The sequence below is a fragment of the Myotis nattereri genome, assembly GCF_964212035.1.
Source record: "Myotis nattereri genome assembly, chromosome: 11".
NCBI classification, from domain to species: domain Eukaryota; kingdom Metazoa; phylum Chordata; class Mammalia; order Chiroptera; family Vespertilionidae; genus Myotis; species Myotis nattereri.
Window position 1 is genome coordinate 36159004 of NC_138086.1, and position 244454 is coordinate 36403457.

The window sequence follows — 244454 nt, forward strand, 5'->3', positions numbered from 1 at the left end:
TAAAAGAAGGGCACCTAATCCACATGTGGCGTGGGCTGTGACAGGTGGGGGAGGTCATAGAAGCTTCCTGGAAAGAAGGATTTTAGGACAGTGTTCTGGAACTCTGAATAATTTTCTCATACAGGCCAGGTTGAATAATTTGAAAATGAGTTGTAATTTCGTGTGGCCCAGCATAATAGAATGTTACCATGGTGTTCAGGTTCTCCAGGTCAGACCTCAAAACCTTAATTCAGGAAAATCTTACAACAGTATTTTCTGTCATATGGGTCCCCAAATCAGGAGGCCACCCACTTCTCAATATGCAAAATCTGAAATTGGACAGATTCCATTTTTAAATACTTTCATTTCCTTTCCTCGTTGCCTTCTTTTGCTGACTGCTCTGCTCCCAAGAACCTCCGACCCAAGGCCTCCAGGCTCCCCTGAGGTGCTCAGTGTTTCTTCCAAGCTTTCCTTCTTTGAGTGTTACTGGTTTGTGTTAGAAAGCAGGCATTCTGCCCTAACCGGTTTGGCTCAGTGGCTGGAGTGTTGACCTGTGGACTGAAGGGTCCCAGGTTCAACTCTGGTCAAGGGCATGTACCTTGGTTGTGGACACATCCCCAGTAGGGGGTGTGTAGGAGGCAGCTGATGGATGTTTCTAACTCTCTATCCCTCTCCCTTCTTCTCTGTAAAAAATCAATAAAATATATTTAAAAGAAAAAAGAAAGCAGGCATCCTGATGAGCTAAAGCTGATGTGTGAATAACTCTCAAGCCCTGTTTTCCTCCCAGAGCTATTTGGGTTTTTAACAGGAAATACTAGGTTTCACGACTCACGTTTAAGTCTTTTAGAAGTCCAATGCGCTATCCATTGCGCCACGGAGCCACCTACGTTTAAGTCTTTTATACATTTTGAGTTTATTCTTGTGTAAGTCGATAGTCTAGTTTCATTTTTATTTATTTATTTTTTTTTTGCATGTACCTGTGTTGGGGAGCACAAGAGACTTGGTTGGAAAGTTTGTAAGGAGGACATTCTGAGAAAAGGGAAGTGTGTGGAATGCCGCCTGCCCTGTTTATTGGAATTCCAATTGAGGGGAGATTTAGGGGAGTGCCGAAGGCGGCGCCCCTAATTATTCCTTGACCTTTCCAAACAAGCCTGTGCATATGCAGACCCTTGGTGTTTACTGAAATCCTTATGCTTAATCCCTGGATGCCTTTGCCTAGAGGACAATGTAAACATGTGTCCTCCTAAGATTACTCACCCTACTGATTGTATCTAAAGATAAAAATTCCAGTAAAGGCAGGCAGTAGAGGCTGCTTGGCTGCTGTCAGTCAGGCGGCCCCTTAGCCCTCTCCCCCACAGTAAAACTGTGTCAAACTGTGTCAGACTGTGTGGGAGCAATCTGTTTATCGGTCATTCAAGGATTGCTGGTCAGCCCCAGCATACCTGTCCAATTTTCCCAACACCATTTATTGAAAAAACTCTATTGTATGCTCTTGCCTCCTCCTTTGGCAAATATTTGAAATATATGCCTGGATCCATTTATGGGTTTTCTGTTCTATTCCATTGATTTATATGCCTGTTCTTGTGCCAGAACCAAGCAGTTTTGATTACAGTGACTTTGCAGTACAGCTTAATATCTGGTATTGTGATCCCTCCAACTTTGTTCTTCTTTCTCACGATTGCTGCAGCTATTCAGGGTTTGTTTTGGTTCCATATGAACTTTTGGAGTATTTGTTTTAGATCTGTGAAATATTCTATTGGTATTTTAATAGGGATTGCATTGAATCTATGTATTGCTTTGTGTAATATGGACATTTTAATTATGTTAAAATCATGAACACGGTATATTCCTCCACTTGTTTATATCTTCCTTTATCTCTTTTTTCAACATTCTGTAGTTTTCTGAGTACAGGTCTTGTACCTCCTTAGTTAAGTTTATTCCTAAGTATCTTAATTTTTTTGTTGCAATGGTAAATGGGATTGCTTTTTTTAAATTTCTCTTTCTGAGAGTTCATTATTGTGTATACAAATGGCATCAATTTCTGGGTGTTAATTTTGTATCCCGCTACATTGCCGAATTCATTTATTAAATCTAGTGGTTGGTTCTGGCACAAGACTCCATCAAAAGATGGAGTCTTTAGGGTTTTCTATGTACAATATCATGTTATCTGTGAATAATAACAGTTTTACTTCTTCCTTTCCAATTTGGATGCCTTTTAATTTTTCTTCTTGTCTGATGGCTGTGGCTAGAACTTCCAGTAGTATGTTGAATAAAAGTGGTGAAAGTGGGCATCCCTGTCTTTTCCTTTTTCTTTTTTTTATTGATTTTTCACAGAGAGGAAGGGAAAGGGATAGAGAGTTAGAAACATCAATGAGAGAGAAACATCGATCAGCTGCCTCCTGCACGCCCCCCACTGGTGATGTGCCCGCAACCAAGGTACATGCCCTTGACCGGAATTGAACCTGGGACCCTTCAGTCTGCAGGCCTATGCTCTATCCACTGAGCCAAACCGGTTAGGGCCCTGTCTTGTTCTAGCTCTTAGGGGAAATGGTTTTAGTTTTGGCCACTGAATATGATGTTGGCTATCGGTGTGTCATATATGGCCTTTGAGGTATGATCCCTCTATTACTTTGCTAAGAGTTTTGATCAAAACTGGGTGTTGTATTTTGTCAAATGCTTTTTCTGTGTCTATTAATATAATCATGTGATTTTTGTCTTTTAAATTGTTCATATGATGTATCATGTTTATTGATTTGCAAATATTGTACCATCCTTGCATCCCTGGAATAAATTCCACTTGGTCATGGTGTATGATCTTTTTATATATTGCTGGATCCAATTTGCTAATATTTTGTTGAGGATTTTATCATCTATGTTCATCAGGGATATTGGCCTGTAATTCTCTTTCTTTGTAGTGTCTTTATCTGGTTTTGGAATTAGGGTAATGCTGGCTTCATAAAAAGAGGTGGGAAGTGTTCCTTCCTCTTGGGTTTTTTGGAATAGTTTGAGGAGGATAGGTGTTATTTCTTCTTTGTTTGGTAAAACTCCCCTGTGAAGCCATCCGGACCAGGGCTTTTGTTTGCTGGGAGGTGTGTGTGTGTGTGTGTGTGTTTACTTTTATTACTGCTTCAATTTCACCCATTGTTATTGGCCTATTCAGGTTTTCTGATTCTTCCTGATTCAGTTTTGGAAGATTGTATTTTCCTAGGAATTTGTCTATTTTGTCCAGGTTGTCCAGCTTGTTGGCATATAGTCGTTCATAGTATTTGCTTACAATCCTTGTATTTCTGTGGTGTTAGTTGTTACTTCATCTCTTTCTGACTTTATATATTTGGGTCCTCTCTCTTTGTTTCTTGATGAGTTTGGTCAAAGGTTCATCAATCTTGTTTATCTTTTCAAAGAACTAGCATTGATCTTTTGTATTATTTTTTTAGTTTCTATGTCATTTATTTCCACTCCCATCTTTATTATTTCCTTCCTTCTACTTACTCTGGGCTTTGTTTATTGTTCTCTTTCTAATTCTTTAAGTTGTAGGGTTAAATAACTTATTGGAATTTTTTTTTGTGTTTTGAGGTAGGCCTGTAGTGTTATGAACTTCCCCCTCAGAACTGCTTTTGCTGTGTCCCATAGATTAGGGGTTGTTGTATGTTCATTTTCATTTATTTCCAGGGAATTTTTTATTTCTTCCTTGATCTCAATGGTAACCCATTCATTGTTTAATGGCATCTATTTAGCCTCCATGTATTTGAGTGATTTTATTTCTAGTTTCATGCCATTGTGATCCGAGAAGATGCTTAATATGAATTCAATCTCCTTGAACTTGTAGAGCAGCGGTTCTCAACCTGTGGGTTGCAACCCCTTTGGGGGTCGAACGACCCTTTCACAGGGGTCACCTAAATACATCCTGCATATCAGATATTTACATTACAATTCATAACAGTAGCAAAATTACAGTTATGAAGTAGCAATGAAAATAATTTTATGGTTGGGGGTCACCACAACATGAGGAACTGTATTAAAGGGTCACGGCATTAGGAAGGTTGAGAACCACTGTTAGAGACTTAGTTTGTGTCATAACATGCGGCCTATCTTTGAGAATGACCCATGTGTACTTGAGAAGAATGTAACTTTGGGGTGGAATATTCTATAAATGTCAATTCCATCTGATCTAGTGTGTTGTTGAGTATTACAGTTTCCTGTTGATTTTTTTGTTTAAAGGATCTACACAGTGATGTCAGTGGGGTGTTAAAGCAATACAATGATTGTATTGCTGTCTCTCTCTCCCTTAAAGTCCTCTAGAAGTATTTTAATATATTTGGGTGCTTGTATATTGGGTACATATGTTTACCAGAGTTATATCCTCTTGTTGTATTGACCCCTTTAATATTATGTAGTGACCTTCATTTTCTCTTGTTATGCCCTTCATTTGAAGTCTATTTTGTCAAATATGAGTATTACTACCCCAGCTTTTTTTATTTCCATTTGTATAGAAATATTTTTCCATTCCTTCATTTTCATCCTCAGAAAACATAGGCAGCAAAATATCAGACAGCTCACGTAGCAGAATTTTCACTGGTACATCGCCTCGGGCAAGAGAAACAAAGGAAAAAAATAAACAAATGTGGCAGCATTAACATAAAAGTTCCTGCACAGCAAAAGAAACCAGCATCAAAATGAAAAGGGAACCCACAGTATGAGAGAACATATTTGCCAATGATACATCTGATGAGGGGTTAATTTCCAAAACATATAAAGTAATGATACAAATCAACAAAAGGAAGACAAACAATCCAATTAAAAAATGGGCAGAGGCCAGGATGGCATGGCTCAGTGGTTGAGTGTTGACCTATGAACCAGGAAGTCATAGTTCAATTCCTGGTCAGGGCACATGCCCGGTTGTGGGCTCAATCCCCAGTGTGGGGTGTGCAAGAGGAGGCCAATCAATGATTCTCTCTCATCATTGATGTTTCTATCTCTCTCTCCCTCTCCCTTTCTCTCTGAAATCTATCATCTATCTATCTATCTATCTATCTATCTATCTATCTATCTTTTAAATGGGTAGACCTAAATAGACACTTCTGCAGAGAGACATACAAATGGCCAAGAGAGATATGAAAAGATGCTCAACGTCACTAATCATCAGAGAGATGCAAATTAAAATGACAGTGAGGTACCGCCTCACACATGCCAGAATGGCTATCAGTAAATCAACAAACAACAAGTACTGGCAGAACATGGAGAAAAAGGAAACTTAGCACACTGCTGGTGGGGATGCAGACTGGTACCACCACTATGGACAACAACAAACTAAAAATGGAACTGCCGCCCTAGCCGGTTTGGCTCAGTGGATAGAGTGTTGGCCTGTGGACCAAAGGGTCTTGTGTTCGATTCCAGTCAATGGCATGTACCTCGGTTGCAGGCTCCTCCCCTGCTGGGGCCCTGGTCAGGGCTCCTGCAGGAGGCAACCAATCAATGTGCTTCTCTCACATCGATATTTCTCTCTGTCTTTCTTTTCCATTCTCTAAAAATCAATAGAAAAAATATCCTCGGGTGAAGATTAACAACAACAACAAAAAAGAAAGGAACTTCCATTTGACCCAGTGATCCCACTTCTAGGAATATATCCTAAGAAGCCTGAAACACCAATCAGAAAGGATATATGCACCCCTATGTACATAGCAACATCATTTACATTAGCTAAGATCTGGAAACAGCCCAAGTACCCATCAGTAGGTGAGTGGATAAAAAAGGTGTGGGCCCTAGCTGTTTTGGTTCAGTGGTCAGAGTGTTGGCCCACAGACTGAAAGGTCCTGGGTTTGATTCTAGTCAAGGGCATGTACCTCTGTTATAGGCGCGATCCCAGCCCCCGTCTGGGCGCATACAGGAGGCAACCAATAGATGTGTCTCTATCACATCAATGTTTCTCTCTCTCTCTTTCTCTCTCCCTCCCTTCCACTCTCTCTAAAATCAATGGTGAAAAAATATTCTAGGGTAAGGATTAACAAAAAACAAATTAAAATTAAAAAGGGGTGTACATTTACACAATGGAATACTATGCAGCTGTAAAAAAGTAGGATCTCTTACCCTTTGATACAACATGGAGGGACCTGGAGACTATTATGCTGAGCAAAATAAGCCAGTCAGAGAAAGACAAATATCACATTATCTCATTTATATGTGGAATCTAGTGAACAAAATAAACTGACAAACAAAATAGATCCAGAGATATAGAAGCATGCAACAGACTTACAATTTTCAAAGGGAAGGGGAGCAAGGAGGCAGGAAGAGATTAACCAAAGGACTTATATGCATGTATGTATAACCCATAGACACAGGCTATAGTGTGGTGAAGGCCTGGGGAGGGGGCACGAGTGGGGAGGAGTGGGTGAATGTGGGGAAAAAGGGGGACATCTGTAATACTTTCAACAATAAAGATAAATTAAAAGAAAATACTAGGAATCTTTAGTAGAATTCAACCAATAAAAACAAGGCCTTGGTGTATCTGTTTGTAGAGGCCAGTGGCCGGCAAACTGGGGCTTGCGAGCCACATGCGGCTCTTTGGCCCCCTGAGTGTGGCTCTTCCACAAAATACCATGTGCGGGCGCGCATGTACAGTGCGATTGAAACTTCATGGCCCATGCGCAGAAGTCGGTATTTTGTGGAAGAGCCACACTCAAGGGGCCAAAGAGCCGCATGTGGCTCGCGAGCTGCAGTTTGCCAACCACTGGTATAGGACATTTGTAAGTCAAGAGTTCAGGAGGTGGGGCTACCCATTCTGTCTTTCCCATTCAGACATATTTAGTTTGTGATTTTTGGTAAGTAAATTTTTGCTTCCTATTTTATATCTAGTTACATTTAACATCATTAAAATGTTGTTTGATATTTGATAGACCAAAATGAGCTATGAAATTTTTTTTCTAATGAACTAAAATAGAGAACTAAAAACCTGCTTCTTCAAAAAGATTGATGATTCATTGCCTAAGTGGAAGAAATCATAATATTGTTTCATCTCTTTCCTATAGCCTTTGAATTCTAAGCTGGTTAAATTATAGCACATGTGTAGTTATTTTTCTAAGAGGAACTGGTTTTTCAAAAACCACACGTAATGTATATTTCATGATTTGGATTAAACAGATTTAATTGAAAATCTTTTTACTCTTCTTTAATATACATTATTTCAAAAACAAATAAGACATTGTAGTCCTATATAATAAAAGCCTAATATGCTAAGTGTGTGGTTGCTCAGCCGTTCAACAAATCAAAGTGTAATATACTAATGATATGCTAAGGCTGCTCAACCACTCACTATGACTGCTCACTAGAGGGCAGATGCTCCGACTGGTAGGTTAGCTTGCTGCTGGGGTCCAGTTGATTGGGACTGAGCGAGATGGGCCAGACACGCCCTGGAGCCCTCCTGCGGTCCCTCCCTGGCCCCGATCGTGCACCCATGGGGGCCCTCAGCCTGGCCTGCAACCTCTTGAAATCTGGGATCCCTTGGGGAATGTCGGAGAGCCGGTTTCGGCCTGACGGCAGAATGACTAGTCACTATGATGCACAGTGACCACCAGGGGGCAGATGCTCAACTCAGGAGCTGCCCCCTGGTGGTCAGTGTGCTCCCACAGGGGAAGCGCTGGGGAAGCGCTGGAGCAGCGACAGTGGCAGGAGCCTAGGAGCCTCTCCCACCTCCGCAGCAGTTGGATGTCCCCCAAGGGCTCTTGGACTGAGAGAGGGTGTAGGTTGGGCTGAGGGACCCTCCCTCCCAGTGCACGAATTTCATGCACTGGGCCTCTAGTATGTCATAATGTTAATACCAGAACTTTTAAGGTCATAACATTTGGAACTTTAACAGAGGAAGGAGTAGTTCATTAAATCAGTGGTTGCCAAACACAGACTGGCCTGGGTAATTATATAATCATTACTATCATCATCATTTTCATAGGTAATGTTTATTAAGTATTTAAATTACATAATAGTATGAGATACTATTATGACCCCCATTTTATAGATGAAGAAACTGAGGCACAGAGAGATTAAGTAACTCAAAGTTACCCAGATAATAAGTAGTGAAACCAGAATATAAACTCTGGCAGTTGCAAATTCCTTCCCTACCCTTTCCCACCCAATTTTGACTCAGTTGATCTGGAATGGGCCCTAGAATTAGTAGTCAAGTCCCCAGGTGATTTTAAGCAAAGACAGGTTTGGGAACTATCCCATGAAATTAATTTACTTTGCATTGGATGACTAGTTCCTAACTCATGTCTTAGTAATAATAGCTCATATGGCTAGTCATGTGTCACAGTACCCTTTCATTTGATTAGTAAACAAATATGTTTGAACACTCTTCAGCATTCTTCAGGCACAATGCTGAGGGGCCAGTGAACTTTAGGAAATAGTGTCTAACCCACTCCCCAGATCACCAGGTTTAAAGGCACATGTGAGAAGTTAGCAGTCAGCGAGAGATCACAAAAGCCTGGGTTGAAGGTGCAAAGTAGGGTTCCTGGGGAGCAGTTGAGGAGGGGGCAGTGTCATGACCTGGATCTTAGAAAAATGAGTTTCATTTGCAGATGCAGGAAAGGAGGAGGGAACTATTTCTGTTAAGGGAGCCAATGGCAGCAAACGTTCATAAATGGTGATCCCAGGCCAGTATTTATGGGCCAATCATAGGCCCAACAGGGCTGGATGAAGCTGAGAGCTGTTTTTGGGAAGTGCCTGGAAATAAATTTGGAAAAGTAAGTTAGCTCAAGATTATGGCAAACCTTAGGTGTCAGGTTAGAGTTTAGACTGAACCCTGTAAACAATGGGGAGCCACTGAAAAGTTTGAAAGGACAAAGATACAACCGTCTCAGTTTGGAAAGAACCATCTGTATTCAGTCATTGCACAGACTAGAAGGACAGAGATCAGAACCAGGAAAACCCTTAAGAAAGTTAAAGAAACAATATAGGTGTGGGAAAACATTATAGTAAAGTAGTGAATATTGCCGACCGGGGAGTCAGGTTGTACCACCGACCAAGCTGAGTGATCTGGAGCAAATTGTCTAACATCTCTGAGTCTCAGGTTTTCTCACTGGGCAGTGGACGTAAGGTGATCGTGCCTGCCCTCACAGACTGACCAAAATAAGCAAAGGATTTCTCTAGAATGGGGACTATCTCTATCAGGATTTTGAGTTTTCAGGCCCATATGACTTAGAAAATGTTGGTGTTATCAACAGCAGTAGGGAAGGCCAGGGACCTCCACTTTATGGAGACAGGAAGGGAATTAACAGTGAGAAATTAGGCTGGAATTATAAAGGAAATGCCCTTCCCTTATGAGGTAGATTTTTTTATATAGTTTGTTTATTTTTGGAGAGGGAGGAAGGGGGAGGGAGAGAGAGAGAAGCATCGATGTGGGATCATGCCTCTTGCACTCCCCCTACCAGGGATCAAGCAGACAGCCCAGGTTTGCGCCCTGACTGGGAATTGAACCAGCAACCTTCCAACCAAGCCACACCAACCAGGGCTAAAGTAGATCTTTCTATCCCCGTTTAACATTTGATTGAACTAGAGCAAAGGAATAGTTTGAGTCAGAATATAAACTACGACCTACCTAACTCTAAAGCTAGGCTTGTTGAACTTTACCATATTGTTTTGGACTTTTAGAGTTATATTTTATTCCATTGGGTTTGGCCTCATATTCTAGTTGGAGACTATTTCGTACTTTGCTTCTGTTATCTATCAAGTTAATTATCCCTCCAAACTTTTGGTCAACTGAAAGAGGGACATCAATTTTGCTGAGATGGTGGAGAGAGATGGAGGAAGATCATTTTGGAGTAGATGGCCTTGATCTGTTAAGTAGAAGGCAAGGTTACTTACCCAGAGTGGAAGCAACCTGGTTGTGAAGTGGATATAAAAGGCAATGGAATAGACTAAGACAGTGGTTCTCAACCTTGGCTGCACATTAGAATCACCCGGGAATCTTTTTTAAATCCTGATTTCTGGGCCTCATCCTCCGGAAATTCTGTTTCTTTGTTATGGGGTGGGGCCACAACATTAGTAACAAAGAAACAGAATTTCCAGAGGATGAGGCCCAGAAATCAGGATTTTAAAAAGATTCCCAGGTGATTCTAATGTGCAGCCAAGGTTGAGAACCACTGGTCTAAGAGGAGATGGTGGCACAGGCGGTCTAAATATTGTACTTCCATTAAAAAAAAAAAAAATAGCAGTGGGAGAAACAAACAGTAAAGGGAAAGTTGACCAACTTGTGTCTTGTGTTAACTGTGGGAAGTCACAGACCAGGATGCCATATTGAAGGATCAGATTGGAGAAGACAGGGATAAAGTTGTCTGAGGAAAGGAGAAGAAATGAGGATATTAAAAAAAAGCCATCGTCCACAGGGACAGGCTTACACTTTTGTATTGTTAATCCTCACCTGAGGATTTTTTTCCATTAATTTTTTAGAGTGAGTAGAAGGATGAGCGAGGGTGGAGGGACACAGAAAGGAACATTGGAGAGACACATCCATTGGTTGCCTCCCACACACACCTGACCATGGCCAGAAATCAAACCTGTATCCCAGCCCAGCCGGCGTAGCTCAGTGGCATCGATTTGAGTGTCGACCTATGAACCAGGAGGTCAGGGTTTGATTCCTGGTCAGGGCACATGCCCGGGTTGTAGGCTTGATCCCTAGTGTGGGGCATGTAGGTGGCAGCTGATTGATGATTCTTTCTCATTATTGATGTTGTGCTCTCCCTCTCCCTTCCTCTCTGAAATCAATTAGTTTATTTTATTTTTTTTAAATCCCTGCAACCCACATACATGCCCTTGACCAGGAATCAAACCCAAGACCTGCCCTAGCCAGTTTGGCTCAGTGGATAGAGCGTCGGCCTGTGGACTGAAAGGTCCCGAGTTGGATTCTGGTCAAGAGCACATGCCCAGGTTGTGGGCTTGATCCCCAGTAGGAGGAGTGAAGGAGGCAGCTAGACAATGAATTCTCCCATCATTGATGTTTCTCTCTCTCTCTCTCTCAAATCCTCTGTGAAATCAATAAAAAAAAGTATTTTTTACAAAGGGTCAGAAAGGGGCCAAGTGCCAAGGAATGTGGGTGGCCTCTAGAAGCTGGGAAAGGCAAGGAAATGTATTTCACTAGCAATTCAGACTTGCTGATACCATGATTTAAAACAAAAACAAAAACAAAACAAAACCCTGAGACCCTTTGGTCCAAGGGCCGACATTCTAACCACTGAGCAAAACTGGCCCCAGGGCAGGCCTTCCATTTTTACCTTTAATCTTACCATGTGCCCACAAAAAATGTTGTAAAATACATCTAAATTTTCTTTTGACTAGGTTTTTAGATGTATAGGGTATAAACCAAGAATGTTAAATGCACAGACTGAGATTACATACTTTGATGACAAGTATACACAAATGCAATACTTCTAAAAATACTTAACAGATGTTGACAAAAGACCACATGTCAGTAAGAGGACCACATATACTGTGGGACGAGCCTTCTAAGAGAAACCCACGTGGCGCAGGAAGCAGTATGGGCTCTGGGGGCAGCCCTCCCTGCTCAGGGCCTAGGGCCTAGGATTTCTAACCCAAGGTGGTACTAGAATCTCTGTATTGTTTTAGTTTGGAGCAAAACAGGAAGTTAAATTCACCATGTCTTTTGCCCAGATAGGATCATTTGAAATCCTTCCTCGCTTGTTCATAAAATTAGCTGGCTCTCTGGTATGTTGTGAATGAACCATGGTATTAAAGCAGGAGCCCCTCCAAACCCATGCTTTCACCAGACTCTGTCACCATTAGCAAGCCAGTTGGCTGTTTGTGCTGCCAAAATTTGTATTGAGAGTGTTTCCAGTCCCCCAACTTCACAGTTAATTTCAAAGGGAGGCAATTAACTACTTCAGCCTACACCTGAAAACAATACTGTGCTAGTCACACCTCGTGCCATCCATGTATGTCCTTAAATTCTATTCTTGATTTCCCTTTACAAAGATAAAGTGATTCCGTGTTAACATTTGCTAGGAAAAAAAAAAAAGTTGGTTAAAGTTGGAAGCGGGAAGCCTGGTATAGTTTTGTTTTCGAACCGATTTTCTGGAGAGAGCGGTTCGGGCAGGGGCAGGCTCGGGCTGCCAGGTGCCCATGGCCAAGGCCTGCAGGTGTGCGGGGCCTCGGGCGGGGACGGCTCGCTCCCCGCGGCCGGCGGCCGCTTTCCCGAGCTCCTGCCCAGCTCTGCGCATCCGCCGCCGGCACCCGGCTGGGTAAGGGTCCCGACCCCGGAGGCACGCGGATCGGGTGCAGCCGAGTTCCAGGTCGGTTCCGGCTGCACGGAGGGGTGTGCGCCGGGCGGGGCAGGAGCTGCGAGGCCCTCTCCTCAACTGTTCCGGGGCACTTTCTGCCGCGGTGGGTGCCCCCCGCCGAAGAAGGTGACCCCTCCTCGTTGGGTCCGAAGTGGCGGGAAGACGGGTCTTTGGAGGCGGCCCGGAGGCGAGGGAGGCTGTAAAACCCGGACGAGGATCCGGAGCGCCGGCCCGGGACGGCGCGGGGCCGAGGGCCCGGTCTTCAGGTAGGAACCGGGCGGACGGCGGGGGACCCCGGGCGGGGGCCGCGGCGGCGGCGGGCGGTTTCTGGACCCCCCACCCCCGCGCTCTGGCCGGTGAGGCGATGGCGGCGGCGGTTTCCCGGCCCCCCCCGCCCCGGACGCCGCCGGCGGTGCGTCCCGACCCTCCCCCACGCGCCTCTCCCGACGGTGGCCGGAGCCGGGGAGCCGGGAAGTCGGGGAGCCGGTGAGCCGGGAGGGCGGGGAGCGGCGGAGCGAAGGCGAGAGGGCGGAGGTTGCGTGGTGCAGGCGGCGGCGGCGGGAGGAGGGCCGGCGGGCGGGCAGGGGAGGAGGAGGAGGCGGGGGCCGTGTCGCACGCAGCTCCAGGCGGGGCGGCCCCGGCGGCTGAGGGACGCAGCCAGACCTTGGCGGGACGGGGATTTAATCGAGGCCCAGGCCCAGCGACCAGGCGGAGACGTCGCCGGAGCCATTTCGGCAGCAGGGACATGCGGGTGAGCGTGGCGGCGCCGGGGCTGAGGGGAGGCGGCGCAGGCCAGGCCCGGAGCCGCGGTGTCGCAGTGACGGGGCCCGCGGCGGCCCAGCCCAGGCGCCGGGCGAGGCCTGAGCTCCGAGCCGCGGCTCCGGGCGGAATGGCGGCGGGGCCGGGGGCTCCGGGGCGCGAGCGGGGCCGCCCTGAGTCCCCGCGGGCTCGGGCTCGGGGCGGCCGGGCCTGGACCACGCACCGGGAAAAAGCCCGATTCATCGCGCCGAGGCGGAGGCCTGGTGGCGACCGGGCTGGGGCGGTGGAGCTGGGGCCGTTCGGCCGTGCTCGCCTCGCCTCCCGCCCCTCGTGCGGCGACCCCCGCGGGGCGCCCGGCCTCCTGCCCTCCCCCCGCGCCCCTCGGGACCGCTCCTCCCGGACTCGTGCTCTCCAGCGAGTGCGGGGCGCCGGCCGCCCTGCTTTCCGGGTTACCCGCCGGCATTGTGGCGACGGCGCAGGTCGCTATTATTGGGTAACAGTCGCTCTTTGGCTCGGTTCCCTCTGGGGAGCGGGCCGGGGAAGCGGGAGGGATGCGAGTGCGGCGGCGGGACCGGCCAGAGCCCCCGGCGCCCGCCAGTCGGGCCGGGCCTGCGCCGCGGCCTCGGCGCGCCCCCGACCCTGCGCCCCGCGGGAGCGCGCGCTGACCCCGCAGGTAACCGCGCGCGCGGCCCCGGGGCGCCTCGGCCACCTGGGGACGTGGCGTGAGGCAGACGGGGTGAGGGTCCCGGGGGGCAAAGCTTGGTGGGCATTCCTGGAGGCCAGTCTCCAAAGTCAGGGGTTTTCCTCGGGAGCGAGCCCTCTGCCAAAAATAGGATTCTCTCCTCCGATTGGAGGGCTGCTGTCGCTTTTAGTTCGTAGTCGGGGTTAGTGTGCAAATACGGAATCGCATCAACTTACTCGGGTTTTATTTGCTCTGTGTAATGGCCCTTCCTGTGTGGGCATCGAAACCGCCCGAGTTGGGAGTGGAGTAAATGGTCACCCAGTTTTTAGAAGACATGTATCAGGGTGACACAAGGGGAACTGAAGGCACTTGTACTTTAAGCTTCGAGCTTCTCGAATCTAAACATACCTTCACACTCCGCAGATGCGTGCCGTTTTAAGTTGGACACTATTTGGTAACCACCCTGTCTAGCCGATTATCTGGAATCTTGGAGAGTTTGTGGGTTGTGTAAGGTTAGGGGTAAGATTATTATTTTCTTAAAAAAAAACAACATCAGTTGGATATGAGAATTCTATTTGTGTGTTTAACAAGTTACTGGTTATTAGGAAAATATTTTACTGTTTGTGGCTTCTCGTGGTAATTTTAGGACATAGTTGCTTCGCATTTCAAATTTCGAGGCGTGCAAACAGAAGGCTGGCTCGCTTTAACTCTGTTATGCACATCTTTGGAAGTTGCAGGAGAGTGCTCATTACCTTAGAGGGGTGCCTGATTGATTCTCTTAGAATGTTAAACTATTTCTTCTTCTCATGGGTGTCATCTTTTAAGAACTATTTTGCCAAAGGTGGAGGGACTTTCTATATACTAGGTGTTTGTTTTTTTCACCATTTTATGAAAGCTCAGGTCCTTGCAAGGCATGGCCCCCATTCCAAATATGTCATCAAGAGAGCCAAAGGGCAAATGAATGCCTGAGCTGGTTCTGCAGTTTGCTTAGCTATTACAGCTCCTTAAGCTCCATTGCCTCTTACTGATTGTTATCTTCCAGAGATAATTAACTTCAACTTGATCTTCAGTACAGCCTCCTTTCCCATGAATTTCAGACTGTGAATCCTTTGAAGGGACTGAATAGTCTTTATTTATTTTTGCACCCCCCACCTTGGTCATGGGTACCTTGGTTGTCTTTTTGAATGAACAAATCTCCCGGAATAATCTGACCTAGTGTTTGACCACTTCTAATTTTGGCTGTAGAAACAGCCTGGGTAAGAATGCAAGCTTTATTGTGATTATTATTATAACACCCCCAATCTAATGCAGAGCCCCAAGAGACAGATGCCCAGGTTTTCTTTAGCTATGGCAATCCAGGAAAATGCCAAGGAAACAAGCTGTGAAACTTTAATTTGTTTCCCCTCCCCCTTAAAACTAACTCTTAAGGTGTGGATTTTATTTTTTTCCGCAACAAAATGTGGGTCTTTCCAGCAGTTAAATATTGCAGCCTTGCCTTTAAAATGAAGCCAGTGGTAGAAGCCCTTTCCTATCGGAGAGGTGATGCAAACCCTGTAGTACCAGAGTCCTATGTGACATTTCTTACAGGCGTGACCATTCTTGGGTCCTTGAGGGCCTTGTATCAGAAATTCACTCCTGGCAAAACCAGCAGGCATAGTATGCCTTTCTTTCAGGATGGAAAATTTAAATGGATGTGCTTGAAATTGAGGAGTTGTTGTTTGCCATTCTTCAAATGTGAATTAGGGTCCAAAACTCTTAGGAATGTGTTTGTGTTTTTACTCTTTGCTGTTTCAGTCCTCCATAGGTCCCAAATCCTCAGTAACTGAGTCAGTCTGGAATAAAATGTCTTTGGGGGACCACTTTTGAACTTGTGTTTTAGATGTCTAGAGAAAAGAGTGTATCATTTTTAAGGACCAATTTGAAATTTATTTTGCTTTTCTTGATATCTGGTATTTTCTCAGCAAGATGTATTTTTTGTTCGCTTTCAAAACATTAAATGAAGAATAAATCATATTTAAATAAAACTTACGTTACTAAGGACTTTAAGCTCCCTGTTTAATATATACATTTAATGCACACTGTAAGCAAGATGATTATAATATGTAATGTTGTGTTTTTTGAAGTTTTCATTCACATATTTTCTGGCTCCTAAAAAAGCTGTGTGTTATTTTTGCTTAGGCATAGAACATTTTGCTTTGAGAAGACGTGGGATCTAGTTTGAGCTTAATTTTGCCGGGTGTTCATTTCAGCATTTGTAAAATGAGATGATTTTTTTAATTGACACTGTTTAAGATTTCTTTATAGGACCTCAAAGCATGGGCATGTCATAGCTTTTAACATTAATAGCATTTGGAAAACTGTCCTATAAAGCATAATCTTATTCATGTTTGGAAAGCAGAGTTGTGAAGCCCAAGTTTGACAGGCATTTAAACTTTTCCCCTTGGATCTAGGAAGCAGCCCCTCCAGTTCCCAGAAGCTCCTAGGCCAGTGATGGCGAACCTATGACACGCGTGTCAGAGGTGACACGTGAACTCATTTTTTTGGTTGATTTTTCTTTGTTAAATGGCATTTAAATATATAAAATAAATATCAAAAATATAAGTCTTTGTTTCACTATGGTTGCAAATATCAAAAAATTTCTATATGTGACACGGCACCAGAGTTAAGTTAGGGTTTTTCAAAATGCTGACACGCTGAGCTCAAAAGGTTCGCCATCACTGTGCTGTCCTCTCTGTTTTTACTCTTTTTACTCTTGCTCTCCCCTCTGTCTGAAGTGCCATGTCCCCTGCATGTCACCAGACAGACTCTTGCTCCTTTAAAAAGACTCAGCTCAGCCCCTACCCTCATTCCATCCCATCCCAGGCTAGGAGACTTCCCTGGGATCCCGAGTCCCTGCCTGAGTCACCGTCCCAGTACTTAACCCTTTGACTGGACTTGGTGATTTCTCCCACTAGACTCACCTCCTTTAGATCAGGGACCGTATGGTGCCTTAACACATTGCCCACATCATGTGCATTCGTGTAACTCCTACTTCCTTCATGAACATCCTCCCACTTTAAACCTTTACTAAACCCATGAAGTGTAGGTACTATTGTTTGGTCCACCTTACAGCATATAGGTTAACAAACAGGCTTTGAGTGGTTAGGGCCAGGCCCGGTCGGTGGTCAGGCCTGAGTTACAATAAAGCACAGGGCCTCCAGAGCCCCAGCTTTTAAGCAGACTCTCCCTAAGAATGGGATTTATCTGAAGGTGGAAGAAAAGATCAAAATGAAAATGCCCTAAGGATTGACATCTGATCATTGATAATTATGACAGTTCATTATGCAGAACTTGGTCGACTACCAAGAATGAGCTTATTCTTCTTGGTCTTTTAGTAACAGGACATTGAAGGAGAAGAGTAACTGGGATAGAAATGAACAATTCTGGAACTTTGGGACTGTTATTAAATTGAGTGTGAAGTCTGTAAAACCATTTACGATTGTTCGTTTAGATCTAACAAGCTGCAGTTTTTGAAAAGGCCTGTCTCAGAAAATGCTTTGGAAAATAGATTGTATGAAATGTATGCAGCCATTTAAAATGTGTGTGTATACATTGGTGAACATATTTAAAGTTATAAGAATGGTTGTAATTTCAGGGTGGTGAGCTTTGTGCTTTTAAAATATATATTTAAAAAAATTTTTAAAGCACAAAGATAATACAGATGATCCCAGAATGGAGAAAGCCTCTCAAAGCACCACACCAAAAGTAGGAACTGTTAAAGAAATTATTCATTTGTTTACTTTAAAATAACTAAACTTCTATATGTTAAAATACCATAAATAGAATTCAAAGACAAAAGGCAAACTCAGAAAAATTTTGTAACTTACGAGCAAATGTACTTACCTTGCTATAGATGGCTTATAAAAAGGAGGAGCAGGAAACATGAAAAAAATTTCAGCTTCCCAGAAATCAGTGAGATACTGTGTTTTAAAAATTTGGCATACATTAAAAAAATTCAGCTTCTAATGAGGGTGCAGAGAAATGAGCCTACTTATATGTTGCTAGAAAGTATAATTCAGTATGGTTTTTCTGAGAAATATGTAACAAAAGCTTATAAAATATGCATGTACTTTGGAATAGCTAATCTAAGGGTTTAGTCTAAAAAAATATAAAAAAATGACAAGTAGATTAATATTCTGTCATAGGTACACTGTTTAACTAATGCCCTCTTACTGAGCATTTGTTTTCAGTTTTTTGCTAGTAAGGATGATTGTTTCAGCATTGTTTAGATAAGTCTTTCCATTTCTCTAATACTGTATTTAATGAATATTCAGCAATTATAAAATGACAAAACATGCTATACAACAACACATATCTATAAAAAATTCTTTTGGTGTGAATAAATGCATTAAAAAAAGATAATAAGCCAAAATGTTAATAGTGATTGTCTCTGAGCAGCAGAAGTATGGGTCATTTTTAGTTCATTCTTTTTTCCCTCCAGTTTTGTACAGTGCATGTGTATTTATAATGCAGTGAATTAATTTATTAAAAAAACAAAAAGCAGTAGAAGCTGTGGGCCTACTTGGGAGCAAGATGTTTCCACTTAGTTTCATGCTGAGATCATTCGGTGTTCGCTTTACTAGCAGACCCCTTTCCAGGTCTATCCCCCCCCACCCTCCTAGGGGTAAATATTTGACTTCCCTCTGGCTGTATTTCCTGGGTCTGTTTCTCTTTTGCTGGTCTAATCTTCCCATTCTTTCCCTCATATCTTAATCCCTCAACTACTTCCTGTGCCCTCAAGTTTCATGCCCTCCATAAAGCTGTCTTAATCTTCTGAAAGACACTTATGTTTGTATTTTATTAAATTGTACTACTGGATTATGTGCTGATGAATCATTTTCAGTTTCCTTTCCTTAGTGGTATTGTGAACTTCTATCCCTTTTTGCTACTTCACACCTTTTAGTGATAGTAGATGTACTTTAAAATTGAATGTGTTTTTTTTTTTAAATTAAATTTTTATTGTTCAGATTATTACATTTGTTCCTCTTTTTTCCCCCATAACTCCCCTCCTCCCAGTTCCCGCCCCACCCTCCGCCCTCACTCCCCACCCACTGTCCTCATCCATAGGTGCACGATTTTTGTCCAGTCTCTTCCCGCATCTCCCGCACCCCATTCCCCCCCCCCCAAGAATAGTCAGTCCATTCCCTTTCTATGTCCCCGATTCTATTATAATCACCAGTTCATTCTATTCATCAGATTATTTATTCACTTGATTCTTAGATTCACTTGTTGATAGATGCATATTTGTTGTTCATAATTTGTATCTTTACCTTTTTCTTCTTCTCTTTTTAGAGGGTACATTTCAGCATTTCATATAATACTGGTTTGGTGGTGATGAACTCCTTTAGCTTTTCCTTATCTGTGAAGCTCTTTATCTGACCTTCAATTCTGAATGATAGCTTTGCTGGATAAAGTAATCTTGGTTGTAGGTTCTTGGTATTCATCACTTTGAATATTTCTTGCCACTCCCTTCTGGCCAGCAAAGTTTCTGTTGAGAAATCAGCTGACAGTCGTATGGGTATTCCCTTGTAGGTAACTGAGTTTCTTTCTCTTGCTGCTTTTAAGATTCTCTCTTTGTCTTTTGCTCTTGGCATTTTAATGATGATGTGTCTTGGTGTGGTCCTCTTTGGATTCCTTTTGTTTGGGGTTCTCTGTGCTTCCTGGACCTGTAAGTCTATTTCTTTCACCAGATGGGGGAAGTTTTCTGTCATTTCTTCAAATAGGTTTTCAATATCTTGCTCTCTCTCATCTTCTGGCACCCCTATAATTTGGATGTTGGTACGCTTGAAGCTGTCCCAGAGGCTCCTTACACTATCTTCGTATTTTCGGATTCTTTTTTCATTTTGCTTTTCCGGTTGGGTGTTTTTTGCTTCTTCGCATTTCAAATCTTTGACTTGATTCTTGCGCTCCTCTGGCCTGCTGTTGGGTGTCTGTATAATATTCTTTATTTCAGTCAGTGTATGCTTAATTTCTAGTTGGTTCTTTATCACAACATCGAGGGTCTCATTAGATTTCTTGTAGATCTCATTAAGTTTATCAGCAGTTTCTAGAAACTTATTGAAAGACCTTAAAAGTGTAGTTTTGAGCTCTATATCCTCCATTTCTGTCATGTTTCTTTGTCTCCACATTTTTTATGCTTTCTTGGTGCACCCTCTTGTGGTCTTTGTGCGCAGTCTTGTTGTAGTTAAGCCTTGGTTGTTGTAGGTAATACTGGCGGGGATTTGACCTCCAGGCCAACTGGCTATGAGAATCAGCTGTGTCTGCAGTGGGAGAACTTCTGTGCTGGATCTCTAGGGCGGTGCTAATCTAGCCTTTGCCTGAGGCTATCCGGCAATGCCTCTGTGCAGGGCTTGGGCGGGGCAGGTCCCAGGGGATCTACAGGGTGGGTGGAGCGAGCAGTTATGGCTGCTCTCAGTCCCGTTCCCAGAGGCTCTGCCTCTCAGAGCCCCAGCAACCGCTGCAAACCTCGGAGAGAAAGCTGCCTTCGAGTTCCGACCGAAGCCAGACAGTCCCGCTTTTCCTGTTTGAGTCTGGGTCCCTAGAGACTTGCCCGGATCTGGAGCTCAGAGTCTGAGACTCCCTCCCGATTGAAACAGACAACCGTGCCCTCAGCCACCAGCCCGCTCCGCACACACCTCCGCACCTTAGTATTTGACTTCAGCACTGCGCCTCCTCTGAGTCTTGGTATGCTATTCTCTTTCCTCCGAGTTGTAGAACTTCCACTCAGCCAGCCTTCCTGTGGTTCTGGGTGATGTCCGTTCCGTCTTTTAGTTGTATTTTTGAAGTGGTTGTTCGAGGCAGCAAACTCCGGCATTAACCTATGCCGCCATCTTGGTTTTTTCTAAAATTGAATGTTTAAACCTATTGTCATTATGCTTAAGAAATACATTTACTTTAAAAATTAAATACTTTTGGTGCAGTTTGTGCTATAGCTTGGAAAATTGATTTATCGTTGATTTAAGCAATGTCTTCTAAATGATACATATTAGGGATACTATTGGACTTATGAGAAAATGGGTGCACAGAAATGTGTCACCAAATGCTGGGAGGGGGGCGCGGGGGATGCCTTTACTATATAGGAATTGGTTAAGTATTTGCTAACAAAAATAGTTAAGTGTGCCTGGGAGCAAAGCCAGAGACCTCAGCTCCCCTCCCTGTAGGATGGAGGCCTGCTATGGATGGGGGTGACAAACCAGCCACAGCCCACATATGTGTCGGTTCTAAGTGGAACTCCAGGAGTAGAGTTCCAGTTCTGGCTCTTTCCCTCCTTGAGCCCTAAGCTCATGTTGGGGAACTAGGAAATGCTTAGTTTGAGGAAGGGTGGAGAAGAAAAAGTCTGAGTGGTTTCTTCTGACTTCAGGCTTACATATTTAAAATCTGTACACGATTTACTTACAGGTTCATCCTACATGTGATACCACCATGTATTCAGTGCTTAGTATGTACCACATGCCAGGCTGACGCAAGACAGTGACTTTGGAGTTGCTCCACTCAGCTTGGTTCTTGCAAATGCCTCACTGTGGACACTGGCACAGAGATGTTTTTCCTAGTTATTCATTAGATGGAGACTCCGCAAATCAGAGGGTCTTCTGTTTGATAAAAGGGAAGGCTTAGGGATACAGAAGACACCAAGCCTGCTGAGCAGTTTTTCCAGGAGTTAGCTGGGACCTTTGTAAATGTGTGGTAACTGCCCTGGTGGGGTTGGGTTGGGTTGGGTTTAGTGGGGGCATAACTGCCTGTGAAGCATTGGACGTTATGAATTGTTTGTTTTGGTTATTGTTATTTTTATAATGTGGGGAAGAAAGAAATTCTACCTCCACCCTAATTACACTGACATGAGACAGATTAAAAAGAGAAAATAACCAAATTTAATTACATACCTATATATGAGAACCCCACATGCATGAGAGAGTTGTAGACTCCAGTGCATGAAGAGGTTCAGAGGCAGAAAGTTAGCATGAGTTGTATATGGCATTCTGAGCAAAGGATGATGGAGGCACCTGGAGCTTCAGAGGGGAGGAGGGTCATTAACAGGATGGTAAGAGCAGATAGATGTTCAGTAATTACATGGAGGTTTGCCCTGCCGTATAGATAGGTCATAAAAAGTTATTTCTGGTGATAACTCTTATTATGGGCAAGGCCTCAAACTTAAATTGTTTAAGGGAGAAATAGAAGTTTCTCATGAGCTGGCAGAGTTTCCATTGCCTCCAGCTCAAAGTAGTCCACATGCCAAAGTGGCACATCCCAGGGAGGCCTCTTCTGAGTCCCTTCACTGCTCAAGGAGCTCAGCTGTAGCACTCCATGTGCCACTGCTTTTTCAGTATTTTTACTTACCTGTGTAGAGTGTTATTTGCCCTATGTTCCTTGATGTGGAAGGCATAGGAGTGGGACAGGAGAGCTGTGAATAAGTAAGTTTAGGAAATGCTAGGTTGAGGAGTCTTTAATATGTCTATATATATGTATACACACACACACACACACACACACACACACATATATATATATATATATATTCCTATATTTTACACTATGTATGTATAGGGTGTGTACCTGTATGGATATAAGGTAATCCCCAATTTAATAAATAGCTTTTGAGGGAAGAAAACCCTACTCCTGTATTAAAGAATGGGTTTTGTTTTGTTGAGCTCTGATTTTGGAATTAGAATGTTAACAATTATGTGACTTGAAGTAGAGATGTATGTAGTAAATTGCTGTGTTCATTTTCCTGGTCTTTGGTGGGATTCTGATTAGCATTTTGAAACACTAGTGTTCTTTGGGAGTGTGGGATCCTAATGAGTACAGTTATAGGTCTAGTTGTCTAGAAAATAACTGCTTCACTTTATTCCTTGTATAAATCTGAATCGTAAATGCTATTACCAGAAGGATCTAAAACAAATTTAAAGCACATGGATCATCATTAATCCAGGACTCATGAGCAGCAACAACAGAATCAAAGCTAGAGTTATTCTCACTTTCTTGGTGGTGTCATATGTAAGTGTACTGCATTTGAAAAGCCTTTCAGTCTGTTGAAATTCAGACTTTCCTTCTCTTAAAGGTTCTCTAGATTCTGTCCCATACCTTCTTTCTTCTATATTCTAGCTCAGTGGTTTCGAGAATGTGGACACTTCACATGACATGTGAGGGCACATTTGTTTGGGAAACGGAACCAGGTCTATTTTCTAAAGCATTTTGGCTTCTTAAGGAAGGGATATAACCTGCAGCATTTTCCAGACTTCTGGGCCCACTTACCCTTATTTTTCTTGAATGATCTCTTACATTAGCTTCTACGGTGAATACTGTGCTCTTCAATTCTGTCTTTTCTTCTGCTAATGGACATTCAGGAGCTATCTCTTTGACTTGATTCTGCTCTAGCTTATTTTGTTGTGGGGTTTTTCCATTTTATTTTGGCTCCTTGACTTCCAGCTGAGCCCCCAGCTTCATGCGGCCCTCACATCCTCATTTTACCTGTATTCATGATTTGTCGTGGCTTCTGTGACTATGAAGTCTGCCCCCAGTGGGTGTTTGAGTCACCACAATTTGGTAGAGGGAGCTCTGCTCCCAGTCCTTGTTGGTCCTTTACCATATAACCTACTTCATCCCCTTAGGCTCAGAAAGTACTCAAGTCCAGCTGTGTGCACAGCCCTGGCCTGCTGCATGGCTCACTTACAGCTCTGTGTTGGTCCTGGCTGTTTGGCCTGTCCCGGATCTTCAATCTGGCAATATTTGAAGGAAATTTCAGTAAAGCAAATGAATTTGGGGAAATTTTGTTAACTTTGAGATTTTACTTACCTATAATAAGTGACAAATGTAGATTTAAAAAATATACATATTTTTATTGCTATCAGAGGAGAAGGGAGAGGGAGAGGGAAACATCAATGATGAGAAAAAATCATTGGTTACCTGCCTCCTGCAGGCCCCACACTGGGGATGGAGGCCACAACCCAGGCATATACCCTGGCTGGGATTTGAACCATTACCTCCTGGTTTCACAGGTTGATGCTCAACCATTGAGCCACATTGGCTGGGCTTACAGAAATTTTTGTTTGATAGGCTGATTAAATGTCTGATTAAAGAAGTTGCAGATTATAACCAACAAACCATATGTTACACTAATGTTTCTTTAGAAACTGTGGATGTGGCATTAAGATGAGCATCCACATTGCTTTATATGGTAGTGGATAGGTGAAAATGTGTCTATCTGTGTGTAACTAGGACAGTAGGCTCCCTTAGTAGCTGTAGTGAGATGTGATTTTTTTAAAAAATTGATTTCAGAGAGGAAGCGGGGAGGGGAGAGAGAGATACAGAAACATCAGTTATGAGAGAGAATCACTGATTGGCTGCTTCCTGCATGCTCCACACTGGGGATCGAGCCTGAAACCCTGGCATATGCCCTGATCAGGAATTGAACCATCCTGGTTCATAGATGGATGCTCAACCACTGAGCCACGAGGGCTGGGCTGAAATGGGATTTTTAAAACACACTCTGATGATTCCTTTTGACAGCAGTCAATCAAGAACTTCAGTGTTTACATTAAAAATAACTTTTTTTCAAAATGCAGAGCATTAGTTTGTTTTATTCACAGTCTGGTGTAGACTGAATCTGAGTGCCTACTCAGTATGTAATCTGAAAATAGTGAGTCCTATAATGTGCTGCTTTGTATAGTTCATTGCATTTATACTTCGCAGAAGTTGCTTTAAATGCAAAGTTTTGATATGTAAGTTTTATTTTTGAAATTTGAATTGTGTTTGGAAGCCCAAGTCCTCTGTAGTGTCCCTTTTTAATATATGCGTTATTGATAAAAACTATAGGGAAAATCTGGATTTTGTGATCCTGATGTTCTCTTAAAAAATATTAACTACATGCCCGCCGGTTTGACTCAGTGGTTGAGTGTGGACCCATGAACCAAGAGGTCACTGTTTCAGTTCTCGGTCAGGATACATTCCTGGGTTTCGGGCTCGGTCCCCAGTGGGGGATATGCAGGAGGCAGCCTATAGATGATGTTTCTCATTCATGTTTCTTTCTCATCGATGTTTCTATCTCTCTATCCCTCTCCCTTCCTCTCTCTAAAACTCAGTAAAAACGTATTTAAAAAAAAATATTAGCTACATTTTCAACTGGGAACATAGTTTGATAGTTTTTTCAAAATAAGCGATTTGAAGCATAAGCGTGAAAGCCTTGCCTGAGAAGATACACAGTTAATGTGTCTTGACTAGAAGCTGTTCAATGGAAAACCTCGAGAAAATGCTAGAAGTTGGAATCTGTGGTAGAATCATCTTCTAAGGTGAAACTGATGCTGCAGGTTTTATCATGTTTTCGCCTTTGTATCGATATTTTTTTTAAAAGCCCCCCCCCCCCCCTGCTTCCAGAAAACCTCTTGAAGGTTATCAAATGGCATACTTTCATGAGTGCAGAAGGTTTATTTACATGATTGAGAGACTGAATTTAATGATTCTTACTGATCTGAGCCCAGGTTTAAACACACACTTGTTTATTCTATACCTCCAATACCTTTTCCCCAATGTGTACAATGTCTGAAAATACTAAGTTTGCAAGTACTTTGTGTTATTATAGTAGTTGCTAAGGATATTTGCAACAAGATGCTTTTTATCAAGTGCAGCACTGAACATGAGCACAGAATGGGTGCAGATCTCTGGCAGGTGGACCCACAAGGGCAGTAGAAGGTAGCAGGCAGCAAGCTCGTTGTGACCCTGAGTAGTCAGGACTGTTGTCCATCCACCTAAAAGAGGGCACCACTTGATTACCCTAGGTACCTTCAATAGGGAGAGTACTGGTAAATTGTATTCAAATCAAATCAAAACATAAATGCTCCAAATCAGAAAAGGAGCATAGTGGGAGGAGGACAATATCCTTTTTAAACCAATTGGTAGTGAAATGGGAAGTGTCTTTGAAAGGTCAATTAGGTAGGGAAAATTGCTGATTGGAGTTTTTGAACTTAGGGTTAATTTATTTGTGTTAGTGGAGTGAAAAGGCTTGAAAACCTGGATTGTGTGAATAACCTTGTTCCCTAGAGATGTGGTAGCTTTCCAAATCTTAGCAGATATTATTTCGAGGCTCAGCACTCACCATCTACTGGTATGTACAGACTTCACCACGCACGCGGGCAAGTTGGAAATGAATTTTGGGACCTGTGAGTTGAAGCTCATTTCATTTAAGAGTTCCAGCATTTGTAGCAGGATAATGCTGCCTTTGTGAGCAGCCCTCCTGGCTGTACCTCGCCAGCAGAAGCAGAACTTGCCGCCTGCATGTAACATGTGGTTGTGCCTCCCCAGCTGAAGGCCTAGATTTCCACCCTCAGTGGCCTTAGGATGTACCTGCATCACTAGCATCTCTGGAGGGGAAAAAAACACCCACTTGTTTTTTATATTTGTGAATGTGTTTCTTTGGGCCCTTAGAATGACCCCAAACACACACAAACATAACTGAAATCAAAGATGCACTGAAGAACACTTACTTTATGTTCTGTGAGCTCTATTCTTTCTGTTTCACTGTTTGAAATGTTCCATTGCCATTTACTGAGTTACTGTTATGGTCCACATGGATTGCAGTTCTCAATTTGAAAAACATTCATAGTGTAGATAATCAGGATCAAATCTATCACTTTTCCTTGTTTTAACATGAATGAAAATGCTTTGTAATAAAATATGTGCAAGCTAGATCGTTGAAAAACGTGTTCATAAAATTGTGCTGAAACTAAGACTTGAAATTTGGTCCTTAGCAGTTAAAAGTAGTTTATGTGGATAAACTATCTATAGCACCTGTTAAATACTAAGTGCCTATGGTCATCTGCAAGTTTTTGAGTTTTTAAAGCAATGTATATTAGTGATGCTTGATACCCTACTTGAAAGTCACATGGTAATTAAAACAAAGAATTTATATGCTGACTAAATTAAAAATCACTTATGTCCCAGCTGGCATGGCTCAGTGATTGAGCTTCAACCTATGAACCAGGAGGTCACGGTTCCATTCCCAATCAGGTCACATGCCCGGGTTGCTGGCTCAGTCCCCTGTGTAGGGCGTGCAGGAGGCAGCAGATCAATGATTCTCATCATTGATGTTTCTGTCTCTCCTTTCCCTTCCTCTTTGAAATAATATATACTAGTATATACATACACACACACAGATACACACGCACACGGTATTTATTTTAAAGAGTCAGTTACGAATTAAACAATATTTAAGGCTTTGAGTGCTTGTATGTGGATTTTAGGATTTTAAAATGACCCTTTTCTATTAATTGTTCAAGTACCAAATCTAAGATAATGAAAACAGTTTCCTAATACTAAGATGTTCATAGAACAAAATTCTATGCTTAATGACATCTGAAATTTCTCATAACTATAAATATGCATCTGTTTAGGGGAATGAGTTAGAATAGCATGTTTCTGTATTATATAATTAGAAGGACAAAGATTGATCTCCAGTGGAAGGCAGCTATATTAATTTATTTAGTGTAAGTACTAATTTCAAAGCTCTTCTGGATGCACAAAAGTTTCATATGAGATTGTTACTGTAAATAATTATCGGTGGCATATTATTCTTGAATAAGGTTTATTTTGGAAGTTGAAGCATGATAGTTGTCATGCTTCCATTATAAGCTTATAATAATTATGATTGTAATCTACCAGTTTTAGAACTTAAAAGGAAACTTAAGTCTCACTCATACTTTCATTGTAAAATGGCAAATGGGGATGATAAGTCACCATATTTTCCTAGCCAGTCTGGAATCCTCCTGTGACACAGACGCCAGTTTCCTGTTGGTTTCCATCAGTGACCAATGGAGCATCTTCTCACACTGTTTGAGTGGGTCGTTTCTACAGGGGTACAACCTGGCATCCACTCTGTTGGAGACACATTCTCCAAGGCCACTATCTCCTGGCAGTGACTTTTTCATAATAAACCTTCTCTTTCATTTACGATTTATTGCAGAACTTGGACACTGTTAGGGACTGGAATGTTCATAAAACTACTCTCCTCTGGCTTCTGTTTTCTGGCCTCCTGGTGCTCCTACCTTTGTCTCTGTCTCTAGTGTCTCTCTCTCTCTCTCTCTCTCTCTCTCTCTTTCTCTCTCTTTGATGGGAGGTGGGAACTCATTTTCTTGTGTCCCTTAAATGTAAACTTCAGTCCTCATCTCTATTAAATTCTTTATTTATACTTTGAGAATTTTATTTGCATTGCTGCCAACAATTTTTTACCTTTTTATGCATTACTTGAGGTGTGATTTTTCTTTGGGCTAGAGTTCTAAATTGCCTGCTTGGACATTTTCATTTTGGTGTTTTGTTTTAATCACTTCACATTTACCCTATCTAAAATTAAGCTCTTTATATGTCTATTGGCCATCTGTACGTCCTCTTTGGAGAACTGCTATTCAGGTCATTTGCCCGGTTTTAATTGGATTGTGTTTTATTTTGGTGTTGAGTTGTATAAATTCTTTATATATTTTGGATATTAAGCCCCAATGGGCCCCGACGAGAGCGGGATGGTGGAGCAGGTGAGCGGGTGGCACCCGATCACCCCGTAGGCCAGTGGGGAGCAGGCCCGCCACCTGGCTCCCAGGCACCAAGGAAGCCAGGCAGGGGCCTGATGACTCAGGTGGAGGGGGGCACACGCAGGGGAACAGGGCCCAGAGGTCAGCTGGGACCTGCCCTTCCACTCCAGACACTTGCACTTAGATCGCTGGCCAGGCCTAGGGACCACACCATGCATGAATTTCATGCACCGGGCCTCTAGTAGGGGGATAAAAGGTGATGGGAAAAAATAAAAAGACTGCAAGAGACTAAGGAGAAATAACTATGTGAGATCCTAGAAAAGCGTTGGTGAAATTTACATAAAGTCTTTAGTTTCATTAATAGCAATTAATTAATTTAAGCTCTTCATCTTCCCTCTAGATTTAGGCTTCTTCACATAACTTAAGAGAAATTCTCTTTAAAATATCACCTTTCTCTTTGGGGTTCTCTTTTAACGCCCTTTCCCCGTGGGGTTTTGCTAGCCTGAGAATTTTTAAAGATTGTTCAATTTAGTGATATAAAGGTTTTATATGGACAGATTTAGGAATGTCTGGATGATCATCATTTAACCTAGAACTGCCCATGAAATTTTACTTGTGAGCTGGTATTATTTACTATTACAGTATTGCCAGGTGTTACCTAAAGCAGAGGGTACAGTTAATTGAGATACTATTGACTAAATATGGCTCACAAATACTTTTTTTTTTAATTGATTTTTATTGATTTCAGAGAGGGAGAGAGAGAGAGAGGGAAACATCAATGAACAGCTGCCTCCGGTATGCCCTTCACTGGGATCAAGCCTGCAGTCTGGGCATGTGCCCTTGACTGGAATCGAACCCAGAAACCCCTCAGTCCCCAGGCAGATGCTCTGTCCATTGAGCAAAACCAACCAGGGCTCACAAATACTTTTATAGTGTAATATTTGTTTTTTTTATAACCATAAAAGATGTCAAATAAAGTAGAGCAAACATGTCCACCTCTGAGAATTACAAGTTAACGCATTTTTTTTAATATATATTTTATTGATTTTTTACAGAGAGGAAGGGAGAGAGATAGAGAGCTAGAAACATCTATGAGAGAGAAACATCGATCAGCTGCCTCCTGCACATCCCCCACCGGGGATATGCCCGCAACCCAGGTACATGCCCTTGACCGGAATCGAACCCGGGACCCTTCAGTCCGCTGGCCGACGTTCCATCCACTGAGCCAAACCGGTTTTGGCACAAGTTAACGCATTTAACATATTACCTACTTAAGATCTAGAGTGGGTTTTATACTGTCTGTACTTTCGACATATTGCTGAGCGTAAATGATACTGGTAATAGCCGTCATGGAGTAGTGCAGATATCTGTGATTTCGTGGTGGCAAAGTCAGGTGCTGCTAAGACTCCTGTGCTCTGTTACCTTCATTCATGATTGGAGGGATTGTTCTTTCAGTGAGAGGTTAGTGAAAAACAAGATGGAATTTTTCCCCATCTATATTCACAATTCCCTGAATTCTGTCCCTGGGCCCCCACTGGAGTCTCACTTGAACCCAGCTTATCTAACCCTATTTCTTCCTCCCCTTAGGTATGTAACCGTTTTTAATTTATAGTTTATCCTCCCATTTTGTTCTTTTTAAAAAGCAAAACATGTAGCTATACCTATGTGTTAGGGTTTACCCACTTCAGCACCAGCAGTGCACGCGCATACACACACACACACACACACACACACACAGAACCTTGCTTTTTTCAGTTAATGTTTCCACTAAGAAATCACTGTATTATTATCAGTAAGAAGAGGTCATCTTTTTTTAACTGCACAATGCTTCATTTTGTGGATACACATAATTTAGTCCTTCTATCCCTCTTGATGGGTTTTGGGTTGACTTCCAGTCTTTGCAGTGATTCAACTTGAGTTTATTACATGTGGTTTTGGGCCAGTTTATTTTTGGGGGAGAGACTTCTGGAAGTGAGATTGCTCGGTGAAAGGGTAAATGCATCTGTAATGTCCTTAGATACAACCCAGTTACTGCTGTGTCATTGAGCATTCCCACCAGCAATCGTTAAGTTGTTTTGAATTTTTAATGTACTGTCTGAAATTCTGGAACCCAGAGATAAATTTCTGGAGGTTTGAAAGTATAAGTTTGAGAGAGAGCCCTTGTCATCCTTAATCTGTTCCTTACCCATGCCACTCATATCCCATTCAGTCACCATAATTCCTACTGGGTTTGGTTTTAAGCATCTGGCCTTCCTTTCCCATTGTTGGGCATTTAAGTTGAGCCTGTATCTCAACCCTAATAACCTCCCGGTTAATTTCATTGCTCTCAGGTCCCAGTCATCCCAATTCCACAGAGCTCTCAGACAAATGTTCCTAAAGCTTTCTTGATCTTTGTGGCCTGGAATGATTTCTCTCAGACCCTCTGAGCTTGTATTGCAGTTTTTGTCTGTACCTTTAATATGGCAGTAAATCCTATATGCCACCTGACAGCTCTAGTAGCTTCAGCTAAATCTTCTAAATTACATTGTCACTTGCTTATATATGTTGCAGTAGAGAATGAGCCCCCCTCTATCAGTAACATCTTAAATAGCAGCTCTGAAAGTTTCTGTCCAGCAGAATACTTGATACAACAGCCTTTCGTGCTAAGGCCCCCTCAGTATGCAGAACCTAGTTATTTTGTAGAGATACATGTCTTTCTGTGAATGACCTGAATTTGACCCATAAATGTTTATAGCTAGCATGCTTTAAAGCTGGGTTTTTTTTCTTAACAGCTTTATTGGTGTATAATTCACATACAATAAAATTAGCTAGTTTTATTAAATGTATAATTTAGTGATTTTTAGTAAAGTTAGAGTTCTGCAGCCATCAAAGTTCAGTTCCAGAACATTTCCATCAATCACAGAAGATCCTTGTGCCTGTTTGTAGTCACTCTCCATTTCCATTCCAGCCAAGCACTAATCTACTTCCTGTCTCTGTAGTTTGCCTGCTCTGTGGACTTCATATGATAAATGGAATCATGCACTATGTGGTCTTTGCATCTGGCTATCACTAGTGTAATGTTTTGGAGGGTCATCCATGCTGTAGCATGTGTCATTACTTAATTTTTCTTTCTTTTTTTTAATTCTCACCCGAGGCCATGCTTACTGATTCTTAGAGAGGGGAAGGGGCGGGGGAGAGAGATAGATATCCATGTTAGAGAGAACATTGATTGGTTGCCTTCTACGTGCCCCGACCAGGGATCGAACCCACAACCTGGGTATGTGCCCAGACTGAGAATTGAACCTGCAACCAACCGAGCCACACCAGCCAGGGCATTACTTCATTTTTCATTGTCAAATAGTATTCTTTTTTTAAAAAAATTATTTTTATTGATTTCAGAGGGAAAGAGAGAGGGAGAGATAGGAACATCAATGATGAGAGAGAATCATTGATCGGCTGCCTCTTGCACACCCCCCACCCTCAAGCCCACAACTCGGGCATGTGCCCCTGACCGGAATCGAACCTGGGACCCTTCAATCCGCAGGCTGGCGCTCTATCCACTGAACCAAACCAGCCAGGGCCAGATAGTATTCTTTTGTAGGACTGTGACATTTTGCTAATCTATTCACCCACTAGTGGACATTTGGGTTCCACTTTGGGCTATTATAAATATGGTGCTATGCACATATTTGGGTGGACATATGTTTTGTTTGGAAAGGTAGACATGTTGTAATGGAATTGATGGGTCATGCGATAAATTTATGTTAACTGAAGGTGGTCTTTTAATACCCCAAATGTTTAATTATTAACTTTGAGAAAAGATATAAACAAAGCAAATTGAATAATTCTGATACATTCAGGTCTTTGGAATCTGGCTTGGTTGTTTGAGAAATAGCAGAACCCATTTCCAATTTGAGCACATGTTTCTGTTGCTCCTCTTTATAGACATGGATTTAAAGATTTTGAATGATTTTAAGTAGAGACAAACTCAGCTCTTATCTCTGGAAAGCCATCTGTTAAGATATTAATTGGAATTTTTTATACTTGCCACCTGTAATTGCGTGAACTTAATTATAATGAATCTCTTTTGTATAGGGATGGAATGATATATTTAAATGTTACAAGTAAGTAGAAGTTCTGCAAGCCTTGAATTTTCATAATGAAGTCCTATAGGCTTATCAGAGGTAGCCTGGTAGATGTGTAATAGAATGAACCCTCATTATTGAAGCACAACCAAGTGGGCTCCATATACAGGGTTTTTAAGTTTAGATTCCTTCTTGATTAAAAGAATGAAATTTGTCCAACTGGTGTGGCTCAGTGGTTGAATGTTGACCTGTGAAACAGGAGGTCACAGTTTGATTCCTAGTCAGGGCACATGCTCAATCCCCACTGGGGGGGTGTACAGGAGGCAGCCAATCCTTTCTCATCATTGATGTTTCTGTCTCTCTCCCTCTCCCTTCTTTGAAATCAATAAAAATATTTTAAATGAAATTTAAAAATAAGTATCATTCAAATACTAATTAATGAATATTCAAATGAAGTAGAAAGTTTTACATAGTTTGGGAATGTAAGTATAAATAAACTTCCAGTTCATGAATTTGCTGGCTCTTCGTTGTCCTGTTGATTTGCAGTCATTTGGACTTGTCATTAAATAGTCATGTCCTGAATCTTTCGAATGTCTTTGTTGTAATTGCAAATTCAAGAGGAAGTCTTGGTAGCTAGCACCTTTTACAGTAAGGTAGCACACCATCACCTTCTGTGGAAACAGCTTGCGGTGGGGAGTGGTTGATGGAAAGAACACAGCTTTAGAACCCAAATACTGGGTCTGGGTCTGAATCCCTACCACGTATTAGTAGAGTGTCTTTGGGCAAATTATTTAATATCTCTGAGCCAGAGTTTCCTCATTTGTAAGAAGTAGATAGTACCATACAGATAATAAGGTTATTGTACCAGTAAGTGTTCAGTCAGACAAAGTATTAAAGCCCCTATTGGCACAGAGTTTAGCATTCTAACCTCTAGTAAATATTACACCCTTTCCTTACAGAGTTGGTAAACTGACATGGAGCAAGCAGTTCTATTTGATGGACACTACTTAGGGGTGGGCATGGGTGTGGGAGAGTATATAAGGTGGTCATGGAGTCTGTTCATTTAATAGAATGAATAGTTTGTGTTTTAGAAATTAACCTGGGCAGAATGTGGGGGATGGGTTGGAGGAGGTGAGACTGGTGACAGACCAGTGAAGAGACTTGCTAGTGACCCAGGTGAGAGATCCCAGCCATCACATCATTTCACCCGCAAGAGTGTATATATCTAATAAATATGGTGTTTTGGGTTTTGAATTTTCTGAGCATAAGCACAGGAAAACCATGGTGGCCGTGCCTTAACCAAATCTATTATATGGTCATTTACAGTGTCTTCCCTTCTTTATCTAGGGGATTGCTAGCCTTCTTTCCCCTCATAGAAGAACTGTTTTTTTCTTTTAAATCTTACGTATAAGAGTGGTATCATACTCTGATTCTTCTGTCACATTTTTCACTAAGAACTCTTTCTACAATTCATGTTGAAATATAGATCTGAGGTTGAAGCACTGTGTGTGTGGTCCATTGTGACTCTCCCACAATTTTTATTGGACAATTCTGTCAGTGGAATGTGGGGTTGTTTCCAGGTTTGGGATTTTTGTTGTCGTTCTCATAAAACAGTGCCACAAATTCATGTATCTGCATATTTCCTGGTATACATATGCAAAGGGTATGGGTCTAAATCAGCCGTGGGCAAACTACAGCCTGCTTGAAATGAGTAAAACTAAAAAAAAAGAAGACTGTACCCTTTTATGTAATGACTAGACGCCCAGTGCACGACATTCGTGCACTCGAGAAGGCGAGGTCCCTCAGCCCAGCCTGCGCCCTTCTGCAGTGCAGGAGCCGTCAGTGGAACATCCTTAATGCTGCTGCAGAGGCAGGAGAGGCTCCCGCCACCTCCGCTGCGCTCACCAGCCGTGAGCCACGCTTCTGGCTGAGCAGTGCTCCCCCTGTGGGAGTGCACCGACCACCAGGGGGCAGCTCCTGCATTGAGCGTCTTCCCCCTGGTGGTCAGTGTGTGCCATAGCAACCGGTTGTTCTGCCGTTTGGTCGATTTGCATATTAGCCTTTTATTATATAGGATGTTTACTTTGAATTTATATTAGTTCACACAAACACTCCATCCATGCTTTTGTTCCGGCCCTCCGGTCCAGTTTAAGAACCCATTGTGGCCCTCGAGTCAAAAAGTTTGCCCACCCCTGGTCTAAATCGTTTGTTTTGCTGGTGGTGTTCATACTTCTAACCTAGTCTCAGAAAACAATGGCTTTATTGAGAGATACCCAGGATCATTTCTAGTTTAACCAGATTTAAAATGTCACTAAACTAGAAAGGCTAAATCTAGTTTTGTTTTATGTGTTTATTTCATAATTTTTAAAAATTGGTTATGGGGGTGGGGAGGGACGGAGGGAGGGCGAGAAACATCTATCGGCTGCCTCCCTCATGCTCCCTGACCAGGATCTAACTCGAAACCTAGGTATGTGTCCTGATTGAGAATTGAACCCACCACCTTCTGGTGCACAGGACAACGCTCCAACCAACTGAGCCACACTGGCCAGGGTGTTTTATTTTTTTAACAGTGAAGTTTAACTGTATTTTCATTAACTTGAATATAGACTTTATTTTTAGACGATATTGTAATATTTTTATCTTTTTTCTTTCAGCTTTTTTACATTTTTTTTAAGCAATCAACCTAACTCAAGCAGCTATAGTGTTTTTTGAGAAACCCTGTTTCTTGCATTCCTGTTACAATTCTGATTTGAATGGTCTTAACACTCCTCAGCATTGGCTTCTGCAACAGCATTTGCTCGGTGTGTTTGTTCTTAATTTATAGAAATGGAAGTAAATATCATTAATAGGCAAAAGTGGTATGTGAATTTTTTGAGTATTTAAAGTGAAATTGGGGGGGTACAATTCTCTTATTACTTTAAAATTTATGTGTTCCTCCCCTGCAGTAGAAATGTAGTTACGTTCATTAAAGCCTTAGGAATTTATATTTCTGTCTGTTTTGTGTCGGGGGAATAATACATGAGGAGGATGCACAAAGTTTACTTGGTTAGGCATGTGGTGAGAAATGCCTGGCCCCGTAGTCCTATCCACGGATCCCTGGCCCAGTCTTGTAAAGCCAAGGCCATCCTCCTCCTGGCACTAGAGGCTTAAATCCCCTTGTTTTGTCCCATGGTAATCTCTATTTTCTGAACCAGCACCCTGTAGTTGCTTGTCATCCTCTGATCAAAACCCCTACCCCACCCCTCCTTTCCCTACCTTAGTTCTTTAGGAAGCTTTCTCAAGTCCTGTTCTTTCAACCTACAGCCTCTTCCTCAAAGACTCCTTAAAGCCAAGGTGTGGCTCTTTATATTCTTCCACATCCCACTAGCCTTCATGTTTTTTGTTTTGTTTTATTAATTAAATCTTTATTGTTCAGATTATTACAGTTGTTCCTCTTTTTCCCCCCATAACTCCCCTCCACCCAGTTCCCACCCCACCCTCCTCCCTCACTCCCAACCCACTGTCCTCATCCATAGGTGCACGATTTTTATCCAGTCTCTTCCCGCATCCCCCTCACACCTTTGCCCCCCAAGAATAGCCAGTTCACTCCCTTTCTATGCCCCTGATTCTATTATAATCACCAGTTCATTCTGTTCATCAGATTATTCACTTGATTTTCAGATTCATTTGTTGATAGATGTGTTATTGTTGTTCATAATTTGTATCTTTACCTTTTTCTTCTTCTTCCTCTTCTTAAAGGATACCTTTCAGCATTTCATGTAATACTGGTTTGGTGGTGATGAACTCCTTTAGCTTTTCCTTATCTGTGAAGCTCTTTATCTGACCTTCAATTCTGAATGATAGCTTTGCTGGATAAAGTAATCTTGGTTGTAGGTTCTTGGCATTCATCACTTTGAATATTTCTTGCCACTCCCTTCTGGCCTGCAAAGTTTCTGTTGAGAAATCAGCTGACAGTCGTATGGGTATTCCCTTGTAGGTAACTGAGTTTCTTTCTCTTGCTGCTTTTAAGATTCTCTCTTTGTCTTTTGCTCTTGGCATTTTAATGATGATGTGTCTTGGTGTGGTCCTCTTTGGATTCCTTTTGTTTGGGGTTCTCTGGGCTTCCTGGACTTGTAAGTCTATTTCTTTCACCAGGTGAGGGAAGTTTTCTGTCATTATTTCTTCAAATAGGTTTTCAATATCTTGCTCTCTCTCTTCTGGCACCCTATAATTCGGATGTTGGTACACTTGAAGCTGTCCCAGAGGCTCCTTACACTATCTTCGTATTTTTGGATTCTTTTTTTCATTTTGCTTTTCCAGTTGGGTGTTTTTTGCTTCTTCGTATTTCAAATCGTTGACTTGATTCTTGCGCTCCTCTAGTCTGCTGTTGGGATTCTGTATAATATTCTTTATTTCAGTCAGTGTATGCTTAATTTCTAGTTGGTCCTTTATCACAACCTCGAGGGTCTCATTAGATTTCTTGTAGGTCTCATTATCGGAAGTTTCTAGAAAATTCTTGAAAAACCTTAAAAGTGTGGTTTTGAACTCTCTATCCAGTAGTTTGTTTTCCTCCATTTCTGTCATTTGGGTCCTGTTTCTTTGTCTCCGCATTTTTTATGCTTCCCTGTATTGATAAAGTGGTTTTCTATGCTAAGTGTCCTCTAGGGCCCAGTCGTTTAGCCTCCCCAACTACCTGAGGAGGACACTCTTGGTGCACCCCCTTGTGGTCTTTGTGCACAGTCTTGTTGTAGTTAAGCCTTGATTGTTGTAGGTATCACTGGGAGGAATTGACCTCCAGGCCAATTGGCTGTGAGAATCAGCTGTGTCTGCAGTGGGAGAACTTCTGTGCTGGAGACACCCCTCTGGGGCAAGACTTGCTTCAATGGGGCTTTGGTGCTCACTGAGTCTGCCCTGTGAGTGTGTCCTTTATGTTTCCACGGAGCTGCAAACTGGATGGTCCCACTCTGACCTCTGGGTACACTGGCTCCTGGATCTCTAGGGAGGTGCTAATCTAGCCTCTGCCTTAGGCTATCCAGCAAAAGCCTCCCTCCAGGGCTTGGGCGGGTGGGTCCCACGGGACCAACAGGGTGGGGCTAGCAGTTATGGCTACTCTCAGAGGCTCCGCTTCTCAGTGTCTCGGCAATTGCTGCAAGCCCCTCCGAGAGAAAGCTTCCCTCGAGTTCCGACCGATCCCAGACAGTCCCGCTTCTCCCGTATGAGTCTGGGTCCCCAGAGACTCACCTGGAACTGGAGCTCAGAGCCTGAGACTCTCTCCCAATTGAAAACGACAACTGCGCCCTCAGCCGCCAGCCCGCTCTGTGTGCGCCTCTGTACCTTAGTATTTTACTTCCGCACTGCACCTCCTCTGAGTCTTGGTATACTTTTCTCTTTCCTTCTAGTTGTAGAATTTCCACTCAGCCAGCCTTCCTGTGGTTCTGGATGATGTCTGTTCCATCTTTTAGTTGTATTTTTGAAGTGGTTGTTCGAGGCAGCAAACTCTGGTGTTTACCTATGCCGCCATCTTGGTTCTCCTCTACTAGCCTCCATGTTGAAGGTGGGCCTGTGTGATGTTTGCAGCCATGGACAGGCTCATTGGAGGCTCTGCTCATTCCCTCCCTGTCATTTGCTCGCCACCATATTTCAGAAATTAAGTGGACACTCTGACACCCAGTTCAGAGCCTTCATCTCCACTTCCAACACCCATTATCTGAGTGGACTTGGCCTCAGCGTGTACAGTCCTCCCAGGGCCTTGACCTCTTGCTCCTTGAACTCCATTCTGTCCCTAGACCTGACCCAGCCTGCACCACTTCCAGAGTCACCAATCACACTTCTAACCACAGCCACTTCTCTTTTATCCCTCACTCTTTCTGGAGACAGAGATCCCCCTCTAACTTTCTTCACTCCTTCATGGCCAAGGTTCCTAAAGATAGTCTTTAAGCATTTTGGTCCCTTCTAGCCAGTTCCAGTTTCATTTCTGCCCTTAAAACCACTGTCCTTGCTGAGGTCGCCAGTGACTTAACATGAAACGAAAGCCAAAAGCTACATTTCAGAAATCATCATGATAATGAAAATAATACCTAGCATTTATGAAACCCTATGCTGCCTTATGTAATCCTGACTCCCAGAGGAATTAAGCAATTTACCTAAGATCATACAAGAAATAATGGCAGTGACCATTGTTAGGTCCAGCCAACCATGGCCTTTTCTTCCCCAAGTCTCCAGGATAGGTGCAGGGAAGGCTCTCATTGTTTTGGGCTTTAACTTTGCAAATATAAACTTTATGGTTCCCCTTAAGTCAGTTTCTAAGTGTTCCTTGGGACTCGTTTTGGGCCCATCTTTCTCTAATTTCTCTTGATTCACTCTGGCTCCAGATTCAAATAGTGCCTGTCAGAGATGAACTCGCACAGCCCAGCTGCCTAGTATGGTTACACACACCACAGAATCACATGTGCAGAGGTAGACCACCTGCTACCAATCTGTCCCTTCTCTAGTGTGTTCTGTCCTAGGAGATGGTCCCATAGTCCTTTCTATCTTAGCTTTATGTAAGTGTTCCTCATTCCATTCAAGTCAGCAAGAAAGAAATGCTTCTGTGGCTGCTTGTTGCAGTGTGACTTCCAGCTGTTAAAACGTAAATAGCCAGAAGCTCTTTAGCTCTTTGATGAGCAATAGGATATTACATAGCTCACTAAAACAGTAAGGTGTATTTCATTAAGTGAAGTTAGGAGTATTTCATTATAAAGTGACAAAAGTTGCAGAACAGTGTGTGGTTGATCCCAAGAGTTAGGAATCAGTAGGGATCAGTACAGATGTATCTTTCCTTTTTCTCTTAATATGTTTTTTTTGGAAACAGGGTTTTCTTAAAACACCAGTCCTGCGATATGTTTAGGAAAAAATACTCTACAGCCAAGTCAATTTAAGAGGAAGATGCTTTATACTGGTTTTCTGACAGAAATTTATAAAATATGTTCACTGATTAAGTCCTCTGAAGTCTTCTAGCAAACAAAATAAAATATTTTTCACTAGAGCTAGCATTTTCCAAACTCCCTTTATGTTCTGTTTAGATTATGTCCAATTAGTGTTTAGTACAAGATTAACAATGCTCTTTTAAAACAGTCCTTTCATTGCTAATGAAACTGAATTACTGATATCAGAGAGGATATGTTTTTCAGAATTCTCAGTAGTTCATGCTTCTACTCAATGAAGGGAGTTTATACTGTTAAAATCTTGAGAAACAGGCTGTTTGATTAGCGCATGGTTTGAATTGTTTGAAGGCTGTTTAATATGATTATGTTGGCTTTCATGACCCTTTGAAACAAGACTTTTCTTGGAGACAAGTTCTTAAACATACAACTTCTCTTCTCCATTAGACCTGCTTACTTTGACTTTTGCATGCCGGTCCATTATCTTACTTTCTTAGGGAGAGGTGAAGGTGAAGTGTAATTGTGTGTGCGTGTGCGGGCATGCATGTGAGGTAATTTATTCAGGCTTCATGGCCAGTGGCTGGTGTATGAAGGTACCGCTGGCTCTGCCCCTGGTTCCTGTACTTGGTTAGTTGCATTTTGTGCCTCAATTTCCTGTGCATCCAAGTATCAAATAATGCAGATATTGTGTCAGAAAATTTCAGTGTTCCTTATTGGGTGCCTGTGACCACAGTACGTGCACCATAGAATGCCAGGGTCTATATACTGCCTAATTTCCTAGGTATATATTTTGTTTAGTTTTTGTTTTTAACATCTATTGGCTTTTTGGCTCTCCTAAGTCTTTTGGTTATGAAATGTGATTTCTTAGGAAAATATTTTTACCCCTTACCTAAAAAAACATTCGAACGAACTTCTTTGACTGTTCATGAAGTCTGCATAAGATTCTTGACAGTTTTGTGGTGTCCCAGTTATGAGATGAAGGATTTATAGCTTGTAAAGTGGTGTATTTCTGAAAATTCAACATTGACTGATAAGCTAGTCTTTTGGGGGCATACCTATGTTATATTTTATTACTCCAATCAGTTTATAATCAGATATTTGTAGCATTCTTAGTTTTTTAAAAATATCAGGCTTTTAAAAAATTAGCTTTCTTAAATATTAAACTACTAGAGGCCCGGTGCACAAATTGGGGGGATGAGGGGACATTGGGGGGATAAGAAAACATTTGTAATATCTTATTCAATAAAGGGGAAAAATTTAAAAAAACACACGTAAAAAAAGAAGAAAATATTCTAAAATTGATTGTAGTAATCGTTACATAACTCTACGAATATACTAAAAACCACTAATTATATACATAGAGGGCAATGTAAGTTTACAGTTGTTCATATGGAAATAAGGCAATAATTAATACCTAATAATACAACAATAAATTCTGTTTCATGTACTTAAAATTGTAAATCTACTTTTGCCCACCTCTGTATTGTGAATGGATGAATGGATGGTATAGGAATAATATCTCAATAAAGCTGTTAAAAAAGTACACAAATAAGTAAATAAAATAAAGTACTATATATATATATATATACGTATATATATACATATATATATATATGTATATATATATATATATATATATATATATATAAATAAATAAATAAAATCAGGCTTTTAAAAAATTAACTTTCTTAAATATTAAACTACTAGAGGCCCGGTGCACAAATTCATGCACCAGTGGGGTACCTTGACCTGGCCTGCGGGATCGGGCCGAAACCAGCTCTTTGACATCCCCCGAGGGGTCCCAGATTGCAAGAGGGACCCCCACCGGTACATAATCGGGGCCGGGGAGAGACCGTGGGAGGGCTCCAGGGCACGTCCAGCTTGTCTCACTCAGTCCTGATTGGTCGGACCCCAGCAGCAAGCTAATACCAGTCGGAGCGTCTGCCCCCTGGTGGTCAGTGCACGTCATACCATCTGGTCAACTGGTAAACTGCCCCCTGGTAGTGCACATCATAGCAAGTGGTTGGGAGGCCTTAGCACAGTGGTTCTCAACCTTCCTAATGGCGCGACCCTTTAATACAGTTCCTCATGTTGTGGTGACCCCCAACCATAAAATTATTTTTGTTGCTACTTCATAACTGTAATTTTGCTACTGTTATGAATCATACTGTAAATGTCTGATACGCAGAATGTATTTTCATTGTTACAAATTGAACATAATTAAAGCATAGTGATTAATCACAAAAACAATATGTAATTATATGGGTGTTTTCCGATGGTCTTAGGCGACCCCTGTGAAAGGGTCATTTGACCTCCAAAGGGGTTGCGACCCACAGGTTGAGAACTGCTGCCTTAGCATATCATTAGCATATTACCCTTTGATTGGTTGAACGGATGACTGGACACTTAGCATATTAGGCTTTTATTATATAGGATTCTACATGACCAGAGCCCACCACAGTGCCTGGTACTTAGAGTTCCCTACTAAATATTTGCCAAGTAAATAATATTGGTCACTAAATTTCTGTAACTCTCATAAGTCTGCTTAAACACTGTGTTAAAATATGTATACATTTGTGATGACTAGGATTACATAAAATATTAATAATTGAAACCAAGAAATAAATTTATAGTCTAAAATTTAGTATGTGAAGGAAAAAGTTTAGAAGAAACAAGATAGAATTCTGTAGAGATTCTAAAGGGGGACTTGGGGCAAGTTCAGATACTCGGGGGCACTGGTATTTCATTATTTCCAAATCCTTTAAAAACATATTCTTTCTATTTTCATGATCTTTGTCCTACCATTTGTGTAATCTGTTTTGCTACTCAGGTATTCTTAATTTGAATGTAAGCAAATATGTCAGTGTTTTCTTTTATTATTTACTAGGGGCCCAGTGTATGAATTCATGCACCTTGAAAGGAACTGTGGGCCGCAAGGCTGTGGTGGGCACAGGGACAGGTCTCGGCCCATCCTCTGTGCCCCCACCTGGTCCCTCCTGCCAGTAGCCTTGCTCCCACCACCACCACTCCCACGCACTGACAGCGCAGAGCAATTGGGGCCGGTGCCAGCAGCAGTTCGAGTGGTGGCTTCTCCACCTCCCACTGGCCCTGCCGCTCGCACCCACTGATGGCGCCGAGCGCCAGCAGCAGGTGCAAGTGCTGGGCAGGACCTCGGCGAACGGGAGCAAGGAATTTTCAGTAACCACCAGAGGCTTGCCCTATGATAGCGACCGGTGCCCCACCTTGGTCTGGTGCCCCCACTCACCTGCTCCACCATCCCGCCACAGCCTACGCCCGCCATGTTCCATGCTCTGCTGCCGATGCCCGCCATGTTCCACGCATGCCCTTTGGTGTTCAGCACACGTCATAGCAACTGGTTGTTTGGCTATTCAGTTTTGCCATTCTATTTGCATATTAGGGTTATATATTTATATGTATAAATAGTTTTCTGTCTTATTAAAGAATCTTTTCCAGTCTTGGCACTAAAACTATCCTCCTCTATTTTCCTCTAAGTCTTTTAATACTTTTATTGGATGTCTATTGCTGTATAACAAAATTACCACAAACTTAATGGCTTAAAACAACACACATTGATTATCTCAGAGTTCCTGTGGGTATGAATCCATGGGTCCTGTGCACAGTCTTTCACAAGGCTGCCATCAGGTTGCTGGCTAGCACTAGGATCTCATCTGACACTCACCTAGAAAAGCATCTGCTTCCCAGCTCTGTGGTTATTGGCAAGATTCAGTTCCTTGTGGTTTTTTGGACTAAAAGCTTTTGTTCTTTTGGCTGAAGAACACCCTCAGTCATGACCACATGGACTTCTCCATATGGCAGTTCACTTCATGAAAGCGAGGATGGGAGCAAATCAGTAGAGAAACTACTAACAATGTAGCTCAATTGGAAGTGACACTTAGCTTTGGTTAGAAGCAAGTCACAGGTCCTTACTTGAGATCACGAATATTAGGTGTAACAGTGGGGGTCATTTTAGAGTCTATTTGCCATAGATTTTGGTCTTTTAATATTTCAGGATTTAATCTGCTTTATATTGTGTTGATTCTTTTTTTTTTTTCTGTATGAGTAAACCTGTTATCTTAGCCCAGTGATGCCGAACCTATGACACGCGTGTCATGCGAACTCATTTTTTTGGTTGATTTTTCTTTGTTAAATGGCATTTAAATATATAAAATAAATATTAAAAATATACATCTTTGTTTTACTATGGTTGCAAATATCAAAAAATTTCTATGTGACACGGCACCAGAGATAAGTTAGGGTTTTTCAAAATGCTGACACGCTGAGCTCAAAAGGTTCACCATCACTAGACTGAAAAGATTGAAACTCCTTTCTTCCCCACTACAACATGTCAGGCCTTCTATTTTGTATGAGTCTATTTCTGCTCTCTATTCCGCTGGCAAATTTAACAATGCCACTGACAGCACTACACTGTCTTAATTACTATAGTCATTTTGATAGCCTTGAAATCTGGCAAGGCAAGTCTTTATTTTCTTTTTCCTTATTATGTCTTAGATTTTCTTAAGCCTTTGTTCTTACATGTGCATTTTAGACTTAGTTTGCACAGTTTCTCAAAGCTAACAAAGAACAATACATGTTAATTGTAAATGCGTTAAATCAATTTTTGGAGAATTGACCTCTTTACATTAATTAGTCCCTGTTCATGAGCATGGTATGTCTCTCCTATATAATACTTTTGATAGCTGTCTCCGAGCACTTTATATTGTTATTACAGTAGATGACATTTATTGTTAATTATATATTCTAACTGTTGTGAGTTATAGAAAATACAGTTGATTTTTGTGTATTTATATTGTATCGGGGACCTTATTAATTCTTCTTAATAATTTAATAGTTGACCTGTAAGTTCTTTTGAAATAAATGGTTTTACAACTGTAAAAACAAAACATTCTTTCATTTATTTATGCAAACCATTGATTGAGCTTAGAACTGGGCTCTGACCTAGGTTCTCAAGTTACTGTGGTGACCGGGAGAGACGGCATCTGTGCCTGCGATCCTTCTCACCAGTGAAGTGAGACTGATGCATGGAATCATGACCTTGAATAATAGTTAAGAAGGGAAAGTCCTGTGAAATGGGCAAACCTGACCTGTCTGGGAGCTCCCTAGTGAATCTGACCTGGCTGGAAGTGTAGCTGGAAAACAGCTTGATGAAGAGGGAGAACTTTCCAGGCAGAAACAGCAGCAAATGCAAAGATCCTCGGAGTGGGGAGGAGACCATAGTGCCCAAGAAAGGGAGGAGTCTGTGCTTTACCGAGGGGATGAAGGGGAGTTTGGTAAGAGGTAAGTGAAGAGATAGAAAAGATCTGATGGTGCTGCAGAAAGGATTTCTCTGCTTCCAACTACTTTGCCCCCTCCTGCCCTCATTGCTCTCAGGATAGCAATCTCATCAGATCTGCAGTCTTAGATTCAGCTGCTGTGTGAGGAATACATGGGGAAGTGATAGGTTTCTGATTTGTGGATACATGGAGTTACCACTTAATGAGATGCAACATTGTGGAGAATGGAGTCTGGGGCTAGAGCCTGAGTTCAACTGTACACCTGTTGGACTTGAGACATCAGCAGATGTTACTGAGGCAGTTGGATATAGACAGGTCTGGAGTTCAGAGAAATCTGGACTGGAGAATTTAAGTGGTAATTTCCACTTAGGGGACAATTAAATAAGTGCCAGAGAAGAGAGTGTAGGTTTAAACAGGTGATGCTATCAGGTGGTAGTAGCACCCATCCAGAACACCCCAATGACTATCAGATGGGGTGTTGGTATGATCTTCTCAAGATAGATGAAAGGAAACTCAGATTGAGATTATATTTAGGAAACATTTGCTGAATTGTTAGTTTTCTTCAAACTTGAGGGAATTCTTGTTGGGCATTTTTCTGTCCCACATTCAAACATATCTATGTGACTACTAGAGGCCCGGTGCACGACATTCATGCACTTTGGTGCTTAGCACTGCCTCAGGGGCAGCTCCTGTGTTCAGCATCTGCCCCCTGGTGGTCAGTGTGCATCATAATGACCAGTCGTTCCCCCGTTCGGTCTATTTGCGTAATAGGGTTTTATTATATAGGACTAGGGGCCCGGTGCACGAAATTCGTGCACTGGGGGGCGGAGGGGGGGAGGTGTCCCTCAGCCCAGCCTGCCCCCTCTCACATACTGGGAGCCCTCAGGGGATGTCCTATTGACGGCTTAGGCCCGCTCCCAGCTCCCCTTGGGGAGCGGGCCTAAGCCGCAGTCTGGCCTCCCTTTGTGGGAGGTGACTGGGCTGATCAGGGGAAGGCACCAGCCCCATCACCCCGCTGCTGCAGCTACTGCCAGTCACCGCAGCCAGCAAGGTTTTTTCATCAACACGGACTCCAGTCCCGTCACCATGAAAAAATGACAACTTTTTTTAGGCATTTTCAAGATGTGTCTTTCATATAATAATAATTTCTTTATTATTTTTTTATCCTCACCTGAGGATATGTTTCCATTGATTTTTAGAGAATGTGAAAGAGAAAGGGAAAGACAGAGAGAAACATCAAAATGAGAGGAACAATTTGATTGGTTGCCACCTGCATGAGCCCTGACCTGGGCCCTGGCCAGGGAGGAGCCTGCAACCTAGGTACATGCCCTTGGTCAGAATTGAACCCAGACCCTGCCATCGGCAGGCTAAGGCATTATCCACTGAGCCAAAGTGGCTAGGGCAGGATATGACATTTCTTAGCCCTCCAGCAGCGGATCTTCGTTTTTTTCACCAGGAGTGTGGTGAAAAACCCTAGATCACCGTTTTGGATTCTTATTACCCAAGTTACTAAGAATATTACCAGTGTCATACAGGGAGCTTAACCAATGAGCGGTCAGAAAAGGTGCTTCCTCTGTAGTTCACACCAATCTGCGGCTTGGCACCCCACCCACCCCCGCCCCAGGCTTGATGCCTCTGGCCCAGGCTTCAGGCCTGGGCAGTGGAACCCCATCTCCCCCAATCACGGGCTCCACCCTTGCCCAGGCCTGACCCCTTGGCCAGAGGCGTTGACCCCCATCACCTTCTGATTGCCAGATTGGCCCCTTGCCCAGGCCTGATGCCTCCGCCAGAGGTATAAGGCCTGGGCAGGGGACCCCCATCTCCCTCCCATAGCTGGCTCCGCCCCCCGCCCAGGCCTGATGCCTCTGGCCCAGGATTCAGGCCTGGGCAGGGGACCCCCAGCCCCCTCCGATTGCTGGCTCTGCCCCCCGCCCAGGCCTGATGCCTCGGCCAGAGGAGTTGACCCTCATCACCCTCCAATCCTCGGATCGGCCCTTTGCCCAGGCCTGAGGCCTCCGGCAGAGGTGTCAGGCCTGGGCAGGGGACCCCCAGCTCCCACCATCCCTGGCTCTGCACCTGCTACCCGCGATCTCTGGCACCACCCCTGCCCAGACCTAAGGGCTCTGGTGGAGGCATTAGTCCTGGGCAGGAGACCCCCAGCTCCCTGGGATCTCCTCCTCTGCCCCGGCCTAGACCTAATGCCTCTGGCCAAGGCATTAGGCCTGGGCAGGGGACCCCCAGCTCCCTGCGATTGCAGGCTCTGCCCCTGCCCATGCCTAATGCCTCTGGCCAAGGCATTAGGTCTGTGCAGGGGACCCCCAGCTCCCCGGATTGCAGGCTCCACCCCTGCCCAGGCCTAACATCTTTGACCAAGGCTTTAGGTCTGGGCAAAGGACCCCTAGCTCCCCGGACTGCCGGGAGAGCAGGTTGGGAGAGTGACTACAGGCGGATGCCGCAGCTGCCCCGCAAGCCCCCGTCTGCCAGCGGGAATGCGGGTTGGGGGCGTCCGCCCCAATAGCCCGGGTCTGCCAGCCAAAGCGGGTCGGGGGCGACCGCCCCACCAGCCCCGGTCTGCCGGCGGGAGAGCCGGTTGGGGTCTTGGCCAGTAGGGAACAGCTGCGGTCATGCCCCGCCAGCCCTGGGTTGGGTTGCCCACCATCCAGGTCATGGATAGCAGGCCTGGATGGCAGAGGGGCAGGCAGGATGGCGCTGTCCCAGCCTGCCTGCAGTATGCAAATTAGCCGCCATCTTTGTTGGCAGTTAACTGCCATCTTAGTTGGCAGTTAATTTGCATATCGCCGTGATTAGCTAATGGGAAGGGTAGCGGTCGTACGCCAATTACCATGTTTCTCTTTTTATTAGATAGGATATGACATAAAATACATTCAGGATCAGGAATAGTATTGTGCCTTCATAAAATGTTAAGTCATTAGCTTAGATGACAAATAGTAGAGATGATTTAGGTTTCAGTAGTTTGGACTTATTCTATAAACATGACCTGCTATGCCCAAGTTTATGAAGAGCTATAATGCCACTGAGGATGCGGGATGCACCAAGTTACGTTCTGGGCTAACTCAAACTTGCCCTGGCAGTTTGACAACCTGTTCTTATTGTACCAGATACCATTTTTCTGGCGCCATTACAATAATTCAGTGTTAATTAACATGAGGAGTAGTGGTTTAAAAACCTCCATATTGTGATGTGATATACATAGATGATCCTTAAAGTATGTCTATAATGTGCCATATTGAGAAGTACCGTCTTAATACAATATTGCATAGCAAAGTCCCTTTACCTATGGATCCAACATCCTGGAGCATTATAAAGTGTATTTTGCAGTAGCTTTGGACACTTAGAGATAATAGCAATTACCGTTTGTTAAATATTTTATGTACATTAACTTAAACTTCACAACTATTTAGGAAAATGATTTTGCCCCACTTTGCAGACTAGGGAATGGGGGCTTGGAGAAGTGAGAAGTTAAGTAAGTTGCCCAAGACCACATACCTAGCAGGTGTGGGGCTAAGCTTCAAACCCAGGTCTCTGAATTCAGAGTAAATTTTAAATTTTGCTCAGCCTTGCCAAATTGTCTTCTAATTTGTGAAAGTGGATTATTTTTCCTATTTATAAGCTATTTGTGTTTCTCTTTTTTGGAAGTTTCCTTTGTTTTTTCCTTTGAGTTTCTCTTCCTGGTTGTTATACAGGTCAAGAAATATAGTTGAAGTTTGGTACTTTTAGAAAACAAAAAAAAGGCAACATGCTAGTTGTCTCTGCAAGTTTTACTCAGCTTTTTCTGTGGGCATATTTCTTTTCTTTTTTAAATGTTTATTGTTGGGAATATTACAGATGTCCCCTCTTCCCCCTTCCTCCCCATTTCCCCACTCTGCCCAGGTCCTGGCCCACCCTAGGCCTTCACCACCTTATTGTCTATGTCCATTGGTAATGCATATATGCACATAAGTTCTATGGTTATTCTCCCCTCCCCCTTCCCTCTGAGATTCATCAATCTGTTTCATGTATCCATGCCTCTGGTTATATTTTATTAATCAGTTTATTTTGTTAATTAGATTCCTTGTTCATTTATTTTGGTTTTTAGATTCAATTGTTGATAGATATGTATTTATTGCCATTTTATTGTTCATAGTTTTTTTTTGGTCTTTTTTCTTCTCCCTCCACCTTCTCCTTCCTCTCCTAAAGAATACCCTTCAACATTTAATGTATTACTAGAGGCCCAGTGCATGGATTCGTGCACCAGTGGGGTCCCTCGGCATGGCCTGCGGGAAATTGGGCTAAAACTGGCTCTCCAACATCCCCCAAGGGGTTCCGGATTGCGAGAGGGCACAGGCCAGGCCGAGGCACCCACCAGTGCATGATTGGGGCCGGGGAGGGACCGTGGGAGGGCTCCAGGGTGTGTTGGGCCTGTCTCGTCCAGTCCCGATTGGCTGGACCCCAGCAGCAAGCTAACCTACTGGTTGAAGTGTCTGCCCCCTAGTGGTCAGTGTGCATCATAGCGACTGATCGAATGGTCGAACGGTCAGTCACTTAGCATATATTATATAGGATTGGTTTGGTGGTGGTGGACTCTTTTAGCTTTTGCTTGTCTGTGAAGCTCTTTATCTGACCTTCAATTCTAAATGATACCTTTTCTGGGTAGAGTAATCTTGGTTGTAGGTCCTTGCTATTCATCACTTTGAATATTTCTTGCCACTCCCTTCTGGCCTACAACGTTTCTTTTGAGAAATCAGCTGACAATCCTTTGGGCACTCCCTTACTTTTCTCTTGCTGCTTTTAAGAGTCTCTCTTTGTCTTTAATCCTTATTTTAATTATGATGTGTCTTGGTGTGGGCCTCTTTGGTTTCATATTGTTTGGGACTCTGTGCTTCCTGGACTTAATAAAAAGTCTGTTTCTTTCACCAAGTAGGGGAACTTTTCCGTCATTATTTTTTCAAATAGGTTTTCAATTTCTTGCTTCCTCTCTTCTTCTGGCACCCCCATGATGCAAATGTTGGTAAAAATAAGCATATTTCTATGCACATATATAATAGGAGTGTTTCCACATACAAAGATAAATAATCTCTGGATTAGCGTGGTGCCTGCAAATGCCTACAGACTATTTCTGTCAGTGTGTGAGTATTTCAGTACCTCCCTGGGGTATTGAAAAAAAATTAATTAATTCCCTTTATTTCTTCTTCAGGTTTGCCTGCGATGAGATTTCATTCTCTACAGTTAAAGGACATCCTTTCTGAGCTCTGTGAATAAATTTGGAATGATACTGTATATTTTCATCTAATGGAGGATTAGCTGTACTTTGAATAAGGATTGCTGCACTGGACAACTTCAGAATATTACTCACAATGTCATCGAACAGGAGTCAGAATCCCCATGGACTGAAGCAGATTGGCCTTGACCAGATCTGGGATGACCTCAGAGCCGGAATCCAGCAGGTGTACACCAGACAGAGTATGGCAAAATCCAGATACATGGAGCTCTACACGTATCCTGCCGCCTGCATTGAAAGCTATTTGCTTAGAAGCCTGTTTACTAATATGATCTGAGAATTATTAGAAATTTGACATGCTTTCTCTTTCAGTTCATCCATGAGTTCATTTTAGCTTTAAAAATTAAGTTACTCTTAAGTTTTTTGAACAGAGGTGAAATTGGCTGGTTGGTAGTCTAAAGCTGTGCTGTTCAGTACAGTGGCTGTAAGCTACACGTGGCTGTATTTCAAGTCATTTAAATTATGTAATTAAAAATTCAGTTTTGCCCTTACTGGTTTGGCTCAGTGCATAGAACGTTGGCCTGTGGACTGAAAGGTCCCAGGTTTGATTCCGGTCAAGGGCATGTATCTTGGTTGTGGGCACATCCCCAGAAGGAGGTGTGTAGGAGGCAGCTGATCATGTTTCTAACTCGCTATCCCTCTCCCTTCCTCTCTGTAAAAAATCAATAAAAAATACATTTTTTAAAATTTAGTTTTTATGTTGCAGTAGGGGCATTTTTTAAAATATGTTTTTATTGATTTTAGAGAGAGGAAGGGAGAGGGATAGAGAAATAGAAGCATTGGTGAGAGAGAGATGAGAGAGAAACATTGATCTACTACCTCCTGCACAACCCCCCATGGGGAATCAAGCCTACAACCTGGGCATTTGCCTTGTCCAGAAAAGAAACCAGTGACGTCTTGGTTCATGGGTTGATGCTCAACCATGGAGCCACACTGGCCAGGTGCAGTAGCTGTATTTCAAGTGCTCTGTAGATAGATAGTAGACTACTTCCCTCATGGCAGAAAGTTTTGTTGGACAGCACTGGTTGTGGGGGTTGGGGGTTGGTTTCCATGTTACCTGTGGCTGCCTTCATGGGGTAGATGGAGCAGAGTTGGATAGTTGCATCAGAAATGGTCTGGTCCACAAAGCTGACAGCATTTACTCTCTGGCCCTGTATGGGAAAAGTTTGCTGACCCATCTAAAGGGTTACTACACAGAGCAAAAGTTCTACTTTATGCTCTGTTTTTACAAACATGGTATTTTTAAAAAGTATTTCATTCATTTCGTAGTGCATGATGTGTGTGTGCAAGGGACTGTGCCGTGTGCTATGGAGGTTATGTGGGGTGGAGGGCAAAAGATGTAGCTCCCATCTCCATTATATATTCAGTGATAGACTATTTAACTTGTAGTTTCTTGATGCCATTTAAGTATAAGAAATTGAAATATAAGCTAACTTAATAGAGAGCAGATTGCTACTGATTTGCTGGTTCTAGGAGTTTAAAGTTTCTAGTTTAATGGATATTTAAGTTTGTCATTAATGTGTATCAATGATTGTCAAACTTGGTTAGATGATTTTCCAGTATACCCACAACTATGCTACTATTTTAAAATCTTTAAAACTTTTACATTAATTTAAGTAGATACAAAACTGTATGTTCCTTTCTAAATTTAAATTTTATTATAGGTGTGTACACATACTCATAATGTGTATATGTATACACTTCTGTAGAATATTTTTTTAAAAATAACAGCTTTATTGAATATCATTTACATACTATAAAATTCATCCTTTTTAAAAAGTATACAATGCAGCGGTGTTTAGTATAGTCACAGTTGTGCTACCATAACCATTTTCTAATTTTTAACATTTTTATCACCCCTAAAAGAAACTCTGTACCCATTAGTAGTCATCTCCATTCTCTCCTCCCCCAGCCTCTGGCAACCCCTGATCTACTTTCTGTCTCTAAGAATTTGCCTGTTCTGGACGCTTCATGTAAATGGAATCACACAGGATGTGGCTTTTCATAACTGGCTTCGTTCACTTAAGATAATAACATTTCCAGGCTCATCCTTTTTGTAGCAGGGTTGGTGCTTCATTTGTTCTAGTGGCTAACTTGTGTGAACATGACGCATGTTTTCCATTAATCAGTGAGGGATGTCTGGTCGTGTCCACTCTGGGCTGTCAGGAACAATGCGGCTGTTATGAATATTGTGTGAGTTTTTGTGTGCACCTGTGTTTTCATTTCTCTTGGGTACATACGTAGGAGTGGGATTGCTAGATCATATAATACTGGGAACACTTTTAAGCAGGATAGAATCTTTGCAAATGAAAGGATATTATTCCACTCAAGAGGATTGTGGCCTTCTGGGTATGACAGTTTTTTGTGTGTGTTTTTTTGTAGTAGAGCTGAAGATGTGATTCCAGAGATTAGACAAGGCACTTGGTTGGATTTCTGGCTTGTAAAAAAAACAGGGGAGCATTAATGTGGAGATCAAGGAATTTTTATTATCTCTGGGGAATTTCTTAATGTGTAATTTTTTACTAAATCAGATTGGTCTTTTATCCAATAGGATGTTTTGCTTTTAGGATTCTCTCTAAGAAAGTAGACTTTGTCTGCTTGTAGCAATTACTGAATTCTTTTATTCTACAAGTAATTATAATTTGTAGTTTTTATAATAATTACAATTTTAAATATTTTAGGAATAATACTCTTAAATTGAGTGCTATTTTTTTGCCTTCCAGTTTGGTCTAAGACAATAACAGTTACATAAATTAATTAAGAGTGGAGAATCTAACTTTAAATCTTAAGATATTATTTATGAAATCATAGCCACAGTTTGAGTCCTGTGTGTCAGGCATTGTGCTAGGGACCACCTACATCTTATTTAAGGCTTAAATCACCCAGGAAGGTTGGTGTAGTAACCCTTGGTGTCAGAAACCTGGTCTCCAAAACCTCAAGTAACTCACCTAATTGTTGTAACAACTACTGATAAATGATGATGCCAGAACTAAAATTCTTAGTAGTCTAAATATAGAAACTGCCTTTTATCTCCTATATGCCTCAGGATTTATATTTGGATGAATTGCATTTTCAAAGTATTTTCTGTATTTTCCTTATGAAGTTCCAAAGAAGGGTGTTTTGATCAACTCATTTTTTTAAATTTTTTTAATTGATTTCAGAGAGGAAGGGAGAGGGAGAGAGAGATAAAAACATCAATGATGATACAGAATCACTGATCGGCTGCCTCCTGCCTCCTGCATGCCCCACACTAGGGATAGAGCCTGCAACCTGGGCATGTGCTCTGACCGGGAATTGAACTGTGACCTCCTGGTTCATAGGTTGACACTCAACCACTGAGCCACGTCAGCCAGGCTGATCAACTCTTATTATATTAAGTTTTAGGATACAGATGAAACAGTAGAATGTCTACTTGTATTTGTTAATTGATTATTGAAATCCTAAAATTGAACTCCTCCTTTCACCTGCGTTTTTAGTATTAGTGTTATTGTCATAAGTAGAACTTTGAGTTATCTGACACATTTTTCTAGAGCACATCTTCACTTCCATTTAAGTCATTTTAAGATATATAGTACTTCCTGAAATTATGTGTTGCTATGACTACAGTTTTATGCCAGCTCAGTTTGCATAACAGTTTTGTTTCTGTGTAAATTATTTTCTTCCAGGTGTATATTCAGTCTCCCATGGACCCACTTAACTGTATCGCTCCTTAAAATACTTTCCTACAGGCTGGTTTATAGTGACATCTGACACATGGGATTGTGAGGTTACGTTTCAGGTTAGCAGGCACTTTTGGTCCCGGGAAGAAGGAGCAGACTGTACCTCACTCTTCTGGGGTTACTCTTCAAAGGGTAAAGAACCTTATTAAGCAAGAGAGGATTGGAAAACTGGTTGAGAGAAAGAATGGAGGAACCCTTTTCTTCCCATAAGTCTAACTGGTAGATTAGATTAGAACAATCAAATAAAGCTAATTTGTTCACTTTTATTTATCCTGGAGATAGGCCTGCCATGTTTTCTAGAAAAAGGAACCTACTTCTAGATGTGAAGTGATATTCTTAGAGCGCTTAGGAACCTGTGGAGTATTGAATAGGATGATGTAATAGGACTCTGGGCTATTAGGCAGCATAAACGTTTTTCTTGTTTTTTTCCAGCTCAGAATGGCAAAGGAAAGAGAAGGGAATTCAGAGAAAGGAAAGGTCTCAGAGCATCTGAGTCAGAAAGATCTAGTTCAGTTTCCTTTGTTTCCAGCCACTTCACAGAGGCTTCATTTTCTACTGAAATTTTAGCCTTGAGCCCTTGTTCCCCACTCTGTGTCTTATTGAGCACTTCCATGCAGTTCCAGTTTCCTGGGATGTCCCACATGCATATATGTAGTTAAATAAGGACTTTTCTTTTTGTAGTAAAATACAGGAGCTCTCCTATCCAGTACTCCTTGATAGTAGTCAGTTTCCTTTCTTTTGAACTTGAAATAGGAAATGAAGTTTCTTACCAGTTTGTGGGCACCATTATATTTCCCATGTCATGCCTGGTTCAGAGGACAGGTCAGGGTCCTGCTAGTGGAACAGGCACTTAGGAAGGGAATGCTATGCTAATTTATCTCCTATATAGCATAGCTGACAGACCCAGTCATATCTAGTCTAGGCACTAGGCTGTCCGATTGAAGTTTCTCTTTGTTTTTGTGAGGCCCAGGTCTACCTTCCCTCACTTCCAGGTCAAAATCGGTTTTGTTGTTGTTGTTTTTCTGCTGTCATTATACTCCTCAAACTATCATTTTAGCTTCCCTGGGAATCAATTTAAACTTCCATGTTGATGTCTTTCTCTTTCTTTCTGTCTGCATTAGTTCTCATAAATTTTAAAGTTTCTGTTTTTCTCCCTGTAGTTCTGTGAGCTGAATTAGTTCATTCCATTTTCTTGGCCTGTTTTTTCAAAATCTTTCCCCCCAGTTTGGTGAAGGAGGGGTAAGGGGTGGGAGGAAGAGGTCATTGGGGGAAAAAAAGGGGACAGCTGCAATACTTTCAACCATAAAGATTCTTTTAAAAATCTTTTCCCCAACAGTACACTAAGGATCACGTTCAGTGTTCCTAGTAAGTTATAATATCAGCATATTCACAGTTCACATTTAACCTCTGTTCTGTGACACAACTCGTCCCTGGAGCGGGGCTCGCTTCACCCAGAGTAGACCTGCTGAGCCATTGGCAGCCGCAGCAGGTGCTCTACAGGAATGACGTGCCAAGAGGTGCTGGTCCCACTGCCTCGCTGCACCTGCTAGCTGTATGCTCATGTCGCAGCTACCGCTGCCACTCTCTCAAGTTGACATGTTTTACCCTCCCCGGTTCTTCCAAAGGAGCTGGGGGTCCAAAGGGAAGATTCCAGCTACAGAATTCTCTTCCCTTTATAGAAACTCACAAAATCTCAGAAAAACAGATAAAATAGAAAGAGTAACATTTTGTTCTCACAGTAGATTAGAGGTGATCCATGTCCATTTGGAAATAACCATATAGCTTGAAGAATGTACTTGGGTATTTTATCTTGTACTTTTTATTCAGGGTCTTATATTAATCTTACTTTGCTCACCTAATGAGCATGGCATACATCAAATTTAGACATATAGATACAGTTCATTTTTTTTTTCAAATGTGAGCTGCCATTCTCATGTATTTATACTCAGAAAGAGGCGCTAAGGGTTGTAACTGGTTCACAAAACGAAGTGCAAATTGTCAGTAGGCATATGGGGAAATGGTCAACCTCATAATTATTAAGGAAATGAAGAATTAAAAGTTTTAACCTGTCAGGTTGAAAAGAGTTTTAAGGAAGTGATTATAGCCAGTGTTGGCAGGAGTTGGGGAGCCAGAGCACCTCCATCGTCAGGTACGAATGTTAGTTTGCTAGTATCTTTTTGTAGAGAAATTTAGAAATATCAATATGTCTTTATATTTCTAAATTTGAAATTTGAAAATGTACCCTGGTTCAGTGATTTTTTTTTAAAACTTTATCCCAAAAACATAGTTGTATTCAAATTGTATGTGCAAGCTATTCAGAATAATAATAGGAAACAGTTGGAAACAGCCTCTGTCTTTAATAGTAAGAATTTGGTATTGAATGACCATAAATAGCCATTAAAAATAAATTGAGTATTCATTGACACGTAATAATGCTTGCAGTAAGAGTGAAAGCAAGATATAAAGTGGTATGTGTACTGTGAACCCCTGGCACACCCTATTTTTGAAAAAAAAAAAAATTACTGCCCTTATTGAACATGGCTATTCGTAGTATTGGGCTTATGATGATTTTTTAAAAAAATGATCTGTGCTTTCTAGATTTTCCGTATATAGCATACATTTAAAAATACACTTGATTAGTTTTTGTTAGTTTTCCTTAACCAAATGAAAATTGTCTCTACCTTTCACTATTGAGCTGGTACTATTAAAGTAGTTTTTAGGATTGAGAAATTGTATCTATCCTTAAGAACCTACAGAATTCATAATTACATTGCACTAGAGGCCTGGCACACGAGAATCGTACACTTGGGGGGGGGGGGGGCAGAATCCCTCAGCCCGGCCTGCACCCTCTCGCAGTCTGGGAGCCCTCCAGGGATGTCTGACAACTTCGGCCCACTCCCATGGGCCTAAGCCAACTCATTAGTCAACAGAGCCAAATATCAACAGTACAACGATTGAAATTTCTTTTGAGCCAAATTTTTTAAACTTAAACTATATAGGTAGGTACATTGTTATTAACTTAATTGGGGTACTCCTAAGCTGGCCTTTGCTAAAAACATCCTCAGTCTGATTGAGGTATGTTTGCTGAGTTCGATCCCTTCCAACTCTCCCATCCACACTCGTCTTGTATACTTGTTTCGTCTGTCTCCTTTCGTTCATCCTCTCTATATGTCCAAACCATCTCAACATACCTTTCTCAATCCTTGACACTACATCTTCTTTCACTCCACAACGTTCCCTAAAATTAACTTAATAAACTTCACTTTTGTCACCCGCACAATTTGCAGACGTGACTAGCACTAACCACTGCACAATGAGACTGCTGACTGACTAGCTCGCTCAACTTGTGCATGAATCGTGCGCGCCTCCCCTACGCTGCGTCTCCCACAGCCCAACTGCACTGTGTCTCCCGTCGCCCAACCGACTGACATCCCCCACTTTTTCTACCACCACTTCTTCAAAATAGACTTGCCTAGGCTGAAAACCAACTTCTGTGCATGGGCCACGAAGTTTCAATTGCACTGTACGTGTGCACCCGCACGTGGTATTTTGTGGAAGAGCCACACTCAAGGGGCCAAAGAGCCGCATGTAGCTCACGAGCCGCAGTTTGCCGACCCCTGGCCTAAGCCATCAGTCGGATATCCTTAGTGCTGCCGTGGAGGCGGAAGAGGCTTCCGCCACCACGCTGCACTCGCCAGCCGTGAGCCCAGCTTCTGGCTGAGTGGCACTCCCCTATGGGAGTGCGCTGACCACCAGGGGCCAGCTCCTGCGTTGAGCGTCTGCCCCCTGGTGGTCATTGTGCGTCATAGTGACCGTTCGTTCCCTGTTTGGTCAATTTGCATATTAACCTTTTATTGTATAGGATTGTTGCCTCTAGAATTGAATTTTTGTTTTTTATTCATATGAATATGGTACTTTCAGCTTTTTTTGTGTGTGCTTTATGGTATATATATATTCAGAGCACTTCAAATATTTGTAAATAAATCTTACAGTTAGTTACAAGCAATCTTTGCTTTTGGAATATGCTTTTAGATGCAAACTGATTTGCTTTGTGATATCACCCTTCGAATTCTGTCTAACCACAGCCTGGAGAGGACTTAGTTCTTTCATAATTTTGCCGACAGACTGTACTGGCTGATGGTAGGCCTGCTGCTCTGGCCACTTTGTAGTGAAAGTCTTTGCAAATGATCTTATTACAAATTCATTGTTGGAATTTCAACTCTTAATTCTGTTGGTTAAGAAGTGGTAGTATGCCAAAACCGGTTTGGCTCAGTGGATAGAGCGTCGGTCTGCGGACTGAAGGGTCCCAGGTTCGATTCCGGTCAAGGGCATGTATGTTGGTTGCAGGCATATCCCCAGTAGGAGATGTGCAGGAGGCAGCTGATCGATGTTTCTCTCTCATTGATGTTTCTAACTCTCTATCTCTCTCCCTTCCTTTCTGTAAAAAATCAATAAAATATATTTAAAAAAAAAAAGAAGAAGTGGTAGTAGCCGAAACTGCTTTGGCTCAGTGGATAGAGCGTCGGCCTGAGGACTGAGAGGTCCCGGGTTCGATTCCGGTCAAGGGCATGTACCTGGGTTGCGGGCACATCCCCAGTGGGGGATGTGCAAGAGGCAGCTGATTGATGTTTCTCTCTCATCGATGTTTCTAACTCTATCTCTCTCCCTTTCTCTCTGTGAAAAATCAATAAAATATATTTTAAAAAAAGAAAAAAAGAAGTGGTAGTAGAAAATGGTTCTATTCTGTTTAGTTTTGTTTTAATTGAATTGCCGTTTAGAAAGTGAAAGTGGTTTGAGTTTGGTAGTAACCAAAAGTCGCAAATTGGTTCCCCTTCTCCCCTTTAGATGAGGCCTGGTGCTGTAGAGTCACAGAGACATCCAGACTTTCGCAGCATTACAGTAGCCACTGTGTGTCACAGTCAGGTATGTGACCACACCCACAGCAGGAATGGCCTGTCTTTTCCTAGCATCTGAGGTAGGGGGAGATGTTTGGGAAATGTCTGCAGAAAGATGAGCTTGTGTGGCTTTGCCTGAGACCTCTTTGTATCTGATGTGACCCTTTTCACAGTGACTTGTCCCTACCAGCCATGCCAAAGGTGTGCCTTGGCAAGTGATTGAACAGTTCCAGGGTGACGAGGTGTGCGGCCTATCTCCGAAGCAGAAGCAGACTTGCTCTTCACCACCAACTGCCACCTACAGAACCGTCCCGCTTGCCTGTCAGGGGACCTGGGCAGATCCCAAAAGGGCCTAGTGTGTGCTTCCAAAGAGGTCTTCCAGGAACCTTCTGAAATAACCTCAAGTTTTAAAAGTCAAATATGTGGGTTTGCCAGACTCTGGCTGCCCTAGTACAAAACACTAACCCATTGACTGCTGAATGAAGCCTCTATTTTATTGCCTTGTAGATTTTTAATTTATTTTTACCTCCTTGTGGATTTTCGTTTTCTTATTTCCTCCTAACTTCTATATTTAATCTTTCCTCTGAATCTATTTTGTTTTTGCTTTAAAAGTAATTTTAGATTCGATCATTTTTCTCCTAATTATTGGTCATATTTACTTTTTATACTCATCATAGAAAGTAAAAAAATGATTACTTAACACATAATTGAGCATGTGTTGGAATGGTGGGTGGTATGATATGTGAAGGGACAGAAGGAGCCCCGATTCCTACAGACAGAGCAGCTGGATGCCAGAGGCCGAGAATTTCCTGACTTGGAGAAAGGGCACCAGGAGTTAGGAGTGCGCCCATGTCAGAGTCCTTTAGACATGGATCACTCCCTGCAAGACAATGCACTCAACAGTCATGGTGCTTTCTCTGGCAGCTCACTGAGATGTACTTTTTTCTTTTCTGATAACGTTCCCCCACATAGTGTGGTTGATGAAAAACTGAACGGAAGCTGGTGTGTTGGCACAGCCCTGTCTGTCTGTCTGTCTGTCTGTCCGGGTGGGGGGGAGGAGGGCTGTGCTTCTTTCTTCAGTGCCATTCTTTTGTAAAAGGTAGTTCACTGCTCCCTCAGAAGTATTCCTCTCCTGTTTGTATATCAACTCTGTGTCTGCTTTCTATTCAAGAAAACTGCAAGTATGGTTCTCCCGGCCAGCATTTCGCATGAGAAGAAGGCTTAGGCTGAAGTCTTGTAATTAACTTAATTAGGGTACTCCTAAGCTGGCCTTTGCTAAAAACGTCCTCAGTCTGATTGAGGTATGTTCGCTGAGGTCGATCCCTTCCAACTCTCCCATCCACAGTTGTGAAGTCTTCCACAGTTGGACACAGCTATTCCTTTTGTGGGTTGAAACTGTTTACTGGAAAAAACTGCATGAACTGAAGAGTAGATCCATTGGGGAGCTTTATAACATGTAATTTTTGTTTGTTTTATAAGTTGTCCTGTTTAAAATATTAGGAATCCAAAAAGGCACACAGTGCAGGTCCATGTCCTTTCCATCCATGTTTTACTTAACGTCTGAGCAGCAGGCATCCTATGGCTGCTCGCTTGGGTACAAAAACGAGTGCTATATGCAATTTATATTAATCTTTAACAAAAACAACTTCCCAATTGTAAGTATCTAAGTAAACATATATCTATAGGGTTTTGTTTTTTTTGGTTTTTTTTTTTTTTGTAGAAATGGTTCCCTGTGGTCATTGATTCTGATAGAGAACTAGGTCTGAAACATCCCTGTGAGTGAACAGCAACAGTCTCCTGACCTCGTGCCATTTTCAGCTTATATCTAATCACTTGTAACTGTGGTTGTGTGGTCCAGAAACAAGCATCTCTGCTAGAGCCAATAGAAAAGTTCATTTTTTCTTGATGGCTTTGATAATATTTGAACTTTAGTCAGAATAGGAATTGTCTTAATGGCTGGTCTTCCTACCTACATGCTGTTAGAAATGTGGAAACCAAAATTACTTTTGGCAGAAAGCACTCCAAATGTGTAATACGTTTATTTCTAATAATTCATAGGTAGGTCAGTTTTCTGTTTGTTTTGTGTATGTGTGTGTGTTTCGTTTTTGTTTTGTCGGTAAATTTTAAGATTCTAACTTGTATATTGGAATTTTCCATCCTATTTTACTTCCCTGTTCTGTAGATACTTATTCTGGCTTATATTTTTCTATTCTTTATTATGTTTCAGGTATTCTTATAAGCTATCTCAGACATCTTCTAAGTCAAGTTGAGGGTGTATACGTGTGCAAGATGGAATGTTTGTGATGAATGTTGATGGTCTCGTTTCATTGTTAGGAAGTATCTGATGGGTAGTGTGACAGCTGACATTGCAGAGATGCTAAGAGGAGGGAGAAAGGTTTCAATGCTGCGATGGTTAGAAAGTTTCATGAACTAGTAGGGTTTGTGGACCTCAAAGGGTGACTAGGTAAGAAGAGAAGGAAAGTCTTGCAGAGTTTTCCTGGAGGGAGGAAGGTGAAGGTGGAAGCAGCACTTTCACAGGACATGCTTTGGTTGCTCGAGTAGCTCTGTAAGAAGAACTAGATGACATGGGCAGTTTAACTGGCTTGGGTAAAGGATGGTGCCAGGTTGTTGTGAATCTTGAAAATCAGGTGAATTTGTACTCTTTTTTTTTTTTTAAGTCGTAGGTCCATAGATTTGGAATATGACTTGAGAATTAAGGGCTTCATGTAAACAAATTTTAGGAGGATTAATCTGGAAACAGATGGGATTGAAATAGGAAAGAGATCAAAGGCAGGAAGAAAATAACTTCTAAACTTCTTGGAGGAATAATCCAAGTGTGACGTGTAAGGTGAGCTAAGATAGTGGCCATAGAAATGGAACGCAAAAGGAGCATCTTACTGGGCTTCTGCTGAAATTTGTGTTTTGACTTTCCCATCTGTGATATTACTAAAATGATAGTAAAATAATTTTTAGCCTGGCCAGTGTGGCTCAGTGGTTAAGTGTATACCTATGAACCAGGAGGTCACGATTTAATTCCAGTCAGGGCACATGCCTGGGTTATGGGCCTGATCCCCGTTGTGGGGCATGCAGGAGGCAGCCGATCAATGCTTCTCTCATCATTGATGTTTCTATCTCTCTCTCCTACTCCCTTCCCCTCTGAAATCAATAAAAATATATTTTTAAAAAATGAGAGAACAGACATTATAAATAGATAAGAATGCAACAATTTTTTGGAAGTTGAAAAGCTGATGGAGGCAGGATACTGATTACTGGGGCATAGGAAGCCTCAGTTTAGAAGATACTCAGAGGAGGATGCTAGCAAGACAGCTGCTGGGCCTGCAAGACCAGGGAAGCGGGATCTGCAGGCTCTGGTTGGATAGGAGGTCGAGGTGTGAGACTGAGCAGTGCCTGGGAGGTGAGGGATAAATTCAGAATCATCTCCTTCTACTCCCAAGCATAGAACACATGGCAGCAAGAGCTTACATCCCAAGCAGAATTATTGCTTGTATTTAAGGACCAATTTTAGAAATTTGGAGAAGGAGGCCTGGCAGAGGTTGGCATAAATAGGAACTATCAACAGTGCTTATGGTAGAAAGATCACAGTTCATGAGTCTCCAGTCCCATATCAAAATACCACGGGTGATGCTGGAGACAGAACAGTTCTGGAAAAACTGAAGACCCTGAAAAATAAACCCATTTATTAACATGGGAAGATACGGCAGTCAATGGCCAGCTCCCAGATGGAAGAGTCACACAGAACTGTGGCCCACCGTCCCCACTCAGGCCAGTGGCATTTCCAGTGGGCTTTTATTTTAGCACCTTATCACTAAGGATTAATAAATATCTGGAAGGACAGAATAAAAAGGGAAAATGACGATAATACAGGGCACAGAAGAAAATGTTTTAAAAATTATTGTCAGATGTGAGAAGGTCCTTATACAGCAGTAAATTAGGAGGAACAGGACAATAAGAAAACTCACATCTGAAATGGTAACTGAGACTCTAAAAAGAAAAGTAGTAAAAGAACGAGAAGACCAAGAAGTAACCCAGAGACCCAATATATGACTGTTAGGAATTCCAGAGAAAAATGGAGGAGACTTAAAATTTATAATATTATCCTATCTAATAAAAGAGCAATATGCAAATTAACCATCACTCTGCAACAAAAGATGGCGGTGCCCATAGCAGCTGGGGCAGGATGCTGGCAGCATCACCCCAGCAACGTGAGCCCAGCAGGCAAGTGAGGCCCGCAGGCAGCACCCAGCAGGGCCTGCTTGGCGGTCGCTGTGGCGACCCGCGAACAGCCAAGCGCAGCCTGCAGGCAGCACCCAGCAGGGCCTGCTTGGCCCTGTCATCGCAGTGTCCCACGAGCAGCCAAGCGCAGCCTGCAGGCAGCACCCAGCAGGGCCTGCTTGCCCATCACCATGGTGTGGAGCAGGCAGGCCCTGCAGAGACCCATGGGGAGCGGGCCCAAGCTGTCAGTAGGACATCCCCTGAGGGCTCCCGGATTGGAGAGGGTGCACATCGGGCTGAGGGACACCCCCCCACTTGCACGAATTTTGTGCACCAGGCCTCTAGTATAGAGATTATAAAATAATTTCCTATAACTGAACATGCTAAATCTAGTGACAAGAAAATGAAGAGAAAAGCGCATTACCAGGAACAAAGTAATGACATTTCTGTTCAGAAAAGATTAAGAAAGATGCCAGAACCTACGATTTAAGTAAAGAGAGCAGATTAGTTTTTGGACTAGTATTGTCCAGTAGGTCTGGAAAGCAGCCAGTCCACATTGGAGCCACAAGACTGGAGATCTCTGGAAATTGTTGCCAGAATTAAGACCATGGGTGTGATAAGTGAAACTCAGCCTTAAGATACCAATAGGAATGTATAGGGTATCAGAAGTTTCTGCATGCTTCCTAGTCAGTGTGCCTTCCCCACAGCAGCTTCATGGAAAGTAGAGTGTAGCATATGTCCCCTTCATGTAAGGCTGCTTTAGTTCAGGATGTTCTTGAGATTTACCCATGTTACTGTAAGTATCACTAGGTCTTCCTTTTTATTGCTGAGTAGTATTCTGTTGTATGAATATGGCAGGTTTTTAATTCATTCTTTAATAATAGATACTTGCTATTTCCATTTTTAGGTATAATGAACAAAGCTACTCTGACATTTGGAGTTGTGTGACAGTTTCACCAGCACTGGTTGTGTCATTCCTATGGTTTTAGCTGCTGTGGTGGGTGCACGATAGTATCTTTAATTTGGGTTTTCCTAGTGATTAATGGTGTCGAGTCCCTTTTCACGTGCTAGTTGATTATTTGTAAGTCTTTTTTTAGTAAAGTATTCTAGTCTTGCTGGGGTTTTTTCCCCATTTTTGGATTGCTATACTTTTTATTATTGGGTTGTAGGAGTTTATTTAGGATACCAGTTTTGTCAGATATGTCTTGCTAATATTTTCTCTCAGTCTGAGGCTTGTTATTCCTTTTCTTACTGGAGTCCTTGGGTGAGCAGGTATTTTTTATTTTGAGAAAACTTTGTTTTATTTTTCTTTTGTAGTTATGTGACCTATAAGAAACCTTTGCCTAGATCACAAAAATACACTGTTTCCCTCCTAAAGCTTAATGGTTTGCACTTTTACATTTAGATTTAGGATCCATCTTGAGTTAATTTTGTGGATGGTGTGAGGTAGGGCTCAAGGTTCATTTTTCCTCTCTGTGGCTATCCTATTATTCCAGTGTCATTTGTTGAAAAGACTCTTCCCCAATCGGTTGCTTTGGTGCCTTTGTTAAAATAACTGGTAATGTAAGTGATTCTGTTTCTAGAATTGTTTCATTGATCTATTTATCCATCCTAAATCTATCCATTTACTAATTTGTAAAGTATTTCTGCAAGTGGTGGTAGGCGGTGCCCACATGTCCATGGAAATCTTTTTGCTGTCATTTCTTAATTACTGTAGCATTATGAAAAACCTTTAAGTCAGGTAGTAATAAGTCTTCCAGCTTTGTTCTCTACTCTCCTGCCCCCCCAGATTATTTTGATTCTAGGTTCTTTGCATTTTTCTAAATTTTATTTTCAGCTTGTAAATTTCTAGCCTAAAAACTACTGGGGTTATAATTGGGATTGTATTTAATTTTTTAAAAAGTAAGTCTTATTGAGATATAATTCACATGCCACAAAATTATCCATTTAAAGTGTACATTTCAGTGTTTTTTAGTATATTCACAGACCTGTTCAGCTATTACTACATTCAGTGTTAGAACATTTTTTATCGTATCTGAAAAAAACCTTGTACCCTTTAAACTGTCATATGCTTACTCTCTCTGCCTCCTACCAATCTACTTTCTATCTCTATAGATATGTCTATTCAGAACATTTTGTATAAATATAATCATGATATGGTGTTATGGACTGAATTCCATGCCCCCAAAATTTATATGTTGAAGCTCTAAACCCAATTTTATAGTACTTGGAGATGTGGTCTTTGGCGGGGGGAAAGAAGTAAGATTAAGTGAGGTCATAAGATAAGGCCCTACTAGTACTATAGGATTGGTGTCTTTATAAAAAGAGGAAGAGACACCAGAGAACTCTCTCTCCGAGAACACAGGGAGAAGGCAGCTGTGTACAAGCCAGAAAGGGAGTCCTCACCAGAAACGAGCCCTGATGGCACCTTGGTCTTGGACTAATGGCCTGCAGAACTGTGCAGTGTTCTGAGAGTGTGCTAGGTGAGTGTATGCTTCAGTCATGATTCCTCTATGATGAATGCTTATGGGTATAATGACCATATCAGAAAGGATGTAATTGAAGGCTTTGAATATTTTCTAATTTTATTCCAGAGGAATTGTAACTGGGTGCACTCCGACCCCCAGTGGATAGAAGCTCCCATTTTCCTGCATTTTGGCTGTCATTGGGTTTTTTTCTTTAAACCTTTGTTAATTTAGTAGCTGCAGATTAATATATTGCCAAGAAACAGAAGTCAGGCTGGACCAAATAAGCAAAAAAATTCCCTGGATGCAAACTAGAGCTGGGTGCTAGGTAAGAATTATGAGCCTCTGTGGCAGCTTTTAAGGATTTGGATGACAGGTGGAAGATGGTGGCAACACGGAAAAGGAGATAAAGCCTTGGGCAAATGGTGGGGTTAATGCCCCCATGTCCTTAGAAATCTTTAGTGAGGAAATGAACTGGAAAACAAAATTACCAATCCCCTGTTCCAGGAAGGCAACTAGGAAACCAGTTTGAGCTGGGTTCTGGATGTGAGGGTAGTATGGAAAGTCTATCTTGGGAATTTTTGTCACTTCAAGTGTGTTTGGAGTTTGAGTTTGTCTACCAACTTGTTACAGGATTTCCTCAAGCTCGAAATTAATGTGAAAACCACTGAAAGTGAGATTTAAAAGTATATAAAGTTATGAAGCAGAGGAGAGAGTTCACAGGAACAAGTCAGCACGTAGAATGAACAGAACTGGAGCCTCAGGAACTGCAACAATAGGATCTTTAGAGAGTGAGCACCTCTTAAGTATGTTAAGACAATTAGTGATATGCAGAATCAAAAATGTACAGGAACAAAACACTGGAGAATAAGATTTTTTAAAGGACCAGGAAATTCCACAAATATAAAATACAGTCATTAACAGTAACCAGCAAATGTGACACAGCTGAGAGAATCACTTAATCAGACGGTAGATCAAGGAAAATTAGGAAGTTTGGACAAAGAGGGAAAGTGATGGTGAATAACTGAAGAAATAAAGTGAGATAGGGAAGGAAGGTGACTTGAATATGCCCGACATACATGTAGTAGAAAAGAAAGGAAAAGGTGGAAGGGAGATCAGAGGAGATAACCTACGAATTTATCAGAATTGATGAAAAGCAAAATAGGCACGCCAGATTTTAAGGTAACAATTACATGAATACAAATTGTGTAATGCCAACATAATAAAAACTATAGTGTAACAGGGAATACTGACCCATTAGAAAGGGCAAAGGGAGAAAACAAGCATAAAGGAAAAATAATTAAAATAGGAAACGCAAAATATGGTAGAAGTTAATCCAATTAGCAATATAAAACAATAAAATCTTTTTTTTTTTTTTTTAATATATTTTATTGATTTTTTACAGAGAGGAAGGGAGAGAGAGATAGAGAGTCAGAAACATCGATGAGAGAGAAACATCGATCAGCTGCCTCCTGCACATCCCCCACTGGGGATATGCCCGCAACCCAGGTACATGCCCCTGACCGGAATCGAACCCGGGACCCCTCAGTCCGCAGGCCGACGCTCTATCCACTGAGCCAAACCGGTTTCGGCAGCAATAAAATCTTAAAACCAAACTTGTCCATCAGAGATTATTAGACTCAATTTTTTTAAAGTGAATTTTTCAATGGTGGTGACCATAGACACATCAGAACATTGATGAGAGAGAAACATCATGTATCGGCTGCCTCCTGCATGCCCACTACTGGGGATCGAGTCTGAAACCCAAGGCATATGCTCTGACGGAATCAAACCATGACCTCCTGGTCCATAGGTCAATGCCCAATCACTGAGCCACACCGGGTGGGCCAGTATAAAAGATCTGAAAAACAGACCAGCTTGCTCTAATGGGTCCCAGCAGTCAGAGAATGGATATTGCCTTCAAGCACATACAAAGAAAATCATATTCAGCTGTAAGTCTCATCACATTTCAAAAAAAACTATAAAAAAGATAGCATCCTCTGTTTAATTTAAAAATGAAATTACGGGTTTTTAAGGTAAAGGAAAATACACCTTTGAATCTAAAAAATTCTAAATCACTTAATCAAGAGAACTAATAATGGAAAAAATACATATAACTAATAAGGAAAACACATACCAGACCCTGGTGATGCAGCCAAAGTGGTATGGAGGAGAAAATACGTAGTTTTCAAAGCTTATATTAGAAAGAGCAAAGTGGAGAAATTGCAAAGCTAAGCAACCAAAGCAAGGATTTATAGAAAAAAGAAAGCAAATGTAAAGAAATAAAAAGAACAGAAATAAGGAAACAGTGATTAAAATTAATAAGTTGCAAACCAGTTCTTTGAAAAGACTAATAGACAAGCCTCTGGCAAAATTAATTATAAAAAATATTTAAAATAAATAAGGCCTTTTTTTAAAAAAGAGAAGACTAAACAACTGGGCAGTCTACTTGAAAACTTAATGAAATGGGCAGTCTAAAAATAGCAATACATAATAGTGGGAAAGGATAGACCATATAATACACTGTGTGTGACCCATTGCTCATTATCATATACAGTTGTACTCAAGGTAGATTAGAAACCTCAATGTGCAAATCAAATTTAAAAGAAAGTAGAATCATGCCAAAAATTGAACCCACCAAATGATCATTAACAACAAGAGAGTGGATAACTTGTTGTAAATCTGTACTATGTGGTATATTGCATACAAATGAAGCTGTCTCATCTTAACAGAAGCAAATGACAGGAGCAAATGTGCGTGTTACAACTTGTGTAATCTCAAGTTTGAAAACAAAATAACTTCATATATAGTTACCCAGTAAAATAGAAAAACTTCCATAGGAATGATAGGCACCAAATCATGGGTATCTTTGCCCCTAGGAACAGTGGAAGGAGGAGTGGATTATGGAGCAGTACATAGTAATAATCAGTCATAATCTGTACCACGTCATTTCCTAAAACATTAGGGAGGTTTGGATGGAATGAGACGAGTGGGAAATAGTAAGATTTTTTCCAATTGGGTCATGAGCTTCATTGTGTATTATAATCCGTGATTCTCTCTGCATTGGAAACATTTAATAAAATGATTCATTGTTTTAAGGCATAGTTTTTTTTATTATTACTAAGGTTGAGGAATTTGGGGAAGAGGCCATTAATAATTCTTTTAGCTTTTGGATTTTCTGTTGAAATATTTTGCCCATGTTTCCGGAGAGATTAACTTTCTTTTTTTTTTTAATTAAATCTTTATTGTTCAGATTATTACATTTGTTCCTCTTTTCTCCCCCCATAACTCTCCTTCTCCCAGTTCCCGCCCCATCCTCCGCCCTCACTCCCCACCCACTGTCCTCATCCATAGGTGCACGATTTTTTGTCCAGTCTCTTCCAGCATCTCCCACACCCCTTTCCCCCCCAAGAATAGTCAGTCCATTCCCTTTCTATGTCCCTGATTCTATTATAATCACCAGTTCATTCTGTTCATCAGATTATTTATTCACTTGATTCTTAGATTCACTTGTTGATAGATGCATATTTGTTGTTCATAATTTGTATCTTTACCTTTTTCTTCCTCTTCCTCTTCTTAAAGGATACCTTTCAGCATTTCATATAATACTGGTTTGGTGGTGATGAACTCCTTTAGCTTTTCCTTATTTGTGAAGCTCTTTATCTGACCTTCAATTCTGAATGATAGCTTTGCTGGATAAAGTAATCTTGGTTGTAGGTTCTTGGCATTCATCACTTTGAATATTTCTTGCCACTCCCTTCTGGCCTGCAAAGTTTCTGTTGAGAAATCAGCTGACAGTCGTATGGGTATTCCCTTGTAGGTAACTGAGTTTCTTTCTCTTGCTGCTTTTAAGATTCTCTCTTTGTCTTTTGCTCTTGGCATTTTAATGATGATGTGTCTTGGTGTGGTCCTCTTTGGATTCCTTTTGTTTGGGGTTCTCTGCGCTTCTTGGACCTATAAGTCTATTTCTTTCACCAGGTGGGGGAAGTTTTCTGTCATTATTTCTTCAAATAGGTTTTCCATATCTTGCTCTCTCTCATCTTCTGGCACCCCTATAATTCTGATGTTGGTACGCTTGAAGCTGTCCCAGAGGCTCCTTACACTATCTTCATATTTTCGGATTCTTTTTTTCATTTTGCTTTTCCGGTTGGGTGTTTTTTGCTTCTTCACATTTCAGTTCTTTGACTTGATTCTTGTGCTCCTCTGGTCTGCTGTTGGGAGTCTGTATAATATTCTTTATTTCAGTCCGTGTATGCTTAATTTCTAGTTGGTTCTTTATCACAACATCGAGGGTCTCATTAGATTTCTTGAGGATCTCACTACATTTATCGGCAGTTTTTAGAAAATTATTGAAAGACCTTAAAAGTGTGGTTTTGAGCTCTATATCTTCCATTTCTGACATCTGCGTCCTGTTTCTTTGTCTCCGCATTTTTTATGCTTTCTTGGTGCAACTCCTAGTGGTCTTTATGCGCAGTCTTGTTGTAGTTAAGCCTAGATTGTTGTAGGTAATACTGGCGGGGATTTGACCTCCAGTCCAACTGGCTGTGAGAATCAGCTGTGTCTGCAGTGAGAGAACTTCTGTCCTCTAGGGAGGTGCTAATTTAGCCTTTGCCTGAGGCTATCTGGCAAATGCCTCTGTGTAGGGCTTGGGCAGGGCGGGTCGCACGGGATCAACAGGGTGGGCCTGAGCGAGCAGTTTGCAGTTTACCGCTGCAAACCTTGGAGAGAAAGCTGCCTTCGAGTTCCAACCAAAGCCAGACAGTCCCGCTTCTCCCGTTTGAGTCTGGGTCCCTAAAGACTCGCCCGGATCTGGAGCTCAGAGTCTGCAACTCCCTCCAGATTGAAAACGCCAACCGCGCCCTCAGCCACCAGCCCGCTCTGCATGCACTCCGCACCTTAGTATTTGACTTCAGCACTGCGCCTCCTCTGAGTCTCGGTATGTGTTTCTCTTTCCTCCTAGTTGTAGGACTTCCCTCAGCCAGCGTTCCTGTGGTTCTGGGTGATGTCCATTCCGTCTTTTAGTTGTTTTTTTTGAAGTGGTTGTTCGAGGCAGCAAACTCCAGCGTTAACCTATGCCGCCATCTTGGTGCTCCGATTAACTTTCTATATTGCTTTAAATTACCTTAATTTATAAAAGATAGTAACTCTGTTAGTTTAAAATATTTTTTATTAAAATACTTACAAATTCTCAGATTAAGTATTTATGACTTTGGCCTTCTTCAAACTGAGATAAAAAATATAATACTTGTATATTTTCTTTGTTTTATGATTCCAGTCTGTATATTTTCTTAGTCTACTTATATTTTTAATATGGCTTATTTTTTAAATTTCTTCTTGCCATAATTTTACTTACTGAATAATCTATCTTTACTCACTGGCTTGAAATAGCTCTATTAGTTCTTAAAATATACCACTGAAGATTTAAAAAAAAATATATATATATATCTGAATATTCTGTTTTGTTGATATTCTTTCTACCTGAATCAGTGTCTTTCTGTTAATTTTTTCCAAGTAAAATACATGCTGATACACTAAAATAGTATTAAAGGTTATAACAAAACTAGAGGCCTGGTGGACCTCAGCCTGGTGCTGCGCTACTCCGGGCCCTGCTGTGTTGCCATGGGAGCTTGAGAGTCTCTCGCCACTCGCCTGATCTCTGAGCTCTGTGTCTGGTGCTTGTCGGTCAGCTGAGCAACGCTCCCGCTGTGGGAGTGCACTGACCACCAGGGGGCAGCTCCTGCATTGAGCGTTTGCCCCCTGGTGGTCAGTGCACGTTATAGTGACCTGTCAAACGGTCTACCAGTTGACCAGTCACTTAGGGTTTTCTATATATAGACTAGGAGCCCAGTGCGTGAATTTGTGCACCTTGAAAGGAACTGTGGGCGGTGAGGCTGTGGTGGGCACAGGGGCAGGTCTCAGCCCATCCTCCAAGTTCCCGCCTGGCCCCTCCCACCGCAGCCCCCGGTCCCCTGTCTGCCTGCAGCCCCACTTCTGCCGCCGCTGGGCACCAACAGTGGGTGCTAGCGCCCAGTGGGACCGCGGCATGCGGGAGCAAAGGATTTTCAGTAACTACCAGAGGCTCACCCCAGTGATAGTAACCAGCACCCCACCTTTGTCTGGCACCCCTGCTCACCTGCTCCACCATCCTGCCGCAACCGACGCCTTCCGTGTTCCACACTCTGCCACCTGCTGTTGATGCCCACCATGTACTGCGTGCACCCCTGATGGTCAGCACACGTCATAGCAACCGGTTGTTCTGCCATTCGGTCTATTTGCATATTAGCCTTTTATTGTATAGGATAGCCTTTTCTGCCTCACCAACCCCCAGTCCCATTCTCTCCACTACCTCTCCCCAGAGGCGGCTATTGTAGACTTTGGCTGTTTCTTCTGTTGTTTTTACACATCTCTATAATTCTCAGTAGTGCATGTCCACTGCTCTTGTGGTTAATCATGTTTGACACCTGCAACTTTTCTATTGGAATAACAGGATTTGGTCTCTTGCCTGCCATTTCTTCTGCTTTTTTTTTTTTTTTTTTTTAAATATATTTTATTGATTTTTTACAGAGAGGAAGGGAGAGAGATAGAGAGTTAGAAACATCGATCAGCTGCCTCCTGCACATCTCCTACTAGGGATGTGCCAGCAACCAAGGTACATGCCCTTTACCGGAATCGAACCTGTGACCTTTCAGTCCTCAGGCCGACCCTCTATCCACTGAGCCAAACCAGTTTCGGCTCTTCTGCTTTTTTGTCCTTCACTCTCAAAATGTATCTTTGTTTAAATCTACTACTAATCATTTTAAAATAAAGTTTTGGTTATTTCTATATTTTTAATGTATGCTTTTGGAAATATAACTAAGCATTGTAATAGACTGTGATTATTACCTTTTTGTTTTTATTGAAGTAGGTAATTGCAACCTTTCCTTTGTTACCTGTTGCCTTCTCATATACTTGGGACAGTTTTCCTAGAGAGAGTCTCATTCAGTGGTTTTCAACCTTCCTAATGCCGCGACCCTTTAATACAGTTCCTCATGTTGTGGTGACCCCCAATTTCATTGTTACAGATTGATCATAATTAAAGCATAGTGATTAATCACAAAAATAATATGTAATTATATATGTGTTTTCCGATGGTCCTAGGCGACCCCTGTAAAAGGGTCGCGACCCACAGGTTGAAAATCGCTGCAATTAAATGATCTAGAACAGCGGTTCTCAACCCATGGGTCGCGACCCCTTTGGGGGTCGAATGACCCTTTCACAGGGGTTGCCTAAGACCATCGGAAAACACATATATAATTACGTATTGTTTTGTGATTAATCAGTATGCTTTAATTATGTTCAATCTGTAACAATGAAATTGGGGGTCACCACAACATGAGGAACTGTATTAAAGGGTCGCGGCATTAGGAAGGTTGAGAACCACTGATCTAGAAGGTCCAGTGTTTTCTTGGCGCCTTTCCTCCTGGACTTTCTCTCTTCCTCCTGGGCTGGCTGCTTGCAAGGCTTGCAGACAAACTTATGAATGGGGCTGTTTCACTTTTACCTTTATTGGGATGTGAATAATGGGGTCTCTTCTCCACTCTAGTTTTCAATAAATAGACTTTGTTGCTACATTGGAAATGTACTGATGTTGAGATATTTTATAAGAAAATACATTCCTATTGATCACTGTTCATTATCGAGGGTGCATGTTGATTTCCTTAACTTTTCTCCAAGTCATGTTTATAACTACTGCACGAGTGTTCACCAGTCAAACCAAACCCGAGGGGCTGGCGTCCCTCCTTCTAAATCGAAAAAGGGGCAAACACCTGGGGGAGCGCAATTTGTTGGCTTGGAATTATACAAACGACTTAAAGAATTTTTGAAGAATTACTTGACAAATCTTCTTAAGGTAAGACGTTTGACAAATATGCTGAGCATTTCTAATAGAACATTGAAAAGATAGTGAAATAATAAATCTAATTTCAGTGCTAAATCTTTCACTGTCATTTGTTCATTGTTTTCATCATTGAGTTTGCGTGAGGGTGTTTTGTTAATTTGTTAAATTATGAGTTTTCGATATCCTTACATCGTAGTAATACGCTTTCCTTAAATTGCTAACTATTTTGTGATTTGGTTGTTAGAAATTGATGAACTGTTTAATTTAAAGTATATAATTATGAATTCAAATGACCTGTATTGTACTTGGAACCCAATGTGCTGTTCTGAATCAGAATGTACGTGTGATTGTGAGGTTTTCCAACCTATAGTAACCACATTTTCCCAATGTGAATCTTGCCTTTTACACACAATCACATGGTATATCTCCGAGCTACAGTGAAATTGTGCCCTTGGCTAGGATGGGTTTCACTAGAACACCATTGCCTTCAAGTGTGGGTTCCTCCTGCTCTGAGCTTCTCGCTTGGGCAGCGATGGAGTTTTTCCCCTTCATCTTCTGCCTTTTTCTTCCCCAGTCTCCATCCTCTGTAGCAAAGGCAGTGTGATGCCTTCCATCCAGCCACAGGATGGGCCAGTGGCTCCTGCATCTGGTGCTACACGTATTACATAGAGTGAGTGAAGACATCTCTACTCTTTACTCTGGGAATTGGCGTTCTGTGTATATATTTTTAAAGATTTTTTTATTTACACAGATAATAGGCAAAAATTTCAGCATATTTCAAAATTGTTTTTTAAATATATTTTACAAGCTAATTGGAAACTTTAAGCATTCTAACAGAATAGATTGACCACAGGTTATGACTTAGATAGTATCCTTTTCATGTTCCCTAAACTGTTTCTAATGTCTTACTGAAGCTACTGTGTCCTCCTTGTTTTTATTAAGAACACTGTAAAATGAACACTGGAATTATTCTTTAGTATTAAAGTAAAGAACGTATTTTGTGTTGTAGAAAGTATTTATAGCCATGCTATCAGTGAGATTGTTTTTTTAAAAAGGTGGAATAGTATAATCCAGAATAGCTTAACTTTACATTTGATTTCTTATTATGTAAATTTAAATGAACTAAAGTGTGGTTGTATCATGATATGATCAGGTTTTCATAGGGCTGTTGGATTGCTGTGGACCATATAGTGTGGGGCTGTTTTACATGACCCTGAGTCTGAGAGCAGTTACTGGGCTCGCCCAGGCCCTTCGTTCTTGTGCACATTCATGGAGGTGCGCCCTCCCTCTGGCTCCACCTCCTGTGTTCTCCTGTACAGCACTTCTCTGTAATTCTGCCATTTCATGCTCCGTGTTAAGGGATAACACTCTGTAGATGTTATTAATACCTAAGAAAAAATTTCAAGTTAGTTTTCTTCAAATAAAAATTTGTGATTTAAGTTACAACTCAGTAAAAATAATTTTGGTTAATGTACAGTTTCCTCATGAAGTCTTCTTAACAAATTATACTTATTATAAAAATGTAACAGATTACCTCAAAAAGCTTTAAATTTTTATAATTTTTAAGTAAACCTAATGAAGAAGGAAGATGAATTTAAAAATAAATGGTATTGGCCCATGATCTAAATTGTGAACAAGACATGTTAATCTTCTAACAGACAAAAGATATCAAAAGGATGATTTTGAGGTGAATTCTTATTTGTTAACAAAAAGGATTTACTCTCATACTCTAAAATTGAGGGTTCTTTTTATGAGTGTGTATATATATTTAACACCATGAAAAAAGTGCCAGTTGGAGATGAAATAATTTTAAATAAAATCCTCTTTTTAGTCCTCATGAGCCATATCCTTGTGAAAATTCAAATTAATGAGCATGTTTTTGTAAACAGAATAATTTAAAGAACCCATTTAGAACCATATCCATTAATGTGTTCTAAAGACAATATGTTTGTTTTAGTTAGCTTTTATTATGTGACACAGTAGTCACCTTTAAAGCTGTAGTTCCCTTGTTTTCAGGATGGAGAAGACTTGATGGATGAGAGTGTACTGAAGTTCTACACTCAGCAGTGGGAAGATTACCGGTTTTCCAGCAAAGTTCTGAATGGAATTTGTGCCTACCTCAATAGACATTGGGTTCGCCGTGAATGTGATGAAGGACGAAAAGGAATCTATGAAATCTATTCTGTAAGACTTCTTAGAACACCTTTCAAATGTCTGTTTTCTTAGTGAGGTGTCATCTTTTCAGTTGGGGGAATCTAGGCAAATGTTAAGCTATTTTCAGAATAGTAGGCTAATTTCCCTCATTTTAATTTATCAATAAATGACCCTTAGTTTGTGGCAAGTAGGGAGAAGGGTGAGTAAACCAGAGATCTAAAATTCAACCTCCACACTTCTGCGGTTTCTCATTAAAAGTTCCTTCTTCATTTATTTGACCAGCCATCAAGTTTCCCTGAAAGCCTGAGCCCTGGCTGAGTCAGGCCCATCGGGGCCCATCCCTGACACTCCAGTCAGAATCTGGGAAACTGCTTCGCAGAGAGGACTGTGAAATCCCTCTCCCCTCACTTTATACAGTAACATGATATCCAGAATGATCGTTATAGAGTTTACAATTGAGGGTTGTTGTTTTTTTTAAGACTGCGTGAAAATAAATTTTGAAGTTGATTTGTTAAATCACCTTCATTAATATGTTTCTTCAGTCAAGGAAGTTTTTGCTAGGCTCACTGGTTTACATAGTGTAGTCCCCAAACCTGCAGCATAACTTCACCTGGGAGCTTGTTAGGAGTGCTAATTATTGGGCCTCAGCCTAGACTTAATTAGAAGCTCTGGAAATGGGCCCAGCAGTCTGTTTTAGCAAGCCCTCTGGTGCATAGTCGAGTTGGAGACTCTGTTGTGACTTGTTGACAGGAGGACTCAGAGCAGCATGGCCTGTTTGTTGATGATGGGGTATTGGGTAACCAGACAGGACCCCTTAAGAACCAGTAATGTGAAAATGTCAAGTTCTGCATAATTAGATTATCCCTATGTCCAAGAATGTTGTGTGATAGCAGGGTTGCTTTACCCTCACAAATGTAGTTGAAAGTAAAACAATGTATCACAGACTCGTGGCACATTTTTATCATTTATATGTACAGCTCAATTTCTATACCAAAGCATTATTGCTCCATAATTGTGCTCTGTTTATATAGTTATGTGGTTTTAACAAAACTTGCTGGGTTCAGTGTTTTCATTTGAGCTTTTTGTACTTCCCCCTTTATTTTCCACTTACAAAATGCTCTCTTGTCCATGTAGGAATCAGCATGATTTGAGTCAGTTTCCTCTTGGAAGCCTGCTTGACCTACAATACATCCACCCTCTGTTAACATCATACAGTCCTAAAAATCATTAATTTTCTTAACTTTTTTCTAGCATATTTAGTAGCAGTTAAAGCAAAAATAAAGAAGTGCAAATATACTTTATAGAGTATGTTTCTTAAGCTTCAACTGCTTTTTAAAAAAATTACTTTCAACATTCATACTTAATACATCCTTAAATGCTACAATTACTGTTTGGAAATACAACGTACAGCCATAAGTTTTTAGGAAAGGGTAGAAGCAGTATTTCCTGTATATGCTCTTCTGATGAGACTGTTTAATTCATTTAAAGTTCAAGTGTCAGTCAACACTGAACAGTTCTTGCACATTAACCTCTTGTTTTGTCTTCCAGAATCTCCGGAGGGTGGGGATGGGGATGCTTTGTTACCAAATGTAAAGTTTCACTTTTTTCCTAATTATTCTTTTTTTCCTTTTTAATTATAAGAAGTTGTTGGTTTCATAAACTGTACATGAAAAAAAAAACATTGTTGGCTTCCTTTCAAGTCAACCACAGAAATAAATTCTTTTTGTTACTAACATATTGAAGTGACCCAGCAAGCATTCCCCCCATCCCCCCATCTGTTCCTCTTAGTCTCCTCTGGTTTATGCTGGTCCTGCTTTCTTAGCTGCCTGGTTCTTCTTCCTTTCTCCCTTCCCTCTAAGGTTGTCTTAATTTAGAAAAAATGTTTGGAAAAAGTTATTTTTAAAGGTGTAGTATGTCTTTCCTGTAAATTCTCGGCCACCACATTGCGTTTTCCCCACTGCCCACCGGTGGCCTCACTCTCTACATCAGAGAGGAACACTAGAGTACATGTTGTTCATGCTTTATTAAAAATACTTTTATCTTAAATATCACTTTCAGGTGTGTGTGTGTGTGTGTGTGTGTGTGTGTGTGTGTGAGTACCACTCTGTGAAAGTTCAGTATACAAGTTAAATTTTTATATAATTCAGAAAGATGTCTTACATAAACCCAGTTTTATCTTTGGTTGCATTTGGGGAAAATAAGACTGATAACATTTATGTTTAAGTGAGTTTCTCAACAGTGTAAATGAGGGTTACATTGTCGTAAATGTGAATATTATTTTAGCTGAATAATACCGCTCTCAACAAACAGTTTAAAAGTCATGCATGAATTATAACATTTAGGGGAGGAGCCTTTTTATAGTAACTTTCTGATATAACATCTGTGGACATTTTTAAAAGTTTTAAAAATTATCTTCATTAAGTGTGTTATCAGGTAAAAACTTAAATTTGGCCTAGGGAATGTTATAGATTGCATCTACAGGTGCCCTTTAAACTGATACGTATGTTCTCCTTAATCTCAATTTTTTTCTAAAGTGTGTGCTGATAAAGAGCTGTGTTGTGATGCCTCTTGGAGGTGCTAACTCAAAGTGGCTCTGATTTCATCGTGATGACAGATTTATTGAGTTATAATCTAGAACTATTGATCAGTATGACCTAGGGTCCAGCTAGTTGCTGTGACTTCAGTCTTAGAAAAACACAGTGAAAGTATAGACATTTTACACTTTCCTTTTTCTTTTCATCCAGCTCGCATTGGTGACTTGGAGAGATTGTCTATTCAGGCCCTTGAACAAACAGGTACTCGTTGGAGTGTGTGTGCCACTTTCCTTATGAAACCCCTACAGATTTCATCTCTCAGCCATTGTCTTCCTATCTCCTTTGGAAAGTCTCAATAGTATCTCTCATCTTCGCATTGTTTAATGGATTTAAATGTTTAAAAGATATGTAGTAATACAATACATACGTAGCCTGTAATCTACACATCTTTTTCCTATGTCCTTTCTGAAGGTAACCAATGCTGTTTTAAAACTGATTGAAAAGGAAAGAAATGGTGAAACCATCAATACAAGACTGATTAGTGGAGTTGTACAGTCTTATGGTAAACAGTTTTCCTTTACTTTATTCAATGTTGTCATATCAAATATCAGTTATAACAGTACTCCAACAGATTTATTTTAAAATATTTTATCAAGAGTACAGGTAGAATTTACAAGGGTACTTAATAATTCTCTTAAAGTTAGTGTGATTCTATTTGATATTACCCATCATAAAATTGTTTGGTCCTTATACCTTAAGGAAAATTTGATGTAATAGACATTTGAATTATTTTCTTCTCTGGTCTCATGCTGAATTACAGGATATATAATATGACAGTGTCATTAATGGAGGTGAATTATAACCAGAAATTTATATCAGCTTGGAAAATTGAGATGGAAAAACCAGTAAAGTAATACACTTTTTAAAATGTGGGTAGCATTGTTTGTTTGTTTTTTGTTTTTGTTAAGTTTAAAAATCATTTTTGTTATTTCTACACTGTCAGGAAATATAAAAAGTTTTCTAAAGAAGCTTCATGATGACTTTGAAGCATGCCTGGCCATTGGTCAGAATTACTTCCTTTTGTATGTCTTGTATGGTTTTTCATTTTTTATTTTATGGAAACAGTGTACTTTAATACTAGTGAATAACAGACTTTATGTCTTGCCATTTCACATTTACCATTTAAGCATAACTTAAATTGGATGCTACACCTAACTATATTCTGTAAAATATAAAAAATAGGGTAATTGAAATACACTTTATATTTCTTTCTAGTGGAATTGGGGCTGAATGAAGATGATGCATTTGCAAAGGGTCCTACGTTAACAGTGTATAAAGAATCCTTTGAGTCTCAGTTTTTGGCTGATACAGAGAGATTTTATACCAGAGAGAGTACTGAATTCTTGCAGCAGAACCCAGTTACTGAATACATGAAAAAGGTGAGCTTCAACACAGTACCTTAAGTGGCCTTCAGTGAAAATTACTGCTGTCAGATGAATTCTTCTCTTTAGTATGTTATGTGCAACTTTCTTCGCGGGCAGTGTGACTGTGTGTCTATAGCAGGTGCAAGTGGTTTTGATTGGTCTAGGAGCTATTGTAAATTAGTTTAATAATCAAAACTCAGTGCTGTCTTCACTGTTCTAAAGAGAGAAGCATAATAGCTGTATTACTTGTATGTTTTGCACTGTCTCTCCTAGAATGTATCTCGACGTTAGTGGGAACCACAGTCTCACCAGGTTGAGAGAAAATAAGTTTTAAACAAATAGTCTCAAATTTGCAGACTTTAAGCTTTGCTTTTTTGTTTATAAAATATCCCCTACCCCTAGCTGGTTTTGCTAAGTAGTTAGAGCATCAGCCTGTGGACTAGAGAGTCCCAGGTTTGATTCCAGTCAGGGGCACATGCTTGGGTTGCAGGCTTGATCCCCAGTAGGAGGCGTGCAGAAGGTAGCCAATCATGATTCTCTCATTGATGTTTCTGTCTCTATCTCCCTCTCCCTTCCCCTCTGAAATCAATAAAGAAATTTTTTAAAATCCCCTAATAATCTGCGACACAGGCTTCTAGTCTATGTTAGAGGAGAGACTCTCCTAACACCACAGGACCCCGTCCTTGTGCAGAAGGTCAGAATGGGCCTGATCATGAGCCTTCTCTGTACCCAGTGAGGTTATGATGCAGTTCTAGTGTGGTGGTTCCTTGTTCTCTTTCTTGGTGATCCAGGTGTCTTAGATTAACATTCTGAGGAGTAACCCAGGTTCAGAGTTAGCGAACTTTCTGCAAAGGGCCACACAGTAAATGTTTTAGACTTTGTGCAACTTGTGGCCTCCATGCAGCTGTTCAGCTCTGCTGCTGTGGTGGGAAAGCAGCCATGGCAACATCTACATAGATAGGTGTGGCTGTGTTCCAATCAGACTTTCCTTAAGGGCAGGGTTTGGCTCCACCAATATGTACGAGATGTACAACGAGATTTCCAGGGAATCTGAGGCCAACTGTGTCTGCTGTGTGCTTTGCCCCTTGTGCTCTTTTCCTGGGAGAGCGCGTGGACTCTAGAAGCAATTTTTCTGCAAACTGAAATAGAAAGCTAGTAAGGCAGCTTAATAAGACCAGAAGCTCCCTCTCGAACCACATTTTTGTGATGTTCTTGGTGTATTTCCCATAGGGTTGTGATTATAAGTGGGCTTTAGAAGTTTGACATTGAAAGTCCTTAACAAATTTCTGATATCTCACAACCTAACAAAAACAGAACTCTTGAAAAGTATTGTACTTGGAATTGTAATAGTTCTTTGTGTATATTTGTGGGTTAAGTCAGCTTTTGTATGCTGACCTGGAACCTAACCAGCTTGTCCAGAGTTTCAAACAGCTGCCTACAAATGGACTTTTGAAACATAATCTGTTTTGAATCTTAGCATTGCCTGTTATTTAATTTTAGTTTGGCAGTGTAGTTTTTATAAATACATCTTTTATGGAATTCTATTTATGGTGAGTCTTTTAAAATGGTGCATGTTTTAAAAGTGGGGCCATTTACTTTAGTCAAGGTGCACATCCACAGCAGTGGGTGAGCCTGTTCTTTCCATGAATTTTGATGTGGACGGAGGTTCTACCAGCACCTGCCCTGAGGAAAGTGTACTAGTAGTAACTTGGTGCAAGGAAATCAGCTTTTTAGACCAGGGGTTCTCAAACTATGGCCCGCAGGCCACATGCAAATACAAATATTGTATTTGTTCCCGTTTTGTTTTTTTACTTCAAAATAAGATATGTGCAGTGTGCATAGGAATTTGTTCATAGTTTTTTGTTTTGTTTTTAACTATAATCCGGCCCTCCAATGGTCTGAGGGACAGTGAACTGTCCCCCTGTTTAAAAAGTTTGAGGACCCCTGTTTAGACCATAAGCACGCCCCAAGCAGAACATTTGGTAATCCTCACCTGAGGATATTCTTTCATTTATTTATTTATTTTTTTTGAGAGAGTGTAAGGGAGAGGAATAGACACAGAGAGAGAAACATCAGTGTGAGAGAGGCACATTGATTGGTTGCCTCCCACACGCACCCCGACCAGGGATCGGGGAGCAGGCCTGCAACCAAGGTACATGCCCTTGACCAGAATTGAACCTGGGACCCTTCAGTTCGCAGGCCAACACTCTGTCCACTGAGCCAGGCTGGCTTGGGCGGTAGTCTGTTTTTAAAATCAGGCATGGAACCAATGGCAATGTGAAGAGCAAAGATTTGTAATGGCCTGGGTGTTTTCAACCCAGTATGGGCCTGCCTTTCAGGGAGCAGGATGCTTCCTGCATCCTGGTTTTCCTAGGATTTCTTTCTAGAGGGCTAAAGGTTTGGTCCAAATTGATTGGATCTTATCATACATGATTTTCATCACATTCAGGAAGTCCTTATGCATAGAATCTATGAGCACAAAGTTGCAATTAACCATGCAAACAGTTCTGCTCTTACCTACACATAACCTTGCATCTCAAAACCAGGCTATAAGTCTAGTTTTAAATCCCCACTCCACCATTTACTAGGGGATTGACCTTAATCTTCTGTTTCTCAGATTCTTCATCTGTAAAATGGGACTAATAAGCTATTGTAGATATACATGATATATTTGACAAACAGCAAAGCATGATGTATTTGTTACTATACCTGTGCATTGATCAGAATCTCCGTATGTCTGGGTGTGTGCAACACCATAGGATAAAGATGGCCCATTTTATTCAGTGACTTAAGGTGGAATTATGTTTATATTACAACATGTTATCAGGAAATAGAATACAAAACTAATGAACAATACTGAGATAAAGCATGAATATCGAGAAATTCGTATTCTGCTTCCAGCAGCCAAATTGGACTGAATATCCACATACTCTGGGTGTCTCTGTCCCTATTTCTGTGTTATGAGTAGAAGGTCTGGAGGATCTTTGGCTTCTCTTTCTAAGGAGGCTTCAGTGAATGAGCAACCCTGAGCCGCATCAGTATTTTTTTAAATATATTTTTTATTGATTTCAGAGGAAGGGAAAGGGAGAGAGAGATAGAAACATCAGTGATGATAGAGAATCATTGATCAGCTGTCTCCTGCACGTCCCCTACTGGGGATCGAGCCTGCAACCCAGGCATGTGCCCTTGACCAGAATAGAATCTGGGACCCACTCTTCAGTCCATAGGCCAATGGTCTATCCACTGAGCCAAACAGGCTAGGGTGCCACATCAGTATTTTAATGTATCTTGCAGTCTTGCCACTGAGACTAATCTGAGCTACAAAAATACCTGACTACTCTAGGTTTCTAATGTCATTTTAAAAACTTTAAAAATAAACTATGTCTTCAGCAATTTTCAACCTTTTTCATCTCATGACACACATATACTAATTATTAAAATTCTGCAGGACACCAAAAAAATACATTTGTTTGCTGATCTGACACAATAAAATAGGTATAATTTTGACTCATTCACACCAGGCAGTTATCTTTGTGTTGGTTTTCATTTTTTTTTTTTTAATATTTTATTGATTTTTTACAGAGAGGAAGGGAGAGAGACAGAGAGCTAGAAACATCGATGAGAGAGAAACATCGATCAGCTGCCTCCTGCACATCTCCCACTGGGGATATGCCCGCAACCCAGGCACATGCCCCCGACCGGAATCGAGCCTGGGACCCCTCAGTCCGCAGGCCGACGCTCCATCCACTGAGCCAAACCGGTTTCGGCTGGTTGTCATTTTTAAAAATTTGACAATTGAAGGGAAAAGAGGTTGGTCCCCTTGACTAAATAGTCAAGTATTGCATGTTGTTTTTTGTTTGTTAGTTTTTAAAATATATTTTTATTGATTTCAGAGAGGAAGGAAAAGGGAGAGAGAGATAGAAACATCAATGATGAGAGAGAATCATTGATAGGTTGCTTCCTGCATACACCCTCACTGGGATCAAGCCTGCAACCTAGGCATGTCCCCTGACCGGTAATTGAACCGTGACCTCCTGGTTCATAGTTTGACGCTCAACCAATGAGCCATGCCAGCGGGCAAGTATTGCATGTTTTTAAAATTTTGCAGCACACAGGTTGAAAATTGTTTCCTTACCTTTTTTTGTTGTTGTTTTTACTGCAAACTGATTCTAATAGAATTATTAGGGATAGGACAGTTATATTTAGTCATTTTGAATTTGATCTTGGTATTCTAATATACTTTCCTCCAATCCTCCAAGTACAGTGACAATCAAGAGCTTGACTTAAAATCAACAAAGAATGTCATGCCTGAAACCTAATACTACAACAATGTAACACCTAGGACCTTGGTTTCTTTACTTGTGTGTAAAATAAGTGATTGCTGAGGCCCCTTAGGTACCAGTTGCGGTTCCCTTCCCTCTGGGCTGCTGCAGGAAGGGTTTATAGAATGCTTCTACTTTGTAGACCAAGAGGTGGAGAGCCTGTGCCCCCAGAATAAATCAGCCCTGTTTGGGAAGAGATAAAAGCTTGCTGCCGGAGAAGGCAAAGTTTTTAAGAGATGAATTTTTGCTGCCCAAAGTGATTATGTTCTTCTAGGAAATGATTTAACTTAAGACGGAAAGTGGCACTTTGGGGTTTACATGCTCTATATTTCATCAGCTTTAACTCTTAAAGTATCTGGCTTAATGAAATATTAGATAGGAAGCAGCAGGTTCTTAACGTAGAACTTCTGAGTTCAAGCACATAAAGATCTCTTACTGTTTTTTAAAATAACTTTGTAATCAGAAAAAAATACACGTTATCTATAGACTTTTTGGAAAATATAAGTAAAACAAACGTATAAGCCTGGGATGCTGTAATTTAACTAATTAGCTCCTATTGAAATCGTCAAGTTTTTTTATTTCTTCATTTGTAAATTGTTTTTTCCTTTTCCGTGTTTTTATTTGGCTGTACTCATTGATTTTTTCAGAGATTATATATTAAGGATATTGACCTTTCGATACATACTACAGATACTTTTCAAGTTTATTTATTGTTCACAATTAACTATTTAGAATGTACGTGGATCTAACTTCTGTAGTTTAAACAGTTGTCTCATTGTTAAGTCTTGACAGTTGCAAGTTCTAATTGGGGTTTTTTTTATTTTATGTTTTCTTGGTTCTTGGGTGTTTATTCTTCCAGTTGAATTTTTCCAGAGTTCTCCAAAATTATGCCAAATTTAAAAATCATTTGGAGAGTATTGGCATTCTTATATTACAAAATATAGTTTTTGTCTCTCTTATTTCAGATCACCTGAATAATTTCAGACTATCATTAAAATATCTTTTTTGCTTTGGTAATTTAGTAGTTCCTCAGTGAAACTTTACACCACACATATTTTTGCTGTGATGTATTGTAAAATTTATTACTTTGATTAATTTTGCTATTCTGTTAAATTGTATCTTTGTGTTATTTTTCTTTTTGAAGGGCAATGTGAGAAATTGAGACTGATAAGTAATCCAGTAGATTTCAGAGGTGCATAAATTTAATGATTGGCCAGAGATTGGCCATAATGTTTTTCTTAAAATTTAAAAAAAATATGTAATTACTAATAATTATTTCCATGTGGTCATTTTTTCTCCAAGTAGCTTGCAGTCAAAAGTAGTGGTTCTTGGTGTTCTACATATAGTAAGTGTCTATAGGTTTCTCAGTGTCAGATAGAGGTATTACCCCCAAAGGTGAAATGCCACACATAAAAGGAAGAAAATGGATCATTATAACCTCATTAAGTCATTAAAAGAGGAGTTTGAAGGGGAAATGTTATATTGCAGAGAAAATGGAACACATCAGGGACCACTTAAATATGGCTGGGATTCATCCTAAAATCAAAGTACCTCTCCCCTTTTTTTAAAATAGTTTTTTATTAGAGTATGTTTGTGAGTTTTAATTTGACATTTTCCATTTAATAGTTTAAAATAAAAAAGAAATCAGACCTCTCACTTGAATTAACTCCTCCAGGCAGAGGCCCGTCTGCTCGAGGAGCAACGGAGAGTGCAGGTCTACCTCCACGAAAGCACTCAGGACGAGCTAGCGAGGAAGTGCGAGCAGGTGCTCATCGAGAAGCACCTGGAGATTTTTCACACAGAGTTTCAGAACTTGCTGGATGCTGATAAAAATGAAGGTGAGCCTCTGCGACTCCAAACCTGTAGATGCTTATTACGATCTATGGTTTTGAAAGTGGAATTCTTGACTTAGAGTTAACATCATTACAACCATCAGTCAGTTTTTAAAAGATTAATGTCTGAGTGTCTACCTTGTTGTATTGATTTTGGATCTCTGGAGAGTGTTTTGGGTATGACTTGGGGAAGAGCATCTTTTCATGTTTAATTTGAAATATAGCTTGTTCTACGACTTCAGCTTTAAATAATATCACCCTTAATTTCTTCTTGAATATTTTTCTTTTGAAAATTCTTCAAGATGAAAAGGTGATTGATTAATTTGGCTTTCTCTTATCCCTCCCATGTTTTACTGGGATGTGTTAGGAGCTCAGTAAAAGATTGATTTGGGGATTTGGGATTTTTCTTCCTTGGCCGTCATAAACTAACCACATGCCATACATACAATAAATGAGGAATTTTGGGGCCCTTTTGTGACTCATCTGTTTATATAGTTGAGATGGATATTTGTATCTCCTTTAATTATTCATTTTGTACAACAAATGTGTGAGTGCCTATTATGTGCTAGGCATAAATTTTATTTCAATGCTTTAAGAAGCATCAGATGTTTCCTGACAAAAAGATTTTTGTCTATTATGTTAGTGGATTCTTATAGTAAGGGGGGAATATAAACTTACAAAAGCATGACTTCATTGTCATTGCTAGTTAAATATGTAAATGTTAAATACAAAATATTTTATTGTAATTAAGTCTTATTAAGTTAACTTAGTAAGTTAACTTATTTCAGGGTATTGTACATCTCAGTATAAACACATACTTACTGGGGTGGATATGCAGAGTTCACCTCGGTGCATAAAGGTGGTGCCTTCTTCTTTCAGATTTGGGTCGCATGTATAATCTTGTATCTCGAATCCAGGACGGCCTAGGAGAACTGAAAAAACTTTTGGAGACACATATTCATAATCAGGGTCTTGCAGCAATTGAAAAGTGTGGAGAAGCTGCTTTAAATGTAAGTACTATTTAACTTGGAACTGCACTTGGGCCTAAGCGTCTCTACGTCTGAACTGCAGGTGTGTGCAGTGTCTTCGTTCACTAGACTCCCACAGAGAACCTCGTGTGGCTTTTTAAAGACGGTTCACAACACCTATGTAGTAAACACCTCCAGTAACTCTTCTCTGGCGCTTTTTAGGCATTAAGGATGTCATTTCTTTATATATTTTTTCCTTTATGTCTTCTCACTATTACATTCTGTACACAGAAGATTTCTTTCATAGAAGGAACAGGCTTTGTCACTCATAGGCCACAGGCTGTGCCTTTCAGGTGCTTTGACCTGAGAACTGCTCTCCATTGTGCAGGGTGCCAGGTGTTTGGAAGAGTTCTCTCAGCTTTACAGACCCTCCTAGTCGCAGTTATTCCTGCCTCACTGAGGTACTACAGGACAAACCGGCATATTACATTGGAAACCTTGTACACAGAGAAAGAGTCACAGGTGCGATTTAGAACTGGGTGAGTGCTGAACAAAGGAGCAGTTAAGTAACTTTTTAGTGGGTGAGTTTCATAGGCAGGTTACCCCGTGTGTGCCTTCTGGACTGAACAGAGAGAATGGGCAGCATGGTACATCAGAACATTGTACTCTTCATTGAAACTCTTTTGTAAGTCAGATTGTGAAGGTGTGAGCTTGCACGAATGGGCCAGAGCACTATAGATGTGTTCAGTCCTTGGCAATAGTGAGAAAATAATCGTCATTAAAATGGAGGAGGAGGGTGCGCTCCATCCTCTTCAGACTCTTAGGGGCATCTTGAAAGTACAGCTCACACCTTCAGGTGCTCATGTTAAAAAATGGAAGCGCCGGTATGATTGGCCCTAGGCAGGGATATATATAGAGAGAAAGAGAAAGAGAAGGAGAGAGAGAGAGAGAGAGAGAGAGAGAGAGAGAGAGAGAGATTAGATATATAGGTTAGATATATAGATTAGATATAGATTTTTTTTTTTATCTCCCAAAACAACTAGTTACATGATGCTGGCTAGTGTTGCAACTCAGAGGGCCAACAAATGTTACAGATAAAATTGAAATCATTATTTTCGTTCATTCAGCAAGCACTTATGGCATTCCTTAATGTGAAGAATTCTCCATTGATATGCCTTTCATCGAATTCCCGTGACTTCATTTCCAGTTGGCTGTATTTAGTTGACTGGTTCATTTTAAACACATGTCTTCCTTCCTCTAATTCTCAGCACAAAGGTGGCAAATGGATAGTATGTTTCCCCCTCTCGCCCACCTTCTCCTTGGCCTGTGGCAACATTAATAATGTAATCCTATATAATGAGGTAATATGCAAATTGACCCTCACAAGATGGCTGCCTACCACCAGGCCGGCAGGGGGGTTAGTGAGGGATGACCAAAGGACTGAACAAGCAGGCTGTGTGGGGCAACCAGGCCAGTAGGGGATTAGTGAGGGATGACCAAATGACTGAACAGCAAGCTGCATGGGGCAACCAAGCCGGTGGGGAGCAACCAGGCCAGCAGGGAGGGGCAGTTGGGGGTGACCAGGCCGGTGGGGGGCGGGGGCAGTTGGGGGCAATTAGGCTGGTAGTGAGGGATGACTAGGCTGGTGGAGGGGGCAGTTGAGGGCAACCAGGCCAGCAGGGAGGGCAGTTGGAGGGTGACCAGGCCTTTGGAGGGGGTGGGGGGAGTTAGGAGCTACCAGGCCGGCAGGGAGGAGGCAGTTGGGGGCAACCAGGCAGGCAGGCAAGTGATTAGGAGCCAGCGGTCCAGGACTGTGAGAGGGATCCCGGATTGGAGAGGGTGCAGGCTGGGCTGAGCCCCTCTCCCTCCACCTCCCCCGCCCCTGATGCACGAATTTCATGCACTGGGTCTCTAATACGGGATAATTTCCTACTGAGTCTGGATACCAGTCAGAATTCTCTCAAATCAGGAGGCAGCTGGCCCGTCACCTGCAGCAACAGTGACTTTTCTCAAGTCTGTCCTTTCTGAGGAGTCAGAGCGTAGACATGGCATTTCCTTGCTCTCTGAGCATTTTCTTTCCAGTCCCAAAGCTGCCATCTCAGGCTGGGCCCCATTACTTCATCTCGCTAATGATCTTTCATCTCTCCAGTTCCCATTTATTCCTTATAACAGAGCAGTTTAATCTTTCAAAAATGCTACTTAATGCGTTAACAATTTTATTCCACATTCATTTGTTTTAAACAAGGCAAAATACATCCTCTTCCTTACGATGACATAGTAAATCTATAATACTAAACAAAACTGTCTTCTAAGTTGCCTCGTTCTGATTAGCTTCTTTTTCCAGTAGAAGTGTTAGCTCCCAGTGCCCTCAGCACCACCCACTCTGGTTTCCCCTCCTGCCGTCACGTGGCCTGCACGGTGCTCCTGCCTCTCGCAGCATCCCACACAAGTGTGTATTGAAGGTGGTGGTAAAGAGGAGACAACTGCTATGTGGCCACCACCTCCTCTCCAGCTTTGTCCTTATTTATTTATTTACTTACTTACTTACTCTTCACCTGAGGATATGTGTATTGATTTTAGAGAGGGAGGGAGGCAGAGAGAGAGAAACATCGATAAATTGCCTCCCATAAGTGCCATGACCGAGGATCAAACCTGCAGCCTAGGTATGTGCCCTGACTGGGAATCAGACTTGCATCCAATTGGTATACGAGACAATACACCAACCAACCAGGCCATGCAGCCAGAGCTCCATTACTCTTTATTCACATCCTCTCCCTCACTTAAACGGATGGATCCTCACTGTTTTAAAAATACACCTCTGTGCCTGCCATTTCTTCTCTCTGCTTAGACACAGTCCTTTTTTCTACCTGTTACATACCTATTTATCTTTCAGGATCCAGTTTAAATGCCATTTCTTCCATATAACCTTTCTCTATCACCCCTTTGAAATAATAATAGCATGTTAGGTTATTATGTGACATTCACACTCTATGTCTGAAGTCTGTGTAAGAGTCCTCTATAGGGATGGCTTCATCCATCTTTGTGTCCTCAGGACTCCACACAATGCCATGTACAGAATAGTGTCTCAGTATACTTAGCTTTTAATTATACTCCTCATTGTTCCCAGCAGGAATGAGGGCGGCATACACAATATATAAAAGACAGCGGGAAAGGTGAAATAAATTAGAGAGTAGCAAAAGTGATAGGAAATAAGCGAAGCTAAGTGTGAAGTAGTGCTTGAAATGCTTGGAGGAAGTCTGGTGCTCATTAGTGGCGGGTCCCAGATGCACCTCCAGAAACCAGTCGGTAAGAGAGTTTGCCACTGGAGGACAGTCAGCTCCGCGACTCACAGTGGTCACAAAGAGTGGGCCTGGAACTTGGGAATGGATTCCTGGATTCAGAACAGGATACTTTCCCCAGTAATGTGGACAGTCATCAGCGCCACACTTACAAGTAAATATGGCATCGGATCATGGAATGGCTTTATATTTTCCATGACATCCCTTATAGCAAAATGCCAAAATAAAGCTCAGGAACAGCCAAATAATGCACACTTGTAAGTATTTGCTAATGAGTGCTCGGTGACACAGTTGATTCCATATTGAATTTTTAATTAACACACAATTCCACAGCAATGGGGGTTGTCATACTTCCCTATAGAGAGCTGTGTGAATAAACATAAATCAGGTTACAAGTGTTCCATCACTCCCTGTCTTCAGGGGGACATGAAACCGCATCTTGATTTAGTGCCCCAGGTTTACTGGGACTGAGCTATAAGCCAACATCAGCAGATGTGGGCTTGTGAACGCTTGGATGTCCAGGAGGCTGTTAGTCTAACAGTGGGGGTGCTAGGCGGCAGAGACAGGGAACAAAGGAGTTTATTTGCAGCTTTGAGAGAAATTGGGTGCCAACATGGGAAGGGCATCTCAGGAGCTGCTGGGGCTGTTGCTTATGAGAGGAAGCACTTGAAATGGAGAGTTTCACAGGCAGAAGTAAAATCGGGAGCTCTGACCAACATAGTTTTCAGTAGAAGACTAAGCGGTGAATCTAGGCCCCTATCAGCATTAGGGGAAAGTTGTGTGGTTTGGATTGAGAAGTTGAGTTAGAAATCATTGTAAAAGCTCGATTGCATCCTGGCTGGTTTGGCTCAGTGGATAGAGCATTGGCCTACGGACTGAAGAGTCTGGGGTTCGATTCTGGTCAAGGGCATATGCCTGGGTTGCAGGCTTGATCCCCAGTAGGGGGCGTGCAGGAGGCAGCCAATCAATGATTCTCATCATTGATGTTTCTATCTCTTTCTCTCCCTTCCTCTCTGAAATCAATAAAAATATATTTTTAAAAAGTAGGGTATAAAGTTGCTGATAAGGGACATTTAAAGTACTATTTGGCTCCCAAGATCAAAGATGAAGAAGGATCTTAGGCGGTTTTAAAATCCAAGAAAACAAAACTAAGCTCTTTGAGAATTGCTTCTGAGAATTCAACATGCTTTTAAAAGTCTCTTTTGTCACCAAATTTGTACCTGAGTACATATGTAGATAATATTTTCTGTAAATAACCTATTTTCCATTCTTTACCATTGAAAGCATAGTCTCAAGTCAAATCTGGTCTTATTAACCTAGAACTACTTCTGCCTTATATAGAAATAGTTTTTAGGATTTTTATAACTAAGGGTTTTGACTATTAATGCAGTTTTAATTGTGTGTGTTTTTCCAATTTAAATAAAAGTTGTTTGAATTTCAGATATCACAGGACAGTACCTTCATTTGAACCTTGACTGTTGCAAGTATCCTAGGGAATTCACCATTAGTGCTACCTTTTTTGTGTAAACGTTATATATATATTTTTTCAATCTAGAGCAGCCAGATATAAATACATTAGATATAGCCATAAAAATATTCCAAATGCAGTAGGTGACAAGATATTTGTGAAGATTCAGTTGTCAAATTTATTTTTGTATTCTCGCTTGAGCTCACTCACTGGAGCTCAAGAAATGAATGGGAGAATAAACAAATTCTATATGTTTCATTATTTTGTCTTTTGTAAGCAAAAACTAACACTTTTTCAGAAACTTAATGTACTCAAAGTTATGTCGGTATATAAGTATTGTTACAGGACAGTGTTTCTTTAGCCTAGGAACCTTTTACAAGACTTAGAAAGTTACTAGATCTGTGATAGGGCCCAAGGAGTGTTTGCAAAAAGTTTTTTCTCCAGTATAAATAGCTTTATTTGAGACTTACTCCCATAAAGGATGAAAATGGCTTATCTCTTACTGGTGTTGGGTTCAACCGAGAAAGTGAAAAGGCCCAGCAGTTAAACAGGCTATTTAAACATTCCCAGTAATTGTGCTTCAAGGTCACAAATTAGCATCCTATACACTGAAAGCTGTTTTATTACAATCCTTTTTCCCTTATATTTTATGTTTGGATTAAGTAACTGGTTTCTTTGTTGTACCTATACTTGAGTTCTAGTGATTGGACTTCAGAACTCACTGTATCCAGTGGGTAACCATTACCTTATGTTGCCTGGGCGGAAGGAGATTGGCAGCAGAGGGGCCTGATGGAGTTTTTGGAGTGATGAAAACATTTTATCTAGACAGGTGATGGTTCCAAGAATGCATTTGTTAAACCTCATCCAGTTGTATTTTTATGTAAATTATACCTTAATAAAGCTGACATTTAAAAGCTTCAAAAATAAAAAAATAAAATAAAGTAGCTTGATTGCATTTGAACTTACATGAACAGAGTAACAGCAGGACTGGGTGCTTCTGGCAGATTTACATCCAAGGTTCCCTTTCTTCCAGAGTAAACTGCATAAATAACTTAGTCCTGATTTTAACCATTCTGTGGATGGTAATAAGGGAGATTACTCGTGCAGTGCTAAAATCAGCAAGGGAACCTCACATTGGCATCTAACTTGGCCTTGATGACAAGAGATGAAACACACATCCATAAAATTTTAGCTTGTATGAAGAGGCTGGGGTGAGAAAACCCTAAAGAATGGGGCTGATTGTACTATTTTTTATTTTGAATATGTTTGAAAGTTTTTTAAAAAAAGAAGTTGCCAGTTTGGATGCAGTGGATGTAGAAAAGGGAAAGAGGCAGAAAGGGAAGGAGCTGCTTGAGGGTAAAAGAAGCCGTTTTGTACGCAACTCAAGACTAATTACACAAAGAATTAGTGGAAGCTGATGTGTAAATGGTTCAGAAGGCATAGCGCTAAACTGGTGAGTTTATTTTCTGTCTTGCCATGGAGTGGAGAGAATGATCATTTTCTCGAGAAGAAAAAGCACACAGGTGTCCATTTTTAGTCTAGGATAATCAGGCTATGAAAAGATTCATTGTTTCATATTTACATTCAGGATAAACTCTTTTTTTCTTTCGTCTGTAGGGAAGACTTTAATCCTTTCACAAGTAAGCCCATTATGGGAGCTGCTGCTTGTCCAAATCTGACTTTATACCCACATCAGACTAAATTTTGGGTTAATCTTTGCCATATATTTTTAATTTCTGAGTTGGCCCCTGCTTGGCTCAAGACCAGAGACAGCCCCTGACCTGGTGTCTCACCAGCAGCACCTGTTGAGATAAGCAGCCTCCCTCTTACCTCCTGTGTGCACTGCACCTCTTCCTGAGCTCACTTCTGAAACATCATTCTTTTTTAAAATATATATATATATTTTATTGATTTTTTACAGAGAGGAAGGGAGAGGGATAGAGAGTTAGAAACATCGATGAGGGAGAAACATCGATTGGCTGCCTCCTGCACATCTCCTTACTGGGGATGTGCCCACAACCAAGGTTACATGCCCTTGACTGGAATCGAACCTGGTACCCTTGAGTACGCAGGCCGATGCTCTCTCCACTGAGCCAAACCGATTAGGGCAGAAACATCATTCTTCCTCTTAAAGAAGTCACAGTTTTTCCTGGCAAGTCTAACTTAGTTCCACTTTCAGCTCTAGCCGGTTTGGCTCAGTGGATAGAGCATTAGACTGCAGACTGAAGCGTCCCGGGTTCAATTCTGGTCGGGGGCACATGCACATCTTGGCAGGCTCAGTCCCCAGTAAGTAGAGGGTGTACAGGAGGCAGCCAATCGATGATTCTCTCTCATCATTGATGTTTGTATCTTTATTTCCCTCTCCCTTCCTCTCTGAAATCAATTTTTTTAAAAAAAGTTTAGTGTTTTCACCTCTGATCTCTCAGTGCTTGGTCAACTTAGAGCTCAGCACGTATAGAGTTAATACTAAAGGGCAACGTCTGTGTGAGCTGTGAGCGAGAACGCAGGGGATAACCAGGGTGGGATGGGGGCAAGGGCGGAAATAAAAGCCCAGAGTTCCATGACTGAGATCAGGAATTTGTAGAGGTTTATCAGAATCCACAGGTAATAATCAGTGTAAAGATTTATTAATTATAGTCTGAGACTAAGTAAAAAGTAGCCCATGGACAGAGGATAAAAGGATGAGAATAGAAAGTCCTGCGAAAATTGTTAGGTTTTTGTCTTGGCATTTTAAACTTTAAATCATTCTCAGTCAGAAAAACAGCTGATTTCTGCGGATAGAAAGAGGTTGGATGATGGAGTAGAAAGGCTCATAAGAAAATGGGAGAATATTGTACAGTGGAACCTCATTTCTCGAACTTACTTCATTCCACATGGCTGTTCGAAAGCCGAATCATTTTTTCCCTGTTGCAAATAAATTGAATTAACCCATTCCAGACCCCCAAATGATTCCATTTTAACCTTTCTTGTATACAGTACTCATCTAATGTACTGTTTAACCTATGAATAAGCACTTTAAAAACAAAAAGGACATGAAATTTAAATGAAAGTTTAATAAAGAAAGGAAATGTACAGTAAAAATGAAAAATTAATATTATTCACAGCACAATATCCCGAGGTTTTAACAGCGGTAAACTGACTCATGCTCCGTTGTTGCCTGAGAGCCTTGTAACACCATAGAGCTCTCAGCATGAAAGGTTGTCAGGCTGAGAAGCGAATTGTTTGAGATGGGAGACGTTCAAGAATCGAGGTTTGACTGTATTAGTATTTGAGCCCTCTCATCTGCCAGTTTGGTGTGGGGTTTTTTCTATTAGTTAATATCAAAGTCAATTAATTTTATTCCCTATTGCATACAGGCTGGCAATGGGGGAACGGCTCAGAAACACACTGAGTGATGGGGAAAGCCAACCCAGGTTAAAATTCCCACAGGTCATTGTCAAAGTGTGTAATGTGTATGCCTGCGGATTGTTACCCGTTTTCTCTGCAGTTGATGGTTTGTGGTTGTTCTTTCTCTGAAATTCTGCTCTGTTTTGTACGAAGATAATGTTACTCCAAAGACCAAGTGCTAGTGCTTATGGGGAAAAGTCTTGTGCCACCCCCAAAGAATTGCATGGTGTATTTTTGTTAATCGGTGAGATTTCATTTCTTCCCTTTTCCTCCTCAAAGTAAAGTGGCCTCAAGGGAAGGCCATCAGCATCGAGCGAGGCCCGTGTCCTGCGGTGCTCTGTGATGGTGACTGGCCGTCCTCAAGGACTGTCTTCAGCTCCTTTGTAACGGAGCTTTGTTCAGTCCTGACTGGACAGGAGGTGTGGTACCTCAGGTGGCTCTGGGCGACAGCAGGTTTCCAAGGAATGGTCAGATCTGTCATTGGAGAGCGCCACCTTACAGGCCTGCAATGCGGAGGGTGTCCCCTCAAGCCTGTTGCACCTTGACATACCTCTTCTGGCTGAGTGAGGATATTATTTAGGGTTCCCAGTGATCCGCCGAGTCTGCTCTGAGACCTGCCAGCTCTTGGGGGACCAGGCCCACATACCTCTTCGAGTGCCATGTGCACTTCGTTGTCTAAAATAGCATCAGATAGGTGAGTTCTGTGAGGCTTCATCCTTTTAGTGGGAGTGTGTGGAATAAAAGGTAATGATTCCATAATGCTTAGGTTTCTGATTTAGTGTCATAAGAGAGTTGGTGGGTGTCACTACCCTAGGCTTACCCGTAGCAGGTGTCAGTGGAGTGGACAGGGTCTTGGCAAGAGAGGCTGCCCTTAGCCCACGACTCACGGTGTGGTTGGTGTTCAGTGGGGTTTAGGTCTGGTATGTAACAGGGTGGCCTAACCTATCTTGGAAGTTCAGAGAGTTTCCCTGAGAAAATACTCAAAACCAATAGAAGAGTTAGAGCTAATAAGACAAGGGCAGGTGGGGAGGGGGGCCTACACAGCAAAGACACTGCATGGTAAACACGACCCATTCTAAGAACCAAGAGGTCTGGGCTGACAGGAGGGGAAGTGGTACCTTAGAGCCATATTGATGGTACCTTCTGGATCTTGAGTCCAGAGGAAACCAGGGGAGGGAATAAGCATGAAACTGACAAGATCAGGTTCTGTTTATCTTTTTTCTTTCTCCCCCCCCCCCCAAAAAAAAAAAAAACAGAGGGGAAGGGAGAGAGAAAGACATTAATTTGTTGTTCCACTTATTTATGTATTCATTGGCTGATTCTTGTATGTACCTTGACCAGGGATCGAACCTGAAACCTTGGGGTCCAGGCTGATTTCTGTTTCTAAAACTCAGTATTGTGTAGAAATGCACTGACAGGATGAAAGTGGCTGTGAGTATGTCAGTTAGGTTGGTAGGTAGTTGAGATGGAGAATGATACGGGTAGTGTGGTGAGGTGGAGGGAAGAGAGAGTTAGCAAGAAAGACTTTGTAATGGACGGGTTTTGTGTGTGTTCATTATTGAAGCTGGGTGAGGAGCACAGGGGGTGCATTTTACTATTCTTTGTCGTTGTAAACATATTGGAATTTTTTCCCACACTGTGCAGTTGAAAGAAAAGAAATGGAAGCAGAGCATTTGAGATCTCTCTTCCCAGTGTACTAGTATGTTGTCAGTTTGACTCAAATAAACTATTATAAAATTTCAAAAACAAAAAAAAAGGAAAGGGAAAGTGGAGAGAGAGCAATTCAGGAGAGGTTCAGGAGCTGGGAGACAAGAGGCTCCCTCCCCGCCCCCAGGATAGGGGTGTGAGCTCAGTGGGGAGTTGAACAGGCTCCCTCAGGGACGCCCCGGAGTGGTGTCAGGTTTCTTACATGGAGAGCTCTGTATACTGAATACAGAGTGGCCATGAGCAAAATGGTCACTGCTCCCTTCACTTTTTAAACATTGAAAGTCCTCATTTCCTTGACAACGCATTTGATCCAACCGATGTTCCCTCCCGCTCCCATATAACCAAGCAGTGGTGCCCTCTGAAACACCTGAAGATCCTCGTCTACCTCAAGATAGTCAATCGCCCTCTGAACGCCTTTTCTCTAAGGGGCACTGCTGACTGCCCTTCCTTAAAATCCTCTCCTCTGTGTTATTCCAGTGTGTGCCCGCCTCCATCTGCCCTTGTCAGGTTCCTAAGTGCCTGTTGTCTGGATCTCAAGTGCTGAATTCAGATTCCCAAGGCTCAGTACTGCCGCACACTCTTCCCCTAGTAGTTTCCATTCAAACTCTGACTTCTCACCAGCCAGACTCCTGGCTGCAACTCCTCCTGTATTAGAAGGAATCTTGAAATTGGAGTCTGCAGACATCTATGCCCTTGGGGAAGATATTTTGAGGGATTTATATTTTTCTAAATCCTGAATCTAAGAAAAATTGATCAAGAAAACAAAGGAGCCGAAACCGGTTTGGCTCAGTGGATAGAGCATTGGCCTGCGGACTGAGGGGTCCCGGGTTCGATTCCGGTCAGGGGCATGTGCCTGGGTTGCGGGCATATCCCCAGTAGGAGATGTGCAGGAGGCAGCTGATTGATGTTTCTCTCTCATCGATGTTTCTAACTCTCTATCTCCCTTCCTCTCTGTAAAAAATCAATAAAATATATTAAAAAAAAAAAAAAAGAAAGAAGACAAAGGAAAGCAGCATAATTCTCCTGCCAGTATAATAGTCAACACAGATATTCCTGGTTCAGAGGACTCCATTGATGACAGTCCAAGGCTAGGGTAGGGGCACCGGTGTGTGCAATGGAAGTTGAAGGTCATGAGGGCCCAGGCCTGGAGCATGTGCTAGAAAGCCATTCAGCCTTGTGGGTGATGCTAAGTTAGAGATGTGAGTGGCCCTTTCTGTGGCTAAGGGTGAGTCATTCTTGCAAATAAAATAAATATTAATATGTTGATGTACATAATATACTTTCTATAAATCCTGTGAGATCGTGGGAGAAGTAGCAAGTTTTGGGAGCAAAACAAGTCCTTAGATTGGTGATTTCGATGTACGGTTTTGTAATGTGTTGATCTTGACCTTGACGGAGGCGACAGCTCATGCCCTCTAACTGGGTTTTGTGTGACCTTGAATGTTATCTTATTCTACTACTCCCCAATAATGCTAGTATTTGGATACTTGCTGTAGGATAAAGTTCTTTGTAAATAACAAAAAATGCAAAAAATAAAATATGTGAATGTTGTAAAATAAATAGACATTAACTCAGAAAGCGATCTAAAATCTGAATTGGCAAAAGCATTAGTAATTTCAAAGCAAAACCAAAAGTGAGTCCAGCAGGCACTATTTTCAGGTTAAAGAAACATGGAGTGCAATGTGTGCCCACCAGGAGGTGTTTTGGGAGGTGCTCTGTGAATGGAGGATGTTTTTCCATGTCTGGAATAGTTGTCATCAAACAAGAGTAAGATGAGCACATGGGGTAGTTAATGCTGCTGCTTTATAAGATAGACAACGTTTAAGTAGTAAATACATGTGGTAGTAGCTTCCAATACCTCACATGATTTTTGTGTATGCAATTATTTTGTGTATGTTCCCTTTTAATATGTTCTCTTCTCAAACGTCTGTATCAGGTAGAGGCCACTGTACATATTGAGATTAATCTTGTCACAATACATTTGTTCATAGTAACAGTGAACCTTGCATTTTTATTGTAATAGAAAACCTCTGAAACTCTTACTATAAGTTTATCACAGAACAGGGATTTGCTCTTAATGTTTGTTTATTACTATTGAAAAACAAGTAAATAAAGCATTACAAAAATGCAGAATAGTTAAAATTTGGGGAATTCTGGTTTCTCATTCCTGAATTCTCAAGTTTAGTATCTGTCAGGAAATTGAAAACCAGTTAAGCTCCCTGCCCCTCAGGCCTCTCCTGCCCAGGCTCAGCCTCAGCACCAGCCTCTCCTGTCCTCCGACTTGTCCCCCACGTGTCTCCCAGCAGAGCCCTGGAGGAGATGCTGATTTGGGAGTTGGGCTCCCTGGGTTCCAGCCTGATTCTGCCACCAGTTAATGCCTTGACCAGATGCTTCACCGTGACTTAGTTTCTTCATCTGTAAAATGGGGATATAGATAGGACCAACCTCACGGGGTGACTGTGACCGTCCCTCAGCATCAGCTGCTCTGTTCTTATCATCACTTGGGCCTATTTTCCTTCTGCATCGCTCCAGAATCCCGTGTCTGACCTTTCCATTCTGTTTCCAGTATAATGTTTCTCTGTCTATAGACCCCAACTGCCTGCCTGTCTCCTAGGCTCTGGTCTTTCTCCTCCTAGTTCCCTTGATTAGTCCATGGAGTCTTCTGTTTGGTCAGTGAGCAAGTCAGCCCTCACTGCCAGGTCCGGCCCCCACCCTGAACCCTGCATTCCTCAGCACCGCCTGCCAGCTGACTTCTCAGTAACTGGCCGATTGCTCTCCCCAGCCCAGAGTCCAGAATGTGAACTGTTAACAAAAAAAAGTGGCAAGCAAAGCTATCCCTTTGATAATGTTGTTTTCTGTGATCCCTTTGACTTTTCAAATAATTTTAAAAATCACTGTTTTTCATACAAGCTTGAAATGAATATTTAATTTCAGATGTGGGGAGTATATTTTACTATATCCATAAAGAAAATGCCCTATGTGTCTTGATAATGGAACCAAAACTATTTCTTGATCTTACTCATTAACATTGAAGAAGTATATCAATTTAATCCCCAGTGACCATCTTTTGTTTGTTTCCCTACACAAGGATCCCAAAATGTACGTGCAGACAGTGCTGGATGTTCATAAAAAGTACAACGCCCTGGTCATGTCAGCATTCAATAACGACGCGGGCTTCGTGGCCGCCCTGGACAAGGTGGGTGTGTCAGCACGCGGCTTTCCATGGAGGAGGCGACAACGCGGCCCTCTAACTGGGTTTTGTGTGATCGCAGGCTTGTGGGCGCTTCATAAACAACAACGCTGTCACCAAGATGGCTCAGTCGTCCAGTAAGTCCCCCGAGTTGCTGGCTCGATACTGTGACTCCTTATTGAAGAAGAGGTACAGTGACTCCTGTTTTTCTTAACAAACCTCTTAAAGTCTCGACTTTCATTGAGGCATTAAAATTTGTATCACATTTGACATGCAGGAAATTGTAATTTTTGTATCTCGAGAAAATACTTTAAAGCTAATAATCTTTGTCTCCTAAAGGAAACTCCATACTGTTTGTTGCATGCCCAGGTCATTTTTTTTCTTATATAACTAATGTCTTGAAAACTTGCAGGCTGCATGGCCCATTTGGGTAGTCACACTGGCTGTGGCAAGGGTGGCCGTGACAGTGCAAAGTAGCCGTTTCTCTTCCATCTGCTGGTTGTTTCTTTTCTACTAGTCGAGCTATTTCCAGTTGAGAACTTGTGGCTACAGCCTCTCCCGCACACACCCCCACCCCCACCTCACCCCCCCCCACCCCGGCTGCTTTCAAAGCAGAAGGTGCTCCATGTACTGTGGTACTTTGGTTCCTGTGAACTTTTATCTTTACATAGTGAGTTTGTCCTATAGTGGTTCCATATTCTTTATATTTTAACCGTCTTATTTCTCAACCAGTACTTATGCTATTGAAGTATGTATTAAGAGCCAGAGGCAGCATAATCTACTGTGATTCTCTCCTAGGTTGTGTTTTTTGAAGTTCTCACTAACTTCATGTTTCTGGTGTAGTTTTCCTCAGCTTCTTCCACTTGAATGGCTTCTTGTTTTACGGTTCCAGTCATCACAGCAACAAACGTTGCATAGCTTGCATAACCCCGTTACGAAAAAGACCAAGGCCAAAACCGGTTTGGCTCAGTGGATAGAGCGTCGGCCTGCAGACTGAAAGGTCCCAGGTTCGATTCCGGTCAAGGGCATGTACCTGGGTTGTGGGCACATCCCCAGTGGGAGATGTGCAGGAGGCAGCTGATCGATGTTTCTCACTCATCGATGTTTCTAATTCTCTATCTCTCTCCCTTCCTCTCTGTAAAAAATCAATAAAATATATTTAAAAAATAAAAAAAAATAAAAAGACCAAGAATACCTCCACGTACCTAGAAAAAGACAGCAAACCAAACTCACTTAGAGTTGTGGAATCTGGAGTAAAATGTTAGCAAACTAAATTTATCTGTGAACTGAAAAATAATTCTCTAGGACATAGTGTAGCTTTCTTGGAATGTAAGGATGGCTCAGCAGTAGCAAATCTGGCGTAATTCACTGTATGAAGAACTGTGTCTTCCAGTGGGCATGGGAAGTGTTTGATAAGGTTAATCACGATCTCTGACTTCATCAGAAAGACACATGCCATGGCCAGTGAGATTGAGTAGGTGGTTTTTCTCCTAATCATTGCACAGCTCATGTATAACTTACAAACTCTAGTCAGATCCTCTGGGGTATTCATTTCAGGACTGAAAACGGACTTTAAGTTAGAATGCCTCTTCGGCTTGACTTCATATTTTAGGTACATAATATTAAAATTTTCAATATTTTTAATATGGAGGTACCCTGATAGGACCTCATTTTGTTTATTGGGCAGAGTATACTGTCTTTTAAATCTGTTGTCTTTTGATGAATAGCTCTTACCAACTCTCTTGATTTCTGCATTGAGGCCACTAAAGCAGACAGAATGGCAGAGGGTTCCATTAATGAGCATGTGCTGCTGCATGGAGTCGAGTAGGTGCTAAGTTAAGCGGCTACAGGACAGAGAAGCAGCCCTGACCCGTGGGTTTGGAGAGCAGGGTGGGTTCTGAGCTGACGGCTGTCTGGAAACAGCTCTTCAGCACCTTGTTGGTGGCCGGGCCATCTTCTATGATTTGTGGCGGCGTATTTAGAAAGGTCTCTCGTAGTAAAACCTTAACATCTTCACTAACTCGGAAATCACCTTGTGATGAATATTTCTTGGTAGAATACAATGAATAAATCAGTTATTAAAGGACAGCCATCCGTTTTGTAGGCATAACTACAAACAGAAGATAACACTTTAATAGTAGTTTAAACTCTTTCATTATTAGGTCATTAAAAGGAAACTACGTCTTTTTTTCTTTTAAGTTGAAGCATGTTGTAGAGGCAATTAGAAAAGTATTTCCTTATATTTAAATGGATTATATTACAGGAAAACTTGATTCAGAATGTTTCATTAACTTTTTAATTTCTTTTGTTGATTTTCATCCTGGATATTCTACATAGTTGTTTCACAATCTGTCTTTCCATGATAGTTGCAGTGTAAGGTTGTTACCAAACGGCCATAGTAGGAAATGGTGACTTCCCCCTTAATGGACCAGTCTGAAGGAAGCTGATTATTTCAGTGTTCAAACCACATTCTGGTTTAATAGTTTGGCTAAGTGGCGCTTGTTGATGAAATGTTTGCTGATTTGTTCTAAAACATTGCCTTTTCCTTAAATTTCAGTTCCAAGAACCCAGAAGAAGCAGAACTAGAAGATACACTCAATCAAGTGGTAAGATGCTTAATAGTCATACCCATTTTAGTGGCCATTCATCTGACAGTTGTTTTAAGGTTATTTATATAAGGGCACTTGAAATATGAAAAATAATGGGATCATTTACTTTATTTTGAATCTGTGGTTTGCTCCTTAAATTTGAGTCATTAATCCTTTTTAAATTTTATTTTATATTTTTATTGATTTCAGAGAGGAAAGGAGAGGGAAAGAGAGATAGAAACATCAGTAATGAGAGAATCATCGATAGGCTGCCTCCTACATGCACACCCCCTACTGGGGATCGAGCCCACAACTTGGGCATGTGTCCTTGATTGGAATCGAACCTGGGACCCTTCAGTCCGCAGGCTGATGCTCTATCCACTGATCCAAACCAGCCAGGGCTGCGGCATTAATTTTAACATTTGTACATTCCACATAGTACTAAGTCCAGACCAAACCAATGTTATTTAATTATGTTGTCTATGAGTATATTTAAAGACTATGGGGCAGCATTATTTTGCCGTGATACCAAGCCAGATAAAGTATATGTGTTGGCCCTGACACGCATCAGACTGGGAGGCCCTCAGTGTGCTCTTTCTATGGCTTTGCCAGATGGTTGTCTTCAAGTACATAGAGGACAAGGATGTGTTCCAGAAGTTCTATGCGAAGATGCTGGCCAAAAGACTCGTGCACCAGAACAGTGCGAGTGATGATGCCGAAGCAAGCATGATCTCCAAATTAAAGGTAAAGTTCGTCTTTTCCTGAAACAATCTCTTTCTTAAGCCATTACTAAAGTTTGTAGTTTCCCCAGAAATATTATTATTAGTTGGGCAAAGCAATTCATCAGTGTATAACGAGGAGTTTGTATAGGGTGAGCTCTGCTGAAAACGTGCCAGAATCACATAACAAGTCTAGGTCCTCCCTCAGACCTGCCCACTCTTGGGGCCTTCTTTTTTATGTATATAATATATTTTTATTGATTTCAGAGAGAGGGAGAGAGAGAGAAACATCAGTAATGAGAGAGAATCATCGATCGGCTGCCTCCTGCACGTCCCACACGGAATGGAGTCGGCAACCCGGGCATGTGTCCTGATGAGAATCAAACCGTGATCTCCTGGTTCATAGGTTGACGCTCAACCACTGAGCCATGCCAGCTGGGCTCTTAGGGCCTTCTGTTCCTGCCTGGCCTGACTGCTCTGCCCACCACCTGAGCGCAAGCACCGGCCCATCAGGATTGCACAGCATGGCGTGCCCGCACACACTGCTGTTGGCTTTGGATGATTGGGTGTTTGGCTTTGCTCTGGCTTTGGTTGTATCTGCAGGACAGAAAGTCATTTTACTTTGCTATTGAGAAGTTTTTTCTTTCTTCCCAGCCTCTGCATGTAGCCTGCATTTGTTTCCAGGCTTTCTGGCCTGTCAAGTGTTGTTATGTCTTAGAGCTATTTCACTTTGACCTGCAATTATATTTATGTGGGTGTCTCACTTAGCGTGGGCCTCATTAAAAAATACCATAACTGGGTAGCTTAAACAACAGAAATTTATTTCTCACAATGATGGAAGCTGGGAAGTTGGGGCTGGCTAAGGTTGTTTCTGGTGAGGGCTCTCTTCATGGATTGCTGATGGTCACCTTCTTACCATGTCCTCACATGGCAGAGAGAGTAAACTTGCTGGTGCCTTCCTAGAATGGCTATTCCTTCGTGGAAGTTCATCCATGTGGCCACATCTAAACTTCACGATCTCCCTGTGGCCCACCTCCAGGCACAATCACGTTGGGGGTTGGGGCTTCAACATAGGAATTTGGGGGACATAGTTCATTCCATAGCAGCGGTTAAGCAACATAGACAAATTATGTCACCTGTGTGTTCTGCCAAAGAGTCACAAATTCTTGACCTTAGATGCTCAAGTGATAGTTATCCTGTGTATAATGACTTAACTGTTCCGTTTATACCTCTGTTATTTAATGGTATATTAATCAAACCAGTGCATATTTATACCGTGAAATGTAGTTAACTGGCACAAGCTTTAGTAGTAATTTAACAATGAAGCATGTGTCATGTACTGTGATTGCTCGCAGATTCCCTTGTGTACGTTTATATTTCTATGGAAGTTAATAAGACCATTATCTGGGTCTATTTCAGCAAGCATGTGGGTTTGAGTATACCTCTAAACTTCAGCGGATGTTCCAGGACATTGGCGTGAGCAAAGATTTAAACGAACAGTTCAAAAAGCACCTGACAAATTCAGAGCCACTGGACTGTGAGTATCTGCATGTTCACAAGCTCCTTTTACAGGCAGTGTTCTGAGCAAAGTCGTGCCCTTTATAGCAAATGAGAGAGATGGCAGTTGTCAAGTCAGGGTGGTGGATCCTATCAAAAATCCAAGCATAGACAAACAAGGAGTTCCTCCCAGATGCTCTGCTCTACTCCTGATTCCTGTGCGACATTAGCGATGATGGAAGTGTGCTGGCCTCTCCCAGGGGCCTATACTGAGCATGGCTTGCAAGGAGTTTGGGCAGCTGAGTTGGTGGCTACATCCAGGTCCTCAGCCGAGAACTCTTCGATTTGCTGGCATGGCCCCCCTACCACAAGTACCTGCCAGCTCAGGACTATTTTTATGATTTTTATGATTATTTTTAATCCTCACCCAAGTACATGTTTTTATTGATTTGAGAGAAAGAAAGAGAAACATCGCTCAGATGCCACCCATGCACGTCCCAATCGGGTCGACCCTGCAGTCTGGGCATGTGCCCCAACTGAGAACAAACCTATAACTTTTCAGTGTTTGGGACAATGCTCCAACCAACTGACCTGTACCAGCCAGGGCTAATTATTTTTTTTAATCTTAGTTCGGATCCATTCTAAAAAATTTTTTTTCTTCGTATAAGAAACTGATTTGTTCATATAGATAACAAAGTCCAACTAATATAGAGCAGGTGGCTTCAGGTGGGCATTGGGAGCTAGGACAGGCTGGGCTTGTAAGTGTAGCTTATACTGACGTCATCAGTCATTTTGTCTTTCTGAAAACGGGGGGTTCTCCCAAAGTGAAGGAACTATTCCATTGCTGACTTAACAGCTGAGCAGTGGCCTGGTGGCAGCTGTTTGTGTGCTGCGTGGCTGTGTGCGTTCGGGTGTCCATCTGTGCCTCGACGACAGCAGATGAAGGAAGCAGGCCTCTGATGTCCTGATTCCGAGTTAGGCGTGAAACAAAAAAACACTTCAGAGGAAAAGAATTTCTGGTTTTCCTTGAATAAATAATTGAAATTAAATTCTGAGTTTTATATTGAAGCAGGATTTTGACTGTGTTTTAATAAAGAGTGTTTTCCATTTTCTAAGACTAATGAGTTGTCTCCCTGATTCCCACCCACCCCAGTGGACTTCAGTATTCAGGTGCTGAGCTCCGGCTCGTGGCCCTTCCAGCAGTCCTGCACGTTCGCCTTGCCGTCAGAGGTGAGTGTGCCCTCTCTTCTGAGGGCAGGTGGGCCTGTGAAGGCCTTCCTGCTGGGCCACGTGCCACGCAGTCCTGTGGCTGCCTCTGTTCCACTCAGAAGAGTGCCTGCCTTCCCTCCCGCACATGGGACCTAGTGAGGGCTGTGACGAACATCATGACTGGTCCCACCTGTCTAAAGTAGAAACCTCTTTTGATTATACCTTCAAATGTTTAGTTTCCTATGCTTTGCAAGAGTCCAACGCATGGCATTTGTATTTTACTTTGATGTAAGCACTGACTTTGTAAACTCGGAATAGTGTTTATCTGAAAAACATGATGAGATGTGTATTCACATAATGCTGTCCCTTCCTCCAGCTGGAACGTAGCTACCAGCGATTCACTGCTTTCTACGCTAGTCGTCATAGCGGCAGGAAGTTGACATGGTTGTACCAACTCTCCAAAGGAGAACTGGTCACAAACTGCTTCAAGAACAGATACACTTTGCAGGTAGGTCACCTTCTTATTTTGAAATGTTTTTTAAGTCTAAATGAAGATAAGACAAATTGTAGAAATCAGAATCCAGTGATTTATGCTAGAGTTCAGCTTCTGGGAAAATAGAATAGAGGTTAAGGAAACAGTGTGGATCTTAGAAGTCAGAGGAGCTGAGTTCTCTTTCTGGCTAAGGGACAAGTTACTTACTGATGATGCTGAGTCTCACCAGTTTTCTGTTCCATAAAATGAGGATGTAAGTGCTTCTGCTTCAGAAAATTAAATGAAATAATGTATCAATAATTGTTTGGTACAGCTCCTGCCTGCCACACATCAAGTGTTCAGGTGGTAGCTTAGTAAGCTGGAGTTTTCTGTATTTAATTGTGATAATAGTTTCCTTCTTAAAAAAATACATTTTTATTAATTTCAGAGAGAGAAACATCAATGATGAGAGAGAATTATTGATCCCCTGCCTCCTGCACATCCCCTATTGGGGATCAAGCCCACAACCCAGGCATGTGTTCTGACCAGAATCAAACTGTGGCTTCCTGGTTTGTGGGTCAACGCTCAACCACTGAGCCACACTGGCTGGTCAGTTCGTTTCCTTTGACAAAGGGGTTTCACATCAATAATAACTGTCGGTGCTTATGACAACACTGAGCGCTGAGTAATAATAACCTCCAGTTTTGGTCTTTTCCCTCAAAGAGTCCAGGTTCTTTCTACTTGAACTTTAGTGCAGGGTGGGCCTCACAACTAAGAGCTTTGCTTACCCTCTGAGAATGTCTCACCCTCATAGGTCAGTTTTTACGTGTTAAGAAACTTACGAATGCTTATTGCAGGCTCACACTCTGCTCAGTAAACTCTCAGTAATCCACTCTGATAAAATAGCTAAAATGTATACCATCTGCTACACTAGGTCCAGAGGTCTCGATCAACTTGAATGTAATGTACTATACAACTGAAATTTTGTTTTCTTTATCCCCAAATACACATAGAAGAACTCGTGAGTTCATACTTTAGTCCCTAAAGTGTCAATGCCCTTTCTTTGACCAGGTGGACACTCAGCAAGGGATATGATGTTGGCCATGACACTGTGGCACAGGGGAGCTTGAGATCTGGCAGTGACCCTGCTCTTCACTGCCCTTGTATTTTTATTTAAGATACAATTTTTCTTTATTCTTGTATTCTTTAGACAGTTTTTATATCGGCTTTGTTGAGATAATTTACATACAATGTAAGGAACTTATTATGCCCGGGCCAGTGTGGCTCAGTTGTTTGCGTGTCATCCCATGCACCAAAAGATCTCCAGTTCAATTCCCAATCAAGGCACATGCTTGGGTTATGGGCTCCATCCCCAGTATGGGGTGTGCAGAAGGCAGCTAATCAATGTTCCATTCTCTCCAATATCAATTTTTTTAAAAAGGCACCCATTGTAAGTGTACAGTTTGAGTTATGACAGATGTATGCACCAGCGGAACCACCACCACACTCCTCCCGTGGCTTATTCCCTGGTTGGCAGCAGTCAGTCTCCCGAAGCATCTTTGTCTTCCCAAGGCTCTGACCCAGGCCTGCACTGTCAGTGACCAAGGCTTGTTGCTCCTGGATTTTCATGTGTTGCTCTGGATCATGGGAGAGAAGGGTGAAGGGATCCCGTGGGAAACGCTGGGGCTCTGGCAGGAGAAGAGCCTCGGCAGGCTGTCATTCACTGCTGTGCTTCAGGTAGCAGAACCTATCACGTGGTTGCCAGAAAGCTACCTCAGAGTGCCATGATTTGCTTTAAACCACGTCAGACTTTACATAGCACAGTACTTAGGATTGAAAAATCACATGTAATTCAATATGTTCTGTGTCAGTAATGTACCAAAAGATAATTTTCCTTGGCGTTTGTGCAAAAACAAATTTGAAGAGTGATGCTTAATGTTTCCGTATATACCAGATGGGTGAATATGTGTTTATCCGTATAAATGAGTGTGGACACTTGTGTGTATTTACATGGACAAAACATTTTAGGAGAAAATTGAAAATCATTTTAATGTTTGAAAAGGGATGAAATGATGTCTTTCAGGAACACGTTACATTATAGTGCAATTGCACACACTGTCTTAAGTGCTTCAAATTTAGGCAGTGTGTTTGTGGGGTGTTTTCCATGTATTTAAATTTGCCTCTCTTTCTTTTATGTGGGGGACCTCAAAGGCATCTACATTCCAGATGGCGATCCTGCTTCAATACAACACGGAAGATGCTTACGCGGTGCAGCAGCTGACGGACAGCACTCAAATCAAAATGGTATTCTTCCCTTTCTCCCCCAACTTAGTCTTGTAGACATTGTGGGGAAGGTATGCATGGCTGTCTTCAATTTAAAATAGATATTTGCCTACAAATATGCTCTTATTCCAGGGTTTTAATACACTTTTTTAAAGTTTAATTTTAAAAAAATTTTATAAGTTTATTTTGACTCAAGCCAAATTGACTCAAAAATAATAAGCTAGGGAGCAAGATCTCAAATGCTTGGGGAAATAATAGTTGTTTTTTGTTGTTGTTGTTTTTAAATATATATTTTATTGATTTTTTTTTTTTTTTTTTTTACAGAGAGGAAGGGAGAGGGATAGAGAGTTAGAAACATCGATGAGAGAGAAACATTGATCAGCTGCCTCCTGCACACTCCCTACTGGGTATGTGCCTGCAACCAATTCCAGTACATGCCCTTGACCGGAATTGAACCTGGGACCCTTGAGTCCACAGACCAACGCCCTGTCCACTGAGCCAAACCGGTCAGGGCGAGAATAATAGTTTTGCAGCTTCTTTTATGCATTCGAAATTAAGGAAGGGACCAGATTGGAGAAAGGGAGGTGGAAATTGGATTACAAGATAGTCAACAAGATTATGTGCTCTCTTCCGGGTTAATACCCCCTTCCAAGGGTATCACTCTGGCAACTCAAAGGTGTGTTAACCTAGATGCACAAGAACAGTGGGCAGGGCTGTCTTAAAACCTTGCACTAAAGTTACAGGCCTGGAGGTGACTACCACCATGCCCTGACCAGTTAGGGATTTATGATCAGACCACCTTGTGAGGTTACTTTCCATAGAACCTCTTTTAAACTTAGTGTAACATAAACACACACATAAATAATAAATAAATAGTCCTAACTGGTTTGGCTCCGTGGATGGAATGTCAGCCTGCGGACTGAAAGGTCCCAGGTTCGATTCCAGTCAAAGGCATGTACCTTGGTTGCGGGCACATCCCCAGTAGGGGTTGTGCAGGAGGCAGCTGATCGATGTTTCTCTCCCATCAATGTTTCTAACTCTCTATCCTTCTCCCTTCCTCTCTGTAAAAAATCAATGGAGTATATTTAAAAAAAAAAAAAAAAAAAACAATATATATACAGTCATCATCCACAACGGCAAGTGGTTGGGCTTCTCCCTTTTTTTATTTGTATGCCCTTTCCCCCCTTCCTCTTCCCTGACTGCTGTGTAGAATTTCTAGTACATTGTTGGATGGAAGTGGCATCCTTGTCTTGTTCCTGATCTTGGGGCAAAGTGTTAGCAGGTTCATTATTAAGTACAGTATTAGTTGTGGGCTTTTCTTACATGCCCTTCATTAGATTGCAGGAGTTCCCTTCTGTTCTTAGTTTGTTCAGTGTTTTTATCATGAAAGAGTGTCAGATTTTGTTAAAATGCTTTTCCTGCTCTGGTGAGATAACTGTCTTGTGTTGAACCACTGTTCATTCTTGGAATAAATACCACATGGTGATGGCATATAGTACCTTTTATATTCTGCTGGGTTTGGTGTACTGGAATTTTCTTGCAGATTTTTGGCATCCATATTCATAAGGTGTGTTGGTTTGTCGTTTTCTTGCTACATTTTTGTCTGGCCTCGTACAATGGGAATTAGGCTTCCAACATGGTCCAAAATACATCTTGAAATTCTAATGACAAAATGAGTTTGCTCCTTTGCACTTAAGAGTCTTTTCTCATTTCTCCTTACATCAGAAGGAGCCTGAAGCCAGAGTGGAAGGTAGGTTGCCCCCTGACTTGGGAGGGCCTGCGCCCTGGTACCTGCTTTCAGGCTGACACATCCTGTGGGTGACTCTATGCCAGGGTCTCGGCTAATGTTTAGTGGTGGAGCTGCCTCCCTGTGGGGGTGTGGCTGTTCTCCTCCCGCCCACGGCGGACTCATTGCTCAGTCAGATTTAGCTCATGATGTGAACCTGTTACGCCTGCTTGACATGGCGGTTGTGTTCCAGTCCTGCTCTGGGATTCCAGGCAGGTGACTGGCCTAGAGGCCTGTCACTTTGACAGCTTAGCCCCATGCCCTCTGACCAGATGGTGCCCAGGAAGGTGAGGGCAGGCCCTTTCTGTTCATGCTTGGTGGGAAGGGGTAGGTGTGTAGGAATCTGAGTCACAGTGCAGGTCGGCTGACCTGCGTCTTATTTCAGGGGAGCATGAAGCTGTGAAGCTAAGGATGAAGTGCCCAACCAACCACTGTTCACCGTCGAGGAGATGGGCTACACGTGCTTAGAGGCTAGTGGACAGCAGGTTGCCACCCTGTGTCCGAGGACAGAGTGTTTCCCGCCCTGCTGGAATGCTCTGGTGTTTCTTCAGGCATCAGTGTCCAAGAGGAGCTGCTGTGTATTTAAGTGGACAGGTTCCTGTTGAGTTAATTAAGAAATCAATTGTGCGTGGTCTCTGGTAGTTAAGTGTAACAGAGTCATCAGTTTTCATCATTGGGTCATCAAGGCTGAAAAGGTGTTGTCACTTTTAGACGCAGGTGCTGGGGGACATAGTGGATTTAGGGAACCTCCAAAAGCACCATCTCTCTCTCTTTTCCTTCTGAGTATATTTGTCAGTTTAGGTGACTCATGTATGTATGGCTTTTATTGCAAAGAAAAATGTATTTTCTCTTTAAGTTATTACCCCTTTCTCTCTAATTGCAGGACATTTTGGCACAAGTCCTACAGATTTTATTGAAGTCGAAGTTGTTGGTATGTTTGTGCACTTTTTAATGTTAAGCTAGAAAAAGCCTTTTTCTGAGATTATGTAGTAACAGCTATTTTCTTGTAGGTCTTGGAAGATGAAAATGCAAATGTTGATGAAGTGGAATTGAAGCCAGATACCTTAATAAAATTATATCTTGGTTATAAAAAGTAAGGAAATCTGATTAGATGGTCCTAGACCATAGCCTAGTCCCCTGACCCCAGCACATTAACTGCTGTCACTACAAATGGGGGTTTAGGGGCGGGGGGTGAGCTCAGTGAGGCTAGATGGGCAGGGGTGGGAGTTTGATGGCATTTGATAATTCCAGGTGTTTCTCCATTTAACTCTTGTTTTGGTTTTTGTTTTGGTTTTCATTTGGCAAATAAGCCTCCTTAAAGAGCTCATTTAGAAGTGTGGACCTTTGTGTCCAAGTGTCCTGATTTTATTTCTCCTGACACGGGAGAACAGTGAAGGAACTGAATACCTGGTGTACAGGTGTCCCGTGACCAGTGGTAGAACCGCTTGGTATTTGGTTGAGGGCTTGTTTGCAGAGCTCAGGGTGGGAGCTGCCAGGTTACCTCTCAGCCCCTGTCTGGGGAGCAGTTGGAAAGAGACAGGAACCTGGACTGCCTGCCTTTTCAAATAATAGTGATTGTTTCCTTGATTTTCTTGACAGTAAGAAATTAAGGGTTAACATCAATGTGCCAATGAAAACCGAACAGAAGCAGGAACAAGAAACTACACACAAAAATATTGAAGAGGACCGGAAACTGCTGATCCAGGTGACTGCTGCACGCACCTGGGCCGGGGAGGGGCTTCGTCCAGTCTGCTTGGCTGTGGCTTGTCGGTAGCTTCAGGGTGATAAATGCTTCTGGGTGGGGTCGATGAAATACCAGCAAATAAATGTGGTTTGAATAGGAGGGAAGGAGACTGTTTTATGGAGGGGTTAGGCAGCTTCTGTGGCTTGAAGACTGAATTTTCTCATTTTTTAAATGCTTTTATAGTTGGATGAAGTTGTTATAATTGCTCATAAGACCAAACGTAGGCAGACATAGTCCCGGCCAGCTCACCTGCCATGTTTGCTCCCTGTTAGGCCGGGTCCATCCCATGCCCAGACACAGCCTCGGGGGCTGCCTTGCTTGTCCTTCATTCTGAGGCTAAGTTGTCATTTCCCTGCTCTGTTCTGCAGGCAGCGATTGTGAGGATCATGAAGATGCGGAAGGTCCTGAAGCATCAGCAGCTGCTTGGGGAGGTGCTCACTCAGCTGTCCTCACGGTTCAAGCCACGGGTCCCGGTCATCAAGGTACAGGAATTGCAGTTGGTTTAGAAAAGATGGAACTAAGAGCAGGTCATTGAGTGTTTCCTAAAGAAGAAACTTGGTTACTCATATGCAAATTTCTACAAAAGAAAATGGGCTTAATTTTTAAGCTTCCATTGGAATGCAGAGAGAGAAGTCAGACGTAAATGCTCGGCTAGCTGGTTGTACCACCAACATCAGCTCAAGTGAAGCAGTGACCAGCCCGCCAGAGCCCCATAGGCTCACCATACACACTGCTAACACCAGCACTGAGCTCTCTAGAATCGAGTTCCCGCTGTCCTGTGTCCCCATCACGTTAGGGAGACTCGGTCTCTGGTGTAGCATATATCAGTGTGTGTTCATCTCTGTTGCTATGTGGGGACTCCTCTGTGAGCACCATTCAGCTCATTTCTGGCTGGGTTGTTTAAAATAGAAAGGACAGCCAGTGCAGATAGCGCAGTTGACAGGCGACTCCCGACAGCCAGGGGGCCCAGGATGGGTCCTGGGGTTGCATTCAGAGCCAGTTTGTTCAGGGCATCCCATGACTTTGTTCCCTGCTGGTGCAAAGGGCGATTGTGACCCAACTGGCTTCTGTAGCACCTGACCCAGTTCAGGTATGGGCATGCGTGGCTTCCGGGCTGACGCTGAGGGGACTCCATTCAGGAAGGCAAGGGCTTGGCTACACTGGAGGGATAGATGAGGTGACTGCTCCCTGCTGAGCTCTCAGAGGTGGGGGATCCATGGTGAGGGTGCCTGTCACTATTCTGCTAATAAGTGTGTTTTTCTCCACTACCTCTTCCTTTCTCAAATAACACCCAGAAATGCATTGACATTCTGATCGAGAAAGAATATTTGGAGCGAGTCGATGGTGAAAAGGACACCTACAGTTACTTGGCTTAACCCTTGTAGAGGGTCTGACTGTGCCACCGCGGCCACTGTTCCTGGTGGGCAGGATGACGACCAGTTCCTAGCAGCCGCCTGCACCACTGGCCTCCCTTTTAAACTGAGACCAAGACTCCCAGCAGCCGGTCTCATGTACATCAGAACTGCTCAGGATCGATACATTTCAAGTCTGTAAATATGGACACCGACGCCATTTAACCTAATTTAAGAACAGAGGGGAATGAACCGTCATGCTGAGGGCTGCATGCTACTGCATCTAGATCCATACATCGGCTACGTGCTAACAGCTGCCTCCGTCTCGGCAGCACTGAGTGTCGGCCGCACTTTGAGAGGAGTCTGAATGGACCCGCGTGTAATCTGCTCTGAAAACCATTTGTATAGTGTGTTTCATTTTTTAATGTGTGAAATAAAGAAAATTAAAGGATTTCTGTACAAGTTGCATTTGGTTTTGTTTTCAGTTTTACTATTTCCTACATGTAAGTGAGAGATATAATGATTGTGAAAATTTACATCCCCAGTGATACAGGCTGCATTCTCTAGATCAGTGATGGTGAACCTTTTGAGCTCGGCGTGTCAGCATTTTGAAAAACCCTAACTTAACTCTGGTGCTGTGTCATATATAGAAATTTTTTTATATTTGCAACCATAGTAAAACAGACTTATCTTTTTGATATTTTATATATTTAAATGCCATTTAACAAAGAAAAATCAACCAAAAAAAATGATTTCACATGTCACCTCTGACACGCATGTCATAGGTTCGCCATCACTGCTCAAGAGCTTAGCATTTTAAGCCCTCAAGACTTCTTGTAACTTTTTTTCAAACATGGATGCTCATTTCTGTGACTTCTTCTGGTGACGTGAATGTGGCCTGAGATTCAGTGACATGTTGATTCCATCTGCCACTTGTAAGGATGAAGGGATTAATCCTTTGACCACCTGACCTGGGAAACAGGTGGGGAAACAGAAGAGGGAACTTGTCACAGTGAGTAGACGAGCTGGGAGTGAGTGATGTACGACCAGTGAACAAGTGTCAGACTTGGAGGTGCAATACAGCCCGGTGGCTCCTTCATTCTGGTTCAATCCAGTTGTTTAAATATAAGAAGCCATGGTTCTAGATGAACTCAGGCTGCTCCTGGGAAAATTCCCAAGATCCCAGCAAGAGGGGCATGAGTAAGTACTCTCTGTCCCTGACTGAGGAGCCCCTGACAGCAGGACCAGAGACCAGCTGGCAAGCTACAGCTCTCTCTGGCATCTGCTGGTAAGTTGGCATGTTCTCAGCTGTGTCCCCCGGAGATCAGCTCCCAGCATTGGGAGCCTCGGTTCCAGCCTGCGCACCCTCTTAACGTCTTTGTTCTTTGTCCACAGTCAATCCCACGGTTGACTTGTCCCACCATTCGCTTCCTAACCAGAGGACAGAAAAAAATGGAAGTGGTAGCAAGACCTCCTGGGAAGGTATGGCTCTGCTGCTCGGCTTTTGTAGGTTTGTTTTCTTCCGAAACCTCACAGGTTTCTTAAGGATGTGAAGACTTGAACACACTTACCAAAGTAGACCTATAATGGAGTTGGTTATAAACGTACAAGGCATAGCCAAAGGAGTATGGAAAAGGTAGGTTCTTAAGAGTTTCTTAGAATAATCTGGCACATTCAGGTTAGTTTTAAAAGTTAAAGATCAAAAAAGTTACAGGTTATAAAAAGTAATAGTAATAAGACTAAGCATTTATATAATGGTTTCCACATTTATTTAGTATCTTTTTCAAGTAATTCCCAGTATAAACCAGGACCACCCAGGGGACTTGCCCCTCCTACCCCACATCATAAAGATCCAGGCCTCAAGACTGTCCACCTGGGAACCAAGCCCAAAGCTGCAGTTACTTTATTGGCCTCTGGGAGACACATCCAGGAGTCTCAGAACCTGTTTTAAACCCCATTGCTAGTGTGTGTCGAGTTTCTCTAGGACAGTGATGGCAAACCTATGACACGCGAACTCATTTTTTTGATTTTTTCTGTTAAATGGCATTTAAATAGATAAAATAAATATCAAAAATATAAATCTTTGTTTTACTATGGTTGCAAATGTCAAAAAATTTCTATATGTGACACGGCACCAGAGTTAAGTTAGGGTTTTTCAAAATGCTGACACGCCGAGCTCAAAAGGTTCGCCATCACTGCCCTAGGACAGTGGTTCTCAACCTTCCTAATGCCTCGACCCTTTAAAACAGTTCCACAACATTCTTTTTGTTGCTACTTAACTGTAATTTTGCTACTGTTATGAATCGTAATGTAAATATCTGATATGTTGGATGTATTTTCATTGTTACAAATTGAACATAGTTAAAGCATAGTGATTAATCACAAAAACAATATGTAATTATGTATGTGTTTTTCTGATGGTCTTAGGCGACCCTTGTGAAAGGTTCTTCGACCTCCAAAGGGGTCGCAACCCACAGGTTAAGAACTGCTGCTCTAGGATCAGGAGTGCCCTGGGGTGAGTACCTTGGCTAAGAACAGGAAGCAAAGGAACAGGGATGAGCTAGGAGGTGGTTACCCCACATTCTCAAATTCCACACCTGTACCTGCGCACTCACGGTAGGTAAATTGGGAGCGGGGCGGGGCGTGGAGAGACTTGAACTTTTTTTCACTTTATTCCCCAAACCATATCCTCACCTAACAAGGATGGTCAAGAGCCTCAAAACACAAACCCAGGTCACTGGAGTACAGACTCAGTAACGTGGGGAACAGCTGATTCAGGAATGAAGCACCTAAATTTAAAGGGTTCTTATTGACAGCACTTTCGAGATGACCAAATCTCCTTGCTGAACGTTGGTATCTAATTTCTTGGAAAAACTTAAGATTTTACCACACACAGGTGAAAACTCAGATGTTTTGGACTGAATCCTGCTTCTGAAGATGACTTCTTTTCTCCCAGGAATCACAGTAACTCCGCTGATGGTGGTTTACATGCCTAGAACGGAAACGAGATCTTTTCCGTTCTCCAGTGGCAGACCACGTGGCAATTGTCAAGGTGAGATTTCTTTTAAACCACGGTTCATACTTGATGTGCTGACCCTCACTGGGGTTGTTTCTGACAAGGGGCTGAGGGAATAGCAAGCATGTATTTCAGCTAATCCAACAGGAGCCCAAAGCTCAGACAACTTTTCAAAAGAATACTTAGGTTCTCAAAAAGTTCACGATTTGGCCCTGGCTGGTGTGGTTCGGTGGTTAGAGTATCAGCATGCACCAAAAGGTCACAGGTTCGATTCCCCATCAAGGGCCATATACCTGGGTTCCAGGTTTGATACCTGGTTGGGGCTCATATGGGAGGCACCCAATCCATATATGTCTCTCACATCAATGCCCCCCCCCCTTCTTCCTCCCTTCCACTCTCTAAAAATCAATGGGAAAAAATCCTCCTGTGAGGAGTTTAAAAAAAAAAATTCACAAAGTCAGACCCTTTCTTGATGACCCATCTACATAATACAACTTAACTTTTACAGGGTAGGGGCAGCTGTTAAGATTTTTGGGTCACTGAATGGATATAGGGGAGGCTGGAGGCCGAATGAACCAAACAGTATTGAAAAGTAATTAAGCAGCAGTTTCTGGGTAGACTATCCACATTGCAGATGGATCACAGAATTCTCGTGGTTTCTGTTCTATTGTCATTGAGAAACTGTGTAACGGAAAACTCATTCACTGTAGTTAAAAATTACAAAAGAATTAAAAGTGATTAGTCTCTTAGTAATAAAAATAACTTTTATATCAATTTGCTATTTTTATAAAATTATGCATGTATTTGCTGACAATTTATCAGATATTCTAAGTGAAAGTGATGAAAGCTTTGACAGTGGCAGTGATATAGTTATTCCTTCAAAAAGGCGAAAAATAGTAATTTCAAGTGATTCCAAACCTGAAAATTTGAACAATTCCACACAATTTTGAGTGTAATTTGTGTCTTGGTTGCCAAGATGATTGGTCAAAAGAGGACTTTCACCCTAATTTGGAAAAACATGAAGGTAATTCTAGGGTTAGTTATACCGTCTGATTCTAAGAACATCATTGAAATCCCCAACTTAGTTTTTGACGATCTGTTTGAACTATTTTGTCATCAATCGAACATATATTATAACCAAAATTTGGGAAAGCACAAAATTTCGAAAACAACAAAGTGGTCTCCTGTTACTCCAACAGATATGCTAATGGGGCATACTCAAAAGGCTACTTGGAAAGAATATTGGTCTATAAATCCAGTTCTAGCCGTTCCAGTATTTCCTCAGACATTAAGTCGAAATCGTTGTGAACAAATCTGGACTTATTGGCATTTCAATGCTAATGCAAACATGACTAAACCTTCATCCAGGCTATTTAAAATTCAATCTGTACTCAACCACTTTATTAGTAAATTTCAAACAATATATAAACCTATGTGAGAATTATCGTTAGATGAAGGCCTGATTCCCTGGAGGGGATGTCTTCTATTTTGAACTTAAAACCTAGCTAAAATTATTAAGTATGGTTTACTTGTGAGATCAAGACTGGGTATATTTGCAATATGGAAATTTACACACAAGGAAAAAAATGACTATTCTGTCACTACTTCGGCTGTATCTGGAATTGGGGCATCACATATACCAAGATAACTATTACAATAGCATTTCAATTGCAGAAACTTTATTACTACATAAAACAAGAGTTTGTGGAACAATTCGAACAAATAGAGGCTTGCTAAAATGTTTGAAAGATGAAGCATCTACACTTAAAAGAGGTGAAATAGCCTTCCGAAGAAAAGGTGACGTTTTATTGATTTGGAAGGATAAAAGAGAAGTTTGAATTATTTCAACTATCCATGATGCTTCCTCTTGTGAAACAGAAAAGACAAATTGGCATACTGGAGAGGAAATAAGCCAGTTTCCACTGTTCCATGTAATATTATATGCAAGGTGTTGATCTTGCCGACCAGTATCTTTCAACATGTAGTGTCCGTAGAAAAAACAATAAAATGGATGAAGTAGTGCTTTACCTGATTGTGAACTACTCAATTCATTCAGGATTTATCAAGCACTCAATCCAGAAAGCCAAGTAAGATACAAAGACTTTCTTGTAATAACTAACTTCAAAATGCAATGGGTATTTAATTTTAAAGCATGCCTTTAACATTTATGTAAAACGTTTTTTGTACTCGTTCAATAGAAACTTACCTGGCCACTGGGTAAAGCTAGCAGTAAAACTACTGATCCGCAATGGGTTGATAAATTATAAAATACTGATTGAAAAGAACTGTGAAGAAGTTTGTGGGTGAGGTGCTGCCTAGACTTGGAGTCAGGACTGTAGCTGTGGGTCATCTTTGTAAGGTGGTTTTTTAAATCTTTATTGTTGCAAGTATTACAGGCCCCCTCCCTTTTTTTTTTAATTTATCCATTTTTAGAGCAGGGAGAAGGTAGCGAGAAAATCGATTTGTTGTTCCACTTAAGCATTCGTTGGTTATTTCTCATTATGTGCCCCGACCAGGGATTAAACCCAACCCTGGCACCTTGGGACCATGCTCTCACCAACTGAACCTGACCCAGCCAGGGCTTCATGAGGATATTATGATCATTAGGTGAAAGCTCAGGGTAGAGAACAATGTGTAATATTCTTAAACTGTTTGGAAACTATTTAAAACACCTGTATTCTGACACAATACTTGTTATACCCTTACTTCTGTATTCCTCTGGTAGGGAAATAAACACACACAGACTACAGGAGCGATGATTTTCAACTGGTGTGCCACAAGGGCACTGACCTCGTTTCCCTTAGATTGTCAAATAAAATGACAACTGCCAATACAATAGCTGTCAGGTATGAATCAAAATTATAACCTATTTTGTTAGATCAGCAAAAAATATATATTTGTGTGTGTGTGTGTGCGCGCCACAGAATTTAAGTAATTCGTTTGTGTGCCATGAGGTGAAAAAGGTTGAGAATTGGTCTACAGTAATGGGGGGGGCAAATTGTTACTTATCTCTGTGCCCCCTTTCCCCCCAAACCCCTGTATAAAGTCTGAAGTTGACCAACTCTGCTGTAGATGCTCATCACATGGGCTATAGTGAACAGGTGAGAACATCGGTCTTCATGAAGGTTCTAAAAACTTGCTGTGTGTGAAGAATTACTGCTTCTTTATCTTTATGCTGCATTTGGGTCTGTGGTGTATTCAGTGAGCAGAACCTCTCTGGACTCAAGGCTCCACCACCCAGTTGTTTGCACCTGGGGATGCGTTGGGAGGTGTGAACAATGGGAAAGTGTTGGCTAGAATGAGAGCCCTGTTGATAGATACCACTGGGGTGAGCAATCTCAGGATGTCTCCTGAGCAGGCTCACGTGTGCTAGTGCACAAATGGGCTACACTCATGCTGAGTGCCCAGATTGGAGCATGGGCACCCAGGGCAAGCCTGAGAGTTTTCCTAAGTGACTCCATCAGCAACAGCCAACTGAGCATGCGGCACTGTTTCCTGGGGATAGTTAAGCGTGGCAGAGCTAAGGGTAACCCATAGGTGACTAGCACGTAAAGCCAGATCTTTCACTGCCAAAGCTAAGTGGCAAATTAACTTTATTTTAGGACTCTTGTTGCTATAGCCTGTGCATTGACTGATGCAACAGAAGCAAGTCTTACCAGTATTTGTATAATTAGTAAGTTTTAAATTAATTTCACGTTATAAATCAGTAATTTTGTCTGAACTATAGAAAAGGCCAACTGCACAGACTGACTTGAGCCGTTTTTAGAGTTATCCTCAGTATTGTCCACAGTATTATTGGTCAGTGTATCTTGGGAGGGGCTGGAATGCTATCACTGTACCCACAAGGTTTCCTTGAAAACTAGTTTGATGATAGCATCCTCTTTCGTGGGTAGGTAAGGAACCTTGTCACACTGCTGCATTTCTAAAGGATTGTCTAAAGGACCTTAGAACAAAACAGGTTCTTGGAACTCACCTAAGCCAACACTGTCGTTTATATGCAGAGAGCGAGGCTTAGAGGTGGCTCTCCAGACCTCACCTGGCTGACTGGGATATGAGCCCCTGTCTCAGGATGCAGGTAGTGTTAATTCATTTAGTTATTAATAGGCAATATTTAGTATAACTAGGCAAAGTATATACAATATTATAGGTAGATAATAAAAGTCATGTTTCTATTACATTTATACAGGGGTGGGCAAAGGCAGATTCATACAGTTGTAGTACAAATACAAGAATAAACTGTTTTCTGCACTCACAACTATAAACCTACTTTTGCCCAGCCCTGTATTTAATATGTTATAACTAAGCAAATCAGTGCTACTAGACAAAACCAAAGGTGTTAAATGTGAGAGTTTGTTTTCCCTTGGATGCAGTCCTTTTCTAAAATCAGCTGAAGCTCCCTGATAAATGCCAACAGTGGGAAGAAGTTCAAGTATTATTTATTCAAAGTTGAAAAATGTACCATACTGCATTATTGCAAAAACTCGCTGGTACAAAACGCTTTGCAGCTGGTGAGAAGGCATAAAAAGTTGACGTCTAAACTCATTACTATTAAATTATTCTTACAGTACATTGCAAATTCAGAATTTCAAACTGCATTTTCTTTTTCTAAATTGCCCACAGTACTCGAGGTTCCTGAAGCTAAGGCAGCTGTTTTGGAGGAGGCGGGGAGGAGGTAGCAGACGTCAAGGGATCTCCATCTCACGTTCGATGCCCACGTACTTCAGGGCGTCGGCCTGGCTGTATCTGAAACGGCAGGAGACAGGCATGACCGCGGCCCACCGAGGTGAGAATGAACACAACCACCCACTTACTTCAGTGGGTGCAGAGAAAGGCACACACATCCAGTGACACCCAGCTGCGCCTCATTCACCGCGTCCTCCCACTCCAGCACAGTGTGTCCTCGGGCGCTGTCCCACCTGCTTTGGGTCGTACCTTCAAAGTGACAACACACGGGCCCTAGTTTATGACAACTCAGGACTCAGAGACGGAGCTTCTGACTGGGACGTATATTCAGCCACAGGATTGAACTAGACAGTCATCTGACTACATTCAGGAAAGTTTTAAATAGCTTGTCAGTTTATCCCACAGAGCCTAACAGTGTAAACGGCCAACCTGATACCAGACCTGTGAACACCATCTGAGGGTGAGCAGGTAGGTTATTGGCCAACAGTCCTCCAGCACTGGACAATTTAAGACAACCCGAGCATATCCTCAAGGACAGCAATGCTGACTGCATCATGATCACACCCAGCTCCTACCAGCAAGGTAAAAAAAATGGGGCTTTCTACACTCTTAGTATCTTTAAAATAACCAGTGCTTGTATAATGGAAACTATATCCTAACTTCCCACCAATACCCAAGGCAAAGAATGACCTAAGATTAGACGCTCCAACAACATAAGACCCAGCAAGAGCAGAGAGTCAGCCTCTGTCCCGAGTCCAGAAGAAAGCCCTCAGGTCACACCAGAAATGCACTGTTACTAACCTGTAATCAAAAAACAGCTCTTCACCAGTCTGGATGGCTCTCTTCGCAAAGATCCCTATCCTGTGATCGCCATTCACCATCATGACTAGAAAGAGACACGCTGGTATCAGCCAGGGAAAGGACAGTCACACAGGAAATCTCTCCATGCCATGCATCACTATCACTGGGGGTCCTGGCATCAGAACAGGAATTCTGACTCCAGAAACACCTACCTTTTGCATAGCAGTTTGGATTGACTGAATGATTTGCAAAACGAATTTTGTTACCCTTACGGGTTGCGTCCACCACAAAATCTAAAGAAAAAATAAGCACAATGCAGTGAACAATTTTAGTTTTAGATCAATAAACACAAAGTTCCTATAATTCTGGAAATACAATTGGTTAGTTCTTCAGGGATTGCCTTCAAAAGCAAGTAAATCGTTCAGCCAACTTCATCCAAAGAAAATACCGTTCTAGGTAAAATGAATTGATAATTCAAGAGTTGTCTCTCAAATGTTATTACCTAACTATAAATATGTATTACTGAGCAAACCCTGCAAAAAAAAAAAAAAAAAGTAAATTCTTCTCAACCTCAAGGATAAGCATTTTTGTATCTAAAATTAATTTTCATTCTGTTTCAGCCAAGGATTATCAGAACATCTTAGGTACTACACACCTGCTTTTCATCACAGCACTCCCTCACCTCCCAAGAAAGCAGCACCGTTTAGCTGCTCAGTCCCTTGAGAACACCCAGGAAATGTTGGAGAGGCTTTGAAATTCAGTACCTTCCCAGGTCAGAGGCACTAACTGGAGGAAGTGTGCCCAGCTGACTCCAGACCCTGGGATGTCCCACAGCCAATGTCTTGTGTAGCTCAGAGTTCCCGAGACCACTTCCCTTGAACATGACCAGCTCCCAAGTGCCACCCAGAAACTGAGTGCTCTGACTCCTAAACATACCGTTATTCAAGTTGAAGAGAAAGCTGCACATGTATTTATCATACACTTTGCCTCTTCTGTCAGCTTCATCTTGAGAAATTATCTTAAGAAAGACAGTGTTGGATTAGGGACCAAACCACACACACAAGTTCATCAAGAGAATTGGAGCCCTGGCCAGTTTGGATCAGCGGTTAGAGCATTGGACAGAAGGGTTTCGGGTTCGACTCCCAGTCAAGGGCATGTACCTCAGTTGTAAATTCCCCAGCCCTGGTAGGGGCAAATGCGGAAGGCAACCAATCAATGTGTCTGTCTCTCTTCCCTCCCTCCCACTCTCTAAAAAAGGATGGAAAGAATTATCCTTGGGTGAAGATTAAAAGAGAAAGAACCGGACCTTTCTGAGGAAACTCAATCAAGGGTCACTAAGGCCTATTTCTTTGGTCTGCATGCGACAAAGAACAATGGACTTGAAGGACTTCAACTCAGAAATATTTCCACATCAAAGAAATTACTCTTGAAGAAATTAATGAATCTTTCTACTGAATGAAAAACTCAAACAAGGTGGGCTGATTCCAAACTCAAGCTAGCCCTATGACTTTTCCCTAACTCTATAACTGAAAAGGCGTAAGATTAATGACATTCCTTTCTAGGTCCTTATAATAATGAGGCTGTGGATTATGTAGGACAGATTCATCGCAAACCTCATGTTCTTACCCCTTGTCTCCAGATAAAGGCTAAATGTGACTAGGACTGAAACAGTCCAGTTGCCAAAAAAGGCATTTTGTGTTAATCCATTTCTAATCAGACCCAGTGATGATCAATACAAAACAAAGTCGCTACATACCAAGCCCGGAGCTGGATAGCTCTGGCCTTACCTCTCCACAGTATTCCGAGATGAATTCATTTTTCTGTACAGGATCTTTGATGAAAATCCCCCAGCCAGCCACATCAGATGGTGCCAACAATAAATGCTAGAGAATAAAGCAACAGTCATTTAATCAGGAGAGCAAAGTGGACTGCTGACGAGATCACAGGGTGAATCCCTATAAATCCGCTGGCCCCTTGTAGCCACCAAGTACCCTGAATTAAGAGCCTGTAATGAGAGGTATTACCCACTTTTGCGAAAGGGGCTGACAAACTACAATGCTTTTGGTTATTTGTAAATAAAGTACAGAACATAAGATCTACCTCCCAGAAAATATCAACTAACCATCCTTCAACAAGGTACCTACAACAGCTACCTTTGCACTTCCTGTCATTTCTTCAGCACTTGACTTAATGATTCACTTCAACCAAAAACAAAGCTCAGCTGTTCCTCCCACAGCAGCTCCTCACAACAGCATGGAGAACTGCCAGGAGGTGGTGTCACTCTCTCGTCAGCTTAGCATTCTCTTCTTAGCAGATGCCAAATGGCGAGCAGGGCCAATTCTAGTTAGAGTATGTCTGGGAACAAATCCCTCACTTTCCACCATGGTTCATTATGCTTTCATCCCAAATTTCCTTTAAAAAGGCCCCTAATTACCCAAGCTATTCCTATTCTAATCCAGCCTAGATTCACCTGCCAGGGAAATTTCCCAAAACCTCCCAAATCAGAAACTAAATTAGCCAAATAACATGTTAAGTACATGAAAGTATCTACAGTTTTCAGATTTAAACCAAAGGAGTTTATGCTATTACAGTTAGGGGTGGGGAGTAGGAAATGAAATTTTTTTAGGGTTCATCATCAGGGTCTGCCATGGGAAACAGTAGAGAATCATTGTGACAGAATGACCTCAATGGATAGGAACTACCCAGAGAAAAGCCATCTAAACACTTGAAAACATAAGAGCCAAAAAATAAGGCACTACCAGAACAGGAACTCCTGGTAGGAGGGGGCGGGGCTACGAGCAGTGCAGTAGTGTGATCTAATTCATGTGACCCAAGGCAGAGGTCCACAGTGGGGCCTGGGGTTCTTGCTCCTTTCAAGTCCTCAAACTCTGGGATTCCCAACCTAGAAATGGGTTCATAAGGGTACTCCCTCATGGAGTTATGAGGGCTAATGAGTTAATACACAGGGCACTTAGCCAAGTGCCTACTATATCTTAAATAATGCCAGCTATTATAATAAAAATGATTAATTGAATAAACGCACCACCTACTCCAAGGAAAAGACACTGACCTTCCCCAGTATACGCTGTTAGTTTCCTTTGCTTGGTCATTAAGGTCATGGCTGCTACAATTAAAAAAATCACCTGCATGCACTTCCCAGTTATGTAATTCCTGGCTGTGATGTTTTCAAGGTTATTAAAAGAACAGTCTGCAAAAACTACTGTGGGAAATTTTATCTCTTGTTCTGCACAAAAGGGAAATTGGCTACTATTTGAAAGAATGGGTCTCTATATTCTGACAGAACACCATTTATTTGCAGGAAGGAGAATAGATAAATGGCTAATTCTATTTGCTAAACTTAAAAAACTCAAATCATCTACTAAACAACTAGAAAAACACCTCTTATTCCAAACCTGAAACCATTCACAGCTGGTTCCTCCTATGCTACAGAGGTGGGAGTGGCTCCCCAAGGAGAAACTCAGGCTCCCCCGTCAGCTGTGTCATTCATTCAGTGATCACTTTTTGGCCCCAGCTAATGGAGTGAGACCACTGGCCTTGCCCTGCCATGTCCCTCATCCCTTTCCCCACCTTCTTGGAGCCCCGCTGGATGCTGCAGTTCTTGCAGGACACGTTCTTGCTGTCCCAGTGGTCAGCAGCTCCGCACGTCAGACACAGGTCAGGGTCGCACTCCCGGACGGCCAGGTAGCAGGGGCACTGCTTGGTGTTGCACTGTGCTTTGCAGCGGCAGCCAGGAAAGCGGTTCTGACCTGCAGAGACAGTCACCGTCGTGGACTCATGGAACCCTCACAGCAGCCTCCCTATCCTGCTGCACAGATGAAGAAAAACTTCCTGTGTATCCGAGCTTCATGTGCTGCTTCAGTAATAATGAGTATCACCACCCTTATGACAAGTTCGTTTATTCTGAAAACTGAACCACCCCAACTCTGACAATACTGGTTCCCAGAAAGTATTTGGGTAGCTATTTCTAGATTCCCCTTACATTCTGTGCCGTCACTATGATTAAATTTAAACCACCAGAGACAAACAGCTCCTTTCATCCCATTAGCCTGAGCACTGGCTGGACACTGGCTCCGCAAGAGCCGCCATGTTGTGTCAACTTCAGTTACTATTTTTTTTGCAGGTTGTGGGCTGCACATAGCTGACCAAAGGCCCACTTAATTCTCATGCAATTGCATCAAAGCAACAAATACTTACACTCTGAACTACACTGACAAAACTTTTCACAAAAATTCTGTGCTATCACACAAGGGCACGAACTGTCACAAGGCTGCCGTGGATGGTCACAGGGTTGGTAGTTGTAAACGTGGTTAGAGGAGCCGTCTGCATCAAGACAACGGCATGCAAGTCAATCAGAGGTGGGAGATGATCATACACAAGGAACAAGAACACATTCTTCCCGTTACCTTGGAGCGTAGCAGGCTTTCCCTACCTGATACATATTCCTGTCTACAAAATGATAGCCGAAAGCACCCCCCGCCCCCATCGCAGGTCCCCAGGGTGCGGCTCCTTTACCCACCTGTGACTCGCCTTCACTGCACAAGAGAACTGACTGGCAATATAATCAACAGACATCCTCCATTTAATTTAGCTTAATGTACAGAAGTCAATTATATAGAAGTATCAAACTCTAACCCCGTTACTATTCTGAAACGATAAGCAGACATTTTTAAGTTGAATGAATAGATAGAGGCCTACCTTTTTTCAGCTGTATCTTTCTGCAGTGTGCAGCCCACAATCTGCAAAACACAAAGAAAACCGTCTTCTCCAGGAAGCTAGGAAGAATGGTCAGCACAAATCCCACAGAACCTCCTTGAACAGGTCTATCTGTGCCATGAACATAGGGGAGCCTTAAATCCAAGTGACTGAAAGATGCAGCTTGCATTGCATTTGTGGTGACTGGGGAAACAATGACCAAGAGCCCTGATGTGTGCACTTTGCAAGGTCACCTAGTCAGGACTGAGGGCGGCCACCCCTTCATGTGCAGGTTCCATTTCCCTACTGGTTCATTCTGATGTTGATAATACTGGCATGCCTTTAATCACTCAGTTGAGCTCCATGGTCAGAAATAATTCACCCAAAAAATTCCGAATTACCTACTAAAGCCTGAATTCTATTAGAACACATCTAAGTTCTTTCAGTTCTAAATTAAAGAAATGGAACAGCATGTACACACGTTTCTAGATGCTCCCTTACCCAACACCCAACTGCAGAAAAACTGGGGAGAAGACATTAAAGCTGACAGTCCAGCCGCCATCTTCTGGCTCTGCACTTACAAACCAAGTCACCTCACTCACTGCCATAGCCCTTGGGGAAAGGTAACATGGCTCCTCAAAATATAAACCAGCGCAGAAGTCACATACATCACACTCAAGCTCAGGGAAACATCTTAGAACAAATTAAATGTTCGCTTAGCCTTTACTGCAGAAGTTACTATGTTTGTCTCAACCAAAAGCAGCGGAGTAAGCATAATTTTTATGACTCTTAACACACCAAATCTACTGACACTGCTGTATTCTTGCAGAAGAACATCGGCAACTGCTCGTGGAAACAAAACTCCACAAGTCTACTTTTGAGGCAGCTTAAGTTCCTTTCTTAATGGGCCAAGTAGAGGCTGCCCAACACCCTTGGACACACCTGGCCTGCAGCATCCTGGTGACATCTCAGAATGGCTGAAGTGGACTTACCGGTGTTTTCTCTTCTTCTTCCTTGGAGGAGTATCGACATCCTCAGCGGGAACTGGAGCTATGATGCTGGACTCTTTGACCCGAAACTCATACACCTGGACAAGAGGCACAGTCACAGCTGTGAGGATCATAGTGGTAAGCAAATTTACACATTCTTATACTAATTAATATCAGAAACATGTCTCTTCTGTGGCATTGCTCAAGTGCTGGGGACAATAGAGAGCAAAGCAAGATGTCTCAACCCTCATGCAGGGACAGCAGCTGTGATTACATTATGATCAGTAATCCCTCATGTGATCAATAAGGCTTAATCTAAATTCTCACTGGCTTTTTAAATCCATTGTCACCTAACCTGAAATATCTAGTCAGAAGAATAATTTTCTCTCATTTCCCTTTCAGTGGGGAAAAAAAAATGTACTTTCCAGGAGATGAACATCAGGTTAATAATTGAGATTATTCTTACACTTGGACAAGGATTACATATTTCCCCCCCTCTCTGAAAGTCTTTATTAATCAATATACTTACCTGTCTACATGTTTTGGTCCCAATTAACCTGGCAATGGCGCAGAAGTTGTCGTAGTAGGTACCGATGAGGACCCGGAACATGGAGGCCTCGGCCCCGCTCCACTCCACATTCTCAGGGGGCTCACTGTTCGGCTTCATCTTTATTGGCGTTTGACACCGAGAATTTGCTTCTACAAACCAAAGTTAAGCAATGTTCAGGAAATGACAACTGCAGAACAGAGTATTAAGAAGTAAAACAGGGTGTGCTTAAGAAAAAAGCAGGAAATGAATCATGTTTGAGGACAAACTGAGGTAGAAAGTGTCACTAAACTTTTTCCCACAGAACCAGGAGCCTAGGCTGCTTTCATGACAAAGGCAAACGGGGCTCTTCTGTTATTTGTGGTTAAGTCACAGGGTAGGACACCTGAAGCCCAGTCAGGAAAATAACCAAAACGACCGACAGAACATCAAGGATATTAAGCAGAGCGACATGAGCCCCACCCTGGAGGAAATGGCACACTGGAAATAGATAAACTTCGAACCTCAGTGACCAAACAGTAAACATCGTAGGCGGGCCAGGGGCAGAAGACAGCAACAAGAACTCGGCTATGCGTCCTTCCTTGAGAATGCCCTGCTCTTAGATTTCTCATTTTATTGAAAACTAACCAACTAGGAAAATTATTCACTATGGCACATGCCCTTACTCTTCACAATGTGGACCTTTCGAAACAGTGGTAAAGCCAGTTGTCAGGTCCCCTACCAGAGGAGCTCGAAGTTTCGTCTTTTTTCTCCTCTTCTTCTTTATCATTGTTCTCTCCACCTGTTTCGGTCCCAGCTTCCCTGTCACTGTCCGTGTCCTTTGACTCCAGCACATTAATGGTGGGGGTGCTGGGCCTGCTGCTGTTGTTGGGAAGCCGCCCTCGTCTGCGACCTCCTGGGCGTTTGGGGGGCGTCTTGATCCGCTCAGCAGTGAGGGCGGCAGCGAACTCCTTTGCTCCCTCCTATGAAATGAAACATGGAGGAGACATCAAGGTCAAGTTCCACAACTCATTTTGTTGAAGGAGAAAACAAAAGATTGGATAAGCAAGGTAGTCAAGAAATTTAACACAAGATCCATTTTCCACAAATAGTTGCATCTCTAAATACGCTTGTTTTCTTTTTCTAATAGTATGGAACACGGGTCCTCAAACTGCGGCCCGCCGAAAACATTTACCCGGCCCGCCGGGTGTTTTTGCCGCCGCTGTGTGCATAGGAATTTGTTCATAGTTTTTTTTTAAACTATAGTCCGGCCCTCCAACAGTCTGAGGGACAGTGAACTGGCCCCCTGTTTAAAAAGTTTGAGGACCCCTGGTGTGGAAATTTCAGAAAGACAGAAATGAGTTCTATATATTGCTACAGTGGTATGAAATCAGGCAAGACAGTTCTATATTTGTGAAATGCATTAACTGGTTAGTAAGTTAAAATATAAAATATATTTTACGTATATAATTTCTTTAAAAGTGAAATTTTATGAGGAAAATAATATACTTCCTGTGCATGTGGAGTCAAACTCTCCTAATCTGGCTGGGGTTTCTAAGACAGCACATGCTTCTACAGTCATGGTTAAAATACACAAGAATACAAAACACATAAACATGCTGGACTTTGTAATTTCCTGCCTTACTATTAAAACATCCCATTTTTTCCTGTGAGGGATACACAGCCCCAGGAAGACACATGAGGATCAAGGCTGTGAGGGTTGCATTCTGTATTACGAAGAGCAACATCCAGTCTCAGAAAGTATAAAACAATGGTGAGAGCACTGACTACAGAGAGACCAGAGAAACATTTCAGATGAGCCAAATGAATTCTGCCTTGTGAAGAATATATAAAATAGTGCTCAAGAATCCCATTTTTAGTGGCAATAGAAGGGAGAAGTTTGAGAGCAGCCAACAGTTTTATACTTCATTCTACAAAAACCAAATTGCTTAAAAATAGGATACCTTCTGCAGGTGCCATTCAATGAATCTTCTGTCCAAAATCCAACAGGCAATATATACCCACTTAGTTCCTAGGTAGGAGTGGCTTGGTTCAAAGAGGGGAAATGGTAAAAATAAGATAGTACCCGTAAAAAAAACAACTTTTCTACCTCATACTTCCCTAAACCTTTACCTTTTCTCCATCGTTTTTTTGTTGTTGTTTTTTTAATTCTGTAGGCCCTATAATACAGCTTAAACGAGTCTAAAACTCAAAGAAAGGCTATGGCTCTGAGAAAGGCTTAGGACCACTGTGTGTGACTATCCAGTTCCTGGGGTTAGGTGGGCTACCTGTGCTGCACACCCTCAAACTCTGGAAGGTGTAATGTTAGTGTCCTCGATCCTAAAGACTGAATTGTAGCTGAAGAGATTAACACATACACAAAGACTAATACAAGATCAATGAAGGACTAGTGCGTGCAGTACGTGAGAGCTATGAGAGACACATGGGTGAGAACCTCTGCCTACCGTGTGGCCAGGAGAAGCACAGGGGAGCCACAGTGTTAATGCTGATTGCACACACCTCACCCAGTTCAGAATCAGCACTTCTCAAATGCCCTTAAGGAACAAATGGCACTCAAGCTTACCAAATGCTGGTAACACTGTGGTCCACAAGGCTTGTTGTCCAGAGCTGTTTCCGTGTTCTTCCGCTTGTAAGTGTTAGGTGTTGCGTGAAAAGCTGCAAAATAAAGATAAAATATCCAAATATAAAATATTTACTTCTTCATTTCCCCTGTTTCAATGGGAAAAGTCAATGAATACATTCCAGTCTTGCTAATACGTGATTCACATCCCAGAACTTTCCTCCCAGTTCTTACTGAATTCTCACCATGTGTTTCCCTTGACTCCTGCAGGGCACAAACACTGCATTCTGGAATGATTAGTGGTTTCACATTTTTCTCCTCACAAGTATAACTGATGCATGTAAACTCAGAACTCTGGTCATAAACATTTGATATCTCCATAGAAACAACTGATACACCCTCTACAATGAAATCAGATTTCCTATTTTTACCAAAAGAATTCTGACATCTACAATTATTTTTCTTCATAAAGAAAAGTCAGCAGTCTGTCAAATGGAAGAGAAGAATGGAATACCACTTGTTAAAAACTAATTTTTAAGCCCTAGCCAGTTTGGCTCAGTGGATAGAGCATTGGCCTGTGGACTGAAGGGTCCCGGGTTCGATTCCAGTCAAGGTCATATGCCCAGGTTGGGGGCTCAATCCCCAGAGTGGGGTGTGCAAGAGGAGGCAGCCAATCAATGATTCTTTCTCATCATTGGTGTTTCTATCTCTCCCTCTCCTTTCCTCTCTGAAATCAATAAAAAATATATTTAAAAAACAAAACAAAATTAATTTTTAAGTATAAAGAGGAGAGCCTCAAAACACTAAAATGCATTTTCTTTGACTCAAACACAACTCAAGGACCTAGTGAGAGCCTGCAACCAGCACCTTTCCACAGGAAAATACAACAAAGTGTTTGAAACTTAAAATTCCAAATCATGTGTTAACAAAAAGATTCACACTGCAGTACACTGGTACACTGACCAGGTATGAGTGCACAGTAGTGAGGACTTCAGAGAATTTGTGATCATTAACTCCCAGTGCACAAGGCAAATACTGGCAATGATCTGTTAAGAACTACACAAAATGAAAATTAATTTGGGTAAAAACAAGTGACAGACTCATAAAATAAGTCATTTAAAAAATATTTGTAAAAGGTCATACTTAAAATGTAAAGACAGACTGATGAAGGAAGGAAAACAAAAAGACAACAAAGTTAAGTTTTTAAAAGTAGAAATCCAAGGCTCAAATTCTTTTCAAGCGCTTAAGTCCCCCCCCCCCCCCCCCCCAGAACAAGAGCCTAAACCATACAACTAACTTTGCACTGGATTACATTTTGGACAGACAAGGACCCCTAACACACAGACTGTGCACACAGAAGGCTACAGTCACATTAGCAGCCCAGAATTACATCAATCCAAAAACAAAGCAGTCATTAGCCAGAGTTAGTGCACACAATGAGTAACACATTTTTGGTAAAATCTGTTTTTAGTTGTGATGCCTCCTCTAACACCTGATATATTTGTAGATTGACATTTTCACCCTAATTCAGTGAAAATAAAGGCACATATGTATCTGTAGACAGAAACACACACACAAGTAAGGACAGTAGCCTCTGGTGGTCCTTAACTAGAACTAGGTAACAGGACTTATTAACCATAATCATAGTCTCGAAGACAGGAACAACTTCAGACTATAATGACAAAAATCAACATATTTATAATCAAAGATACTTGAATAAATTTTAAAGTACCATTATTATGACTAGATTCCCTCAGCACAATTTCAAACAAGCCCATATATATAAAGAATTCACTCTTCCAGAAATGTCCAGAATACTTTTCAAATAGACATCTTAAAATACTAATATTTGAAATAAGCTACTAAAAATTATTTCAAGCTAGTCTGGACAATGTGGCTCACTGATTGAGCATCAACCTATGAACCAGGAGGTCACGGTTTGATTCCTCGTCAGGGCACATGCCTGGGTTGCAGGCTAGATCCCCAGTGTGGAGTGTGCAGGAGGCAGCCAATCAATAATTATCTCTCATCGTTGATGTTTCTATCTCTCCCTCTCCCTTCCTCCCTGAAATCAATAAAAATATATTTTTGAAAATATATATTTCAAGCTAAATATACAGAAAAATTGTTATATAAAAGTCCATCATCAGAAAAATTAAGGCACAGTACCTTTAAATTTTACAAGGAGCGAACATGGATATTTCAAGGATTTTTGTTTGTTTTAATGTTGAAAGCAACCTATGAAATCTTGATGAAAATTCATCTAAAGCCCAGCCATTATATAAGCTCAGTGGTTAAGCATCAACCTTTGAGCCAGGAGGTCATGGTTCAATGCCAGGTCAGGCACATTGCCTGGGTTGAGGGCTCGATCCCCAGTAAGGGGCGTGCAGGAGACAGCCAATCAATAATTCTCTCTCATCATAAATGTTTCTATCTCTCTCTCTCCCTCTCCCTTCCTCTCTGAAATCAATAAACATATATTTTTTAAAACCTATCGAAAGGTTTTCAAGCAAAGGTAAAAGTTACATACAATTCCAGCTATTCTCTATACCCGTGTTTGAGATTAAATTGGCAACACTAAAAAATAACCAAAATATAGGGGGTGTGTGTCCCCCCCAAAAAAAATGTATATAGAGTTTAACTGTTGATAACTCACTTAGTTTTAACTCCTTTTCAGGTATAACTGATTTGAAATAATGGGTGAAGCCAGACCAAGCTTTGAACAAAGAAAATTTATCCTGCCTGGCTGGTGTGGCTCAGTGGTTGAGCATCAACAAGAAGTCACCAGTTCAATTCCTGGTCAGGGCACATGCCTGGGGTTCTGGGCTCAATCCCCTGTAGAGGGCGTGCAGGAGGCAGCCCATCTCTTTCCCCCTCTCCATTCCTCTCTCTCTAATATCAATAAAAACATCATTTTTTTTAAATGTATCTTAAAGTGCCACAAGATTTTAAAAGATAAAAGCTTATGGTACAAGACCAGCAACAGTCAACGAACAGAGAGCACACAAATACTGAAGAAATTATTGTTGAGGTTTAGGATTCCATTGCTTTGCATTATCAGCAGTGCCTGGACCAGAATGGTCATCAGTTTGAAAATAGGCATAACAACAACAACAACAAAACTATTCGTTTCTGTAGATTCTTTTAAGTTTTAAAAAATTAACTGTACGTTAATAAAGACTAACTTTATAATCATTCCAAGTGTGTATACTTTTTTGGGGACACATTGTATACTGAGTAGCCCTTACAATCTTATACTGTTTCAACAAGTAAGTGATGCCTCAAATACAGAACTGGTGAATCCAAGGATCAGCACTGGAACAAACATTAGTGATCACCTGTTTCCAGGGAGTTTTACAAATCAGGAAACAGGAACAAAGGCAATAATTTGTGCAAGTAGTTGTTTGGCAGCAGGTGTGACCAGACACACACTCCTCACTGCATGGACAAAGAGAACAGCTTCACATCAGACACCACTTCCCTGAAATACTCACTTCTTCAGCTTGCTGTCATGTGACAAATGATCAGATCAGTACAAATTATCAGTTTTATACATTAACTTCTGCTCAAAATACTGCTGTTGTCTGTTCTGATTAGAGCTTGGTACTAAGAATGAATTCTTACTAAATACTTACATATGGAATCACATAAATTCTTTTGTGTATATGACAGATATCAGACTTTTACTAAAAAGTCCCTCACAGAACAACAATGCCAACATTCAAGCATGGGAAAGCAGTGACAGCAGCAAACAGAATTCTGTGTTCAAAAGCACACAATAGGAAGCTTTGGGCATTATCTCATTTAATTCTCACAAAATACCCAGGTATTAGGATCCTCATCCCCATTTCACAGACGAGGAAAACAGACTTAGGGAGGTTTAGTCACTGAGAATTACACAGCAAATATGAACTCAAGTATGTCTGAAGTTTTTTAACTATTACACAGCTAAAATACTAAAAAAAAAAAAAAAAAAAAGTCAGCCATCAATTATAAACTTGAAATACCTTCTTTGATATTCTAACCAATTAAAATGTTAAAATCTCAGCCCTGGCTGGTGTGGCTCACAGTTGGTTGGGTGCTATCCCATGCACCAAGAGGTTTGGGGTTCGATTCCAGGTCAGGGCACATGCCCGAGTTTGAGGCTCAATCCCCAATAGGGAGCATATGCATGTTTTAGTCTCTCCTCCTGTCCCTTCCTCTCTCTAAGAATCCATTTTTAAAATCTTTAAACATCAATATACATTACAAAAAGAACATTCAAATGAACTTTCACATAATACCAAAAAGGATAAACTAATACAACTGTTTTATGCTTAAAACATTCCTCTGTAGGCCATTCAGACAATAGACAGCACATCAAAATATCCCATCAAAAGTTCTACTTTGGTCCACCATAAGCACATGCAGACATGCAATTCACAATTTTTTGTTGTTGTTAATCCTCACCTGAGGATATTTCTCCATTGATTTTAGAGAGTGGAAAGGAGGGAGGAAGAGGAAAAGAGAGAACGAAACATCTATGTGAGAGAGACATATCGATGGTTGCCTCCCCTATTCAAACTGGGGCTGGGGTTTGAACCTGCAATCCAGATACGTGCCCTCTTAACCAGGAATCAAACCCAAGACCCTTCAGTGCACTGGTCAACACTTTAACCACAGAGCCATAACGGCCAGGGCAGCAATTTACAATATTTTTCTTTTTTCTTTTTTTTAAACATATTTTTATTGATTTCAGAGAAGGGAGAGACAGGAACATCAATGATGAGAGAGAATCATTGATTGGCTGCCTCCTGCATGCCCCCTACTGGGGATTGAGCCTACAACCCAGGCATGTGCCCTTGACTGGAACTGAACCCAGAACCTGATGCTCTATCCACTGAGCAAAACCAGCTAGGGCTACAATATTCTTAATAAGAATTGGACATATTTTACAAAATGACCATGTATAAAGGGGAATGCTTTTCAAAACAACTTTTCAAGGGCTATGTGAAACCCAAATAAGATATGTATTTGATAACTGTCCAACAGCTATTGATTATTAAAACTACCAAATCAATTTAAACTAGACAGGAGTGTGGATAACAGCAAGGAGATGGGAGACATAATGATAATTCTAAAAACCAATGTTAAGTTTTTCTACCTTAAGATAACTAAACCACTTCACACACAGAAATTACTGTTTCCAAGACTAAGATGCACATCACACCACAAATCACGAGCTATGCAGATAGAAGTGCACAGACAGAGCAAAACTCAACAGGAGGTAAGAGCTAATGGCTTGGGCAGGCTAACTCACATTGAAACATATGACTGGAAAATGAGGGGAAAATTCTGTGAAAGGTGGGTTCAAACTGAAAAAGACAAAGCACCTTGGAGCCATTTAGTGCAGGGGAGATTGGTGCAGAGCCCCTACCGTGTTACCATGTCACCAACATCACACTAAAATGTGATATGGGAAAAACTAACCTCTATATCAAGTAAACTCTGCATAGGAAACTGGGAGGTATGAAATATATTTTTGAAATATGTTCCTCAAAAAGCAGCTGGTAGTTTTTAAACCGTGCTTAAAGAAATAAATTCCAGTTACCTGGACAATTTGCCACGAAACCTCATTCCCCAGCAATATAAGAAAATATTATGTGTGCCATACTTCAATTTCATTAAGACTATTTTATGTTTTACCTATGTTCAAATGCGGGTATTTGTAAAAAGAAAAAATTTAACACTAGATAGCTAGATAGATGATAACATCTATAAGCACCTTGAACAAATTTTATTGAAGAAATTGGCTAATATCAATATTGCAGTGTTGCCCTGGGCTATCAGCTAGTTCAAAGTAATAGTTTATTATGAAACAACTGCTCCATTAGAATTTATGGAAAAATCACTGACCTATATCCCAGGTAGGAGATAGCAATACAAATCAAACTCATGAAAAGACTTTGGAGCAACCCTCAAGCAACAAATTAAAAATAGTAAGACACTGATTCTAGCATTTTTCAATCTGAACTGCAAGATTAAATGATAAACTCTAGTTGTAATCAATGAAAACAATTTCCAAGTTGCTCTAAAACATAATTCCACAGCGAAGATCGAAAATGAAAACATACAATAGCTGCACTTACGGTGTAGGAAGCAGTCATACTTGAAACATCGCCTACAGAAGAGTGTGTGAAATGAATGCAGGCTCTGCTCCCTCTGAACAGATTTAGCATTTGGTCCATCTATGTTCGGGGTACATTCTGGAGGCAGTGCCCCTGGGAGCTGCTGCTCAGTGAGTTCTTTATACCTGACATGAACCAAGAGAAATGTAAGTTAATGGAAAACAAAAGTTACAATTTTAAAAATAAAGGGTTTTTTTGTGGGTTTTTTCTTCTAAAAATAAAGTTTCTAAACAGATTCCATGTATTATTTCTATCTTGCCTGAAGCACAAAAGACACATCTATAACCATCTGTGATGAGCCAATTACACATTATGCAAGACATATCAAAAATCAAATTCATGAAAAATGTTCTTATATTAAACATCAACTGCACTAAAATTTCTACAAGTGTCCAGAAAAATTTTCCTCTACATGTACTATTGCGTATTATGTGTGTTTGTTCTAAAAGGTTTTTAAGGCAGAGCTCCACAGGTTTATGCTTCACTTCAAGTGTCTTGGCAGACGTGACAAATGAAGCAAGTGGCTCATCAGCTACATTACATTAGTTCCATTTCCAATAAACCAAATGGTGAGCGATATCCCATACAAGACTGCCTCACAAGAACAAATCTTACTTTTCCTTTAGTTCTTCTGCTGTGCCCTTATCTGGAAACATTGAGGAAATGGCTTCAAAAATTTTGTCAGAAGGAAATTTCCGAGGTGGGCGGCTTTCTTTATCTGAACAAGGAAATATGAAAGGGCAAAAAGAATGAAAGTAAACAAGTTTTCAAACTTTCATTTTTTTCCACACAACTATATGTAAAAAAGATCATCTTCTAAGAAATTATCAACTTTGTGTTTCACTTACTTCCAATATATTTTACATGTATCTATGGCATGACAGTTAAGTCCGACAAAAAACAACTTCAAAATCCAATATGGAAAGTTTTAAGCAAATTGGGAGGCAGAAAAAAGTGGGCAGAAAAATGGTAAGCAGCTCTACTACTAACTGGTTTTGTGACCTTGGTTGGTCACAGACCCACTTGGGTCTGTTTCCTCATCTGTAAATGAAGGCACTGAACTAGATGATCACTAAGGTGTCCGTTATAAAAAGTTTATGCTTCTTTGAAACTGAAGTTTTCCCCCAAATCCTTCTATGTTATCTTAAATAATGAGCTTTGCCAAGTCTCCAACAACTCCTGGCTCTGACTGGACCTCTGTTTCTCAGGTATGAAGTCCTCACAGCTGGTTACCGTTTATGGTATCTGAATTGTTTTTCCCTAGAGTGTGAACTTAATAAGTTACTTCACAGCATTAAACCTCCTAACTCCTCCACTATGAGACAGATCCACCTGTGGAGCATTATGAGGATCCAATGAGCTAGTGCATATAAAGTGATCACTACTTGTACAAAGAAGAGATCAGCATGTTATCTGATGATGATTATGACTGCCCAGTGAAACGCAAAACCAAATAAATATTTATGTTAGCCAAAGGAAATAAAGACACTCAAGTACAGAATGAAATGTTACAAATAACATTCTAATTTTGATTATACTGCTATCGATGTAATTTTTAACAACAAAAAAAGGAATGACAATCTACTTGTACTCTATTGTTTTTGAAAGATGCTGTAATGGCTACACACAATCCTAACAGACATACCATCTCTGTTCTCTTCCAGATCTTTCTGTTTTTCTTCTCCTTCATCAGGATCATCTCCATCATCGTCATCATCATCATCATTGTACTGGCCAAGAGCATTCACCAACTCCACAAAAATTTCATCATTTATAAACCCACATTCTGAAATTCAGCAAGTCAAATATCAGAAATATACAGAGAAGAGTGGTAATGACAAAAGTTTACATATGCCTTTTCTGATTTGGAATAGTCAGAGCCCGCCAATCAGCATTATAACATTATTAAATGAGGGGGGAGATCGTTTTCAGGACTCACCTAAGGCAAAGTTAGGAAGAGAGTTTACCTTCAACACCTGTAATTTTCTCTTTAATCATCCATCCCCCAAAAGTTTCCAGGGTCTCTACTGTAACTAATTCTCTAGAAACTAATTGTGGCCTTGGCCTCCTCCAAAGCAATGTACCGAGAGACCTTGCATTCCACTAATAATGAGAACAACTGACGATGTTACACCTATCACCATCCTGCCAGACAAATTAGCAGTTTGCTGGACACAAAACACCAAAGCCATGATTCTAATGATAGAATTTCAGATACTGCAGCAGCCTGGTGGGAAGGTATTTTAGAGTGTAGAGCTTTTTGGAGCCCATGTCACATAAGCAGAGCCCTAGTTCTAATTAATTTTACTGGTAAAGAATCTTAAAATATATATATATATTCAAATAATTCTATTTAATTTACACGTTAACATAATTTGTTATAATCAACTATGCATAATTTTCATATGGCAAACATGGTCCTTCAATTTAAAATTAAGGAAATTAAGGAAAACTCTAAAAATTTTAGGCTTGTGAGCCAGGCCAATCCAGCATAAAACTTAATATTTAAAAATCTTTTTTATATCTATGCTGAAAAAAATAAATCAAAGAATCTCTTAGTTCTTTAGCCCCCTTTTCCAAGAGAATAAACCCATGGCTCACCTCTATCCCCGTGTACTTTTCCATCATAATTTTTTATTAATTCTTCAATGAAAGTCCCATCCTGGTCTAAAACTTCATCCCCCATATAAGGAATGTTATGTAAAACAGTTTCATCTTCTACCTAAAAAGTTTAAAAAATAATAAATTTAAAAGCAGCTTTATCCTAAGTACCAAAATTTTTAAAATAATGTAATAACTAAAATACAGCAATTTTTTTCATAAGCAGATGTCTTTACCCAGTTCTCCAGACCTAAAATAATAGATAGCAAACTCTAAAAACTATAAATAAAAGATCCCTCTTACAAATAAGCGTAACAGAGAAACAAATTTAAGGAAAAATACTGTATTTACCTACTCTAACATGTCATCAAACATTAAAATTTCCCATTATTTTATGTATATATTCCTATATCTGACAATAAAGTGGAATTGATGAAATACGGTTTATCAAAATGAACTATAAATAACCATACCTTAAAAAAAACTAACATAAGGGTTTCTAAATTTCATTTGGTCTCGTTATTGGGAGGCATTCAATGTAAAATTCTAGGGATGTATAATAGAGTATTGGTATATATCCATTAAAGTTATGCCAAAAGGATTTACTCATTTACATAAAATAAAAACATTCTACAATAAAAAATATTTCAATGCTGAGGATGCATATCAAAATTGATAATGCTAATGAAGATGACAAGATGGGTTTATACCAAGGTTTGAAAGACAACAGAGAAGAAGAGGGTGCTAGCTTAGCAATCAAAGGAAAGCTAAGAGATAATGTAATACACTTAAGAATACAAAGCACAAAAGCTGACAATCGGGAGAAAGAGAATTTTCAATGAAGAATAAAAAAGACAGTAATTATAGATAAAGACTAGAGGGTTCTGAAGTCCATATTTAAGGACACTAAAGTGAGGACAGGTCTAAGTCTTAGGCCTTTGAACAGGATGCTGATAACAAAATTTTAGAAAGATAATTCTGATAAACTGAAAGGACAGGCTGACAGGAGGTCATGGCAGCTATATAAAGTGTAAGGTGCCTTAGGCTGGGATCATGATCAATACGCCATGAGACACAGTAATGGTCAGGAAATACAAAGAAAGGGAAAATTTTCCAATAAACCCTTGATAACAAACTTAGGACAACTGCAGACTTCATACCTTAGAGAAAAGGGAAATTGGTAGAAACTATGCATATGGGAGGCAAAATGAAAATTTTAATTTTAATGTACTGATCTATTCAGATCAAGTTTGTGTACAACTACAGAGTCCAGTTTTCATTGCATCTCACTTGCACTAATCCCATTTAAACTAGGTGGATTCATTTTTTTGGATGCAAGCAAAAATTAAGTGACAATGGCTCTTTTGTCTTCTCAATTATATCTACACAGTCTTGTTCCCAAAACATACCCTAGCATAATAAAGATAGCCTGCCTAATCTACTTTGGTCAGTATTCAGCAAAACACATGTATGATAAATAAATAGTATATATTGGCAACTTTAAACAGTGTTCTTTCAGAATTTCAGTGTATGAAAATATGAAACTTCCCTCTTGTGATATGATTCTCAAAGTAAATGTTTTTGAATCAAGCCTTAATCACACAAATTTATGCAATTGTAGAAGAGTATATGAAGTTTGCCTTTAACCCTCCACTATGAAATCTTTAAGTTATTAAAAACATTGGAAATATAAGCAATTCTCTAAACTAGGCTCACCAACGACTTCCATCAAATTTTATTGCCCTTACTATTTTATATATCAAATAATAAAACTATATTACTTTATATATCAAGTTAATAAAATTATGTATTTTTATTGAATGACACAAGTCAAGAATGCACACTCAAAATTTCTCTTTTGTGCCATCTCCCTTCATCCTGCTTCTACCAGAAATACAGTGGAACCTGTTATTGAACTTAATTCATACTGGAAGGCTGTTCAAGAAGCGATTTGTTCAAGAACTAAATCTTTTTTTTCCCCATTAGAAATCCTGTAAATTGAATTAATTCGTTCCAGACCCCCAAATGATTCCGTTTTAACATTTCTTATATACAGAACATATCTAATGTACTGTTTACTCTATAAGCAAACACTTCTTTTCTTAAATTTATCAATCCACTCCCTAAACAAATCACTTTCAGCACTAGTTCCAGAGGTATCTTTCAGGAAGTCAGCAAGCAGCACCTTCGCTTATTCACATATCACTGCCTCCGAAATGCTGTCACTGAAATGCTATCTCCAGCTAACTGGCTTTTGTTTATCCAAATCAACTACAGCTTTTCTGCGTCTTCAATTGCCTATGATCATTGTTTCTTTCATACCCTTAGCAACTTTAGCACTCTTGATGGCCTCGTCATGTGTTTAATATGTTTCTATTGATTTTAGAGAGGAAGGGACAGAAACATCAATGATGAGAAAGAATCATTGATTGGCGGCCTGGCTGCTTCCTACACACCCATTCTGGGGATCAAGCCTGCAAACCAGGCATATGCCCTGACCGGGAATTGAACTGCCACCTCCTGGCTCATAGGTCAATGCTCAACCTCTGAGCTACGCCAGCCAAGCTATGTCTTATTTTTTTTTTTAATATGGTTTTATTGATTGGAACCAAGATGGCAGCATAGGTAAACACCTGTACTCGCTGCCTCCCACAACCACATCAAAATTATAACTAAAATACAGAACCATCATTCAGAACCACCTGAAATCTGACTGAATGGAAGTCCTACAACTAGAGAAGTAAAGAAGAAAGCACATTAAAACTGGTAGGAGGGGCGGAAGTGCAAAACAGGTCCAACACCCAGGTGTGCCATTTTTTTAATCGGGAGGGATACCTCGGCTGCAGAGGCCCACTGTGAGGAGCAAGGGGTCCCAGCCCCATAGCAGACCCCCAGCCCAGAGTTCCAGAGCTGGGAAGAGAAGACCCCCATAACTTCAGGTGACAAAAACCAGCTGGGGATTGTAGACTGTCTGGCATCAAGGAGAAACTCAGGGGGTGGGGGGCTTTCTCCCAAACAAGGGTGCTCACAGGGATCATTGTTCCTGTGCTGGGACCTCCCCAATCACAGAGCTGACTGGCAGCCATATATGAGTTTCCATCAGCATGGCCCACACTGTTCATTCTGCCCTGGAGATTCCCTGAGACCCCACCCATCCAATTTGCAGCCCTACTATTTGCAGTGGCTCTTCCATATGAATGGCCTGAACTGGCTCAGGCTTCAGACTTTGCTAAAATCTCTTAAACAAGCAATAGCTGGAGCCAGTGTGCCCCAAATGTATCAATAAAAGGTCCAAGACCCGGCACTCGCACCAGCCTGCCTTCCTTCACCAGCTGGCCTCGCCTGGGCACTTCCAAGCCCAATACAAGTAGCAGCCATCTACAGATCTCTCTGTAGCTCCTGCCGGGTGGCCCCAGGCAGTGGCTGATTTTGCACCTCCCAGGAGGCCCCAGAGTCAGTGCACCTGGTGGACAACTTGAGACCATACCAGATTACAACTCTACATATCCACAAACAACACACTCAAGGGCCAGATTCAGCAAGCACCAAAGCCCCACTGAAACAAGTCCTGCTCCATAGGGGTGTTTCCTGCACTGCTGTTCTTCCACTATAGACACAGGTCCTCACAGCCAGTTGGCCTGGAGGTCAATTCCTCCCAGTGATACCAACAGCAGTCAAGGCTCAACTACAACAAGACTGTGCACATAGCCCACACAAGGGGGTGCACACCTAGAGGGCCCAGCTCAGGTAATTGGGGAGACTAAGCCACGGGGCCCTACAAGACACCTACTACAAAAGGCCACTCTACCAATTCCAGGAGATTTAAAAGCTCTACCTAATACATTGAAACAAACACAGGGAAACAGCCAAAATGAGGAGACAAAGAAACATGTCACAAATGAAAGGAATGGAAGCAGGCAAACTACTGGATATGGAGTTCAACACAATGGCTATAAGGTTACTTAAGGATCTTAAGGAGAGCATCAAGGGAATTAATGAGAGCATTAAGGGACTTAGTAAGACTTTCAAGGATCTTAGGGAGAATTTCAAAGACATGAAAAAGGACCAGTCAGAAATTAAGCATACACTAACTGAAATAAAGAATAATTTACAGCCCTAGCTGGTTTGGTTCAGTGGATAGAGCGTTGGCCTGCGGACTGAAGGGTCCTGGGTTCAATTCTGGTCAAGGGCACATGCCCGGGTTTCGGGCTCGATCCCCTGTAGGGAGAGTGCAGGAAACAGCCGATCAATGGTTCTCTCTCATCATTAATGTTTCTCTCTCTCTCCCTCTCCCTTCCTCTCTGAAATCAATAAAAATATATTTTTTAAAAGAATAATTTACAGGGATTCAACGTTAGATGATTCTGAAAAACAAATCAACGATTTGGAATATGAGGAGGCAAAAAAGACCAATCAGAGAAGCAAAAAGCGCCCTGGCCGGTTTGGCACAGTGGAAAGATAGAGTGTCGGCCTGCGGACTGAAGGGTCCCAGGTTTGATTCCGGCCAAAGGTACATGCCTGGGTTGTGGGCCTGGCCTCCGATCAATGATTCTCTCTCATCATTGATGTTTCTATCTCTCTCTCCTCCCTTCCTCTCTGAAATCAATAAAAATATATTTTTAATAAAAAAAAAAAGCAAAAAGAATCCAAAAATATGAAGATAGTAGTGTAAGGAACCTCTGGGACAACTTCAAGCATACTAACATTTGCATTATGGGAGGGATGTCAGAAGAAGAGAAAAAGCAAGATATTGAAAACCTATTTGAAGAAATAATGACAGAAAACTTCCCCTACCTGGTGAAAGAAATAGACTTACAAGTCCAGGAAACACAGAGAGTACTAAACAAGAGGAACCCAAAAAGGACCACACCAAGATACATCATAGTTAAAATGCCAAGGGTGAAAGACAAAGAGAGAATCTTAAAAGCAGCAAGAGAAAAGCAGTTACCTACAAGGGAAAGCCCATATGACTGTCAGCTGATTTCTCAACAGAAACTTTGCAGGCCAGAAGGGAGTGGTAAGAAATACTCAAAGTGATGAATAGCAAGGACTTACAACCAAGATTACTCTGCCCAGCAAAGCTATCATTTAGAATTGAAGGTCAGATAAAGAGCTTCACAGATAAGAAAAAGCTAAAGGAGTTCATCAGCACCAAACCAGTAGTACATGAAATGTTGAAGGGTATTCTTCAAGAAAAGGAAGAACAACAAAAAAAATATGAACAATAAAATGGCAATAAATACATGTCTATCAATAATTGAATCTAAAAATCAAAATAAATAAGAAATCTGATAAACAGAATACACTGATGAATAAAATAGAATGACGCATGGAAACATGGAACAAGCTGACGAATTTGGGGGGATGGGGGGGACGAGAGGGGGCTGGTGGGAAGAGATTAACCAAGGATCTCATATGCAATACCTGTGGACACAGACCATAGGGGTGGGGTGGGAACTGGGTGGAGGGGACTTTGGAGGGGAGGGGAAGAGGAACATCTATAATAATCTCAACAATAAAGATTAAAAAAAAAACATTCTAAACACATGTGTGTGTGTGTGTGTGTGTGTGTGTGTTTATTAATTTTGAGAGAGAGAAAGATAGAAGCATCAATGAGAGACAAACATCAACCATTTGCCTCCTGCACACTCCCTACCTGGGATTAAGCCCACACCCATGCATGTGCCCTGATCAGGAATTGAACCAGTGACCTCCTGGTAATGGGTTGACACTCAACCACGAAGCGCCACGGGCCAGGCTCCTTATGTTTTAAAATTGTGTTAATAGTACATTTCACCAGCAACAAAAGAAATAACACACATAAACAAAAAATATTCACAGCACAATTTCCTGAGATGTTAACAATGCGAGGCTTTGTGGCCTGAGAGATGCTTTTTGTCATGCTGATGTATCAGCATGAAAGGCTTGTCAGGTAGAGAACCAACAAAACCAAGACATTTTTCGGTGAACAACTTGGTCGAGAACTGAATTGTTTGAGATGGGAGACATTCGGGAACTGAAGTTTGACTGTGCTAGCATTTCAATACAAATGCTACTGGGCCAATGTTATCTGTGGAAACGTGATTGTGTTTTTATAAGCTGTGAGACTATTCCATAGTGTACATTATCATTTAATAACATGCTGCCTAAAATTGTTTTAAATAAGTTCTCAATTAACAAAACCTCATAGTCAGACTGACCTCTTCAAACTAAGAACTATAGACTTCATCTTTGAATCCCAGGTATTGTTTTTGCTTAACACTTTTCCTCTGAAGAATATTTTAACTAGAAAGGAGCAGGAAAAGAGCAACATTGCAAAGTATCAGTTAAAAAACATCACTCTGAGTGCTGCCATTTTCATAGCATTTTTACTCATATTATCTTGACTCACCTTGATGAGAAAATCATCTATGCTATTTATTTGAAATAGTGATTATAAATTAGCAGAAGATACATTTATTTACATACCATGAAATTCTGCTGTAGAGGAGACCAAGAGTACATTATGGGTACTGAGGCAACTGCATTCAGAGTCTTTAATGGGATGACTTGTGTTGGAAAATCCAAGTCACTGGTCACCGAACACTAGAACAGAAAAAATAAAATGACTCATGAGAATAAGACAATCTGCAGCTGTATCAATCACATTATAAAGGGATGCTACCATTTTACATAATTTTAAAAGGAAATTTTAAAATTTTTAAGTTACTGTCTTTACTTAAGACAGTAAAGTTCATAAAAACCAAGAAGGATTATCTCCTTCTCTTTTACTTAGGGTGGAGGGGAAAAAAGCTTCGCCTTTTACAAGTTTTTAAAGCCCTCCACCCCTTCCCATACTTACCGATCAAAAATTGTATTTATATTAGCTTTCTACTAACTGCTCAAAATTTCTTCCACACCTCAACCACATGGAATAATAATATAGATACCAAATATGCCACTGAAATCTTACTTAATAAGAATATGGAAACTTGTTAACCGCTTATCTTTATCTTCCCTTTTTAAAAGCCCAGGTGTCATTTGCTGAATTATCAGTTGATACACAAACATTAAAGGGTACTAGATCTGCATTTCAATCACAACTAAATGGATTCGTATCAACTCTGCAAAGTAGAGTTTAGTAGTCTCTAAACTATTAATAATAATAGCTATGTTACTAACTTAGTATGTGCTAGGCGCTATATTACACACGTCTGATCATATTTAGTCCTCATTACAATATTGTAAGATGGGGATTGTCCTTAATCTTCATTTTACAGGTGAGAAAAGGAAGGTAAAGAAAGGATAAATAACTGGCTCAAAGTCACATAGATAGGGCCAGAATTTAAACCCAGAAAGTCTGACTCTGGAGCCCCTGCACATATTGCCATGATACCAAATATCTATAACAGTTAAGTGCCTATATTCCCAGAAATTGGTATTTCATCCAATCCATGATGACATCTATTTTAGTATCCTCTGTATCACTAAGAAAATAATGCCCCAGTTAAACTATAACATAATGCTTTCTTATCACAGCATTTCTAAAGTGCATGATTTCAGATGTTAAAATGTTAAAAAGTTTGCATCTTTAATTCTATGAAATGTGATAATAATCTGTGCCCAACCACAGCACTTTCCATCCTAAGAAATCTAACTCTTCTTAGAGTACCTTCTTTACCCAATTATCAGGTCTCCAGAGCCTTCTCAAAAACACTCTGGACACACATTCATAATCGATAATCAATGGAAAATAGAGCATGCCTTAGTGGACAGAGTGTCAGCCTCGGACTGAAAGGCCCCAGGAAGAACTGTAACTGTGATTAAACCATGAATTTGCTTTCCAAAAGGGCAAAGATAAAGATAATAATACTAGAAAGCTCATAGCTCAAATAAATAAGGTGTGAACAGTTTACTAGTACTCCAAAACCCACAATTCTTTCCTGTTCCACTCTTTAGCCTCTGATACAATTCTTCATCCATCCGTCCAATAATCCAATAATAACAATAGTCAACATTTATTGAGCACGTACTATGTTGCAGGCACTGTGCTAAGTGCTTTATAGACATTATCTTAACCACTTTCATCTTGGCCTTTACCTTCACAACTTCACAAATGAGGACACTGAGGTTCAGAGACGTTAAAAAACTGGCTTAGTCAGAAAGTCAGTAAATTACCAAACTAGGATGAAAGATTCCAGCACCCAAGAGCTTCATCACTGTTACAGCGTGCAGTGGGTGCTACACTGCCTCTCCTCCCCAGCACCCTCCTCTTATTCCTATCACTACCAAGTCTCCCTTCCTTCCTAAGTAGGACTGCCTAAGCCAGTAACTTTGGGGCAAGTATTATACACTGTCCAATGAATTTAAGTACAGAATAATCTTTATTGCTTGCAAAACAATTACAGTTTTTTATTTTTATTCTACACTTGGCAGAGGTAATTCTGAAGATTAGCACCCTGTAAAGCCTGGCGAATTGGGGGGGGGGGGGGATGATAAGGGGGAGCGGTTGCCTCTCCAACTCTGACTTATTTGCCGGCTTTCACATCTAAATCCAAGGTCACACTTAAGGTTAGACAGCCGAATATTCTATTCAACTACTAAGTGGGAGTGACGTTCGTTGGCTCTGCTTGATCTATTTGCTCTGGCCATGTTGAAAATGCTCTGGGTCTACTAAACGAGGTCGGCTAAGTTTTCCCATGAACAGAAAGAACTGACAAAAGCACAGAAATAAGACAGCAAAGGGTAAGTACTCAGTACTACCTCCACCCACACCTGTCATACTCCCATGAGCCATCATCTCAATACAAATCATAAGAGAGTCGCCGAGCTCTCTGAGGGCAGAGCAGGGAAGGCAGAGTGTGGCTTTACCCCTCTGTCTCACAACAATACTCAGCACAGTGTCTCAAAAAAGAGTAAGCACTCAAAAAATGTTTCTGGAATGCACTTACTGATTCTTCCTAATGGAGATTTCAATTTCAAGTTTCTCTTTAAAGATAAGAGACTATCTGTTTAGAAAACTAAAGGTCTATACCACCTCATTATCTACATAGTATCTCCAGAAACCTAACCCATTCTTTAACTATCAACCTTAACTAATATCCATATTCCTTTCATTTATGAAATAATATTCAAATGCAAAAGCATTTGTTAATAAAAAAAAACAAGTTTGGGAATTCTTATTTATTGACTTATAGGAAAATTACTCAAAAATCCCACTTACTTATCAGTAACTATTTTTCTTTGAAAATGTATCATCCTTGACAGCTATATACTTAAGCCTCCTATCACTCAGAGTTGTCAGAGGATTTTGACCTCATGAATCTCCACAGCATTTTACCTGATCAAGAGTCATGTGTCCTAGACTCAGGAGCTCACTAGGAGACCACCTATGTCAACAAACTGAACTCTCTAATTCTAGTTCCAACTTGAGAATCACACAAGGAAGTTATCAAAAATGATTCATCATCAATGATAAAGAAGAACATACATTAATTATCAAGGATGCTACATTTTCAGAGAAACACAGCTTACTGGTAAGTAACCAGGTTCCTCTGAGGATGGATAGACTTACATCAACCAGCTGGTACAATAGGCGACTGTGTGGCTGGACCACTGGGAGCTGGAGAGGGAAGTCAAGCCAAAAATAGGAGTTGTAGGAGTACACAACCAAACTGAGACTCTTGGCAGAAGGCTGGTTCCAAGTAAAAACTGTGTTATGGAAAATCGTAGAGGGAAGAGCAGGTGAATGGCCTGCAGGGAAGGGAAAGAAATTAACACACCCTACTATGTGCCAAGCACTGTGCTAGAGACTTTACCAAAGTTAACTTCTTTAAAACTCACCACTACCCTATGAGGTAGATAACTCCCCATCTTACAGTGAAACATCCTAAAGCACAATGGCCATAGCCATCCAGTCTCTGAACAATCTTTAACATCAGAAGGGTTAAGTTCGACTTCCGTGTAGTAGGGGAAGAAATACAGTCAGTTAGCCAAGTTAAAAATATTCTTGGATACTGGTTGGTCCATTTGATTCACACCAGATATACAATAAACTGTTGATATTGTCTAATATTTTTTAGCTTTTCCAAGTAAAACAATAAGGAATCACCTCACATCTAAGGTGCAGGAAAGAACAGGTCAGGAGGAAGCATCAGCTGCCATCCAACTCTAGAGAAAAGCTGAGCATGATTTCTGAAACTACCCATTTTCTTCACGATCAGAATGAAGATAACACACCCACATTTTAAATTCGCCAGCCCTTGTAATGAAATGCTAGTGTATGGAACTTAATTTCAGACTGCTTTACGTGAAAGAAGTGCTGAAGGAAAAACTATCATGAGGTAAATATCAAGTTCAGATAAAGTTAAGAGAGGCTCGATAGTAAGTGATTCATAACCAGGTTAGGAGGGTGATTAGGAGAAGATGAATCATGGAGATGACTGGCTCCAGCAGGAGAGTGTCAGAAATAAAAATTCAAAGAAAAAATCCTGATCAACACGGATGCATTTAATACAAACAACTAATTAAAAGCTGTTGGAGCTAAGGAATTAAGGAGTGGTTCACTCCAGCGTGTAAATTATTTCTATTTTGTTATTAAATATTTATGTTGCAGAGCCATCTGGCTGGGGAGACAACCTCTGCCCTGCAGCATTAAGACTCTTGCCCCGAGGTCACATAAGCATGATAGATGTCCTATAAGTGTCAATTCTTACACTTCTGGGGGGTGAGAGGGGAAGCCATATGTAGCATTTAACATAGAACACATAACATTTGGAATACAAACTCAGGAAGTTTAGACACTTAAAGCTCTTTTCTGCATCCTAACTTCAGATACCTGATCCTCAATGAAAGAGATCATAAATATATACACCTAGTGAATATATTAACTGTTAAACCCAAGGGAATCTGGGTCTGAAGGGGGCTATTGGGGTATATCACCTCCTCATAATCTGCAGTTTTGTTAAAATACTGGAGATCAGAAACAGAACAATAGTCACAGGACATAAGTTGATAAAACTACAAAAAAACTCAACAAAAAACATGAAGCAAGTAACAGCCATGTTTATCCATTTCATGCAAACTCAAGTACCTAACCCAATAACAGTCCTGTGAGTGGAAAATAAGACCATTTCCTTCATGGTAAAACAAACAAACAAGAAACCCACAAAAAACTAAGAAACAGTACAAAGAGTATTATATAAGTCCTTGGTTTTCATAAGCTGTGGCAACACAATCCCTGTGAAGTCTTGCTTCCATGAGTGAGCATGGGGTTGAACACTATAGAGCAGTAGAGGCCCCAGTTAAAGAGAAACAAGATTGTCAGCCAGCCGGAATCCTATGGGAAAAAGCACCAGTCCTTACTCAAGTGGTACACCTGCTCAGGTGACCACCAATCAGGATGCAATTTGTAAAACAGATTTATAACTGCTTTATAATCATTCACTGGTTATTCATTAGTGTTGAAACAACTATAACGCTAAATAGAAAAAATTTTTAAGTCAAATCCCCACTCACTATGCCAAAGGAAATTCCTGATGGTTTAAATGATAATAAAATATAAAAATGAAAACAAAAGTAAAAATATAGACAGATAATTTATAATTTTGAAGTGGAAAAAGACTTTCTAAGCCTTTAAGAAAGAAAGAAATCAAAAGAAGAAATTCTAATTTAACTACATAAACATTTAAAACTTCTGCATAACCAAATTATACCACTAGAGATAACATCAAAACATGGGGAGGGGAGGGCCTACAAAACAGATGATTAAACACTATTACGTATTTATAATATACAAGAAGTCCTTAAAATCTTAAGAAAAAAAATCCAACCTAATTTCAAAAGATCCAAGACCATAATAGGCCAATTCATAAAAGAACCATAAACAACAGACACTCAACCACACTAAAGAATCAAATTAAGGCAAAGAAACAAACTGTAATAACTTTTTAGCTATCACACTGACAAAGATTTAAAAGATGATAACATATGATGTTGGGAACATAAACAGTTCCATAAATGGCTGGTAAGAATGTAAAGGTGAAACCTTTGGAGGGCAATTTGGTAATCTCTATTAAAATTTTAAATATGCATATTCTCTTGACCTCCTTATTCTATTTCTAGGAACTTTTCCTACAAAATCAATCAAAAGATCTAAAAATGCATATGAAAGATATTTACTGAAACACTACAAAAATAAAATATAAAAACTAAATGCCCATCAAGAATAGGGCAATTAATTATGGTTTATCCACAGTATCCAACACTAGGCATCTGAAAGAGACTGAAGACTGGACAGGGGCTGTAAAGTGATGGCCCCAAATGACAGGCACATTTTATCTGGGAGTAACTTCTCAAAATAAAATATGTATTATCATTATTACTAACATGTTATCAGATACAGAAGAACTCTCAAAGAACCTAAGTCACAGGGATTGGACTACAGGGACTTTGCCTTATTTGACGTATTTCTGTGTTATCTGAATTTTTACAATTATCATTTTGCAATGACCTTTTAATTGGAAAGATGAAAAACAAGAATTTAATTGACCCAACAGATAGTCACATTAGCTGGTATAAAACTGCCACATCAGTTACCAAGGTAGTTCATGAAATCTGCCAAATCTCCCAAAATGGTACAAGTGATACTCTTTTATAAAATCTAGTAAGAGAAAACAATTCTAAGCAGTGAATTTACTACATTACCAAGCTAAATTGTGACAGATTTCTAGGTCTAATAAAAGTTTCTTATTTCTTCAGAGCAATAAGTATTTTTTAACACTACAGACTAAACAAGCATTTCTTTTGGTTTTGGCTTGCTCTGTTTGCCTTTAAAATACCTGACAAGCCCTAACCAGTTTGGGTCAGTGGATAGAGCATCAGCCTACGGACTGAAGGGTCCCTGGTTCGATTCCGGTCAAGGGCACATGCCTGGGTTGTGGGCTCGATCCCCAGTGAGGGGTGTGCAGGAGGCAGCTGATCAATGATTCTCTCATCATTGATGTTTCCATCTCTCTCTCCCTCTCCCTTCCTCTCTAAAATCAATAAAAATATAATTTTTTTTAAATACCTAACAAAATTTCGTTTTGGAAAAAGACAATCTTTGTAACAGTCAATTTACCAGTAATTTTTAATCACAAATTATATATACAGATTCTAGGAGAAAAACAACAAATTAAGTGCAATTTATGCTTGTGGATTAGTTGCACAAAATAAACTAGACACTTTTAAGAGTCCACTCTTTAAACTTAAGATATCTAATCTTAAATTTAAAATATAAACTCAAACATTATAAGTGACCTTCCTTTTTTGTTAAAAGACCCTTTGTAAAGCATAAAATGCCTTTAATAGATTAGTTTCCTTTCAAAAGAAAAGGAACACCTCCTTTATGGTCATTTAAGAATGCTCCATCTATTTCAGCCACAAGAAAGCCAGAAAGTAAGGGAAGGCTGCATGATTCTAAAAGCTACATGGAAGGATCAGCAGAGTTAACAAGAAAATTCTCCAAGTAAATACCAACAAGTGGTTAAGAGAAGCAAACAGTAACAGAAAGCAACCTAGAAATCAGTTCCTTCAGAAACCAGGAAAGGACAGCTATGTTCAGACTGAAAGTCAAAGCAGACACTTGGGAGAGCCATCCGTTTATTTCTAAGACATAAGAAAAGTGACCTCGCTCCTTCCCATATCTGCTGAAAGGACTCAGGAGACTCTAGACCAGTGGTTTTCAACCTTGGCTGCACATTAGAATCACCTGGGAATCTTTTTAAAATCCTGATTTCTGGGCCTCATCCTCCGGAAATTCTGTTTCTTTGTTATGGGGTGGGGCCACAACATTAGTAACAAAGAAACAGAATTTCCGGAGGATGAGGCCCAGAAATCAGGATTTTAAAAAGATTCCCAGGTGATTTTAATGTGCAGCCAAGGTTGAGAACCACTGCTCTAGACCTATTGGTCCCATAATCCTGCAATTTACAAAGGAAAGAAAGCATGTTACTGTGTTGAAAGTTAACACTGTATTTAAGTAAGACTATATTTAAGTATTATACATTGGATACACTAACATGTTATTTTTTCTTTGTAAACAGCAACTAAATTTATTTACAATTAACCTAGGATAGTGCATTACCAAGTTAATAAATAATGCCATCAGCCCTAACCAGCACTAAAGTGTTTCAGGTTCACCCTAACCGGTTTGGCTCAGTGGATAGAGCATAGGCCTGCGGACTGAAGGGTCCCAGGTTCGATTCCAGCCAAGGGCATGTAGCTTGGTTGTGGGCACATCCCCAGTAGGAGGTATGCAGGAGGCAGCTGATCGATGTTTCTAACTCTCTATCCCTCTCCTTTCCTCTCTGTGAAAAATCAATAAAAACATATTTTAAAAAATAAATAAATAAAAAATAAAGCGTTTCAGGTTCGATACCCAGGCAAAGACACATACCTGGGTTGCAGGTTCGATCCCTGGCCCTGGTGGGGGCTATGCAGGAGACAACTGATCATTGTGTCTCTCACATTGATGTTTCTGTCTCTCTCCCCACCATCCCTCCCTTCCATCCTCTCTTAAAAAATAAAAGGAAAATATCCTTGCGTGAGGATTAACAACAACAACAAAAAAAAAACAACACACATTTTTCTTCTTCTTCAACAAAATTAAGTCCAAATTGCAAACATGAAGGAACTTACACTTTCTATGCTATTTTGATAGAAGTCTCTCAAAAAATTTTTTTACAAAAATCAATAATAGGTGATGAACTAAAATAATTTCAGCCCAGCCAGTATTGCTCAATGGTTGAGCATCAACCTATGAACCAGGAGATCACAGTTCCTTTCCTGGTCAGGGCACATGCCTAGTTTTCAGACTAGATTCCCAGTGGGGAGCATGCAGGAGGCAGCCAATCAATGATTCTTTCTCATTATTGATGTTTCTATCTCTCTCTCCCCTCCCTTCTTCTCTGAAATCAATAAAAACATATTTTGTAAATCATTTCAGATATCACTAGGAAGAGCAAACCTGTATGTATTGAAAAGTAAAGACATTTTATTCTTCACGAATATGAGGACTAGGAGGCCTTTCTGATGCTTCTTGTATATCAAGCATTTTGAAGAAGCCCTATGTTTCAACATCCATAAAAAATTCTCACTCTTTTCATTAGTAAACAAGACACAGAATTCTCCTAGAATATATAAAAATGCATATTGGCAGAATTTTTAAAATTACAAAACCAATCAAACCACTAGCCCAGAAGATAGACATCATTTGAGCAAGCATCTTTCAGTCATAATCTGTATAGGTAATTAAAGCTTGATATAAAGAATCAATGAAGGAGAAAGTGTCTTGTGGTATTTTTTAAGCAAAAAAATGGACAAAAAGAAATGCCCTAGTAAGAACAACTACAAGAGTAATTCTTAAGCCAGCTTCTTCATGAAAACTGGAAAAACAGACTCACTGAAGAATATAACTACCATAATACAGACTTCAGGAGACAAAGGAGAAAAGTCACCTGGAAACGACATTCGATGAACAGCCACAGCCACACATTATGGCACTAAAGCATACATCCCTTGGCTTGTAGATAATGACATTTTTAAGGCCCTTAAAAAGATCATCCAAAGAACAAAGGAAATAAGTATAAAATACTTATTATAGTCTGTCTTCAAGGAGTCAAAATATTTTTTAAAAGAAATACAAAAATAAACACATACCCTATATTAAATTCTACAGGTAACACAACTTAAGGTTCTGTAACCTCAACACCAAAAAACAGGTACCAAAAAGTATCTTAAAAGCACATCAAGAAAACAATATACTACGGATGGGTCTCTAGGTTCAACTGCAGAGTTCCCTGATCTGAAGTAAGCATCTACAGCAGTCACTTCATTAGATCAGAAAGTAAACTTGCCAGACATTCTTTACTACAATAGCCTCGATAAAATCAGTCACTTTACTAGTAAAACTGAGAGTAACTACCAGTACAAAGAGAAGAAAGTAGAACACACATAAAAAACTGAAAATTGCCATTGGATCATCATCATGCTGCAAAGACTTTAAACTGAAGACAGGATTACCAAGGATCAGCTTTATAAAGATGAGCAGTTCATTAAATCAATGTTACAGCGCTTTCAAACGGTAAAAGCCACAGACCTAGATGTTTGGATCAACACTGCAGTCCAAAATCCCGCCAAGCCTACTACTAAGAAAGTCTGCAAAACAGGCTAAATCTTTTTTAACTTGTTCTAACCTACTTCAGACTCCAACTTTCAGAGCATATAAAAGAAATCATTATGTAGCTGGAAAGGCTCAAACTTAAAAAAAAAGATAATGGTTATATTCTCATCTGAAAAGTAAGGTGACTAAATTCTTTCCAGCCCTTAAGATTTTATTTATTGTGATAACACCAAAAAGCTTATCACAAACTATATAAACCTTCAGTTTCCAAAATCAGGGGTGATGGTTTGAAAGTGGGTAAGGATGGGGGGAGTATAAGGTACACCATTTGAAGCAGATCAGTTATCAAGAGCAGCTAGAACACCAGAGCCTGGCCAGGCCAGAGTTCCATGCAACAGAAATTGAATTCCTGAGGCTGGGATTACTTCCCTCCTTTTCCCCTCCTATTCTGTGGAAATTGTATTTCTCAACAGGCATGGGGTACTAAGTTTAGAAAACAATCTTTTTTAAATGCTAGTTTCTTCTCACAATTTCTCACATAAACTCACAATATCTTTACATGCAATGTTGTTTATCTCCATTTGATAAACTTAAAAGAAATTTTCAATTAGTAAATATTCACTTAAATATATTGTATTTGCAAGCTTAACACCAAAAATTATATTATGAGCAACTGAAATTATACATAATGAACTTTACTAATTTTTAAAAATGTTTTTATTCATTTTTAGAGAGAAGTGAGAAGAATTGAGAGATAGAAGCACAGATGAGAGAAACATCATTGATTGGCTGCCTCCTACACACTCCCCTACTGGGGATCAAGCCCAGAATCTGGGCATGTACACTGACTGGGAATCGAACCCTGACCTCCTGGTTCACAGGTTGATGCTCAACCACTGAACCACACCAGCCAGATTTTATCAATTTTTTAATGTGTCTGAGCAAAGTGTACTCTCCTGGGGCCACATCAGATCATTAGAGCAAGCAAACTGACTTAGCTCTTCTAAGGCTCAGTTTCCTCAACTGGGGAAGAAGGTATAATACAACCATCATAAAGATTAAATGAAATAACATGTACACAGTACCTTGTATAGTACCAGAGATCATTACTGCTGATAATTTTATTGTTAATGTTAATTGGGCTTTTGATAGCATTTTGAGATTTGTAATGGGTGGCAAAAATAAATATTGCATGTGTTTCTACTTTATTTCTCCAAATTTATAAGATTTATTATTCTTTCAGGGAAGAAAAAAAATTAGGAAAACTTCACCTCAAATTTCCAAAAGGTCACCAGATCAAACTTTTACAAGAATTACTTAGAAATCCCTTACGAACGGTCTGACTGGCAAAGAAAAAAATCCCTCTTACCCCTCATATATTAATAAGTCATCACCTCCAGCGTGTACAGGCCCTGACCTATCCCAGATGGTGAGAGGGTTAGTAGCATATCATACATATTCAGACAACTGCAGGTCAGAGCTTTAAAGAGTAGCCACCTGCCGAAACCGGTTTGGCTCAGTGGATAGAGCGTCAGCCTGCGGACTGAAAGGTCCCAGGTTCGATTCCGGTCGGGGGCATGTGCCTGGGTTGCGGGCATATCCCCATTAGGAGATGTGCAGGAGGCAGCTGATCGATGTTTCTCTCTCGTCGATGTTTCTGACTCTCTATCTCTCTCCCTTCCTCTCTGTAGAGAATCAATAAAATATATTTAAAAAAAAAAAAAAGAAAAGAGTAGCCACCTGACAAAATGCATAAATGGCTAAGAACCATCCCAAGTCAGGTGTCACCACTGAGACTACCATACCATCAGAGGTCATGTCTATAGCACACTGGGCTGCTGTGACAGTGCTGACAAGTCTTCGAAGCCAGTGTGTCAGATTCACAGATCTCATACAATAGCAAAGTAGTACTTGATTATCACAATATTATATTTAAAATGGCTACTCATTGCCCTGGCTGGTATGGTTCAGTTGGTTAAAGCTCATCCCATGCACTAACAGTTGCTGGTTCAATTACCAGTCAGGGAACATGCCCAGACTGCGGGCTTGATTCCCAGCAGGGGGCATGCAGGAGGCAGCTGATCAATGATTCTCTCTCTTTCTCCCTTCCTCTCTCTAAAATCAATTTTAAAATATGTTAAAAATAGCTACTCATTGAAATATACTATAGAACAAATTCCATTGTTTAGATCAGCGACTTTCAACCTTTTTCATCTCACGGCACACATAAACTAATTACTAAAATCCATGTCACACCAAGAAATACATTTTTGCCAATCTGGGGGGGCGAGGGGGGGGAGGGGAGGGGAGTATACTTTTGATTCATTCCCACCAAACGGCTATTGTTGTGTTAACTGTTGTCATTTTTTTATATGACAATCTAAGGGAAAAGAGGACAGTGCCTCTGACTGTTCAGGTATTGCATGTCTTAAAAATTCTTGTGGCACACTGAAAACCACTGTTAGATGCTCAGGTAAACAATCATCTACTACGTGGGGTAATCTAAATTCCAAATCACTTTCTTCCCTCTTTCTGCTTGAGGTCCGTTCAGATAGCATCCCATATTCTATGAATCTTCCTATATAAAACAGGTTCTTAAACAGAAATGCTTTAACAAAAACCCAACTGATTGGTTCTATACTGTTTAAGCTTCCGCATTTTCTTTCATCTTATTGCCGCTTGTTTTCCTGAGTTACTGAATCATAAAATCTACCACAGATTTATTACCTTCCTTTAAAAATAGGATTTCTTGGAGTAATTAACATCTCCATCATTCAGAAATGCTATCTATAGAAAGTGAAATTCCAAGTTCTCACACTGAATTTAAAATTCTTTTAAAAAGAGCCTTAGAATTTAAACAAAATGCAAAAAAAAACTTTCTTAGTCTATGAATATGAACGAAAAGGAGACATTTCTTACAGCATGGCTAACTCATATTAATGAGGGGGGAAAAAGACAACTGAGTCAGAAAGCCTAGCTCTAAATAGCGATCTGATAAGGACATTAAAGAGTATTTAATTTAAAAGATTTTTTAATCAATAGTTTTATAAAAATCTATAAATCTCTGTAATAACAGTGAAAGTATGTCAAGCACTAGAGCTCTGTTACAGATATTAGTGTTACTTAAGGCAGCCATTAACAGTTACATATGAAAAAGAAATGGCAATAAAAAGACAGACATTCTGAAGTCAGTGACTTCCTCTCAATAACCAACCAATGTTCCAACAGCAAAACCAGAATGCACTGAAATTACTGCAGCGCGTGAGTTAACCAACCTCCCTGGTCCCGCGCAATGAGCTCACAGAAGTCAGGATGTGAACAGGCTGTATCCTTCGCTGTTTCCATTCTTGGTTTAGGATTTCCGTTCTTTCCAAAATTTTCTGACGATTGGAACTAAACATACTCTTTAAAAAAATGAAAGGAGAAAAAAAAATGTTCATTGTTAGGACATCTGTAGTATCTCTATTATGGGTTAAAATCTAGTGATTTCTCAAAAATATCAGAAACATTCTCTCTAATGCACATAGATTTTACAATAAGCTGTGGTTCCCCAAATTTAAATAATACAAAAAGACCACAGCTATTATTTTATTATGAATGGGAGGGGAACAGGGAATTATTTCCATCCTTTGTTAACTTTGTATTAAAAAACAACAACACAATGACTTTAGAAACATAAAACCATGAAACCCTGTATATTTGGGTCTCAAGTCTACAGGTGCAATGGAAAGGTATAAAAAAAAGATAGTAAATTCCAAGTAGGCTGAAAATCTTTCCGTTATCACTACTATGTGTGGTACAATTTTTATGTTAAGACAGGCCGAGGACCTGAACTTCCAAGTCTTCATTTATCTAATGTAAATATAGCCTGGGCTGAAAATGAACCTTTTCAAATTAAAACTTAGCTTTTTTTCTCCCTAAAGATAACTTCAATTATACATGCATTTTCAAAAAAGACAAAGGGATACCTTCACTTCATCGGCTCGCCTGAACCTCTTGAGCTGTCGCAGTCGCATGTACTCTGATTTCACACGCTTCCGCCAACAAACTGGTCCCTTCTCAGACTTCTTCCCAGTCTGGCCCATGATTATTCTAAAAGCAATGGTTTCATATTAAAATCACTAATCTAACCAGCCTGAATACGATCACTTGTGTTTAAATCCCCAGCAAACTAACAATAAACAAAAGAAATAATACATAATTACACTGTTGACATTTGCAGAAGGGTGCTCATTTGATCTGTATGGTTAAATCATTAAAACATTTCATTCAAAGTACTATAAAGTTTTACTTAATAAAACTTTTAAAAGATATTTTTACAAACACCTAGAGAGCTGCCGTCTTATAGAAATGTGATCCCTTACCAAGAGCTAAGTTTACTATATATCGAACTAGTTTTCCGTTTGTTTTTAAATATTTTTATTTATTTCAGAGAGTAAAGAACAGGGGGAGAGAGATAGAAACATCAATGAGAAAGATTCATCATAGGTTGCCTCCTGCACACCCCACAATGGGGTTCAAGCCAGCAACCTGGGCATGTGCCCTGACTGGGAATCAAACCATGATCTCCTGGTTCATAGATTGATGCTCAACCACTGAACCACACTGGCCAGACCAAACTAGTTTTTAATCTACAAGATCCACGCAGTAGAGCAAAAAAAAAAGAAGAATGTACCCTGAGTTTTCATCAGTACATTACAAGCAAAAATGAAATGAGAATGACAAATCTGAAAAAGGAAAATTTACATACAACAGTAAAAGTAAAAACAGTACAATACACAATAAATGTACAAATTAAAGTATTCCCCTACACACTTTTACATCAGGCCCACCTTAAATACTGTGCTAAAAGTCTGGATTGTTGCCTCTTGTGCCACCTTTGTTCACATAAGGGGTTTCTTTGCCAGCAAAAGAAAAAAGGAATGTGGCAAATGCAAAGTAAATCCTTCTGCCTTATCTTCAGTTGCAGACTCTGGGAGTCAATCACGTTCAATTGTGGGGACAACCTATGGTTCACCAGATGTCTTATTCATACTACAGAGTCCCCACCTTGAGTCTAAATAAGTGTCCTCTTCTGGAACATTTTCTTCTCAAACTATTAAAAGCATACCTGTATCTTCAAAGATTAGAACATTTCTCTGTCAGATGGGTGCAAAGGTGCCATGTTAAGGAGTTTTGCTTTAATTTCTCTAAGAGCGTTGGAAAGCCATTTGGTGTTTTAAGTAAAAGAGGAGGGAAGTTTTCCAACCTGGAAAGGCCAGCTGACTGCAGTGCAGAAGCAGGAGGGCAGGTGGGGAGAACAGAGTGCAAGGTGAGGCCAGGTTCCAAATAAGAGCAGCTCTAATACCACACTGGTGGTGAGAGAGAAAAGGAATTCAATTTACTCACAAGAAAACCTGGTGATGATTTAAATGTGGGGGAAGACAACTTTCTGGCTTGAATAAGTGAGTAGGGTTTCATTTACCTACTTGTTTACATAAAACCCTCTGGCACAAATAAAATTGTCTAAGAAGACAAGATTTAAAGAAAAAGCACAGAGGTAAGAGGTAACTCTCAGTAAGAATATTCAACCACCAAACAGTAACAAAGAATGCAAATTATTTAGAGCTGAGAGAGGGGCAAAGAAAGCATGTAATAAATGATGATTATGACCCAGGCGATGAATATGAATATACAAAAACCAATGAAATACAGAACTTGCCCTTTCGGAGCTGATATCCTGCCTAGAAAGGCCAAAAAAAGAAAATGCACTACAATATATGTACATGGGAAGGTGGGGATAGAGGGATAGAAGTGAGGGTGGGGATGGGGTGGATAGACTGGACTGCAGGATGGCAGAAAAGGTGACAACACAGCCCTAATAATTGAGATGGATTTCACAGTCCAAAAAAGAATGAAAGGAACTCCAAGGTATGAGCAGACACACTCGAGATGGGGCTGTACAGGCTTGCAAACCAAAAGAGGTGGACACCAAATTTGGTAAAGACTCCAAATTACAAGGGCTGAAAAAAATGAGAAGAATGAAGAGATTTCAAAATGTGAGATAAAAACAGTTGAATGAGGTCACAGAGATAGCATTCCTTGTGAAAAGGTTAAAAATGAAGCCTTCCCAGTGGGTTGCTGAAATGGAACAATGATAACAGTCCTTAGAACGGAGAAGATTGAACTCAATTAGATGAGTTCAGGAAGTCAGGAGGAAAGAAGCTAGGAAGACAGTGAAGCAGGGTAAAAAGACACCAAAGTTAAGAATAAATTGGAGCCTCATTTGACACAGACAACAGGGGGGTGAGGGCATGAGTGGGGGGAGGATGGGGGGCAATGGGGCGATAAGGACACATATGTAATACCTTAATCAATAAAGAAAAAAAAAAAGAACTTTGCGGGGCAATTGTTTGCTTTCAAATCTGCTAGTTAACAGGAGCTCAAGTAATTCTATGCAAATTACTTCAGACATTTAGCACTTCAAAGGCCTAGAACTAGAAAGAATAGGAATTTGATAAAAAGGGATGACATGTTGCTCATAAACTATTTCACAACCATTCCCATCTGCCACCTTGACAAATTCTTGGTCCTAGGAGGGAGCACTCTGTACTTGATAAACCTGTAACAGGAACATAGCATTTAGTTTTCACTGATGTGCAAAGTGGGGATTATTCCAATTCTTTCTAAGCTCTGTCTTGGTGAATAGGTATCATTAATTAGTTGGCATTATGTACTGTTTCTGTACTAGAACCCTCCTTGTCTAACATTCTAATACTTTTGTCTCTGCTATTAGTTACAACAAAGTATGTCACAACAAAGCAGTCTCTCAGACCAAGTTTAATTGAGCTAAACAAGTGGCGAGATCAACAACAGAACATTTCAAAACTGAATCTGGAACCAACCTCTCCGGAAGAGGGCATATATGGATAAATTTTCACATTTATAAATATCACAAAGCTCTTCCAAACAAAGTACATGAGTGGAGGTTTTAGTCTATAGGATGAGCTTGTAAATTGAGAGGAAATGAAGAAAATCAGAGTAATTCATTTAGGGGAAATTATCGAAATATAAGGAAAAAGACCTCTGAATTATGATCTAAGACAGCGGTCGCCAAACGGTGGTCCATGGACCACTGGTGGTCTGTGAGGTCCGAAAGGTTGGTGACCGCTAATCTAAGAAATAAATCTAAATGTCCAGACGGTTCTTTGGAAATATAGGGATAAATAGGCAGATCCGTGAAGAATAAAACCTAATGAACCATTTTGAAGGTTGTTTTATATAAAACAAACTCCCTCCCACTATCACAGCATTTATAACATTAAAATCACATTTTCATGTTTTTCACCCCCACTTATGTTCTTCAGTAGCAAGAACCATTATGGGCGCAGCTGGTGTGACATGGTTGAGCGTTTGTCCCATGCACCAAGAGGTCGCCATTCACCAAAAGGTCACCAGTTTGATGACTGTCAGAGCACATGCCCAGGTTACAGACTTGATGGGGGGAGGGGGGGGCATGCAGGAGGCAGCCAATCAATGATTCTCTCTCATCATTGATGTTTCTATCTCTCTCTCCCTTCTCCCTTCCTCTCTGAAAGCAATCAAACACACACACACACGCACTCGCAGGAATAACTAGGTGTCACTATTCAGGTTAACTACTAGATCTGACTATCCTAAACAAATAAAGACTAAAAATTCACACTATTTTATAAAACATTTATACTAATTTAGCCATTCTCTGTATTAATATTAAGCCAAATTAAAGAAATATCCTATATAATAAAAAGGTGATATGCAAATTAACCCTCACACCCTCACAAGATGGCTGCCTTGACCAGGCTGGCGGGGGGGGGGGGGGGCCTAAACCGGCAGTCGGACATCCCCCCAGGGCAGTGATGGCAAACCTATGACTCATTTTTTTGGTTGATTTTTCTTTGTTAAATGGCATTTAAATAGATAAAATATCAAAAATATAAATCTTTTGTTTTACTATGGTTGCAAATATCAAAAAATTTCTATATGTGACACGGCACCAGAGTTTAGTTAGGGTTTTTCAAAATGCTGACACGCCGAGCTCAAAAGGTTCACCATCACTGCCCTAGGGGGTCCCAGATTGGAGAGGGTGCAGGCTGGGCTGAGGGAACCACCATCCCGCCCCATGCACAAATTTCATGCACCGGGCCTCTAGTTTATTATAAAACTGGTCCTATAGCTGTCATTCTATTATAAGCTCTAATGTTTATTCAGTTTTAATAAAATAGCATCATTAAATATGTGTTGTGATTGTATTTAATTTGTAATGCTTTGGTTTTACCATCAGAAGTTTATATCCGTACATTTTAGGGAACATATTTAAAAAATTAAAGTCAAGTCAATCCTGGAGTTCCATTCAATACTCAATTTTGAAAAATAATTAGAAAGAACCTGGAGTTCTGAAGTAATTCAGGAATAAAGTGATAAGGGCTTTGACTGGGTTGATGGCATTGTGAATGGAGAAAAATGATGGCAAGGACAACCTAAAATTAAAAAGCCAGATGTACTCATATGAGAAGGGATAAAAAATAGATCAAGCCTGACTGGCTTGGCTCAGTGGATAGAGCGTCGGCCTGCGGACTGAAGGTCCCGGGTTCGATTCCAGTCAAGGGCATGTACCTTGGTTGCGGGCACATCCCCAGTGGGGAGTGTGCAGGAGGCAGCTGATTGATGTTTCTCTCTCATCGATGTTTCTAACTCTCTATCCCTCTCCTTTCCTCTCTGTAAGAAATCAGTAAAATATATTTTAAAAAAAAATAGATCAAAAGAGGAAAATATAAAGCCTAAATGAGCCACTGTGATGAAAAAAATTTGGAACTTATAGACCAAGACATTAATCACTCACATGCAGGTATCACCACAAACAAATGGAATTTGTAGAAAGTTCAAACATACACCATTCTTGAGCATTTTGGTTTCAGGACTCCTTTAGTTCATATGGGCTATATCTATCAATATATGGCATATTAGAAATTAAAAACTGATAAATTTTAAAACATCAACTTCATTTTTAAATAATTTAAGTTGATGACGTGGCCGGTGTGGCTCAGTTGGTTGAAGCATCATCCCGTATACCGAAAGGCTGAGGGTTGATTTCCAGCCACGGCACATGTCAAGGTTGTGAGCTTCCTCCCCAGTTGGGGCATGCCTATGGAACAGCCAATCAATGTTCTCTCTCATATCGACGTTACTTTCTTTCTCTCTCTCTCTCTCTCTCTCTCTCTCTATCTCTAATCAATAAGCATATCCTCAAGTGAGGATTTAAAAAAAATAATGTAAGCCAATTACATCCTATCTATAATAATAAAAACATAATATGCTAATCAGACTGGACGTCCTTCCAGACGACCTTCTGGATGAAGCCGGGGCTGCAGCAGCGGGATCGAGGCAGCTGCCGCGGCTGCAAAGGCCTACTCTTGCACAAATTTCATGCATCGGGCCTCTAGTCCTATATAATAAAAGTCTAATATGCAAATTGTCCCCTCAGGCAGTTGTTCAACTGAGAGACTGGGAGTGTTACCTCTCGCTATGACGTGTGCTGACCACCAGGGGGCAGCATGGAACATGGTGGGCGTAGGCAAGACGGTGCTGGCAGCGGGCAGCAGTGCAGGCGCTGCCAACCCCAACAGGCCCCAATGAGAGTGGGACCGCAGAGGGATGGTGGAACAGGCAAGCAGGTGGCGCCAGGCCGAGGTGGGTACGAGCAGGGGCCTGATCACCCCACCGATCATCCTGCAGACAGCAACCAGCGGCGGGGGGTGGGGCTGCTGCCCAGCTCCCAGGCACTGAGGGAGCCAGGCAGGGGGCCCCAGCCCTGACTGATCACCCTGCAGGCAGGTGGGATGGTGAGGCAGGTGAGGGGGGGGCACCAGGCCAAGGCGGGTACCAAGCGGGGCTGCAGAGCTGGGGCTGCGAGACTGTGGGCATGAGCTGGGGCCCGATCTCTGCAGGCCACCCCGAGAGACCCCACCCGTGCACGAATTCGTGTACCGGGCCTCTAGTGTTATGTAAGTAACAGATTTTAAAAGACTATTTTCCTTTAAAAAAAAATCAGTAAGTGGAATTGTTCTACATTTTATACAATTTCTTCAATATCTGTCTTAATAGAAGACATCTGGATTCTCCTATCTGCTTCAGCATTCATCTGTTCCAATATGTTGTCTTGGTTAAAGAATATGGTTAAAGAATATCTATCTCAAACAGATAGATATTTAGCTAGAAATGGCAAGAGTATGTGAATAGCCTTTTGAGGTAATTGTGAAGCTATCTCATGCTTTGATACGACACCAAAACTGTCCCGTGAAAAAGTGGCTAGTTGACCTTGTAACTGAACCTTATAGGTGTTTTTCCAAGACAACCACTACTTTTCTATAAGCAATGGTAGTTTCTTAAAAGATTAGCTGAGGTGTAGAATCTGAAACTATCAATAAACTTGTCCTACTCTGCTTACTCAAATTCACTGGCCTATTTACTTTAAATGCATGATTTTAAAACATCATCATTCCTCATTTAAAAAATACTGGTCCACTGAATTATGCTGATTTCCCAGAAGTAAACATATTTCAAAAAAGTGTACTTGTTAAACCCACTGATTTCATCAGACGCCTTTAAGTATATATTGGGAAACTGTCAAGCTCACAGTGACAGATACTACCCTTCACCACTGACTATAAAAAGATCAACAATCATGGCCTCTATTCTGATTCTCCTGCTGCCTAAAACCACCCCATCCTACCAACCAGCTTCCCAAAGACTATCCCCATGAAAGAAAGATAAACTAAGATCTTGTTCCAGGGACCTTTCACTTCCTAGAATGCCCATTTTTATTTAAAAAGGAGGAAAATGACAAAAATACACAAGCTCACTACTGGTGGACCCAAACATTCCACCCAAATGGCTTGCCAAATGCTGGCAGAAGAAAATTCTGAAACTTCAGTATGAACTTGGAAAGCCAGAAATAGAGATATTATCAACCAGTCAATAAGAATTTATGGAGCACCGAAACCGGTTTGGCTCAGTGGATAGAGCGTCGGCCTGCGGACTGAGAGGTCCCGGGTTCGGCTCCGGTCAAGGGCATGTATCTGGGTTGCGGGCACATCCCCAGTGGGAGATGTGCAGGAGGCAGCTGATCGATGATTCTCTCTCATCAATGTTTCTAACTCTCTATCTCTCTCCCTTCCTCTCTGTAAAAAATCAATAAAATATATATTAAAAAAAAAGAATTTATGGAGCATTCAGAAAATGCTAAATCCTCTGAGAAACACAATTGTGTAAGATACAACAGGTCGGAGCTCCAGTGGCGCAATCGGTTAGCGAGCGGTACTTATAAGATATAACAGGTGACTTAAGTGCCTAAACTTTAGTGGGTCACTTGTACATATGACAACAGACGAGAAAGTATTATGAATAGCATTTGTTTTCAAGAAGTCTTTAGGAAACAGATGTACCAGTGACTAGTAACAAGGGAAAAATAAGGAGAAAAAACAGAGATCATATTTGTAGCCCTGATTTAAATAGTGCTAAAAGGCACAGGAAAATTACAGAAATGTGGCAATCTTAGCTGAATGACAGAAAACATTAACTTGTTACAGCAACACTGAGTAGACAGCAGTCATGTATTTTCACAAAAATAAGATTCCTTTCCTCCTCCTAACAGAAGAATAAATTAAACTCACAAGTTCACCAGACTCTACCAACCAGCATTCCCATGTTTATTTGGAAGTTCTATCAGTTTTACAAAGACAAGTCTGAGAAAAGACATGGCCATATAAATTTATACCAACTGAAGAACTGATAGGTCACAAATGTCTTTAAAGAATGTGCTTGTCACATGAAACTCGCAGCCTGCTGGCTGTATATGGCCCACAATGAATATTTTTGTGGCCCAACCAATATAATGGTATGTAAGACACGTTCTAATAAATGTTTTGTAACTAAAAAAAAAAAAAAGAATGTGCTTGAACAATATATAAAACAGATTAACTAAATTTGCATCTAGAGGTTAAAGTTTTCTTTGAAAACTATGCTAATCTATTTTATAAACTAAATCCTTGCATTTTGTTGGTTATGTACTCAGTTTACTGAGACACTGTTAGAAGAGAAATAGAAAAATTACAAACCAGAAGAAACAAAAACTATGATATACAACTCATTATAATTCAAGGATGAGCCATGAAACACATATGATGTCTTCAACACTCCACTTGACACAACAGAATGAAAAGGTAGGTGAAAGTCTTATGCCAGATTTTCTTCCTTTAGAAAGTCTATTTTAAATCTTATACCTCAAATAAGCCAATATCTAATACAAATTTAACCTACATTAAACAAAATTTTAAGAGAAACTCAATTTAGGTATATACAAAGAATCTGCCCACCATTCCAGCCAATTAGTATATGTGTATGCCCAAGTGAGCATGAACTAGGTAACAGGAATCTGCTGTTTCTACAATCTGCTCTGCATGTCCTTCACTGTACTTAGCATCTCGAAGCTATTCTAGTGCTAAAAGACAAGCATTTTTCAAATAGCAATGGCCTCTGAGTTCAAACCAACTGTGCTCAACAGAACAGTGATCTGTTCTCATACTGATAGAGTAGGCAGACATGAGAAGAGCAGGAGCGATAGGCCAGATACAGAATGTTATCAGGGCCAAAAGTCCCCAGGTGCCTAGCAATGGGAAAAACTAGAGAAAACAACAATTATAGGCTAGGACAGTGATGGCGAACCTATGACACGCATGCCAGAGGTGACACGCGAACTCATTTTTTTGGTTGATTTTTCTTTGTTAAATGGCATTTAAATATATAAAATAAATATCAAAAATATACATCTTTGTTTTACTATGGCAAATATCAAAAAATTTCTATATGTGACACGACACCAGAGTTAAGTTAGGGTTTTTCAAAATGCTGACACGCCAAGCTCAAAAGGTTCGCCATCACTGGGTTAGGACCTCACCCCCAGGGTGCCCTTTCCTCCCCTAGCACGTAGTCAAGCAGTTGGTTTAGAGCAGGGGTCCTCAAACTTTTTAAACAGGGGGCCAGTTCACTGTCCCTCAGACCGTTGGAGGGCCGGACTATAGTTTAAAAAAAAACTATGAACAAATTCCTATGCACACTGCACATATCTTATTTTGAAGTAAAAAAACAAAACTTCAAAAAAAAGGCTCTCCTAACTTAAAAAAAAAAAGGCCCTACTAACTGCAAAATAAAAAAAAATAGACCTCCTAACTTCAAAAAAAAATAAATCCTAACTTGTTCTTACCTCGGTTCTCAGGCAGCAGCAGGCTATGCACAGGCAAGCTCATGGCTCGTCAGATCACACCCGAGACTGAGAGGAGGAGTTGAGAGACAGAGAGAAGGAGGGGAGTCGGAGAGTGCGGCGCACATTCCACACATGCGCACTGCGGCCCGGGATGAGTCGGCTGCTAAGCAACAGGCAGTGGTGGCAAAAACACCCCGCGGGCCGGATAAATGTTTTTGGTGGGCCGCATGTGGCCAGCAGGCCGTAGTTTGAGGACCCCTGGTTTAGAGCAAGCATGTCAAAGCATGCGGCCCACAACAAATATTTTTGCGGCCCAGCCAATATAATGGTATGTAAGAAACGTTTTAATAAAAATTTTTTAACTTAATGTTTACAATATACTGTTATACATAATTGTTAGTAACAAACTACAATGTTTGCTAATGACTGATTACTATAATCCTGTTGCATTCATTTCCCTTACGCGACTTACGTGCAGGCGTACCATTTCTCTCCACTAATACTAGCAGCAAATATTTTAGCAGCTGATTGCCACGTCATTAAGTCTTGGACTGACTTATTTGGTGTGCACAACAGGAAACATTTCGCTTTCAGAGAACAAGAAAAATAGGTTTATTTGGATTACACTTCTTAATTTGTGCAGTTATTCAGTGTGTGGTAAGTTAATGTTCAAAAAAAATATTAATTTTTATTAAAATGTTCTATTATTTTATGTTAACGATTACTCATTTATTTCAGCCCTTTGTATTCAGCATGTCTCTTTCAAAATAAACGTACGTTTCTATGAAAATTAAAGCTTTTGTTTTTTTTGCGGCCCACATGAACTTAAACGTTATTTGGCCTGTGTTAGCCTTTGAGTTTAACATGCTTGGTTTAGAGTCTCTTAGAGAAGGCCAGAGAATAGCCTCAAAGGATTCCCATACAACAGGAGTCGGTGGGGACAGGCTCTAGTAGGTCAGCTTAAAAAGGAATTAGCCCCTTTTAGAGTGTACTTCCACTTTGCTTGCTGGATAAACTTCCTCTTGCACTAGAGTTCTAGGCTCTGAATTCTTTCTCAGCAGACCTCAAGAACAGAGGTCCAATATTGCCACTAACAATACTAGAGGAAAGCTGGGCTGGTTTGGGACCTCAAGAGAAAGTTATTTATGATATGGCATCTTCCTAGGAACTTTTCATGGGTAATTCTGCTAACATACTATTGTTGCCTTTTACAGTGACCTTATATTCAAACCCCCCAAATAAGATGCAATGCTTTCTCTATACTAATCCCAGAACCTCATTATCTGGTAGTTTTAGTACTGGAGTTTTAGTGGAGGTCACAGAGAGGTAAGCGTGCTTGAAAGTACCATTTCTTTCATCTGTGGACATCCCATTGAGACCCCTTGGAAACTTCTCTGGCTCACCTCAGCCCTGAATTCATTTTCTTGCTAAGAACAGTAGTCATTTAGGACAAGATGGAAGTAAAGGAGGTAGGAGCATTATGAACCATAGGCCTTTCATTACTTCCCTTTACTTAGCATTTATCACAAATGTACTGCTGAGGTACTATAAAACTTCAAACTCTTCAATATTTACAATCAATGATATTTCTCAGTATTTGTTTTAGCAAATATATTGTCTATTGAATTGATTCGTATAAAATGACTTGTCACAAATAAGCCCTGAGAAAACACATTTTTGAATCTCCAAAAACCTATGGAAATGGTGTCAAGGCCCAGCAGGCGTGAGTATGAGTACGAGTACCAGTACAGGAGGCAACCAATTGATGTTTCTCCTCTCCCCTTTCCTCCCTTCCTCTATCTCTAAAATCAATGAAAATATCCATATCCTCAAGTGAGGGTTTTAAAAAAAAAAAGGATAAATTTGCTTTCACATAATTTAATTGAATTTAAACAATTATGCTTCCAGTATTAACATTATTTAACTTGATCTGTACATTGTCAAAATATACAATATCAATGTAGAAAATTAAAGAGAAAACACTTGAAATAAATCTGACAGAATGTATATCCAGTACACAGACCTCTTACAATTCAACAAGATAAACCCATTTTTTAAATTGATTTTTAGGAAGAAAGGAAGGGAGAGAGACAGAAACATCAATTTTTAAAATGCTTGACAAAAAAAATGTATGCAAATGGTCAATAAGCACCTTCAAAGATGTTCAACATTCCCTGGTCAGATCTCCAATGGTTAGAGCATCATCCAGTTACACCAAGGTTGCAGGTTCCATCTCCAATCAGGGCACATACAAGAGCAACCAATGAATGCATAAATAACTTGAATAACAAATCAATGTTTCTCTTTCTCTCTCTTTCTCTCACCTCTCTCCATTCCTCTCTTTCTAAAATCAATAAATAAAAATTTAAAAAGAAAAGATACTCAACATCACTGATCACAAATGAAAACCACAATGAGATACTTAACACTCATTAGATGGCCAAATTTTAAAAGACTGGCATGGAGACACTAATTCCTTGTCTGTTACACCTACAACTAAAATTATAATTCATGAAAAATGGCACAACCACTTAGGAAAAGTTTGGGAGTTCCTTGTAAAGTTAAATCAATATCTACCACATGGCCCAGCAGTCCAACTGCAAAGTGTTTACCCAAGAGAAATTAAAGGATGATCCACAAAAGACACACAAATGATCATAGCAGCTTTAGTAATAATAGCCCCAAACTGAAAACAGCCCAGGTGTCCATCAACAGGTAAACGAATAAAAACAGTATAGTGATACAATGGAAGACTACTAAGAAATAATGCACAAATAAAAAGTACTAATACAAACACACAATAAATCTCAAAAATATGCTTGATGAAAGAAACCAATCTCTTTGCCGTAACCGGTTTGGCTCAGTGGATAGAGCGTCGGCCTGCGGACTGAAAGGTCCCGGGTTCGATTCCGGTCAAGGGCATGTACCTTGGTTGCGGGCACATCTCCAGTAGGAAGTGTGCAGGAGGCAACTGGTCGATGTTTCTCTCTCATCGATGTTTCTAACTCTCTATCTCTGTCCCTTCCTCTCTGTAAAAAATCAATAAAATATATATATATATAAAAAAAAAGAAAGAAACCAATCTCAAAGGAGAATATACTGTATAATTCCATTTATGAAATTCTTGAAAAGGAAAAATCTGATGGGTATTTGAGAATGAATGATTGTGAAGAAGCTAAAAGAACTTTGAGATGATAACATTCTATTTTTTTTAAGATTTTTTTTATTGATTTTTAAGAGAATGGAAGGAAGAGAGATAGAGACAGAAATATCAATTGGCTGCCTCCTGCATCTCCCCTACCAGGGATCAGGCCTGCAACTGGGCATGTGCCCTGACCAGTAATCAAACTGGCAATCTTTCTGTGTACCAGTCAATGACCAACAAACAGCCACACTGGCCAGGGCCTATCTTGATTGAGGTGACGGTTACACAGGTATATACATCTACAAACTGCACCATTCAAATGTATATATTTTATTATATATAAATTACCCTTCTATAAAGCTGCTTTTTTAACTAAAAAATGGATACCTTTTTAGAAAGCAATTTGACATCTACTAAAGCTTGAAATGTGCATACTATAGAAAAAGCAATTCTTCGAATAGAAAGTTGTCACACAAATGTTCAGATATATAAGGGTGTTCACTTCTTTTTTTTAAAATATATTTTATTGATTTTTTACAGAGAGGAAGGGATAGGGATAGAGAGTTAGAAACATCGATGAGAGAGAAACATCCATCAGCTGCCTCCTGCACACCCCCTACTTGGGGATGTGCCCACAACCAAGGTACATGCCCTTGACCGGAATCGAACCTGGGACCCCTCAGTCCTCAGGCCGACACTCTATCCACTGAGCCAAACGGATCAGGGCTGTTCACTTCTTTTAAGGAGAGAACACAATGTCCATCACAGAGGGTTGCTTCATTCTGTGACATACATATTCATAAAAACTGAAATACTATGTATTCTGCTTACAACACAACCTGATAGCTTGGAGCAGGAAACAGCAAACTTTTTCTGTAAAGGGCCACATGACTAGTATTTTAGGCCTGGCAGGCCACATCCAGTCTCCTTCCATGTTTTTTGAGGAGTTTTGTTATTCTTTTACAGCTTTTTAAGAAATGCTAAAATCACCGGCATTTCAAGGGACACATACACACACACACACAAAGATAGCCTGAGAGATCAGGATTTTGAAACCAAAGTGCCCAAATTCAAATCCTTATTCTACCAATAACCAGTAGTTAACCAATCTCTCTATCTCGTTATTACAGTATCTACATAAAATAAATGAAAGCACTTAGAACAATGCCAAGCACACAGCAAGCCCTAACAAAATATCAGCTATTTTCTAATGAAATAGATCTCTCTGTAATGCCCTAAAAACGTTGTTTTAGAACTAAATAACTTGATCCCACTTCTGTAAAATATATGTATAAATACATATTCATATGAATACATTGGAAAGTTTAAGGAAAATATACACCAAATTGTTAAGGGTAGGGAATAGTATTATGTACAGAATCAAGAAAGCTTTCACTTTATAAATGCCTAAATTGTTAATATTTTAAACTGAACACATAATACTTGTATTTAACCAAGAGAAATTTCTAAATAAACAAGCAGATAAAGCACATGTAACACCTCTTTCTTTACTTACAGGCCCTAAGCACATATTTAAAAACCTGAGAAGTGTTTAGTTCCGTTAATGAAAAAGCACATCCACTCTCAAAAACAATACCCGCGCAATACCAGTAACTAAGAATCATTTATCACTTTGTCCCAGGTGTAGTGCTAAAAGGTTTCACATGTAATAGCTCATTTAATCCTTTCAACAACCTTATGGAATAAATGCTGCCATTATTATTAAATTACAGACAGGGAAACAGACATCAAGGACAATTTGCCAGCTCAGAACTGGAACCAATGAAAAACAACTCCAAAAACCACACTCTTAAAATACTGTCCTTCCCACCCTCCCAGAGTGAACACCACTACAACTCTGGTTAAGAAAGATATCTGCCTATAAAACTACAATTATGTATTTTTATACATAACTGATTCAAATACTCTCCTTAGAACCCATAACTTGAATCATCCAGGAGACCAGTAGATAGTGTAGAGTAGATAATATGGAGTCAAACAATTTAAAGTTAAATTCCTAAATTTAGGAATCCAGCAATTTCTAGCATGGATAATCCTGGGCAACTTCTTAACCCCTCTACATAGCAATTTCCTTACCTGTAAAAGTTTTCAGTGTCTTGATGTTAAAGTGTTTTTATTGTAAAATATACATGACATAACATTTACCACATTAACCATTTTTAAGTCTACAATTCAGTAGCATTAAACACATTCAAAATGTCATTCAACCATCGCCATCCTCGTCCATCGCCATTCATCATCCCAAACAGAAACTCTGTACCCTGGCTGTACACTAACTTCCCATTCCCCTGCCCTTCCCTCAGCCCCTGATAACCTCTATTCCACGTTGCCTCTATGAATTTAGTACTTATTCCACAATTTTCTCCTTTTGTGTCTGGCTTATTTCACTTGCAATGTTTTCAAGGTTCATCTAGGTTTTAGCATGTATCAGAATTTCATTCTTTAATATCTAAATTATGTTCCATTGTATGTGTATACCATGTTTTATTTATCCATTCAACCATTGATGAATGCAGGGTGATTTTTGCAAGAATTAAAAATAAAGCATCTGATGTGAATGAAGGATGCGTGCTTGGACCCCAGTAGGGGCGTGCAAGCAGCAGCTAATCAATGCTTTCTCTCATCATTGATGTTTCCATCTCTCTCCCTCTCCCTTCCTCTCTGAAATCAATATAAATATATTTAAAAGTAAAAAACAAATAAATGAACAAGGCATCTGGGAAATAGTAGGCATTTTAGTGTCTTTTTTTGTCATATTTTTGCACCAAATAGCGCAGTGGCAAGATATGGAATAGTGCAACCATCTCAGAAACTTATAAACTATGCCTTTTGAGAGATTATTGGATTTGCTAAATCTACATTTATCGTATCCCTAGAGACCCAGTGCAAAAAATTCATGCATGGGTAGGGTCCCTAGGCCTGGCTGGAGATCAGGATCGATTGGGGCCTTCCTGCCCCCTGCCCCGGCTGCCAGCCAGGGCCTTTCTTCATTCTGCGCTGCCCCCTGGTGGTCAGCACACGTCATAGCGAGCAGTGGAACTCCCAAGGAGATAATTTGCATATCAGCCTTTTATTATATAGGAGGATTTTCAATGATAATGAGCATCGCAATAAGTAATCCGTATTTACACTGGCTGGCCCTATTTCCTTCAGCTTTAGCTTCAAAACCTACCTTGAATTGCTCCAATAAAGAACTCATCCATTGTAACTAGACACCTTGCAATTAAAAGATTTACTATTCTTGACCACTTTCCCCTCCTCATATTTTTGCACAAGGATCATCAATATCAACATTAAATTAAGCAGAAACTATACTCCAGGTATCCAGATGACTCAAGCTTTTCTCTAACTGCCTGAAATACCAAACATGAATACCAATTGTTGTACCTAAAAGATATTCAACTTTCAATCACAGATCATTAGAACTATGAGAAACCTTGAAATTTATTTAGCTTGACGCTTATTTATCTTTGTAATCACTGCCTCTCCAAGAGGGGAAAAAACACACCTTAAGTTGCTCATGACATAAATATTAATATATCCTGTTTGCTTTGCCAGTTCATTTGTCAAATTATTTCCCCATGTTTCTTCATATTTTCTTCATTCATTCAACTATTAAAGCCCTATTCTCTAGCAACTACCAGGTATACAGATAAAAAATAGGACAGAGCCTCTGCCTCAAGGCACTTAAGAGTGTAGTGAAGAAGGCTGCTGCATAAACAAGTGGTTACAATCCAATTTGATACATGCTATAATAAAAGTATGAACAAAGTCCTGTGGAATACAAAAGTGCCTGAGAACTCAGGGTGGCCTCTAGAAGATAATGGTATCATCTGACCCTGAATCTTTCTCTGAATTTAATGAGCTGTTCCTCTACACTCATGCTATCATCCAAACTAAAGAATTCACCTATCCATATAGATTTCTTCATAATTCTACATCATCTGTACTGACACAGACTTAAAAAGCAAATCCATAAATCATTTCTACTTGACCCCAGGTTGCATTAGTTCCTTAGAGGATTTTTCCTTGTTGGTTTTTAAGAAGATCAACTTTCTTAATCACTGTTTATTTAGTCCAATACAGAAATCAATGCACATTCCTGGGGAAATTTGCCTACAATTTTTAAGTGGTCCACACGAAGGTTATAATTTATGTACGCATGCAAGGCAAAGCTGGTATAATGGCATTAGAACTATTTTTTTGCCTAACTACATTAAATCAACAAGTGGGTGTGTTTTTTAAATCACTGCTAATTAAACTGACTAAATGCATTCTCAATTCAGTCAGAAAAGAAAAATTTTTAACACATTTTTAAACTAATTCCCCAAAAAGACTTTAAAATATATCTTGTGGCAAGCACAAAGACAGTAATTACCAAATACAAAATACACAGAGAAAAATTAAAATTTCTTAGCCTAAAATATCCAAATTTCTGTCAAATCTACATAACTAGCTCATCTCGTAACAATGGGCAAGGTTATCAGGACTTTTTAATATATGATTATCGGCAAGTAATCTAAATGTAAACACTTGACAATCTCAGCACTTAGAGCAGCACCAGAAATGTCTGTTCAATTTTGTCCAACTCTGTAAAATATATGTAATAAAGACTTTCACACTGCATTTCTTTTGTCTCCATTTTTATGAAACCATAAGATAGTGGGTACATTAAATCTTCATCAGACAGAACAATGCAAATCAGAAGAGTGCCCATGTGGTTCTAAATTCCTTTTCTCTGAATATATTAATTTTCAACAAAAATTAGAATTTAAGTTGCAATTTTCCTAAGTGTTTCCAGGACTTTAAACATTACGTTCCATAATACACCTCCAAAAAGAGAGAACAGAGGGTTTCTTATATCCTGGACTAGAATCCTATCTATTCCTAATTTTAGAGACTATGAAAAGGAAATAAGATATATCTTAAATACTTTCATTTTCTTCCAAATAAAATGATCAACAAATTAGTCAGGATTACACATTTGTTCCACTTTTTATTCCTACACATGAAGTAGTTGTTAATTATCATGAATGAAGAATAATAAGAAAATAAACTCCAAAACCCTTAGATATATAGGTTACATTAAACTGTATCAGCATTAGTGTTTAAAATTCTGCTTTATGTAACATTAAAACGCTATGAAATTAAACTCATGACCTTTGAAACCTAGAAAGTTACCTTGTAGTAAAATATTTTTAAATACCAAAGATACATTTTTATGTCCAAACGAATTTAAATTTTACAGAGCCTGTGTGATAAACAAAGGAAGTTTAGCTTAACAGTGGACAAGCACACATTCAATTTATTAAGCAACAAACATTTCTGGAGCCAGTGTTTTCCGACTCGCCAACGCTATTGTTCGCGGAAAACAAAATCAATTAACTAAAAACTGTTAACCATACTACCTAAACGCACATTTGTCATAAGCATATTATTTTGATCAACTCTTTCTACCATCTCACTCTTATCCCAGCTCTAAGGATCTGGGGAATACTCGTTGACTAAACGAATAGTTGATTTCGTTAGCACCTGTCGCCATTCTCGGATGTATCGAGTTGGCCAAAACCGCTTGTAATTTTTTTTTTTTAAGATTATGATTCTTTAGAAAGTGGAAACTCACTAGGCACGAGTTCACCAAGTTTCCCAAAATATCGTGCTTCTCCATTCCTCCCGTTTTCAAAAAGTGACCCCGTGGCACAGACTTTGTCGGTGGTTGGAGGGGGTACACAATCACGCGGGAACTCGACCGGAAGCCCTCCAAACGAACAAAACCAAAGGGGAGGACAGCTCGACCCTCCCCTTACATTTAACATAAAAGCCAGACGGGAAGGGGAAGGCAGCCCGGCACAGCGACGGCGTTTTCAGGCTGCTCGGGGGGAAATGTCACAGGTGCGGCCACTCTGGAGTCCGGTCCCCACGAGCCGTCCGGGTCGCCGGGGCCCCGTCGACCCGCGCGCCCGAGGGGCGGGGGCGCGGGGTCGAGCCCGCCCACCCGCGCCCGCACGCCCCTCTCCCGCCTGCTGTCAGGCTCCAGTGTCACTGCCCCATCCTCACGCCGAGCTCCCCCGAGACACAGTCCGTCCTTTGTCTGAGTGCTCACTCGGCGGCGAGGTCCCACCAACTTGTGTTTGTCCCGTCCCACCCAGCGCTCCACACAAAGGAGACTTGGGATCGGGCGGCCAGCCCTCCCCGGACACCCGAGCGCCCCGGCCGGGGCCCGCTCCTCCGAGGGGGGGGGACGAGCACGCGACAGGACCCCTCCGTGCGGCGCACGCCCCTGCCTCTGCCTCGGGTCTCCGGGGTCTGGTACTGTCCGCCCGCGGGGTGGCGCGGACCAGCCCGGACTCACGGCCCCCTTCAGGAGGGGTGTCCCCTCACCCCGCCTGCAAAAGCGGCGACCCGGCAGAGCCCGCTGAGGGAGATACCCGGGCAGGCAAAGCGGAGGAAGGAGGGTCCCGGCGCCACCGCCACCGCCGCCGCCCCGCGCCCGGCTCCAGAGCCCCGCCGGCCGGGTGGCCGCCCGACTGCGGCGCGTTACCTGCGCCCCAGCCCGCGCCGCTCCCGCGCGCTGCTCCCGCGCACTGCCACTGCCGCCCGGGTTTCGCCTTCTGCGTCCCAGTGGGTGTCGGACGCTCCCGGACCGAGCGCCAAACCCGACAGCCCAATCGCCATCGCTTTTATTTGGCCCCCCCGTCCAACCAAGCGCCGCCCCGATTGGCGGGACGCGAGCGGGCTCCCATCCAATCACAGGGCCCGCCGGGCGCCGAGGACCCGAGCCAGCCCCTCACAGAGGCGCCCGTGGGACTCTGCTGGGCCGGGCCGGGGGCGCGCGCGATGGTGCGCGCGCGTGTGGGAGCCGGGGGACGCGGGCCAGTGGAAGCGTCGCTCGACTCTTTGTTCTTTTGCTGAAGGTTCGGCGCCTCTCGGGAAGGGAACTAGAAGCTGTGGAGCCCGAAGTGCCGGCCGCGGGCGGGAGGCGGGCAGGATGTGGTGGCGGGAACCGGCCGGAGGGCGGGGCGGCGCGCTGGCGGCGCTTGGCGGGAACCGCCGCGTCGGAGTTCCCGGGCCGGAGGGGCGGGGCGGGGCCGAACGCCAAGTTTGAACCAGTTCAAAACTCGGGGTAGTAACGGTTTCAACTGCCGCGCTCTTTTCCCCGCGCGCGGAGCCGAGGCTGGGCCGGCTGGCGGACGCGCCGGGACACGGAGGCCGGCGGGACGCTCTGGGACTCCCGCTGGTCCTGGGCGAGAAGCTGCGGCCCTCCCGCGCTCCGGCGGAGCCCACACGCCTCTGCCCGAGCCGGGCGCCCCACCCGGTACTTTTGTGGCTGTGCCCCTTCGGCGGGTCCCGGACCCCCCTCCCACCCCCGGCCCGCTGGTCGAGCCGCCGTGCCCATCGCCTCGGAAACCTGGGCGAGGGCGACATTACAGTTCGTTGAATTTCCTCGCTCAGAACGCCTTGTTCGTATCCGGCCAGTGTTGGTTCACAAGCACGTGTCCGCGGTGGGAATCAAATATGCAGAGTGAGTGTGGCTCGCGGGCCTCACGCTGACACCCCTGGAAAGTGTTAAGATGATTGCAACAGTTTTCAATTATTTAGAAGTGACATTGGGTAAACCTGGCTCAGCCCAGAAGAATTACTATTCTGCTTAGGAGACCATCTCCCCTTTTGCTTAATCTGGCCATGAGGTTAAAGTTATTCCGAATTTATTTTTAATAGGTTGCAGCTACAGGGCAAAATAATCACCCATATAAACTGGGATCCCATATTGAGAGTTTAGGCTGGGGCGAAGGGGGGGGGGGGGCGGGGGGGGAATGGTGAACGATGAACTGTTACATTAAAAGCCTACAGAAACAGGGATTTTTTATATTTTTAATTACATTTCCAAATGACTTACTAAGCTATAATCCACTCGATTTAGCCCATAATTGTCCCACCTTTACTAAATCACCATTCCATTCTACACATACATTCCAAACAAATGTTGGAAGTATATGTGGAGGGAAGTCAAAAGATAGACTAAAAACAATCATGTGCACAATTATGAGTGAATGATAAGAAGAATGCAAAAGTAGGTTATGCGTCTGAGATTTGGTAATAAAATAATGAAACAATTCCATCTGCCATGCAACTAACAGTCACTAATGCGTTCATATTCCATAGTGAAAGTTCCCACCTACACCAGTAATTGACACTTCATTTTTTAACCAGCAATTTAAACCTAGAAAGTTAACTGCTTATCCTTAAATTGCTTTTCAAATTGCTAATTTTATCTGTTCCTTGTATTAAATATTAAAACAGTGTGGGCATCTTTTAAAAGAAAAATCAAGGAAATTAGAAATTATCAGAACACAATTCAAAGCAATATATAAACAAATCCAGCATAGGGTAAAACATCACGAACTGCTAAAGCATTTAGAATCAAGGAATGATGTTGATCAAGATGTTCCCAAAAAGAATTCTCGGAAAAGGAAATTTTAGCTAGACCCAGAAGAAGGCATAAGATCAACATTAAGGGAGCAAGGAGGGCACTTGAGATGGGAATGAACATATATGCAGAGCAGTTGTACAAAACATCACTGAAGCTAAAAGTTCCAATTAGGAAAGGGTGAAGGAGTAGATTAGAGAACTAAGTAGGGCTATATTAAATATTTATAACGTACATATTTAAGTTAATATGAAGGCTGAGCAGCAGGAAGTAGGAATGCCACTGGATCACAGAATTGTCTTATATTTGATGGTAACATTTAAGCAAACTGGACATTTATCAGTTATGAAAGGACTTCAATATACATGGAGGGCATATGATATCTTGTAGCTCTGTTTTGTATATTGACAAAGGAGAGGGGAGGGAGAAGTACAGTTGACCCTTGAACAATGTGGGAGTTAGGGGCACCAACACTCCCCTGTCCTCCCTCCACACACACACACACACCCTGCAGCTGAAATCCACATTGTAGACGAAAAGGGGGCCATATACGAAACCTAACAAACTGCATGCAGGCCTAAAATAACCATGTAGGATGATCTGAAAACTTCCTAACGAAAAGCGAGTCATGATGGGTAGTCATGCCCTCTAAGCAGTATCTTCTCTGACCAAGGTCCATCTTTACCTTAACTGAGCTTGTCTATTTTTACATCTATGATAATATACCTTTGGAATGTCAGAGAAATTCCCTTTTTCTAGACCCCTAAGGGCACAACCTCCCACTAGAACAAGAGACCACAGAAACCCTCATTATTATCTTGTTCTCCTACATACCATCGCTATGTGCTGTAAATATTAATTGGTAATTATCTTATACCTGCCTGTGTAAAAGAAGTATATCTATCCGTTTTACTTTTTATCCAATCTCAGATATATCCCCACTTTGCTTTCTCCCACCTCCCTAATCTATCACCAGTGGATTTCATGGAATCCCTTATGTCTTCCTCTTTGATTTTTATGTATAAAATAAGTGGTAAAACAGCCATTTTCTGGAGCATTTTCTCAGTCTGTTAAGATTTTGCTTCCTGGCAATTGACATCAGTTTGGCTCAAAAAACTCATAAAATTCTTATAGGTTTAGCCCAGGCTGGATGGCTCATATGGTTGGAGTGTTCTCCCATACACCAAAAGGTTTCAGATTGATTCCCAGTCAGGACACATACCTAGGTTGCAGGTCTGTTCCCCAGTTGGCGTATCAAGGTACATTCGGGAGGCAACCGATCAATGTTTCTCTATAAAATTAAAAACATATCCTCAGAAGAGGATTTTAAAAAAATTCTCAACAGGTTTGGACATTTCTTACATTAACAACATATACTAGTAACTTTTGACTCCCCAAAACCTTAATCACTAAAACAGATCTAGAGACAGAGAAACATCGATCAGACCGTCAAACCTCAGAGGGAAGGTAGGGGAGGGTGGGGGTAAGGGGGAGAGATCAACCAAAGGACTTGTATATGTACATATAGGCCTAACCAATGGACACAGACACCAGGGGGGTGAGGGCATGATTAAGGGGGTTGGGGGAGTAATGTGGGGATAAGGACACGTATGTAATAACTTAATAAAGAGATTTTAAGATCAAATAAAAGTTAAAAAAAAAAACTTGATCACTAATAGCCTACTGTTGACTGGAAGCTTTACTGATAACCTAGTGGACTGACATATTTGTATGTTATATGTATTATATACTGTGTTCCTACAATAAAATAATCTAGAGAAAAGGGAATCATAAGGTTCATCTATGAATTTTTTTCTAATTGTTGCATGCTTCCAAAATAATTTTCACTATATTCATTAAAAAAAAACATGTGTACCCACGCAATTCAAACCCTTGTTTGAGAGTCAACTGTATTTCGTTTTCCATACTAAGAGAATTCATTTGAAAATTTCCATGCAGGGACGGCAAGGTAACATATATGTGCATGTGTGCACATATGTGCTCAAATGCTACTTATTAAGGGGCCTAGATGAAGCAGAAAGCCAGGCTGAACACAAAGGTGGATGTGAACTGTGAGAGTCATTTCTGTGTAAAGATGCTCAAATTACAATTATGACAATACTGGTAGGTCATTCTGTCCTCTGTTATAGACAGATTCACTATTATGTGACAAAACCAAAAATGGAAAGTGATTATAGCTCTACCTTTTCACTGTCCTACCCCCAGGGTCTGGCACTGCTCACACACCGTATGTCCCAGGGTTTTCCTGACCTAGGGGAACAGGAGAAAGTCAAGTGCAAAGTTCAGGCTATCAGCATCACAAATCTTCTCTTTCAACCCAATGAAAGGAACTTCTCATGTATTCATTTATTCTCACATTCAACAAATATTTACGGAATAGTTACAAAGTGGAAAAGTGTTCTCAGAGCTATGAATACAATGTGAGCAAAACAAAAATCCCTGCCTTGGTGGAGCTGACTTTTAGCAAAGAGAAACAGAGTAGGAGATAGTGATTTAAAAAATGGTGGGGAGAGACATTGCATAGAAGGAGAACTGCTGAGTGCAAATGCTATAATCAGGGACGGCCTCCCTACGATAGTGATATTTGAAGGAAAGTTGTAGAGGTTTTGAAAGAGGTGACAAAATTGTTCTAGAAACAAAGAATGGCAAGTGCTTGGGGCCCGACATGGGAGGCTGCCTGGTGTGTTCTAGAAACAGGAAGGAGATGAGGCCAAAGAGGTGAGGGGGCCCGGTGGGCCATTGTTAGGACTTCTCTTCAGTGAGAGGATTTCATGCTGAAAGATGATCTGATCGTTTACTGGTAAACAAGATCATTTTAGCTGCTGTGTTGAGAGGAGCCTGAAGTGGAGCAGGGGCCAAACCAGACGACAGTTACAAGTCTGCTGTCATCATCCAGCAAGAAATCGCTGTGGTGGGAACCAAACTGGTAACAGAGTAGGGAAACGAAGCCAAGGAAAACCAGTGCTTCAGAGAGGCAAGAGTGATCGTTGCATGACGTGTGAACAGTCCAGCAAGATGTCTGAGACTTGACCCTTGGATTTAGCAACATGAAGGTCGCTGGTGACTTTATGAAGACAGTTTCAGTGGGCTGGTTAGAGTGGATTTCATAGTGAATTAGAAGATTGGAAATAGCAATTATAGACAAGGTTTTGCTAAAGAGGAAGAGAGAGAAAATATAGCTAGAAAAGTAAGTGGGATCAAAAGAAAGATTTCAGAGAAATAACATACCATTTGACACATCCAGTGGAGATGGGAAAATCGATGATTCAGGAAAAAGAATACTGGTGAAGCAACATCCTGGAGTGTGTGAGAAGGGATAGACTTCACACCTTGAACAGGTGAAAGGAGATGGAGGATGTAGCCTTTGCTGGGAGGGTGAACAGGACAGAAGGTAGAGTGTATGGATAAATGCAGGTACATGGGCAGATTTGATAGACGTTTACATCTGATTGCAACAGATACCCATCAGTAATTACCCAACTGAGAATGTGCAGTGTCTGAATGAGTATGTAGTTTGTTAGGGTGGAAAAATATTTAGATCATTATATTATTAACTCCCCCTTCTTGGTCTTAAAAGAATTTCTCAGTCCTAACAGAGATGGAAAACTGATGGTTTTTGGTTTTAGGCATTTGGAGTACAAGAGCAAAAGTGAAGACTCTAAAAGTGTTGGAGGACACATGAAGAGCCATTACGATATAAAATTTGGGTAAGAAGTTTGAGCTCATCAAATTTACACTTGCAGTGATTAAGAAAACACAAATCAAAACCACAATGAGCCCAGCCTGTGTGACTCAGTGATTGAGCATCAGCCTATGTACCAGGAGGTCACCAGTTCGAGTCCCAGTCAGGGCACATGCCTGGGTTGCAGGCTCCATCTCTGGTAGGAAGCATGCAGGAGGCAGCCGATTGATATTTTTCTCTCATCGGTGTTTCTATCTCTCCCTCTCCTTTCCTTTCTCTCTAAAATCAATTTTTTTAAAGACCACAATTGAGATACTTCCCACCCACCAGATGGCTATAATAAAAAAGACAGTTACAAGTATTTACAGGGATACAGACAAATTAAACCCTCAGGCATTGTGGGTGAAGGGTAAAATGGTGCAGCCAAATGGACAATAGGCTGGCAGTTCTGCAAAGGGTTAAAAGGAAAGTTACCCTATGAATCAGCAATTGCACTCCTAGGAATATACCCAAGAGAAATGAAAATATATATCCAGGCAAAAACTTGTACATGAACATTCAAAACAGTGTAGGGGCTCAAAAAGAACCACCGTGAGATGTGCCTTTGTAGTAGACATACTAGGTGTACCAGTTGTTAATGCGGATTTTTTTCAATAGATGGAGTTATACATAAGTTTATATATATTTGACTTGATATGTATGCTATTTTTTATTTTTTTTATTCGATTCGCTTTTTTAAAATATATTTTATTGATTTTTACAGAGAGGAAGGGAGAGGGATAGAGAGTTAGAAACATCAATCAGCTGCTTCCTGCACACCCCCTATTGGGGATGTGCCTGCAACCAAGGACACGCCCTTGACCGGAATTGAACCTGGGACCCTTCAGTCCACAGGCCGACACTCTCTATCCACTGAGCCAAACCGGTTAGGGCGATATGTATGCTATTTTGTTGTATTGACAACAATCTTCAAAACTTCATATGTCAAATTTTCTGAAGGTGTTAACATCATAGATATTTTTACGCTTAAAAATGTTGAATTTCGCCCTAGCTGGTTTGGCTCAGTGGAAAGAGCGTTGGCCTGCAGACTCAAGGGTCCCAGGTTCGATTCTGGTCAAGGGCATGTACCTTGGTTGCGGGCACATCCCCAGTGGGGAGTGTGCAGGAGGTGGCTGATGGATGTTTCTCTCTCATTGATGTTTCTAACTCTCTATCCCTCTCCCTTCCTCTCTGTAAAAAATCATTAAAAGAAAATATTTTTTTAAAATGTTGAATTTCACGCCAAAAAAAAGCATTTGTGGGAAGTTTTAATTCATTGTTTTGAAGAAAAGTGCTGCTGAAAGTTATCGTATACTTTGGGAAACTTATGGTGAACATGCTCCATCTCAAGATACTTGTGAACGCTGGTTTAAACGCTTCATCAAAGTGATGATTTTGATGTGAAAGACAACGTCCAGGTCAATCGAAAATGTTTGAAGAACAACAATTACAAGCATTATTGGGTAAAGATGCATGTCAAACTCAAAAACAACTTGCAGAAAGATTAAACGTTGCAAACAATTTCCAATTGTTTACAAGCAATGCGAAAGATTTTAAAGGAAGGAAAATGGGTGCCACATCAACTGAAAGGAAGACAAATGAAAAACCGCAAAGTCATCAGTAAAATGTTGCTTCAAGGGCACAAAAGAAAGTCTTTTTTGCATCGAATTGTGAAGTATTAACCCACCTGCCGTATTCACCAGACCTTGCTCCTTCAGATTACCACTTGTTCCGATCGATGGCACACGCACTTTCTGAGTAGCACTTCAAAACGTATGAAGAAGTGGAAAATTGGGTCTCTGAATGGTCTACCTCAAAACAAGAGAAGTTCTATTGGGACAGTATCCACAAATTACCTGAAAGATGGGGGAATGTGTAGCTAGCGATGGACATTGGTTTGAATAAAGCACTTCCAATGTTTCTCTTGAAATTACCGTGTTTTCTTTGATTACAAAATCCGCTCTATTAACCAGTTAAAGATTGATCCGCATTATTTTTTTTAATATTTTTATTGATTTCAGAGAGGAAGGAAGAGGGGAGAGAGATAGAAACATCAATGATGAGAGAGAATCATTGATCGGCTGCCTCCTGCACACCCCCCACTGGGGATCGAGCCTGCAACCTGGGCATGTGCCCTTGACTGGAATTGAACCTGGGACCTTTCAGTCCGCAGGCTGACGCTCTATCCACCAAGCCAAACCAGCTAGAGCTTGATCCGCATTATTAACCAGTATCTGCATTTTTTTTCTTTTTTTTTAAATTAAATCTTCATAATTAAATCATTATTGTTCAGATTATTACATTTGTTCCTCTTTTTTCCCCCCCTTAACTCCCCTCCTCCCAGTTCCCGCCCCACCCTCCGCCCTCACTCCCCACCCACTGTCCTCATCCATAGGTGCACGATTTTTGTCCAGTCTCTTCCCACATCTCCCACACCCCTTTCCCCCCCAAGAATAGTCAGTCCATTCCCTTTCTATGTCCCTGATTCTATTATAATCACCAGTTCATTCTGTTCATCAGATTATTTATTCACTTGATTCTTAGATTCACTTGTTGATAGATGCATATTTGTTGTTCATAATTTGTTTCTTTACCTTTTTCTTCCTCTTCCTCTTCTTAAAGGATGCCTTTCAGCATTTCATATAATCCTGGTTTGGTGGTGATGAACTCCTTTAGCTTTTCCTTATCTGTGAAGCTCTTTATCTGACCTTCAATTCTGAATGATAGCTTTGCTGGGTAAAGTAATCTTGGTTGTAGGTTCTTGGTATTCATCACTTTGAATATTTCTTGCCACTCCCTTCTGGCCTGCAAAGTTTCTGTTGAGAAATCAGCTGACAGTCGTATGGGTATTCCCTTGTAGGTAACTGAGTTTCTTTCTCTTGCTGTTTTTAAGATTCTCTCTTTGTCTTTTGCTCTTGGCATTTTAATGATGATGTGTCTTGGTGTGGTCCTCTTTGGATTCCTTTTGTTTGGGGTTCTCCGCACTTCTTGGACCTGTAAGTCCATTTCTTTCACCAGGTGGGGGAAGTTTTCTGTCATTATTTCTTCAAATAGGTTTTCAATATCTTGCTCTCTCTCATCTTCTGGCACCCCTATAATTCTGATGTTGGTACGCTTGAAGCTGTCCCAGAGGCTCCTTACACTATCCTCGCATTTTTGGATTCTTTTTTCATTCCGCCCCTCCGGTTGGGTGTTTTTTGCTTCCTCGCATTTCAAATCATTGACTTGATTCTTGCACTCCTCTGGTCTGCTGTCGGGAGTCTGTATAATATTCGTTATTTCAGTCCGTGTATGCTTAATTTCTAGTTGGTTCCCCAACATAACATCGAGGGTCTCATTAGTTTTCTTGTAGATCTCATTAAGTTTATCGGCGGCTTCTAAACAGTTCTTGAGAGACCTTAAACGTGTGGTTCTGAACTCTATATCTTCCATTGACAATTTTGTCCTGTTTCTTTGTCTCCACATTTTGTTATGCTTTCTGGTGCACCCCCTAGTGGTCTTTGTGCGCAGTCTTGTAGTTAAGCCTTGATTGTTGTAGCTAATGCCAGGGAGGGTTTGACCTCCAGGCAATTGGCTGTGAGAATCAGCTGTGTCTGCAGTGAGAGAACTTCTGTCCTCTAGGGAGGTGCTAATCTAGCCTTTGCCTGAGGCTATCCGGCAAATGCCTCTGTGCAGGGTTTGGGCGGGGCGGGTGGGTCGCACGGGATCAACAGGGTGGGCCGGAGAGAGCAGTTATGGCGGCTCTCAGTCCTGTCCCCAGGGGCTCTGCCTCTCTGAGTCCCAGCAACCATTGCAAACCTCGGAGAGAAAGCTGCACTCGCTCTGACCAAAGCCAGACAGTCCCCCTTCTCCCGTTTGAGTCTGGGTCCCTAAAGACTCGCCCGGATCTGGAGCTCAGAGTCTGTGACTCCCTCCCGATTGAAAACGCCAACCGCGCCCTCTGCTGCCAGCCCGCTCCGTGCACTCCGCACCTCAGAACTTGACTTCAGCACTGCGCCTCCTCTGAGTGTCCGTATGCGTTTCTCTTTCCTCCTAGTTGTAGGACTTCCACTCAGCCAGCGTTCCTGTGGTTCTGGGTGATGTCCATTCCATCTTTTAGTTTCACTTTTGAAGTAGTTGTTCAAGGCAGCAAACTCTGGCGTTAACCTATGCCGCCATCTTGGTTCTCCCAGTATCTGCATTTTTAACCAGTTAAGGTTTGATCCACATTATTAAAACAAAAATTTTAAGATCACCACAAAAGGAAATACTACAAGCTTTTTTAATTACTGCACCTACAAGGATTAAGAATTGGGGACTGGGGAGGAAAAGAACAGAGATTCTGCTAAATAAAAACAACAAACAGTACTCTTGGGGGGGGTGGCTTTTTTATTTTTTATTTATTTTTATTTTCTTTATTGATTAAAGTATTACATATGTGTCCTTATCTCCCCTTTGACCCCCCCCCCCCTCATGCCCTCACCCCCCTGGTGTCTGTGTCCATTGGTTATGCTTATATGCATACATACAAGTCCTTTGGTTGCTCTCTCCCCCTTACCCCACCCTGCCCTCAAACAGTACTCTTTAGGCTGAAAATGCAAAGGTTGAGAAGTGAATCAAGAGTTCAAGTTCTCTGAAAACACATATGATAGGAATAAAGGGAATCCAGGTTTTCCCATTAAATCCCACAATGTTTCAATTAAAAAATACTGCTTACATTCTCTACAATGTATATTGGAAACATTAAGAATTACTTCATTTGATAAATGACAAGCTTAAAAACTCATTACCTAAAAATACAGTATAATTAGACAAACATAAGAGTTTAAAATGCACAAATATTTAAAAGTCTGATTTATTCACTCAAATGACATTTAACACTTCCTTTCGTCTATGCCCTGCTTGTACCAGATCAGGATTATAGATGAGGGAGGGTGGGGAGGAACATAAAGATTCTCAATAAAGCAAGGAAGCCCTAGCCAGTTTGGGCATTGGCCTGTGGACTGAAAGGTCCCAGGTTAAATTCTGGTCAAGGGCACATGCCCGGGTTGCAGGCTTGATCCCCAGTAGGGGGTGTACAGGAGACAGCCAGTCATCATTCTCTGTCATCATTGATGTTTCTGTCTCCCTCTTCCTTCCTCTCTGAAATCTATAAAAAAATATTTAAAAAAAAAAAAAAAAGGAAGCAAGGAAAGGAAGGACAAAAGGGATGGCCACTTCCCTGGGCCTCTTAGAGTCATCATTGTCTAGCATCTATCTCAAAATCAGTGTGTGTTAGCAAGGAACCTGAAGTCAGGAGGACCAGGCTTAGTGAAGTTTCTGACAGAGGAATTCTTTCTTTTTTTTAATAGTTTATTGATTTTTAGAGAGAAAGGAAGGGATAGGAAGAGAGAAACATCGCTGTGAGAGTGCAACATCGACTGGCTGCCTCCTGCACGCCCCCTACTGGGGATGGAGCCGCAAACCAGGCATATGCCCTTGGCCAGGAATCAAACCGGCAACCTTCTGGTACACTTGAGGAGAAGCCCAACCAGCTGAGCCACATGGGCCAAGGTTGACAGAGGAATTCTTAAGTTATTGGATGGGGTGGGTGAGCTTTGAGATAAAAATCTCTGGAGAATAGGTCTTGCCAACAAGATCCTGAGCCTGATTTTTTCCCTGCAGTTCCTCGTGCAGGATGGTGTCCTTAGTGGGTTTGAGCTGCTCAATTCTCTACCTACCTGTGACCTCCCACAACGTGAGTCAGGGGGCAGAGCACACACTCAGAGCCTGCCTCTTGGCCTTTGCTGGCACAGGACACCAGGCTGGACGGACAAGTAAGGCAATTCCTCTGCCTTTTGCAACTGTCAACATGTCACTTTGCAATTCTTAGTGTTCTAGTGACTGTTGACGAAAGACATTTCCTACCATGAAAAGAAGAGCATGTTCTGATTCAATATTTTTAATATAAGAAACATTTCCAACTGCGGGAATTCATTCCTAACTTGAGGAGAAAATATTTTCCCACTGATGAAATTTATCAAACTGGTGTATAATCTTTTGGGAAGAAAAGCAGCAGCAGTGATAAAACTTCAGCTGGGGACCATATGTTTGAAAAGGCAGCCATTTTAAACTGAGGGCAATATATCAATGATTGAGCTGACTGATCCTGCAATGTTCTCACACATCTCACCTGGGAACTTTTGCAAAAAAAAATCACTAAGCTTAGAACATTGTACTTGATACTGATCTTGTAAATTACCTTTCCCCCCCTTTGTGTGTGTGTGTGTGTGTGTGTGTGTGTGTGTGTGTCTATATGTTATTTTTTTGAATACAGTACTTTCATACAAACGTTATCCTGGAGTAATCTTAACAGAATGATCAATTGCTCAACAGCTTATATCTTACAAATGCAAAAGAAAATAGTGTATAACAGGGCATCCTGACACAACCCTCTCAGTAAAAAGATATTCATTTTGCCCATAATTTTATTATTTTCATACGAGGCTAGGTTCTAGCAGAAAATCATGAGATTATTAAATTTTTTTTCTAAAGTGTTAAGTCAACCTTCAGACCATAATAATTATGTGTTTTAATAGAATTTTAATTTTTGTTGTTGATTTTAGAGAGAGAGGGGAAAGGAGAGGGATAGAAAGATAGAAACATCAATGAGAGAGAAATATCAATTGGTTACCTCCTGCACACCCCTTACTGGGGTTTGAGGCCACAACCCAAGCATGTGCCCTGACTGGGAATCGAACCAGTGACCTCTTGGCACATGGGTGAACATTCCACCACTGAGTCACCCTGGCCTGGCTTTTAATAACATTTTAAAGAATACAGTCTAATGTTTATTCCAGATAACTGTTCTTATGTACCAAATGCCCAAACCAGCATTGTTTTGCAGTAAAAACAAACCAATTCTATTGTATCCAATGGATTTACAAAGTCTTTTTTTTTCTGTAACATTTGTGTTTGAATATTAACATTCTTGTTTTTGTTTGTTTTTGTTAATCCTCCCCCAGTGATTTTTAGAGAGAGTGTACGGGAGGAGGAGAGACAGAGAAACAGTGATGTGAGAGAGACACATCAATCGGTTGCCTCCCGCATGTGGCCCAATCTGGGTCATGGAACCTGCAACCCAAGTATGTGCTCTTGACCAGAATCAAACCCACCACCTTTAGTCCGAGGGTGTACATTCTAACCACTGAGCAAAACTGGCTAGGGCAACATTCTTAATTTTAATTAACTGTCGTTTTCTTTTTCAGATTATAAAGGAAATGAAAATTGCCCTCAGCCCATCTTCCAAAGAAAACCATTTTGGTGCATTTGCTTTGTCTTGAAAAGCAACTTTTTAATTTAATTTTAAAACATTTTTTTCATTATAAAAGGAATACATGCTCATTCAAGAAATTTGTCTGCCCTGACTGATGTAGCTAAGTTGTTAGAGCATCAGGCCAAGCACAGAAGGGTCTTGGGGTCGATTCTTGGTCAAGGGCACATACCTGAGTTGCAGTTCTATGGCCCAACAGGGGTGCATTTGGGAGGCAACCTCTCTCTCTCTCCTTCCTCCCCCCCACCCCTTCCATTCCCTCTAAAAGTTAATAGAAAAAATATTCTCAGGTGAGGATTAACAAAAACAAAAAAAGAAGTTTGTCAAATGCTCTTTTTTCTTTTTTATTCAATTTATGGGGGTGACATTGGTTAATAAAATTGTATGTTTCAGGTGTACAATTCTATGCTACATCATCTGTATAAAGTATGCTCACCATCCCAGTTCAAGTCTCCTTCCACCACCACTTATACCCACTTTACCCTCTTCTACCTCCCCCCACCCTCTTTTCCTCCTGGTAATCACCATACTATTGTCTGTGTCTATGAAATTATTTTTTGGCTTAATCCCTTCACCTTTCTCACCTGCCCCCCAACACCCCTCTCTTCTGCCAGCTGTCAATCTGTTCTATCTATGAGTCTGTTTCTATGTTTGTTTGTTAAATTTGTTCATTAGATTCAACATATGAGTGAGATCTCTGACTGGCTGATTTCATTTAGCATAATGATTTCCAGGTCCATCCATACTGTCAAAAAGGGTAGGCGTTCTTTCATGTTTATGCCGAGTAGTATTCTATTGTGTAACTATACCACAGCTTTTTTATGCACTCATCCACGGATGGACACTTGGGCTGCTTCCAAATCTTGGCTTTTAAATAACACTGCAGTGAACATGAGGATGCATATATTTTTTCAAATTAGGGTTTCTGATTTATTTGGATATATTCTCAGAAGTGGGATCACTGAGTCAAAAAACTGTTAGTTCCATTTTTAATTTTTTGAGGTAACTCCATACTGTTTTCCACAGTGGCTGCACCAGTCTGCATTCCAACAACAGTGCAGTAGGGTTCCCTTTGCTCCACATCCCCACCAGTATTTATTGTTTGTTGATTTATTGTGTCACATGTTCTTAATAAACTTGTATTTTTCAAAATACAAGTAAAACGTAAGCATCTGAGGAAACAAGACTATGCGTTGGGGTAATTGAGTAACAAAATGTTTTAGGCAGGCAGTGGGTAGTATTTGTTATTACTGAGTGTGTGTGGGCTCCATGACCCAGAGACTCTGTTTCTAGGAACCTTCCCTGCAAAAATCCTTGTACATGCACATAAAATTAAGGACAGTCACTGAAACATTTACTAATAGAGAAAGAATTAGGAAATGACCTATCCATTATTAGGGCTATAGTGAAGTGAATTATGGTATGGCTATATTATAAACAGATACATTTATTTTTATATATTATAAACACTACACAGCTATTAAAATGAAATTAAGTGAATAAAACTAATTTTTTTAATTTTTGGAATAAAAATATGAGGTAAATATACATATACTGATTTTTTAAAATATGTTTTTATTAATTTCAGAGAGGAAGGAAGAGGTAGAGAGATAAGAAACATAAATGATGAGAATCACTGATCGGCTGCCTCCAGCACGCCTCCTACTGGGGATCGAGCCTGCAACCCGGGCATGTGCCCTGACCAGGAATCCAACCTTGACCTCCTGATTCATAAGGATGCTCAACCACTGAGCCACACTGGCTGGTACATATACTGATATTTTTAAATCTCCCAAGATGTAGTATAAAGTGAAAAAAGTAAATCTTTAGCAGTATGGATAGTAGAATCCAACTTATGTAAATATAAGAGAACTATGTACACAAATGTACATATACACACAAAACACAAAGAAAGTGACTTGGAGGGTATGCACAAGACTGTCACCTCTGGGGTGGGAGCATGCATGACATTTTAAAAAGTGAACATGTGCAATGCACTTTTCATTAATTGTTAAAAACCGTACTACTTTGTAATAACAATTCTTAGATTATAGGAGAAATATTATTATAAAATGTTCAGATAACATAAAACAGAATAATTAAGAAAATAAATTCACCAGGGCTAGCATCTTTTAGTTTCTTCTATTCATATATATTCTAATTATATATTCTTCTATATGAATATATAATTTTAAGGCAAAATTGATATCAAATTATGTATATATTTTATAGCCTGGTTGATTTTTGCTTTATTTTACCATGAGCATGTCATGTGATTAGAATTTGAGAACATGATTTTTTAAATTATGAAATACTTCAAGCATACAAAAAGCATAGAAACTCATATAATGAACACCCATGGACCCATCACTCAGCTGAAGAATAAACATCTCAGGTATAATAAACTCTATTTGCACACTCACTCCTTGACCCCTGTTTCCCCCGCCCTCTTCAGAAGTAACATAGCAATTTGAATTTGGCATTTATGGTGCCATGCAGAGTTTTTGTTTGTTTGAAGAGAGAGGAGAGGGAGAGATAGAAACATCAACAATGACAGAGAATCATTGATCGGCTGCCTCCTGCACGCCCCACACTGAGGTTCAAGCCTGCAACTTGGGCATGTACCCTTGACAAGAATTGAACCCAGGACCCTTCAGTCCACAGGCCAGTGCTCTACCCACTGAGCAATACCGACTAGGGTGCCATACAGGTTTAGATCTTTCACAAATAATTTATGTATGTATGGGGAAATATATGGTATTGCTTTCCTAAAAACATAGCTTTTAATGCCTGATTCATATTCTAAATTATAGACATGCTGTAATTATTCAACTAGTCCTCTGTTGTTGGCTATTTTAGAACAAGTAGCATTTTTACATTTCCTTTTGTATGTGAAGTTAGTTTAAGTTGCTACAAAAAGGGGTAGTCTTTTCAGTGGAATTACTCGAATGCATTCTCAAACTCCTGAGGCAGCCCTATTGCCCCCTGGTCTTCTTTACGTGGCTCTGTTTTCAGAGAAGCCTTATTAGCAGATCCTGCAAGAAAAGAACGTCAAGAGCATGGAGAGCCAGAGCAGCCTGAGTTGTAACTGAGCTCGTCCCACTCGTTTGGGGCTCTTGTTTCTCTGTCTACGGACCTCACTCCCCACCAATCTCTCAGTATGCACACTGAAAGCAAAGAGCACAGGTTGTCCCCTCACCCTGGTTGTCAAACTGGGATAACTGATTTCTCTTTCCAAGTCCAACTCTTTCTCCTTTATAATGTGATCATCTATACCCACTGCACTAATCTAATAATAATCTCCCATTCCCTCCAGGCTTAAGGTTCTCCAAATAAGTCAGACATCTGTCACCTGACATTTCATCAAAATGATAGTCACTTCTTGGAAGCCACTGCTAAGTATATCAATTGCCAGGAAGTTTGACAGAAGAACAATACTTGCCTTTGAATAAATAAGCCAGAATTTCTGTTCTCAATCAGCAGTGCACTTAAGAAGGAATAACACTCTAGTCACTGCTCAAAATCTTTTCCTTTTCCTTTTTTAACTGAATTCATTGGGGTGACATTGGTTAATAAAATGATATAGGTTTCAAGTGTACAATTCTATGATACATCACCACCCCAAGTCAAATCTCCTTCCACCACCATTTACACACCCTTTACCCTCTTTTACCTCCCTCCATCCCCTTTCCCTCTGATAATCACCATACTGTTGTTTGTGTCTATGAGATGTGTGTGTGTGTGTGTGTGTGTGTTGCAGAGGGGGTTGCTTTGTTTTGTTTTTGTTGTTAATCCTCACCCGAGGATATGTTTCTACTGATTTTTAGGGAGAGTGGAAGAGAGAGGAAACGAGAGAGAAACATTGATGTGAGAGAAACACATTGATTGGTTGCCTCTTACAGGAGCCTTAACCATGGAGGAGCCTGCAACCCAGGTACGTGCACTTGACCGGAATCAAACCCCAGGACACTTTGGTCCACAGGCCAACGCTCTATCCACTGAGCCAAACAGGTTAGGGCTGTTTTCTATTGTTTTGTTTTGTTTTTGCTTAATCCCTTCACCTTTTCCCCCAACTCCCCTCCCCACTGATAGCTGTCAATCTGCTCTCTATGAGTCTGTTTCTATTTTGTTTATTTTGTTCATTAGATTTCACATATAAATGGTATCATATGGTACTTTCTCCGACTGGATTATTTCTCTAAGCATAATGCTCTCCAGATGCATCCACGCTGACACAAAAGGTAAGATCTCCTTCTTTTTTATGGCCGAGTAGTATTCCATTGTGTAAGTGTCCCACAGCTCTTTTATCCACTCATCTACTGATGGGCACTTGGACTGCTTCCAAATTTTGGCTATTGTAAATAAGGCTGCAATGAAGATAGGGGTGCATATATTCTTTCAAATTAGTGTTTGAAAACCTTCTTTTGAAATTGCCTTCAGAAAGTGAATGTCCTAAATGTTGACAAATCTCTTTCTTTGGACAGTAGATTGTGTTTACAAAAGCACCGAAAAGGAGTCTGGAGCCAGAGCTAGAATGATGGAGCCGCAGACCGGTGTTGAGGGAATGCCAACACCAGCATATGGCCTTTCATGACCACTGTCCATTCTGATCGGTCAGTGTGTGGGCCATCTCAGTTATAAAAATGATTTGAGCTTGGCCAGCATGGCTCGGTGGTTTAGTGTCGGCCTATGAACAAGGAGGTCCAGGTTCAATTCCCAGTCAGGGCACATGCCCTGGTTGTGAGCTCGGTCCCCAGCATGGGGCATGCTGGAGGCAGCTGATCAGTGATTCACTTTCATCACTGATGTTTATATTTCTGTCTACCTCTCCCTTCCTCCCTGAAATCAATAAAAATATTTTTTTAATTTGAATCTCACCCCTTCTAGGGGCTTGATCACCTCCCATTTCCATTAGTCATCCCTAAAGCACCCCCCTCCAATTATGACACTCTTGTTAAAGAAGCAAAAAACACATATTAGTTGAGGAGTAATTGTTGACTTCTGCTTCACATGAAAGCGCTTGGGTTTAAGGGGCATGTTGTACTGTTTCCAGTTTATACCGAGAGTATTTTTCTTAAGAATACTCTTTTTAAAGGAATTATTTGTATAGCTTAAAACAGGAAAAGGACAAGTGCTGAAATGACTGTTGAAAACATGTTCAAGCCCAGAGATTCATTGCGTTCAGATAGATGTGTAAAGGAGGAGGCTGGAAGCTGAAGGGTTAAATTCAGATCCAGAAAGAGGCTCTTTGAGGGTTTGGATTCAGGGAGGTTTCTTCAAATAGGGCTCCCTGTGCCAGTTAACACCCGGTTCCAGAAAAGGACACAGAGCACACAAGAGAGGCCCAAAGAGGGGGGAAAAAAAGGTTTTTTAAGTGTCATAGGGTCATAAAGAGCTACCTGCATACTCCTCAGCTGTGCACAGGGAATGAGAGACCCTGGGGCTGGGACCTGCCAGGTAGGAATGGTCAGAGGTCACTGAGAGCAAGATTGCAGGCAGCAGTCCACTGTGGGAGGGGCTGGCCCGGGATACACTGGTTTGAGAGGCCAATGAAACCAGTGAGTATTTTGAAAATTCACATTTGTTTTGAAAACTGCATTCTTCTGCTAATAACACAAATCCTCAAGATGTGGTGCTCAAAAGCAATTTAGATGGGCGATTTTCTGTATTACAAAACACACAAAAGTGTCATGTAAATGCATGATTTGTCTTTTTTTATAGCACATATATGTCACGGTATCGATTTGGCTGCAGCAATGGCAGTCTTTTCCGTGGAGTAATGGGGGACCAGCAGGTGAGTGCTAAATGACACCAACTAGGTTCAAATCCTGGCCCTGTTAGCTGTGCCTCCCCAAGACTCAAGTTCCTCGTCTGTGGAACAGGAATAATAAGCAATTCCTACTTCACCGGGTTTCTGTGAAGATTAGAATGAAGGAATGCACACAAAGAGCACGGCTATTATATTCATGGCTGTTGTTAAAAGATGCTGGTCATTAGCACATTGTGCATCTTGTAAATCCAGTCTCTGTACAATTCCAGCATACAGACAGACAATGACAAAATCATTGTCTTTATTCCACAGAAATGCCAGGCTAGCTCTAGAAAGGTACATAAACATGATAGAGGTGTGTGATGACCTTTTAAAAAGCATTGTTGAGATGATTCTTCCAGCCTAAACATGTTCAGGATGAGGAATTTTATCTTTCACAGTAGGAGTACCAGGCATCTTTCCTTTAAATCTTAGTTCTGTTGGCTTCTCAGAACTTGGTCAGAACAATGTCAGAAGCTGTTCCTTTGTTACCAACTCTCTTCCCTTTCACAGCATCATTGTTTTCAATCCTTCCCTCCCTTTCCTGTGAACTTTGCCATGTGGCTCTGCAGTCCCTCCCAGCCAGCAATGAAGTCCATTTCTACACCGTGGATTTGGGCGTGGCCCCATGACATTTTTGGCCAGTGGCACATTAGTGGATATGATACAAGCAAGGGCTTGACGTGTGCACTTGGGCTTGCCCTCTTGCATCTATCACTTCTGTCATCGCCATGAGAAAAACATGTCCCAGCCAGCCTGCTGTGACGCAGAGCTGGATCCAATATTCAGCTTGGAGCCAAACCTAGTCAAGTGCAGACTAGATCAACAACCCGAAAATACATGAGTGATGACATCAGTGCTGTTTAAACCTTGGTGTTTTGGAGGGGTTTGTTACACAGCAAAAGCTAACTGATAAACTTCCAACCCTTTCTCCTTTGGTACATACAGATAATCCACAATTATATACAGAGATATATGTAACATAAAATATAAATTTATATAAGTAGCATAGATATACATGTGATTAAATTTACTGGAGACAGGTTAACAATTCAGTGGCTTTTTCCCTCCTCAAATTTTCCAATGACATATATGTCAAAATGGGGCTTCATTAGAGTATAAAAAAAATAAAACAGGCCCTGGTCAGGTAGCTCAGTTGGTAAGATCATCATTGTGGGTTTGATCCCCAGTCAGCACATACAAGAAGCAACCAATGAATGCATAAATAAGTGGAACAATAAACAGATGTTTCTCTCTCTCTCTCTCTCTCTCAATCAATTAAAAATTTTTTTAAATAAAACAAAACATGTAAATCTTAATTAGTGTGTTTGTCTTTTATATTAATATGTAGACCATACGATAAAATATCACAAACATTTATCAACATAGAACTGTCTGGAACAGAAAACCGTGAAAACTTAAAATTAACTTCTACTTCAGTGGGAAGTAGAGATGTAGTCTCTTTACCTCTTTAATTACTTCTGTTCATTGACTTCAGTATTATTAATCAAAAATGAGATAAAAATCTATCCTTTATATCAGGAAGAGAACTATTTAGGTTCAGAAGATCACGCTTTTCCTCATGATTTTTCTACATACATCCTGCCTGTCCATGCTTTGACTATAAAATAAGGACACTGATTTCCACGCATGTCATGTGGAACTAGTACGGATACTTTTCAGTCACATCTGGTAATAACATGAGACAGATTTCTGGTAATAGAATGATGATTCCAAATTCATTCTTATCAGAGAAAAAAGGATATAAAGCGAATAATATAGAACAGAAAACCATCGGGGAAATGTAAAGAAAACATTTTTATTTTATCCTGGTGACATTAGAATTTGATGTTTAATTTTCTTTCTTTGTCAGTCCAATAAAGCGGAATCGTGTGCAATTCGATGCTTTCTTAAAAATCTAAGCGCTGGTTCAACTTACCACATTTTGTCTCTAACAACAGACATTCTCCCTGCTCCCACCCTTGGTCTCCGAAGCGCCGATGGAGGACTTAACTCAAAGGAAAACCTGAGGGCATTCTGGGCCTGATTTTCAGAGGACAGTGGGTTGGGTGGGGACCACTGAGCTGAGACCTCAATCCCTCCGCCTAGTCCTAGTCCGCAGATCCGCCCGCAGAGCCACAGTTCCATCCAGGGAGGGTCTGGGATCCTATTTCCTCCTGTCCTCCGGCCCACTGATGTTCGCAGACGCCTGTTAGAGGCTGCCATCAACTTCAACCTTACATAGGCCCCTAAGCATCCCTTCCAGCCCAGCCAGAGCGCCATGCCACCGCCTCCCCACCCCACTGCCCCAAGTTACCCCTGAGCTCTAGTGGTATTGAGATAAATGACCCCAACTTTACAGGGGTCTTGGTTGCAGTGATAACGGCATCAGTTTCCTCCCTGAACATAACAAAAAGTACAGGGACTTCACATCTATTTTCTTTTCGTGGTTTGGGGAGGGGGGATGGGGGAGGAGGGTGCTTTTTTGTTATTGTTCCATCTATGCTTTCTCCCCCCGCCCCAGCCCCGCTTTTCTACACCAATTTAGAGCAGAAACCTGCCATTCTAGTCATTTAAAAGCTATTTTACTCTGGTATTCAAGATGTCCCATATAACAGGGCTTGTAGTTCATTTTATGAAAATTTATTTCCATACTAACAATTTCAAAGACTCCGATGCATATAAAATGAATAAACTTGAACTCTGCTTGAGAGCGTGACTGTGGTGAAAGCCACAAATTGAAATCATCATTGCCACCCCAATATATTCACATTTTAAAACTCGGTGGCTTTCCTAACCAAATAAATGCTGGCCTACCGTGAGCAGCCTTGGTGTGGGGGTGGGGTGCACGGTAAGGACAAGTTGAGGTGTCCACAGGCATCTGGGTTGAGACAGCAGCACAAGGTCTCCAGTTGGGTCCATGGAACTGTCCTTGGGACAGACCAGAGTGGGTGAGATTCAGGACAACTCAGGTTCTTGCATCAGAGAAGGCTGGGGGTGGGGAGGGGAGACCCAGCAACTGAGTGCCTGATACCTCCCAAGCGTTTACTACTCACTTTCTGTGCATCAATTCCTTTCATCTTCACCATTCGCCTGTGAAGGAGGGAGGTTTTCCTTTACAGACGGGGAAAGAGAGTTCTATGGAACTCCTGGGTCAGCAATCTTTGGCCCATCAAGCCACCTGCTTGTTTAGCTTCTATTTCTCTTATTCTGCACTTCTTCCTTTGCTTTGTGCCTCATCTATGGGAGGCACTTATTTAGCACTTAAGTAAACAGCCCTTCCCTGTGTCTTCATGGTGAGCTTTAATGAGACCTTAACTAATTAAGGGCACTCTCTGTTTCTTTTGAGGCAGGGGATTAGCTATAAGCCTCCAGTTCCCTGATACCAATCAGGACCACCTGGTCCGGCCCCAGCTGTGCCTCAGCCCAGGTACTCATCATATCTGTCAGAGGCTGCTGGGGTCAGGTTCCTGGTTCTGAAGCCCAAGCCCTACAGTTGGTATCTCGAGCTTTCTTTATCAGGTTTCTCCAAACAAGGTAAACATATGACCTTCAGTATCTTTCCTCCATCCACTACACCTGCCCCCTCCAGTTATCTTAACAATAATATTGTGTCCTGTGTTCCCAGGAGCATCTGATAAGAGCAGTTCAGAACAAGTGCAGATGGCCCAAGGGATTGCAGTCCTATTAATTTTTATTTTATTTTTGAGAGAGAGAGAAAGAAACATCCATGTGAGAGAGACCCATCGATTAGTTGCCTCCCTGACTCATCCCAAACAGGCCTGGGATAAAACGTGCAACCCAAGTACGTGCCCTTGACAGGGAATCGAACCCAATACCTTTGATGCTCAGGCCGACGCTCTAACCCAGTGGTGCTCAACCTTGGCTGCACATTAGAATCACCTGGGAATCTTTTTAGAATCCTGATTTCTGGGCCTCATCCTCCGGAAATTCTGTTTCTTTGTTACTAACGGTGTGGCCCCACCCCATAACAAAGAAACGGAATTTCCGGAAGATGAGGCCCAGAAATCAGGATTCTAAAAAGATTCCCAGGTGATTCTAATGTGCAGCCAAGGTTGAGAACCACTGCTCTAACCGATCTTACATCTACATTAGTCAAATTAATTCCTTCTGGGCTGAGATTTACATGTATTCAGTCACTATAGGAGCAAGCAGAGAATCTTTTCATTTTCTGTGATGATACACTCAATTATATCTTTTACATCTAGAAAAGGCAAAAAGATTGTTTCTCAAAACATTGGAGAAGTTAAGGCAATTATTATACCAGATCAGGTAACACTATTGAGGTGGGTTTTTTTCATTTCTTAGTAACACTATTGAATTTTCATTGCTTCCTACCCACCTCCAACACACCACCACCACCATCAGCCTTTTCAGTCCTTGAAGTGCTATATAGTATATATTAGACTAACATTTTTTACTTTTTAAAAAAATTTTTTTACTGATTTCAGAGAAGAAGGGAGAGGGAGAGAGGGATAGAAACATCAATGATGAGAGAGGATCATTGATCAGCTGCCTCCTGCCACCCACACTGGGGATGGAGCCCGCAACCCGGCATGTGCCCTTGACCAGAACCAAACCCAGGACCCTTCTGTCCTCAGGCTGACACTCTATCCACTGAGCCAAACTGGCTAGGGCCATTTTTTACTTCTGAAAATTTTTAGACAGAACAAGTTGAAAATATAGTACAAAGAATACCCATATGTCCTTTGCTGAGATTTCCCAAATGTTAATGTTTCACAATATCCTCTCTCTCTAGGTATACGTACTTATACATATACAGGATGCTCAATTAATGCATGTTGAAGTACTTGGTATTTTGAGGGCATTGAATTATATGATCTTTAATTTTCCTCTTCTAAAGAATCTATGATCCTATCATTTATACATAGAGTAAAATCTTTTATAACATTTGCAATATGTATTCATACAGTTTCAAAACACTAATAACTAATCAATTTAGCCAAATGCTAAGCTAATAGTTCAGATGCAAATATGTGACATTTCCACAGTAAAATATCACACTAGATGGCAAGTCATACAAGAATTGTCTTATCAACAGGATATAAGTGAGAGTGAATTACCCTTGCCCAAGAAATTGAAAATAAGAGGGAACAGATGCCCCCTAAAAGGTAGATGGAAAAATCAGCGGGGGTGAGTCAAAACAACCCCCACTTTTAGGACTCACTGAAGCTTAGATGTATGTGGACAGCTGCCTGCTCTATGTCCGCACCGTGAGTCCCACAGTGCCACAAACTGAGGTGGCCTAAGTCCTACTAAACTGAGCTAAGTCGACTTGTTGTCCTGTGTTCTCTGTCCTACTTGGTGACACCATCACCAATTCTGGGACTTGGGATTCCTCCTCGATGAAACTTTCTTTCATCCCCAGCTTCTAATCGGTCACCAAATTCTGCTCTTCTGGGAGGTGGTGGGGCCACTAAGGACAGCAAGGAAGTAGTCCAGGTGAGAGAGGTGATGAGGCCAGGTATTCAGAGGGTCTTATTTAGAAGATGCTGAAAAATAAATATTTAAGGAAGCATGGTCCAGAAGGTTGCGGGGTGAAGCCTGGGAATGTAGTTGTTTTTGTTATATTGCATCTTGGGAGGTTAGTGCCAGCAAGTTATAGTTTGGTACCAAAGAAACTTGGAAGTGAGGCTCTAAATGGATATAGCCCATCACCATTGCCATGAAAGTTCCTCAGACTCCAAGACCACCAGGCCCCCCAGCAGTTTGTCAGAGGGAGGGGGGAAGAACCCCAGAGAACAGCACCAGGAAACACCCTGCAGAGCCTGCCGCATACTCCTGGAGAGTCTGCCTGTGCTCTAGTCCAAAGTGTTAAGTGACAGCTTGGTGTTTTGTTACATAAAGGTGAGCATTTGGCACAGGTGTGTGGCCTAATCACTGTTTTCAGACCCACTGAAATCAGATCGAGCCTAAAACAGCAAGGAGTTGCAGTAGGGATGGAAAGAAAAGAGATTCTAGAACTCTGGAGACAACATCGGCAAAGCTTGGGCCGATTTTGGGAAGTGAACTTGAGTTGCAAAGGGAAGCTGGCTGAGAACCTACTGTGTGCTGCATGCTGTACATACATGATAGTACTTATGGGAGGAGCCTTCATGAGCCCCATTTTATGAGTGAGAAATTGAGCTGCAGGGAGAAGTGACTTGCCCAGGGTCACAACAGCTAATAAGGGACAGGGTCAAGACACTGCCCATTAACGTAAAACCTTTTTTAAAAAGATAAAACAGCATAACTAGTTTTCAAATAAAATCTTAAACAAAAGTCCAGTATGTAAAACAGATTAGCTCTGATTAGAAAGGGGTTAGTGAAAGGATAAACTATGGAGACAGTAAAAAGATTAGTTACTGCCTGGCCAGTGTGGCTCAAGGGTTGAGCATCAACTGTGAACCAGGAGGTCACGGTTCAATTCCTGGTCAGGGCACATGCTCAGGTTGCGGGTTTGATCCCCAGTAGGAGGCGTGCAGGAGGCAGCCAATCGGTGATTCTCCCTCATCATTGATGTTTCTATCTCTCTCTCCCTCTCCCTTCTTCTCTCTGAAATCAATAAAAACATATTTTTTAAAAATACTACATTTGACTCAGGCGAACGCATTTCTGAGACTTAGAAATCATGACTGCAAAGTTACGTCACAATGTCCTTGACGTCAATGCTTATGAATTATGAAGCCAGTGAACAGGAAGTTTCATCAAACCATCAGAAGCTAAAATGATTTTTTTTCTCAAAACTTTCAGTCTGCATGATTTGACAGTCCTGTTTTTACTAATCTTGATAATGTCTCCAAACTTTTAAAAAGCCCCCAGAATACCTCGTCATGGCACAGTTGAGTCATGCAGCTCATGCGCCAAGAGCTCAGTCTTAGAAAATGCACTCTTTGCCTGATTTAGTAGGGGAAAAAACACCTATGTGAGACTAATGTGGGGGGAAAAGGTGATATATGAGTGTTCTCATATATCATTTCTTTGAAAATAGGAAGAAATCTCAAATCTGTGGATATGTGTTAGGATGAACTGTGGCATCATCTTCCAATTATGGCTGGTACCAGACTACACAGACTTAAGAATCTGCAGGAACGTATCAATGAATTGCTTTTGGACATCTAATAAGATCTAAGTTAGATAGTAACCCAAAGCATGTGCAGGGTGAAAAGATATTTTTATAATGTATCATAAGACTTGCTAAGTGAAATTGCACAGTTTAAGAATACATGTTTGCCCAACTGGTGTGGCTCAGTGATTGAGCGTCAACCCATGCACCAAGGGGTCACAGGTTCGATTCCTGGTCAGAGCACATGCCTGGGTTTCAGGCTCCACCCCTAGTGGGGTACATGCAGGAGGCTGCTGATGGATGATGTTTCTCTCTCATCAATGTTTCTATTTCTCTATCCCTCTCCTTTCCTCTCTCTCTAAAAATCAATTTTTTAAAAAGTGAAATAAAGATGTTTCCCACTTAACGATGAATTTAAAAAAAGAAGAAAGAAAAACGTCATAAAATGAGAAAATGTTTCTAAGTAGTCAGGGTATCAACCACTGTTGGCCTTGAATGTTGCAAGTCCGTACCAGGAGCTCATAGGGAGGCATAAAAGACTGTTTCCTTGTTGCTGAGCACCCACCGGCTTCTCCCAAATCCTTATCAAATGTGTTGTTACAGCACTTGACTCATGGGAGGTCATGATCAGTTTCCAGTTCATGTCCCCGTCCAGGCGGTGAGTGTCTGTGGAAGAGAAATGATGCCTTAACTCTCTTGGTGTGCCCAGGGTCTGTGGGTGCCTCAGGTACAGAAGGTGATCAGGGAGCCATCTTTCTCCTGTCCCTTCAGTGACAGCAGCAAGGACGCTGAGGGTGATCCGGGCGTGAAGAGGCAGCTGAAGTCACGTGGATTGGGAACAGAACCGAGTTTTCCTCCCAGGCAGCTACGGGGAGTTAACAAATATGTTATAAATATGTTATTCATTCATACCTTTCCCCATCCAGCCCTGTCTCCGGCGTGGGAACTTCCGGCCTCTGGACTGTTCAGTGAGGCTGCTCCCCTCGGCCTCCCTCCCCGGCCAGGAGTGCAGCTGTCGCTGTAAAGCACCTGTCCTTACTCAGAACACAAAGTGAGAGCAGCCCCGGGCAGGTCCCCACAGCTTTCTTGAAACCCAGAGCATGACTCACCACACAGCAACTGAGAAAGAGGGGGAAATTTCTCCAGAAAGAGAGTTTTGGAAGCAGAGACCCTATTGGGCCTCTGTCTGGACAGACTTCGGGTTCTGCCCTGACCAGACGGACCGCCCCCAGCTCTGCCCCTGCCTCTCCCACGGCTCCTCTAAGAGCTGCAATTCCTGAGCCACCAGCCCCAGGGCACCGGGCCCACAGCCACGCGTCACCCTCCCCATTCCCAGAACACCAACACTGAGGGTCTGTTCCGGTTTCCAGAGCCAGGTCAGCACTGCCAAGGGCCAGGCGTGTGGCCCTGCGCTCCAGGTGAGGACGGAGGACGACAGCCAGCTGGACAGTTGCTTTTTAAGGTGCAGCTGGAGTTCGTTGGGTGAGATCCCAATAGCGCCTGCCAAAGCTGAGCTGGCTGCACTGTGGCTGCCTCCAAAGTTGTGCTAGAAACTTCTCCAAAGATTGTCTATTCTCTTCCTCCCTAATCGTTGTTATTTTTCTGTCCTTGAATGAATGGGAACCTGGTTTTGCTCTGTGAACAGCTTTGGGTCTCACAAAATGGTCGCTTCTACCAGGTGGCAAGTTTTCTGCGGCCTCTTTTCTTTTTTCCATCTAGTTTTCTTCCTCACCGCTGGATAGTAAAGGCATCTAGTAAGGCCCGATAGGTACTGGCCGAACAGTGAGTGACTGTCACATTTGCATGGTACTTTCCATTTTACAAAGCAGTTTCATTTAATCTCCTCGGAGAGGCAGGCGGCCCGCCCTCTACTCATTCACAGGCCTGGCAGCTGAGAGTGTCTGGTGAGCTCCGCCCTTCTCTAAGGAGGAAGAGAAAATGCGCGGTGTGTCCCCTAAGCCCCACCACAGAGATTAAAAGACAGAGACAACGCTCTGGGTCCTCAGTGACCTGGGACGGAGCCTTCCACAGAGTTCAGGGGAGAACTAACCTACGGGTGTAGCATTGGGGGCTACTGTGGCTTAGGCACTATTGAAACCCATTATTTACATTTAATCCACACAGTAGCTTTGTGAACAGGGCAGTCTTCCCATTTCACAGGTGGGAAGATGGTAGCCCAGAGACATGAGCTCGCTTTCCCAGGCTCACACAAGGTGAGCTTCAAGACCCGGTCTCACCATCTGCAGAGAATAATTTCATGTTTCATTTGATTCTGTCTCTACCCCATTTTCGTGCTGCTTCTAGTACAGTGATGGCGAACCTTTTGAGCTCGGCGTGTCAGCATTTTGAAAAACCCTAACTTAACTCTGGTGCCGTGTCACATATAGAAATTTTTTGATATTTGCAACCATAGTAAAACAAAGATTTATATTTTTGATTATTTATTTTATCTATTTAAATGCCATTTTTATTTTCTTTATTTTTCACAGAGAGGAAGGGAGAGAGATAGAGAGAGTTAGAAACATCGATCAGCTGCCTCTTGCACTACCCCCACCGGGGATGTGCCCACAACCCAGGTACATGCCCTTGACCGGAATCGAACCCGGGACCTCTCAGTCCGCAGGCTGACGCTCTATCCACTGAGCCAAACCGGTTTCGGCTTAAATGCCATTTAACGAAGAAAAATCAACCAAAAAAATGAGTTCGCGTGTCACCTCTGACACGCGTGTCATAGGTTTGCCATCACTGTATCTGGTATATTGTTTACTCAGAGGCTGCCCCAATTCAAGGATTAGAGAATTCTGGTTGGGATTTGTCCGGCGACCTTACTGGGCCAGAGTTCAAAGAAAGTATGTTAGAGCAGTCTTCTCAGACCGAGGTCTGTGGCTCAGGGTCTAAAACTGTCACCAGTTTGCCGAGAGGTAAATACAAAAACTGCGATTGACCACTTAAAAGACAGGGCCCGGCCGGTGTGACTGAGCATCGACCTATGAACCAGGAGGTCGCAGTTCAATTCCCCGTCAGGGGACATGCCCAGGTTGTGGACTTGTTCCCCAGTGTGGGGCGTGCAGAAGGTAGCTGATCAATGGTTCTCTCTCATCAATGGTTCTCCCTCTTCCTCTCTGAAATTAAAAAAAAAAAAAAAAATTTTAAATATATTGAAGGCAGGGTTTTTCAACATCAGCACCAATAATATCTTGAGTCCAACAATCCCTTCATGTGGGAGGCTGTCTGGGCACCTTAGCGACGTTGAGCAGCACCCCTGTCCTCTACCCATGAGATGCCAGTCAACACCACCCTCCTCAGTGCAATAGCCAAGAATGTTTCCAGACATTGCCAAGTGTCCCCTGGGGGGCCAAGTCACAGCTCCCCACCCCCGCTGAGAACCACCGTTTGAAAGTAATTTGACAGAGGAGTTTTATGTCTGTTTGTTCGATCTAATAATAAAAATATTGGGCCCTGAAGTCTTTGTTGTTTGTTAATTTCATTTTCCCAGTAATTCGTTTTTATTGATTTTATTAAAGTATCGGTCTGCAAGGCATTGGGGAAATAAAAAGCAAAATGAAGCTTCCCTTTCACCATCAATGGTTTGAGAAACCTGTTTGGGGGAAGAATACTGCCAGACACCCAAGTCCTGTCAGTTCCTGGTTTATCTTGATCAGTGGTTGGGTTAACCTAAATACAGCCTTTTAATATTTTAATTTTCTTTTAACATGCTGCCCAGACAGCTAGATTACTTTCAAGCTCTTTGCAATCCTATTTTTATTGTCTATGTTATCAATTTCAGCTCTGTATATTATTCTTTCTCTGATTACAAAAGCAACATATGCTTATTATAAAAATCAAATATCACTTAAATATATAACAAAATGTAAAAATACCTTATAATCTCATTCTGCCCTGCTCCTCATCGTACCACTGTGAAGTTAGTCATCCAGAGTTTTATGTGTGTACCTATAAATGTATATGGATATATATGTATTCTTTAAACAAATGGAATCATGTTGTATATTTTGTCCTGTAACTATTATCCTTATTAGATAGTAAAGGTTACATACAAAATGCCCAACAAATTGATATTACAATGAGAATAATTCAGAAGAATCTATTTGTAAAGCAAAGAATTCCTCCACACATATCTCCAGATTTTAGATATGTGAACACCCACCGATGTGTAGCCATATGGTAGTGTATTTATTTCCTTGAAGTTCACCCAAAAGGATTGTTCTCATGCAGTATTTATTAAAATGTATGTTTTCTAACATTATTGAACAAAACAAATATTTCCCTGGGCCAGCCTAACCATCTTAACTGTAAATTGCATTACGTGAAATGCAATCAATATTCTTCGGGTATGCAGTGCTCCTAACATATAATTCTAAACCACATCAGTAGACAGAGAAGCCTGCATGAGACATAACAGGCTTTGTCTTGTCTAGCTATTGTTCAGACTTCTCCATCCAAGCCCTGCAGTCTGAACTGAGCATTAATTATCACCGAGAGCAGGGGAAATGGCATTAACAAAAAACCACCATTGACAGTCATCGGTAAAGAAATGGCACTTTCCGCTGAGGATACCCAATCAAGCATTCCTTCAAAGAATATGTTTCGAGCATATTTTATATTCTGTACTCTGAGTTTGGTGTTATCAGAAATGCAAAGAGGGTTAATATGCAGTCGCTGCCCTGGTGCACATTTCTTAGGAGATGGTTTCTCTCTTTAAGAAAGAATATACTTCAAAACATGCTACTCTTTGGTGAGTTAAGCGCATGTACTGGACCTCAAGCAGCATTTTTCTACTTAGGGACACATTAATATCTCCTGCTCAATGTAGACATCTCTCGCCTAACACAGAATAGAATTTAAGTTTTTTTTAAAGTGAATTTCTACTAAATGAATTCTTCTATTTTAAAAAAACAAAAACAGCTTCCTGAAAGAAAAAAAAAGGCAGAAAAAAAAAGCACTACATATCTCTGAATATAAGGAAAAAATAATTTAAAAAGCAAGCATCTAAAAACCACATATTCAGAAAGTGAGTGCTGAACAGTGTACAGCATTTAGCAAGCACTTAATAAATCTTCATTGTTGAATTAACATATTAACAAAAATAACAACAGCCATACTTTTAAAATCCCCCTTTGTCCACAAAAGGCTTATGCACTTATTAAGTCTGACTCAGAAAATGCCAACACTGCAGAGGGAGCCAATCTAAGTTTCTCCAGAAAAAGCCCCGACAGTAACCACGTCTCACTGTTTCACATCCTTGTCCCATGGAGATATTGTCGTTTCTGGAACTTTAGGACTTGGTTAGGTTCCACTTTACCCTCAAACCTCTGTGCATAGTTAGCTGTATCTCCAAAGCAGTTTTTTTAAATAGGTTTTGCTTAACTCCACTTCTAGGATTTACTTTCATCTTTCCAATTTATTAGGTAAAGAGACAGTACATAGTTGATTCATTTCCTAAGACTACAGAATCTAATCCCCAAGCCTGAATATGAGTAGTCTGATTGCTAAAAACACGCCTATCTTGCCCCGGCCAGTGTGGGTTCAGTTCCCAGTCAAGGGCACATACCTTGGGTTGCAGGTTCCATCGGCCCCAACAGGGGTGCTTGTGGGAGGCAACTAATTGATGTTTCTCTCTCTCTCCCCCTCCCTTCTCCCCTTCCACTCTCACTAAAAATCAATGGCAAAAAGTATCTTCTGGTGAGGATTAACAAAAATAAAAAATAAATAAAATACACCTATCTCCTCACTAATCTGGTGAAGCTGACCCAACAAACACCACCTTTCCTCTCACTGAGGAGGCAATTCAGAGACCTCTGGAATTGTCGCTGTCATCACCAGGTGACCAGAGACACCATGGGTGCGCACAGTCCAATAGAAAATACATCCTTATGTGTACAGATACGTTCAAAACTATCCGAGTGCTGAATTTATGGTGGCACATTGTTGGAGCAAATTTTGAAATGAATACTAACTCTGCAGTATGTAACTGAACCTTTTCTAGTAGTTCTTCCCTTTCCCACAACAGCTTTTATGCTCTCTCTCCTCTTATCCCAGAACTTTGTTAAAAAGATAATCTTGATAATTCACCCACATCACTCTACTTTTTAAAAAACAATATATTTTTTTGCTTTTTTTGTTTGTTAATCCTCATCTGTGGATATTTTTTTCCATTGCTTTTCAGAGAGAGTGGAAGGGGGGGAGACAGAGAGAGAGAGAGAGAAACATGGATGTGAGAGACACACATCTGTTGGTTGCCTCCCACATGCCCCCCAACTAGGGGTGGAGAGCAAACCCGCAACCCAGATATGTGCTCTTGACCAGGAATTGAACTCACAACCCTATAGTGCATGGGCCAACGCTCTAACCACTTAGCACAAGGCCACAACTCAATTTTTGATGTCAGGTGCCTGGGGAACACTGACCCATTTGCTTTCTGACTCAGGTTGATACATGTCTGTCTGTCTCTCTTTCCCATTTCTTCTCCCTCCCTCCCCTATATTTAAGAAGTCTTATTGCTTCCAGCATTTCTCTAGCTTTCTCTGTTTTTCTTTCTGCACTCACATTTTACAGCCAACAGGCTGAGTCTAGTGGGTACACCAGAGGTCTGTGGAAAAAGAACCAGTGAGAAGAGAAAAATGACTTAAACCACGGCCATATATTCACTGTGATTTTCAAATTTATAGGCTCTAAGTTACAGGGCTTCCTTGTTGCAAGGGACGTCTGTAAAAATTCTGAGACAGTCAACTGATGGTATCATCACACCTAAACCTTGACCTCACATACACATACTCAGTGCACACACACACACACACACAAATACACTGACACAAACACACATGCTCCCATATACATATGTACACAAGCACAATTATACTCTTACACACATTCATACACTCATACACAATCACTCAACATATGAGGTTTTAAGCCTGTAGGATTTCAAATAACATTGGCTGATATAACACAGGCTGGCAAAATCCACAGACGAAGAGTCTTAAATGTTTTGACAGTAGCCAGCAGGCTGGTACTACAGTGACCTGCTGAGGTCACCCCCACTGGTAACTTCCTTGGGATGTCTCTCTCTCCTGTAACTGTCCAGATTGGTCCCGACAGGTACTAGGCCCAGGTCCTCCTTCCAAAAAAATTTTGGGAGCACCCAATACTAGTACTTACCAAGGTCATAAGATGTTTTTAGGGGGAGGAGAAACAGGAAGTGAGTCATTATAAGTTTAATTTGGTGGGGAGAGAAGATGATAGATAACTCAAGGTCCAGCTTTGGCATGTTGTTATGGGTTGAATTGTGTCTCCCAAAAACTTATGTTGAAGTCCTCACCCCCAATACCTCAGAATGCAACATTATTTGGAAAGAGGTCTTGGCAGAGGTAATTACTTAAGATGAGGTCATATTGGTGTAGAGTCCCTTCATCCAATATGGCTGTGTCCTTATGGAAGAGGGAAGACAGACACACAAGGGGACTCCATGTGATGACGGAGGCAGAGGCAGAGGAGGAAGTAGAGATTGGAGTCATGCAGCCACAAGCCAAGGGATCCAGCAACAACTCCAGAAACTGGAAGCGGCCAGGAAGGATCTACCCAGAGTCTTAGAAAGAACATGAACCTGATGACTCCTTGACTAGAAAACTCTGCCCAGCTACAGGGGCTCAGTGGTTGAGTGCTGACCTATGAACCAGGAAGTCAGGGTTTGACTCTGGGTCGGGGCCCAGGTTGTGGGCTGGATCCAGTGTAGGGTGTGCAGGAGGCAGCCAATCAATGATTCTCTTTCATCATTGATGTTTCTATCTCTCCCTCTCCCTTCCTCTCTGAAATGAATACAAAAGTATATGTATATATATATATTTATATTTTTTTTTTAACTAGAAAACTCTGGTTATATTTTGTCTGTTAATTCCATTATGAAACAAGCCTAGGAAGAGTGAGGTGGTGATTAGCTGTGTCATTTGACATTTCATGTTTCTACTCAGGGCAAGTTCCTGTGCACTCAGAGAACATCAATAAATAGGCCTCGTGCTGACGGCCCGAGTTACAAGCTCAGGAAGCAACTGTGGAAGCAGCATTCGTCTTACTCCTCAAGTGGGAGAGCCATCGAGGACACGTTTCATTTAAGATAACCTGAAACTGCCCTGGTCAGTGTGGCTCATTTGGTTGGGTGTTGTCCTGTGCACCAAAAGGCTGCTGGTTCCATTCCCGGTCAGGACATGTGCCTGGGTGATGTATCTTTTCCCCTCTCTCTAAAAATCAATTTTTAAAAAATATTAAAAAAAACAAAACTAAGTCTATCTACCGTGTTCCTCAGAACTAACCTTTCTCATTTTCGAGAAGGTCTAAGTGTCTGTTTACACCAGCTGTGTTGAACTTGGTATTTTGCCTTCGATTCTTTTAAATCCACAAGTAATTTGTGAATATATTCTCCAGTTAAAATATTCAAACAATAAAAAAAAAAATATTCAAACAATAAAGAAAACAAACAAACAAATAAAAGATTCAAACAATACTAGATAGTTAGGAAAAAAGTTGAAAGTCCCCTCTCCTCGCCTGTCCCCACCCTCCTTCTCAGAGTTAACTACTGGTGATGGCATTTACATGCGTATACGTGTGCGTAAGCACACAGGAAGTTTTTAAAAAATAAATGTCACTTCCTTTATAACCCCAAACCTCCATAAGCCCGTAGGCCTTCCTTTTCCTCTTAGACACGTCCCACATTACACAACCTGAAATTTTTCACAAGATCAGATCATCACATAGTGCTCTAAGAATTTTGTGCTTTTAGGGGTTAGGTTGGGAGTTCAATAGGCACTATGTATAAGTGCTATTTTAAAGCAGTTTGTATTTAAGTTTTGGACATTTTCATTATCCAATTACACAGGCCCTGAGACAAATGAAAATAGACATTGTAGAGAAAAAGGTAAGCCATACCTCCAAAACCAGCAGCAATTGAAGTCCACATGCTATGAAAGTCCCATATGCTCACAAATGCTGTATATATAACACCATCACGTCTGAAAGTTCAGCGATTAGTTAAAAGTTTCCAGACTGAGTATGGACTTTAAGAAGATTCTAAGCCAGGGGTCCTCAAACTACGGCCCGCGGGCCACATGCAAATACAAATATTGTATTTGTTCCCGTTTTGTTTTTTTACTTCAAAATAAGATATGTGCAGTGTGCATAGGAATTTGTTCATAGTTTTTTTTTTAAACTATAGTCCAGCCCTCCAACGGTCTGAGGGACAGTGAACTGGCCCTCTGTTTAAAAAGTTTGAGGGCCCCTGTTCTAAGCTATGAACTGAACAAGTCATCAAAACAGGTCCCTCTTCACGTTGGCTTGTCACGCCCCTCTGGCCCGTTGTAGGCTTACACGCCCAGAGTTCTTTCAAAATCCTCTTTCCTTTGCTCTCTGCACACAGCCCATCACCAATGCTCTTCCTGGATGTGTGTTGGCTTTGACCTTCTTTTCCTTCCCCAGACCCAGCAAGGGGGTTTCATGGCCTCTCCTCTAAATTGCACCTGCCATGTCCTGACCAGGCCTTCCCTGCTCTAAGCTCTCTGGCAACGTGGTGCCCTTGAAGAGCTCCAGGCCCAAATCTTGTCATTCCACATGACATGAAGTGGGCTGGGCAGTTTTCCGAGGTGAAGAGTTGAGGTACCATGCAATTCTCATGAAAACAATGTGGCTGTGCCTTTAAAAATAGGTCACCTCCTCATGGACTGACTCCATCAGAAGTCCCCGGTACTGTTTATGATGAGAATCAGTACTGTAGTTCCATGGGAAAGGAGATCCATAATATTCTAACATAATCTCAAGGGCATCTCTGATGCCACAAAATAAGCATAAGAACCACTGACTTTAAATATTAGACTCTCTTCTGGATTTCAACACTGGCCAGAGGTATTGAAATTGGTTCTTCATCCATTCCCTCATTAGAATAAAGTTGACTGAGCCAAGAACTGAATGTGGTTGGGACTAAACAGGAACATGACCCTCCAGGTTCAATCCTTCGTCAGGGCAGATCACCAGATGAGCACCCTCCTGGGTAGCTGAGTCTTCTTGGGAAAATGCCATGGTTTAAACTATGGTTCAAGGTTATGACCTTGCCTTTTTATTGTCTGGTTGTTTTCAGGATTGCACTGCTGACAGAAGCCAAGGTGACGCATAGATTTTTGGGAGGATGAGACAGCACTTGCCTGTGAAACTGTTGGAGAATCACCAAGTCTTCCTGGGTCACAACAGTTGGCAACGTGCTTGACCCCCTGTAATGACTGAATGGTGGCCCCTTCAAAACACATCTCCATTCAGAACCTGTGAATGTGACTTATTTGGACAAAGGGTGTTTAGAGATGTAATTATGGTTCAGTTGGTTGGAGATCAGCAGGTACACCAAAATGCTGTCAGTCTGATTTCCTGTCAGGGCAAATACCTGGTCAGGGCATGTATGGACAGCAATTGACCCATGTTTCTCTCTCTCTCTCTCTCTCTCTCTCTCTCTCTGCATGTCCTTGGGTGAGGATTAAAAAAAAAGAAAAAAGAATCTCAAGATGAGACCTTCATAGATTAGGATGAGCCCTACATCCAGTGATAAGCATCCTTATAAGAGAAGAGAGGCAATGTGAGGACAGAGGCAGAGATTGCAAAGATGAGTCTACCAGCCAAGAGATGCCAACAGTTGCTGGCAGCCACCAGAAGCTGGGAGAGAGACAAGAAACGGATTCTCCAAGGAACCAACCCTGTCAACAGCTTGGTTCCAGACTTCTAATCTCCAGACTTTGAGAATACTTTTCTGATCTCATAAACCACTCACAGTTGGTGGTAATTTGTTCCGGCCACCGTAGTAGGTAAACACCCCTCCTCTTTCTGTGGATGAACCGGCTTCCCCTGTTCCGCTGCTATCCCTCTTCAGTCTAGCCTCAACGTAACAGCCAGAGTCAGAGTCCTCCTCCCGCTGAAAGCCCCTGATGGCTTCCCTCATCTCCTGGTACTGTCCCTGCCGCTGCCTCCTCCTTGAGGGGGGTGGAGAGGAGGAGGTAACCAGATGGCTCACTTCCTCACTCCTTTTAGCGGTTTATTTAAGAATCCCCTCTGTGAGATCTTCCCTGACTACTCTGTTTCAAGCTGAACCCCCACACTCCCTAGCTGCTTCCTTGCTTAATTTCCTCCCATAACACTTACTACCATCTAGCATGCTATGTCTTGTAGTTATTTAGTTTACTTTGTTGTCTGTGAACCTCAACACAGTGAGGGTAGTTAGTACTGGATACGCTTCTGTTGAATGAATCAATGACTTCATGATGTTTATCCAGTGGAACTCTTTATGTCACCTTTTTTTTTTAATTTTCAAAAATTGGTTTCAGAGAGGAGGGGAGAGGGAGAGAGAGAGAGAAACATCAATGATGAGAGAGAATCATCGATTGGCTGCCTCCTGCATGCCGCACACTGGGGATAGAGCCCACAACCTGGGCATATGCCCTGACCCAAAATTGAACCGACTTCCTGGTTCATAGGTTGACACTCAACCACTGAGCCACATTGGCTGGCCTCTATGTCACCTTGAACTCTTCCATCTCAAGTCTCACTCCCCACATTGACATTCATCTAGACCAGTGGTTCTCAACCTTCCTAATGCCGAGACCCTTTAATACAGTTCCTCATGTTGTGGTGACCCCCAATTTCATTGTTACAAATGGAACATAATTAAAGCATAGTGATTAATCACAAAAACAATATGTAATTATATGTGTTTTCCGATGGTCTTAGGCGACCCCTGTGAAGGGGTCGTGACCCACAGGTTGAGAACCGCTGCTCTAGACTTTCTGATTCTTCATTTCTGATAGCTTCAAATCTATTCCTTCCTCCTTTTGGTCACTGCTACCACCACCATTTTTCCCAGTGACCCATAAGTGAGTTTCCTAAATAGTCTAAATATTGCCTTAGGTCTTCTTCCCTCGGTATATCCTAAATCCTAAATTGCCACTGTCATGGTAATATTCCTGAAAATAGCACTTTGATAATATATCTCCCCAACCAAAAAAAAAGGGGGGGACCACAATAGCCCTGAAAGATGAGATTATGAGTGATATTTAATATCCTCTTCCTATTCAAATAAGCTATTGAAGCTAAAACCCCCAGATGGTCCCCTCTTGCCTACACGACAGCCCTCCATCCGAAGTGTGGCCCCCACTGTCTGATGTCCTGAGCTCCCTGCTCCTCCCCTCTGAACAGGCTCTACCCCTCTGCATACACCAAGCTGAACCCCAGCCGCACTTCAGTGAAACAGTCTCCCTCAGACCCCACGAAAGGAAACCAGATGGGCTGAGCAATTCCGAAGCACGAGGGGTTACAGATGTGGTCAGATGGAACACATATGTTACAGTCAAAATCCTGACCACGTAAGAATCCCCCAAGGCAAACACTCCAGGTCTCGGTTACATTACTCATTCCCACACTCTGGGACACCTTCCCCTCACTCTATTATTCCTAATTTGAGTTTGGACTGTCGTACTGATTTTTCTTGTTGCTTGCTTGTTTAATGCTGGCACGATCATTGTGCTTTACTATTAAATAAACCATGAGAAATCTAAAATGCAAGCCCTCCTCTGATGATAAATGAAATTGATTTTTCAAGACCGTTCGGATTCACCAGAAGCAACTGCCTTTTAACACTCGTCTGAACTCCTACCTAATTATTTTTAGGGCTTTGGGCTAGAAAGCAAATTGCATTATGTTCTTCTAAAAGTATATACTTACAGAACCGTCTGTAATCCCGTCAAAGCAATCTTTGCAAGTCACTACTGGAATACATAATGTTATAAATTCTATTAGATCATAGAATTACAGGGCTGGAAGTGATCTTGAGAACTGACAGATCCCAGATCTGACAGATCCCTGCTGTCCTCAAAACCACATCTGAACGAGGCCAGAAAAATAAATGACCAAATGCATTTGTTCCAAAATTCCTTTCTGCTTCCACCTCCCCAAGCAATAAAAATGTTTTCGTGTAGAATGAGAACAAATCCATAAACATTTAATTTTAATCAGGGAATTGGGGAAGAACTTTCCAGGGTTGGGGTCCATGATAATTTGCCTTACTGTGCACATCTGTAGGAATCATACGTGAACACTCTGAGGCCGGCCCTACCATTTCCACTCGTCTTGTCACTAGGTAACCAGACAGAGAAGCCACTGGGAAGCCAAATGTAGTTAACTGAGTTGATCACACTCATGTCTCCATGACAGAAGCTAGCAGAAAGAAGAGACAGAATTGGTGGCATTTATATTAAAACATGGGCTCAGTATTACCAAGGCTATACTCATTCTAACTTGGGCAAATGCTAAGAAGCATTTTTTACATGGTAAAGGCAAATCAGGCCCTATCCTGAAATGAAATGTATACCAGAAGTCACAGCACCACCATCATTGCCACCACTCGCCGGACCCCACCCCCCCCCACCCCATGCTTGCTTCCCCCCTATCTCCTCAGACATTTGGACCTGACAGAACCTTCTATCACCCCTCAGTCAGAACAGCCAGATAGATGCATTCATTGTTCATGCATTCAGCCTGTGGTTTTTGAGGCCCTCACTGCTCTAAGCACTTGACATGATGTTCTTCTCTCTTCTCATCTTCTCAGCGTGACTCAGATGTGGGTACTGCGATGATTATCATTCAGTTGATAAAGGAATGAAGGCACTGAGACGTTCAGTAACTTGCCTCCAGTCACAAAGTTAGTCACTAGTAGATGGAAGAGACTTGCACCCAGGAAGTGCGGCGGTTGGCCACATTCTCAGGCTGCTTCATTCAGTCTCCTCACAGGCCTGGGGCCCTCTGGTGGCTGTGAGGAGCGGTGCTAAGTGTTAGGAAGAGGAAGAGAGGGGGCCTAGTCTCATCTGGGGGTGAAGAATAGCTTCTCCAAGAGCAAGGCATTAAATTTAGGGCCAGCAGATAGGCCAGCCGGCAGTGGAAAGAGACAGAGAAGAACGTTTCAGCCCAGGAAATAAATCCATCCATTCATTCATTCATCCAGGGTATGGCACTGAACTGCCAGTGAAGGCTGCTTGTTGGGAGGTCGTAGCCCTACAGCCCACTCCCTGGGCAGGAAGCAGAGGTTGATATTCATATTCTCATTAACCCTGTAACTCAGTGGTTCTCAACCTTCCTAATGCCGCGACCCTTTAATACAGTTCCTCATGTTGTGGTGACCCCGACCATAAAATTATTTTCGTTGCCACTTCATCACTGTAATTTTGCTACTGTTATGAATCATAATGTAAAGATCTGATATGCAGGATGTATTTTCATTGTTACAAATTGAACATAATTAAAGCATAGTGATTAATCACAAAAACAATATGTAATTATATATGTGTTTTCCGGTGGTCTTAGGTGACCCCTGTGAAAGGGTCGTTCGACCCCCAAAGGGGTCGAACCGCTGCTGTAACTATTTACTGATCCCTATGCTGTGCCACTGTTAACCTGGGAAGTCAAGAGATGCTGAGGGTTGTTTGGCAAACGGGTAGGAACCCTCCCCTTTCCTCCTGAGATCACACGAAGGAACTTGGCAGGTGAGGCCAAGTCTGGATGAAGGTCCTTCCCTAGATTTACCGGTCACGAACACCCTCTATAACAGCGATTCTCAACCTGTGGGTCGCGACCCCTTTGGGGGTTGAACGACCCTTTCACAGAAGTCACCTAAGACCATCGGAAAACACATATATAATTACATATTGTTTTTGTGATTAATCACTATGCTTTAATTATGTCCAATTTGTCACAATGAAATTGGGGGTCACCACAACATGAGGAACTGTATTAAAGGGTAGCGGCATTAGGAAGGTTGAGAACCACTGCTCTATAAGAAGAGGCCCAGTGATCTCTGGGGCCCTCAGAACGCACAGCGATGGGAGAGCTGAGGCCTAAGGCACTCTCTACCACCGAGCTCTGGGGAGGAAGCCATCCCAGAGATGAGATGGAAGTGACTGCTCAGCCCAGCCCTTCCCCCACCCCACCCCCCACTCCCCTACCCCCTCCATCCTCTCTGTGACCACTCAGTGTTTGATTTACACACTTAAAAATCAGACCATAGCGGAAACTTCTGTGATAATGTGTTCTGTTGTTCTAGGCAGTGGATGCAGGGTGTGCTAACTGTAAAAACGCAATAACTGTGCACTTTCTGTCTCTTTCTTCTACTTGAGTTGAAACGTTTATTTAAAGATCAGGCAATGCAATTTACTTTCTGGTTATCAGTGCTCCATGGAACCCTGGCCCCGAGACATGTTTTGCCAAGAAGAAATAGATTATAGGTCAAGTCATCTTGACGAACGCTGCACACAATTTATTTTAGGGGTTTGCAGTGTCAGCTCCAAGTGGAGCTCATCGGTCTCAACACATCCCGGTTGCCACGGACTCATAAATATTCTCCATATCAATATCACCTGTTCCATATTCCAGGCTCTGGCACCAGCACCCAGCCACCCACCGGTGTAGCCGGGAACCCGGGAATTCATTCTGACTCCTCTTTCCCTCATCTCCTAAAATTAAATTCTTCCTCCCTTTTCACTGCCATCACTCAGCATCACCAGCATCTCTCATCGAAAACACTACAGGCCTCCTAACAGCTCTGCCTCCATCAACCTGTTCTCTATAGAGTAACCAGAAAGATCTCTGCAAACGTGTCAAGATCACTCCCCTTGAGATACAGTCCCAAATCTCCCAAAGGCGTCTAAGTTCCATCGAGATCTGGCTTCAGCCTGGACTTTGATCAGTTTCTTTCATGTTCCAGGTTCTTGCTTTTGCCACTCATCCCTTAACCTGAGCAGCAACTACGCACCCCCCAAGTCTCTTTGAGGGCCCGCACCCCTGCTGAGCGTTCCTGACTCCCTTCATGGACACCCGGACACCCTGACACCCTAGGTGTGGGCCATGCTTTGCTCAACGTCTGTTTTCTACACAGAATGAACTCCACTGGGCAGAGACTGTGTCTTGGCTTGGAGGCTCTACCTCTTTGGAGGCCTCGCTTAGAAGGCATTCAATAAATGCATCTGCATGAATAATAATAGGAAAAGGGAAAGAAAAAAGCCTTTTATTCCTGGCAGGTGTGGCTCAGTGATTGAGCGTCCACCTATGAACCAGGAGGTCACGATTCGATTCCCGGTCAGGGCACATGCCTGGGATGCAGGCTCTATCCCCAGTAGGAACGTGCAGAAAGCAGCTGATCAACGATTCTCTCTCATCATTGATGCTTCTATCTCTCTCCCTCTCCCTTCCTCTCTGAAATAAATTAAATACAGATTTTTTTTTAAGTCAAGGATAAATATTTAACAAGAAAAAACACACCCTTTCACACTTTATATAACTCAGAATTTCCCAAACAAAACTGTCCACAGAATCCTTTTCTCATTTAGCTTAGCCCACCAGACTTAGCTTCTCCGAATTCTCCGGGAGAAAGAGGATCCAGTCCAACTCTCATTTCACAGAAGAATCTGAGGCTCACAGAGGTGAAAAGAGCAACCTAGTTAAGTCAGCTGTCTCTGATGTTAGTATTTAGGTACCTGCTCCACTTTTCACAGGATGTGGTCCTGGGGGAAGTGGTTTACTTTCTCTGATATAACTACCTGATGTTATTGTTTTGAGGGTGAAATGAGATAATACTAGTAAAGCTCTTAGCACAGGTGGTAAATCTCAATAAAACGTTGAAGAGCGCGACTTAACATGGATACTGCAGACCTAGGACTGAGACTATTTCTATAAAGATCTAGAGCTGAACTCCCCCTCCCCCCACCCCCCTTAACCTCTATGATCAGTACTTGTTCTGATATTTCATGTTAATTTCTTTAGGTCAGTAGGGAGGAAAAAAATATGTTCCTCTACCCTCTCCTGGTCAGTGCCTGAGGGCCTGTGAATGAAGATAACAAAAGACAGAGTGGTAAGGAGAAAAAAAGCAAAGCTGATTATGTATGTAAAGCTTATACGTGCTGGAATATTCAAAGGGACATGGAGCTGATATACCTAACTCAGGAGGGAAGGGGAAGGGAGAGATAAGGCCAAGGCCGGAGGAACAAATGGGTTTCTTTAGGAAAGACAGATGGAATGTTCAGAACAGAGATAAGAAAGCTTGTGATCATGTTTGTCTCTACAGGTTTGAGTGGACTTTCTTGCTTTCTTCAGAGCCATAAAACTTCCCCAGAGAGGGCATTTATGAGTAGACCCACCCAGAGAGGGAATTTATGGCAGCCTTATTTCCCAGAAGCTGCTGCTTTTGGTCAGAGGAGGGAAACTCCAAAAAATGTTTTGTTTTTGTTTTTTTGTTCATTTGTTGATTCTCAATTGCTTCAGCTTAAAATAATTTTATGCCAAAGTGGCATATTTTGGGGTGGCAGATCCTGATTCCCTCCAAGTCCAATGAGCACTACGAAGGGGGGAAAAAAGCTGATGTGTCCTACCAACTACTAAAGATAGAGACACCAGCAAGGTAATATAAATGAGGTAATGTAAAGAAAAGCATAAATTATTATACAAACTAAAATGATTACTACTATATAAATTCCCATCTTAGTCAAAAGACAAAATCCCAAAGGTTGTCACTAGAGCAATTATCTACCTCTAAAATACAGCATTTGACATCATTCCTAACATCTTTCTTAATATATTGCCTTTCTTAAATATGTTTTTTAAATCCCTGAGTCAACTAGCTTAGACTTTAGAAATCTCTAAGCTTTTTGTGCACCATTTTCTCTAGGACAATTATTAAATATCTTTTATTAAATTTGAGGTTTTCTCTATTTTTCTGAAATTCTCAACCCAGCCTCAATATTCCCAATTTCCAAAGTTTTTCTCACTAATCACAATAGGTAATTAGGAAGTCAGTTCGCACCTTTTTCCTGGTTTTGTCTTTACAGGAAGAAAGAACAGTAAGTTACTTGAAAAACTCTAAAAAATATTAAATAAGAGCTTCTGTTTGAGTAAGTGCAGGAAATCTATCAAACTTTCCCAAAAAGAATTTTTTTTAATAATAAAAAAAAAGAGGGGTGGCAGGGAGGTAGAGGATGAGAGGAGGTGGAAGAAGGCATGGAGGGGATAAATGGTGATGGAAAAAAATAAAATAATTTTAAAAACAACATAAAAATATAAAAAGCAAAACTATCCTTAGAAAAAATTTAGCTCATTACAATATTCCGAAAGGTTTATTTATTCTATATATTTCATATTTTCGTTTTGGGGGCATAATTCCTGTCCGATATATAAAACCGAGGTTCGGTCTCCCATCCTCAGGTCTTCAACCAGAAACCCCGTAAGGGAAATAACCACGTTTTGTTGGCAGTATTTTCTGTATTAAAATATTGAAGTGAGGATAATCTCTCAGTTTGTCCTTAGACTTAAAGTTTCAAAGGTCACTAATGGCTTCATTTTCCCAGGTCTTTAAAGAAATGGGTTTTCCCTGCCGAGGGTTGGAAAAAAAAAAAAAAAAAAGAGCAACTCCTGGGTGACTTAAACTGCTGAATACTTCCTTCCTAGCGCACTGGCGGGGTCCCGTGGTGTCTACACTCGCAGAGGGAAAGGGGAATCCTTGCTGGAGCCACCTGTTGCCTCCCGCGGGCTCCCTCTCATTCCCGACCCAGGAGAGAAGTGGGTGTAGGGGGATTTCCGAGGAAGGGGCTCGCAGTGATGAAATGAAGCGCGAAAATGGTACCTGCCAGCAGCGCCGGGAGAGGGACAAGGAAGGCTCCTTTTCTCTCCCGGCCGGCGGCCTCACTCGGCCACGTGCGCCTGACACTGACCAGGACGGCAGGGACCGGCGGCTTTGGGGCGGGAGTCCAGCGCGTCACTGGGTTTGCTGGGTCCTGTAGCCGGTCCCGCCTGGTTCGCCAGGGCGTGGCTCCCAGTTGACCCGCCGGCTGTCCTCACCCAGTCGCGGCTGCCAGAAACCCGCCCCTTTTACTTTCCTATTTAGCTATGCACTACCCACAATGCATTTGTAAAATAATATGCCAGAAAGAGGTTAGTTGTTCACATCATTCTTACAAAGACTGCTTTAAAAACAGCGATTTTGTTATAGTTACATTCTATCAATAGGAAAGAAGTACACATCATATTTATTATGGTTGCGATTTAAGACATGAAAACTCTTCTAACTGTAAAGAGAATTTTAGTTAGGACTATAAATACTCAGAGACCTACCCTTACTTGCAGTTGGTCCGACGGTTGTGGGTTATTGTTAAGCTGATTAACATTGTCTCCCTCCACACAACCACATTTGACTGACTTTGTATTTTGCCCTAGTCAAGAGCAATTGCTCACACTGCTTACATACATTAGTCAAAATACATTTGAAAGAATATTTTAGTTTATTATCTGAAAGGAAAAAACATTCAACATAGCCTACTTAGTTATAATTTTTTCTAGTAAAATTAATTTCCCAGCAGCTGTTAAACATTAACCTGTGCCTGGGGAAAAAACTTATACAAAAAGAATAATTAGCTTTAAACGTATTAAAGAATGTATTCGGTTTTTAGAAATCTTATCATGAAGATTGTTAATTATTAGTTAAACAACAATGAATATCTACAATAATAAAAGCATAATATGCTAATTAGGTTGGGCATCCTTCTGGACATCCTTCCAGACAAAGCTGGGGCTGCGAAGGAAGCCCGGGTAAAAAGGAAGGATCTCCTACCATTTGCCACAGCATGAATGGAGCTGGAGAGCATTATGCTAAGCAAAATAAACCAGTCAGAGAAAGATAAATACCACATTATCTCACTCATTTGTGGATTATAATGAACACATAAACTGATGAACTAAAACAGATCCAGAGACTGAGAAGCATTGATCAGATGCTAAACCTCAGAGGGAAGGTAGGGGACGGTGGGGGAAAGGGGGAGAGATCAACCAAAGGACTTGTATGCATGCATATAGGCCTAACCAATGGACACAGACACCAGGGGGTGAGGGCAACGCGGGGTGGGGGAGGGCAATGGGGGGATAAGAACACATATGTAATACCTTAATCAATCAATCAATCAATCAATCAATAGCCCTAGCTGGTTTGGCTCAGTGGATAGAGCGTCAGCCTGTGGACCAAAGGGTCTCAGGTTTGATTCTGGTTGAGGGTATGTACCTTGGGTGCAGGCTCCTCCCTAGTCCGGGCCCTGGTTAGGGCTTGTGCAACCAATCGATGTGTTTCTTTGACATCGATGTTTCTCTCTCTTTCCCTGTCTCTTCTACTCTTCCCAAAAATCAATGGATGGATTAAGATTTAAAAAACATGCCAAAACCGGTTTGGCTCAGTGGATAGAGCGTCAGCCTGCGGACTGAAAGGTCCCGGGTTCGATTCCGGTCAGGGGCATGTGCCTGGGTTGCGGGCATATCCCCAGTAGGAGATGTGCAGGAGGCAGCTGATCGATGTTTCTCTCTCATCGATGTTTCTAGCTCTCTATCTCTCTCCCTTCCTCTCTGTAAAAAATCAATAAAATATATTTAAAAAAAAAAAGATTTAAAAAACAAATAAATAAATAAATAAAAAAGAAGGGGTCTGCGGCTGGAGGGAAACCCGGGTCCTGGGTGTCAGAAGGAAGCTGGGGGAAGGAAGGCCTACTCTTGCATGAATTTCATGCATTGGGCCTCTAGTCTATATACTAGTACATAAAACCCTAATATGCAAATAGACTGAATGGCAGAACAATAGGTCTCTATGATGCGAGCTGACCACTAGGGGGCACATGCGGAACACGGCAGGCGTCAGCAACAGGTGGCAGAGCACGGCACATGATGGGCATCAGCCGTGGTGGATGGTGGAGCAGATGAGCGGGGGCTCCAGACCAAGGCGGGGTGCCAGTCACTATCATCAGGTGAGCTGCTGGTGGTTACTGAAAATTCTTTGCTCCTGCGCGCCACGGTCCCACCCAGCGCTCACACCTGCTGCTGGCACTGGCCTCGCTGGCACCCGCTGCTAGAACCTGGCGCCGGCCCCAATTGCTTAGCACTGTCAGTGGGTGCGAGCGGCGGCTGCGGGCCCTGATCGCCCATCAGGGCTTCTCCACCTCCCCCTGCTCCTGAGGGGCAATCGGGGCAGCAGCCACCACTTGCACCTGCTGACGGCACCAGCCCCGCTCACACCTGCTGCTGGTGCCGGCCCCAATCACTCTGTGTGGTCAGCAGGTGCGAGCAGGGCCAGCGCTGTCGGTGCATGGGAGCAGCAGTGGCGGGAGCAAGGCTGCTGGCAGGCAGGGGACCGGGGACCACGGCGGGAGGAGCCGGGGGGTGGGGGGAGGTGGAGGATGGGCTGAGAACCACTTCTGTGCCCACTGCAGCCTCAGGGCCCACAGTTCCTTTCAAGGTGCACAAATTCGTACACTAGGCCCCTAGCTACATTATAAACCAGGAGGAAGGAGGGAAAAACCCTTTCAAAGATACACATATTATATCATATACCTGAGAGTGTGTGTGTGTGTGTGTGTGTGTGTGTGTGTGTGTGTACTAGAGGCCCAGTGCACAAAATTCGTGCACCAGGCAGGGGGACCCTCAGCCCGGCCTGCACCCTCTCCCATCTGGGACCCCTCGGGGGATGTCAGACTGCCTCTCTCAATCCTAGACCACTGGCTCCTAACCGTTCACTTGCCTGCCTGCCTGACTGCCCCTAACTGCTCCCTTGCTGGCCTGATTGCCCCTAACTGCCTCTGCCTTGCCCCGCACCCGGGACCCAGAATTCTCTCCTCTGGCCAGTCACAGGCACCCGGGACCCAGACTCCCCTCTGGCCGGCCTCAGGGACCCAGGACCTGGGCCAGCTTTGCCACAGCTGCAGGGGACTGTGGGCAGGCGGCTTTGCCCGGGCCACAGCCACTGGTGCCTGGGACTGCAGGACAGGCGGCTTGTCCCTCTCCCAGGCTGCAGCCTGGCTGGTCCCCATTCCTCTCTCCTCAGTGTTGAGTGTCTGAGCAGTTCCCACGTGAGGTCGTGACAACCATTTGCATATTAGCTCTTTATTATATAGGATATACATATATGTATGTGTTTGCAGATGGTCAGAAAAATCTGGAAGATATACACCAAATTATTAAGTGTTACATATCTCTAAGGAGTGGAATTTCAGACAAGGACATTTGAAGAAACTTTCAGAAGATATAGAAACTTTGTTGCTATAAATTTAATAATATTTAGTTGCCTGCAAATGAGCAGATAATGTTTATTTTTCCTCATTAGCTTGTTTCTTTGCTTCACATATATAAAGTACATAGGTTCACAGACCCAGATCAATATCCAATTTAAAGCCAGGTAGTAAAGGAAGTGTAAATCAGTTTTGTGCTCTGTGGCAACACTTCCTAACTCCACATTCATCCATCTTTTCTGTCTCCAGATGTCAGCCAGTAGCTGTCATCTCTTTAGTTCAATTGCTTTGGGCAGTTCGATTCAATCAACAGGTTCCAGCACACTGGCTTCTTCATTAGCAAACAAACTTGACTGCTTTTTTGAGAAATATGTGCCCTCTATTGTAAATGTGCTCAAAACAAACAAACAAAACACAAAACTTGGAGAGAAGGCTCTGTTTACTAATTTTTGATATTTGAAAAGGGCATCCTTTGTTAGCACGGAACATTCCTAGCTGGAGAGCCCCCATCACAGCCGAATGGGAGCTTGTTGAAAATGGGTGCTTTGTGTCAGTCATGAACTTAATGATTAAACTAAATCCAGAATTTAAAAGCATTAAGATACAAAGTCCCCAAATTCTAGGCACCTGGTATTCCAGAAATGTTAGACTACCAGAATCATGTTCAACATTATAAACATGATAGGCACTTTAATAATCCATTTCAGATGATTATATCTATCAGGCCCTGGCCAGTGTTCTAACTTGTGGTTAGAACACCACAGGTTCGCTTCCTGGTCAAGGGCCAGGGCACGGGCGAATGTTCTAACCACAGGCCAGGGCACGTCAGTAGTTTCTTTTTTTTTAATATATTTTTTATTGTTGATAGTATTACAAATATCTCCCATTTTCTCCCCCCCTTCTCCCCATCCTCCCAGCCCCTACCTACCCCTCCCCCCCCAGGTCCTCACTACCCTATTGCCCGTGTCCACGGGCTATGCATGTAAGTACATAAGTTCTTTGGTCCATCAGTAGTTTCTTGTTCATTGTAATGAAACGTCACCTCTACCCAAATAATAGCAAGGCATTGCTTTTTTTTTTTTAATTTTTCATGAATGAACAGTTTCCATATCCAAGGATCCATGGTATCAGCTATAGACAGGCTCTAGGTTGGCTTCAGAAGTCATACAAGCACCAGAAGATGCTCAATTTCTGATCTTCAAGTTGCTGCAGCCAACCTTTCAACAATTCCAAACTGCTACGAATATCCATGAAACTCAGCAGGACTGAGGACTGGTCTTAAACTTGACCACTGGGAACTTTGATGAGTTCCCAGACAACTAGTTATGGGACCCTATTATTTAAAAATGGGGACTTGATTTATATATAGTTGTGCATTATTTAGCAACATACATAATTGCAGGCAAGACTTTTTTTATTCAAGTGCACACCTTTTAATCCCTAAGAACCTGAATTCAGAAAGGATTCCACATTCTTCCATCCTTTACAAAGAGGCATAAACACTGTTATTTGAACAAGGAGACTGCCAACAAATGTTTATTGGCCCTGCTATTGACAAGCACCGTGGCAAGGAATACACTAGAGAAATGACCTCTGTCGCTGAGTAAATAATGAGATTGACCTGCCACTGTGTCTCTAAAGTACAAAGTAACACCAAAGGATGATGTAAGGTCCTGTAGCACAGTTTACAAATGAGGAACATCAGGCTGGACAAGGGGGGCTGCTCACCCAAAGACCCACAGGGGGGAGAAGTGATCCAGCCAGGCCTCAGCTCCAGTTTTCTAAAACCAAGCCCATTGCCCGCCCACACTCCTAAAATTTTGGTGGAAGTGTAGAAATATACATTCAGTCTGTGGAATTTCCAAGGAAAGAGAGAGACTAGTCACAGTTTAAATAAAGAGTACCTATTGCATTTTAAAGAAAATTATAAGCACAATCCAATTTCCAGGGTAGGTCATTCAGTTTGTGAGCATGACTACAGGAAAAAAAAACTTACATAAAATATATGTATCATGTGTTAATGGTGACAGAATATATTTCTAAAAACAGAACATCTGCAATTTTTGACTGATGACTGCTGATGGGAAATCCATGCCACTGTCCAGTGCTGGCCTCAGGCTCAGCAGGATGTGCGAATGGCTAGGAGGTTAGGAGAGGCACCCCTACAGCAGGGGGCAGAGGTCCCTGAGGCACACGGAGTCACTGCACCACAGGGAAGAGAGAGCTGGAGATCTGGCATAATCTCTGTGTGGCCTTCCTTGAAATAACTTGTCATTTCCATTTGCCTTCTCTGGGAGGTAATAAGCAGGGGTCAGGTCACATGCCTGTAGTTTCCTGTACATAGATTCTCAATGGATATTCTTGACTCAATGAAAACTGCATTCTACCCCATAGATGCTGTCAGTATCCAATGATGTAACTAACTGTAGGTGTCTTAATCTAAACGTCACATACAGAGAAAAGTCCTGAGTGCCTAGGAAGGCTGATATGTTAAAACCAAAAGGCTGCTGCCCCCTTGCTGTGGACTGAATGTTTATGTACCCGCAAATTCATATATTGAAGCGCAAATCCCCAATATGATGGCTTTGGAGGTGGGGCCTTTGGGGGGTGTTTATAGGTCATGAGAGTGGAGCCCTCATGAATGGGATTAATGCCCTTATAAGAAGAGACACAACAGAGGTTTCTCTCTCTTCTCTCTCTCTCTCTCTCTCTCTCTCTCTCTCTCTCTCTCTCTCTCTCTCTCTCTCCCCCTCCCTCCCTCCCTCCCTCTCTCTCCTCGTCCCACCCCCTGCCCTGCCATGTGAGGATGCAGCAAAAAGAGACTTTCTACAAACCATGAAGAGAGCCCTCACCAGAATCAAATTTGCCAACACCCTGATCTTGGACTTTCAGCCACTGTGAGAAATAAATGTTTATTGTCTAAGCCACTCAGTCTATGGTAGTTTGTTATTGCAGCCTGAGCTGAGACACACTTTCGCCGATTCCATTTCTGCCACTTGCTAGCAGCGTGACCATGCACAAGTTAGTATTAAAAGGCTCAATTTTCTCAGTATTAGAATGAGTATAATAAAACATGGGCAGTAAGCTCCTTGAAATTGCTCTTTGCAATGATTTTTAAAAATTTGACACCTGCCGGAACCGGTTTGGCTCGGTGGATAGAGCGTCGGCCTGCAGACTGAAGGGTCCCGGGTTCGGTTCCGGTGGAGGGCATGTGCCTGGGTTGTGGGCACTTCCCCGGTGGGGGATGTGCAGAGGGCAGCTGATCAATGTTTCTCTCTCATTGGTGTTTTTGGCTCTCTGTCTCTCTCCCTTCCTCTCTGTAGAAGATCAATAAAATATATTTTAAAAAAAAAATTTGACACCAAAGCAAAGGCAACAATAAACATGTGGGATGACATCAAACTAAAAAGCAAAGGAGCCCTAGCCGGTTTGGCTCAGTGGATAGAGCATCCACTGCAGACTGAAGGGTCCCAGGTTTGAGTCGGGTCAAGGGCACATGCCCGGATCAATTGATCCCTAGTGGGGAGTGTGCAGGAGGCAGCCAATCAATGATTCTCTCTTATCATTGATGTTTCTATCTCTCTCTCTCCCTCTCCCTTCCTCTCTGAAATCAATAAAAATATATATTTAAGATAAATATATAAAATAAAATAAAAAGCAAAGGAAACAATCTACAAAATGAAAAGGCAACCTACTGATTAGGAGAAAACACTTTCAAATCATATATACAATAAAGGGTCAACAGCCCAAAATATATAAAGAACTCATACAACTCAATAGCCAAAAAAAAATTTTTTATTAAAAAATGTGCCAAGGATCTAAACAAAATTTTAAAATTTTAAATTAAAAAAAGAAAAACATTCATACAGAAGAGATTTAACTTGTCTACTTTGAAGAAATATATTAAAGAAAGTGGAAAGTTAAAAAAAAATCAAACCCCAAATAAGGATAAAAATAGATGTATCCTCTATAAAAAAAAATCTGGGCAAATCTACTGAATCATTCATATCTATTCAGTATTCAGAGCGTGAGGTGAAATACCCGGGTATAAAAAATTAAAAAACAACAACAACAAAATTTTCCAAATGGTCAGATGGTCAACAGGTACATGAAAAGATGCTCAACATCACTTATCATCAGGAACTGCAAACCAAAACCACAATGAGATATCACCCCACAACTATTATAATGGCTATTACCAATAACACAAGAAACAATAAGTGTTGGCGAGAATGTGGAGAAAATGTAACCCTTGTGCACTCTTGGTGAGAATGTAAATTGGTGCAGTCACAATGGAAAACACTTAAAAATAGAACTACTACATAATCCAGCAATTCAATTTCTAGGTGTTCTATTTGAAGAAAAAATCAACTGAAAAAGATATCTGTACTACCATGTTTACTGCAGCACTAGTTACAATAGCCAAGACATGGAAACAACTTAAGTGTCCGTTGATGGATGGATAAAGAAATTATATATTAGTGGCCTGGTGCACAGATTCAGGCATCAGTGGGGTCCCTCGGCCTGGCCTGCACCCTCTCGCAATCCGGGACCCCTTGGGGGATGTCAGACTCCTGGTTTCGGCCTGACCCCCATAGGCCAGGCCGAGGGACCCCACTAGTGCACAAATCTGTGCCCTGGGCCTCTAGTTGCCGGAGACCATTCATTGTCTTCACTAGCTGAGTTTAGACAGAGACCCCCCAAAAGCTAGTAGCCCTTGAAAGTCCTAGTAAAGGTCAGGGCTTGAAAGTCCTAACAAAGGTCAGGGCTGTGCACCACCCAGTTAATCTAGGAACCACTCAGCTAATTTAGGTAATAATAGTTGAAGCATCCCCACCTTAGTTCCCTTAATTCCTTAGATACTTACGTAGATTCTTGTTGATTATTGTTAATCAGATACCCTGCCTACTCCCGGAAAACTATTGATGAGCTAATCAGATACTTAGTCTATTCCTGGAATTTGTCCCTGATCCCTGTGTCATTGAAACCTCCTTACCCTAGGGCTACCCCAAACAAACCTCCTTACCCTAGGGCTACCCCAAACAAACCTCCTCACCCTAGGGCTACCCCAGACCAAATAAAAGGTTGGAACGGCCTGAGCATCAGTGGAAGTCTTTCGGGACTTGCCCGCCTGGTCCCCCAATATTGCAAAATTATCTCGTGTCTTTTCAAACGTGGAGGAATCACCCGACATCTAGTATGCATATAAGATCTTTGGTTAATCTCTTCCCGCCCTCCTTCCTCTTCTTTTTCCTCTGAGATTCATCAGTCTGTTCCATGTTTCCATGCCTGTGCATTGAGCATCTGCCACCAGTCAAATGGTCGAACGGTCGAATGGTCGCTTAGGCTTTTATATATATAGATATTAGAATAAAATACTATTTAGTCATAAAAAACAACAAGGAAATCTTTGATGGCATTATGGTAATGCTAAGTGAAATAAGTCAGGCAGAGAATGACAAATATTGTATGATATCACTTATATGTAGAATCTAAAACAAAACAAAAAAAAAAACCAGAGCTCATAGATGCAGAGAACAGATTGGGAGATGGGGGAGCAAATGGATGAAGGTGGCCAAAAGGTAGAAACTTCCAGTTATAAAATAAGTTAGTCATGGGGATGTAATGTTACAGCATGGTGCCTACAGTTAATAATACTGTATTGTGTATCTGAAAGTTGCTAAGACTAGATCATGAAAGTTCTCATCGTAAGAAAAAAATTGTAACTAAGTGAAGTAACAGATGTTGACTAAACTTATAGTAGTGATCATTTTGTTACAAATATCAAATCATTATGTTGTACACCTGAAACTATGTAATGTTATATGTGAATTGTCTTTTGATTTTTAAGATAGAAAAAAAAATGTGTATAGCAATAGTACTACCTCATAGAATGATTAGGAGAAAAAACAACTATACTTAGCACAGTCCCGATCAGCAAGAGCTCAATTAATGCTATTTAACTACTAAAATGATAATGATTATCACCTCCTCCTTATGCTCTTTTTTCAGACATGATATTTGCTATATTGCATAGATGAACATTGTTTTGGTAGAAGTATTATTATTAGTAGTAGTATTATTATTATTTGTTGTTGTTAAGCCTCACCCAAGGATATTTTTTCCATTGATTTTTATTTTTTTTAAAGTTTCTCATTCTTTTTTTTTTTTTAAAGATGTTTTTATTGATTTCAGAGAGAAGCCACGAGAGAGAGATAGAAATATCAATGAGAAATCGACTGGTTGCCTCCCACAGTGCCCGGACCAGGGCCAGTGATGGCACCGGCAACCCAGGTACATGCCCTTAACCAGAAATCGAGCCCATAACCTTTGGGTGCCCGGAGGGGCAGGGGCGACGCTGTAACCACTGAATCCCGGCTAAGGCAGAAGCAATATTATCTGACTCTGTGCTGATTTTAGGGGCAGCAAAGGAACGTGTACCTCTCTCTGAGAGCCCAGACACAGGTATGGCTGCTTCCCTGTGCCTGCCTCCCCATGCATGACCTGTTCCTCGTTTCTCAAGCTCATTCTTACGTCAGTTCATCGGCCCTGGCCAGTCTCGGTGTCTCATCCACCAACTCCGTTTTCCTCCACCCACTCTGGGCCGGGGCCGGGCCTAAGGGACTCACGGCTCCACCATCCAGACCCGAGGCCCCTGCCTCGTGCGTGCCCTGAGGAACACGGACGGGCGCGGGAACGGTTGTCGCAGGAGCGCAGAGTCCGTGTAGGTGCGAGGAAACAAAGCCAAGAAAACTCCCACGGAGACACCTAGTGACGCAGGCTCACCGACAGCCCGGACAAGGCCGTTTCTGAGCTGGCTTTGCAGCCTGAGGGAGAAAGATGAGGAAGAATGGAGGCCACAGCAAGGCAGGAGCGCAGGAACCGCAATGGCGCTAACCAGGTCCCCGGCAGGGCCCTCACACGGTCCCGCTTCCAATCTTTTGGGCCCGAAATTGTTCTCATTCCCCTTGTACAAGGGAGGAGAGCGAGGCCCAGGGAGACGAGATGCTGGCACACGGCGAGGACTGGGAGATGGTGACCCACAGGGGCCCGAAGCCAGCCCAGCGCCCTTCCCACCCCAGCCCACCCCGGCCCAGCGCCCTGCCCACCCCAGCCCACCCCGGCCCACCCCAGCCCAGCGCCCTTCCCACCCCAGCCCACCCCGGCCCACCCCAGCCCAGCGCCCTGCCCACCGCAGCCCAGCGCCCTTCCCACCCCAGCCCACCCCAGCCCACCCCAGCCCAGCGCCCTTCCCACCCCAGCCCACCCCGGCCCACCCCAGCCCAGCGCCCTTCCCACCCCGGCCCAGCGCCCTTCCCACCCCAGCCCACCCCGGCCCACCCCAGCCCAGCGCCCTTCCCACCCCGGCCCAGCGCCCTTCCCACCCCAGCCCACCCCGGCCCACACCAGCCCAGCGCCCTTCCCACCCCGGCCCAGCGCCCTTCCCACCCCAGCCCACCCCGGCCCACCCCAGCCCAGCGCCCTTCCCACCCCAGCCCACCCCGGCCCACCCCAGCCCAGCGCCCTTCCCACCCCGGCCCAGCGCCCTTCCCACCCCAGCCCACCCCGGCCCACCCCAGCCCAGCGCCCTTCCCACCCCGGCCCACCCCGGCCCACCCCGGCCCACCCCGGCCCAGCGCCCTTCCCACCCCAGCCCACCCCGGCCCACCCCAGCCTAGCGCCCTGCCCACCCCAGCCCAGCGCCCTGCCCACCCCAGCCCAGCGCCCTGCCCACCCCGGCCCACCCCGGCCCACCCCGGCCCACCCCGGCCCAGCGCCCTTCCCACCCCAGCCCACCCCGGCCCACCCCAGCCCACCCCGGCCCACCCCAGCCTAGCGCCCTGCCCACCCCAGCCTAGCGCCCTGCCCACCCCAGCCCAGCGCCCTTCCCACCCCGGCCCAGCGCCCTTCCCACCCTGGCCCAGCGCCCTTCCCACCCCGGCCCACCCCAGCCCACCCCAGCCCAGCGCCCTTCCCACCCCAGCCCAGCGCCCTTCCCACCCTGGCCCAGCGCCCTGCCCACCCCGGCCCACCCCGGCCCACCCCGGCCCAGCGCCCTTCCCACCCCGGCCCACCCCGGCCCACCCCGGCCCAGCGCCCTGCCCACCCCGGCCCACCCCGGCCCAGCGCCCTGCCCACCCCGGCCCACCCCAGCCCAGCGCCCTGCCCACCGCAGCCCAGCGCCCTTCCCACCCCAGCCCAGCGCCCTTCCCACCCCAGCCCACCCCGGCCCACCCCAGCCCAGCGCCCTGCCCACCCCAGCCCACCCCGGCCCACCCCAGCCCAGCGCCCTGCCCACCCCAGCCCAGTGCCCTTCCCATCCCAGCCCAGCGCCCTGCCCACCCCGCCCCACAGCCACAGAGGGGTGCGTTCAGGAAACAGGCAGAAACAAAGCCACCAGTCCAGAGGAGAAGGAAATACCATTTTAAAACGCAGAAAAGCTCCCGCCAGGGTCAACCGTGCAAACCGGGGCACAGACAGCGCTCTGCTCCAGGCCGGGCTGTGCGGCTGCCTCCCCTGCCGCCGAAGATTCTGCAGAGCCGAGCGCCTTCCCGGGACCCAGAGGCCGCTCGTTCCCTGCGGCTCATGGCTCCGGGCTCCTCACGCCCCTGCCGCCTGGGCCCCGGCACCACAGCTGCGAGGAACGTTCCAGGTGGATCCGATTGAGAGAGAAGCGTCAAAGTTTAGACTCTAAATCAGTGGTTCTCAACCTTGGCTGCACATTAGAATCACCTGGGAATCTTTTTAGAATCCTGATTTCTGGGCCTCATCCTCCGGAAATTTTGTTTCTCTGTTATGGGGTGGGGCCACAACATTAGTAACAAAGAAACAGAATTTCCGGAGGATGAGGCCCAGAAATCAGGATTCTAAAAAGATTCCCAGGTGATTCTAATGTGCAGCCAAGGTTGAGAACCACTGATCTAGATAAAAACAGGCAGTTGCCCAATACGTTACACCTATGAATTTCAGTTTCCTTTACTCTTATTCCCATATGATTGCCTCCTTCCCTGCCCTGCCATTAGGCCTATGCCATCGTCACGGCGGCGGGGAGCCCTAACCATGCTTGGGTCTGGAATGCACAGGCCATGGGCAAGAGTGGGGACAGCCTGCAGAGAGACTGGGAGACAGAGCCCAGAGAAATTAGGGGATGGGTGGTTTCCAGCATGTTCTGAAGAACAGCACAGGTTAGCACGTGAGACATTTTCACCCCTAGGACCCCTCGGACCCAATGGCCGTCTTCCTAAAGAAGGGCTGTTGTCCAGGAAGACCAAACCCAGCTGTAAAGCCGGGCAGTGAGGACGCCCGCCCTCCACCTCCTCCGCCCTCCTGCCCGGCTCACAGCGCTCTCCTGGTGCAGGGTCAGGACCTTGGTCTCCCCGCCTATGACTCCTATTTGCAGTCACAGAGAGTCTCAGCCTCGGCCATTTGAAACTCACCCCGTGGGTTTTGCGAAATCCAAGTCTCACTTGAATGGTTATTTACACAATATTTTCTTTAAATAAATGAATCGAGTATACGCTTCCTTCTGTCCTTATAAACTTCAATTCACTTTAACGTTTACTATTTTAAAATACAAAGGTTTTAAAACGGGAAAATAACGATTTGACAGGCGAAGGTCATAATTATTTATTGATCATGTTCTAATCCTTCTCATTCCTTTTCTTCTGGTTAGTGTGGGGTTTCTTACCTGGAACTTGGTGAGGGTGCTTATGGCGACTCACGGAGTGGGCTGTACCGCCAGTAACAAAGCCATTGGTGAGAGACTCTTTTCAGCACTTGGTGACAACCTCTACAAAGCAGCAGCAGTCTTTCTTAAAGGTGAAGGACATGACTGAATTAAATTTGACATCACTCTTTGACTGATTATAACTATTAGGAATTACTGGAGGAAAAAGCCTAGAAAATAACAAGTATGAATGAACACTAGATGTATACTTGGCTGAGAAGCTCTCTAGCCATAACTCTAAGTACAAAGTGGATGGAAAGCGAATCTTCTGTGAATTACTGCCATCTGCTGCTTTGAATCAGGAAGGCATTTTACAAATCATAGGGCGACGATTAAAAAAGAGAAACCAAAGCTCATTTTGTTGACATGAAATATCTCATAGTTTTATTGCTAAACCTTTGACCCAAGCACGTTCATTTTTTTTTCTGTGATCCTCCCTGAGTGACTCACCTCATTGGTGGGTGATGAGATGCTTCCATTTGGTAATCTGCTTCTATTTTCCCATCATGCAACTACATTCATTTTGAATATCAGCTTGTGTTAACCTGTTTAAAATCCAAGGAAAATCATCGGACATGTATTGCTTTCTGTAGCATTATATTGTAGGGTCCATATAACATTAAATCATTTTTGAAAATTATTAAAACAACTCATCCTAAGTTATTTAGAGTAGCTACTTAAGAGATTTATATATTGAAAGTGAAAGCATACCTCTTGGCTGGTCCGATGGCAGTGGGTTATCAGAACTTGTTTAAAGTTAGTATTGCTAGCTTATCACTAACTTACCTTAAGTTAGTAAGTTAGCCGTAAGTTAGTTTCGCTAACCCCCCACTGCTAAACTTGACTGGCTTTTACCATTTGATTTTGTATTCAATTAAAATACAAAGCAAAATATTTACTTTGGGGGGGAAACGCTCTTCAAGGAATGCACTTATAACAACTAAGAACAAAACCATTCTTTGTCTAAGTTTAATAGCAACTACATGATCTTTCCATGTTGTTTATTTGTGTTACCAGAAATGGGCTTTTGCAGATAGAGCTTATCCTTTCATCTGCACTCAGCCTAAATGCCAGTTTCCTGTGGCTTCGGGGACTGGAGCATACCTCCCCTCAGTACTGGCCCCTGAGCTGGGGCCGGGACAGGGTCACTGTCACTGGTGAAGCCTTGAGGTGATAACCTGGGAAAGGGGCGGGCTGTCCAGGGTGACTCTCTGCTCAGAAGGGAGGAGCAGTTTTCAGAGGACCAGGTATCATCTCGCTGACTGTCTCTTTTGTGGGTCAAGGGTCTCCTTGTGGTCACGGTTATCTACTGTCGAGCTGCCAGTACTTGTCAGCTGTCCATCTCTGTAAGCATCTCCCAGCATCTCAGGCCTAACCACTTTGTTTAGAGGAGTTTAGGGTTGAGAGCTAAAGTGTGGGGCCACAAGGGAAAAATCCACAAGTCTTTCCTCAACTCTGTTCTATTATATTTGCTTCAGTTTAAAATAGTAATGATAATAAAAATAATAACAAAGCCAGAATCATCTTTCTTCCCTGAAGAATGAGGCTGGCCATCCATCAGAGCAAAGCAAAGACAATAACAAGGGTGATATCACTCTCAAAAGCCCCTAATTATGGAGGAAATAATACATATATGTTTCTTTTTCATTTTTCTACAGTGGAAAGAGTCTGAATCCTATAAATACCACTTTAGATCACCTCTAGTCCAAATTTCATCATGATTTCAACTGATAGACCTGGTTAAAGGAAATGAAGAATTAGAACAAATACTTGGGTTCCTAAGGCTGTCTGCCCATTGCTCCCCAAACCCCTTTGCCTCTTATATCTGAATAGTGTTTTCTCAGTTGCCTAGATTGTGACCTCTGTTCCCCCATATGTGCATGTGTATATGTGTGTGCATGTGTGTATGCATGTGTGTGTGAGCGTGTGTAGGATGAGTGTTCCAGACACCAGCACAGCAAGAACAGTGTGCACACCTCAGGGACCTGCATTGCTTCTCTGTGTGCTCCCTTGAGGACCAATAATTGCATTGATCTGGATATCAAATGTCTTGCTCTCCAGGGGCCAGAATGGAAATTGATCCCTTGTAGAGATGCATGCTTCTAGGGCTTACCTCTCTGATCCCCATCTCTGAGATCCTAGTCACTGTCTTTAGCAAAAACACCCTACCCCATCTGGGCAGAGTCTCTGGGCTGACTTTATCCTGCTACCTAATGCCTCATATTCTCATCATCCACCTTGTTTTCTGACCCCTCCCCCCCAACTACAGAGCAAGTGTTTCCCAAATTCTTTCATCTATGCATCCCCATGCCTAGCACCCAAACCCAGACTCCATAGGTACTCAAGAAGTGTTTTTAGACTAAATTAACAAGTGAGTGAATAAACATTTCAAAAAATTCACTGACTTTAATATACAGAGTTTTCCAGGCCTTGGTAGAGTCCGGTTATTCCTGATGAATGGTCTAAGGCTCCTCTGCAAGCTACAAGGTGGCGGTAAATGACGGGATTCAAGGGGTGGGAGGAAAGAAGGACAGAATGCAGTGACAGTGCTGAAGACAGCGTTGTTGCCCCTGGCCCAGGGCTGGAGGGACCAGATGGGTGTTAATAAGGCTCCTCTCCTGACCCCACTCTAATCAGAAGCAGCTCAGAGCACCTTCATCTAAATCCAAAACACTGACAACACCGAATGCTGAGGAGGATGTGGAGCAACAGGAACCCTTATTCGTTGCTGGTGGGAATGCAACATGGTACAGCCACTTTGGAAGACAGCTTGGCAGTTTTTTACCAAACTGAACATACTAGCATTCTTACCCTATGATCCAACATCACCATGCTCCTTGGTATTTACCCAAAGGAGTGAAAAACTATGTCCACACAGAAACCTGCATATGGCTCCTTACAGCAGCTTTATTCATAATTACCCAAACTTGGGAAATGGTCCTCAGCAGGTAAATGGATAAACTGTGCTCCATTCAGACAATGGCATAGTACTTGCTCAGTGCTAAAAAGAAATGAGCTATTAAGCCATGAAAAGCCATGGAAGAAACTTAAAGACATATTACTAAGTGGAAAAGGCCAACATGAAAGATATTCTGTATGATTCCAACTACAGTCTATGACAGTAGTCATATATTGGAAAAGACAATATGATGGAGATAGAAAGGATTAGTGGTTGCTATGAGTTAGGTGGGAGGGCGGGATGAGCAGGTAGAGCAAAGAAGATTTTTAGGGCAGTGAAACCACTCTACTAGTATATGAAACTCTAATAGTGGATACATGTCATCATACTTTTGTCCAAACCCATAGAATGAACACCAATAGCAAACGCCAGCGTAAACTAGGGACTTTGGGAGATAAGTGATGTTTCATTTGTGGATTATAACAAATGTACCTCTCCAGTTCAGGATGCTGACAGTGAGCAAGGCTGCAGGGGGTAGGTACCTTGGAAATCTCCATATTGTGCTCTTACAATTTTTCCTTGAACTTAAAACTGTCCTACAAATCAAGTCTATTAAGAAAACAAAACAAAAACAACACCATAGTCCCTGGGGGTGTGGTTCAATGGTTGGAGCACCCTCCTGTACACAAAGGGGTGGTGGGTTTGATTCCGTGTCAGGGCACACACCCAAGTGGCGGTTTGGATTCCTGGCTGGGCAGTGTGGGAGACAATCGATGTATCTCTCTCTCCCCCTTCCTCTCTCTAGAATCAATTAAAAAAACACCATAGCCCTAACCGGTTTGGCTCAGTGGATAGAGCTCGGCCGGACTGAAGGGTCCCAGGTTTGATTCCGGTCAAGGGCATGTACCTTGGTTGCAGGCACATCCCCAGTGGGGTGTGTGCAGGAGGCAGCTGATCGATGTTTCTCTCTCATTGATGTTTCTAACTCTCTATCCCTCTCACTTCCTCTCTGTAAAAAAATCAATAAAATATATTTTAAAAATAAATTTAAAAAAATTAAAAAACACCATAGGCCTGGCCTGCATGGTTCAGTGGTTAGAGCATCAGCCCACGCATGGAAGGGTAGGGGTTCAATTCCTGGGCAAAGGCACGCACCTAGGTTGCAGGTTCCGTCCCCACCCGCTCCAGGTCCTTGAGTTAAGCAATCCATGTCTCTCTCTCCCCCCCTCCCACTCTCTCTAAAATATATATGTATATATATATATAAAATGTTATATATAAAAATATTTTCAAATAGAAATTTATTCCCTTTTAACTTGTTAATTGTTTGTTTTAAAACTAAAGGACGAATGAAGGAAGCAGTGATTATTACTGATTATTACATGCATATTACTGAAAATAATTTTGTCCTACGGAAGAGAGTTCAAAATGACCCGCTCTGCGGGAGTCAAGTAGTTGGTACCTGCTACTGACCCTGAAAAGAAAAAGGCCCGGAAGCCGTGCTGACTGCCCATCCGTCACTGGTCACTGTTCTGGGTCCAAAGCGTCCGCCCCGCCCTGGGCTAACCTCCAGGGAAAGGAAAGGCACGTGCGCTCAGAACGGTGCCTCTCTGGCGGGCGGGGGCGCGGAGAAGGGGTGGGGGGAGGGGCATCTGTAATACTTTCACCAAGAAAGACAAATTTAAAAATGAAAAAGAAAGAGAGGCGCCTCTCTGGTGTTGGGGGCCGCTCTTCGGGGGAAAACCAGGCAAGTTCCTGGTCGCGGTACTTCTGCCTGCGGTTGCTGGGCGCCTTCTTTCCATGGGCTCAACTTTTAAATCTTACTGCTAATCATGTAGTTCTTATTTTAGCCTCCGTGGGCAAAATTCACTTGCCTCCCTTTCTGTTTAGATGGGGGGCCCCCATCTTCCTCCAGAGGCGGCTCTGCCTACAACCTTCCCAAGAAAACGCCCTGCCCTTCTGAGATTTACCGCTAATCGTGTGGCTTCATCGCACTCTGAGAACGGCCGGGACCCACCTTGTTGATTCTAGCATCTCACTAGTGGATGTGACCGGGGATTGTTTTGCATGCCAATCTCCCACAATGCTCCAGGAGGGCTGCCTGGTGCTCCTTTACCTCCACTAGAGAGGAAAAGGCTGTTTTCTTGAGAAAATTCCTATATTTAACGCTTTAATGGAAAAATATATGGTTTATATATGATATGTAGGTTCATACATTGAAAAATAACCTGCTATAAATAATCACCATAAGCGTAAAAAGAATGAATCCTTGGAGCTTTATATAAGCAACATTGTGACGTAAACCTTCGGCTGGTCCGAGTGTAGTGGCGCCTACAATTAATTGATCACAGCCAGTTACAGATTTCTTTGTTCCTTCTGCACTCCCACTGCTTCACTTGACTAGCCTTTTGCTGCGTAAAGGCATAAAGAAAATTTTTTTTCCTAGTTCCTGCCTGATGGTAATGCATTGTGCGTGACTTTCTGTCAGCGAAGACCAGTGGACAGCAGCAGATCGAGCTTTCATGACTGCGTGAACCATGCTGAAAAGGGAGGTCCCCTTGTCCCTGGAATGCTCTTTGAGAGGAGGTTTAAAGTGACCTAGGAAATGAACCATGTCTCATGCACCTTCCTATCCACAATGTCAGGCGTGAATAGCAGGAATAGGAGGCTCATGGTATTGGCTTACGTCATGGGTCCACCAAGCTTTGCTTTTCTAGTAAAACGTAAAGATTTGGGGTTAAAAAAAATTCCATTCTCTTCTCAAATGCAGGCTTTTGCAAACCAAGATTCTTTTGGCTTCAAATTATGGAGTATGCAATGATTGCAGGACATACCATGCAATATTTGGGATATACTCATACTAAAAATGACTTATCTGAAATTCAAATCTGACTAAGCATCTTGTATTTTATCTGGCAACCCTATCTTAGTCACACAACTCTTAGAAAATAACACCTATCCCACCCCCCACACATTTTATTATCTATGCTTCCTTTTTTTCTTCCTTCTTTCCTTCCTTCCTTTTTTTGGCAATGTTTCTACTGCCTGGGACACCACAGCAATTCGTTTTATTTGTTGCACTCTTTCATTGTGGATTTTTCATTATGGAGTAGCAGGGAGAACTCTTAAAGAAGGAAGATTATTCTGGCCTTGCAAGGAATGATCTCTGGCTGGCCTTGAGCTGCCCATTTGATCTCTCAGAAGCTCGGTCTTTTCATTGTAAAATGAGTTTTCCATACCAACCTAATTGGGTTGTAAAAAATATTAAGTTAAATGAATAATACAAAAATACTTTGCACCTTATGAAATACAACACAAACATAAGGGCTTTCTTTGGCAAATCCAGAACACTGGCTGTGCAACTGGACTGTTATTCTCTCACAGTACCATGGTCACTCCCCGGGGAGTGCTGTTGCTGGTGTGTGATTATGGCATCATTAATTGGCTTAAACAATCCACTGTAACTAAGGTGGTTCGCTGTATCAGGGTATGCCCTTTACCGAGGAAACAGTGAGGTGTACCGGAAGGGGGCGAGATCTAGATTGAGTACACCCACAGGGAGCCCTTGGTCTCTCTAAGCCTTGGGTGGTGGTCCTAATACCGCCATACCTCTGGGTCAGGTTGATGCCAGATGAAATAAGATGATACTCATGAAAGTGCTAGGGAAATCCAATGATCTCAGGGTGCCTTGCATTGCCTGCTCCTGTAAGGACAACCCAAATCGTTTCCTTTATTAGATATATACATGTTTGTGGCATCCGACCCACAGCACTACTCCTCGGTTCTGATGCTGTTAGGGGACTGTGCTTCCATCTAACAAACCAGGAAAGAGGATCATTGTTCTGACCTCAGTTTCAAGTGAGGAGGGCGCTGAATGGCTTTCTTTTTATTATTATTATTATTATTATTATTATTATTATTATTATTTTATTGCTTAAAGTATTACAAAGGGTATTACATATGTGTCTTTTTTTTTTCCCCCGCCCTTGACTATCCCCTGGCCTCCTCCACCCCCCAGCGTCCCATGTCCATTGTGAATGGCTTTCTTAAGGTTACACAGAAAGTTAAATGCAGAACCAGGAGGAGAAAGTGGCTTGGAGGCCTGATCTGGGCATCCCAAGATATACTCTGCCCTTCTCCGCCTTCTCCTCTAGTTTCAGACTCTTGGACTTGGTTTTCCCTCCTGCAAAATGTTTTCTCTTTGAGAATGTCCACTTCTCTATCTTCAAATTTTAACAGGATTGCCAACTTTGAAATTTCTCTTAATTTTGTCCAAGTGTTGTATCATCAAATATTAGTCTTTCATCCTGGCCCAGTGGCTCAGTTGGAGCGTCGTTGGGAACACGGAAAAGTTGAGGGTTCAATTCCCAGTCAGGGCAAATGCCTGGGTTGATGGGAGGGGATATTTTGTTAATTAGATTCCACATATGAGTGAGAACATGTGATACCTGTCTTTCTTTAACTGACTTATTTCACTTAGCCTGATACTCTCCAGATCTCTCCATGCTGTCTCAAAGGGTAAGAGATTCTTCTTTTTACTGCTGCATAGTATTCCATGGTATAAATGTACTGAGATTTTTTTTGTCCACTCATCTACTAATGGCCACTTGGGCTGTTTCAAAATCTTTGCTAGTGTAAAATGTGCTGCTATGAACATTGGGGTGCATACATTCTTTTTGATTGGTGTTTCGGGTTTCTTAGGATATATTCCTAGAAATGGGATCACTGGGTCAAATGGCAATTCCATATTTAATTTTTGAGGAAATTCCATACTGTTTTCCATAGTGGTTGCACCAGTCTGCATTCCCACCAGCAGTGAACTAGGGTTCTCTTTTCTCCACAATCTCACCAGCACTTGTCATTTGTTGATTTATGATAGCCATTCAGACAGGTGTGAGGTGATACCTCATTGTCATTTTAATTTGCATCTCTCTGGTGATCAGTGACTTTGAGTATGTTTTCATGTTTCTTGGCTATCTGTATGTGCACTTTGGAGAAGTGTCTATTTAGGTCCTTTGTCCATTTTTTAATTGGATTGTCTTCCTTTTGTTAAGTTGTATGAATTCCTTATATATTTTGGATATTAACACTTTATCAGATGTATCATTGCCAAATATGTTCTCCCATACAGTGGACTCCCTTTTTGTTTTGTTGATATAAAAACATTTTAAGTAAGATAAAGAAAGAGGGAGCAGTGTTGTATTTCACATGGGGAGAGGGGCTACTCTGCAAAAGAGACTAGTCAAATGCAGTAGTGAGGAGGGAGGCAAATAGAAGGAGGCTTTCAAGCTGTAACAGACTGTGTACAGTTGTTTGTGATAACTCACTACATTCGGACCAGTGCAAGCTACCTTCCGCTGCTTGAGCTATTTAAAGCCCTAGAATTTGTTCACCTTTCAATTACAGTGATAGGTTTAGTTTTAGTAAATAATTACATTCAGAGTATCCATTATCTGTTTTCTCTAAGAATCTCCCAAGAGCATCTACTTACCAATAGATAGTGTTAAAACATTTGTCTTTAACAAGAATCAGAAGCACTGCTGGGCATCCTGGGAAGAGACATACAAATTAGCATCTCGCCACTAGGGCTTCCTTTTTTTCTCGTCCTGTTAGTCGGGAGTGGCTCAGAGGCTCAGGGACCCCGGAGAGCTGCCCAATCAGCGCTGACCACCTTTGTCTATTTACCACGTGTGTCCCTCTCGGGACAGCTCGGTAAAATCTGGAGAAAACTCTAAGCTGGAGCAGATGAAGCCTTCTGCGCCCCACATCCGTA

At 41.8% G+C, this 244454-nt stretch overlaps 2 protein-coding genes across 5 annotated transcripts; one reads left to right on the forward strand and one right to left on the reverse strand.

Moving 5' to 3' along the window:
• Positions 1 to 12130: 12130 nt before the first annotated feature.
• On the forward strand, positions 12131 to 113386 carry CUL1 (cullin 1). Of its 3 annotated transcripts, none has more exons than XM_081102724.1 (22): positions 12131 to 12523; positions 49714 to 50013; positions 72823 to 72997; positions 75002 to 75169; positions 77884 to 77934; positions 78145 to 78235; positions 78949 to 79112; positions 85095 to 85257; positions 86131 to 86261; positions 99169 to 99276; positions 99353 to 99459; positions 101828 to 101876; positions 102471 to 102602; positions 103997 to 104114; positions 105228 to 105304; positions 105660 to 105791; positions 107967 to 108059; positions 110708 to 110755; positions 110835 to 110917; positions 111424 to 111529; positions 111937 to 112050; positions 112864 to 113386. In XM_081102724.1, exons 2-22 carry the CDS (start codon positions 49874 to 49876, stop codon positions 112942 to 112944), a joined length of 2331 nt encoding a protein of 776 aa, XP_080958850.1. In that variant the 5' UTR covers positions 12131 to 12523; positions 49714 to 49873; the 3' UTR covers positions 112945 to 113386. The 3 variants fall into 3 exon arrangements, with proteins under 3 accessions (XP_080958850.1, XP_080958851.1, XP_080958849.1); XM_081102725.1 differs by lacking the exon at positions 12131 to 12523 and adding an exon at positions 12680 to 12743; XM_081102723.1 differs by lacking the exon at positions 12131 to 12523 and adding an exon at positions 12829 to 13008.
• Positions 113387 to 120355: 6969 nt separating this feature from the next.
• EZH2 (enhancer of zeste 2 polycomb repressive complex 2 subunit) lies at positions 120356 to 178253 on the reverse strand. 2 transcript variants are annotated; one of them, XM_081102726.1, is made up of 20 exons: positions 178125 to 178253; positions 159107 to 159230; positions 158414 to 158542; positions 145466 to 145582; positions 138998 to 139118; positions 138042 to 138182; positions 137012 to 137114; positions 136358 to 136521; positions 130233 to 130324; positions 128391 to 128631; positions 127652 to 127821; positions 127126 to 127220; positions 126137 to 126177; positions 125636 to 125761; positions 125009 to 125187; positions 123208 to 123303; positions 122357 to 122438; positions 121633 to 121713; positions 121421 to 121505; positions 120356 to 120679 (listed from the first exon to the last, which is right to left on the reverse strand). In XM_081102726.1, the coding sequence occupies exons 2-20, from the start codon at positions 159221 to 159223 to the stop codon at positions 120619 to 120621; spliced, it is 2241 nt and encodes a 746-aa protein (XP_080958852.1). In that variant the 5' UTR covers positions 159224 to 159230; positions 178125 to 178253; the 3' UTR covers positions 120356 to 120618. The 2 variants fall into 2 exon arrangements, with proteins under 2 accessions (XP_080958852.1, XP_080958853.1); XM_081102727.1 differs by having other exon boundaries at positions 158441 to 158542; positions 178125 to 178235.
• Between the last annotated feature and the right edge of the window lie 66201 nt (positions 178254 to 244454).

Coding starts and splice junctions, on each gene's coding strand:
- EZH2 (XM_081102726.1), bottom strand. CDS start 159,223: ATGGGCCAGACTGGGAAGAAGTCTGAGAAGGGACCAGTTTGTTGGCGG. Junction 127,822..128,390: donor CGAAACTTCGAGCTCCTCTG/GTAGGGGACCTG, acceptor TTTGGTTTGTAG/AAGCAAATTCTCGGTGTCAA. Junction 125,762..126,136: donor AAAGATACAGCTGAAAAAAG/GTAGGCCTCTAT, acceptor GTCTTGATGCAG/ACGGCTCCTCTAACCACGTT.
- CUL1 (XM_081102724.1), top strand. CDS start 49,874: ATGTCATCGAACAGGAGTCAGAATCCCCATGGACTGAAGCAGATTGGC. Junction 99,460..101,827: donor GACTCCTTATTGAAGAAGAG/GTACAGTGACTC, acceptor CTTAAATTTCAG/TTCCAAGAACCCAGAAGAAG. Junction 102,603..103,996: donor GCATGATCTCCAAATTAAAG/GTAAAGTTCGTC, acceptor GGTCTATTTCAG/CAAGCATGTGGGTTTGAGTA.